The sequence below is a fragment of the Balaenoptera borealis genome (assembly GCF_965194805.1).
Source record: "Balaenoptera borealis genome assembly, chromosome: 11".
Classification (NCBI taxonomy): domain Eukaryota; kingdom Metazoa; phylum Chordata; class Mammalia; order Artiodactyla; family Balaenopteridae; genus Balaenoptera; species Balaenoptera borealis.
Window position 1 is genome coordinate 67,057,319 of NC_138868.1, and position 204,714 is coordinate 67,262,032.

At 36.8% G+C, this 204,714-nt stretch overlaps 1 protein-coding gene across 2 annotated transcripts; it reads left to right on the forward strand.

Moving 5' to 3' along the window:
• Positions 1-76,764: 76,764 nt before the first annotated feature.
• TYR (tyrosinase) lies at positions 76,765-191,928 on the forward strand. Of its 2 annotated transcripts, XM_082340472.1 has the most exons (5): positions 76,765-82,565; positions 98,544-98,760; positions 141,884-142,031; positions 179,147-179,328; positions 188,350-191,928. In XM_082340472.1, exons 1-5 carry the CDS (start codon positions 81,747-81,749, stop codon positions 188,574-188,576), a joined length of 1,593 nt encoding a protein of 530 aa, XP_082196598.1. In that variant the 5' UTR covers positions 76,765-81,746; the 3' UTR covers positions 188,577-191,928. The 2 variants fall into 2 exon arrangements, with proteins under 2 accessions (XP_082196598.1, XP_082196599.1); XM_082340473.1 differs by lacking the exons at positions 179,147-179,328; positions 188,350-191,928 and adding an exon at positions 143,441-147,532.
• The last annotated feature ends 12,786 nt before the right edge of the window (positions 191,929-204,714 follow it).

The window sequence follows — 204,714 nt, forward strand, 5'->3', positions numbered from 1 at the left end:
CACAGAATTCCACAATATAGGTATTAACTGTTTGTTGTTTGGATCATCTGATGTTATTTCTATGAACATATGGCTAATTTTATTTCTATGAATGCTCATTTTCTTCTCACTGTTATGCCACCATGTTTGGTTAGGGCTTTGCTTAGGTTAGGACTGGCACATTTTAGCAGCTTAACAAATCTTTACTGAAATGAATACATGTATTGATTTTCATTGACTTTGATAAATGATGATTCATGAAGAAACTGAAATTAATACCTATTAATACTATGGTTAAAAAACAGACCCTGGGGTTTCCCTGGTGGCGCAGTGGTTGAGAGTCTGCCTGCCAATGCAGGGGACACAGGTTTGAGCCCTGGTCTGGGAAGATCCCACATGCCGCGGAGCAACTAGGCCTGTGAGCCATAACTACAGAGCCTGCGCGTCTGGAGCTTGTGCTCCGCAACAAGAGAGGCCGCGACAGTGAGAGGCCTGCACACCGCGATGAAGAGTGGCCCCCCGCTCGCCGCAACTAGAGAAAGCCCTCGCGCAGAAACGAAGACCCAACACAGCCAAAAAAATAAATTAATTAATTAATTTGAAAAAACCCCAAAAAACAAACAAAACAGACCCTGTAATATGAAATCTATAGCTATGTGAAAGAAAATTTTGGCACAGTGTTTTTTCGGTGAATGGACTTAAACCCAATGTGTGATACATCTTGAATTGTTTAACAGGCCCGGAACATTAGTTTTTCTACAGGCTACTTTATGGTGCACTAAGCCCAGTGTTCTAAAAGCCAATGTATGTGAAAGCCTATCTGTCTGCCTGTAAAGACTTGTTCCCATGTTTTATATACTTATATGTCCCAGAATACAGTATTCGATAATAGGATTCATGTAATTTATAAAATTCCCATTGCTACTGATTAAATCATGTTCTTTATTATTAAATAATATTTAAAAACAGAATTATAGGCTCTTCAGATTTTAAGACATTTTTAAAGTAGAGTTGCTAAACAAAATACAGGAAGCTGAGTTAAATTTGAATTTCAGATTAATAAATCATTTTTTTCATCTAAGTATGCCCCAAATATTTCATGGGACACACGCTACATTTTTTTTCTGAAATTCAAATTTAATCAGGTGTCCTATATTTTTATTTAATAAATCTGGCAATTTTAATTTTAAGCCATATATTCAAACTACCCTTTGTTCTGGGAATCTCACAGTCTAGTAGGCAACATGAGGGAGAAAACAGAGACAATATGGTCAGGTGAGTGCCAGGATAGAACAATGTAAAGCTGCTACCCAAAGGCATCCAGGAGAACATATTTAAGATGTTGTGATCAAATGTCAGAAAGCGACTGTTACACATAATTTCTTATACTAAAAGTCAAATACATAAAACTGGGAAGCAAGAGCAGTATCACAAAAGAGGATCATGACAAAATCCTTTCAGGGGTTTTGAAACAGCCCATTCTCTTCCTTAAAGTGCCTCATGGACCTTTGGTTCATGATATCAAAGTAATCCTGCAGAAATTACTAACATTGGATATCAAAGAGGCACCACCAAATAGCAACACCTAGACTAATACAACATAGCCATTGAGGAGTTTTTTAAAATGCATGAAAGCATCAGTTATGAAGCCTCTGGCACTTTCTATGAAAATTTGGAAACAATTTTGATGAAAGTTGCTTTAATAATATCTGAGTGCTTGAGAAGAGCAACCAGGCTTTATTCCTCTCAATGTTTCTAACATAGTACAGTGCCTTACACTGAGCAATCAAAACATATTTTTAGAATAAATTAATGAATACCTCTTCTAGTTATTCTGCTTATCCTCTCTGCTTTGTCTCTTTCTTGGTTCCTTTCTTACGCTAACTGGGATTCTCAGCCAAGATGCAAACTCATGGATACTATGGAAAATGACCACACTGTAGATCTTGCTTCAAGGAGTAAATACAACTAGACTCTCTGTCCACAATGACCAAAGAAGGGTGGCAAAGCTGTACTGGGTTTGGGTGTGCATCACCATCTATAGGAAGCAGTCTGATATATACACAAGGACGTGGTAGTGGCTGATGATCCTTGAAGTCAGGTAGATGGACACATTTTAGTTCCAGTTGATCTGCTGGGGCTCTAAGAGAAGCAAACATCCTGTATGCCTCCAGTGGAAATTGTCAGACCAAGGTCATGCAATTTTCATTGTAAGACAACTGTGCTGAGGTTCATAAGATTCAACCCTAGGAAGAAACTTCAGTGTGGATACTATATGGTTAATATGACAGAAAGGGGGAGGGAAAGAGTGCCATCCAGGGGTACTGGACACTGGGACAGATTTATTCCAGGATGAATTAAGAGGCCCCCAAAGAATCAAATGATTAATGTACACACTCATATAATACTCAAAATAAAACAAATAACTATCTGTTAAAACAGGGCAAAAAGTCCTACATCGTTCTTATTTATCCCCATGATGTCTGCCTCAATATTTATTTTCAAATAGCAAGTATAAAATATAAAATCATTTTATACTACAAAGCTACAGTAATCAAAACAGCGTGGTATTGGCATAAAAACAGACATATAGATCAATGGAACAGAATAGAGAGCCCAGAAATAAACACACACACCTGCAGTCAATTAATCTTCGACAAAGGAGGCAAGAATATACAATGGAGAAAAGACAGTCTCTTCAGCAAGCAGTACTGGGAAAGCTAGACAGCTGCATGTAAATCAATGAAGTTAGAACACACACTCATACCAAACACAAAAATAAACTCAAAATGGCTTAAAGAGTACCACACTAAGTGAAGTAAGTCAGACAGAGAAAGACAAATATTATATGATATCCTTTACATGTAGAATCTAAAAAATAGTACAAATGAATTTATATACAAAGCAGAAACAGACTCACAGACATAGAAGACAAACTTATGGTTACCAAAGGGAAGGGCAGGGGAGGGATAAATTAGGAGCATGGGATTAACAGATACACACTACCATATATAAATCAGATAAACAAGGCTTTACTGTATAGCACAGGTAACTATATTAAATATCTTGTAATAATCTATAATGGAAATGAATATAAAAATTTATATATGTATATATCCGAATCACTTTGCTGTATACCTGAAACTAACACAATATTGAAAATCAAATATACTTCAATGACATAAATAAATAAAATATAAAATTTACTTTCTTTTAATTTTTATGTGAAATGGGAATCTTTCATTATATTTTCTTAATGTACTTTGTTTTAAACTAATTGATTACTGTAAATTAACTTTCAGCTTAATACATTCTCTTATCCTTTGTAAATACCTTTATTTGACTTTAAAAAATTCTGGAAAAATTATTTGTTTTTATAGTAAACAATTATATGATCTATAGAGAATAAGAGTTTTATATCCTTTCTAATTTGTATGACTTTTTCTTTCCTTTGTCCAACTGCATTGTCCAATAACTCACAAATGATGCTACAAAATAGTGGCAGTAAAGGGTAGTCTTATTTTGTTCCTGGTTTTAATGAGAAAACTGTTTTCTAATAAACATGGTACATCTCTACCTATTGCTACTTTATCAGAAACAGATGCTTAATTCTGATAATTTTTATAACATTTTTGGAGATTATTTGTGATTTGTCACTCTTGGTAAAATTAGGTAACAGGTTACCCAACAATAAAACATTCTTTCCTTCTGGACCAGGTTTCATTTGGTAATGGTTTATTATACTTTAATTATTCTGTTAGATTCTATTTATTAATCTTTTATTTAAAATTTTTGTATCAATACCATATTGTATCTGATCAAACACTTTAAACTAGTATTTAAACTACTATCAACTATATAATCATTTTTATGTTGTGATAAATGCACATAAAATGTATTATTTAAACCACTTTAAAATTCATTGGCATTAAGTATATTCCCATTTTTGTGCTATATAATCACTTTAATCCTGCTATTCATAATTTTGATGTAATCCTTGAAATTATCTATTGCTAATTTTTAAAAAATTTATGTGAATGTTTTTCTTCTTTCCTTTTTGTTTTCTTTCTTTTCTTCTGATTAACTTTGATCCTTTAAACTTATGAATCATTCCTAAATTCTCATATTTGTACATTGAAGTAACCAGAAGAGTGGAAAAGAATGTCAGAAATATAGTATATGTCCTTTGCCTGGTATTTTATCCTTTTCATGTCTCTTTCACATTTATTTTCTTATTTGAATCTCAAAATAGTCCCTGTAGTACATGTAGGATGCCTGTTGTAAACAGTGGTTCATTGTTGTACATGTGATGTAACTGATTGCAGTGCATATGGTCATATTTGGATAACGTGCAATAAAAACAAACCTTTTCTTAACTAGTTGCTTAAAAAAAACCTGAATTTATCGACTTAACTTGAAGACAAACATAGCACAGCTGTAAGTGTTGCACTAACATGGACATTGCTACGTTCCTAAAATTCCTTTATATTCACTAGAAATAGACTAAATATATAATTACATGTAGTCTTTCACTGAAAGTTCTTTGGAAAGAATCAGGAATTTAGAATTCTTACATTATGTTCCTGCACAGCATTCTACTTTTTATCCTTGAGTCACCTTTTTAATTTAAAAACTATCTGATGCCCCAGATAGGTTTACCCAATAAAAACAATGTAAATGACAGTAAATAATTAAAATAATATTTAGGGATTTGGTGAATAATATTGAAGTCAGGCAAAATAATTACTGACTCGGGCCTATTCATTCTTCAGGTCTCAGCTTAAAGTCCTACTTCAACAGGGAAACCATTCATAACTCTTCAGGCCAGGAGAGGCCTCCATGTTATGTACTCCTGTATACTCTATTCATTACTTTTAAAACCCTTTTTACAATAGAAACTAAATAAGCTTTTGTATTGTTATTTATTTATTGGTGACTCATACAAATAGTGTGATTCTGGTTAATACATGATGATATATATTATATATTATTATATAGTATACTATTAGTTTTACATATTATTAGTATATCATTAATATTCCAGAATCTAGTACAGAAATTAAATAAGTGAAGTATCCATAATCCATAAAGTCCTGGACTGAGGCAGTGGTAAGAGACAAGTTACACAGACACAGTTTTTACCTTGCAGTATTCGTGATCAGGGATGCAGGGGACATTCCTGTGAAGTAGATTCAATAACCACTCAATAAACATTCATTACACATTTACTCTGAACAACACTTCTATCACAGGACTGTGAAACATGCAGAGGCATCCAAATGGTACAGAGATATAAATTACAGATCCAATTAATACACCAGAGTGACATGATATTTTTCGGAAAATACTTTTACCTTCTTAAGGAGCAAGGAAATGTGACTTGGAAAGGACAGAGTGATAATGGTATGTGTGCAAGTGAGGAAATAACAAGTTCTTTGAGACAGATGGAAAGGATATTGGTTTGGCTGGCTCAGTCTCCCCAGTAGGAAAAATGAGAAATGGGGTTAGCCAGCTTTGTTCCTTCAACAATACGTGTCATTTCTAACAAGAATGGAGAAGGAGCTCTAGAGAATTTAAATATAAACGAAGAAAACTGATTTTATTATATGCATAATATATATCAGATATAACACAAACACACATAAACTGTCTTAAAATCTGGGGAATGAGCATATTATATAATCTCTCAAGGGTTCCTTTGCTTCTCAGAACCTTCGAGTAACCTTCTAGGAAACCTAGACTTGAGAAGCTATCATCAAAGTTTTCAGGCTTTGCCTAGCTTTACCAGATCAATCAATTTTAACTATAAGCATAGTTCCTGGAAGCAGGGTTTTTTTTTTATAATCTAAAAGGTGACCATGGGGAGCAATGATAGGCCCCACAGATGACAGAGGATGTGTAATGGGGGTTTCCTATAGCCTCATGCTTTAAAATCTAGCAGGTGATGCTTTGTAGTGTTTTCCACAAGTATGCTTGTCAGGCTAGCTAAGATATAAAACAGACCTTTAAATGGCTCAAACAACAATAACAAAGTGTCCAGAAAATTAAACGCACAACTATATAATACAAAACTACTATATACATGACTCCATGCTGACCAGTGTGTTTGTGGGTTAGAGAGAGATTGGGTTGGCATACAGGGTATAAAAAAAAAAAGAGAAAAAGAAAAAAAGAAAAGAAAAGTTTCTGCCTTCTAGAATCTCCTAATCTAAGGCCCAGGAAAACCTTTCTATGTCTCAAGAATTCCTATCTCAAAGTGACTTTTGCAAACTAAGGAATTAGAGAATAATAACAAGGGAGAAAAAGGAAGCTCTCTAAACTTGCTGAGAAAAATACTGTTTTCATTGTACTATGTAGGAATGTTACAGTGCTGGTGTCATATGTTACTAGCATCATAACTTTTACCCTATGAGATTTGAACTGTAAGTTTTCCTATCTAACAATGTCATTTCTCTGAAAAAAAACAAGAATCCATAGACAAGTTAATTACCATTAGCATGACTAAGCCCAGCTCCTGTAACAGATAAGTCCTTAAACCTCAAAAAGACTTATTGGTTGCTCACGTTAGCAGGGACAGCAAGGCAGCTGGGGATTGAGGTACAGGAAAAGGTGTCTTTTCTGCTGAATATTAATATAGGACCCAAGTAAATTCCATCTTGTAACACTTATTTTCAATACATAATTCCCAAATATCTAGGGAGTGGAGTGGTATCAATTCTACCCACATTCTGGTCACCAGAGTTAAGTCAAATGGACCAACTTAATTATAAGGGAAGTTGGAAGAACATAATCTTCCTTTATACCCAGGAGGAAAATGAAATGAGTGTTAGAACACCTGGCAGGGAAACTTTATCATCTAACCCACAAGAGAAGTGAAGGACCTGAGAGGCAATAACTAAACAAACAAACAACAAAAAATAAGGTACATACCTTAACTTCTTTCCTATGTCCGTTCTTGATATATTTTTCAAAATGCTGTCTTGACCCCATTTTGAGGTCCTGAGGAGAAGCCAGTCAGTTCCGCTTCAGTAGACAATTAAGTCCACACTCCCAACCTGCTCCCATATCGAGTTCTCCTAATCCAGGCCACTATACACTTGTCCTAATTGTCCCAAGACCAGATACCAGTCAACCAGGGGCAGCTTCTGTGTCCTAAAGCCTGCTGAAATTATTCAAAGTAGCTAATCCTAAACTTGCTTACCCATGGAGACCACAACAAAGACACTATCCACAACTCCCCTCTTTCCTTTTGCCTCATGACCAACTCTGGGTCTTCCCCTGAATGGCACTGCGTGTCCTGCTGTGTTCTTCCCAGGGAACTGTGAGTAACAAAATGGTAAAACTCTTTCCGGTTTCTCTCTCTTGATCTGTGGCTACCCTCACCATATCTCACCCAAGGTAATATGGTTAAAACACTGTTAAAAGGGTATATAAACGTTTGACCCATTTTCAGCAAAAGCATATTCAGTTTCAGAGCCTAATCCACTGACACCTCTCAGAGCAACTTATTTGGCAATATAGCACTAATAGTATGGATCCAAACGGACAAGGGAAACAAACATTTTCATCTATTATCCAAGGGAGAGAGCTGGAAAAGTTGAACCAGTTGAATGTCTCTGTCCAAGCCAGTCCTTAAATGAAAACACGTGCAATGTCATCAGCCTATAGGAGGATTGCACTCAACTCTGGAAAACATAGAGGAAAATATGTTTTTAACTGATGAGAACGTTTATATTTTGATAGTTTGAAAAATACATCAAGAAGACTTCCCTGAAGCTTGTTGTAAGCTATTCCCTCTAAAATATGTGAGTATAAGTGTATCAAAGTAAGAAAATCTAATGCAAACTAAATGAAATAATTTTGCAGTTTATGAAACTAGCTGAAGGCTGGGTGCCAGTTCATTGAATAGCTTCATTCATGTCTTATTTCAGTGCATTCTTTTCTGAGTTTTGTTTTGAAGTGACTTAAGATGAGGGAAGGAAAAATGGGACAGGATATGGTTCTGTGCTAGAGTTTGCCATGAACCTATTCTGTAGCAATTGTGTTTCTGAGGCATCTGTATGACCCCAGGGAGGTTTCAGGTTTGAAATAATAACACCATGAATTACTGTGAAATATACTTATCATTGTATTATTAACCTAGCTCTAAAGAAAGATCTCTGGTGGGAAAGTACTACCAAAATAATTTATAATTTTGATTTGTGTACTACTCACAGCCTGGAGTATTAGGTACTACTGACTCCTCAGTCTACTAGGTAAGCCATACCTGATTTGTCTAGCGCCTTTTTCTCAAATATTATTTAGCTACTTTTGCTTTTATGGAAATGCCACACCAATTTCCCTGGGGAAAGGAGAAAGTAAAGGACCTCTAGATTAGTGTGCAGATGGACATCAAGGAGCTGACCTGGGTTTGAATTCTGGATCCTAGACTTAAACAGCTCTTGCAAGCTTCACCTGATCACTTAAAATCTTTGGGCATCTGTTTCATACCTTTAAAGTATTAACAATGATATCTTTCTTCTCTAGGGGTGTCAGAATTTTAAAAGTTAATGCATACAAAATACTTCATATAAAGCCTTCTAGACAGGAGGTGTTAAATAGTTGGAGGAATTGGGGTGAAATTCACCCAGACTGCACATTTCTACATCTTAATATCAATTTAGGTCAACAAAGGACAGATTTGTCTGTCCCAGTCTATCAATGCCTTACCATCATTGATGTCATAGTCCAAAATATACCATCTCAGGCACACTCCAGAACATGTTTCTGGATACAGTTAACGCTTGAGTGCTTGCCTAAGTTTTTGACACAGAAAGAATTGTTTTTAGTTTAACAAAATAAAAAAATAATAATGTTACCATTTACTGAGCATGTACTAAGTGACTAGCACCATGAAAAGCATTTTGTTTTAAATTTCAAAACAATCCCATGGGTATTCATTAGTAAATTCTTCCTCCTTCCCTCCCTCCTTGTCTCTTTCCTTCTTTTCTTCCATCCTTCCTTCTGTCCTAACACCCTGCCCCATTTTTATCTGCCATGTAGAGTTTACACAAAAAAGTATATCTGGCCCTCCTTGCACACAAGTTAGAACTTGGTCAGAGTCTAGTTGCCTAATTTAACAATCCATGCATGCTAAAGCATTTGGTTTATAGAGTGTTCCTTTAAAAAGTGAACACATTAAAATAGTAAATAGTAAATTTTACCATTTAAGACACCTTCAGAGGAAAACTATGTATTTTCCATGAAATTGTTGCCTAGGAAACGATGATTTCATCTTATTTTTGGCATAGAACTGTAGGTGTCTAAAAGCTCTGAATCAGTGCACACACAGCATGAACGCTGATATTTATGAAGCCAGCAAGACAGCAAGGTCGCTTCTACCTTGTGGTCTCCAGAGAGGAAATTTTGTCTAAGAACTTTTTTTTTTTAAACATATTTATTGAAGTATAATTGCTTTACCATGTTGTGTTAGTTTCTGCTGTAAAACAAAGTGAATCAGTTATATGCATACGTATATCCCGATATCCCCTCCCTCTTGCGTTTCCCTCCCACCCTCCCTGTCCCACCCCTCTAGGTGGTCACAAAGCACCAAGCTGATCTCTCTGTGCTATGCGGCTGCTTCCCACTAGCTAGCTATTTTACATTTGGTAGTGTATATATGTCAATGCCACTCTCTCACTTCGTCCCAACTTACCCTTCCCCTTCCCCGTGTCCTCAAGTCCATTCTCTGCCTCTGTGTCTTTATACCTGTCCTGCCCCTAAGTTCATCAGAACCATTTTTTTTTTAGATTCCATATATACGTGTTAGCATACGGTATGTGTTTTTCTCTTTCTGACTTACTTCACTCTGTATGACAGACTCTAAGTCCATCCACCTCACTACAAATAACTCTATTTCGTTTCTTTTTATGGCTGAGTAATATTCCATTGTATATATGTGCCACATCTTCTTTATCCATTCATCTGTTGATGAACACTTAGGTTGCTTCCATGTCCTGGATATTGTAAATATTGCTCCAATGAACATTGTGGTACATGACTCTTTTGAATTATGGTTTTCTCAGGGTATATGCCCAGTAGTGGGATTGCAGGGTCATATGGTAGTTCTATTTTTAGTTTTTTAAGGAACCTCCATATTGTTCTCCATAGTGGCTGTAACAATTTACATTCCCACCAACAGTGCAAGAGGGTTCCCTTTTCTCCACACCCTCTCCAGCATTTACTGTTTGTAGATTTTTTGATGACAGACATTCGGAACTGTGTGAGGTGATATCTCATTGTAGTTTTCATTAGCATTTCTCTAATGATTAGTGATGTTGAGCATCTTTTCATGTGTTTGTTGCAATCTGTATATCTCTTTGGAGAAATGTCTATTTAGGTCTTCTGCCCATTTTTGGATTCGGTTGTTTGTTTTTTTTGATATTGAGCTGCATGAACTGCTTGTAAATTTTGGAGATTAATCCTTTGCCAGTTGCTTCATTTGCAAATATTTCCTCCCATTCTGAGGGTTGTCTTTTCATCTTGTTTATGGTTTCATTTGCTGTGCAAAAGCTTTTAAGTTTCAGTAGGTCCCATTTATTTATTTTTGTTTTTATTTTCATTTCTCTAGGAGGTGGGTCAAATAGGATCTTGCTGTGATTTATGTCATAGAGTGTTCTGCCTATGTTTTCCTCTAAGAGTTTTAGAGTGTCTGGCCTTACATTTAGGCCTTTAATCCATTTTGAGTTAATATTTGTGTATGGTGTTAGGAAGTGTTCTAATTTCATTCTTTTACATGTAGCTGTCCAGTTTTCCCAGCACCACTTATTGAAGAGGTTGTCTTTTCTCCATTGTATATTCTTGCCTCCTTTATCAAAGATAAGGTGACCATATGTGCATGGGTTTATCTCTGGGCTTTATATCCTGTTCCATTGATCTATATTTCTGTTTTTGTGCCAGTACCATACTGTTTTGATTACTGTAGCTTTGTAATATAGTCTGAAGCCAGGGACCTGATTCCTCCACTTCCGTTTTTCTTTCTAAAGATTGTTTTGGCTATTCGGGGTCTTTTGTGCTTCCATACAAATTGTGAAATTTTTTGTTTTAGCTCTGTGAAAAATGCCATTGGTAGTTTGATAGGGATTGCACTGAATCTATGGATTGCTTTGGGTAGTATAGTCATTTTCCCAATGTTGATTCCTCCAATCCAAGAACATGGTATATCTCTCCATGTGTTGATATCATCTTTAATTTCTTTCATCAGTGTCCTATAGTTTTCTGCATACAGGTCTTTTGTCTCCTTAGGTAGGTTTATTCCTGGGTATTTTATTCTTTTTGTTGCAATGGTAAATGGGAGTGTTTCCTTAATTTGTCTTTCAGATTTTTCATCATTAGTCTATAGGGATGCAAGAGATTTCTGTGCACTAATTTTGTATCCAGCTACTTTACCAAATTCATTGGTTAGCTCTAGTAATTTTCTGGTAGAGTCTTTAGGATTCTCTAGTTGAATTTTGTCTAAAGCTTTTTCTGCATGTATTAAGATTATCAAATGGTTTTTATCCTTCAGTTTGTTAATATGGTGTATCACATTGATTGATTTGCGTGTCTTGAAGAATCCTTGCATTCCTGGGATAAACCCCGCTTGACCATGGTGTATGATCCTTTTAATGTGCTGTTGGTTCTGTTTGCTAGTATTTTGTTGAGGATTTTTGCATCTATGTTCATCAGAAGTATTGGCCTGTAGTTTTGTTTTTTTGTGACATCTTTGTCTGGTTTTGTATCAGGGTGATGGTGGCCTCGTAGAATGAGTTTGGGAGTGTTCTTCCCTCTGTTATATTTTGGAAGAGTTTGAGAAGGATAGGTGTTAGCTCTTCTCTAAATGTTTGATAGAATTCACCTGTGAATTCATCTGGTCCTGGGCGTTTGTTAGTTGGAAGATTTTTAATCACAGACAGTTTCAATTTCAGTGCTTGTGATTGGTCTGTTTATATTTTCTATTTCTTCCTGGTTCAGTCTTGGAAGGTTGTGCTTTTCTAAGAATTTGTCCATTTTTTTCCAGGTTGCCCATGTTATTGACATATAGTTGCTTGTAGTAATCTCTCATGATCCTTTGTATTTCTGCAGTGTCAGTTGTTACTTGTCCTTTTTCATTTCTAAATCTGTTAACTTGAGTCTTCTCCCTTTTTCTCTTGATGAGTCTAATGGTTTATGAATTTTGTTTATCTTCTCAAAGAACAAGCTTTTAGTTTTATTGATCTTTGCTATTGTTTCCTTCATTTCTTTTTCATTTATTTCTGATCTGATCTTTATGATTTCTTTCCTTCTGCTAACTTTGGTTTTTTTTAAATTCTTCTTCCTCTAATTGCTTTAGGTGTAAGGTTAGGTTGTTTATTTGAGATGTTTCTTGTTTCTTGAGGTAGGATTATATTGCTATAAACTTCCCTCTTAGAACTGCTTTTGCTGCATCCCATAGGTTTGAGTTGTTGTGCTTTCATTGTCATTTGTTTCTGGGTATTTTTTGATTTCCTCTTTGATTTCTTCAGTGATCTCTTGGTTATTTAGTAGTGTACTGTTTAGCCTCCATGTGTTTGTAGTTTTAACAGTTTTTTTTCCTGTAATTGATATCTAGTCTCATAGCGTTGTGGTCAGAAAAGATACTTGATACATTTTCAATTTCTTAAATTTACCAAGGCTTGATTTGTGACCCAAGATATGATCAATCCTGGAGAATGTTCCATGAGCACTTAAGAAGAAAGTGTATTCTGTTGTTTTTGGATGGAATGTCCTATAAATATCAATTAAGTCCATCTTGTTTAATGTGTCATTTAAAGCTTGTGTTTCCTTATTTATTTTCATTTTGGATGATCTGTCCATTGGTGAAAGTGGGGTGTTAAAGTCCCCTACTATGATTGTGTTACTGTCGATTTCCCCTTTTATGGCTGTCAGCATTTGCCTTATGTATTGAGGTGCTCCTATGTTGGATGCATAAATATTTACAATTGTTATATCTTCTTCTTGGATTGATCCCTTGATCATTATGTAGTATATTTCTTTGTCTCTTGTCTTTATTTTAAAGTTTATTCTGTCTGATATGAGAATTGCTATGCCAGCATTCTTTTGATTTCCATTTGCATGGAATATCTTTTTCCATCCCCCCACTTTCAGTCTGTATGTGTCCCTAGGTCTGAAGTGGGTCTCTTGTAGACAGCATATGTACGAGTCTTGTTTTTGTATCCATTCAGCCAGTCTATGTCTTTTGGTTGGAGCATTTAATCCATTTACATTTAAGGGAATTATTGACATGTATGTTCCTATTACCATTTTCTTAATTGTTTTGGGTTTGTTTTTGTAGGTCTTTTCCTTCTATTGTGTTTCCTACCTAGAGAAGTTCCTTTAGCATTTGTTGTAAAGCTTGTTTTGTGGTGCTGAACTCTTAACTCTTGCTTATCTGTAAAGGTTTTAATATCTCCTTCGATTCTGAATGATATCCTTGCTGGGTAGAGTAATCTTGGTTGTAGGTTTTTTCCATTTCCTCACTTTAAATATGTGCTGCCACTCCCTTCTGGCTTGCAGAGTTTCTGCTGAAAAAGCAGCTGTTAACCTTATGGGGATTCCCTTGTATGTTATTTGTTGTTTTTCCCTTGCTGCTTTTAATATTTTTTCTTTGTATTTAATTTTTGATAGTTTGATTACTATGTGTCTGGTGTGTTTCTCTTTGGGTTTATCCTGTATGGGTCTCTCTGTGCTTCCTGGACTTGATTGACTATTTCCTTTCCCATGTTAGGGAAGTTTTCGTCTATAATCTCTTCAAATATTTTCTCAGGCCTGTTCTTTTTCTCTTCTTCTTCTGGGACCCTTATAATTTGAATGTTGGTGCGTTTAATGTTGTCCCAGACATCTCTGAGACTGTCCTCAATTCTTTTCATTCTTTTTTCTTTATTCTTCTCCCTGGCAGTTATTTCCACCATTTTTCTCCAGTTCACTTATCCATTCTTCTGCTTCAGTTATTCTGCTAATGATTCCTTCTAGAGTATTTTTAATTCCAGTAATTATGTTGTTCATCATTGTTTGTTTGCTCTTTAGTTCTTCTAGATCCTTGTGAAATGTTTCTTGTATTTTCTCCATTCTGTTTCTGAGATTTTGGATCATTTTTACTATCATTACTCTGAATTCTTTTTCAGATAGGTTGCCTATTTCATCTTCATTTATTTGGTCTTGTAGGTTTTTACCTTGCTCCTTCATCTATAACATATTTTTTTTGTCATTTCTTTTTTTTTTTTTTTTTTTTGATGGGTGGTGCTGTATTCCTGTCTTACTGGTTGTTTGGCCTGAGATGTCAAGCACTGGAATGTTCAGGCAGTTGGACAGAGCTCTCTTGGTGCTGAGATGAGGACCTCCAGGAGGCCTCACTCTGATTGATATTCCCTGGTGTCTGAGGTTCTCTGTTAGTCCAGCAGTTTGGATTTGGAGCTCCCACCATAGCAATTCAGGCTCGACCTCTGGCCTGGGAACCAAGATCCTGCAAGCTTCATGGTGCAGTTAAAAAAAAAAAAAAAAGGAAGAAAGAAAGAGAAAAAGGAGCAGTACAATGTCAAAGAATAAAAGACAAAGTAAAATTAGAAAGATAAAAAATATATTAGGAAAAATAAAACTATAATTGAAAAAACAGCAACAAGGTAAAATAAAATCACAACAGTAATAGAAAAAAAAAAAAAATAGAGGGGGTGGGGAACAAGCCAAAAGGAGAAATCACTAACAAAGTATAAAGAATAAAATAAAATTAGAAAAATAAAAGATTTATTAGGAAAAATAAACTTTAAAAAAAATCAACAGCAATGAATCAACAAGGTAAAACAGAACCTTAATGTAAAAGAGGGGGAAAAAAAAAGAAAAAAAGCTCTGGCTATGGGGGTGGAGTTTAGGTGGGGGTGGAACTTAGGCAGGGGCGGGGTTTAGGGTGGGGCAGTTCCTAGGCAGGGGCGGTGTCGTTTGAGCGTGGGGCAGGGCCTAGGCTCAGCACCCACATGGCTGGATAAAGCCCTGGGGGCGGGGCTTAGGTGGGGCGGGGCCACTGCTTAGGACCTGTGCAGAAGAGGAGAGGCAGCATGTGGAAAGGAGGGCCTCCGGAGTGTGGAGGTCCGGAGTTTGGAGGTAAGGCCCTGGGTGAGAGTGTGCGGGTGGGGTTTAGTCCCAGCGCATTGGAGGGGGTCTCAGAGGGGGTCTCCGAGTGTAGAGGTAGGGCCCTGGGTGGGGTTGTAGGGGCAGGGCTTGGGCTATGTGCGGCAGGAGGGAGGCTCCGAGGGCAGAGGATTAGGCCCGGGAGCCAAGCAGTCTCCCTGGTGCCTAAGTGGACAGGGAAAGCGCTTCCCTTCCGTTCCTCCGCGCCCCCCCACCATCTCCCCCAGGGTGTCTCCCCTCCCCACTGGACCCCTAACCGTGCGTGGGCCCCCTGCTGGGTGTAGAACTCCTCTCCTCCCCCAGCGCCCCCTCAGGGGTGCCGGTCCCGGAGGTCTGGTCTTTACTTTTGCTTCCCCTTTCCTCCCTCCCACTCCCTCAGGACCCGCGCGGCTGGAGGGGGCCTCGGTGGGCAGAGGATCAGGCCGGGGATCTCAGCAGGTTCCTGGGGGCCCAAAGGAGCAGGGGAAACCTGGCCACGCTCCCTTTTGATCCTCTGCCCTCCCAATGGTCCCCCAATTTCCCCCTTCGGGTGTGGGATCCCTTCCCCTCCCCCAGCCGCCCCTCAGGGGCGCCAGTCCTGTTCCGCTTCCACTTCTCCTCCCCCTTCACTCCCCCACACCCCACGTCCTACCTGGTCACTGGCGGTTCCTCCCGTACCCTTAGGTGTCCGTGGTCCCCCCTCTAAGAATTTTTTGAGAGATCAGCTGGATAAGAACATCCCTAGGAGAAAATAAGAAGGATTTAAGTAGACATTTTTCCAAAGATATAAATATGGCCATTAAATACACTAAAGATGCCGGGAGGAGCTGGGGTGGGCGCAGCCACAGAGGTGGCACCAGAGTCAGGGATTTGGTCTGTGGTGCCAAAAGAGTGCTGGACCCCCAGCACGAAAGACGTTAAAAACATTTTCTTTAATGCTCAACACCACTAATCATCAGAGAAATGCAAATCAAAACCCTAGTGAGGTGTCACCTCATGCCAGTTTGGATGGCCACTATCAAAAAAACAAAATAATAAGTGTTGTTGAGGATGTGGAGAAATTGGAACCCTTGTTGATGGGAATGTAAAATGGTACAGCTGCTTTGGGAACCAGTATGGAGATTTCTTTAAAATTTAAAAATAGAATAACCATATAATCCAGCAATCCCACTTCTGGGTATTTATCCAAAAGAATAATTAAAAAAAATCTCAAAGAGATATTTGCATATCCATGTACATTACGGCATTATTTAAAATAGCCAAACATGGAAACAACCTAAGTGTCCATGAATGAATGAATGGATGAAGAAAATATATATTGGGTTGGCCAAAATGTTCTTTCAGTTTTTTCCGTAAGATGGCTCTAGTAGCACTTAGTTGTCTTTAACTTCATTCGAAACAATTTTATTAGATTGTATTGTGACAGCTATCATATCAGCATGCATTTTTAAAAAAACTTCTCAAAATTGGTGAGTTTTTATGTAGCCATTTTAATATTGGAGATGGAAGAAAAACAACATTTTCAGCGTATTTTATTTTATTTTTTCAAGAAAGGTAAAAACGCAACTGAAACGCAAGAAAAGATTTGGGCAGTGTGTGGAGAAGGTGCTGTGACTGATCGAACGTGTCAAAAGTGGTTTGTGAAGTTTCGTGCTGGAGATTTCTCGGTGGACGATGCTCCACAGTCGGGTAGACCAGTTGAAGTTGATAGCGATCAAACCGAGACATTAACTGAGAATAGTCAACATTTTACCACGCTGGAGGTAGCCGACATACTCAAAATATCCAAATCAAGCGTTGAAAATCATTTGCACCAACTTGGTTATATTCATTGCTTTGATGTTTGGGTTCCACAAAAGTTTAGCGAAAAAAAACTTCTTGACCTTATTTCCGCATGCTATTCTCTACTTAAATGGAATGAAAATGTTCCATTTAAAACAAATTGTGATGGGCATTGAAAAGTGGATACTGTACAATTGTGTGAAATGGAAGTGATGGTGGGGCAAGCGAAATGAACCACCACCAACCACACCAGAGACCTGTCTTCATCCAAAGAAGGTGATGTGTATATGGTGGGATTGGAAGAGAGTCCTCTGTTATGAGCTCCTTCCGGAAAACCAAACGATTAATTCCAACAAGTACTGCTCCCAGTTAGACCAACTGAAAGCAGCACTTGATGAAAAGCGTCTGGAATTAATCAACAGAAAATGCATAATCTTCCATCAGGATAATGTAAGACTTCATGTTTCTTTGATGACCAGGCAAAAACTGTTACAGCTTGGCTGGGAAGTTCTGATTCATCTGCCGTATTTACCAGGCATTGCACCTTCGGATTTCCATTTATTTCGGTGTTTACCAAATTCTCTTAATGGAAGAAACGTCAATTCCCTGGAAGACTGTAAAAGGCACCTGGAACAGTTCTTTGCTCAAAAAGATAAAAAGTTTTGGGAAGATGGAATTATGAAGTTGCCTGAAAAATGGCAGAAGGTAGTGGAACAAAAGGGTGAACACGTTGTTCAATAAAGATCTTGGTGAAAATGAAAAATGTGTCTTTTTTTTTTTTTTTTCCCTCTTTAAAACCGAAGGAACTTTTTGGCCAACCTAATATTTTATATACATTATATATATAGTGTGTATATATATATACATATATATGACTATTATTCAGGCTTCAAAAAGGAAATCCTGTCATATACTACAACATGGATGAACCTTAAGGACATTATGGTGAGTGAAATAATCCCGTAGCTAAAAGACAAAAGTTGCAAGATTCTGCGTATATGAGGTATTTAAATTAGTCATAGAAACAGAAAATAGAAACGTGGTTGCCAGTGAGGGGAGAAGGGAATAATTGCAAAACATCACCAGGGAACGTTTTGGGATGTAGTAAGATTCTATATCTTGATTGTGGCAGGGTTTACACAACTACATACAGTTGGCCAAATTATATAAATACTACAAGACGATCCCTGTGAATACCAGATAAACCTAACAGCAGTTGAAGGATCATAGACAGTGAATTCAGGAATTCCTTCATCTGAGTCAAAGCTCACCTCTTTCCAATCAGTGTGACCTCAAGGGTCTTATTATATAGTGTGTGGTTCTCATTTTTCTCATCTGTAAAATAATGGTCATAAAATTTACCTCTGTGTAGAGCTCTTTTGGCACAGTGTTTGACATCTGCACATAATAGATTTTTTTTCTAATTTCCCTTCCCTTTAAGCCAGTATTTTTCAAAGTATGACTTTTGGACTTCTAGCATCAAAATCACCTGTTGTATATTAAAATGCAACCCCTGAGAATAAGATTGCAGAAAGTACATTTTAACAAGTGCCGAAATCAAGCTTACAGTGTTACTGTGATACCCTCAGGCCCCACTTGTTCCCAGCCTCTGCAACCAAGCAAAATTCCCACCTGAAGGATCTTCCTCAATCTCTAAGAATGATTTTAATCTTGAATCATGAAGGACTTGTTTTTATGTGTTTTTTTTTTTCTCTAAGTGTCATTAGTAGACGTCCTGTATTAGAATATCTTGGGGTTGCTTGTTTAAAATCCAGATGTTTGAATCACAATCCATTCCCTCTGAATTATAATTTCTGGGGGTAGGAATTCAGAAATCTGCATTTAAACAAGCTTCCTAGGTAGTTCTTATAAACTTTGAGAACTATAGCCAAACCCAGCAATCACACTTACCAAAAGCGAAATCTTGGGCCCAGCTTTGCTAATTCAATTCATATCTACTGTCCTGTGCCTGGTTCTCACTTCTAAGCAGCAGGAATGGAGGACTTCATTGTATTTGTAATGGAAGATTCTAGCCCCAACCTACGGTCCAGTGACCAGATTCTGATTCCTACTGATATTTCTTTATTCTGAAAGTGCTTATGGAGCAACTAATCTAAGTGTTAGGGATACAGCAGTGACAACAGAAAAAGAAAAAGCCATGCTTTCCTGGTTTTCTAATAGCATATACAGACAATTAACAAAATTAAGCAATTAAATATAGCCTGTTAGATGACTAAACGTTATGGAGAAAAATGAAACACTAAAAGAAATAGAAGTGGGAAGATTCTAATTTTAAATAGGATGATCGGGAAAGGTGTAATGAGAAGGTGTTGATCGACCTGCTGCCTTAGCTTCCTAATGTGGTCTAATGAAAAATAATCCTTTTGTTGCTAATGTCTTGCCTACACTTTTTGGGGGAGCATGCCAATAATTGAATGGGTCACCGCCTGATGTGGACTGTTTGTCTAAGCCCACCACCTGAAGTCTCTCACCATAGCCTTCAGATGTCAAATTCTGGGATGGGACTTGCTTTCCTAAAGCCTGGAGCTGGGTCTGGCTATGAGGTCTGCCCTTCACCTGTCATTTTTCTCAGTTTGGCCATTACCAACCCTACCTAGAGATGATAGAGTCACCTGGATTTGATGGGCTAATTGCAGTGATAGACTCCTACCAGAAGAGGGTAGCAGAGGGTTGCAGAGTAAAAGCTGCTGCCGGCCTAGATCTTCCCCCACAGGTCTGTTCAAACAAAGCACTAAGGTAGTCAAAGTCAAGAGGTGAGTTCACTGGGGAAAGCATTGTCCTCAGCAACATCTTTTATAAGAGCTGGGACTGGTATGGAATTGCACATGCCCTGGAAAAAAAGAGAGAGCATAGTATATCAAAGTGACAATTTTGATACACTTTTCTAACAAGCTCTCTTACCTACTAACAAACATTCAATTTCTTGCTAAGTAACATAGATGCCATGACATAAATGTCTATCCCTACTGTGGCCCCTCTTTACTCCTTCCCTGTTAAATTCCACCCCATTAACAACACAATGGCTTCTAAGTGTTCTGAGAGAGCTTAAGACTCAAACATTTTTTCATTCTCTGGTGAACATTTATTCATCTTGAGTCCCAGCTTAAGTTGAGCCTATACAGAATTAAAACTGGAGTCTCAGAGCCTCCCCTTATTTGAGAATAACATGAAGGCAGGAATAAGACCACTGTGTGGGGTTCTTCTCTGCAATCCCAGCAACTAGCCCAGTGCCTGGTACCTTAGAGACACTCATTGCTATTTATTGCAAGACTTCATATTATTACAAAAGGCAATTAGCCCAGATGGCAATTTTTAAAGTTCTTCTTTCTAAAAAGGGGATGTGGTATGACAAATTTCATTTCTACCTTATGCTCAGCAGAAACCAGACGTAAAGCCTCCTTTGTCAGCAGTACCAAGCAGGAAGCCTCTCACCTACTGATCTCTTTGGGCAGCAACCTGACAGTGACACTGAAAAAATGAAGATTCAGACGCATTAGAGGAAAGCAGACTGTCCTTAAAATGATCATCCCCCTGACCCTTGGTCCAAACAAGACCAAAAGTCAGTAGTATCCTCTGTGCTCCTGATTGCTAGGATACTGCCGCCCGTCAGCTACAGCAAATTTACCAACATCTCTCCCAGGATGAGAACTAACAGAATTCTGGGCAAGAAGCAAGATAATATTCTTGACTCCCAGGGCCAAATATATGAGAAAGGCAAAGGACTAGAATTCATTGAGTTTTTTCTTTCCATGCTTTCCATGCTTAGTTTTTATAACACATCTGTAGAAAGATATTATTATTTTCCTCATTCGTAGGAGGCAGTAAAGAGGGATAAAAAGACTCATTCAAGGTCACTTACCAGGTCTATTGATGTTAGGGTCCATGTTTTTTTCTATTCCTCCATGCTTCAGTACAAAGTAACCCATGTGTCATGTTTTAAAATTTACAAAATATATTAATATTGGTTTTCTAATTTATTCACCACAAGCACTATATTGGACAGATAAGATATTAGTTCTTTTTTTTTTTTTTTTTTTGTTAGCTTCTGCTTTATAACAAAGTTAATCAGTTATACATATACAATATGTTCCCATATTTCTTCCCTCTTGCATCTCCCTCCCTCCCACCCTCCCCATCCCACCCCTCTAGGTGGTCACAAAGCACCGAGCTGATCTCCCTGTGCTATGCGGCTGCTTCCCACTAGCTATCTATTTTACATTTGGTAGTGTATATATGTCCATGACACTCTCTCACCCTGTCACATCTCACCCCACCCCCTCCCCATATCCTCAAGTCCATTCTCTAGTAGGTCTGTGTCTTTATTCCCGTCTTGCCACTAGGTTCTTCATGGCTTTTTTTTTCCCTTAGATTCCGTATATATGTGTTAGCATACTGTATTTGTTTTTCTCTTTCTGACTTACTTCACTCTGTATGACAGACTCTAACTCCATCCACCTCATTACAAATACCTCCATTTCATTTCTTTTTATGGCTGAGTAATATTCCATTGTATATATGTGCCACATCTTCTTTATCCATTCATCTGTCGATGGACATTTAGGTTGCTTCCATGTCCTGGCTATTGTAAATAGAGCTGCAATGAACATTTTGGTACATGACTCTTTTTGACCTATGGTTTTCTCAGGGTATATGCCCAGTAGTGGGATTGCTGGGTCGTATGGTAGTTCTATTTGTAGTTTTTTAAGGAACCTCCATACTGTTCTCCATAGTGGCTGTATCAATTTACATTCCCACCAACAGTGCAAGAGAGTTCCCTTTCCTCCACACCCTCTCCAGCATTTATTGTTTCTAGATTTTTTGATGATGGCCATTCTGACCGGTGTGAGATGATATCTCATTGTAGTTTTGATTTGCATTTCTCTAATGATTAATGATGTTGAGCATTCTTTCATGTGTCTGTTGGCCATCTGTATATCTTCTTTGGAGAAATGTCTATTTAGGTCTTCTGCCCATTTTTGGATTGGGTTGTTCGTTTTTTTGTTATTGAGCTGCATGAGCTGCTTGTAAATCTTGGAGATTAATCCTTTGTCAGTTGCTTCATTTGCAAATATTTTCTCCCATTCTGATGGTTGTCTTTTGGTTTTGTTTATGGTTTCCTTTGCTGTGCAAAAGCTTTTAAGTTTCATTAGGTCCCATTTGTTTATTTGTGTTCTTATTTCCATTTCTCTGGGAGCTGGGTCAAAAAGAATCTTGCTGTGATGTATGTCATAGAGTGTTCTGCCTATGTTTTCCTCTAAGAGTTCGATAGTGTCTGGTCTTACACTTAGGTCTTTAATCCATTTTGAGTTTATTTTTGTGCATGGTGTCAGGGAGTGTTCTAATTTCATACTTTTACATGTACCTGTCCAATTTTCCCAGCACCACTTATTGAAGAGGCTGTCTTTTCTCCACTGTATATGCTTGCCTCCTTTATCAAAGATAAGGTGACCATATGTGTGTGGGTTTATCTCTGGGCTTTCTATCCTGTTCCATTGATCTATATTTCTGTTTTTGTGCCAGTACCAAACTGTCTTGATTACTGTAGCTTTGTAATATAGTCTGAAGTCAGGGAGCCTGATTCCCCCAGCTCCATTTTTCGTTCTCAAGATTGCTTTGGCTATTCGGGGTCTTTTGTGTTTCCATACAAATTGTGAAATTTTTTGTTCTAGTTCTGTGAAAAATGCCAGTGGTAGTTTGATAGGGATTGCATTGAATCTGTAGATTGCTTTGGGTAGTAGACTCATTTTCACAATGTTGATTCTTCCAATCCAGGAACATGGTATATCTTTCCATCTATTTGTATCATCTTTAATTTCTTTCATCAGTGTCTTATAATTTTCTGCATACAGGTCTTTTGTCTCCTTAGGTAGGTTTATTCCTAGATATTTTATTCTTTTTGTTGCAATGGTAAACGGGAGTGTTTTCTTAATTTCACTTTCAGATTTTTCGTCATTAGTGTATAGAAATGCAAGAGATTTCTGTGCATTAATTTTGTATCCTGCTACTTTACCAAATTCATTGATTAGCTCTAGGAGTTTTCTGGTAGCATCTTTAGGATTCTCTATGTATAGTATCATGTCATCTGCAAACAGTGACAGCTTTACTTCTTCTTTTCCGATTTGGATTCCTTTTATTTCTTTGTCTTCTCTGATTGCTGTGGCTAACACTTCCAAAACTATGTTGAATAATAGTGGTGAGAGTGGGCAACCTTGTCTTGTTCCTGATCTTAGTGGAAATGGTTTCAGTTTTTCACCATTGAGGACAATGTTGGCTGTGGGTTTGTCATATATGGCCTTTATCATGTTGAGGAAAGTTCCCTCTATGCCTACTTTCTGCAGGGCTTTTATCATAAATGGGTGTTGAATTTTGTCGAAAGCTTTCTCTGCATCTATTGAGATGATCATATGGTTTTTCTCCTTCAATTTGTTAATATGGTGTATCACATTGATTGATTTACGTATATTGAAGAATCCTTGCATTCCTGGGATAAACCCCACTTGATCATGGTGTATGATCCTTTTAATGTGCTGTTGGATTCTGTTTGCGAGTATTTTGTTGAGGATTTTTGCATCTATGTTCATCAGTGATATTGGCCTGTAGTTTTCTTTCTTTGTGACATCTTTGTCTGGTTTTGGTATCAGGGTGATGGTGGCCTCGTAGAATGAGTTTGGGAGTGTTCCTCCCTCTGCCATATTTTGGAAGAGTTTGAGAAGGATAGGTGTTAGCTCTTCTCTAAATGTTTGATAGAATTCACCTGTGAAGCCATCTGGTCCTGGGCTTTTGTTTGTTGGAAGGTTTTTAATCACAGTTTCAATTTCAGTGCTTGTGATTGGTCTGTTCATATTTTCTATTTCTTCCTGGTTCAGTCTCGGCAGTTTGTGCATTTCTAAGAATCTGTCCATTTCTTCCACGTTGTCCATTTTATTGGCGTAGAGTTGCTTGTAGTAATCTCTCATGATCTTTTGTATTTCTGCAGTGTCAGTGGTTACTTCTCCTTTTTCATTTCTAATTCTATTGATTTGAGTCTTCTCCCTTTTTCTCTTGATGAGTCTGGCTAATGGTTTATCAATTTTGTTTATCTTCTCAAAGAACCAGCTTTTAGTTTTATTGATTTTTGCTATTGTTTCCTTCATTTCTTTTTCATTTATTTCTGACCTGATCTTTATGATTTCTTTCCTTCTGCTTGCTTTGGGGTTTTTTTGTTCTTCTTTCTCTAATTGCTTTAGGTGCAAGGTTAGGTTGTTTATTCGAGATGTTTCCTGTTTCTTGAGGTAGGCTTGTATTGCTATAAACTTCCCTCTTAGCACTGCTTTTGCTGCGTCCCATAGGTTTTGGGTCGTCGTATCTCCATTGTCATTTGTTTCTAGGTATTTTTTGATTTCCCCTTTGATTTCTTCAGTGATCACTTCATTATTAAGTAGTGTATTGTGTAGCCTCCATGTGTTTGTATTTTTTACAGATCTTTTCCTGTAATTGATATCTAGTCTCATAGTGTTGTGGTCGGAAAAGATACTTGATACGATTTCAATTTTCTTAAATTTACCAAGGCTTGATTTGTGACCCAAGATATGATTTATCCTGGAGAATGTTCCATGCGCACTTGAGAAAAATGTGTATTCTGTTGTTTTTGGGTGGAATGTCCTATAAATATCAATTAAGTCCATCTTGTTTAATGTATCATTTAAAGCTTGTGTTTCCTTATTTATTTTCATTTTGGATGATCTGTCCATTGGTGAAAGTGGGGTGTTAAAGTCCCCTACTATGATTGTGTTGCTGTCAATTTCCCCTTTTATGGCTGTTAGTATTTGCCTTATGTATTGAGGTGCTCCTATGTTGGGTGCATAAATATTTACAATTGTTATACCTTCCTCTTGGATCGATCCCTTGATCATTATATAGTGTCCTTCTTTGTCTCTTATAATATTCTTTATTTTAAAGTCTATTTTGTCTGATATAAGAATTGCTACTCCAGCTTTCTTTTGATTTCCATTTGCATGGAATATCTTTTTCCATCCCCTCACTTTCAGTCTGTATGTGTCCCTAGGTCTGAAGTGGGTCTCTTGTAGACAGCATATATATGGGTCTTGTTTTTGTATCCATTCAGCCAGTCTGTGTCTTTTGGTGGGAGCATTTAATCCATTTACATTCAAGGTAATTATCGATATATATGTTCCCATTCCCATTTTCTTAAATGTTTTGGGTTTGTTATTGTAGGTGTTTTCCTTCTCTTGTGTTTCCTGCCTAGAGAAGTTCCTTTAGCATTTGTTGTAAAGCTGGTTTTGTGGTGCTGAACTCTCTCAGCTTTTGCTTGTCTGTAAAGGTTTTAATTTCTCCATCAAATCTGAATGAGATCCTTGCTGGGTAGAGTAACCTTGGTTGTAGGTTTTTCTCCTTCATCACTTTAAGTATATCCTGCCACTCCCTTCTGGCTTGCAGAGTTTCTGCTGAAAGATCAGCTGTTAACCTTATGGGGATTCCCTTGTGTGTTATTTGTTGTTTTTCCCTTGCTGCTTTTAATATGTTTTCTTTATATTTAATTTTTGACAGTTTGATTAATATGTGTCTTGGCGTGTTTCTCCTTGGGTTTATCCTGTATGGGACTCTCTGTGCTTCCTGGACTTGATTAACTATTTCCTTTCCCATATTAGGGAAGTTTTCAACTATAATCTCTTCAAATATTTTCTCAGTCCCTTTCTTTTTCTCTTCTTCTTCTGGGACCCCTATAATTCGAATGTTGGTGCGTTTAATGTTGTCCCAGAGGTCTCTGAGACTGTCCTCAGTTCTTTTCATTCTTTTTTCTTTATCCTGCTCTGCAGTAGTTATTTCCACCATTTTATCTTCCAGGTCACTTATCCTTTCTTCTGCCTCAGTTATTCTGCTATTGATCCCATCTAGAGTATTTTTAATTTCATTTATTGTGTTTTTCATCGTTGCTTGGTTCCTCTTTAGTTCTTCTACGTCCTTGTTAAATGTTTCTTGCATTTTGTCTATTCTATTTCCAAGATTTTGGATCATCCTTACTATCATTATTCTGAATTCTTTTTCAGGTAGACTACCTATTTCCTCTTCATTTGTTAGGTCTGGTGTGTTTTGACCCTGCTCCTTCAACTGCTGTGTGTTTTTCTGTCGTCTCATTTTGCTTATCTTACTGTGTTTGGGGTCTCCATTTCACAGGCTGCAGGTTCGTAGTTCCCGTTGTTTTTGGTATCTGTCCCCAGTGGGTAAGGTTGGTTCAGTGGGTTGTGTAGGCTTCCTGGTGGAGGGGACTATTGCCTGTGTTCTGGTGGATGAGGTTGAATCTTGTCTTTCTGGTGGGCACGTCCACGTCTGGTGGTGTGTTTTGGGGTGTCTGTGGCCTTATGATTTTAGGCAGCCTCCCTGCTAATGGATGGGGCTGTGTTCCTGTCTTGCTAGTTGTTTGGCATAGGGTGTCCAGCCCTGTAGCTTGCTGGTCGTTGAGTGAAGCTGGGTCTTGATGTTGAGATGGAGATCTCTGAGAGATTTTCACCGTTTGGTATTACGTGGAGCTGGTAGGTCTCTTGTGGACCAGTGTCCTGAAGTTGGCTCTCCCACCTCAGAGGCACAGCCCTGATGCCTGGCTGGAGCACCAAGAGCCTTTCATCCACACAGCCAAGTACGTGGGGATTTTCTTGCCTTTTGGGAGGTCTGACGTCTTCTGCCAGCGTTCAGTGGGTGTTCTGTAGGAGCAGTTCCACGTGTAGATGTATTTCTGCTGTATCTGTGGGAAGGAAGGTGATCTCCGCGTCTTACTCTTCCGTCATCTTGCCCCTACCTCCTAGTTGTTTCTTTGGACAGATGAGGATACTAAGGCCAGAATGGGAGCATATGAATTTTGACTATAAATCCTATCTTCTTTAAACAGATGGCTTGCCCTTGTAGAGTAGGTCAGGCTGCTCAGCTTATAACTAAGAACAGACCAACAGGTCTTTACAAGATAAGATCTGTCCTTTTAGTCTTAGATGGGTGCTTAATAGCAACTCAACCTGCCCATACATAAGGTGATTAAAAACATACAATATTGCATTTCCTTTACTCAAAATGCTGAAAAGACATCAAAAAATAAACACAAAATAATCACGGTCCTTGCTGCTTTCTAACATGTGCGGAGGGGATGGGGAGGGAGGTAGCAGTGACATTATTATCAGATAAGGAGGTGAGCAACAGAAACCAAGTGGTGGGGCAGTCCAGTTGTTTGGTGGAGTACATTAATGAATTTTTAATGATAAGGTTATACAAACCTGAAATTTAGGGCTGAGTTTGGCAGTAGGGTCTAAAAAGAACTAAATTTGTTACAGAAGAAAATCAGGGGCTGTGCTTTGTTTTGCTTGAATTAACACTAAACAGCAACAAAGGGAAAATCCTGAAATTCACACAGAGAACTATATTGAATAGACATGAAGTCCAAGATGAAATGTGACTATAACAATTGACCTCCCTCAGAATTTCAGAAATATTGGAGAAGAAATTTGGTATGCAATGGGGGGCGGGGGGAGGGGTGGAGGCTTGTCAAATTAATTCAATCCAGGTATTAAGAAGAAAGGAGAGCCTAACTGATGTCTAGATTATACCTGCAGTCCACAGTATGACGTCCCAGTGTTTATTGAGCAATTACTATGTGTCAGCTTTGTTTAATGTATTTTCCGTACATGGTTTTATCCAATTCTCATAACTCTATTAAGTGAATAAAAGGATCATCAACATTTTACAAATGAACAATGAGACTTAGAGATATTATGTAATTTCTCTCAAAATCCCATGGGAAATAATCAGAATCAGGATAGGATCAGATAGGTCTACTTGATCCCGGTGACTGTGACCTTAGAAACTGTTCTACTCCATAATTTCAAGAACTTGCAAATATAATTATAGTTAGAGCAGAAACTTTTTCTAAGTTATTCATTAATTTAGATTCAACTCTGTCACAAAATGTTAACATGACTTCCAAGAAATATGCTAATAGAGCCATTAGTTAGAATGCTTCCTTATTATCACCATTTAAAATATAATCAAAACAAGTTATTCTAATGAAATTCTCTCACAGTTTGCAAACTTCTCTTCATTATACCCAGGAAGTAAATGTATATGTCAAGGAAAAGCTTAGGTTCCTATTTAACTTTTAGAAATTTTAACTTCCAAGGATAAATTAGTATGATAGAATTATTTAACAAAAAACTCTCAGGTTTTTTTGCATTTATATCATGGAAGCAGCCTCAAATATGTAAAGGGATAGTGATGCTTTTATACCTAAAGGTAATTTGGAAATATTCAGTTCAATAAGCTGGCCTTTGAGCTGGGCTCTGACTGGTTGGCAGGTGGGATTGGTGATAAGAGAAAGGGATCAAAAATAGAGGGGCTTCCCTGGGGGCTCAGTGGTTAAGAATCCTCCTGCCGGTGCAGGGGACACGGGTTTGAGCCCTGGTCCAGGAAGATCACACATGCCGCAGAGCAGCTAAGCCCGTGAGCCACAACTACTGAGCCCGTGTGCCGCAACTACTGAAGCCCGTGTGCCGCAACTACTGAAGCCCACACCCCTAGAGCCGTACTCCGCAACGAGAAGCCACTGCAATGAGAAGCCCACGCACAGCAGCAAAGAGTAGCCCCCGCTCTCCACAACTAGAGAAAGCCCGTGCACAGCAACAAAGGCCCAATACAGCCAAAAAATAAATAAATAAATGAATAAAAATTAAAATAAATAAATAAATAAGTAGAATAATTGGGTCCTCTCCAGGAGGAATTTATACTTCAAATAAGAAGCCTAGTTGCTTACATATTAAATAACTGGGGAATTTTTCAAGAAAATCCACTAGGAAATGATAATATGATGCTAAAATAACACAAATAACTACTAATGAATGAGCGATTTCTATTGCCAGGCACTAAGGAAGAAAATTTCCTTATATTATTATATGTATTCTTCATGACAGCTTTATAAAGTCTTTATTATTTATTTCCATTTTACCAATGAAGAAAGAGATTCTGTCATGGGCATGGAGATAAGGGGAAGGGGAGGGAAGGGCTTGCAGTCTGAATCCAGGAGCCAATAGTCCCCTTTACTCCCAGCCCGGAATCTAGTGAGCCTTTGTATTAGTATTATCTTCTAGGATGAATGGGGCTATTTTCACCTACCAAAATCATCCTGCCATGTAGCGTCTCCTATATCTCAATCATTCTGGAAGGGCTTTGTTGGATGGTTAATAGATCAGCCATGAGTGTTTTGGGATGCAAGTAAATAAAATTTGTTAACTAGTGACTTAAAATACATGAATTGTGACTCTCATATAACAAGCATCTTGTAATAAGATGCTGATGGTATGGTTCAAAGACTCAATGAAAACAGAGTGAACATCTCTGTCATTGTATCATTCTCCTGGCTTTTTCTCATCTTCACATGGAGGCTACCTACACTTCAGGCATCATATTGGCATCCATAACAGTATGAATGAGTAGAGGGATAAGTTCATCTTTGTGGGTCTCCAGGTAGCTATAAGAGTAATAATATTAATATTAATAACTATAATAAGACCAGCAATAATAACTTTGATGCATTTGTAGCTGCACATGTGGTAGGTTGTATAATATTTTTCCACAGATTTTCTTACATAATCCTTCTGACAATTCTAGGAACAAATATTATTATCTTCATTTTACGTATGATAAGGTTGAGACCCAGAAAGGTAACACCATATCTTCAAGGTCATATAGTTAGTAAGAAGGAAAAGCACAGTTCCAGATCTGTTCTTTCTGGCTCTCACTGTGATGCTCTTAATTCTATGCTGTACTGATTTTTATGAGTATTGAATGAGTGATTGAATATATTGGTGTGTAACTATACTTCAAAACCTCTTTCAGATGCCACATTCTCCATCATGCCCTTCATGATCCACCATTCTTTTACGATTCCTCTTTCCCTCTTTTCAATTTCTGTTTATTTGTTATATCTCTCTGGCATCTTATCCATCATTCTATCAGGGTCATTTGCCACATTTCCTTATTTCTTATATTCTGTTGTAAGAACCTATTGAACAGGGTCCACACCCATTATTAAGCTCAAGCTTGTGGTAGGTGTTTAGTAAATGTGTGCTGAGAAGTCAACTGAAACTCTCTCCCAGGCCCTGCTGCCTGCTGTTTTATGAAGTGTGCTGGAATCTGGGATTCAGTTTGGCTGAGTCCAATTGCTTGGCCTCTCTTTTGCCATTGCTAGACGTGCTGGTCATGAAACATAATTTATAATCTCTGGAAATATAAATGGGATTCAGCAGCTTTATAATATTCAACTAGCCCAACCAATAATCTCCAGAGTGGAAAATACAGCTTTTTTTTTTCTGCACAAATAAAAATTCAGTCCCATATATTAAATCAAGGGGTCTGTTTTTGTGATGTGTTAAATATTTGTATTTTAAGGTACATTTAGAAACAGTATCATAAAAATTGTCACTTTCTCGTTGCATGTTACATCTCTTTATTCTAGAACTTAAGTTTATTAAGTGTTTATTGTATATTTCCCATTCATCAGATATCCTGAGTGCTGTCTCATCTGTTCATTCTTTCCTTAACCCAGAAAATATTTAATAATAACACCTATTCTGTGGATGACACTATAGGAAGCACTGGAAATAAAGAGATATTGTAGTATTACAGATATCAGGAAGAATTATATTCAAGGTACATTAGTAGGCAAAGGAATGAGCCAATTTTCTTGAAAACATTATAGAAGCCATTATAGAAGACGAAATATTTGAAGAAGGATGAGAAGGAATTTGTTAGCTGGACAAGAAGACAATAGGATAAAGGAAAAATCATATATAAACATATCAAAAATATGACACATTGGGGAAATATGAGTAATTCTATGCGGGTAAAGTATGGATTGCAACACGAGAGTGATGGAAGCAGAGTTGACTTAGCAGGTGGGCAATCAATCACAGTACATCTCACTTACCCAGTTAAGGTTCCTGTAGTCCTCTAAGGAATGACTGAGTGCAAATCAAACAGCAGAAGCCATGTTTAGTTGCTACTGTTGTTCAATGGTTATAATGGATTCTCCCATCTCCTGCTTTGATTTTTATCTGGTGAAGCAATAAGACACGGTGATGCTCAGACCAGCTATACCACACACCATTACTTTGCATAAGTGGTGTATTAATTATCTATTTTTGGCTAATAAAGTACTCCCAAACTTATCAACTTAAAGCAGCATTTTTTTCCCCACACAGTTTCTGACAATCAGAGATCCTGGAGCAGATTAAGTGAATATTTTGGATTCAAGGGCTGTCATGAGGTTTCGGTCAAGCTGTCAGGTAGGACTGTAGTCATCTGGAGGCTTGACATGGGCTAGAGAATCTCATTCAAATATCAGTTCCATAGCATTGCCCATGACATAGTAGGTGGTTTCCCCTAGTGGAAAAAGAGAAAGAGGGGGAGAGAGGAAAAAAAGAAGAATATTCAATGTCTTTTATAACCTACAGTTTCCAAAGTTTCACAATGTCTCTTCTGTTTTGTTCTATTGTATACACAGAGCATCTGTGATATAATGTAAGTAGGAAATATACAGGGACATGAGTACTAGGAGGTGGGGATCAGTAGAGGCTATCTTACAAGCTGGTTACCACAGTCTGCCCTCTGGATCCAATGATTCGCATTACTCTTAACATGAAAAATACACAAAACACATTCAAGGCCCCCCAGAGTTTCATTCAATTATAGCATCTGCTTGAAGTACATAATCTTGTCATCTAACTAAAGCCCAATAAGGATCCTTGGATATAATTTCATATGTTAAAATCCTAAAGTTATTTCCTTTCAATTTGAGGTCTTATAAATTAATGAAACTAGTTATCTGCCCTCATGCATCCAACAGAAGCATAGAACAATTTCTACATACATTTACATCCCTTTTCACAAAAGGGAGACATGAGTGGCACATAGGAGTCATATTTCCTGGAAGCTCTGAGATCCAGCTGGGAAAATGTTGAAAGTTTTTTTAATATAAATCAGTCCTACTCCTGTTCAGGAGTTCTTCTCTATAGCACTTGGGTTTGCTTTCTAGGCTCTTGTTTACACTGAGCCGTTCTTCCTTTTCTATGAGACTTACTATGTATTTACAGGTAAGCAGTCTTATCAGCCTATTTCCTACTCGTAGAGTTTGGGAGTCCAAAGGCCTTTCATTTTGTCCTCTTTCTGTCCCTTTTGCTCCAAGCTGACATTGTTTCTACTGATATAATCCTCTTAAAAACTTCTTGGATCCCCTGTGAATGTTCCTGGAGTCCACTCCATTAGACAAAAGCTACAATCGCAAATCCCTTTGGGATAAGCCTTTCTCCACTGTGGGACCCTGTACAATGCTGGATAATGCTAAGGGACAACTCCCTTAATTTTCCTAGAAGCCCCAATCTCTCTGGAAGGTCTTCTGCTGACTTAAAGGTACATGGAGACACCACCTTCAATCTTTCAGAAACCTTATCAGAATATTTTTCAGTTACCGTATTTGTTGTATCTTTGGCTTTCCTGGAAGTGCCCTGGATTGCTTAATTTTTAAAATTAAGAAATCATTTTATTAATTTTAACATCCTTTTCTATCTTCAGAGGCTTAAAAATTTCAAAACAATCAAATCCCAACTTTTTCATGTATAACAGTCTTTGCTTTTGGTTTCTTTCTCATTTACTATAAGCAACAGGGAGAAAAACATTTTGTCCAGGAATCTCCCTAACTGGGTCATTCAGTTCAACAAACATATTTTCTACTTTCCACATTACTGTAGACAAAAATTTTGCTAAAATTTTAGCTACCACATAACTGGGATCTTCCTTCCTGTTTTCCAGTATTATCCTTACATCCCTTTATGCCATCACAAGAAGCCTTCTCAAAGTCCATCATGTTTGGCAGACAGTTTCCTCACTAATAATCTTCTTAATATCATTCTAGCTTCTACCCACTGCCTGGTTCCAGAGCCACTCCCAATATTTTAGATATTTGTTACAGCACTCCCACATCCAAATACCAAAATCAGCATTAGTTATCCAGTCTGTATAAAAAATTACTCCGAAACTTGGTGATTTAAAACATTAAACATTAAATATCTAACACAGTTTCTGAAGATCAGGACTCTAGGAGAAGGCTACCTGGGTGGCTCTAGTTTAGGAACATTTGTGAAGTTACAGTCAAGTGTATGCTGAAGTTGCGGTCATCTGGAAGCTTGACTGGGGCAGAAGGATCCACTTCCAAGTCACTCATATGGCTGTTGGCAGGAGACCTCAGTTCCTTGTGACATGGACCTCTCCATATGACTTCTCAAACAATTGCAGCTGGCTTTCCCCCAGAGCGAATGATTTGAGAAAGAGAGAGAGAAAGAATAAGCAAGCAGGAAGCTTTAGTGTCTTTTATGACCTATGGTCTCCGGAGTCAGAGGTTGTCATTTCTTTATTTCTGCTTTATTCTATTGGACATACTACCAAACCTGATATATCGTTGGAGGCAGACAAACAAGGTTCTGAGTATCAGGAGGGAGGATCCTTGAGGTCCATCTTAGAGGCTGGCTGTTACATAGTCATAGACTACTTTCAATACCTTTATATGTGAAGGCAGCCCACGTGATGTATAGAGCACGGATAAGCAATTAACCACTTTCATTCTGTTTAATTTCTGTGCAATTTGGGGAGAAGGGTGGAAGCTGTGAGTCTAATCCAGCAAAGCACAGTGGAAAGTATGTCTTGCTGCTATACTTTTAAGACAGAGCTTTTAAGCAGGTGAATCGTCCTCTAGTTCTTCCTTCTAAAAATAATGTTACCCTACAGGCTAAAGTGCATACTCAATCTATCCTCATTTATTCTTGAGTAAGGAGAAAAAATAGAGGACAGGAACTAATATTTGGTAAACCCTTGGTAGTAGAGACATTATACCTTATCTATATCATGGTCAATCTCATTTGATCATCACAACAACCCAGTAAGGTAATGATACCCCTTACCTTCATTTTACACTTGAAGATGCAATTTTTGGGGGCAGGTACCAGAGCAAAGAAAGCTGCCCAAAGTGGAAAAAACTTCATACAGAGCTAAAAAAAAAAACCTCTGCAGAGGGTTTCCTCAGAATCTTCAGCTGAGTACAAAGCTGTGCAAGAGTGTGAAGAATTATTCAGGGCCAGGGAAAGGGCTGCCATACAGGAGCAGGCGGAAGAATCTGTGGTGATCACAAATGGCCAGAAATAGTTTGTCTTCCCACTAGCCAGAATGGAAAACATTATACTTTATGAGGCATCGGGTAGAGGACCCAGGAGGGTATTAACTGAATAGTATGGAAAAAGTTGGCCTTGCTCTAGACCGGCTTCACAAAGCTAAAAACCAAGCCTCAAAGGTTGAAACTGATCCTAAGAAAATTAACTGCACCACAGAATAAAAGTCAGGGATATTTAAAGAATCTATTTTCTAGTATTCAAAAAGATAAAATCCACTATGTCTGCCATCTAAGAAAAAAGAAGCAGGAAAATATGACCACTAATACAAAGAAAAATTGATTGATAGAAATGAAAAAGGCACAGATAATAGCATAAGTAAACAAGGATGTAACAGAGAGTACATCTCATATGTTCAAGAAAGTAGGCAAAACCATGACCATGTTAAGGAGAGACACAGAAAACAGAAATATGCAAAACTGAATTTCTAGAGACAAAAAATATACTGTCTGAGATGAAAACTATATTAGATTGGGTTAAGAGAAGAGTATACACTCTGAGGGAAAATAGTGACTTGATGCATAGAAAAGAAACAATCAAAAATGAAACCGAGAGGTGAAGTGGAGTGCTCTGGTGTTATCACTTTACATATTTACACGACTAAAATAGTTCAAGAAAGCTAAAGATGCATAATATCAACCCTAAAAGAACAACTGAATATACAAATAAATAGGTAAAACGAATATATTAGCAAAGAAGATAAAGTGAAATTATGACAAAAAATATTCAGTTAATCCAAAATGAGGAAGAAACTGAGGGAAATTGTGATAAACAAAAAGAGGACCAATTGAAACAAATAACAAGATGGGAGATTTAAACCAAACCACATCAACAATCATGTTGAATTTAAATGATGTAAACAAGCAATCAAAAGTATGAAAGGCATATTAAATTTTATAAAGAGGCCCAGCTCTATACTGACTAAAAGAAAATTCACTTTAATTGTAAGGACACAAATCAGATGAAAGGATAGAAAATGATATGTCATGTTAACACTATCAAAAGGAAGGTAGAATGGCAAACTAAATATCAGAAAAAGTATATTTCAGGATAAAGATTATAACCATGAATAAAAGGATCATTTTATAATGATAAAGGAGTTAATTTATCATGAAGATATAACAGTTTTAAATGCTTCTGCACTGAACAATAGAACTTCAAAACACTTGAAACATAAACTTATACAAGTAAAGAGAGAAACAAGTCCACAAATGTCTCTCAATATTTTATAGAACAAGGAGACAGGAAATCAGTAGAGATATGGGAGACTTTCACTTCATTATCAACTAACACGACCTGTTTGACATTTATATAACATTCCACTCAACAGCATCAGTATACACATATTTTATAAATGCACATGAAACATTACTAAGATAGACCATATTTTGGTCTATAAAATAAGTCTTATAAATATGTGTTTTGACTATGATAAAAATTTCAATAAAAATCAGCAATGGGAAGATATCTAGAAAATCACCAAATATTTGCAAACTAAATACCGCACTTAAAAATGATCATGGTTCAAAGACATCAAAATAGAATTTAGAAAGCATTTTAAACTGAATGGAAGTGAAAACATGATATGTTAAAATTTGTGGATGCAGCTAAAGCAGTAATCGGGGTAAAATTAGAGCATAAAAGCCTGTGTTAGATAAGAAGGAAGGTCTCAGATAATGACTTCAACTTTCACCTTAAGACATTTGGGAAGGTTGAGCAAATTAAGTCCATAATAATCAGAGGAAAGGAAATAATAAACAAATGGTTGTTCCATTTTACATTTCTATCAGCAGTGTCTTAGAGTTGTGGTTGTTCACGCACACTTCTCATGGCTCATCTTTAAAGCTGTAAGCATTTGAGCAGCTGTGTAGTGTTAACTCATTGTGGTCTTAATTTGCATTTTCCTGATGATTGATATTAAGTGTCCTTTTATGCATTTATTTTCCGTCTGTACATTTTCTATGGAGTGTCTGTTCAAATCTTTTGCCTATTTTAAAACTGGCTTGTTTATTATTAATTGAAGTGTTCTTTTTACATTCTAGATGTAAATTTCTTTGTCAAATGCATGTTTTGCAAATATTTTCTCCCAGCCCATGGTTTATTTTTTTTTCCTTTTGTCAATGAGTCTTCTAAATAGTTAAACTTCTAAATTTTGATAAAGTCGAATTTATTCTTTGATATCTCATGTTTCCTTTTGTCCTATTAAAATATCTTTGCTGAATCCAAGATCTTCTATGTTTTCTTCTAGCTATTAGTTTTTAGCTCTTAAATTTTAGGTCTATAATCCATTTTGACTTAATTTTTGCAAGTGGTACGAAGAAAGTATCTTTATTATGTGTTGCAAACATTTTCTCCCAGTTTGTTTTATAAACAGACTTTTATCTTTGTTTATGATGTATTTTTTGGTCATGAACAATTTTTTTTAATTGTGTGCAGTCAAATTTATCTACTTTTTTGTATTCGGATTTGATTCATAGTTATAATGCATTTCTCTGCACCTAGGTTAAAGAGGAATGCATTTTAAATTTTAAAATTTTAAATTAATGGTGAATAAAACATTTAAAAAGGATTTATTCTTCCAATACTTGCTTTCTTTGATATTTGCTATTATACTGCTAATTCATTTAGACATTTTTGTGTATAGGGTGAAGGATTGATTGACGTTTATAATTTTTTTCAAATGGTTAACCAATTGTTCTAGCACCATTTATTAAAAAACCCATTTTCGGACTTCCCTGGTGGTGCAGTGGCTAAGAATCTGCCTGCCAATGCAGGGGACACGAGTTCAAGCCCTGGTCCGGGAAGATCCCACATGCCGCGGAGCAACTAAACCTGTACCACAACTACTGAGCCTGTGCTCTAGAGCCAGTGAGCCACAACTACTGAAGCCCGTGTGCCACAACTACTGAAGCCCACGCACCTACAGCCCGTGCTGTGCAACAAGGGAAGCCACCGCAATGAGAAGCCAGCGCACCGCAATGAAGAGCAGCCCCCGCTCGCCTCAACTAAAGAAACCCCGGGTGCAGCAACGAAGACCCAACGCATCCAAAAATTAATTAATTAATTAATTAATTAATTAATTAATTAATTTTTAAAAAAAGCCCGTTTTTGAAGCAGTGGTTTGAGATGCCACTTTTATCATGTACTAGGCTTCCACATTATTGGGGCTTTACTTTTAATTTTATTCTATTTCACAGTCCTCTCTATTCTTGTTCCAGTACCACACATTCTGTCAATTTACATTAACACATGATTTTATGCCTCATATATGAAAGATTTTACCTTTTTTCACTGACCTATGAAAATGTCTTTACTGAGTTTACTGCTATAAAATTACATCCAAAATTTAACATTTTACTTGTTTTCTTCCTTTTCTTTTCCAGGTGAGTCACTGAGATACTAAAACATAGCAATCCTGTAATTTAATTACTTTACAATAAAACCAGTTAACCATGGAAGGAATTCTTTTCTCAGGTGAAATGGCCTTGTCAGTATTTAAGTTGTATACTTTTCTCTTCTCAACATCATTGCATAGCTCTCAGCGGTTCAGCCTTTATCCAGCAAGGATTTCTCACCCATAAAATTCAGGACTAGTGCTTTGATGCTGAAATAAAATTTGAAGTGGTGACCCCACAGATTTTCTCTTTTGGGTGGTACAGATGTACAGGGAGTGAAAATCTGGACACGTGACTCAAAATGACTTTTGTTCATTTATTCTTTGATAGGTGATGCAATTGCGTCTTTAGTTATTAGCAAGCAAAAAGGGAGTGGTCAATTTAGCAAGATATTAAGCAGCAAAGATAATCTAGGCTGTGGCGTTCCCTTCTGCAATATTGGTTGGCCTCACAAGTGTCATGGAAGAAATATAGGTTGTTTAGATAAGGTGTTAGATATTTTCTATTTTGTTGTTCAGTGTCTAAGAACCCATGCATTAAATTCTTGTTGATATTCAGTGTCAGGAAAAAATATTTGCTCTTTCCAAGACCAGATGTATTGTATATAAACAGATTACCTCAGAGGCTATATCAAAAATTTTTGGAGGGGTGGGGAGCAGGGGGCATGGGATATGAAACAACCAACCAAATAAATAAATGTACCTGTGTATGCTAACTGGAAATAGGAAAATATTCCTTTTTTTAACAATAATCACTGAGAGGAGTGGAATGGTAGCAGATTAAGGAAAGAAATCTTCCAAAAGAAAATTAAATGGACCATGAAAGGTGAAATTAAGCAAATTGATTATTCTGACACAACAGAGTCAACACACCTAAAGGCCAACGTCACTGTATAAAAAAACTTTCTCATAAGGCAAAATTGCTCTAGGCTTTGAATCCACTGGAAAAGAATTAGTCAAAATGTTAAATGATAAGTGTATTAATCTTGTCTGTGCTCCCCACATGGCAGAGGACAGATTTTCAAATTGTTGCATGCAGATTGAAGATTAGTAAAAGCACATGAAGCCACATGAGTGATTATGCAGACTTGTTTCTTTAGGACTAGACATGTCACTTGATAATTAAAGTGCCAATGAAATCAAGATTTCGAAGTCTTTTGTGGTGAAATTATTATCTGAGAGTTGTTGATTTTCCATGTAAATGGTGTCTTAAAATGACATGTGCAATTGCCACATATAGCCACGTTCATGTTTACACAGCCAGTATTCTAAACGACTTCAGGATCAAACCTTTAAAACAGAGAGGATGAAAGCTTATCCACTTAATACTACTTCTATCCCATCTTCCAAATTGATAGCTTTAGGCTTCACATTTTTGTGAGCTATCAACACCAACTTTTAGTTGTTTGATGGATAGCTTCACTTGTGTACCAAGCAAAACCATCAAATTTCACTAAGGCGACTTCCAGTTTCTGGTCTGGCATGTAAGGAGCCTGGAAATTGTCATTTCATCCTAACAACATACAAAAAGCTGAACAAACTGAAAAACCAACAACTCCTTTTACCTCCATCAGAAAAGTGAGGTCCCAGGGAAAACTGTTGTCCCCAAACCTGGAGAGACAGACAGGCAGATACAGAGAATCACAACTTACCAGAGCAGAAACGCATGCGCAGAAACCTCTGAGGGAACAAGCACTGGGATAGGAAAAACTAAACTGTTAATTGATGAATTACTGGAGTCTCAGTGTGGATAAGTTTGAGTAGAAAACTCCAGGGGCCCCAGTCATGGAGAAGGGAGGACCCTACACTTTTATAAGTTTTAACTCAGAAGCTCAACCAGGTTTTCACAGTAAATATGGGAGAAAAATTCCCTCCCGCTTTCTGGAGAGGAAGGGGAAAAGTTACCGTTTTGAAAGATGAAAGAGCGTTCTGTTTTTCTTAAGACATTCTGCCTCAGGAGAACCTATTTAACCAGAGGCTAATGTGCTGGGGTTTTTATTAGAGCCTAACTGACCTGGGAAAAGGGAAATACCCAGCTCTAGCTTCCACAGGAAGGAAGGGAAATACCTACCTCCATACCCTTCTCGCCTTCCACATGGGAGACAGGAAATACCCACCTCCAGCCCACTCGAGCCATCCTTTCCCACCTGCGGTCAGGGGGAACTGAGAAGCACTTGTGAAGTACACAGCCCAGAGGCACAGACTCATTAAAAGATCAAGACCTGGGCTTCCCTGGTGGCGCAGTGGTTGAGAATCTGCCTGACAATGCAGGGGACACGGGTTCGAGCCCTGGTCTGGGAAGATCCCACATGCCGCGGAGCAACTAGGCCCATGAGCCACAATTACTGAGCCTGCGCGTCTGGAGCCTGTGCTCCGCAACAAGAGAGGCCGCGATAGTGAGAGGCCCGCGCACCGCGATGAAGAGTGGCCCCCACCTGCCGCAACTAGAGAAAGCCCTCGCACAGAAACGAAGGCCCAACACAGCCATAAATAAAAATAAACAAATAAATAAATAAATAATTAAAAAAAAAAAAGAACAGGGAGTGCCTGCAAATGAGCACAGAGATCTTAAAAAAAAAAAAAAAAGATCAAGACCTAATCATAGGACCCTAGAATGTTTCCCATTCCCTGTTACCTCACTACCGCATTACTAAAGGCCTATTTATAGGAGTTCCTTAACCCAATACATTGTGACCAGGTACCAAGAAAAAATTACAAAACATAAAAAAGGGCAAAAAAATTTTACAGTTTTAAGAGATAGAGCAAGCAACACAACCAGACTCCGATACAGCTGGCATGTTAGAATTATCAGACCGTGAATTTAAAACAACTATGATTAATATGTTAAGAACTCTAATTGATAAAGTAGACAGTGAGCAAGAATAGATGGGGTAATGTAAGCTGAGAGATGGAAATTCTAAGAAATAATAAAAGAGACATGCTAGAGATTTAAAAAAAGCTGAAGAATATCTTTAATGGGCTTATTAATAGAGTGGACCCCTGAGGAAAGAATCTCTGAGTTTGAGAACATCTGAATAAAAATTGCCAAAGTTGAAAAGCAAAGAGAAAAAAAGACTGAAAAAAAAAAAAACCCCAGAATATCCAAAAACTGTGGGACAATTATAAAAGTTGCAACATACTTGTAGTGGGAATACCAGAAGGAGAAGAAAACAAAGAAGGAACATTAAAAATATTTGAAGCAATAATGACTGAGAATTTCCCCAATTTAATGTCGGACATTGAATCAGAGATCCAGGAATTCAGAGAACAACATCAAACAGGATAAAACCCAAAAACTTTCACCTAGGCATATCATATTTAAATTGAAGAAAATCACACATAAAGAAAAAATCCTGAAAGAAGCCAGAGGAAAAAGACAATTACATCCAACTTCTCCTCAGAAACCAAGCACGTGAGAAGAGAGTAGAATGAATAATTTAAAGTGTTGAGCGACAAAAACTATTAATGTAGAACTCTTTACTCTGGAAAATGATCCTTCAAAAATGAATGAAAAATAAAGACTCTTGTGTATTTCGGCATTGTGTATAAGGCAGAGAATGGTGAGAGACAATGTTAATGAGGTGGATAAAATCCAGATTAAAGGCTGTTAGGTGAGTCAGGTGAAAAATTAACTTAATCCTGTAGTCAACAATAATAGCCAGTACTTATCGAATGTTTACCATTTTCTAAACACGGTGGTATTTTTTACATACTTGATCTTACTTAAATCCTCACAACCCATGTAAGAAAACTGGGACACAGAGAAGTTAATTTCTTAACTACAATGCTATACTGCAGTGGGGAGTCATTGAAAGATTTTAAGCAAGAAAATAATGTTACTGTGTATATATTGTTTGTCTTCTATTATTAACTCCTTAATGAGTTCAAGGGATATTAAAGCTGAAATGGTCCTTAGAGACCACCTAGCTCAACTATTTTAATTTACACAATAAAGAACTGAAGCCCAGAGAGGACCATTAACATGATCAGACCATACAGATTTGGTGGTAGAGTACGATTAGAATCTTGGACTCCAGACTTAGTCCACATGTTCATGCTGCATTCCTTTCATTAACAGTCTCTTCCTGGGTTTTTAAAGATCATCAATTCAAGCCAGTAGCAATGATTGTAACCCTAACCCTAATGACATCACCTTCTGCCCTTCTTTTTCCACATTTATCATATCTGACATGTAGTGTGAGACAGAAAAGAAGCAGACATTGGTTTTCCATTATGTGGAATTAGAATAGTTGGCATTCTTTAATGCTCACTTAGCCGTTTCAGACAAAATTGCTTTCATCCTATTAGACCTTTTAGAGTAAACTCTTGAAAATCACCTCATTAAATTTCACTCTTCCAACAAGCCCCCTTGCAGATTGTTGAGAAGTCATCTCTGAGGTGATATTGGAAAAAGATTGAGGGCTTATGGTCCCAATCCACTACTTATAGGTCAAGTGATCTTGGACTAATTACTTAAATATTTTGGTGAATTAGTGACACATTAATACCAACATTGCCAAATTGTCATGAGGATTAATCTTCTATCATGATAAATCGGCATATTTTTGATGTTCAACGAATGTTTTAGAGGAAACTAAGTTTTAATTTTTTTGTTGTTCATTAACTTGTTGAAAGAGAAGTGATAATATATGTAGATACCGAGAAAGTTTAAGGCCTTGGTTGTTTATAATAATTAGCATATAGCTGGGTGAATGGTGATGTAAAATTTTTTAAGTTATTTTTAAGTGAGAGAATTTACCATTTTAAAGATTGATTTCCTTCCAAAGGCTATTATTTATGCAGCATATGACTTTAGAGTAATTAAGATAAAATTATTCAAAATGTGGAAATAACACAAAAAGGTTATTTCATATTTTTAAATGTCATACTCAGGCACTAACAGACCCATCCAAGAATTCAAAGAGTATTTGAGAAATAAAGACTTACATAGTCAGTAAGGAAAAGAATGCAAAAATAAGTTTGCTAAATTAGACACAAAACCCAGGATTATCTTATTTCCTAGGTGAATGTATATTTGACTTACTATTTACTATTGATTAGGGCTCTGTTCATAGATTCTGTAAAATACAGTTGTAAACTTTTTAAACTATCAGAAATTTCCTAAATTGAAAATATTTTTTGTTCATAAAAGATAAAATAATTGTTGTCGAGTAGAAAAGATAACCCCAAAGGTTATAGTACTATTGACATGTAGGATATTAGCCAGTTTTATATCTAACTTAGCAAATGTATTTTCACATTTCTCTTCTAGCTGCATAAATAAATATGTTCTACAAATGTTCTTTGGTTTTTTGGGGGAAGGTGTTTTAAGAATAAATGTCAATTCAATGAATTTTCAAAAATTGAACTCACCCAATGTAGCCAGCACTCAAATCAGGATGCAGACCATGGCAAATATCCTAGAAACCCCTCCAATCACAGCTTAGACACAAAAGGATAACCACTACCTGACTTCTAGTCATGTAGATTAGTTTTCCATTTTATATATATATATATATATATATATATATATATATATATACACATATACGTTTATATATACATACACATACATATGTATATAATGAATGTGTATATATATATATAAAGTACAAATAATATGTAATGTAAAACTTGTCTATATCATATGTATTATATATTATTATTATATATATAGTCTTAGAGGATGTGCTCTTTCCTGACTGCTTTAATTCAACATTAAATTTGTGAGATTCATCCAAGTTATGTATATAACCATAGTTTATTTATTATTGTATGAATCGTTTTTATTGATGTATAATTGACATATAACATTATATTAGTTTCATATGTAGTTTCACAACATGATTCAATATTTGTATATATTGTATATATTGTGAAATGATCACCACAGTAATGTATCCATCACCATACATAGTTACAATTTTTTTTCTTGTGATGAGAACTTTTAAGAACTATTCTCTTAGCAACATTCAAATATGCAATACAGTATTATTAACTATAGTCAGTCACCATGCTGTAGGTTATATCTCTATGACTTAGATTTTTTATAACTGGGAGTTTGTGCATTTTGATCCCCTTCACCCATTTTGCTCACCCTGCACCCCTTGCCTCTGGCAACAACCAGTCTGTTCTCTGTATCCATGAGATTCAAAGAACAAACGTTCTTTGAACCGGCTTTACCACCCTGCTGGCTCCCTCAAAGAATTAAATTTTTGAAATGTGTTTGATATATATTTGTACAAGAATCACCATTTTTTAACATTTAAAAAATTTTATTTTGACAGAGTGGACCTTTTTGATGTCATTGTTGTTCTAGGAATAATCTCTTGAATGCTCTCCTCCAGCTAAGGTCACAAAAGGAAAGGGGGCCCTTTCAAAAATCACTCTAGCAAAAAAAGTGGACTAAACCATTATTGGTAAGTTGTGGTGGTGAACTGTTAACATCTATCTATTTCATATAACTGGTAAGTGGGTCAAAAAATATCTACATAGAGGCAAGGAGCCTCAGAGAGAAAAACATAAGCTAGAGCCTAGATTCAATCCCTCTCCCTCTTAGGCTCAATTTTATTAAAATCTCTCTGGTCCCATGGCTTGAAATCAACCAGGTGAGGAATGCTGGCAGAAAGGAAATCAAGGTCATCCAAGGGCTACTCACTTGGAATTGTCCAGGCAAGTGAATCCGGCTCACTTCCAAAACTGAACGTTCATGGAGAAAAGGAGTGTCACAAAGAAAAAAAATTGTGTGGATAAGGCTGAAAACCCTCTACTCCCACTCCTAACACCCCAATTACTTTGGTCCAGAGGGAGTACTCTGGGAATAGTCACACAGCATATAAGGCCAAATAAAAATCAGTAATTCTGGAGACACAAAGGCAGCGTGCTTCTGGCTATTCTCCAACTAAGAGTCACTACAGACTGTGCAGGGATCTACATCCACATGGGTTGTTCAAGGACAGTCAGCTTGACAGCCCAAACTGTCCATATGGCCACGACTGCCGAGCATAATACTTTGTAGAAACATTTTCTTTCCCATCTTATAACTTTAGAAACTCCTGTCTGACCAGTGGTGGAGCCACTGTAGTAGTGGGTGATGAGAACATCCTTACTATCCGGGGTCTCCTTACAGCAGTGACATTGTGTGCCAGTGAAAGAACAAATGGCAGCAGGGAATAAAGGCCACCTACTAGACTGATCAAAATCATTGGGTTTCTTGTTCTGAGTATTCTCCAGCAGACTGGCCCCTGGCACTGAATAAACTGTGGGATTCTTATACTATGCAACTTAAGGGAGGAATCTAGGCTAAAAGAGATAGTATGTTTTTCTACTAACATAGGAAAGGTAGAGAGAAAAGTGAATTACTAAAAAGATGTGAAGTTTATATATCTGTAACTGAAGTTTAAATGTGGACCTATTCTAGTTGTTATGGGTTGAATTGTGTCCCTCAAAAAGTCATATGTTGAAGCCTTAACCCCCAATACCTCAGTGCCTTATTTGGAGATAGGATCTTTACAGAGGTAATCAAGTTAGAATTAGATCATTTGGTTGAAACTTTATCCAATATAACTGGTGTTATAAAAAGGAAAAATTGGGACACAAACATGAATACAGAGAGAATTCCATGTGAATATGAAGATGGCCATCGACAAGCCAAGGCATCTAATACTTTTCCTTCTTCTCTGGTTATAGACCAAGACTCTACTGCAAGCACAAAGCTGGACCTGTGCCCAAGGCTTAGCAATCATATTATCCCCTGAACCCAGTCAATATGATTCATCTGGTCATGAAAATGTTCAAAGATAAATGTCTCCGTTGCCTTCCAAGAAATCCCTCTTCCACCTATTTTATTAATTTATTTAAAACTGTGTTTCTGTTACTTGCAACTAAAATTTCCAAGTTTTCATCAATACGTTCTTTAAAAAATTTTCCCTTCAAATTAATACTTCTAATGGTTAAATGTAGATTATAAATCTTAGATTTTAGAGGTGGATCATTTGGCCTTACAGAATTGGAAATTCGGATGATTTATCCATGATCACACAGTTAGGAGTGGAATTAGAATTCGAATCTAGGACTTGTAATTGATAAAATAACAAATTAATGAGCTTTTGGAGCTGAAAGGAGCAATAAAACTCACCCATTCTGATTCCCAATATAACACTTAAATGCTTTTGATAAAATCTCTAACAAATACCAAATTAATGTGCCGTGTTTATTATAATGTTTTTCATAGTGATTGGGAATAATAAATCATATTTAATTCTAAGTGTACTAAATAAGGGAAATAGTAATGCTATTTGATGCCAAACATGTGGTGTGTTTGTAAAGTAATGGATCTGATTTCTCATGGGGCTTAGAAATAGATTTTATGACATTCAGAATCTTCTAAGATGTGCCATCTTCTCGATTAGATGGCTAATTTCTTCCTCATGAAGAAACAATATCAATAATGATAATGGTAATAATAATACTTATATAAAAATAATTTCCTAAGAGAGTTTAGAAATAGTGACATATAATACCCCATATCTCTACTTTGAGATATACAAAGCTGTATTTCTTTGGTCTGAGAAATTTTTAAAAAATGTTAAGAACCCTGCTTCTTGCATTAAATAGAACAATGTGGGTGGCATAAGAATAATCACTGAAGAACAATGATTTCTTTAGTTCAAATCTAGAATATCTGTTCCCATGTAGTAGAGAAAAAATAATATCTAGGGCTGAAGTCTCACACCAGGCAGAATGCTTTTCAGTGATCACAGACTAAAGTTAGCACTCTGGAATTGTGTCAACTAGCAAGTCCTTTATTGCATCCCTAGCACTGTGGGAGAAACAGCTATGGATCCCACTCTATTAGATGATTCTTATCAAGGCAGAATTCAAACAAATTATATATGAGACAGAGAAGGCAATTCTTTGTGGAGTAATTTATAAATCATATTATCTTGGCTCCTCTGCTTCTACCACTTTCTTTCCAGCCTTTATAAGATAGATCTCTTTAAAAGAATCCATGGTTAAAATAGCTAATATTTATTTGTTATACATTTATTATGTACCAAGTATTGTTCTAAGCACTTTACAATGTATATATGTGGCAGAGACTATTGATTCTCCCTAATATCCATTTTTTTCTTCCTGTAAGGTAATAGAACACTTGATATTTGGGTAGATACATGGTAACCCAGAATGAGGACTTTAAGTTTTAATTAATAGGTTGTTCATTGAAAGCATGGTATAATTTTCATGTTTGCCTTTAAAGGGAAGGGATCTCTTTATTGGCTGAAACACTGATCTATTTATGAACTATCTGGAAATAAATATCATAGAATGGTGGAACAAAAGATGAAAGGATCCTGTGTCTGTGACCATTTCAGGATGAAAGGTCACCATATTAGCCTGGAATTTCAAGTGAGAAAGAGATAAATTTCCGTCATGTTAAGATTTCAAAGTGTTGGTTTTCTCTCATATTTAGCTTTATATATATCCTATGAACCAGTATAATCCAGCATGGTCTATGGAGTTATAGATCCTCTCTACAGAAAAGTGCATATCCATATGAATTTTGCTCAAATTTTAGGTATCCCTGGATGAGCTGAAATCTGTCCATCTGCACTTGGATCTCAAGCTATGAATTATTGGTATAATGGATGGCTTTCCCATTTACAAATATTTCCTTAAAAAAAAACTAATCCTGACTACCCTTATCTGTCAAGACTTGACAGTTGATACTGCAAGAAATTGGTCATTAAAACTTACACTGTTTTTGAATAAATAAGTCAAATTACTTGGTTAGTGACAGTGCCAAAAAATAGTTTGTGGAGGGCCTTAGCACCCACGCCTAAGTAATTTCCAAGAACATCCAAATCACAACACCAAATACTAATTTATACAGACAATGGACATTTTCTCAATTTTATGTGAAAACTGAAAAAAGCCATTTTTAGAAAGTATACTTTCCTTTTTTGAGTATTTGTATTATATAATCTAAACAAAAACTGTGTGCATTCTATGCACATGCAGATTTAAGACCACCTTTGTCCATCCTTCCATTGTATTGCTGCTCCAAAGACCAAGCTGTATGGGAATTCTGAGCTGCTGCTAGGAATGACCTGGTAAAATTTATCAAAGCAAAGACAAGTTGGTAGGGGTAATATGAGTGCTTGTCATAACAGCTAAACACATGGAGTCTGAATTCTATTTCTCTTCCTTTTCTTTCTGTTTTCTTAATGCAGAATATAGAGAAAGTAACAGTTCTCTGAGGGCAGTGGGGCAGAAAAATGAATTAAAACCTTCCCCGTGATTAGGTCAGACAACCCAGGCTGGGTGGACAGAGCCTGACTGCTTCAAAGACAAGCGGCTCTAGTCCTTTGATGTTCAGCAAGGCCTTCCAGCTCTGAAATTCTATAATTCTTTCATAAAACCAAAGATTAAAGTCAAACCAATCAAAAAGACTCCAACCGAAGACTCAGAGTGAGAAGATAAATAAAAAGTGAAAATTGATGAGAATAACATAAACTTTTAAAATATTCAGCACTATTTCTGAAAAACAAAATGTGCTCTTATGATGAAGGTTGATTTATGTAAGGTATACTATATGATTACATATGTTTCATAATAAATTATCATGTAATAAGATAAGAAATATAGTATACTACATTATCTGTATATAATACCTGAAAAGAAAAATGTAATATACACGTACATACACACACAAACACACACACACACACACACACACACACACACTCTCTCTCTCTATCAATTAGGTTTGAGTTGAGAGCTATGCATAAAGACCTTAAATAGGGTATGACTTATAGTGTAAACCATTTCCCAAACTATAATCTGATAATCTGATATATTAATTATATATATATATATATATATAGAGAGAGAGAGAGAGAGAGAGAGAGAGAGAGAGAGAGAGAGAGAGAAAGTCTCCTGCAAGTTAGAGATACTGCTGTCAGTAATTACTAACAATTCAAACCCTAAGCATGATCTATTTAAGGTCTTTGTACATATTCTCAACTCAAACCTAATTGAGTAAATGTGCATGTGTGTGTTTGTGTTTACATATGTGTATGTATGTATATCATAATTTCTTTTCAGGTATTATGTATTACATAATTATATATTTTTAATATAATTTTATACATATAAAGTTTTAATAGAATTAAGTGCACAACAAAAATTAAGAAAAATGTCACAGCATGGCTATACAAAATTGACCAATTAATCAAGGCTAGAAAATTAGAACAAAAGAAGAGGCCAAAGCAAGACAAACATATGAATTTGGAGAGGACTGTCAGATGAAGATATTCTGAAAAAAGGACATTTGAACAGAGAACAGAATGAAGACAAGAGTAAGCCAAGTAATATCTAGGACACAAGCACTTCAGACAGAGGGAACAAAAGCCTGTCTTCAGCCCTCCTCTTATCCAAGTTGTAAATAATAGAAACAATACACACAGAGGCAGTCTAAATGGAGATCAAAGAATAAATTTATTAACAGAGAAGTTAATGCTCAGTTATCCTCAAATGCAGGATTTCTGGAATACTGGATCAGAGTGTATGGATTTAAATTGGTGTTATAGTGGGCCAGCTTACTCCCTCCTTGAATCTAAACCTTGGGGCACAGTGATGCAGATCAGGTATCTGTAGCACAAGCTTTATCCAGTTTGTCAGGTATCTGCTCTTGTGCCAAATTTAGTGCAAAATGGAGAGTTCAAGAATGGCTGGCCAAATTCTAAGGGGGAGATAGTAAAGTCAGGAGATGGCTCTGTCCTTGTCTGATGGTGTGTTTATTGCATGGAAAAAATGCATATTTGAGAAGAAAAGAGAACATGAGTACCCACTGTGCTTGAGAACAAATATAATCCAAGTAAGAGACCATCTCTTACATGAGCAGTGAGTTTGGATACAGAACACCAACTTGTAGAGGAGAATCCAGCTTATTGAATGAATGGCAAATTCTCACCAGTCCGATTACTTGTTCTTATTGATACAGGTAAGAATGAGTGAGAAGGAAAAGTGGGGTTATAAGACAGAAATTTCCCAATAGCCCTTCTCCAGAGAGGCTGAAGTGAGAATATCAGAAAAAAGGGTTTCCTTTCACATTCTTCAGATTTTGTTCTTTCTTCCTAATAGTCAATAGCGACATCTATGGTCAACCAGGGGTATTCGTAAGCCCATTAAGGAAAAAGACCAGCAACAAATCATGCTTGGTCTGTGCTCACCTTCATCATGTTGTTCCCTAATCTCTACTCTCCTAGATCGAGTTGCCTGTAGTTCAGTGTTTATATTCAGATGAATCTAAAATGGGTGAGAAAAGAATATTAATTAATTTGATTCCAATTTAGTTTTCAATCTTAAATTTTCCTTGTCATGGAGTCAAGTGGGTCTCACAGGGCATGTAGGACAGTGACTGCTGTGAAGCAGCATAAGATTATTTGAAATAACAGAGTTTTTACAACATAAAAAATTCATGTTTAAACATTATTAATTCTCTCCTCTCAGTAAGAAAGTTTAAGTCCAAAAAATGAAATTGCCCACTCTTTCTGGCTTAAAAAAAATTCAAGTCAGAGCTTTTCAACAACTTAATATCTTAATACGTTCAGTTTCAACTCAAAGAATTTCTCTCAAATAGTATCTGGGCTCCTCAGCATAGCTATAACTCCTTCAGCATCTTCAGAGTTATAGTAATCCTACTCTAAGACTTGTAAGTTCCACTTTTTATAAAGAGTCTAAAAAGTCAGTAGGACTCAAAGAATATCCATAATCAGCTCTACAACTAGACATGCATTTTCTCTCTAAAAAATTGCAAAAACAATACAGTACTTTAAAAAAATTATGCTGAGCAAAATTTTGCTTCTAGCAACTAGGACTAGGAGCCATTCAGACTGTCATTACAAAAAAAATAACAAAGATATATAGGTGATATTTGGGGAGACGGGAATTAACAAGGAAAACCATATGCGGAATCTCAAAGGCTCTTGTATTCTTTCAAAACAAAAATTGGCAATAGTGTCATATTTAGACACCAGATCTTACTGAGTCTGCCCCATGGTGTCTTCCTCCATCAAGCCCAAATGTCTTCCAGCATCAATATCTTAGATTTCCTAGTCTCATCCAAGGCAGGTCTTATTTAAATGGAACATGGTTTCCTTTATAATAGCTGCCTTCTGAAGACCCAAGTTTTCTTATTTATTCTGCATTTCCAAAGAATCAGAATCAATATAACCAAAATAGGGCTACTGCCGTCCTCTTGCCCAGCACTTCCTGTGACCATCAATATACCAACGTGCTGGAGACCAAGTTGGGAGGGTTCTCTACAAGTTCTATCAGGAAAATTGAAACAATAATCATGAAAATAAAAACAAAGTAAAAACCTTTTAATCAGCCAAGCAAAGTCCCCAGTAGCCACAAAGAACAAGTTTCTCAAGGTAAAATTATACTGAAGATGGTGGCTTAGGTATAAGTCAAATAGAGTCCTTTTATAACCCACCCATATTTACAGCCTGGAACCTATGGGAGGAGTTGACTTCACCAGCTGCAAATAATTCAGGCCTTCCACACTTACCAGTTACTCACAGGGAAAGGAGGGAGGAAGACGTAGAGACAGAGAATACACAAACAGGCAAGGAGAAGGTGGAGGCAAGGAGAAAGAGGAAGCAAAGAGAATCACACACACACACACACACACACACACACACACAAACACAGGTAGAAAGAGAAAGAGAAAGAGAGACAGAGACAAAGAGAGGTTGCGATTATTACTTTTGGAAGGCAGTTTTAGGACGTTGACCAAAGATTCTTACCACATGGAGGAAACAGAGGAGAGTTTGTCCTCTGATCTTCCTTCTCGTCTATGAAGAGATGAGAAAAATGAATAGTGTCTTTTCTAATATTTAGGCAAAGTCATCCTAAGTGCTAGTAGAACCATGTTGCTCATTACATGCCAGAGTCACACAAATTAGATTAACTACTCTTTCTCTTCTGAGTTGGGACAAGTAGAGCCATTCACAGTTGATGGAAGCTGCCTTCTCAGCATGATGCTGGAGGACACCCAGTCTACAGAAGTACTCTCGTCTAAGAGCCCAGATAAGAATGTGGGGAAGGGAAAAAAATATCTCCTACTGTTAAGGAACCGATGACCTAAACCACCCACCTCAGCCAGGCAGGATAATAACTGCTTGTGTGAGTTGTCTCACAACAGGAGGTCCCGATAAGGAACACAGTGCTACTGCTGAAAACGAACCCAGAGAATTCGGGAGGGGCCAAAAGGAAGGTGGAGACACCAGCCCATAATATGTCCTGACAACCTCTCAGAAACCCTCACGCCAGAATCCATCTTGGCTGAGAGACGCACACACCACTAGGAAGGACCCTGAGTCAGACCAAATATTGGCACTAGCAAGATGGTTGGCCAGAGCCAACCTGGAAACTAACCCCGTCACCATAAAGCCTGACTTTGAGCCACGTAGCAGAGCAGTTCTCCTGGGTTCCCTTACCCTGCTGCTCTCTGCTCGAGCGCCCCTGCCCAATAAAGTCTCTTGCTTTGTCAGCACATGTGTCTCCTCAGACGATTCATGTTTAAGTGTTAGACAAGAGTCCACTCTTGGGCCCTGGAAGGGGTTCCCCTTCTAACACCACTGCCATACCCACCATTCATTATAATTCCAAGCGGATTGCTGCCATGAGTGGTATGAGTCTGAAGCCATGAACAGAAAGAAGTGACTGATAGGTAGCAATGTTGGGGAATTTTTTGCAGAGGAGGTGACACTTGACATTTATAAGATGTTTTGAAAGTTAAGTAGGAATCTTATTAGGCAGTCAAGTTGAAAAAGACATTCCAAGTCACAAGAGCAAAAACTTAGGGATATAGAGTATATGTCAGTTGACAAATAGTAAAAATTCAGTCAGAAAAGGCTCATGTTACTGGAATTGACAGGGAAATGGAGAGAGTATGTGTGTGTGAGTGTATGAATGTGTGTGAAAAAGGCAAATTTTTCACATATTATTGTTCTTTCTTAACTGTCACACTAAGGATCTAGATTTTAATCTTTAGCAAAGGGAAACGAATAAAGTATTTTTTAGTAGAGGAATGACATAATCTGATTAGTGATTTAGGAAGAAATATCTCTGGTGGACACGTGGAAGTTGAGGATGGAAGGCTAAAGTTGATATGATCTCAACTCAATTGTGACCTGGCCCAAGTAATCCCATCTTCATCACTGGTGCAACACTCCCCAACAACTATGAAGATTTGTGATCTTCTCATAGGGCAAAAACCCCTCTGAGAAGTTTGAGCCTCTGTAGCTTTTGGAAATGCTCTGAAGGAGGGCTCAACAAATCTATATAAGGCACTAGCAGGGATCAATATTTTACATAATGGGCAAGCAAAGACAACAAGAAAGATATAGACCAATGTTAACAAGACCAGAGATTTGCAATGAGAATTATTCCTAACTGGTAAACTTAATCTCTCCTATTCTTTGTGCCTAATGACCAACTAACTATAAGATAGCTCTCAACCTGGGGTAATACCACCTTCCTGAGAGTGTTTAGTAATTTATCAGGATATGTTAAATTACCAAAATCACTAGGGAGTTCTGCTGACTTTTAGTGAACAAGGATCAGGGAGGCAAAACTTCCTGAGAAGTGTGGGACAGGCCTTTAATAATAACTGCCATTATAACTATACCACCCAAAATACCAGTAGTTCTCTGTGAGAAACATGGCTATATCAATATTTGCTAAAGTGTATTCTGTGGAACATTTTAGTCTGAGGAAACTCTGTGAAAAACAAACCAACAATTCAAAAAACAAAATAATAGTAATCTGTGATAAGTGAGTTTGTTCAGTTCTGAATACCATACCAGTGCTTAGAGAGGCATCTCATACATCTGCATATTAAAAGCACTAAACAGTTCTGTTTAACTTTGTATAATTCAATACTCCTTAAATATATTTCTCTGTAACATCTCTCGGACTACTTTCAGAAATTGCTTCAGAAATACAGAATCACAGACCACGTTCCAGATTTTGCAATTCTAACTAGCTCTGAGAGTAATACTGTTACAGAAACCAAGCAGGACCCTATGGGGCTCTCCCGGGTACAAATCCTATCCATGTCCCAATTTCTTGTTTGTAGGAAATAGGCTTCATTCAGCCTCCTAGACGTTCCTTGAGTTCCAAAGGGCAGATTCCAAGAGTCGCTTATCAAGGAAGTGAGGGAATGCCGACACAAAAGAGGAGCAGTCAATTGCAGCAATGGGGCAAGGTCCTGGTTCTTCCTGACAAAATATACATAGCAATATCTTTGAGTTCTTCTGCAGAACAAAGGGCCCCATGCAGGTGGAGGATGGTAAATTCAGGCTGAGCACACGATTCTTGGAGCACCGCCCTGTTACCTCACCACCAACCAAGCAGAAGAAAACCATACACCCTGCAGCCCTCACCCCAAATTTTGCCTATAAAAATCTCTCCCTAAAAGCCATTGGGGAGTCTGAGTTTTTTTTAGTACAAGTCACACATTCTCCTTGCTTGGCCCAGCAATCAACCTTTCTCTGCTCCAAACTCTGACATTTTGGTTTGTTTGGCCTCACTTGCATTTGGGAACATTACTACTGGTGAGAGAATCACACTTTAACTAGCAAGGGAGACTGCTGAATTCTCAACCTTGCCTGTGATTAGAATCAACTGGGAATCTTAAAAAAATGTGTATGTGTGTGTGTCAGAGACCCACCTCTGGAGATTCTGGTGAAGCTTATGGATCAACATTAAAAAAACAAACAACCTCCCTAGGTGATTTTAATACCCAGCCAGATGGACGGCAACAGTTTTGAATTATGACTGCTTCTTATTTAATGAGTACCCATGTATCAGGACAGATGCCAATGGGATTTACTTATTTTTTGTTTGTTTATTTACTTATTTAGAAGCCATCTGAGTTTGAATAAGTGTAACTAATCAGCATGTTAAACAAAAAAAAAAAAATGAAATCTGGATTATAATCATATTTTCTCTTCTATTTTCAGATCTGAGAGAAAACGCAGGCTTTTATCTCTCAAGTTTCATTTTTCCGATTGGAGAAATGACAAAATAAGCAGGCACTGATTTATCACATGATAATAATAATTTGAAAGAGAAATATATCTTACATTTGTTTAGTGGAGCACACTTTGAAGAGCCACTGCAAAAAGCTCTACAAGCAAACGAAAGACAGGTTTAAGCATATTTTTAGAAAGACTACTCTAGCAAAGAATCTGTTAGAGAAACAGATGCAAGGATGAGAAAGTAAAGGTGTGGAGAAGAGTTAGGTGACTGTTTCACATGTCCAGACAAGAGATTATGACTTTTTAAAGAGGAAGCAATGCACTCAGGATGAAGGAAATGAATCAAGGAGGAGTATATTTTTTAAAATTTTTTGTTGGAGTATACTTGATTTACAATGTTGTGTTAGTTTCAGGTGTACAGCAAAGTGAATCAGTTATACATATACATACATCCACTCTTCTCTAGATTCTTTTCCCACATAAGCTATTACAGAGTATTGAGTAAAGTTCCCTGTGCTATACAGTAGGTCTTTATTAGTTATCTATTTTATGTATATTAGTGTGTATATGTCAATCCCAAGGAGGAGTATTTTTGAGCTAGAGTCTTGATTAGATGTTGTAGTGGAGGAAAAATAACCCCCCCCTTCTATATTCTTGGCTAAGACCCTCTCTCCCCCATAATAAAAAGACAGACTGGGACTCCCCTGGTGGTGCAATGGTTAAGAATCCACCTGCCAATGCAGGGGACATGGGTTCGAGCCCTGGTCCGGGAAGATCCCCCATGCCACAGAGCAACTAAGTCCGTGCACCACAACTACTGAGCCTCTGCTCTAGAGCCCATGAGCCACAACTACTGAGCCCACGTGGCTAGAGCCTATGCTCTGCAACAAGAGAAGCCCGTGCACCGCAATGAAGAGTAGCCCTCGCTCACCGCAACTAGAGAAAGCCTGTGTGCAGCAACGAAAACCCAACGCAGACAAATTAATTAATTAATTAATTAAAAAAAAAGTATAACTGATTCACTTTGTTATAAAGCAGAAACTAACACACCATTGTAAAGCAATTATGCTCCAATAAAGATGTTTAAAAAAACCCCCCAAAACAGACAGACTTACAGGAGAAAAACAAGCAGCAGTTTATTAACATGTATACCTGCTGTATACAAGAGAGATACCCAGGAAAACTGAGTAACTGAAACGGCCCAAGCCACCACCTTAAATACAATCTCCAGTTAAAGATAAAAGAAGATATTGAGGGGTGGGAAAAGCCAGTTATGGAGGGCTATCAGGAAAATCCAGTTAACAAGGGCATGGTTATTACATAGGTTTAAGTCCTAGCCTTCGCTATCGATAAGAGTTTCTAGAGAATTTGTCATCCTCCTCTTCCCATTACAGAGGCAGTCGCCCTTACAAATGGAGATTTCCCTTATAATGTAAGTTTCCTTTACAAAAAGATAAATTCTACTTGGTTTTCAGAGCTTTTCTGTGTCTGCTGTTTCCAAAATATAGCCAGCTTAAGATAAGCTTTATGCACAGAGACATATTTTGGGGTGTCAAGTTCTGCTCCCCTTCAATGTTTATTTTTCTAAATGGAAAGAATGAGAGAGTGGAAAGTTTTACAACTTGCTTCTAGATTTTTTTGCTTAGGAAGCTAAAATACAAGAGAAACAATTTAGGATATATAGATTTGGAAATATCTTGTAAAGAATAGGTGCTTAAATCTATAAAAGTTTAGATATCCTCCCAGGGAGAGAAAATAAGTAGATTAAAGGAAAAAGCTGAGACTAGAACCTTGAGAAAACTCCCCATAAGTGATGACAAGAGGAAGAAAAGCAAGTGAAGGAGTGGGTGGAATGATCAGAGAGGGAAGAAAGTACGGAAAACCAAAGTGGGGAGATTTTCAATAGAGAGAAGGAAGATAACAGATCAGTGGGCAGAGAGATGTCAAAGAATGAGAACTAGGGGAAGCTCATTGTTGTAGCTACTAGGGATCTACTGCTGACCTGTGAGAGATGTGTTTACTACCTTGAAGGAAACTATAGTCAGATTAGAGGATGAAGGAAAGTTAGCTGTGAAATGAAGACAAGGAAAAGCCATCCTGAGAGAGTCCAGAGAAAGTTTTTCTTTGAAGCTCATCAGTTTCTCCTACAACTGAAGAAAGAAAGATTTGATGAGTATCAGGGTGGAATGCAAAGACTGCCATAGGGTACAATATGAGAATGGGGGCAGGGCTTGGGAGAAGGTACAAAAGAGCAAAAGTGAAAGTTGCAAGAAGGAATGGGAAGAAGGGTACAAAGTCTTCTTCCTCTGAAAAAAAGGAGGACTTTTCTAGCTAAAGTAAAAGATCAAGTCCTCTGCCAAGAAAAAGCATTAAAAAAAAAAAAAAAAGGTTTGGAGTATTTGTAGGAAAAATGAATAGGAATACTAACGGTCCAGCTGAACAAATTTAACTTGTATTTGACTAGAGGGTCACAGGCCTGTGGATTGTTTTCCCTAGTGATGTCACTCTGGGAATCTAAGAGAGAAATATTATTAATGAATCTCACTGGATTTTGAGTAGAAAAGCATAGGGAGGAAGTACTTAGGAGATGAATAAGAATGCTTTCTCTGTATATTAAAAGATATGAAAAAAAAACCCCAATATCAGTACTTTCAGCAGTCCGCCTTCTTCATGACCACAAATCAGATGACAAGAAATATCATAAGTATTTGATGGAGAATGGATCATCTGTTCAGTAACCATTCTAAAGTTGGTGTGAGTGTGAAAGTTCTTGCTGTCTGAGGGAAAAATAATCCCTGTCATCAACTTGCTATAAAAGTGATTTTAACACCTCCTCAAACACAGTAAGAATTTCGAGTGATTTATTATCTGTCATAACAGGTTCAGCCTCAGACTCTGAATACACCTTACTCAGTGTCAATATTATCTGTAGAAGATAAGTGGGTGCTCTGAGGTTTCATGGTCAGGGAGGGAGAAAATCAGGAAAGGGGGAGTTAACTATAAGTATTGCAAAATTTATTTTTTGTTGCTCCAGTGTCTACTGCTGTAGTATGCTTGAAAGAAGTTCAGAAAGTAGTGTGGCCAAGAGCATCACAGTAAATGAAAAAAACAAAAAAAACAAAAAAACACAGGGGCCTCTATGACAGATTTGGGGCATATCAATCTTTAAACTCCCAGAGATTTCATTTTGAAGCCTTCAGAAATCTCCATTCCAATGCTCAGTTCTTTCACCTGATGAGGTTTTACTAAAAATAAGATGAAGAATTAAAGTTGATTTAATAATAATATTGATGCCTATAGTGAGCCTATAGTGGTTACAGAATTAATCACTTGTTTTTTCCACTAACTAGGAACCAAGTGTGTTTCTGTTACAAGTACCCACTCCATCCCTTCCCTTTTTAGTAGATACAGCCTTTTTGAAGGGAAGGGGACATCCTGAGATGGAAAAATAATCTAGAAAGAAATAGAAGTCATTTTCCTGGCAGATCTTAGGAATTTTTCTTGATAAATGGCCTTGCCTAGACCAAGCCTAATTGAGAAAGAGTAGATTTATTGAAATAGCTAAATAATACCACCAGGATCCTCCCTCTCCAATTCTTTCATCTTCTCATTATGATGGAAATCCATATAATGCAAAGGATTAAGAGCGAAGATTTGTTTTTTGTTTTTTAAATTTATTTATTTTATTTACTTTTGGCTGTGTTGGGTCTTTGCTGCTACGCGCGGGCTTTCTCTAGTTGCGACGAGCGGGGGCTACTCTTTATTGTGGTGCGCGGGCTTCTCATTGCGGTGGCTTCTCTTGTTGTGGAGCACGGGCTCTAGGCACACAGGCTTCAGTAGTTGTGGCTCGCGGGCTTCAGTAGTCGTGGCTCGCGGGCCCTAGAGCGCAAGCTCAGTAGCTGTGGTGCACGGGCTTAGTTGCTCCGCGGCATGAGGGATCTTCCCAGACCAGGGCTCGAACCTGTGTCCCCTGCATTGGCAGGTGGATTCTTAACCACTGCACCACCAGGGAAGCCCAAGAGCAAAGATTTGTAACCCTAACTCATCTTTCCAAGACTCGCCTCTCCTCATCTTTCCAAGACTTACTCCTTCACCAAAAATGTAGGCACTGGGCTTTGAAGAACAAAGAACTATGTTTTACTTCTTTGATGGGTTGATTCCCGTGGAAGGGTGAGGGCTAACAATGCAACAATGGTGTTCTAAACAATTTTTTTAAAAAAAGAGAAAGAATTTAGGAATATCCAGATAAACTATAGTTCCAGTAGTGATATTCACTTCTATCCCTTGAAGAGTCATGGAAAAATTGGGAGAGGGCAGTTAGCACTGATTCAGAACATGTTTCTTTAATACTCTTTAAAATGTATTCGGAAAACATGGAGAAAACACAAAAGGTGAAAATCTGTTATAATTCCAACATTCAAATTTTAGTTCTATAAAGATGTTAAGGTGATCCCTTCTAATACACTACACCCAGCAGCAGTCACAATTAACAAGCTCAGTGTATATTCTCAAATTTTTCTTGAACTCATAGAGGTATATTTATATATGTAATGTACTGGGTCAGCCAAAAAGTGCCTTCTGTTTTTAAGTAAAAATAAAAGACACATTTTTCATTTTCACCAAGAACTTTATTGAACAACATAGTCTTCACCCTTTTGTTTTACTACCTTCTGCCATTTTTCAGGCAACTTCATAATTCTATCTTCCCAAAACTCTTTATCTTTTTGAGCAAAGACCTGTTCCAGGTGCCTTTTACAGTCTTCCAGGGAATTGAAGTTTTTTCCATTAAGAGAATTTGGTAAACACCAAAATAAATGGAAATCCAAAGGTGCAATGCCTGGTAAATACGGCAGATGAATCAGAACTTCCCAGCCAAGCTGTAACAGTTTTTGCCTGGTCATCAAAGAAACATGCGGTCTTACATTATCCTGATGGAAGACTATGCTTTTTCTGTTGACTAATTCTGGACGCTTTTCATCGAGTGCTGCTTTCAGTTGGTCTAACTGGGAGCAGTACTTGTTGGAATTAATCGTTTGGTTTTCTGGAAGGAGCTCATAATAGAGGACTCCCTTCCAATCCCACCATATACACAACATCACCTTCTTTGGATGAAGACCGGCCTTTGGTGTGGTTGGTGGTGGTTCATTTCGCTTGCCCCACGATCTCTTCCATTCCACATTATTGTACAGTATCCACTTGTCATTGCCCATCACAATTTGTTTTAAAAATGGAACGTTTTCATTACGTTTAAGTAGAGAATCGCTTGCAGAAATACGGTTAAGAAGGATTTTTTCGCTTAACTTACATGGAACCCAAACATCAAAGTGATGAACATAACCAAGCTGGTGCAAATGATTTTCAACGCTTGATTTGGATATTTTCAGCATGTTCATTATCTCCTGCATGGTATAATGTTGACTGTTCTCAACTGATGTCTCAATTTGATCGCTGTCAACTTCAACTGGTCTACCCAAGACCGTGGAGCATCATCCAGCGAGAAATCTCCAGCACGAAACTTCGCAAACCACTTTTGACATGTTCTCCATATACTGCACAAATCTTCTTTTTGCATTTTGGTTGCATTTTTACCTTTCTTGAAATAATAAAGCATAATATGCTGAAAATGTTGCTTTTTTTTCTTCCATCTTTAATATTAAAATGCCTACACAAAAATTCACCAATTTTGATGTCTTTTTTTTTTTTTGGCTGCTTTGGGTCTTTGTTGCTGCACGTGGGTGAGGCTAGTGGGGGCTACTCTTTGTTGTGGTGCGCGGGCTTCTCATTGTGGTGGCTTCTCTTTGTTGTGGAGCACGGGCTCTAGGAATGCGGGCTTCAGTAGTTGTAGTGCATGGGCTCAGTAGTTGCGGCTCACAGGCTCTAGAGCGCAGGCTCAGCAGTTTTGACGTATGGGCTTAGTTGCTCCGTGGCATGTGGGATCTTCCTAGACCAGGGCTTGAACCCCTGTCCCCTGCATTGGCAGGCAGATTCTTAACCACTGTGCCACAAGGGAAGCCCTGATAAGTCTGTTTAAACGCAAACTGACGTGACAGTTGTCACATATGATCTAACAAAATTGTTTTGAATGAAGTTAAAGACAACTAAGTGCTACTAGAGCCATCTTATGGAAAAAAATGAACGAACCTTTTGGCCAACACAATATTCACAGTTGCTGATCTTCCATCAAGATAGTCTATTTCTCTCTTCACTTGAATCAGCGAGGCCTTATGACTTCTTTTGCCAATAGATTATAAGTCAAATAATGCTATTCTAGTTACAGGCTCAGCCCTTTATTAGACTGGCAACTTCTACTTTCTCTTTTTGGGACACACTTCAGAAAGCTCTCTCTGTGAACCCAGTTTCTAGGCTGTGAGAAGCACATGCCATGTGGAGAGGTTATGTGTAGGTAGTCTATTCCATAGTCCCAGCTAATATCTCATCCAACAGTCAGGATCATCTGCCATCCACGTGAGTGTGGCAGCTGGGACACCCATCCCAGTGATGCCCTTGAATTACTATAGTTTTAAGTCTCATTTGAATGCAATTGTTTGAGAAAATTCAAGAGAGGATTCCTCAGTTGAGTCCAGTCAACGCACAGAACCATAAAATCTACTAATGAATTTTTATATTAAGTCGCTAAATTTGGGAGTGGATCATTACACAGCAATAAATAACGGAAGTAGCCTTTTTCATATTTTAAAAATTCTACTCTTGGGATCATAATGAATGTGATAAAGAGGCATCATTTCATAGTGTAATTTGCAATAATAAATTTCTCTCATAGTAGAAGATAAAATAGTGGTGTAACTGATAAAGCATATGATAACCAGTAGTGTCTTAGATTCAATGAAATATAACTTTTAAGGAGCTATGAATGAAAGGTTTAATAGTTGAGACAGTTGCGATGTGTTGCGATGTGTGAGGAGGATTTGATAAATAGATTAGGGATACCCTAAATAGCTAGGTTTTCAGGACTGAACGTGGGTAGGAAAAAAGAGAAAGGTACTGAGTACAGTGGCCAGGAGCATAATAATAAACAATTTACACTGACATATCTGGTTAAACTTATAAGCCAAAGTGTTTGTAAGGAGGTAAGAAGTTAAAAACACTGACTCAAAGTTAGAAATGTTATATTCCAAAAATAATAGCTATAGTAAAGTGCAATCCACTAATTACTAATAAAATCAATAAACTGAGAACTTGAGCAAATAACTTTATCTTCTCAAATTTCAGTTGTTTTATCTGAAAAATGAGAAAAAGAATATTTCTCCATAGAGTTACTGTGACAATCTTATGAAATAATGCTTATGAAAGAAATTTTAAAGTGTAAATGGATGATAAAAGCAAGGGATTTATATTAATGTTGTTAAGATGAGCAGTGATGGCTTAGAACGAATCATATCTCATATTCTTAGCCAGAATTTAGCCTAGAACTTAATATTTTTCTTATTCTATAACATTTAACCTATGAACTCTACTATCATTTATATAACAGGGATGCAAAAATTCCTAGGAAAATATAAGCATATCAAGTACAGTAACTTATAAATAGTAAAATACATCAAGTGGAGTTTATCCCAGGAATATAAGGTTTAATTTTACAGCAAGTGAAAGAGATAAAAACATACGGATTGGAAAGGAAGGAATAAAAGCTGCTGTTTTTTCCACAAATGACATGATTAATTATACAGAAAATCTCAAAGATGCACAAAAAATATTTGTTTAATATTTATCTAATAGCAATAAGCATTTGAAAAAAATGAAATTAAATAAGCAGTACCATTTACAACTGTATCAAAATGTATGAACTTCTTATGGATAAATCTAACAGAATATGTGCAAGAAGGATGTGCAAAATTAGTATGCCCAAAACTGAAGAATATTGTTGAGAGAAATCAAATCTGGCTTCATATCAGCATCATCTGGGGAATTTTTCAAAAATAAAGTTTCCTGACTTCTCCCTGGTTCTCCTGAATGAGAACCTTTAAAAATGGAGCCTGGGGGGGCTTCCCTGGTGGCGCAGTGGTTAAGAATCTGCCTGCCAATGCAGGAGACACGGGTTCGAGCCCTGGTCTGGGAAGATCCCACATGCCACGGAGCAACTAAGCCCGTGAGCCACAACTACTGAGCCTGAGCTCCGCAACGGGAGAGGCCACGACAGTGAGAGGCCCGCGCACTGCGATGAAGAGTGGCCCCGGCTCGCCGCAACTGGAGAAAGCCCTCGCACAGAAACGAAGACCCAACACAGCCATAAATAAATAAATAAATTTATTAAAAAAAAAGAATGGAGCCTGGGAATCTTCATTTTGCCGTAATTTGCAGGTGATTCTCCTGCAGTCATGTCTGCATTCGGGTACAAGTGTTGTACATCACTGAACTAAAGTGGGGTTATTTTTTGTATTAGTTTGAAAAGAGGCTTTTACTCCCTCTTTCTTCGTATCAACTACCTGTTGAGTATTTCTTTAGCAGATACCTTTATCCAATAAGGAAATGTTGACTTGAACAGAATGTTTTCACAGTAAGCACCAGTGAAAGAGTCGGAACTAAGAAGGAAGAGGGTATTTGGAAGGTCCTGGTTTTCAGTAGTGCTCTATTTTTTATCACTCTAAAATTATTCTTTGGATTGAATCTAGAGTCTCACAAACTTGCTGGGAGTGGCGATGCGATAGCCACTGCACACGGAATCAGATTGTTGCCAGACAAACAACTGGTGGTGAGCAGAGAGGTCTCTGGGAAGAAGTAAAAGACTGCATGCATAGCAGTGACACTGAGTTCATCATCATTAATGGGTTAGAGGGAAGAATAAATGGGTGTGGGAGAAAAATCTCACAATGAAATGGGCTCTGGAGGTGCCTCATAAGAAAACATACATGGGAAATTTTCTGTTGGTTTATAGATATGGGAGACAGGCAATTTTTGAAGGCTTCATATCTTGAATTCTTTCACGTTTCTCACAACAAGCAGGGGATAAAGAGCATTAAATAAGGGTCAAGAAGACTGGGTTCTATTGCTTGCTCTGTTCCTATCTGACTGTAATTTTGGTTATTTTATTACACCTCTTTTGTCCTTATTTTCCTGCTCTATGTGAGTGAATGGAACTAAATCATCTTTAAGATCCTTCACTGTTCCAAAAAAAAAATCTGTGCTTCAAAAATGTTTGGTATTTATACCAAATGTGAGGTACATGAAACTGAGATTCAGGTGAATAAGAAATGTGTCACTAAGCTTTAGAAAATGGACACCAAAATCTTAAGGAATTCTGTTAACCTCAATAAGTATAAACATTTCCGAGAGAGAGAGAGAAAGGGAGAGAGAGAGAAAGAGAGAGAGGGAATGCAGAGAAACAAAGAAGGGCACAGAGGGGGTGAGGGGAGATAATAGATATTTGGTTTGTTTCCACTTTTTTGGCTGTTTTGAATAATGCTGTTATAAACATTCATGTACACATTTTGTTCGGAACATATGTTTTCATTTCTCTTAGGTATATACCTAGGATTAAAATTGCTGGGTCATATGGTAACTGTATGTTTAATGGAAATATTATGCTAAGTGGAAGAAGCCAGTCACAAAGACTACATACTATATGATTTCACTCATTTGAAAGTACAAAACAAGGAAATCTATAGACAGAAAGTATATTAATGATTGCATAAGGCTGAAAGTGGAGGGGAGAGTACAGGGGATTAATGGCTAAAGAGTATGGGGTTTCTTTTTGAAGCGATGAAAATGTTCTAAAATTGACTGTGCTGATGGTTACATATGTCTTTGAATATATTAAAAACTAATACATTGTACACTTTAGGTGAATTGTATGGTATATGAATTATATCTCAATAAAGGTGTTAAAAATTATGGGGAAACATATTTTCATCACACTAAAAAAAAAAAAAGAAAGAAGTATGTGGGAGCCTTTTGTCCTACTCAGAACCCTCTATCCATGCTTGGCCCTGGTTGTTCTTTCCAAGAAATCCTCTCTGATTCCCTAGGTTGGGGTATGTGAGGCTATTCTGTGCTGACCACTATTATAGCTCCTTCCATTTGTATTGGATTTAATCTGTTACATGGCTGTCTTCACATTAGATTGTTATCCCTTTGGGACATGACGTACACCATATTAATAATTATTTCCCTAGGGCCAAACACAGAGTCTGGGACATAGTGATAAAAAATAAATACGCTATATGGATGAATACTTCAAATCATTTTCTTCCACTGGAGAGTTAGAGAGTTCTAGTAAGGAAGATAAATGTTTAATTTAGAATGTTTAATTTGAACTGCCAATTCTGTTAAACAATGATTTAGACTTCTCCTTTAAAGTGGCACTAGACTACCAAGCTCCAGACATAGCCTCTTAAACTTACCACCAAAGTACTTATAGGGACATGAGCAAAGACAGATATTCATACCATCATTTAATGGGTTCTGACAGTTTAAGAGCTAAGAATTTCCACTAATTATAAGACTGATAGAGTTGGGTAAGATAAACCAATACACAAACAAATATCATTGTGTCCTGTTCCTGAATCACCTCTTGAAGTAGGACTGCCATCTGAAGAAGCTAGGGAGGTAATTTCTCACTCCTGTTGATTTAAAATTCTCCCATTTAGAGCCCCAGGTTTTTGTCAGAGAGGACAATGAGCCGCCATCTCTTGTTGGAGGCTATATTCAACATGCAAGATTACCATTCCACTTTCCATGCCCCCAAATATGGAAATATCCATAAAGATATAACAATTCCAAGGAAACATTAAAACAATTATTGGCACTTACTTGCACCTGTTACCCAAATATAACTGGGACACTTTGTGAACAGTCTTAGAGACATAGTATTCCATCAAAAAGAACTAAGCATTGATGTCAGAATCTCAAAAAATTATGTATCTTTATTGAAGTATTTTAAAGAGGCAGCAAAAGGAAAATTACATTGCAAGACTTCATAATAACCTTCTTTACCAAAAATTTCCTGAAAGACCTTTTAACAAATACTCAATGATATTTCTTTTTTTCCTCTCTTATAAAGTATTTATAAAATTCTGATCCTTCCTATGAAGATAAAAAGAATCTTGTAAGACTCCAAACAGATAAAATAAGTTATCTGTAAAGAAATAAAAATGAGGTTGGCCTCACATTTCTCTGTAAAAGCTAATGTCTGAAGTTCATGGATATTCATCTTTATATTCTGATGGGGAAATCTTCTGACATTGAGAGTTTCTGGAAGATAGAATCTTGTATCAGTTAGTTTAGGTTCACAGTTACTGTCACTTCTTTGCTTTTGTCTCTTTCACATTAAAGATTTCTTTGGGTATTGTGTGATCTTTGCTCACACTTCAACTTGAATTAAAAAAAAAAAAATGCTAATTGGAAAACATGAGCCCCTGGGAGGGGCTTGTAGCCTGTAAGATTAATCACAGGGAGTCTGAAGGAGATTTTCATTTGGAAACGCTGAGTTGTTTTCTATGGCTGGTCAGATTTTTCAGAGAATATATCTAATCTCTTCTCTAAAAGAAAAAAAAAAAAGCTGTTCAAAGTCTATGAGCCAAGGAGAGGATGAGGGTTGACATTTGGGGGCTCGTCTTTCAATAAGTAGCTGGGCTTTTCCCATTTCTTCTGTTTTCAATACAATACTCCGCTCTCAACTGTGCACTTGCTGCCTCAATGCAGAAGCTGCTTGACTCCCTTCTCAAAGAATCATCGGACTTCTGCTGGCACCACAGTGGAGCACAGAGGAGACAAGTCTCTCAGAATTGGGGTTAAAGATCTTGGAATTAAACTGCATCTTCAAAAGACTTTCACATAATCACGCTGTTTTCAGGTTACCCTCCACACCCACTTCCAGAGATGCATTGTGTTGTCAATTCTTGAAACTTTCAGAACTTCTACAGTCCATATTCCATAGCTTTGTTGATTTCCTTTCTTCTGGCTTAGATTCAACTTGGTGGGTCTGCTGCCTTTACCGTCCATCCTTTACATCCCCCCTTCCCAGATGTGTCACTGTCTCTTCTTTTAGTCATGTCCTTGTGAATTTATTCATTTAAGAATCCCTTTTATCATTTATTTGTGTTTAATTTTAGCAGTAAGCGAAATTAAGTATGCTTTAGCCAAATCTAGTAATGAATGTATAATTTGAAATTATCTTCTAATTACTAAGATAATTTGAAAGTGTCTTCTAATTACTAATTACTAATGTGTTGTTTTTTAATTACAATTACTTTGCTAATTTTCTTTGCTAAAATTGCAATTTTTGCATGATTTCCATAGGTGATATTCCTCTATGGTCTTCCTGTCTCATATTGTCTTGGTTTGGTTTTGAAATGAACTGAACTAGACTCATAAAATAAGTTACAGCATTGTTTCCCATTTTTATTATCTGCAATGTAATATAGGGGATATGTGTTCCTGGATGTTTTAACAGAACAATTATAAAACCATCTGGGCATGTTGCTTTTTTCAACTACATAGATATTTTATTACTGACTAAATTTAGTGGTTTTAGAGTTGATTCAGATTTTCTATTTCTTATAAAGTCAGTTTTGTTTATTGTATTTTCCCCTAAATGTATACACTTCATCTATAACTTAAAATTTTTGATCACAAATGTTTATATAATTCTTTTTGTGACTTTGTTTAATGCCTTCTGCATTTAAGTTATGCTTCCTTTATAATTTAATAGAGTTGTGATTTCACTTGAGTTTCTTATCGATCTTAGAAATTTCACTACCTTACTAGTTCTCAAACAAACAAAAAGGAACCTCTTTATTGTTTCATTGTCTTCAAAATCACTAATTTATTCTTATTTATTTTGTTCTACTTTCTTCGGCTTCCTTTTTTTCCTCTAACTTCTTCAACTGAACACTTAAATCACTAATTCCCCATGTTACCTGTACTGTAATATATGCATTTTGAACTATAAATTTCTTTCTAAGAAACATTTTTTCCTGCATCCTCTAGATTTTGTTACATAAAGCTTGTGTGGTCAATTCTAAATATAAGGTAAGGCCTATTTTGATTTCTTCTATAATTTTAACATTTATAAATATATGTTATGTAGTTTTGGCTTTTTGTATCTAATTACTTTTATTGCAATATGGTCAGAAAAGACTTCTGTATGATTTTTTTTACTCAATATTTGTTGAAATTTAATTTTGGGCCTGGTTGATGGTCAATTATTAAAATGTTTCATATTTTACTAAAATGGTGAACTTTGGTGTCATTGTTTCTGAGAGATCCCTGCTATGATTTTTGGACATTTCAATATCAATGTTCAATTTGGTCAGTGCTCACTCTATAAATTTGGGGGAGTATAAAAGTACAGAGAATTTTTGTGTTGCTGGTACAAAACTATAAAATATTTAAAATTATACAACAAAAACACTACATTTAAAATTTATATTATACAAATAAGATGCTACTAAATATAAATAATAATCCTGAATTTATATGGTAAGAAATTGTTTCTTTTATTGTCAACAATAGCTTTCTTTATCCTTAATAAATCTTTTTGGCTTAAACTCTATTTTATCTGATAATAATAAAGTTACAACAGATTTATTTTGGTTAATAATTCCCTGGTTTTCTTCTTCTTTTCTCTGTATTTCAACCTTTTGGTAACCTCACTTTTGGGATTTTGGTTTGAGTAATAAATAGGTGTATTTAAATTGAGAAAATTTTTAGCTTTCTGGTAAATGATTTGACTCTTCCATCTTTAAGAAATGACTATCCTTAATAAAGCTTTTAGCTTAAAGTTCATGTTGTTTGTGATATAATATTATAGTTCTACCTCATTTTTAAACCACTCAAATTATTCAGTATTGTGATTAATTTTATGGTCAGTGCATTTATAATTCCCCACATTTTTTACCCAGTTGGCCACCATTGCATCTTTCTGGGTTTTTCCCTCTAAGTAACATACATTCATTGTTTACTCATTTTTTTCACTGAAAAGCTCTGATGGTAAATATTCTCAGCCTTTCCCCCAAAATGGCTTTATTTGATTTTATTCTTATAATAAATTAAACTATGAAATTCTATGTTTTGGACTATGTTATTTTAGTACTTTGGATATATCTTTTTATTATTTTCTGTACTTTATAATTGCCTAAGTATTCTATGGTTAAAAGTAATTTGTCTTTTTTTTATAAAGTTCTTTTTCAGGATTTGTGTTTTGCTTTGATTTTCTTTTACTTTACTATAATATTTTAGAAGTTTATTTTATTTATTCTGCTTGCAGTTCAATGTTCTTCTTAAGTTGAGGACTCACGTTGTTCTATAATTCTGTAAAAGTTTCAGTCATTTGTAATTGTTAGTCATCTTTGCAACTTCCCTGTGCTGGTGGGTGTGATGTCCCATCCAACCTCTCCCTGAGGCGCAGCCTTTTCACATTGCCAACTTTGTTGCAAGGTTTTTCATTTCATCTCTTCTTCTTTTATAAGCCAAAGGCCAAATTTCCTGTCCTACTTGGGTGTTAAAACCTTATCTCCTAGCAGTAAGTCCATATCTGTATTATTGTCCTCATGGGCACTAAGTGCATCAGATTCACAGATTACCACACTGTCTTTTAATTCTCTATTCATTTCTGGAACCAAGTATTTCCCTTTCTGCCTTCTCTCCATCTATCCTTCCTTCCTCCTTTACTTTCTTTCTTTCTGAGGGGGAGCAAAATGCACCACCCCAAAATATGCCACTTTGACATGTTATTTTGAATTAAAGTTACTTAAGAAATAACCAATGCAGGAAGGACACTCTGACCTTCCTTTGTCCCCTGAAAGCATGAAATAAATCTCCCATGTAAAGGTATTCTACCTATACCTTATCACTAGAGATAGGAAATTCAAGGCCAAGAATGTTGTATAAACAAACTTTGTTACTTCATAATTAATTTGCTACTCCAAGCCCAAATCCCTTTGTTTTGTCAAATCTTCACAAATAATTGGTTCTTTCTCTAAAATGTATAAAAGCTGCCTGCTTTGGTCACTTCTTTGAGTCTCATATCTTTATGAGCTTCTATACGTACAACATTAAATTTATTTTTCTCCTGTTAATCTGTCTCACATCAATCTAATTCACCCTAAGAAACTAGAAAGGAAAAAGGGAAAAGTTTTCCTATCCTACATTCATTTCTTTCTTTCTTTTTCTTTCTTCCCTCCTTCCCTTCCACCCTTCTTTCCTCCCTTCCTTCCTTCCTTCTTCCTTCCTTCCTTCCATCTTTCCTTCCTCCCTCCCTCCACCTTCCTTTCTTTTTTCTTCTCTGCCTTCCTTCCTTCCTTCCTTTCTTTCTTTCTTTCTACTTCTACCATTTAATGTATTTTTAAATATTTTTTTTCAAAATTTAAATTTATTTTAAAGTAAGCTGAGGGTCTGCATCAGTGTTTTACTTCATGTTTCTATAAATATATATGTATACTCTGGAAAAAAAAAAAGGAAGGTAATAACCACATGTATCCCAAGGAGTCTAATAACAAAAAGCTTACATCTGACATTCTCTTATTTCTTTTGTATTGAAAATCATATGACTTTCACTAGGAAGATAAGTCTGTTAGGCCAGCTCTTGGCTGGAAAGATTCTAAGTCACTAAATAGCACAGTAGACAAGGTAGCCTGACTCTGAGGTAGGGCTTAGGCTGTCAAATCAAAGGAAAATTGCCCTTTCTTCAGTCATTCTGACACAGCCCTGATGTCCTTCACTCACACTTTGCAGAGGATGGCCTTCTTTTGGCTTTGCATTTAATCATTATTACTCAACGAAGTGAAACTCAGTCATATAGTTGGCATGAAAGTCTGTCTGAAAGCTGTCTATGTGTTCCTAGTTTACAACAAACTATCATCTCTTGACAGGATGAAAGAAAGGAAGCGGGCTGCTTTTACAGTCAAGCCATCGGGAAGACACACTTGCATTGAAGTGCGTAGAACATGGTGTAGGTGGAAGTTCCTGCTTCTATGGAAAACTGGCAGATTTTCCCAGTTTCTCTATCCTCTGAACTAGTTCATAACACGAATTGGATGTGAGGCATTTGCTTCATCTCCAGCTTCTTCCAGGCCAAAAAGTTGAGGCTGCATCAGAATTGCTTGTCTTTGGCATGAAGCATGTTTTCTCCGTGTTTCACTCTTCTGATCATATGACATAAATATGCCTTTGTGTATAGTAGTGATTTTCATCTGATGCTATCAAAGGGCTTTACAAATATCAGATACTTGAGGAGTACAGTGATCAGAAAGAATGGGGGATTCTATGCCTGGGAATTTAGTTACAACTATGAAATACACAGAGAATCAGAAAAAAGTTTCTTAATCCTTTAGACTGTCTGATTCCTAGCAAATAAAATAGAAATAATGTGATGTATAATCTTAGTAGCATAAAGACATATTTATCACTAAGCTCAGTTATTAATAAATTCAGATAATGTGAGATGAGAGAGAAGTTGATAATTCAAAATTCTGTATAATTCTTTCATATTCTTTGCCTAACGATCTTTTAGAATTGCTTAATAAGAGGAAAAAATTGAGTGTATACAAATTCTACATTTTAAAACATTTGTCTGTCTTTTTTAAGTCAAGTAATGGCATGTCCTCCAGAAAAGAAATGGATAAAATACAAAGGGAAAAGTTATGGAAATTTTGAGGGGCTGAGGGATGGAAGACTTCTGTTTTAAAGACATTGTCTAGTAAAGCAATTATGCTCCAATAAAGATGTTAAAAAAAATAAATAAAATAAAAGAAAATAAAGACATTGTCTAATTTGGTACTCACAGTAATCCTGTGAACTGATTTTATTACCCTTGTTTTACCACAAACAAAGAAACAAACAAAAAAGCAAACAAACCAGGGCTCAAAATGAGGTCAATGGCTTGTATAAGACAAAATTTTGGTCTTGTCTGATGGACTCACTTGTTTCAAAGCCTATTTTTGTTTTTATGTTGGATTTTGCTATGTATCATGATTGACTCTATATAGAAGGCTATATCATTGGCCACTGGATAAAAGGGAAATATTTGATGAAAATCATAGAGTTTACATCTAAATGGTATGGGGACCAAGCTGTAACAAATGTGCTATTATAGAACTTTGGAACCAGAAGTCTTATTAATCTCCTTATAGACCTAGCATTATTGATTGATTTTTTCACCTATGTAATATTTTAATGAGTTTAGGTCAGTCAGCCACATTAATAGCACAAATTATTATACTCTGGGCATTAATAAGAATTATAAATTTTATCATGATGAAGCTTCTAGAAAATGATGGCCTTGTCCTTGAGGGTGATGAATTGAGGAATGGCGAAAGAACTGGGTTTCAGTAATGAGGAAGCATGCTGTGTCATTATTTGTGATGATCTTTCTATATATCTCCTTTTCTTTTATTTTCATGGAAAATAATCCTGTTCATCTGTCCATATGAACCCCACTATCTATATACAATGAGGTAATAGCATCCAATCTTTAACTCACCTAAAAGACCCTAAATCCTATCAATTTTTCACACTGCTTGTATAGAAGTCATATTTTCTCATTATTTCTGCTTTGTCTGCTTCAACCATAATCAATTAATTGCATCTGTCATCCCTGCATTTTGCTGCTACTTCTACCTGCACTGCACTTTCTTCCCTTCTTCTGTTTACTTACACCAGTCTTCCTTCAAATCTCAGTTCAGGCATCATCTTTCCCCAGGAAGCCTTTCCTGATAATCTTGTCTCCATAGCCCTTTTCACAAGATAGTATGGGTTATGTGTTTCCACTGTATTCCCATGATTCCCTGCACATAAATACCAACATATAGACCTGGTGAAAAGAACAGAGATAGTGTAAGCACACTGGTGTGTTCAAGCCCTGATCTACCAGTTATTAGTTGCATGCCCTTGGATACGTCCTCTATAGTTTCTGAACCTCATTTTTTTTATCTGCAGGATTAGAGCAACCACTTAATGCAGGTTTGTTGTAAAAATGAATGACATTATGTGAAAAGCACAGAATAGGAATTTGTGCTAAATATCATTCCTTTGGCCTCCCAGGCCCATTCTTTGCCTTCTCTACCCTGTTCTGGGCCCCAAGTAGCTGATTTATAAGATCTGTATTAATGGGCTCCTTGCTCCTCTGGCTTGAGCTTGGCTTCATCCACAGAGGTTCACAGACAGGAAGATCAGAAGGCAGAAGGCAAGTGGAGTCAGGGGTCAGGGTATTTAATCTCCCAGTTCTTCTTTGCCACGTAGCCAGGGGTTGCCTGCATCTTTCTACAAGGCCGCAGCTCCCGCCAGCTGGCTCAGTCAATACAGTGACTTTCTCTGTCTTCCAGAAATTGTTCCCTCCCTTTGCCCTTGATGCCCAGGGTACTGCATTATCCTACGTTCATTTCCGTTAACCCTGCTGCCAACATTGTAAATAGTTCCTTTATTAAACCCTCCTCAAAAAGTCAACTTGAGTCAAATTGAGTGTGTCAGCTGTTTCCTGCCAGGGCCCTGACAGACACCACATTCAATATTATTAACAATATGCACTTAACAAACTGTTCTGTAATTGTCTCTTGATTTCTTTGAATCCCTTGCCAAACTGTGAACTACTTCAGAGCAGGGACTGTGGCTCATTTGTCACTGTTATCCTACATTGTCACATACATTGCTTGGCAAAATATAAACACTTAATAAATGTTTGTTGGTTGATTAAATGAAAAAAGTAAGGAATGCATGTTATTCTAACCCCTTAAAAGTAGGCACTGCCCTTTATTCTTCTGAGTACAAAGCTTCACACTGCGTAATATAAACAAATGTTTGCTGCAATGAATGTGAGTTTGTCCAGAAATAAGAGCATAAGATGATTAAAAGGAATGTTTCTGGGCAAATTAATCTTGGGAGCAGTCAAAGGGCTATCAGGTTAAGTGTCATATAAAATTAGTTTAAAAGGATAGTCAGGGGTTTCCCTGGTGGCACAATGGTTAAGAATCCACTTGCCAATGCAGGGGACATGGGTTCGATCTCTGGTCCGGGAAGATCCCACATGCTGTGGAGCAACTAAGCCCGTACGTGACAGCTACTGAGCTTGCGCTCTAGAGCCCGTGAGCCACAACTACTGAGCCCACGTGCCACAACTACTGAAGCCCGCGCCTAGAGCCCATGCTCCGCAACAAGAGAAGCCACCTCAATGAGAAGCCCGCACACAGCAACGAAGACCCAACACAACCAAACATAAAAACAAATAAATAAATAAATTTATTTTTAAAAAAAAAGGATAGTCAGGACTCTTTGAACTCTAAAGAGAGGGCACAAAATTTGAGATTAGGTGAATATGTTCATAAAGCCGTACTTAGTTTAGTAATCTATGCAACTATTTGGAGAAAAGTGAATTGAGAAGGAAAGCATTCTATACATCATTTAGGTAAACATTTTTTCAACCATTGTCTTGCATAGAACATTATCCTGGTGTATCCATTTGGAAAGATATCACTTGAAGCATCATCAGTAGGTTACTTTTTTCTCTTTACCATAAGAGATATGCTGATTATATTAATTTGGTGGGGTAAGACTAATGTTGGGAATTACATTCTTTATTTATCACAGGAATCATGGGATACCCAGGAGCTGCTCAGCAAAAGACAATGGGTTTAAAATGGCCAATCAGAAATTGTGGGCTGTGATGAGGGCTCAGATTTTGAGTGCAATAGTTTAAGAGACAATGAGATTGAGTTTTTGTTATCTAAAGCTATACAAAAGCAACAGCATATTAACAACCTTTGGAAGTAGATAGGCAGGCACTATCACTTTCAATTGTGGAAGGTTCAAATCAGAGAGGTTAAGTGTTTTGCCCAAAGTCACACAGAACTTGGCAGCACCATAATTAATTTGAACTAATCTGTGGCCCAGTGCTTTCCACTTTACCAGGATGAACCTTCTAATCCAGTGTTGAGTGTGATGAGTACAATGACAAAGGTGAACCCATGGTAAAAGGAGAGAATAGAGGAAAGATCCCCAACCTACCCTTGAAGGAGGCCTGTACGTCAGCAAAGGCTTCCTTAACAGCTGAGCTGAGTCTTATAGTGTAACTAGATTATGGAAGTGAATTAAAAAAGGAAGCATTCTTAGTAGGGGAAAGAGCATGTGCTAAGCTCAGAATCCTAAGGAAGCATGACATCTCAGTACAATGGCAAAAGTTCAGTATCTTAGAACATAAGGTTTTAATTGGAGGAAAAGAGCAAGTGAGCTTACTGGGTAGAGAAGAAGGGACCAATTTATAATAATGATATTTAATTATATCTAATAAAAATGCTATTTTCTAGGTCTTTACACTGAAAAGACATAGAAGTAAGACCTATAGCAATGAACATAATCCATACCCAATTTGTGGTCTTTAATAATAACAGTTTCAACATTTATTGAGTACTTAATAAGTGTCAGACCTTGTGCTGAGTGTTTAACGTGTGTTATATCATTTAAAACTCAAGAGCCCTATGTGGTATGACTGAGTACACAGAAGCTGTGATAAGTGGAATTACTGAACAAGTTCTAAGTATATGCTTATTCTTTTCCCCCTTTTCTCTTGCCGTGAGGCTTAAGAACTAATAATTCATAGACCTTAGATAAAAATTTAGAGTCTGACTCCAGGGCATCAAATCCAGGGGCAGTTGAGGCCTGTGACTTATACAACTTTGCATCCCTCAGGTATTTAGTGCAAGGTCTTGTGCATGGTAGATGCTCAATATTTACTGAATAAATTTAATGAGTTTAAACTTAAACTGTAGAGAGTTAGTGGCTACATTTTTCTGCCTTCAACTCCACACGAGCACACACCTAAACACAATCATAATAATCATTGCTCAACATATCATAATAATCATTGCTCAACATATCATAATGTAGCTTGGCCAACGGTCACTAATCAGCTGACTACTGCATCAATTTTAACCTCTAAAAGAAACACACCAAATACATAAAACTCCAGAAGTCTTCATGATAGTTAAAATATATACATAGGTTCTGTTTAGAGGTTGATAGGGCATCACATCATCATTTTGAAAACTGATAAATAAAGGGTAAGAACTGAACATTTATCCCACCTTTCTTGTACAGAATGTATTTCAGAGTAGCCAAATAGTTGATGAGGAAAAGTTATTCTTTACGAAAGAATCGCAGTTGATAAATGTAAATAGAATGATAGAATTACAAAATTCACTATTCTTGTAATCTTTCATTGAAATGCTGGATGTAAGAAACAATTATCAGTGAATGATAAAACCATGAGGTAAAAGTTTGTTAGAGAACTATATAATAGACAAGATGGTCTGACATCACCTCAAACTACTGATCAATTTAAAAACTAATAGTGCAAAAACCAGACAATATGTTCCTCTGGTGTCTTTGAATAAGTAGTACACAGAAACAACTATAAAGTCATTCTTAACAAAAACAAAAGCAAAATTGAACCTGAATCTAATCATCTCCTATATCTAATTCCCTAATTATAGAAAATATGAAATTATTATTGAATATTCATGAAGTGATAGGAAATATAGGATAAAGAAGCATGTTAAGTTATGCCACAAGGATAAAATTAGTCAATCCTAAAACGTGGGGAATTCTGTTAGGACACAATCTGGTTTGTTCCTTAAGTATATTACATTAAAAAAAAAAAGAAGAGAAACATTGATTTTAAAAAAACAAACCTCAGAAATATATGAACCCAAAGCAATGTATAGACCTTGTTTGGATCTTGAAAACAAACACTTTTAAGATAATTAAATTGAGCATAAACTTGAAATCAGATGATATAAAGGAATTATTTTTCTCTCTTTTTGTCTGAGGTGTTGTACTGCTACTGTGGTTGTATTTTTAAGTCTTTAATTGTTAACAGTTTACACGAGATATTACAGACAAGATATGTTATCTGAGATGTGTTTTAAAACACTAAAGAATTTTTTGCTTTTTTTTATGGGTGGGACTGAAGAAACAGTGCCTAGGAAAAAGATGATGGTTGAAGAAGCTTGATGATGTGTACGTGTTAATTCCTTATATTATTTTTCCTAGTTTGAGTATATTTAACTCTTTTTTTTTAAAACATCTTTATTGGAGTATAATTGCTTTACAATGGTGTGTTAGTTTCTGCTTTATAACAAAGTGAATCAGCTATACATATACGTATATATATATCCCCATATCTCCTCCCTCTTGTGTCTCCCTCCCATCCTCCCTATCCCACCCCTCTAGGTGGTCACAAAGCACCGAGCTGATCTCCCTGTGCTATGCAGCTGCTTCCCACTAGCTATCTATTTTACATTTTTGCATAGTTACATTTATTTAAAAATGGTAGCTACTCAAACTGAGCTAATTATGTTACTTATACTCAATAAATGGTAGCTCCTGTTAAAATGGAGAGAATGGGGGCTAAAAAAGCTGGAGAAGAAGGTTCAAACCATCATCAAATAAAAAAGCAAAGGCAAATGATCAGAGTGAGGGAAAAGAATAAGGTTGACTAGATCAAAACCTGTGAGTAGGTGAATTATCAGTGCAAACAGCAGAAAAGAGAGGACAATTGTTTGAGGCTAGACTAAAACTTAAACGCTAGAATTCAATATGTCAAAAATTGAACCCATATTCAATTCCCACAAACATTTTACCCTCTATTGTTTCTTATTTTAGTTATTGGCACAAACCAGAAACCTAGAAGTCAACCCCAAATCTCTTTCTCTTCACCTCTCACTCCTCTTGAATTCATCACTTATCTATCTCTTAAATTCCTTCACTTATATTCACCACAGGGATCATCACTCTGGTCTAAGCCACATAATTGATTGCCTGGGTTACTCCAATAATCTCCTAAGAATTATTTCTACATTTACGCTTGCTCCCACCCCATATCTGTTCTTATCTCAGCAGCTTGAGTGAAATGTTTTAAATGTGCATATGATTACATCAAGACTCTGCTTCAAACGCTTCAAGGACTATGATGTCATCCATATATACACTTCTATACTTATATCGCATGTCCGTAGCTTTGGAGATTATAGCCACTTTAACTCCTTAGGATCCTTGAACACGCCATGCTGCTTCCAAGTTGGAACCTCTGCATATTGTGTTCCCTGGGCCTGGAATGCTCACATTCCTACTATTCTCTTCACCAAACAGACTTCTACTAATCTTTCGGCTGTCACTTGAAATATAACTTCTGCCAGAAAGCATTCCTCAACTATGCCTCATGAGATGAAATAGGTCCCTTTGCTATCTTTCCTAATAGGTTTAAAAAATTTTTTTGGTATCAATTTAAGAAGTATATTTTCCTACTTGCTAAAACTGGAAAACTTCAAATCAATATTTACAACATTTTTACACTCATTCACAGATATATGCAGAGCCACAAAGAATTTGGAGTCACTCAATGTGCATGAGGTCTGCAAAGTGATGCACTGCCTTCTCATTTCAGCTCTCATACTATAAACAAATGTTCTTCCCATGATCTATTTAGTGTCATGTCTGTGCTTTTTGTTGGTAATTTTATGGCCCAAAATTGACTCCAAGCATGGTGCTTATGTGCTGTCTAGTGTTTCTAAGCACAAGGAATGTGCCTTAAAGAAAATACATGTTAGGTAAGCATTGTTTAGGCATGAGTCATAGTGCTGTTGGCCAGGAATTCAATATTAATGAATCAACAATATATAGTAAATTTAATCAAGTAAAAAGTTATTTAAAATATGCATAGTTATAAATATTATTAAAATTACTAAAATTAAGATGTTATTTTAATAGGCTATATGTTGCATGAGGGTAGAAACCTCTCTGTTGTGCTTAGCATAGCATCCTTACCTCTCATTGTATGCTTGATAATTGGTGTTCCACAAATAATTGCAGAATATTTACAGAGGTCCTAATTCTGGTTAATAGAGTCTCACATTACCTCGGGTGTTAACACGTACAATAATCTCCCAGGATAGGACAGAACACTTTCAAATTCTGAAAACTAGAGACACCTAGTGAATGTACATCTAGAGTTCAGGGAGGAAGCAATCTAAATGCGGTTTGACATTTTTAAAGTTTGTGCTTTTTTTTAAACTGAAATAGAGTTTATTTATAACATTGTGTTAGTTTCAGGTGTACAGCAAAGTGATTCAGATATAGATAGATAATTTTTCAGATCCTTTTTCCTTATAGGTTATTACAAATTATTGAATATAGTTCTCTGTGCTATACAGCAGGTCCTTGTTGTTTATCTATTTTAGATATAGTAGTATGTATATGTTAATCCCAAGCTCCTAATTTACCCCTCCACCCCCTTTCCCCTTTGATAACCATTAGTTTGTTTTCTATGTCTGTGGGTTTATTTCTGTTTTGTATATAAGTTCCTTTGTATCATTTTTTTAATTTTTAGATTCCACATATAATTGATATCATATAATATTTGTCTTTGTCCGACTTACTTCACTTAGTATGATAATCTCTAGGTCCATCCATGTTGCTGCAAAAGGCATTATTTCATTCTTTTTTATGGCTGAGTAATACTCCAGTGTGTGTGTGTGTGTGTGTGTGTGTGTGTGTGTGTGTGTGTGTGTGTGTGTGTGTGTATACCACGTCTTCTTTATCCATTCATCTGTTGATGGACATTTAAGTTGCTTCCATGTCTTGGCTATTGTAAATAGTGCTTCAGTGAACACTGGGGTGCATGTATTTTTTGAATTATGGTTTTCTCCGAATATATGCCCAGGAGTGGAATTGCTGGATCATATGGTAGCTCTATTTTCAGTTTTTTAAGCAACCTACATACATGCTGTTCTCCATAGTGGCTGTACCAATAGACATTTCTCTAAAGAAGTTTGTATTAACAATAAGACAGTTTTACAAATAGGCCAGAGGAGATAATGTCCTATATTTGAGAGTAATAAGGAGGTCTGTCGATGTCAGGATATCAACTTTGTGAAGGAAACTAAGAGGACAAAGTACATTTTAGCCATTCCTCTAAGCATGCTCTGAAGATTATGAAAAAGAGACTTGGGAGAGTAGACACAGAAGCCCAGTGGTGTGATGGAGGCTTTCTAAGTTATTCACTGGGAAGCCTGATGGGAGGCATATATAAAGCAAACTTTGTAATTAAACTGAACATGAGAAGTTAAATTCTGTCTGCAAGTAGATGCAACAGAATTATAAAAGGCCACATGTGGTTATAAGTAACACAGAACCAAGGCTCCCCAGGGACAAGAAGCCCTGTGTTAATCTCTCTGTGGCTCTGAAAGAAGGAAGAAAAAAGATTAAGCCTCCTTGTGGAGATCATGTGATGACTTCCTGATCCCAGCCAGAGGCGGCATTTCCATGGAAACTTCTCTTCTCTTCTTCTCACACACACTGCTCCTTCTACCTAAAAAGGCTGCTTTGAGTCTCAAGAGAGTTGTAGGGAGGAGACGATGTTTCTTCTAAATAATGAGAAAAATTCCAGCAGAATGGGTAGAGAGCAGAAAGGCTGACATTCCAGCATCACATGTAGCGATGACCTTCCCTGGATCCCTACAGCTAAGACTGCAGACACTGCTGCTTTCCTCAGAGCTTTCACTTTCTCTCACTTGTTCCTCAAGTTCCGGGGACCACCAGCTTTAAGTATGGAGCAGGATAAGGAAGGAAGTCTCACAGGGGCAACTTTGACTTGACTACTCTCATCCTGTAACTCTTCAACTCACCTTAGTACAAACCACTTGATTTTTAAGCCCCTCCATGGATTGGGCCCAGGTTTAATTCCCTATAGCATGGGGGCGTATCTGAAGCCAATGCTCCAACTCAGCAGATGAAGTACAGCTCTCACCTCTCTACAGTTTCCCCTGCCTGAAGTATTGTCTCCATTCTCATTTGTCTTTCCAACTTTTGTCTATCCTTCAAGGTTTGGCTCAAGGGGTACTCCCATAATAAAATTTGCATACTATTATCCAAAATTATGCAGTCCTTTCCAGTATCCTCAGTTCACAAATATGTCCCTCCATTAAAAGTCTGATGTGCTTATTTTCTATACTACTCATTTGAAAACTGGTGTAGTGGTAAAATAATATTTTTATCCATGCATTTCAATTTATCTAGCTCACTATACACACAGAGAAAAAAATCTTGAAAAAATTTGCATGATCAATAAATATTTGTTGAATGAATATATCAGTCCTTATTCACTCACTACATTGAGAACTCCTTTGCAAGACCATATTGCAAACAAAATTTCAAATGAATTCCTAATTTCCAGAACTTATGGGCTAAACAAGATCGTTATAGCATTAAAATAAGAAAAATACAAACTACTATATATAAAATAAATAAACCAGAAAGATATATTGTACCGCACAGGTAATATAGCCAATATTTTATAATAACTTTATGTGGAGTATAATCTATAAAAATATTGAATCACTATGTTGTACACCTGAAAATAATATAATATTGACAATCAACTATACTTCAATTAAAAAAAAAAGAGTTTCCTTTGGAATATTCACTAGTAAATGTTTCTAAAATAAAGCAGACCACCCGGCTATCAAAGTGACCTCTCATTAATAATAGTCAGAAAATGAGCGATTAGACAGCAAGCAAGCAGCTAGCATCAAGATAATCAGGAAATGTATCAGAAAAAAAATTTTCTTCTGATACTTTGTATAAAATAAATAACCTTCAGATATAAGAAATAATCTCTAGGCTCTGAAAAGTGTCTCTTTCTGCAAAGACAAATTCTACCAATGCTGTGGCCTATATACGGTCTTTGAGAAACAAACCATCTTGCACCCAAAATCTCTAACACTGCTTGACTTTTCTTAATAAAAGAAGCTCTATTCCTGACATGGCTTCTCATTTGCAAATGTAAAGCATCACTAATTTTATAGTCAATTAACTGGGTTTATTTAGATCAAGTGGTATTATTATCCTAACCATAAGGATTAAACTATTAATGGTGAATAGTGTTTCTCACTTTAACATAGGCCTATCCCACTGGTGGGATACATGCCAACTCCAAGGAAAAGTTAGTCATGTGGGTTTCAGAAGATGAAAGCTTAAGATAAAGACTGAGAGTGTTTGATGCTGGAGGTGGGAGTGGTATTATATAGGTCTTAGCCAAAACATGTGATAGTCACTGAAGGGGTAGCTGGAAAGAGAAGTGTGTGGCTCAATTAACCAGCTCAGGCAGACCTTGTGAGAACTAGAGGAAGAATGCTCCTGACTGCTTTGTACTGCCTGCTGTGGACTTTCCAGACCTCTGCTGGCCATTTCCCTCGAGCCTGTACCTCCTCTAAGAACCTGATGGAGAAGGAATGCTGCCCACCATGGGAGGGTGACGGGAGTCCCTGTGGCCAGCTTTCAAGCCGGGGTTCCTGTCAGGACATCATTCTGTCCAAGGCACCACTTGGACCTCAGTTCCCCTTCTCAGGGGTGGACGACCGGGAGTCTTGGCCCTCCGTCTTTTATAATCGGACCTGCCAGTGCTTTGGCAACTTCATGGGATTCAATTGCGGAAATTGTAAGTTTGGCTTTTGGGGACCCACCTGCACAGAGAGGCGACTTTTAGTGAGAAAAAACATCTTTGATTTGAGTGTCCCAGAGAAGAACAAATTTCTTGCCTACCTCACTTTAGCGAAACATACTACCAGCCCAGACTATGTCATCCCCACAGGCACCTATGGCCAAATGAATAATGGGTCAACACCTCTGTTTAATGACATCAACGTTTATGACCTCTTTGTCTGGATGCATTATTATGTGTCAAGGGACGCACTACTTGGGGGCTCTGAAATCTGGAGAGACATTGATTTTGCTCATGAAGCACCAGGTTTCCTGCCTTGGCATAGACTCTTCTTGCTGCTGTGGGAAAAAGAAATCCAGAAGCTGACAAGGGATGAGAACTTCACTATTCCATACTGGGATTGGCGAGATGCAGAAAATTGTGACGTTTGCACAGATGAGTACATGGGAGGGCGCAACCCTGCAAACCCTAATCTACTCAGCCCAGCATCCTTCTTCTCCTCTTGGCAGGTAAGATGTGCTGGACATATAATATCAGAGCATAAAAGAACCATAGCAATCACTTCTTCTGGAAGATCTTCATAAACACCTTTCCCATCTCTCCATCTCCTGCCAAGCCTAGAAAATTTTCCCTGTCAAGAGCTCTCAACATACCTTGTATTTTCCTTTTATAGCACACTTCACAATTTTAGTTCCAAAGAGATTTGTGTGGTTATTTGTCTAATATCCTCTACTTGGTTCCTAAAATCTAATGAATAAAAAGTACTTGGTTCATCACTGTATCTCCTAGCACCTGGGATGGTACCTGGCAAATGGTAAGAGCTCATGAAGTATCTGTTGAACCAATGGATGAATGAATACTTAGATGATTAGGTAAATAAATGATTTAGGTCAATGTTTCTGAAATTTTCTTCACAATAAAATTTATACATTGTACAAATTAAAAATACAAATTCCTATCCTTATCCCAGGAATCCCATTGATAAGAATCTTCAAAGGAGGGTCCTGGGAAGACCTCATTTACTAAATGTCTATGGTGATTATCACCATCAGCAAAATTTGGGGAATATTACTTAGATTAAATTTTCTTTTAAAAAAATATATGAAGACCCTGAGGCTCAAACAGGTAAATAATGAAAATAGCTAATATTCATCAATCAATTAGCATGTATGAGTCCCTGTTGTGTTTATGTGCCTTAATTCATTTAATACTCTTACTAATCATTCCCCATCTCAAAGATTTAAAAAAACCAACCTGAGGTATAAAGACATTAGGTAACTTGTACAAGATCGCAGAACTAGTAAGTAGCAGACAAGATTTGTTCTCAGATAATCTTTGGCTGCATGACAACCCTATAATATTGGGTTGGTCAAAAAGTTCATTCGGGTTTTTCTGTAACATCTTATGGAACAACCTGAACAAACTTTTTGGCCAACCCAATATTTCCAAGGACATGTCTGCTATGATGTCTAAAGGATCTGGCCAACCTACCTCACTTTTTTCAATAAGATGCAGAAGAAATTATAATTTTTTCCAAAATATGTGCAAACTTTTGAGGTATAAGATAAGGGATTGTTATTTTGAAGTTTAATTTCTGTTTCTCCTATTCTGATTTTTTTCATTCTGGATTAGGGGCAAAATGTAGCCAAAGAAACATGCTTTTAATTATTTATCATTTTAAAACCATAGGTGGAAGGAATGTTTTTCTGCCTGTATTCCAAACATTTCTAATACAGCACTTTTGACTAGCAGTGCTTTATGGAACTAAACCCCAATATTTAAATGAGATGGGAAGCATCTTGCATTCTTACCCGGCGCTCTGCAATTTTGAAATGTGGATGGCTTCCCATCCGCCCCCCTGCACTAAGTTCACACACCTTCCAAATAGAGCCTATTGAAGCTCATTGAAAATGACCACTGTAATGTCTTGTGTCACTAATGTCAGCTGTTTACCAAGAGAAAGGAGTGTATTTGTTCAGGAAAGGCTGGAAAAATTCTGCTTCAAAAAAAAAAATCTATTTCAATAAGTCTTCAGACCTCCTACCTTAATCTATAAAGTGCAAAACTCTCATCTAACTCTCACATCCTCCGTTATTGCTTAAAATACGGTTAAGCTTGGATGCGGGATTTTCAGTCAGTTATAATGCTTTCCTTAATTGCTTTTCTTGACCCAGAAAAACTGGAGGATTATCTAAATTACCAAAAAATTACAACATCCACACTGAAGCTTAATAGGCAAATACTAATTGATATTAATTACATTAGATGTAGGCTTCTTGGAAGTACCTAAATTATGTTTCTAATTTTTTCTATTCATTTATTGATTATTGAGTGGACATTTTTTTCTGTTTTTTTTCTCCTTTACAATTGTGTCCAGTTTTACTTCTAAATAAAACTTTTTGGGTCTAGTAGGTAAACACTAAGTTGAAATTGTTACAACATTAGATTCGATATTGTTCTATGATTAAACTACTGTGTAGTAACTGGTGGTAAAAATAAGATTAGGAAATACAGAGGACAAAGACCACTAAAGAAAAATGAGCAAACGACGATTTAAATAAGGAAGGTGAAATGAGTGAACATTTACGTTCACCTACCGTGAGTGGTGTCATTGTGTGAGGTGACAGTCAAACCCAATTCTAGTTGGCTGTTTCCATTCTTTTGCAGAGCATCTCTGGTTAAAGTCCTTTAAAAATGAAGATCAGTTATTTATATTGACTTAATTCAGCAGTTCTCAGTATCTTCTAAATCACATAGGAGCTTAAAAAATTGCATGTGCTCCACCCATCTACCCTCTGCCAGAAAATCATAGTCAGGGGGTCCACTGTGAAGTCCAAGCGTCTGTATTTTTAAAAACTTCTACTGTAATGCTAATGCACAGCCCCCACTAAGAATCATTGATTTAATTAATATGGAAATTGTTTTGGTATCTCTTTCACTTTACAAACTCAGGTTCTATAATAAACACACCACTAGTTTAAATGCTTTTGCCTGAATTGAACACTCAAATCAAGAACTAGACTGTTTTACGTGAGATGATGAGACCAAATATCTTCCAGACTTGGTGAGTTCATTAATATCTTCTTAATTAGTTAGACTCAGCCCCTTAGGTACAAAGCCTCCTGCTTTTCCTTAATTTCAGATATCTTTTACTTGACACACACAAAAATAGAGTTTTTAGATTTATTAACTCATAAGATTTATTAACTCTGAGCTAAGAGACCTTCAGTGGTGTGTAGTGTACTGCCTACATTCTGTAAAAGAAGATAGTGAGACCCCAAAAGCTAGGATGATTTGTCTAAGGTCACACAGCTGAGGACTAAACCCCAGTGCCTTTGACTCCAATGCTATTTCAAGTTAACCATGTTGTTTCCTATTTTTAAGGAGCCATTTAGGCTTGGAAGGGATAAAACAAGCCACTGATTTATGGATGTAAATTCTGACTTGTAGTCACTTTAACTCCCTTAAAATTCAGTTGCACAGACAACTGGGGCAGATATTCTGATGTAGTCCTTTTCATTCATGTTAGAGTGAAATTATTCCATTAGACATTTATTTATCCACATCCCTTACTCAGGTAGAATTGACCTTCACGCTTTTGCACTATCATTATACTTTGTACAGATTTATATCATAGTACCTATAATTCTTCAATACATGTAATTGTTTTCAAACCTATCTTTGTCTAACAGACTGCCATCTGCTCCAATGTAGAAACCATTTCTAATTTATCTTTATGTCCACAGAGTCAGGAACATAATATATACATGGAATGGGCTTTGTCAATATATGTTGAATTGAACAAAATTGAAAATCATAGAAATGTTAGCTCCAGTGCTAACACACATAAAAAATTAAACTCTGCATAGACATAGCTAGATTTCTAGAACATTAAGCCATAATTTATAGCACTGGATCCCCAAGGCCAAGGACACAATTATGCCAAAATAAGCAGTAACTTATTGTCTGGAATAAAACATTTTGTGTAGCTCTCTCTAGACTTGTGTGTGTGTGTGTGTGTGTGTGTGTGTGTGTGTGTGCATGCAAAAAATGAAAGCACACATAGAGAAGATCAGGCAAGTTACAACCTGTTACTTAAGTGAGATTAATAATATTTACTGATAAGGTTTTTTATTCAATAAAATAATATATTAAAAATTATGTGCTTAATGTTAGTTTTCATAGAAAGCCTATATTCAGAATTCACATGCTTTTTTTGTATATTTGTTCCTTTATTTTTTGGTTTGTTTAATGCCAAGAGCTTTTAAACTAGAAGCATGTTTGTCGTCAATTAAAGCAGTCCATTATTTTTGGAGGTGGGGGGTGAACATTAAAGTACAAATACCTGTGCTCAACACAGTTAGATCCAATGTTATGCAAGCAGCAGATAAGCTAGCCGTAAGAAGGAAAGGGTAGCTGTCATGATGGATCAAAATAAAGAGAAAAAACTTTTCCAAGATGATAGGCATGAGTGAAGTGTGACCAGGGAATTCACTCATCAGGTGAAAAGCATATCACATGGAAGCAAACAGTAGGAAGAAAAAAAAAGTTACATTTCAGCAGAGAGTCATGGGTTTAGGTAACCATGGCAACAGCTCAGTGAATTAACAGCTTCTCTTTTTTCTTTATGAAAAAGATTCTGTGGAATGTCATAGGGTTTACATTTTTATTTAGCTAAACCACTAATGTCATGATAAAAGTTTTGCTCCTAAAGCTTTTTTTTTTTTTAACATCTTTATTGGAGTATAATTGCTTTACACTGGTGTGTTAGTTTCTGCTTTATAACAAAGTGAATCAGTTATACATATACATATGTTCCCATATCTCTTCCCTCTTGCGTCTCCCTCCCTCCTACCCTCCCTATACCACCCCTCTAGGTGGTCACAAAGCACCGAGCTGATCTCCCTGTGCTATGCGGTTGCTACCCACTAGCTACCTATTTTACATTTGGTAGTGTATATATGTCCATGCCACTCTCTCACCCTGTCACATCTTACCCTGCCCCCTCCCCATATCCCCAAGTCCATTCTCTAGTAGGTCTGTGTCTTTATTCCCGTCTTGCCACTAGGTTCTTCATGACCTTTTTTTTTTCTTTTTCCTTAGATTCCATATATATGTGTTAGCATACTGTATTTGTTTTTCTCTTTCTGACTTACTTCACTCTGTATGACAGACTCTAACTCCATCCACCTCACTACAAATACCTCCATTTCATTTCTTTTTATGGCTGAGTAATATTCCATTGTATATATGTGCCACATCTTCTCTATCCATTCATCCGATGATGGACACTTAGGTTGCTTCCATGTCCTGGCTATTGTAAATAGTGCTGTAATGAACATTGTGGTGCATGACTCTTTTTGAATTATGGTTTTCTCAGGGTATATGCCCAGTAGTGGGATGCTGGGTCGTATGGTAGTTCTATTTGTAGTTTCTTAAGGAACCTCCATACTGTTCTCCATAGTGGCTGTATCAATTTACATTCCCACCAACAGTGCAAGAGGGTTCCCTTTTCTCCACACCCTCTCCAGCATTTACTGTTTCTAGATGTTTTGATGATGGCCATTCTGACCATCATCAGAATGTGTGATGTGTGAGATGATATCTCATTTTAGTTTTGATTTGCATTTCTCTAATGATTAATGATGTTGAGCATTCTTTCATGTGTCTGTTGGCAATCTGTATATCTTCTTTGGAGAAATATCTATTTAGATCTTCTGCCCATTTTTGGATTGGGTTGTTTGTTTTTTTGTAATTGAGCTGCATGAGCTGCTTGTAAATCTTGGAGATTAATCCTTTGTCAGTTGCTTCGTTTGCAAATATTTTCTCCCATTCTGAGGGTTGTCTTTTGGTCTTGTTTATGGTTTCCTTTGTTGTGCAAAAGCTTTTAAGTTTCATTAGGTCCCATTTGTTTATTTGTGTTTTTATTTCCATTTCTCTAGGAGTTGGGTCAAAAAGGATCTTGCTGTGATTTATGTCATAGAGTGTTCTGCCTATGTTTTCCTCTAAGAATTTGATAGTGTCTGGCCTTACATTTAGGTCTTTAATCCATTTTGAGTTTATTTTTGTGTAAGGTGTTAGGGAGTGTTCTAATTTCATACTTTTACATGTACCTGTCCAGTTTTCCCAGCACCACTTATTGAAGAGGCTGTCTTTTCTCCACTGTATATGCTTGCCTCCTTTATCAAAGATAAGGTGACCATATGTGCGTGGGTTTATCTCTGGGCTTTCTATCCTGTTCCATTGATCTATGTTTCTGTTTTTGTGCCAGTACCAAACTGTCTTGATTACTGTAGCTTTGTAATAAAGTCTGAAGTCAGGGAGCCTGATTACTCCAGCTCCATTTTTCGTTTTCAAGATTGCTTTGGCTATTCGGGGTCTTTTGTGTTTCCATACAAATTGTGAAATTTTCAGTTCTAGTTCTGTGAAAAATGCCAGTGGTAGTTTGATAGAGATTGCATTGAATCTGTAGATTGCTTTGGGTAGTAGAGTCATTTTCACAATGTTGATTCTTCCAATCCAAGAACATGGTATATCTCTCCATCTATTTGTATCATCTTTAATTTCTTTCATCAGTGTCTTATAATTTTCTGCATACAGGTATTTTGTCTCCTTAGGTAGGTTTATTCCTAGATATTTTATTCTTTTTGTTGCAATGGTAAACGGGAGTGTTTTCTTAATTTCACTTTCAAATTTTTCATCATTAGTGTATAGGAATGCAAGAGACTTCTGTGCATTAATTTTGTATCCTGCTACTTTACCAAATTCATTGATTAGCTCTAGTAGTTTTCTGGTAGCATCTTTAGGATTCTTTATGTATAGTATCATGTCATTTTCAAACAGTGACAGCTTTACTTCTTCTTTTCCGATTTGGATTCCTTTTATTTCTTTGTCTTCTCTGATTGCTGTGGCTAACACTTCCAAAACTATGTTGAATAATAGTGGTGAGAGTGGGCAACCTTGTCTTGTTCCTGATCTTAGTGGAAATGGTTTCAGTTTTTCACCATTGAGGACAATGTTGGCTGTGGGTTTGTCATATATGGCCTTTATTCTGTTGAGGAAAATTCCCTCTATGCCTACTTTCTGCAGGGCTTTTATCATAAATGGGTGTTGAACTTTGTCGAAAGCTTTCTCTGCATCTATTGAGATGATCATATGGTTTTTCTCCTTCAATTTGTTAATATGGTGTATCACGTTGATTGATTTGCATATATTGAAGAATCTTTGCATTCCTGGAATGAACTCCAGTTGATCATGGTGTATGATCCTTTTAATGTGCTGTTGGATTCTGTTTGCGAGTATTTTGTTGAGGATTTTTGCATCTATGTTCATCAGTGATATTGGCCTGTAGTTTTCTTTCTTTGTGACATCTTTGTCTGGTTTTGGTATCAGGGTGATGGTGGCCTCATAGAATGAGTTGGGGAGTTTTCCTCCCTCTGCAATATTTTGGAAGAGTTTGAGAAGGATAGGTGTTAGCTCTTCTCTAAATGTTTGATAGAATTCGCCTGTGAAGCCATGTGGTCCTGGGCTTTTGTTTGTTGGAAGATTTTTAATCACAGTTTCAATTTCAGTGCTTGTGATTGGTCTGTTTATATTTTCTATTTCTACCTGGTTCAGTCTCGGCAGGTTGTGCATTTCTAAGAATTTGTGCATTTCTTCCAGGTTGTCCATTTTATTGGCATAGAGTTGCTTGTAGTAATCTCTCATGATCGTTTGTATTTTTGCAGTGTCAGTGGTTACTTCTCCTTTTTCATTTCTAATTCTATTGATTTGAGTCTTCTCCCTCTTTCTCTTCATGAGTCTGGCTAATGGTTTATCAATTTTGTTTATCTTCTCAAAGAACCAGCTTTTAGTTTTATTGATCTTTGCTATTGTCTCCTTCATTTTTTTTTCATTTATTTCTGATCTGATATTTCTGATTTCTTTCCTTCTGCTAGCTTTGGGGTTTTTGTGTTCTTCTTTCTCTAATTGCTTTAGGTGCAAGTTTAGGTTGTTTATTCAAGATGTTTCCTGTTTCTTGATGTAGGCTTGTATTGCTATAAACTTCCCTCTTAGAACTGCTTTTGCTGCATCCCATAGGTTTTGGGTCGTCATGTCTCCATTGTCCTTTGTTTCTAGGTATTTTTTGATTGCCCCTTTGATCTCTTCAGTGATCACTTCGTTATTAAGTAGTGTATTGTGTAGCCTCCATGTGCTTGTATTTTTTACAGATCTTTTCCTGTAATTGATATCTAGTCTCATAGCATTGTGGTCGGAAAAGATACTTGATACGATTTCAATTTTCTTAAATTTACCAAGGCTTGATTTGTGACCCAAGATATGATCTATCCTGGAGAATGTTTCATGAGCACTTGAGAAAAATGTGTATTCTGTTGTTTTTGGGTGGAATGTCCTATAAATATCAATTAAGTCCATCTTGTTTAATGTATCATTTAAAGCTTGTGTTTCCTTATTTATTTTCATTTTGGATGATCTGTCCATTGGTGAAAGTGGGGTGTTAAAGTCCCCTACTATGATTGTGTTCCTGTCGATTTCCCCTTTTATGGCTGTTAGTATTTGCCTTATGTATTGAGGTGCTCTTATGTTGGGTGCATAAATATTTACAATTGTTATACCTTCTTCTTGGATTGATCCCTTGATCATTATATAGTGTCCTTCTTTGTCTCTTGTAATAGTCTTTATTTTAAAGTCTATTTTGTCTGATATGAGAATTGCTACTCCAGCTTTGTTTTGATTTCCATTTGCATGGAATATCGTTTTCCATCCCCTCACTTTCAGTCTGTATGGGTCCTTAGGTCTGAAGTGGGTCTCTTGTAGACAGCATATATATGGGTCTTGTTTTTGTATCCATTCAGCCAGTCTGTGTCTTTTGATGGGAGCATTTAATCCATTTACATATAAGGTTATTATCGATATGTATGTTCCTATTCCCATTTTCTTAAATGTTTTGGGTTTGTTATTGTAGGTGTTTTCCTTCTCTTGTGTTTCTTGCCTAGAGAAGTTCCTTTAGCATTTTTTGTAAAGCTGGTTTGGTGGTGCTGAACTCTCTCAGCTTTTGCTTGTCTGTAAATGTTTTAATTTCTCCATCAAATCTGAATGAGATCCTTGCCGTGTAGAGTAATCTTGGTTGTAGGTTTTTCTCCTTCATCACTTTAAATATATCCTGCCACTCCCTTCTGGCTTGCAGAGTTTCTGCTGAAAGATCAGCTGTTAACCTTATGGGGATTCCCTTGTGTGTTATTTGTTGTTTTTCCCTTGCTGCTTTTAATATGTTTAATTTATATTTAATTTTTGATAGTTTGATTAATATGTGTCTTGGCGTGTTTCTCCTTGGATTTATCCTGTATGGGACTCTGTGTGCTTCCAGGACTTGATTAACTATTTCCTTTCCCATGTTAGGGAAGTTTTCAACTATAATCTCTTCAAATATTTTCTCAGTCCCTTTCTTTTTCTCTTCTTCTTCTGGGACCCCTATAATTCAAATGTTGGTGCGTTTAATGTTGTCCCAGAGGTCTCTGAGACTGTCCTCAGTTCTTTTCATTCTTTTTCTTTATTCTGCTCTGCAGTAGTTATTTCCACTATTTTATCTTCCAGGTCACTTACCCGTTCTTCTGCCTCAGTTATTCTGCTATTGATCCCTTCTAGAGTATTTTTAATTTCATTTATTGTGTTTTTCATCGTTGCTTGGTTCCTCTTTAGTTCTTCTAGGTCCTTGTTAAATGTTTCTTGCATGTTGTCTATTCTATTTCCAAGATTTTGGATCATCTTTACTATCATTATTCTGAATTCTTTTTCAGGTAGACTGCCTATTTCCTCTTCATTTGTTAGTTCTGGTGTGTTTTGATCCTGCTCCTTCATGTGCTGTGTGTTTTTCTGTCTTCTCATTTTGCTTATCTTACTGTCTTTGGGGTCTCCTTTTCACAGGCTGCAGGTTCGTAGTTCCCGTTGTTTTTGGTATCTGTCCCCAGTGGCTAAGGTTCATTCAGTGGGTTGTGTAGGCTTCCTGGTGGAGGGGACTAGTGCCTTAGCTCTGGTGGATGAGGTTGGATCTTGTCTTTCTGGTGGGCACGTCCACGTCTGGTGGTGTGTTTTGGGGTGTCTGTGGCCTTATTATGATTTTAGGCAGCCTCTTTGCTAATGGATGGGGCTGTGTTCCTGTCTTGCTAGTTGTTTGGCATAGGGTGTCCAGCCCTGTAGCTTGCTGGTCGTTGAGTGAAGCTGGGTCTTGATGTTGAGATGGAGATCTCTGAGAGATTTTCCCCGTTTGGTATTACGTGGAGCTGGGATATCTCTTGTGGACCAGTGTCCTGAAGTTGGTTCTCCCACCTCAGAGGCACAGCCCTGATGCCTGGCTGGAGCACCAAGAGCCTTTCATCCACACGGCTCAGAATAAAAGGGAGAAAAAATAGAAAGAAAGAAAGAAAGAGGATAAAATAATATAAAATAAAGCTATTATAATAAAAAATAAGAAAAAAATTATTAAGAAAAAATTTATTAAGAAAAATATTTTTTAAAATTAAAAAAATACATTTATTAATTATGTATAATAAAAAATAAGAAAAAATTATTAAGAAAAAAATTTATTAAGAAAACAAATATTTAATTTTTTAAAATAAAAAATAAAAAACTTATTTAGAAAAAAAGTTTTTTAATTTTTTAAAATAAAAAATAAGGAAAAATTTATTAAGAAAAAAAAATTTTTAAGTAAAAAAAAAAAAACAAAAAAAAACCATGGACAGACCAAACCCTAGGCCAAATGGTGAAAGCAAAGCTATACAGACAAAATCTCACCTAGAAGCATACACATATACACTCACAAAAAAAGGAAAAGGGGAAAAATTAATATATCCTGCTCCCAAAGTCCACCTCCTGAATTTGGGATGATTCATTGTCTATTCAGGTATTCCACAGATGCAGCGTACCTCAAGTTGTTTGTGGAGCTTTAATCCGCTGTTTCTGAGGCTGCTGGGAGAGATTTCCCTTTCTCTTCTTTGTTCGCACAGCTCCCGGGGTTCAGCTTTGGATTTGGACCCGCCTCTGCGTGTAGGTCGCCTGAGGGCGTGTGTTCTTCGCTCACACAGGACGGGGTTAAAGGAGCAGCTGATTCGGGGGCTCTGGCTTACTCAGGCCGCGGGGAGGGAGGGGTATGTATGCGGGGCGGGCCTGAGGCGGCAGCGGCCGGCATGACGTTGCACCAGCCTGAGGCGCGCCATGCGTTCTCCCGGGGAAGTTGTCCCCGGATTTCGGGAACCTGGCAGTGGTGGACTAAACAGGCTCCCGGGAGGGGAGGTGTGGGTAGTGAGTGACCTGTGCTTGCACACAGGCTTCTTGGTGGCGGCAGCAGCAGCCTTAGCATCTCCTGCCCGTCTCTGGGGTGCGCGCTGATAGCCGCGGCTCGCGTCTCTGGAGCTGGTTTAGGCGGCGCTCTGAATCCCCTCTCCTCGCGCACCAGGAAACAAAGAGGCAAGAAAAAGTCTCTTGCCTCTTTGGCAGGTCCAGACTTTTTCCCAGACTCCCTCCCGGCTAGCCGTGGCGCACTAGCCCCTTCAGGCTGTGTTCACGCAGCCAACCCCAGTCCTCTCCCTGCCAACCGAAGCCCGAGCCTCAGCTCCCAGCCCTGCCCGCCCCAGCGGGGGAGCAGACAAGCCTCTCGGGCAGGTGAGTGCTGGTCGGCGCCGAGCCTCTGTGCGGGAATCTCTCCACTTTGCCCTCCGCACCCCTGTGGCTGCGCTCTCCTCCGTGGCTCCGAAGCTTCCCCCCTCCGCCACCCGCAGTCTCCGCCCGCGAAGGGGCTTCCTAGTGTGTGGAAACCTTTCCTCCTTCACAGCTCCCTCCCACTGGTGCGGGTCCCGTCCCTATTCTTTTGTCTCTGTTATTTCTTTTTTCTTTTGCCTTACCCAGGTACGTGGGGAGTTTCTTGCCTTTTGGGAGGTCTGACGTTTTCTGCCAGCGTTCAGTGGGTGTTCTGTAGGAGCAGTTCCACGTGTAGACGTATTTCTACTGTATCTGTGGGAGGGAAGGTGATCTCCGCGTCTTACTCTTCCGCCATCTTGCCCCAAGATCCCGCTCCTAAAGCTTTTAATAACTGGTTGTTTGTTGCTATTTCTTTATGTTTAAGAGAACACTAAGTTCACTTTCTCCATTAATACATCTGTTTCTTCTTTCTATATCTCCCTTTTTTCATTTGACTTGGGACAGCTTGATCTGTTTCCCCCAAATCATGTTATAAGTAACCTGTGTTGAAACAGAAAAAGAAAAAATTCCTCATCAGAAGACTTCTGCCACTTACCAGATTCTACCTCTGCTACTTACCAGAAGTTATTGGACAAATTATTTGGAATCTTTGACCTTTGTTTTTTTTTCTCAACAGAAAAAAATGGGGTGCAATTATCATATATGTGTGTTTTCTGTGTTGATGAAAATACTAAATGGAATGGAAAGTAGAATAATGCAGTGGAAAGGGTATAGTCATTTGAGTCATAAAAACATGACTTTTGTAACTTACTTAGCTACAAAATCCTGGACAAGTTACTTAATTATTCTGAGACTTTTTTTTCTTTAAAATTAGAATAACATATCTTAAAGCATTATAGTAAAGGGATTCAATGAAATCTGTTAATGTAAAATGACTAGTTTAGTGTCTGACATACTCTTTGAGTTCCATGTATGGAAATTATCATAATATATCTTTACATGATATATTGATGATAGTTATTATAATAATGACTATTCATCCAGTGTTACAGAGTCAGGGTTAACAATTTGGTGGCCTGCCCAATGGTCTTGTATTCAATAATAATATAATAGCTGCCATTATTAAACACTCTGTACTTGGCACTATATACTAAATGCTTTACTTGGGTAAAATTATTTGATCCTTCATAAAAAGTTGTTATAGCCCCCATTTACAGATGAAAAACCTTGATATTCAGAGAGCTTAAGTAATTTGCTCAATTTGGAAACCATGTCTGACTGCAATCTCCATGATAACCATAGTGATAACACTTTCTCCCACCCTGCCTCTCCTTCTGTATCAAATATAAAAACAATAATTTGAGATTAAGTTTTTCAAATTATTTCTGGAACTGGGGTAGATTTCTTCCTTGTTACTAATACATTGTCATCTGAACATTTAGCCACTTGGCTGTTGGCATTTCAGCAAAAATAGTTTCATTCAATCCTCTCTAATTTAACTGAGTCTGCTGTAGGAGTCTTTTAGGCAGTAGGATCTTTTGAAAATATCCTGATATGGTTTATTATTCAAACAGGAATGACAATGATTTCATCTATATCCCTGCTGTGATGTCTAGTTAATCGACATTTTAAAGGAATCCAATATATTACACTCAATGCAAAAGTTAAGTTAGCTTTATTCAACCATCCCTAATCCATTTACAGGCAGTCATAAATCTTCTGGATGTAGCTTTGGAGTCAGGAGGACTGTGGATTAATGTTCTAGTCCTGGCTCTGAACATCATATGACCTTAGACAAGTCACCCAACAATTCAAGTTCTCAATTATGCATGGGTAAAAGGATTGAGGAATGTCATGAAGTATGAAGAAACTGACATCTGTTGAGCCAGAAACTGCATTTTATTATTTTATTAATATAATAATAATAAATATAATAAATTATACATTAATATGTAATATTTATTATTTCATATTACAGTTGAAGAAATTGAGACTCAGCAAGCCTAAATAACATACTCATTACCCCGTTGCTAGTAAGTAGCTGAGCCAGAGTTGAAGCCCACACCTACATGAATTTGGAAACTAATTCTTTTCCAACACACAACCCTTCAATTCATAAATGATATCTTAGTGACCAGAAATTAAAAACTTCTCTAAGTGTCTGTTGTATAACACAGTGGCAGCCATTCCCGGGGGGGCAAGGCTCATTCAGTTCCATCTGATGGTGATTTAATTTGCTTTTACATTCTTATAGATTGCCAACTCACTGGAGCAGGAGACTGATAGGATTGTTTTAATTATTCCTAACTGTGGTGCAAGCAGTTGACCAAGAAGACTTCACTTTTAAAATATTGTTCCATGTGCCTTGCCTGTTGCCCATAAAATTATTAATCATAATACAGGGTTTTAGATCCTACTAGCCTTTTATACTCTTCCACACTCAGTTTCCTCGTCATTAAAATAGGGATAAAATCATATAAACCTACAAGGTCATTTGTGAATTGAAAAAAATGTACACAGAGATGCCTTCCCTATTGAGAGTGGGGCCTCAGTATATATTTAATACAAACGATATATTTTTGGAAGTATCTTCTAGGGCAAATGTTGGTATCAGTAACAGGACTGGCTAAAAACGATGTGCAACACGTGTTGGTAGTTGAAGATTCACTGGTTCATCCATTGACTTGTTTATTCTCCCATCAAATTGTTATAGAGCCTCTATTATAGATTCTAGGAATAAACAGTAACGAAAAAAAGAAAGTTATCCTCATGGAGATTACTATTTTTTTAAAGGAAGTGATACTGACTGTTTATCAAGGGAGATTAAAATGAGTCAAGTTTGAGTTTGACAAACAACCACTATCTACTCAGTGGGCACAGGCCTCCTACAGACTAAGTGCCCACGGTGAACAGTCATGGATGGCAGTGTGGCCTCTCCTGCATTTTATGCTTTTGTTTAAGGCTGATATCTTGCTTACCTGCTTAATTGCCATCATGGAACCTAAGGCATCAATGATTTTTTTTTAATTTATTTATTTTTATTTATTATTTATTTTTGGCTATGTTGGGTCTTCGTTTCTGTGCTAGGGCTTTCTCTAGTTGTGGCAAGCGGGGGCCACTCTTCATCGCGGTACGCGGGCCTCTCACTATCATGGCCTCTCTTGTTGCGGAGCACAGGCTCCAGACGCGCAGGCTCAGTAGTTGTGGCTCACGGGCCTAGTTGCTCCGCGGCATGTGGGATCTTCCCAGACCAGGGCTCGAACCCGTGTCCCCTGCATTGGCAGGCAGACTCTCAACCACTGCGCCACCAGGGAAGCCCGGCATCAATGATTTTAAGATGAAGAATTAACTTATAAACCACTGAGAAAAAATCTGCCAGTTAAATTATAATGTTTTTTTAAATCACTTAGCATTTTTATTTCATATTTATTGAAAGAGCTCCTTTTGACTTATTTAGTCAAATAATTTTATCATAGTTCAGTCTTCTGCCTACATATAAGTGAAACTGTAAGCAAAATAATTTGGTGAAGGATTTCTAAAATTTCTTCATATTTTAGAGTTGGACCCTTTTGATTTACTTTTTAAGTCAGAGTTGACAATGTCTGTTTTTTTCAGAATATTGGTTTGGCCTTGAAGTTTAGGTAGAATATCAGATAAAGGGCAAGGAGTGAACACGCTTAGGCAAGAACAAAGATGTGGGATGGAGAAGCATGAGTGATGCCCAGAGAAGAGTAGCCAGTCTGACTTCAGCAGTTGGATCACAGAATTTGTAAACAAATAAAGATTCAAGATGTATTCTGGAGGCAGAATTGACAAGATTGGCTGATGGTTTTAATGTGAAAGATAAAGGGGAACAAAATACAAATGGTAACAGTCTCTGGCTTAAAAACGAAGATTCATGGGCTTCTGGTTTAAGCTGCAGGATAGTTGATGTGATAGGAAATAGAGGGAGAGGAACAATTTTTTTTTAATCTTTTTATTTTAAGTTTTTTTATTTTAAAAATTATTTTCTTAATTAATTTTTTAAATTAAAGTATAGTTGATTTACAAGTTTGACAAACAACCACTTTATCTACTGTGTTAGTTTCAGGTGTACAGCAAAGTGATTCAGTTATACATACCTATATATCTTTTTTTATTCAGGTTCTTTTCCCTTATAGGCTATTACAAAGGAACAAATTTTTGATTTTTAAGTGTTCCATTTGAGATGCCTGTGAGATAACATTGAAATATGAAGTTGGAGATGGATATACAGGGTTAGAGTTCAGAGGAGTGCTTTTGGACTTCAGATAGGAATTAGGAAATTCTTATCATATAGTGGCCTGTAAGCCATGAAACTGGTCATCAGATCCAAAGAAGAATTTACAGAGAGAAATAAAAGAAGAGGGTACAGACCTGAACTCTGGGCCATGGCTAGCTTCAAGGGCATATGAAAGTCACACAATGGATATTTAACAGATGATTGTCAAATTAATTTTCCCACCAAATAAATGTTTGACAACAATTATATGAAGTAGTTATTATTATCCTCATTTGCTAGATGAGACCTATGGTATTTAATTTATTTTCTCAAGTGGTAGATGCAAGACTAGAACTCTGTTCTGAATTTTAACATTCATGGGTTATTCTGCAACCCTCAGAAAGCTGCTTCCTTCAACAATTTACTTTAAAACATTAATCTCCTGATAATTAGAAATCCAAATATGGTAATCAGGAACCTCAACCTCCCTACCTTCCCCCTTTGACTTAGAGGTGGAGACAACACCCCTTTAACATAAAGGTGTTTTGTGCAGGTCATCTGCAGCCAATTGGAGGAGTACAACAGCCGTCACGCTTTATGCAACGGGACGTCCGAGGGACCGATACTGCGCAATCCTGGAAACCACGACAAAGCCAGGACCCCAAGGCTCCCCTCCTCAGCTGATGTGGAATTTTGCCTGAGTTTGACCCAGTATGAATCGGGTTCCATGGATAAAGCTGCCAACTTCAGCTTTAGAAATACACTGGAAGGTAATCCCCTTTTATCCACTCATTTAAATTTTCTTTTTTTCTGAATTCATGTTTATAATCTCTTATCCAAAATCCTGGGTCCAGAAGTGTTTGAGAATTCAGAATTTTCTGAGTTGAGTAAGGGCATGTGGCATGTGTATATATATGACCAATAACCCTAGGAGAGTGTGGGGGGCACACATAATCTGAAACATGAATAACTCTTCAGCAAAATGTATGAAGGTACCCACCAGGTCAATAAATTGAGACAAGAGGCAGCCTAATGGAGAATAAAGTCAGGTTTTCCACTAAAAAATTATTGGTGCCAAACAAAATAATACATTTTTTGACCTTTTTGTATTTTGGAATTATAGATATAGGACTGTGGACCTATCATATTTTTCTAACTTTTAGTATTTTTATTTAGTTTAAGATATTCTGTAGCTTGCACCTTGCCCTCTGCATCTCTTCCATCTGGCTGTTCCTGGGTTACATCCTTCTACAATAAACACGTGAGCTAGTAAAAAAAAAAATAAATAAAAGAAAAGAAAAGAAAAAATAAAATATTCTGAATGCTAGCCTCTTTGAGACAAGTCTGTTCTTTTAACTATAATAAGGGTAAAATCCCCATGTAAGGTTAAGGCCCCATCCCGTTATCCCTCAAGATTTCTGTTATTTCGTCAGAGATTCCTTCTCATAGTCTCTTCTAAGGTCTACCTACCTCTCCTGAAAAGCTTTCAACTTTACTTGCATCTTCCCTTCAGCACCTGTTCATTCTTCTCTGCTCAGCGCTGACCCAGTCATGAAACCCATCTCTGCCACCTCAATTTTCATTATGGAAACAAACCTACAAACAAACAAAAAATAGGAATATTCACTCAAGTTACAGATTTAATCTGAGTTCTGGGGAGACATAGGGGACCAATTCTGGCAAGGCAGATAACTCAAAATTTAACACTAGACATTCCACCTCCTAAAAACTCTTTGACACCCTACCATGGAGACAAAACTTTCTCTTTTCCTATTTCTTCCTCCTTAACTTTTTTTGTTTGTTTCTTGTCATTGTGATTGTTGCTTTGTCCTCTAATTTCTGTTGCTCAGCTGTGCAGAATAGTGTCTCTGTCTCTTTCATTTCCGTATATTTTTCTAATCCAGAAGGTCTTAGGGCCTTGCTCTACCTCAGAAGCAATTTAAACAAGGAGAGTATCACCCTAAAGAGGAACCTCGGCGCAGCTATTAGAATAAAAATTGTGTTTATTTTCCTTAAATAATATTAGTAATTAACGTTTTCCAAGTAATCTCTATGTGCAAGGCACCGTGCCAAAGATTCTGTATCGTACCATCTCACTTAATTCTTACAACCATCCTCTGAGGAAGATAGCATCATTATTTCCAATTTAAAGAGAGGAAACAGGATCAGAGATATCAGTAATTTGGCTACCACCCATTCGGTAAGTGGCAGAGCTAAATCTGTTCCTAGATTTGGCAAGTGCCAAAATCCAAGAGTCCTTTCCATTGTACTCTGATGACCCTGAGTGAGTTGAGCGTTTCTTGAAGGTTGAAAATATCAAGCTAGTCCTTCAATAATATAACACGAGAAGGCAATGCCTGGTGCCCAGGAGTCTGAGCCTACAGACTTCGACGAAGGCACACAGACAAGTTGGTGTTCACCACGTGGGTGCATTGGGCATCCTGTTGGACTGTGCAGGGGTTAATAGCAGGATTCCAGATGCTGACTTAATGACATTATAAAGTGGGGCTCCATCCTTAAGGGAATTATAGTACATTATAGGTTATTCAGGCAGATTTTCTAACAGTGAGAAAGCATACACTTTGTTATTAAGGAACATGGGCTGATCACGGAAAGAAGGTAGGGGAGCCTCACTTCTCTGGGCCTCAAGTCAAAGAAGAAAGCTGGCTCGAGCCATGTCAGCTCAGCCAGTGGCTTTCAAATGAGTTTCTAATGCGCAGAGTCAGTAGAGGACATCACATTTATTGTCAATAATTTGCAAATACTAATAAGTTATATCTGTGAATTATTTTTTTTCCAATAAACTATTCTTATTTACTCATAGTCTAGTATGTTTTCTTGAGAAGGAGAGAAAAGACATTGTAGCACATTATCTGGCACATAATAGGTGTTCAGTATGTGTTTGATAAATGAAAACATAAATAATATCTAGGGCTCTTCCAATTGCACCTAACCCATCACTTAGTTTGTCTATACCTGTTGTATGAAGCCTATTTACTGGTAGCAAAATGTTAGAAAACATTGATCTGAGCCACCAACAAGAGCTTTTCCTGATCAGGGACACATTTATTTACTCTCTTCTTTAGAAATAATTTTAAGCTTACAGAAAAATTACAACAATAAAAACTGTGCAAAACCACACATATACCTTCTACCAAGATTCACTTACCATTTACACTTTATCTTGTTTTTTTCTTTGTCTCTCTCATTCTGAACCATCTGAGGGTAAATTGTATAGGTCAGAACCCTTTACCCTTGGATATTTCAGTGTGTTTTTCCTAAGAACAAGAATATTCTCTTACATAACCACAGAACAGTTATCAACTTCAGTAAATTCTATATAGATGTAATGCTTTAATCTAATTTACTGTTTATATTGCATTTTTTTCAATACACTAATAATATCCTTTACAGCATTTTCTTCTCTGTAAAAGAGTCCAGTCTAGGGTCAGATGGCATTTAGTTGCCATGTCTCTTTAGCCTTCTTTTAATGTGAAATATTTCCACAGCCTTTTTTTTTCTGACGAGATTCACATTTTTGGAGAATACGGTCCCCCCCCCCCCATTTTTAACAGAATGCTCCTGTTTTTAATAGAATTTTTAGTAGAATGGATCCAGGTAATGTATTCTTAGCCAGAATTTTACAGAAGTGGTTTCGTGTCTTTCTAAGAGCATATAACATCTGAAGGCACACGATGACCCTCTGTCTCACTTTGGTGATGCTAATTTGATCACCTGTTTTACGTGTGGACCAGATTCCCCACTGTACAAAAATGGTCCCAGATTTCACCATTGGGCACACCTTCAAGCCAATTCTATGTCTCTGTTTCATGACCCTATCATTTTTTTAGCTCTTTCTTTTTTTCTAGTACAACAAAATATTCTAGAGTCACCTTGTACCTACACTGCCCAAAGCCTGGAATCAGCCATATCTCCAAGAAACATTCATTCCTTTCAGTGGGGAAGGACAAAGACAAAGGTCGAGAGAACATTTTGCTCACTCGAGAGACACATTTGATCTCAAAACCAGGATGGGAGGTGGGGATGTGGGATGTCTGGTCTACAAGGAGTGCTCAAGTGAGTACAGCTGCCAGGAAAGCAGGACTGGAGAAGCACGAGCACTGGCAAACACTGCACTCTCCTCTCTCAATAAATGCAGGTGGAATTGAATTGTCAGTTTTGATTGAACCTCACAGTTATTGCTGCCCTTTTTTTCTTTTGGGTTTCATGAGAAGTATGTGATGTATTTCCCATACAACAAGCTCCCACAGCCAGCCCTGGGATGGAGGAACTGTTGCATTTTTGTCTACTGAAGTTATTTATGTAACCTCAGCTTTCCTCTTGGATTTAAATGTTGAAGTAAAGATTGAAAATGTGTGATTTATGAATTGTATAGAAGAGACACATAAAGCAAAGAAGAATTAGTATACATTATAAAAGGTAGTCTTCTGATGAGGTGGTCCCTGTGGAGTATGGGCTATTCGGTTCAAAGAAGAATCTTCTCATGTGCAAATCTCTGACTACCCATGGTGTCCCGTATTTCACACTTTATAATAATGATAATGCAAAAATTGTACTGCTGTGGGTATTGGGGAATGGGGTGGGCTCGCAGTTTAGGGAAGTGGTTAAAGGTAACCAAACTGACTGGGATTTGATCTAAACTCTACGACTTCCTACATCTGTTACCTTCAGTAAGTTATTTAACTCTCAGGGCCTTCATTTCATCATCTGGAAAATGTAGATAAGAATAATAACTTAGAGGGTTCATGTAAGGATTAAATAATATAGTACATGTAAGGAACGTATAACATTTCTTCAAAAAATGGCAGCTATTATTATGTTAAACTGGAATTAGTTTTTCACAACTCAGTTATCAGTCATTAATTTTTCTGACAATTAGCTTACAAACTAAGTATAGACTGCATCCTGAGAAAATAAATCATGATGTGCTAGGTGCAGAGAAAAAAATAGGGAGGAGGAAAGATAGAAGAGGAACTTTCTTGAGACAGACCCAGGGAGGGAGCATTTCTGAAGGTAAAAGCTACTGCTTTTCAGAGTGAATTCCCAGAAGCAAGGAGTCAAGAGCAAAGGCAGCTCCTGTTACCTAAAATAGAAGAAGGTGCAGGAACAAGGAACAACTCTAATTTAATGGTGTGTTCTCAGCCCCAAGCACAGTGCAACTTAGAACCATGGAACATATAGTTGGAAGACATTTCTCAATGTATTCAGTTCAACATCTCTCATTTTGCTGAGATGCCCACTATAACAGTATCTCTATATGGTCTTTCAAGAACAGAGATCAACCTACCTCATAAGGGAGAACAGGATGTTCTTTAGGTTAAGACAAAATCTAATTGCTTTCAACTTAAAGAGTCCTCCATGAACCTGGTACTCTGTGAAATTATAAAAGTCCAAAGACATGAAAAGATGACTATTACACAGTTTCTGACCTTGAGGAGCTCACCAGCTAGTGAGAAAACATCACACAAACCCATAAGGAAAACATAATATGGTGCTCAATATAAAATGAGGTAGGAACCCAGAACTAAACCAGAAACATCTCCCAACCTGGAGAAATTGGAACCGGATCTTGAAATATCAATAATTTCTCACCAAGAAGAGCAGAGAAGGAAAGGCACTTCTAGCTGTGGGAACAACATATGCAGTGGAATAGAAATATTGAAAGCATAAGATTAAATACAGCAAAATGAGAAAATGTATATGGCTAGAATATTAAGTTTGTAATGGGAAATAACAAAGAGGTATGGAAAGTTTAGAATATGCCGTGAATACCCATGTTTCTAAATCTTCCCCAGAGAGGGAAATAATGGGCTCCTAAGAATATGTCCACAGATCCCTAGGGAATTAAATTAAGAAACTAACATTTATTCTTTGTAAATATCATTCATATCTTCCCTGTAGAAGAGATATGTTTGAAAACCCAAAGTTTAAAAGTCATGATATAATGTTCATGTCTTCAAGAACATGTCTAAATACCTTGTGTGAAACACTGCTATAGACAATGGGAGTCAAGAGAGGTTTTTAAGCAGGAACTTGATATGATTCTATGTTTCAGAAAGATTTGAATCTAGTGCCCTTAGCAGAATGCAGAAAGACTAACTAATGAGCTGTGGGAGGATGGTGAATGGTGAGGGCTTTATCCAAGGCAGGGAGAATGAGATGAAGATGAGTTGGTTAGAGTACAGAAAGTCTTCTAGACTCTAGAGTATGGAGTATCAGAAACTCTTGATGACTAAATAGGAGGCAGAAAGGTAAGCATCACATTGAGGAGAATTATGAAATGTCTGCCACTGACGTCTAATAATTGGTCATTGTTTTGTCCTCTTAAGTATACACCACTAAAAAATCTAGTTTATCTTTATGTAATAGCTCTTCTAAAAAAATCCATCTATTATGATTCTCTAGAACGTTTTTTCATGCAGCCCTTCCACCCTTTCTATTTTATTGTGACTACCTGGGAAGTATCTTACCTCCTCATTTGCCAGAATTTCTTGAGGAGCAGTCTAGGAAATGGGTAAATGAGCTCTGGGCTTTCATGAAAGTTAACTGGGGTTTTGAAATTTTGAATGAAGTCTTAAGGTAACAGTATGCATACTTGAAGACAAAGGTCAGTGGCCAGGCACAATGACGTCTCAAAGGATGATCTAGTCTCCAGTCTTCCTGCCTAAGAAATGGACTTTCTTAGCATATCCAGAAATGGTCACACAAACTCAAAGATAAATTAAATTGACAACTGTTGTATAAACCAGAATGCTAAGGAGATTGTTTAAGTGAGGTGAGACATTCTAGTGATGGGAAGGCTCAAGTCCTCCCCTACACACCTTCTTTACCAATTCTAAGAGAATCAGAAAGCTGAGTAGCTTGGTATAGTTTGGTGTACACTGACTCAGAATGAGGTGGAGGGTTTTGAGAAAGAGTTCATCCAGATCAGGAGAACCTTTCTGAGCCTGGGTTACTTAGCTCCCCAGAATTATCACCTTGCCAACCTTGTTGATATTCTGAACAGGCAATGACCCTGATCATAATAATAACAAAAACCTCTATGTGCTAGACATTCTCATTTCCCACGTGTTTTATTACTTAATCCTCACAACAGTCTTGAGATATTTAATATTCACTGATTAAGCTGATGCACCATCTTCAGTGAAGTAGTTATTCTAATGAGTTTAGGAGACAATCTGTCTTCTAGTTGAATGAGCTGATTCAACTCATTTGACCTGAAGAATAACATTTTTTCTCTTTACTCCAAGTTCTTAGGGTAAATAGGACCCTTCCTATTACATGTAAGAAATTCGAACAAGTGTCCTGCATATTATTTTCCAAATGGGTTTGCTTTGAACTGTGATTCTTTTATTAGGAGATAATGTTACCTTTTTAAAAAGCCTGAAATAATACGGAGTGCTATATTGTGGAGAAGGCTTTGTGGATATGCAAGCATGTTTTTAAGATTTCTAGGGAAGAAGCTGCTCTCAGGGATGAGTTAATACTTATGTGTTAGGTTCACAAAAAACAAGTCAAACTTAATTCCTATATATACAAATGCCTTTTAAATTCTTACTCAGTGCTTTGCTTCCCAAAGCTGAAGGGTGGCAAGACCAGAATATATTCATTTTATCTGGCCACTAGAAGCTCTCTAGTCAGGGTGCAGTGAGAGCCTGCTAGAAACTATGACTGTTTGAGCATTTTAATTTTTTGCAGAAACAATTTTTTTAGACCCATTGACATTGTTCAGACATCTGTGTGGTAGAAACTCACAGTTGTATATTTTTTCAGAAAAAAACCCTTAAAAACAGAATAAGTAGTTTAAAGTTTGGGGATATTATTGCTTGATACTCAGTAAACTTTTAGCAACAAATGTGTTTGTAATATACCCTGGAACTCTCTCTGTAAAAAAAGAAAAAGGTCAGTCCCCATGTATTTATACATTTTTAAAAAACTCTTCCATTTCTTCCCGCTTCTACCAGTTGTACTGGCATGCAAATTGTTCTTGCCAAATGTGAATGTTGAGAAAGTAAAGTGATTTATTTAAGACACATGTCAGCTGCGCTATGAATTAAAAGGTGCTGGTATTATGTACTGGCAAACACCACTTTAGAAAGCAACACTAGAGAAATAGAGAGGAAAAACATCCCATATTGGGACAGGGCCCTTTAAAGTGGATTGAAATACTAATTTTCAAGGCATATAGCAATATATTTGAGCATCAATTCTAACATTATGAGTATCTTCTCCCTCATTTAAAAAATGTATTTATTAATTACATATTTAGGCTATTGTGAGGATGTATGCATACCTAGCTCCTACTATATACACAAGATATGTTTCCATTTTTCCCCACTCCTGTCTTCTCTGCAATCTTCAATAGTCATCCCAACTTCCCTTATAATTTGGCATAGGTTACTAGTCTTCATGATATGTATTTACTCATAATAGACAGCTTTTCATTCAGTTTTTCATCATTTGAATTCACTGCTGTGGAAAATGGCTGTTTGCTAAAGGATGATATCATTTTCCAATAATTCAACTTAAGGTCCTAGAAGATCTTTAAGGAGCAAATTAATAATGTACCTCTTCTAAATATAGAGTCAGGCATTTGGTCTTCGGAGATTTCACTTCGTTCGGGCAAATCTTGGTGAAAATACCACCACTCATTAGCGATAAACACTGCAAAGAAAAAGCAGAATTCTATTTTATGCATTTATTCACTTAACAAATATGAGTTGAGAGACTTCAGGAACGAAAGACAAATTGGCTATGTCTCATGTATACGTAGGACTGCTTTATAATCTTCTACAGCAATTGATCTGTTCAATAAGATATTTTGATTTCAGTATCTATTTACAGCTCTTTGGAGAACTCCACAAAGCTTTTGTTTATGTGAGTTATATTGATGGCTACTTAACATTTTTAAAACTAAAACTGAGAAGATTTGAAAATATTTATTGATTCATTAAAATTATAAATATTAATCATTACATGCTAGTATAGATAACATAATTACAATATATTTTCAAAAAATAGTAAATGGCATGGCACTGATTTATATATTTGCAAAAAGAAGAGATCTGGATTCTATGTCTGCCTCTATACTCAACATATTATGATGTGGTGTTTGATTGAAGAACTTGAAGAAAATACATCTTCACACATATAAAATTGGAATAGGAGCAGTATTTTTAAAAATATCTTCTGATAACTCTGGATCTTCTTTTTCTTTCTCTACCAAAACTTAGTGATAATTTCTTTTTTTTTTTTTAGTTTCAACTCCCATTTATTGAGGTATATTTAGATGTCAGACACTGTGCTAAGATCAATATATATATTATTCATTCTAATCTTTGTAAAGATACCAGAAGGTAGGTATTATTATTATTATTATTGCCATGATTATATTTTAACAGGAAAGGAAATTGAGACTTGGAGACAATAAGTTATTTTTCATGACCTATGGCTGCTAAACAAAGAGCTGAGTTTCAAGGCTACTTGACACCAGAACCCAGGCTCTTAACATGCATTTTAGGACATAAATTCATTAAAACAATGTTTTTCACCTTGTTAAGAATAACTAATATATAGTCTATGGATTCTACATAACTCCGGGAGGATTTTAAAAATACTTTTTGTGTTAAAACAATTATACAGGAAGTTGCAGAAGTACAGAAAGTTCCTAGGTACCCTTCACCCAGTTTCCTCCAATGGGTACATTTTACATGATTATAGTACAATATCAAAACCAGGAAGTTAATATTGATACATATGTCTGGAAATTCTATGTCATTGTTTTTTTAACTTGTGAGTTTTTTTGTTTGTTTGTTTTGCTTTCTCCCCTTTTCTTTCATTTATTTATTTATTTTTGGCTGCACCGGGTCTCAGTTGCAGTACACAGGATCTTTAGTTGTGGCATTCAGACTCTTAGCTGCGGCATGAGGGATCTAGTTCCCCCACCAGGGATTGAACCTGGGCCCCCTGCATTGGGAGCGTGGAGTCTTACTCACCAGACCGCCAGGGAAGTCCCAAATTCTATGTCATTTTATCACATCTGGAGATTCAGGTAACCATCACGACAATCAAGACACAGAACTATTCCATCACCAGGAAGATTTCCCTTGTGCTACCTCTTTAGAGTCACATCTGCCCCCATTCTCCTACCATCCCTAACCCCTAGCAAGCACTATTATATATCTCTATAATTCTGTCATTTTGAAAATATTAAACAGAATCATAGAGTATAGGACCTTAGGGGACTGGCTTTTTTCAGGGGCATAATGTCCTTGAGACCTATCCCAGCTGTTGCCTGTATCAACGGTCTACTCCTTTCTATTGCCTAGTAGTATCCCATGTTCGATATACCACAGTTTGTTTAACTGTCACCTATTGAAGGACCTTTTGGTTGTTTCCAATTTGGGGCTACTACAAATAAAGCAGCTACGAACAATCATGTACAGATTTTTGTGTGGACGCAAGTTTTTATTTCTCCAACACAAATGTCCAGAAGAGCAATGGCTGGCTTGTATGGTAAGTAGATGTTTAGTTTTTTAAGAAACTGCTAAACTACTTCCCAGAGTGGCTGTACAATCTTACATTCCCATCAACAATGTACGAGAAACCCAGTTCCTCAGCATCTTCAGCAGCATTTGGTATTCTCAGTACTTTGTATTTTAGCTGTTCTGATAGGTATACAGTGATATCTCACGATGGACTTAATCTGATTTTCCCTAATAGCTAGTGATGTTAAACATCTTTTCATTTGTTTAGTTGCCATGCTATCTGTATATCTTTTTTGATGAAATGCCTCTTCATATCTTTTGCCCATTTTCTAATTGGATTTAGTATTTTTTACTGTTGAGTTTTGAGAGTTCTTTACATATTTTAGATACAAATTCTTTGGTCAGATATATGATTTATAAATATTTTCTCCCAGTCTGTAGCTTGTCTTTTCATTCTCCTAACAGAGTCCTTCACAGAGCAAAAGTTTTTAATTGCATATATATGCACATATATATGTGCAATTAATTTAAAGTAATAATTAAATAATTTAAAATAATGTATACATATATTAAACATATACATGTTATATATATGTATACATATGTCTATATATTAAACATATACATATTACATATACAATATGTATATATAACTTTATCTATAAAACTGCAAAGATATCAACTTGGAAGTCTTTCCAAATGACACTGTCATTTGCATCAGAAATTCTGCTAGTGTTTACAAGTCGTGTCTTGGCAATAGCACACAACACAGCAAATATCATGACTTATTCTACATCAGACACTTTACAAAAATATGCATCCAAAACACAGACAAGCATGTGGGCAAGTTGCTACTAATCCAAGTAAATTGTACATTAAGACAGCTTATACTTTATAAGATTTTCAAAACACTTTCATTCAGGATAGTAACTGTTTCATAAGCAGCGTGAGAGGAATTTTCAGAGTCTGAGATTAAAAAAATTGGAAGGTGGCATTCAGGAAGACAGAAATTATACAATTTAACACAATTTCTTTAGGTAGCAAACTTTGTAGGAAATAGCTGTATTATATTTCACAGTTGATTAATCTAAATATATATATAGTAGAAAGAAAAATCTAAACTTTCAAAGATTTGATTCTATAATGTACATTTGAGAAATAGGCTTTCAAAGAGTAACACTATGGGGTGACTAGGTTTATTGAGGTAGTAAACTGAAAATGAAGACAATTGTCCAGCTTTTCAAATTGTCTAGACTTTATTTTTCTGGATTGGTTTAGATCTCTTTAGAAGTATTAACATAAAACAAAAGGATGAGTATCTTTCCTTCTAAGTATTAGGTTCAGTATTATTAATTCTAGGTTTTAACCAATAGATGAAATGTATATTATAACTATAAATGGTATTGTTTTAATTGTTGTCAGGCTAGAGAAGCAGGTAATTTAAGTCTATGAATGTCTAATCTCTTAGCCTGTATTAACTGAGGGGCAACAGTTTTCCTTGGCAATTCTTTTTATATAATCACAAAGACTAATTCCAGAAATAACAAAATATTCTAAATTCTAAAATAAGTTTGTCTCCATAATATAACTTCAATTTTTTTTTTAATTCTTTGTTGGGGGTGTGGGTTTGTCCTGTGCATTGCAGGTTGTTTAGCAACATCCCTGGCCTCTACCAGTGGGTCAGTAGCACACCCTCCTGCTTAGCTTTTTTTTTTTTCTTTAAATTTTTGAATTTAGAAAAATTTTTTTATACAGCAGATTCTTATTAGTCATCAATTTTATACACATCAGTGTATACATGTCAATCCCAGTCGCCCAATTCATCACACTACCAACCCCACCACCCTGACGCTTTCCCCACTTGGAGTCCATATGTTTGTTCTCTACATCTGTGTCTCTATTTCTGCCCTGCAAACCGGTTCATCTGTACCATTTTTCTAGGTTCCACATATATGCGATAATATACGATATTTGATTTTCTCTTTCTGACTTACTTCACTCTGTATGACAGTCTCTAGATCCATCCACGTCTCAACAAAATGACCCAATTTCATTCCTTTTTATGGCTGAGTAATATTCCATTGTATATATGTACCACATCTTTATCCATTCATCTGTCGATGGGCAGCATTTGTTGTTTGTAGATTTTCTGATGATGCCCATTCTAACTGGTGTGAGGTGATACTTCACTGCAGTTTTGATTTGCATTTCTCTAATAATTAGTGATGTTGAGCAGCTTTTCATGTGCTTCTTGGCCATCTGTATGTCTTCTTTGGAGAAATGTCTGTTTAGGTCTTCTGCCCATTTTTGGATTGGGTTGTTTGTTTTCTTAATATTGAGCTGCATGAGCTGTTTATATATTTTGGAGATTAATGCTTTGTCCTTTGATTCGTTTGCAAATATTTTCTCCCATTCTGAGGGCTGTCTTTTCGTCTTGTTTATGGTTTCCTTTGCTGTGCAAAAGCTTTGAAGTTTCATTAGGTCCCATTTGTTTATTTTTGTTTTTATTTCCATGACTCTAGGAGGTGGATCAAAAAAGATCTTGCTGTGATTTATGTCAAATGGTGTTCTTCCTATATTTTCCTCTAAGAGTTTGATAGTGTCCAGTCTTACATTTAGGTCTCTAATCCATTTTGAGCTTATTTTTGTGTATGGTGTTAGGGAGTGTTCTAGTTTCATTCTTTTACATGTAGCTGTCCAGTTTTCCCAGCACCACTTATTGAAGAGGCTGTCTATTCTCCACTGTATATCCTTGCCTCCTTTGTCATAGATTAGTTGACCATAGGTGCGTGGGTTTATCTCTGGGATTTCTATGCTGTTCCATTGATCTATGTTTCTGTTTCTGTGCCAGTACCATGTTGTCTTGTTTACTGTAGCTTTATAGTATAGTATGAAGTCAGGGAGTCTGATTCCTCCAGCTCTGTTTTTTCCCTCAAGACTGCTTTGGCTATTCGGGGTCTTTTGTGTCTCCATACAAATTTTAAGATTTTTTGTTCTAGTTCTGTAAAAAATGCCACTGGTAATTTGATAGGGATTGCATTGAATCTGTAGATTTCTTTGGGTAGTATAGTCATTTTCACCATATTGATTCTTCCAATCCAAGAACATGGTATATCTCTCCATCTGTTGGTATTATATTTAACTTCTTTCATCGATGTCTTATAGTTTTCTGCATACAGGTCTTTTGTCTCCCTAGGTAGGTTTATTCCTAGGTATTTTATTCTTTTTGTTGCAATGGTAAATGGGAGTGTTTCCTTAATTTCTCTTTCAGATTTTTCATCATTAGTGTATAGGGATACAAGAGATTTCTGTGCATTAATTTTGTATCTTGCAACTTTACCAAATTCATTGATTAGCTCTAATAGTTTTCTGGTGGCATCTTTAGGATTCTCTATGTATAGTATCATGTCATCTGCAAACAGCGACAGTTTTACTCCTTCTTTTCCAATTTGTATTCCTTTTATTTCTTTTTCTTCTCTGATTGCCATGGCTAGGACTTCCAAACTATGTTGAATAATAGTGGCGAGAGTGGACATCCTTGTCTTGTTCCTGATCTTAGAGGAAATACTTTCAGTTTTTCACCATTGAGAATGATGTTTGCTGTGGGTTTGTGGTATATGGCCTTTATTATGTTGAGGTAGGTTCCCTCTATGCCCACTTTCTGGAGAGTTTTTATCATAAATGGGTGTGGAATTTTGTCAAAAGCTTTTTCTGCATCTATTGAGAGGATCATATGGTTTTTATTCTTCAATTTGTTAATATGGTGTATCACATTGATTGATTAGCATATATTGAAGAATCCTTGCATCCCTGGGATAACTCCCACTTGATCATGGTGTATGATCCTTTTAATGTGTTGTTGGATTCTGTTTGCTAGTATTTTGTTGAGGATTTTTGCATCTATATTCATCACTCATATTGGTCTGTAATTTTCTTTTTTTGTAGTATCTTTGTCTGGTTTTAGTATCAGGGTGATGGTGGCCTCATAGAATGTGTTTGGGAGTATTCCTTCCTCTGCAATTTTTTGTAAGAGTTTGAGAAGGATGGGTTTTAGCTCTTCTCTAAATGTTTGATAGAATTCACCTGTGAAGCCACCTGGTCCTGGAGTTTTGTTTGTTGGAAGATTTTAAATCACAGTTTCAATTTCATTACTTGTGATTGGTCTGTTCATATTTTCTATTTCTTCCTGGTTCAGTCTTGGAAGGTTATACCTTTCTAAGAATTTGTCCATTTCTTTCAGGTTTTCCATTTTATTGGCATAGAATTGATTGTAGAAGTCTCTTAGGATGCTTTGTATTTCTGCAGTGTCTGTTGTAACTTCTCCTTTTTCATTTCTAATTTTATTGATTTGAGTCCTCTCCCTCTTTTCCTTGATGAGTCTGGTTAATGGTTTATCAATTTTGTTTATCTTCTCAAAGAACCAGCTTTTAGTTTTATTGATCTTTGCTATTGTTTTCTTTGTTTCTATTTCATTTATTTCTGCTCTGATATTTATGATTTCTTTCTTTCTGCTAACTTTGGGTTTTGTTTGTTCTTCTTTCTCTAGTTCCTTTAGGTGTAAGGTTAGATTGTGTATTTGAGATTTTTCTTGTTTCTTGAGCTAGGCTTGTATAGCTATAAACTTCCCTCTTAGAACTGCTTTTGCTGCATCCCATAGGTTTTGGATCGTCGTGTTTTCATTGTCATTTGTCTCTAGGTATTTTTTGGTTTCCTCTTTGATTTCTTCAGTGATCTCTTGGTTATTTAGTAACGTATTGTTTAGCCGCCATGTGTTTGTTTTTTATGTTTTTTTCCCTGTAATTCATTTCTAATCTCATAGCATTGTGGTCAGAAAAGATGCTTGATATGATTTCAATATTCTTAAATTTACTGAGGCTTGATTTGTGACCCAAGATGTGATCTATCCTGGAGAATGTTCCATGCGCACTTGAGAAGAAAGTGTAATCTGCTGTTTTTGGATGGAATGTCCTATAAATATCAATTAATTCTATCTGCTCTATTGTGTCATTTAAAGCTTCTGTTTCCTTAGTTATTTTCATTTTGGATGATCTGTCCATTGGTGTAAGTGAGGTGTTAAAATCCCCCACTATTATTGTGTTACTGTCGATTTCCTCTTTTAGAGCTGTTAGCAGTTGCCTTATGTATTGAGGTGCTCCTATGTTGGGTGCATATATATTTATAATTGTTATATCTTCTTCTTGGATTGATCCCTGGATCATTATGTAGTGTCCTTCCTTGTCTCTTGTAACATTCTTTATTTTAAAGTCTATTTTATCTGATATGAGTATTGCTACTCCAGCTTTCTTTTGATTTCCATTTGCATAGAATATCTTTTTCCATCCCCTCACTTTCAGTCTGAATTGTCCCTAGGTCTGAAGTGGGTCTCTTGTAGATAGCATATATATGGGTCTTGTTTTTGTATCCATTCAGCAAGCCTGTGTCTTTTGGTTGGAGCTTTTAATCCATTCACGTTTAAGGTAATTATCGCTATGTATTTTCCTATGACCATTTTCTTAATTGTTTTGGGTTTGTTTTTGTAGGTCTTTTTCTTCTCTTGTGTTTCCCACTTAGAGAAGTTCCTTTAGCATTTGTTGTAGAGCTGGTTTGGTGGTGCTGAATTCTCTTAGCTTTCGCTTGTGTGGAAAGCTTTTGATTTCTCCATCGAATCTGAATGAGATCCTTGCCGGGTAGAGCAATCTTGGTTGTAGGTTCTTCCCTTTCATCACTTTAAGTATATCATGCCACTCCCTTCTGGCTTGTAGAGTTTCTGCTGAGAAATCAACTGTTAACCTTATGGGGGTTCCCTTGTATGTTATTTGTCATTCTTCCCTTGCTGCTTTTAGTAATTTTTCTTTGTCTTTAATTTTTGCCAGTTTGATTACTATGTGTCTCGGCGTGTTTCTCCTTGGGTTTATGCTGTATGGGACTCTCTGCACTTTCTGGACTTGCATGGCTATTTCCTTTCCCATGTTAGGGAAGTTTTTGACTATAATCTCTTCAAATATTTTCTCGGGTCCTTTCTCTCTCTCTTCTCCTTCTGGGTCCCCTATAATGTGAGTGTTGTTTGGTTTAATATTGTCCCAGAGGTCTCTTAGGCTGTCTTCATTTCTTTTCATTCTATTTTCTTTAGTGTGTTCCACAGCAGTGAATTCCACCATTCTGTCTTCCAGGTCACTTATCCGTTCTTCTGCCTCAGTTGTTCTGCTACTGATTCCTTCTACTGTAATTTTCATTTCAGTTATTGTATTGTTCATCGCTGTTTGTTTGTTCTTTAATTCTTCTAGGTCTTTGTTAAACATTTCTTGCATCTTCTCGATCTTTGCCTCCATTCTTATTCCTAGGTCCTGTACCATCTTCACTATCATTATTCTGAGTTCTTTTTCTGGAAGGTTGCCTATCTCCACTTCATTTAGTTGTTTTTCTGGGGTTTTATCTTGTTCCTTCATCTGGGACATAGCCCTCTGCCTTTTCATCTTGTCTCTCTTTCTGTGAATGTGGTTTTTCTTCCACAGGCTGCAGGATTGTATTTCTTCTTGCTTCTGCTGTCTGACCTCTCTAACTTCAATATTTTATTTGAAATATCTTCTTAATATGCATCAGTAATGAGTCTAGTTTGTGTCTTCAAGAGAAGATACATCCTCTTTTCAAATACCTGCTAGTGTTGGAGGGTCTCCTGCAGAGGTGGGGGGTGGCTGTGTCTCACCGTGGGGACAAGGACACTGGCAGCAGAAGTTCTGGGAAGTACTACTTAGCATGAGCCTTCCTGGAGTTCACCATCAGCCCCACCAAAGAATCTGTAGGCTCCACTCCTGGGTCACTTCAGGCCAAACAACCTAGTGGTAATTTCTTAAATGTTTAGTTGCACAGTCAAAGCTGAAAGCATATCAATAAACTTTTTGTATTTGTTACATTAAATTTCATTGATCTATCTACATTATGAATAAATTTTTTTCCTATAATTAGTTTGTAATATCAAGCATGGATCATTTACAAAATACTGGTTCACTGAGATATGCAGATCCTTCAAATGTTGTAATATCTCATTATACAATATTAAAAAGTCACATTTATTAATATCACCAACAGTCTCATCAGAAATGTCTTTAAATACTGAGAATCTGGCAAACTTACAGTGATTGAATAAAATTTTCCAGAATTCTAATTTTGGCTTAAAAGCTCAAATTTTCTATAGGCGAAAATATCATCAGTTGTTTTATTTTAAGTGACATAGTTACTTTCAAGAAATTGTCTGCCAAATGCTTAAATCTGAATTACAGTATTTTACCTCTCAATTGTGCATTCAGGTAAAAATGGCATTCCATGAAAAGTATGGTTATTTCAGCTCTCAACACAAACACAAGTGCTTTTTCTTTAAGTAACCATCACACTTCAAAATGCAGCAGAAATATTATGTTTTTGTGTACCATTCTGGCTTCCTTAGATTGCCAGAGCAGAACTTAGATCTCTGATACACTTCCAATCCTGCATCTGTTATAACGCCCAGCACTAATCACTCTATGTGGGAATCTTAGAAGCAATATTTGTGTGAAAACGATGGATGTTTTAGATGTCCAAAAAGCAAAAGAATCATAGTCAATATACTAATAAATGTACACAGTTTTCCACTTCTGGGAAAGTAGATTAGATATACTTTTCCTTATTCCTCTCTGCTTTTTCACATCAGTCTTAGCAAGATCTTTCTGGATATGTTGCTTCAGTTAAAGGAAACAAAAGCAAAAATAAAAAATGAGACTATCTCCAGCTAAAAAGCTTCTGCACAGCAAAAAAATAAACAGTCAACAAAATGAAAAGACAACCTACTGAATGGGAGAAGATATTTGCAAATCATATATCTGATAAGGGGTTAATGTGCAAAATATACAAAAACTCATACAACTAAAAAACAACAAAAAACAGATAACCTAATTTTAAAATGGACAGAGGAGCTGAATAGACACTTTTTCAAAGATGATCTACACCACATGAAAAGATGTTCAACATCAGTAATTATTAGTAAAATACAAATCAAAACCACAGTGAGATATCACCTCACACTTGTTATAATGGCTGTTATCAAAAAAGCAAGAAATTAAAAGCGTTGGAGAAGATGGGGAGAAAAGAGAACCCTCTACAACTGCTGGTGGGAATGTAAATTGGTGCAGCCACTATGGAAAACAGTATGGAGATTCCTCAAAAATTAAGAATAGAACTACTGTATGAACCAGCTATTCCATTTCTGAGTATTTATCTGAAGAAATATGAAAACACTAATTTGGAAAGATATATGCACCCCTATGTTCATATGTTCCTTGTAGCATTATTTACAAGGTATGGAAACAACCTAAGTGTCCATCAGTGGTTGAGGAATAAAGATGAGATAAACACACACACACAGACACACACACACACAAAATGGTATACTACTCAGCCATAAAAAATATAAAATTTTGCCATCTACAAAAACATGGATGGACCTTGAGGATATTATGCTAAATGAAATAAGTCAGACAGAGAAAGACAAATACTCCATGATTTTATACTAAAAAATAACAAACAAAAAACAAAATAAATGAACACACAAAACCAAAGGAAAACAAACAGGTAGATAGAGAGAACAGAGTATTGGTTACCAGAAGGAAAGGGGTTGGAAGAGGGCAGAATGGGTAAATGGGGTCAACTTATGGTGATGGATGGTACTAAACGTTTGCTATAGTGTCTACAGAAGTTGAATATAATGTTGTACATATGAAACATATAACATTATAAACCAATGTTACCTCAATGAATTTTAAAAAATAAAATAAACTTTTGATTTATAAATCTCAAGAAACTTACTTAGGAAAATCTGCTCTTAAAAGATCACAGTTGCAAATACCAACGGTTAACTCTAGTCTCCATCTTTTTTGAGCCAATCAATTTCATGCCAGAGACTATGAATAATTATCCTTTCCTTCTTTACAGTTAAATTTAGGAGGATCAAAGTGATTCTTTATTTATGTAGGTATCAGTTTCAGTAGAAATTTCTGTTACAGCTTTAGCTGGATCCAAGGGAATACATGTGAAATAGAAGCTTGAGTATGTGTTGAGATACCACTTTCCTCAAGATGAAAGCCATTCCATTGTTAAAAAAAATTCATTAAGTTTACTGCATTGTACAACTCTAGGGACACCATCGAAATTTTATTGTATTGTGCTCTAGGGAATGAAATTATCATAAAATATAATGTAAATGGTACTCCCTAGGGGTGTGTTTTTTACTGTACTATAAATCTATTCTCTCTTAAAAATTAAAACTTAAAAAAACCTAATAGCTAACATTTATTGAGAGGTTACTAAATGTTAGTTATTTCAGTATCCAATTTATCTACCTTGTATCAACCTTACCCTAAGTGGTGAGTTCTATTAATTACCCCCATTTTATAGATGAAAAAAATATGTCAAAAGGCAAATTCATCTGCTTACAGCACATAGATCATAAGAGCTGAAATCCAAACATAGATCATAAAAGCTGGAATCCAAAATCAATACCAAATTCTGAGCTCATAATATCATCAGGAAATGCTTAGAAATATAATAAGGATACTTAGATCCTTGAAGAGCGACTGTTACCAACTGCCAAGTCCATGTGCCCGATGCACAGTGAAGCCAAACGATACCGAAACGTCGGACTTTGGAGCAGAGAGAGGTTTATTGCAGGAGATGGGTGGCTCATGGCTTAAAATAACCCCGAACTCCCCAAAGGCTTTCAGGAAAGCCCTTTTAAAGGCAAGGTGAGGGAGGGCCATGGTTAGTTGTTGCAAACTTCTTGGTGTTGGATCCTTTATTCTTGCAGCTGTCCACGTAGGTCAGGTCACGGTCAGGTTATGATGTTCCTGTAAACCTCCAACAAAACAAATATTATTGTCTGTTCTGCAAATTTTTATCTAAAAGTGTCATGCTCTTAAATGTTAACAGCCAGAGAAGGGGCTCACAGAGCATCCCTTGGATGTCAGACCAGGCTCATGTCGCACCTGCTGGACAGCTGGTGTGGGGCGAGGCCTGAGGTCACCTCCGCCATTGTCATCTCTCCACACAGTAGCCCATCTCTCCTCACAGTAGCCCACAGGCCGCTGCTCCCCATCGGGGCTGCTCACCAGCTGTCGCTGAGGGCACTGCTGTCCGGGAGATTTTACAAGCCAAGGTAGCTACCTCACAGGCGGCCACCCTGCCCCTATTACACGCTCTCTGCTCTCTTGAACTCATGACTCGAGACCCTGTGTATGTCATTTAACCTCACATAGCACATCGTTTTCATCTATAAAATGGAGATAATATTTCTGTACTATCTCTTAGTGTTCATGTGAGTATCAAATAAGATAATGTTTGTTGAAAGTGGGAAACTGCTGTTATATTACAATGAAGAAAGTACTTCTTAGGATTTATTCAAAGTATTAGAATTTTGTTATCTTTTGTCACTAATTTTACCCCAAACTGTATTTATTTTTCTCTTTCATCCTAGAGTAAGTTCAGAATCTTGTGACAGTGACCTCACAGTAGGTGACTTGACAATAAAAGCTTTGAAAGCTTGCGAACTTGGAATTATAACTTTAGTGCTTAGTAAGTAGAAGAGAGTGTATTAATAAAGGGATCAGTTGTAATAAATACTTGAAATATGGTAATTAATCAGGATAAGAAGCATCACTTGTATATACACCAAAAGAAACTGTGGTTCTAAGTATTCCTTCCGAGATTCCATATGCCATTTGTTTCGCAGGACATTGTTGAATTAGTCTATTTCTCCTTCTGTTAAAATATTGTAAGAAAGAAAACCCAAATAATGTGGCTTTAAAAAAGTAGATATTTATTTTGCTCTCAGGAAACAATGAAGAGGTAGATGACCCAGAACTGGTGGTACAATTCTATGGTCCTCAACTCCCAACTTCCATCTCTAGATTTTCATTCTAATGTCTTCATCCTAATCAGTAGGAAGAACACAAAATGGAGAAAAGAGTACATGCTCATTTCTCTTTAAAGACCTAAGTTGGAAGTGTCTCTCATCAATTCTATTTTATCCCTATGGTCACACAGACATGGCTACATTTAGCTCTAAAGGGAAACTGGAAATTGTGGTCTCCATCTAGTGGCCATGTGCCCTACATTTAGTATATTCATTGTTCGGAAAAAGAGGAGAATTAGCATTGGTGAAAAAAGTAGCAGTTTCTGTCACAATCCCTTTTCCTAGTGTTCATTGAAATGCGTAAAATTAAAATCATATACTTTTACCACAGTATTATGTCTACTACGTTTCATATAAAATAACATTAATTCTATAGTGGTAAATGAAGTGTCAAAATATTCTTTTACTCCAGACCTCTCAAGTTATTAAACTTATGAGTACTTTTTTTATAACAAGAAATTAGAATGTATCAGAGTAACATGCTAGGATGTTATAGACTAAATGTTTGTGTTCCCTCCAAATTCATATGTTGAAACCTACCTCTTCCCCAGTGTGATGGTAGGATTAGATGAGGTCACGAGGGTGGAGCCCTCATGAATTGGACTAGTGCTATTATAAGAGTCACAACAGAGCTTGCTCCCCTTCTCTGATCTCTACCATGTGAGGATACAACCAGAATTCAGCAGTTTGCAACCTGTAAGAGGACCCTCACTGGAATCTGACCATGTTAGCACCCTTTTCTCAGACTTCCAGCCTCCAGAACTGTGAGAAATAGATTTCTGTTGTTTATAAGCCACTCAATCTATGGTACTTTTTTATAGTAGTCCATACTGACAAGGTACAGACGCTGTAATAAGCAAACCCCCAAATCTAGTGGCCTAACCTAATAAAAATTTGTTGATTTCTTGCTCACACCCAGTCCAGTTTGGATGTTAATGGTTGGTGAGTGGCCTCTCACATGGTATTTTTAGTGACTCCACTGTCCCCCAGCTCTCTGATGGATCTTCTGCGTCTTCTGGGAGACAAGGGAAGAGAGTGTTTGGAGGGTCCTACAGGAGGAATATACAGATCAAGCCTGGAGGTGGTCCATCTACCTCTGCCCACATTCCACTGTCTACGATTCGTTAACAGGGCCACATCTAAATATGAGTTTGGTTATGCATAAAGGAGTTTGAGGAAATGGGTTTTGTGAACATATTAAATGGAAGTGTGTTAGGTCTTTCTGTTTGAGCCTTTTCAATTTTTTTTCCCCTCTAGGATCCAGTGATTGCTGGGAGCTTTAGTTTTCGGCTAGGATGCTTCACTTACATTGAAGCCTCTATTCTTGGCTAAGAAAAATTATTGATTTTCTCTCACTTGCCATTGTTTTCTTTCCTATAATATTTTCTCTGTTTATCTCATTTTCCACCAAGTATGAAAAAGCAAAGAAATTCTGTTTTCCTTAGCCATTCCATATTTTTCTTTCCAATGACACCTCCCAAAATATATTCCTTGATTTATGGGTGAATAATTATTTCCATTAACATGCTTTGTTTGAATGAAGAATTGCCTATCTCTTCTCTCCTAACATCTATTATCATCTCCTTTATGCTGAGCAACACCATAACTATTTTTCATACAAGCTGTTCAGGGCTTTCTCTATATGTAATTAATTACTCCATCAGGAGAATATTGAGAGAATCACCTATTAAATAAAAGCATAAGAACCAGATTCAGGGCCATGATCCATTTTACTCAGTCATAAACCTTGGAACATTAAGGGCATGTTCCAAAAAATTTTAGCTTAATTGATTTTAAAATTATGCTAGCAACTGGAGTTACATGTCTTAGAAAGAGAAATAAATATTCCATAATTATTTATTGAACAAACTGTTATAAAGCATCTACTGTGTGCAGGCACTTTGCAATATACTAGGAATAACTAGTGAATATAATGCAGATCTTTCTCTCTTGGAATTTACAGTCTAATTGAGAACTGGACCATGAACAAGTAATTAATATCTAAAGGAAATAAATGATTAAAAAGAGGGAATTATAAGTGTTATTAAATAGAGGGACCTAACCGAGTGTTTATTGTCAGAGAAACTCTGCAGATCTGATATCCGCAAGAATGAGTTGGAAAAGGTCAGGCAAAGTCAAAAGAAGAAAAAGGGGAAAAGCACAAATTCTTTCCAATTTCCTAATAAAATAGTCTTGCAAATTCCCAGAGAGTCCCTGTAATTAAAAACAACTGCTGACCTCAATAGCCCTACTTTTTCAGTTCCTAAAAACTTGCCACATCCGTTATCTTAATTACTCCTCTCTTTGATATTGAGCTGCATGAGCTGCTTGTATATTTTGGAGATTAAGCCTTTGTCAGTTGCTTCTTAGCAAATATTTTCTCCCATTCTGTGGGTTGTCTTTTCATCTTGTTTATGGTTTCCTTTGCTGTGCAAAAGCTTTTATGTTTCATTAAGTCCCATTTGTTTATTTTTGTTTTTATTTCCATTTCTCTAGGAGGTGGGTCAAAAAGGATCTTGCTGTGATTTATGTCATAGAGTGTTCTGCCTATGTTTTACTCTCAGAGTTTGATAGTGTCTGGCCTTACATTTAGGTCTTTAATCCATTTTGAGTTTATTTTTGTGTATGGTGTTGGGAGTGTTCTAATTTCATTCTTTTACATGTAGCTGTCCAGTTTTCCCAGCACCAGTTATTGAAGAGGCTGTCTTTTCTCCATTGTATATTCTTGCCTCCTTTATCAAAAATAAGGTGACCATATGTGCGTGGGTTTATCTCTGGGCATTCTATCCTGTTCCATTGATCTATATTTCTGTTTTTGTACCAGTACAACACTGTCTTGATTCCTGTAACTTTGTAGTATAGTCTGATGTCAGGGAACCTGATTCCTCCAGCTCCGTTTTTCTTTCTCAGGATTGCTTTGGCTATTTGGGGTCTTTTGTGTTTCCAAACAAATTGTGAAATTTTTTCTAGTTCTGTGAAAAATGCCATTGGTAGATTGATAGGGATTGCATTGAATCTGTAGATTGCTTTGGGTAGTAGAGTCATTTCACAATGTTGATTCTTCCAATCCAAGGACATGGTATATTTCTCCATCTGTTTGTATTGTCTTTAATTTCTTTCATCAGTGTCTTATAGTTTTCTGCATACAAGTCTTTTGTCTCCTTAGGTAGGTTTATCCCTAGGTATTTTATTCTTTTTGTTGCAATGGTAAATGGGAGCGTTTCCTTAATTTCTCTTTCAGATTTTTCATTGTTAGTGCATAGGAATGCAAGAGATTTCTGTGCATTAATTTTGTATACTGCTACTTTACCAAATTCATTGATTAGCTCTAGTAGTTTTCTGGTGGCATCTTCAGGATTCTTTATGTATAGTATCACGTCACCTGCAAACAGTGACAGTTTTGTTTCTTCTTTTCCAATTTGAATTCTTTTATTTCTTTTTCTTCTCTGATTGCTGTGGCTAAAACTTCCAAAACTATGTTGAATAATAGTGGTGTGAGTGGGCAACCTTGTCTTGTTCCTGCTCTTAGAGGAAATGGTTTCAGTTTTTCACCATTGAGCACGATGTTGGCTGTGGGTTTGTCATATATACCAATCCAAAAATGGGCAGAAGACCTAAATAGACATTTCTCCAAAGAAGATATACAGACTGCCAACAAACACATGAAAGGATGCGCAACATCAGTAATCATTAGGGAAATGCAAATCAAAACCACAATGTGGTATCACCTCACACCGGTCAGAATGGCCATCATCAAAAAATCTACAAACAATAAATGATGGAGAGGGTATGGAGAAAAGGGAACCCTCTTGCATTGTTGGTAGGGATGTAAATTGATACAGCCAGTATGCAGAACAGTATGGAGGTTCCTTAAGAAACTAAAAAGAGAACTACCATACGACCCAGCAATCCCACTCCTGGGCATATTCCCTGAGAAAACCACCATTCAAAAACAGTCATGTACCACAATGTTCATTGTAGCTCTGTTTACAATAGCCAGGACATGGAAGCAACCTAAGTGTCCATCGACAGATGAATGGATAAAGAAGATGTGGCACATATATACAATGGAATATTACTCAGCCATAAAAAGAAATGAAATGGAGGTATTTGTAGTGAGGTGGATGGAGTTAGAGTCTGTCATACAGAGTGAAGTAAGTCAGAAAGAGAAAAACAAATACCGTATGCTAACACATATGTATGGAATCTAAAAAAAAAAAAAAAAAAGGTTGTGAAGAACCTAGGGGCAGGACACAAATAAAGACACAGATGTAGAAAATGGACTTGAGGACACGGGGAGGAGGAAGGGTAAGCTGGGACAAAGTGAGAGAGTGGCATTGACATATATACATTACCAAATGTGAAATAGCTAGCTAGTGGGAAGCAGCTGCATAGCACAGGGAGATCAACTCAGTGCTTTGCAACCGCCTAGATGGGTGGGATAAGGAGGGTAGGAAGGAGAAGCAAGAGGGAGGAGATATGGGGATACATGTATATGTATAGCTGATTCACTTTGCTATAAAGCAGAAACTAACACACCATTGTAAAGCAATTATACTCCAATAAGGATGTTAAAAAAAATTACTCCTCTCAAATATCTTATAACATATTTATTCTTATACCCATGGATGAAGGAACTGAGATTCAGAGAATTTAAATAACTTGACAAGGTCACACAGCTAATAGGTAGAAAAATTAGATCACCAGGGTCTGTCATGTCCTCAGGTCTTCCAAATAGAGAAAGTTTCAGAGGAAACAGAGAGTAGTGGTTAACAGTCAGATTACCTGGGTTAAAATCCTGATACTATCACTTACTAACTGGATGACTTTTGGTCACTTTAACCTATCTTGAAATCCTTCATTTACAAAGTGAGTGTAATCAAAATACCTACCTCATGTGTTGTTATAAAGATTACATGATCTTTACAGATATCTGTAAATGACTTAGAACAGTCTTTGTAATGGAAAATTTTCATTAAATAATAAAGTCACTGTCTTGCATATCAATGTGTAGTCTAATTTTCTAGCTCCATATAGAAACCAAATTCTAAACAATGGAGTAGACCGTATTTGAGACCTCCAGTGGATAAAAATATTTCAGAGAAGCATTAGTCCTAAATTGAGCTGATATCCAAAGTGTAACAAAAGGATAGTACTTTCTACTTAGAAGACTCATAAAAGTAAACTTTGAGATGCAATTATATCTATATTCTACAAACTTTTGACATTCAGTAAGGGAATTTGACAGAGACAAACATTGGGTAAACCTCTGGCCTTATATATTGGTGGCATTACCAAAGAATTTCAACCTTCTCTGTGTTTTATGACAGGAATCTGATTGATCCTGCTGACTTCATGCATTTGAAGTCCTGTGATAGGAAGCTTATAAGGTACTCATCCAAAAGAAGATGGAGAGTGAGAACCTCCATAATATTAAGGGCCTTCTCTACCCTGAAAGAGTATATTATAGAAAGCTGGGCTGGATAAGATGCCTCAGTAGTTTTTCATCTCTTTTCATAAAAACAATTAAGGGAAACAAGGGTGTTGTTGTAGTTAAAAAGAAGATCTGTTGTCATCTTAATGATTTTATATTTTAGTACAATTAATAGCTCTACACCAGCTAAGAGAGTGTAACAGAATGATTGAGAGCAGAAATTGGTAGATAATTAGCCCAAATCTTGGCTTCACCACCTACCAGTTGAATGACCTTGGATAAACTGCCTAGCCTTTCTGAGCATTAGTTTCACCAGCTGAAAATTGCTTTAATTGTATCCTCTTTACAGAGTTACTATGAGGATTAAGTTCTGTAAGGATGTAATAAAACAGCCTAATGCCTACTACTCAGGAGTTGAGAGTGTAGTAATAGCAGTAATCTTTGTTGCCAAGTGATAATTAAGTTGTAACAAAGAGAAATAAGAAAATGTATGAATCATATTTCCATTTATAATTAAACTGTGAAGTTGAAGCTTTGTAATCTGTTAGCATAGGGAATACCATATTTGAAATTGAAGGTTGATGAATGCAAACACACCTGTGAACAATTCAAACATATTTTCAAGTGATTTTAATCAAAGCATTTAAAAAATAATTACCCTTAATTTAATATAAGTAGAATCTTTATTAATTATGCTTCCCTGTAGCTAACTTTATTTGATGTTAATTTTTTAAATCCATGCATATGTGTGCTCTTATACATTCACAGCAATAACCACTATATACAAATTTATAGACATGAGAGATAAGAAAAACAGAATGGCAAAAGGGGAAAAACATGGGATTTGGAATGAGATGATTGATACAGTTTTGGAATTAGCCACTCAGAAGACATGTGACTTTTAATGTCATCTAGATTCCCAATTTCAGTATCTTTATTTGTAGTATAAGCATGTTGATATTTACTCTATCTCCTTTATGTGAGGAACATCCAAAGGTGTGCTGACTCATATCTGCTCTGAGAGTTGACAGTGTCTTTTCCCAACCCTTTACTCAATGACAACAAGTTGGCACTTTGAAATTAATAATCATGGGAATATTTACACTATGGAAATTGACAGATGCCACAAATCAACATTTTCTCCACTACCAACCCCATTTTCCCTCTGAGGTCTGGCTAATATTTTGTTAGTACACTACTGGGAATGTCAGATGAAAAAATGTGCCAGAAAGTGCTTTGTGAAATATAACGTGTAATGCAAATATGTTATAATATTCATTATGGAAAATTATGGATATAGAGACAATCTGTGACTTGCATATGAAAATATCATTAAATGATCTTGTCTAATTAAAAAGCAAAGACATGAATGAGCTTGTAGGACACATTTAAATGATTTAATAGACTTGTGTATGATAGAAATGCCCTATCAAATCAAGCCAATGAAGGGATGTTATATAGAATTTTTGCAGGGTGACTAACCATCCTTGTTTTCCCAGGACTATGGAGTTTCCCAGAACTAGGATGAACTATATAATTTTCAGCGTCTAGCACAAAATGGAAACATGAAACAGCTTGTTCAAAAATTATTAAAAATTTCAAGATAGCAACAGCAAAGCACTAAACCACGTATGGGCAGGTCTGGGTGGGGAACACTCAGTTGCATGCTTATGAAGCTGGCTCTACCTAGGACCCATGGCTTTCAGTGCTAAAATCAGAACAGTCTGGGGCAAACAGGGACTAAGATGGTTGGTGACCCTACTTTTGCTTCAAAAATAGTTAGCATTAATATTAATATATTATCAAAGATTTAGCACACCTAGTGAAATATACCAACTGTAGCAAGTACTATCAATTCAGTCATAAGTAAGAGCAGGGAAGAGAATATAGCTTGAATAACACTTTGTCTTTAAAGATCTTTGCTTGGTTCAGTCTGTGCAATTTAGTGAACTAAATGACTCTGCTTTGACTCCTGACTCTTCCCAAATGCACAAATCTAATCTTAGAATATAGAAAGCCATTATAAAGTTTTACCTTAAAACAAATTTTAAATGAAGAATGGACCATTATTCTGAATGTGTAAGATCACTTTACAGATGTGTTTATAAACTGGAAATAAGATTTAAGAAATGTTGAAAAAAATCACTGGATGGTGTAAATCATGTATATACTGTGTATTTAGCATGTAATTACACATCATGTTCTTTATACACACAAACACAAACACAAACATTGATGTTACCAAGAGGAGAAATTAGTCTGATGTTTAAAATAATAAACAATTTCAAGTGATAACACATGAAATAATTCTGTTCTTTTTCATTGAGTTTATGGAGATGACTATAATTTTGACTAATTCACCATTGTCTTTGGGCAAACAATGAAAATAGAGCAGTGATTCTCTAATGCAAACTTTAGTGTGCGTTAGAATCACGTGGAAGACTTGTTAACAGAAATGATGAATCTCAGTGACTTTCTGATTCAGTAGTTTTTGGTAGGGCTAGAGTATTTGCATTTCTAACAAATTTACAGGCTCTGGGACCACACTTTTGAAAACCATGTAACTTGTGGAGCATTTGTGATTATATGCATCTAATAATTATATGATAAGAAATGATCACCCACCACAGTATTTGCTTCATTGCTTTGTTCCCAGTAGTTGAAGGAATTTCCTGAGTCAAATTAAAAGTATTCTCTAATAAACATAAATGCTAATTAATTACATCTATGGCTGTAGAGCTAGCACTTTATTTGAGAGACCTTGAAGGTGGAGTGAAAGTTAAGGCTTCCATTACACCTAGGGACTTGCTTAGATCCAAGGATCTTTTTTGATCTGCAATATTATATTTCTGCTGCAAGTAGCTTAAATTACAAGCTTTTAAAAAGTACTCAGCCATTAAATACAATAAAATCATTGTGTGTAACCTTGTGAGGATATGCACTTCATAGTTCCAGAATAAAGTTGCACATTAGGATAGTGAATTAGAGGGAATATAGCCAGGGGGCCTAACAGTCCCTTCTCTTCAATCTTTAGATGCATCAATGTACATTTTTCTATCTTCTTTTAGGTTTCTTTTCTCCAGTTATGTTCCTGAAACTCTATGAAATGTTAAAATAAGTTAGAATTGCACTTAAAATTAAATCAAATAAATTAAATGTACTCTGTTCTGAAGATTTAACCATGTACTTTTTCACATTTCAAACTCCAACAGGCATGATAAAGTGCAACAACTATATAGCCCAGTTTCCTAGAAAGGAGTATTCTGAATTTAAAAAGATGATATATGTGAAAATGCCTACCCAGTGCCTGCCATGTAGTAGTTGCTCAATGTTTTTAAACATCATTTTCAAGGATACACGTTGGAGCAGTTATCAATAGGAAAATATTTCAAGGCAGAGGTTCATGATGTGGAATTTTAAAGAAAGAAACATTTTTAGACTGTCAGAATATAGGAGAGAACATTTCAGGTGAAGGAAATAATATATTCAGAGGTAAAATTTTTAAAGTGCAAGTTCAAGTTTAGAGATAGAGAGCAGTTTTGCCTACATCAGTGAATTTCAACCCTGGTTACACATTAGAATCACCTCAGGTGTTTTTAAAATTCCAAGTGTCTGAGCCCCACTCTGTACCAATTAAATCTGGATCTCCAGGGGTCAGAGATAGGCATCAATATTAAAAACAAACAAACAAACAAATACAAAAAGTCTCCAGAGTGCTATTGGTAAGAAATGAAAGAGAAAAAGAAATGGAGGGACAAGTTGAAGTTTCCTATTTTTATCATCAGCCTGAAACTATGTTTATTAATTTCCCATAGGAATGTAGCACACAGTCTTGAAGGCATAACACAGTGTAATTTGGGCAACTGTCACTGCCCTTCACAAAGAACTCTGAGCCATTTTGGCATCTGTGACTGCTAACAAGGTCCCTGCTGGCTTATTAGACTTTCCATCTGTGGGGAATCCTTGGACAAGAGAGACCCAATAATGCATTCTGCGCCTTGCTGATATTCAATGGATGAAAATAGCAAGTCACTAAATTCATTTCATAGTGCATAATAAAAGGAGGTTTCCAAGATGTGTCAGCAAGTCAGTATAAACACTACCCCACTCTAGTGTACAGAAAAGAGTATGGGATTTGAAATCGATCAGAGCCATGGTCAATTCCTTGATTGCCTCAGTTTCTAGCTTGAATTTAAGTGTGTTTTTTAACTTCTATATACTTAAGTCTTCTCACTGTAAAATTAGGACAATGATAATATTCATATCACAAGTAGCCCTGGGATTCAAATGAGATCATGTACATGAAAGACATTTGAAAAGTTTGATGTAGAAATTATTATTATTTGTGCCTAGAATTTCCTTTTTGACTTGTGCTTCCAAAAGGGAATAAAATCTCAGCAAGAGAAACTACTGATGTTGGTGTAGTCATTTCTATTTTTTCAAGGTGATTTACCAGCCAAAAAATGAATTGTGTCAAGAAGTAAAATAGAAAATAATTTATTCACATTTTTACATTATTCACATCCATGACATTTTCTTTATTTTGTCACTTAACAAGCAGCAGAGTAGAGCTCTTTAAAGGTCCCTTGTAGATTTTATGGAAAGAAATGCTATCTTTCCTACTCGCAATCTTTATAGCATGGTATTAGTGAAGGATTGAGAAGTATTTTTTTCAATCCTTTTTTAAAAATTGAAGTATATTTTCTGTACCATATTATATAAGTTACAAGTGTACAATATAGTGATTCACAACTTTTAAAGGTTATCCTCCATTTATAGTTATTATAAAATATTGGCTTTATTCCCCATGTTGTAAAATATATCCTTGTAGCTTATTTTATACCTAATAGTTTGTACCACTTATTCCACTACCCCTATGTTGGCCCTCCCTCCTCCCCTCTCCCCACTGGTAACCGCTAGTTTGTCCTCTATATCTGTGTCTGCTTCTTCCTTGTTATATTCACTAGCTTGTATTTTTTTTCAGATTCCACATATAAGTGATATCATACAGTATTTGGCTTTCTCTGTGTGACTTATTTCACTTAGCATTATGCCCTCCAAGTACATCCATGTTGCTGCAAATGGCAAAATTTCGATTTCTTTTTATGGCTGGATAGTATTCCATTGTATGTGTGTGTGTATATATATATATATATATATATATATATATATATATATATATATATATTTTTATATACATAGCACATCGAGAAGTATTTTATATTTACTTTTCTTTTAAATACAAAGATATGCAAGGCTCTGTTTTTGACTGTGGAAAATCAAAGCAAAGTCTTTGGTCTCTGCTTCTGAGGCATTTCCAGTCTATTTTAAGAGACAAGATATACATAGTTCATTAAAAATTGTTAATATAATCAGATTGTCTATATTAACAATCTGGTACATCACAAAGAGGTCGGCTATTTGTCCAACGTGTACCTTTGAACTATTCCTGAGCACATAACACAATGTGTTCTGACAAACCCCATGCGCTATTTTTTTTTTAACATCTTTATTGGAGTATAATTGCTTTACAATGGTATGCTAGTTTCTGCTTTATAACAAAGTGAATCAGCTATACATATACATATATCCGCATATCTCCTCCCTTTTGCGTCTCCCTCCCTATCCCACCCTCTAGGTGGTCGCAAAGCACCGAGCTGATCTCCCTGTGCTATGCGGCTGCTTCCCACTAGCTAGCTATTTTACATTTGGTAGTGTATATATGTCAATGCCACTCTCTCACTTTATCCCAGCCTACCCTTCCCCCTCCCCATGTCCTCAAGTCCATTCTCTACATCTGCCTCTTTATTCCTGTCCTGCCCCTCGGTTCTTCATAACCAAATTTTTTTAAAAGATTCCATATATGTCTGTCAGCATATGGTATTTGTTATTTATTTATTTATTTATTTAACATCTTTATTGGAGTATAATTGCTTTACAATGGTGTGTTAGTTTCTGCTTTATAACAAAGTGAATCAGTTATACATATACATATGTTCCCATATCTCTTCCCTCTTGCGTCTCCCTCCCTCCTACCCTCCCTATACCACCCCTCTAGGTGGTCACAAAGCACCGAGCTGATCTCCCTGTGCTATGCGGCTGCTTCCCACAAGCTATCTATTTTATGTTTGGTAGTGTATATATGTCCATGCCACTCTCTCACTTTGTCACAGCTTACCCTTCCCCCTCACCATATCCTCAAGTCCATTCTCTAGTAGGTCTGTGTCTTTATTCCTGTATTACCCCTAGGTTCTTCATGACCTTTTTTTTTTTTTTTCTTAGATTCCATATATATGTTTTTGCATACAGTATTTGTTTTTCTCTTTCTGAATTACTTCACTCTGTATGACAGACTCTAGGTCCATCCACCTCACTACAAATAACTCAGTTTCGTTTCTTTTTATGGCTGAGTAACATTCCATTGTATATATGTGCCACATCTTCTTTATCCATTCATCTGTTGATGGACACTTAGGTTGCTTCCATGTCCTGGCTATTGTAAATGGAGTTGCAATGAACATTGTGGTACATGACTCTTCTCGAATTGTGGTTTTCTCAGGGTATATGTCGAGTAGTGGGATTGCTGGGTCGTATGGTAGCTCTATTTTTAGTTTTTTGAGGAACCTCCATACTGTTCTCCATAGTGGCTATATCAATTTACATTCTCACCAACAGTGCAAGAGGGTTCCCTTTTCTCCATACCCTCTCCAGCATTTATTGTGTGTAGATTTTTTGATGCTGACCATTCTGACTGGTGTGAGGTGATACCTCATTGTGGTTTTGATTTGCATTTCTCTAATGATTAATGATGTTGAGCATCCTTTCATGTGTTTGTTGGCAGTCTGTATATCTTCTTTGGAGAAATGTCTATTTAGGTATTCTGCCAATTTGGGGATTGGGTTGTTTGTTATTTTTATATTGAGCTGCATGAGCTGCTTGTATATTTTGGAGATTAATCCTTTGTCAGTTGCTTCATTTGCAAATATTTCCTCCCATTCTGAGGGTTGTCTTTTTGTCTTGTTTATGGTTTCCTTTGCTGTGCAAAAGCTTTTAAGTTTCATTAGGTCCCATTTGTTTTTACTTCCATTTCTCTAAGAGATGGGTCAAAAAGGATCTTGCTGTGATTTATGTCATAGAGTGTTCTGCCTATGTTTTCCACTAAGAGTTTTATAGTGTCTGGCCTTACATTTAGGTCTCCAATCCATTTTGAGTTTATTTTTGTTTATAGTGTTAGGCAGTGTTCTAATTTCATTATTTTACATGTAGCTCTCCAGTTTTCCCAGCACCACTTATTGAAGAGGCTGTCTTTTCTCCACTGTATATTCTTGCCTCCTTTATCAAAAATAAGGTGACCATATGTATGTGGGTTTATCTCTGGGCTTTCTATCCTGTTCCATTGATCTATATTTCTGTTTCTGTGCCAGTACCATACTGTCTTGATTCCTGTAGCTTTGTAGTATATAGTCTGAAGTCCAGGAGCCTGATTCCTCCAGCTCCGTTTTTTCTCAAGGTTGCTTTGCCTATTCGGGGTCTTTTGTGTTTCCATACAAAGTGTGAAATTTTTTGTTCTAGTTCTGTGAAAAATGCCAGTGGTAGTTTGATAGGGATTGCAATGAACCTGTAGATTGCTTTGGGTAGTATAGTCATTTTCACAATGTTGATTCTTCCAATCCAGGAACATGGTATATCTCTCCATCTGTTCCTATCATCTTTAATTTCTTTCATTAGTACCTTACAGTTTTCTGCATACAGGTCTTTTGTCTCCTTAGGTAGGTTTATTCCTAGGTATTTTATTCTTTGTGTTGCAATGGTAAATGGGAGTGTTTCCTTAATTTCTCTTTCAGATTTTTCATCATTAGTGTAGAGGAATGCAAGAGATTTCTGTGCATTAATTTTGTATCTTGCTACTTTACCAAATTCATTGATTAGCTCTAGTAGTTTTCTGGTAGCGTCTTTAGGATTCTCTGTATATAGTATCATGTCATCTGCAAACAGTGACAGCTTTACATCTTCTTTTCTGATTTGGATTCCTTTTATTTTTTTTTTTTTCTCTGATTGCTGTGGCTAAAATTTCCAAAACTATGTTAAATAATAGTGGTGAGAGTGGGCAACCTTGCCTTGTCCTGATCTTAGTGGAAATGATTTCAGTTTTCCACCACTGAAAATGATGTTGGCTGTGGGTTTGTCATACATGGCCTTTTTTATGTTGAGGTAAGTTCCCTCTATGCCTACTTTCTGGAGGGTTTTTTTTTTTGTCATAAATGGATGTTGAATTTTGTCGAAAGGTTTTTCTGCATGTATTGAGATGATCATATGGTTTTTAATCCTTCAGTTTGTTAATATGGTGTATCACATTGATTGATTTGCATATATTGAAGAATCCTTGCATTCCTGGGAAAAACCCCACTTGACCAGGGTGTACGATCCTTTTAATGTGCTGCTGGATTCTGTTTGCTAGTATTTTGTTGAGGATTTTTGCATCTATGTTCATCAGTGATATTGGCCTGTAGTTTTCTTTCTTTGTGACACCTTTGTCTGGTTTTGGTATCAGTGTGATGGCCTCGCAGAATGAGTTTGGGAGTGTTCCTCCATCTGCTATATTTTGGATGATTTTGAGAAGGATAGGTGTTAGCTCTTCTCTAAATGTTTGAAAGAATTCACCTGTGAAGCCATCTGGTTCTGGGCTTTTGTTTGTTGGAAGATTTTTAATCACAGTCTTAATTTCAGGGCTTGTGATTGCTCTGCTTATATTTTCTCTTTCTTCCTGGTTCGGTCTTAGAAGGTTGTGCTTTTCTAAAAATTTGTCCATTTCTTCCAGGTTGTCCATTTTATTGGCATATAGTTGCTTGTAATCTCTCATGATCCTTTGTATTTCTGCAGTGTCAATTGTTACTTCTCGTTTTTCGTTTCTAATTCTATTGATTTGAATCTTCTCCCTTTTTTTCTTTATGAGTCTGGATAATGGTTTATCAATTTTGTTTATCTTCTCAAAGAACCAGCTTTTAGTTTTACTGATCTTTGCTATTGTTTCCTTCATTTCTTTTTCATTTATTTCTGATCTAATCATTATGATTTCTTTCCTTCTGCTAACTTTGGGGTATTTTTGTTCTTCTTTCTCTAATTGCTTTAGGTGTAAGTTTAGGTTGTTTATTTGAGATGTTTCTTGTTTCTTGAGGTAGGCTTGTATTGCTAAAAACTTCCCTCTTAGAACCACTTTTGCTGCTTTCCATAGGTTTTGGGTCGTTGTGTTTTCATTGTCATTTGTTTCTAGGTATTTTTTGATTAGCTCTTTGATTTCTTCAGTGATCTCTTGGTTATTAAGTAGTGTATTGTTTAGCCTCCATGTATTTGTATTTTTTACAGATTTTTTCCTGTAATTGATCAGGAAAGATACTTGGTCAGGAAAGATACTTGATACGATTTCAATTTTCTTAAATTTACCAAGGCTTGTTTTGTTACCCAAGATACGATCTATCCTGGAGAATGTTCCAAGAGCACTTGAGAAAAATGTGTATTCTGTTGTTTTTGGGTGGAATGTCCTATAAATATCAATTAAGTCCATCTTGTTTAATGTATCATCTAAAGCTTGTGTTTCCTTATTTATTTTCAATTTGGTTGGTCTGTCCATTGGTGAAAGTGGGGTGTTAAAGTCCCCTGCTATGATTGTGTTACTGTCGATTTCCCCTTTTATGGTTGTTAGCATTTACCTTATGTATTGAGGTGTCCCTATGTTGGGAGCATAAATATATACAATTGTTATATGTTCTTCTTGGATTGCTCCCTTGATCATTATGTAGTGTCCTTATGTGTCTCTTGTTGTAGTATTTATTTTGAAGTCTATTTTGCCTGATAATTGCTACTCCAGCTTTCTTTTGATTTCTATTTGCATGGAATATCTTTTTCCATCCCCTCACTTTCAGTCTGTATGTGTCCTTAGGTCTGAAGTGGGTCTCTTGTATACAGCATATATACGGCTCTTGTTTTTGTAACCATTCAGCCAGTCTATGTCTTTTGGTTGGAGCATTTAATCCATTTACATTTAAGGTAATTATCAATATGTGTGTTCCTATTACCATTTTTTTTATTGTTTTACGTTTGTTACTGTAGGTCTTTTCCTTCTCTTGTGTTTCCTGCCTAGAGAAATTCCTTTAGCATGTGTTGTAAAGCTGGTTTGGTGGTGCTGAATTCTCTTAGCTTTTGCTTGTCTGTAAAGATTTTAATTTCTCCGTCCAATCTGAATGAGACCCTTGCTGGGTAGTGGAATCTTGGTTGTAGGTTTTTCCCTTTCACCACTTTAAATATGTGCTGCCACTGCCTTCTGACTTGCAGAGTTTCTGCTGAAAGATCAGCTGTTAACCTAATGGGGATTCCCTTGTATGTTATTTGTTGTTTCTCCTTTACTCCTTTTAGTATTTTTTCTTTGTATTTAATTTCTGATAGCTTGATTAATATGTGTTTTGGTGTGTTTCTCCTTTAGTTTACCCTGTATGGGACTCTCTGCACTTCCTGGACTTGATTAACTATTTCCTTTCCCATATTAGGGAAGTTTTCAACTATAATCTCTTCAAATATTTTCTCTGTCTCCCTTTCTTTTTCTCTTCTACTTCTGGGACCCTAATAATTTGAATGTTGGTGCATTTAATGTTGTCCCTGAGGTCTCTGAGACTGTCCTCAATTCATTTCATTCTTTTTTCTTTATTCTGCTCTGCAGTAGTTATTTCCACTAATTTATCTTCCAGGTCACTTATCCGTTCTTCTGTCTCAGTTATTCTGCTATTGTTTCCTTCTAGAGAATTTTTAATTTCATTTATTGTGTTCGTCATCATTGTTTGTTTGCTCTTTAGTTCTTCTAGGTCCTTATTAAACGTTTCTTGTATTTTCTCCATTCTATTTTCAAGATTTTAGATCATCTTTACTATCATTACTCTGAATTCTTTTTCAGGTAGACTGCCTATTTCCTCTTCATTTGTTTGGTCTGGTGGGTTTTTACCTTGCTCTTTCATCTGCTGTGTATTTCTCTGTCTTCTCATTTTGCTTAACTTACTGTATTTGGGTTCTCTTTTTCACAGGCTGCAGGTTTGTAGCTCCCTTTGTTTTTGGTGTCTGCCTCCAGTGGCTAAGGTTTGTTCAGTGGGTTGTGTAGGCTTCCTGGTGGAGGGGACTAGTGCCTGTGTTCTGGAGGATGAGGCTGGATCTTGTCTTTCTGGTGGGCAGGAACATGTCCGGTGGTGTGTTTTGGGGTGTCTGTGACCTTATTATGATTTTAGGCAGCCTCTCTGCTAATAGGTGTGGTTGTGTTCCTGTCTTGCTAGTTGTTTGGCATAGGGTGTCCAGCACTGTAGCTTGTTTGTCATTGAGTGGAGCTGGGTCTTAGTGTTGAGATGGAGATCTCTGGGAGAGCTTTCGCTGTTTAATATTACGTGGAGTTGGGAGGTCTCTGGTTGACCAATGTCCTACTCAGCTCTTCCACCTCAGAGGCACAGGCCTAACACCCAGCTGAAGCACCAAGGCCCTGTCAGCCACACGGCTCAGAAGAAAAGGGAGAAAAATGAAAGAAAGACAAAAATAAAATAAAATAAAATAAAGTTATTAAAATAAAAATTAATTATTGGGGGCTTCCCTGGTGGCGCAGTGGTTGAGAATCTGCCTGCCAATGCAGGGGACACGGGTTCGAGCCCTGGTCTGGGAGGATCCCCCATGCTGCAGAGCAGCTGGGCCCGCGAGCCACAATTACTGAGCCTGCGCGTCTGGAGCCTGTGCTCCGCAACAAGAGAGGCTGTGATAGTGAGAGGCCCGCACACCGCGATGAAGAGTGGCCCCTGCTTGCCACAACTAGAGAAAGCCCTTGCACAGAAATGAAGACCCAACACAGCCATAAATAAATAAATAAATAAATTTAGAAATGGTCCACATCAGATACTCTCTCTAAAAAAAAAATAAGAAGAAGAATAAGAATTATTTTTAAAAAATTAAAAAGTAATTAAAAAAGAGGAAAAAAAGAAAGAAGGAAGGAAAGAAGAGAACAACCAAACCAAAACACAAATCCATGAATGATAATAAGCACTAAAAATGATACCTAAAAAAACAAAAAAGAAAATGGACAGACAGAACCATAGGAAAAATGGTAAAACCAAAGCTATACAGACAAAAGCATACACATACACACTCACAACAAGAGAAAAAGGGAAAAAAAAGTATATATTGTTGCTCCCAAAGTCCACCGCCTCAATTTTGGGATGATTCATTTTCTATTCAGGTATTCCACATATGCAGAGTACATCAAGTTGATTGTGGAGATTTAATCCACTGTTCTGAGGCTGCTGGGAGAAATTTCCCTTTCTCTTCTTTGTTCGCACAGCTCCTGGGGTTCAGCTTTGGATTTGGACCCGCCTCTGTGTGTAGGTCACCTGAGGGTGTCTGTTCTTCTCTCAGACATGACAGGGTTAAAGGAACAGCTGATTTGGGGGCTCTGGCTCACTCAGGCCAGGGGGATGGAGGGTTACGGATGCGGGGCGAGCCTGCAGCTGCAGAGGCCGGCGTGACGTTGCACCTGCCTGAGGCGTGCTGTGTGTTATCCTGGGAAAGTTATCCCTGGATCATGGGACCCTGGCAGTGGCGGGCTGCACTGGCTCCCGTGAGGGGCATTGTGGAGAGTGACTTGTGCTTGCACACAGGCTTCTTGGTGGTGGTGGCAGCAGCCTTAGCGTCTCATGCCCGTCTCTGGGGTCCGCGCTCATAGCCGCGGCTCACGCCCATCTCTGGAGCTCATTTAGGCGGCACTCTTAATCCCCTCTCCTCACACACCCTAAAACGATGGTCTCTTGCCTCTTTGGCAGCTCCAGACTTTTTCCCAGACTCCCTCCCGGATAGCTGTGGCACACTAGCCCCCTTCAGGCTGTGTTCACGCAGCCAACCCCAGTCCTCTCCCTTGGATCTGACCTCCGAAGCCAGAGCCTCAGCTCCCAGCCCAGACTCACCCCAGCAAGTGAGCAGACAAGCCTCTCGGGCTGGTGAGTGCAGGTCAGCACCAATCCTCGTGCAGGAACCTCTCCACTTTGCCCTCTGCACCCCTGTTGCTGCGCTCTCCTCCATGACTCCAAAGCTTCCCCCCTCTGCCACCTGCAGTCTCTGCCCGCAAAGGGGCTTCTAGTGTGTGGAAACCTTTCCTCCTTCACAGCTCCCTCCCACTGGTGCAGGTCCCATCCCTATTCTTTTGTCTCTGTTTTTTCTTTTTTCTTTTGCCCTACCCAGGTATGTGGGGAGTTTCTTGCCTTTTGGGAAGTCTGAGATCTTCTGCCAGAGTTCAGTAGGTGTTCTATAGGTGTTGTTTCACATGTAGATGTATTTCTGATGTATCTGTGGGCAGGAAGGCGATCTCCACGTCTCACTCCTCTGCCATCCTGAAGGTCTCTCCCCCATGTGCTTCTTATTCACATATCCTTCATAATAACATTGGGGACTTTCCTAGGTGCAACATCTGGAAAGTTAGCAAAAGAAGTGAGTAAAGAAACACTAGCCCTGCTGAAAACACTCTTAGAATAGCAATTCTAGTTTCCAGAATCACCCCGAAGCATCTATTGTTGGCTGAGGGCAAGCAGCAGGCAGGTTTCTGCAGAGAAATGGAGTTCAAGAGGAGAGAAGTGTCTGGTACTAGGATGGACCCTGGTGGTGGAGATTTGTGGCAAAAGAGGCTTTTCTGCAGTTGGAGTGTCCCATCTTCTTGGCTAGCAGCTCTCATGATAGGCACCCATTTATCAAATGCAACAAGCTTAGAGAAATGATAGCGATTACTCAGGAAGCCCTCATTTTGTGCCAGATTCTATACTAGATGCATCACACCTGTTATCAAAAAAGTCCTCATCAGAATACGAGAGATGGGCATTAATTATTCCCTCTCTTACCAATGAAGAAACTGAGGCTCACAAAATATAACTTGACAAAGGTACTTTCACTGAGTAACACAGAATTTAAACCCAGGTTAAACCCAGGTTGCTTAGCTCTAAAAATCATTTCTATTCAGCAGTATCTTCAAATTGGGATAGACATTACTATAGGTTCGCTAAGACTCTCTAAAGTGTACATGGCACAGAGAGTTTTAAAGAAATTTATTTCCAGATCTTCCTCCCATCTATTGTTTTCTAAAATGAATCTGAATGAGAAGCCTCCTGAATGTTCTTCTTTACCACCTCCCCTTTCACAATCTCCCTTCGACTTTTCAGAAGAAAGTCATACCTCTCACCTAAATTGGATCCATTCTCATCACTATGCACTCACAGAAGGGGTAAAAACTTACAAGGTACCAAAGCAGTGGAGAACTCAAAATATTGGTGCCATTGTCGCTGAAGTGAATGACTTTAATGACTAGGTAGCAAATGTCTTGAAATTGGGGTCCTTTGTAAATAGATCCATAAATTATAAGATTGCTTTCATCAAAGAATTCTTGATTGTGTTGTCACTGACGGATCAGATTATTTTGATACTGAATCAGTTATGTCATTTTTGGCATATATAACTAAAAAAGGAGTTCAAGTAATTAAGTGAAATTCCTACAAAAATCTTTTCATTACCATCTAGTTTTTTATGAGAATAAAGTTTCTCAGGACTGTGAATTACTTTTTAAAATTTAGAATAGAAAATATGCTGAGCCTTATCTTTTCTATCAATGAGTAATATTCATCCATGGATACATACAATAAATTTTAATTAACAATCTTTCACAAATATTATTAAGAAATACATTTTCAATAAAATTTTACTTTTTATATTTAATAGCTTATTTTGTAAAATATTTAATGTTTATGTCATTCTAATAAATTGTGTATTACTAAAAAACATAATGATAACAATCCAGATTATATTAATGGTCTCATGAAATTTTTAAAAAGTAATTTTAATTTTTATACCTATTTTGTTGTAGAAAAGTATGATAGGCTGATGAGTTTTTTAAAAAAACATTTCAAGAATAACATATAACATTTAGGTATAATTTTGTAAGAAAATAGAATAAAAACATGAGATCAAGCGAAAAAGGAAATCCTATAACATTTTAGACTATAATAGAAGAGTTTGTTTAGGTACTTTTGATATGGATGTTGATAAATATCAGATCATTTAATGTGCATACATTTTTATAAAGTGATAATAAATTTTTACTTTAAAATTTATACTATTTGCAACATCTATCCCTGAAATTTTATTCTCTGAAACTATATACAATTATGATTAAAGCAACTTAGAATCTACTTAAAAATATGTGAGAGCATACAGAAAACTTGGTTTTAAAACTTTCATTTGGTGCTACTCAAAGATAAAAGCTTAAAGACCATTGTTCTACAGATCTTTTCCCTCCATGATATGACTTATTGCTAATAAGAAAGACAGTATACCATTTCATTCAAGAGCTTAAGCTCTGGAATAAAACACACTGGTGTTCCAGCCTTCTCTTATTTTTAATCTTAATCGTTTTAATCTTAGACAAGTTACTTAAGCTCTCTAAACTGCTTTATCCAAATCTGTATAATGGAAATTATGAAGATAAGCTGTAGAATCATTGTGAAGATTACATGAAATTAATCATGTTAAGTTTTTAGAAAAATTCCTGCACATAGTAAGTGCCATGTATATACGATCATAAAAGTTTTCATAGACAAGAGATTTCAGAGGGGAGATAAGTGTATGTTCTTGGGCTATGGTTCCAGAGGGAATGGGGCTTGGTATGGTTTCAGAGAATGAGTACACAAAGTTCAAAAGGAGGGAAAAAAAATCATCAGCTGAGGCGGCAGAAATACTATGAGCCACAATGGTGGGAGAGCACAAAGCTTCAAATGCAAAAGTGAAGAGCTGCACTTTAAAAATGAAGTTGACAACAAAATAATCCTAATTGTATGAAATGAAGCTAGATTTCCTCTGCCCAAGCCCTAATGCCTGCACTGTTTCTATCCTACCTTTTTTAAAAAAGTTATAATCTTACAGTTTCTGTTTTCTTATATTTCTGGATTTTGAAATTCAGCATGTCCTTGGCCATAGTCCCTCAACTTGGCTCCTACTTACAGTTTAACTCTGTTACTCCTACTTCTTTGTCTGGCTCTGAATCTGAGTTCTACTTATGTTTTGTGTTTTCCCTGAATGGACTCTGAAATGATATCATACTCTACCTCTTCCCTGGGAGTATGTGGGAAAGAACACAAAATATCAAGAGCTCAGATGTTGAAGTCTAATTGATATGGGTTAAAATCCCAACTCAACCACGACCTGTGTAGGCTTGGGAAACTCAGAACTTGCCTGAGCCTCGGTTTTCTCTTTTTTTCAATAGGGATAATTTCTAATCAACAGAGTTGCTATAAAGGCTGAAGGACTTATGTCACAAAAAGCAATAGCTCAATTAACATTCAGAAAATAATAATTCTTATTATAATTACTATTCCTTTTACAATGAATGGAGCCATTTAATGGAGTCCTGCTTAACTGAAATAAATATTTTGCAAAATAAAACACATTACCTGATGTCTTCTAGACAGTTGAAGATGAATTGTAATGTCAAACGTCACAAATTTCATGTTTTCTCTGGAACCAGAAACAAAAATTAAAAGTAACCACCAGAACTGGAAAGCAAGGGGACACATAAAGGCTGGAAAGATCTGTTTCTACGTGCTGTTACAGACTGAAGTGAGAGTGACTGTGCCGATTATTATAAAAAGGTTTTACTACTTTTCAGGATCTAAAGGAGTAATAATAGGCAGAAGCAACAGAATGGAACACAGACTGGTTCAGCCTATTCCATTGGTTAATCAATCCGTTGTGACCAGATCGACACCATTCAACTCTACAAAGATTTATTAAATACTCACTGGGCATCTAGAATGTACAGAATCCCAATACAGAATGAATTTTATGGTTGATGTTATTACTTTGAATCAGGTTTTCAATTGTAGTTGTAAACCAAATGAGAAAATCATTTAGATTTTCAATCATTAAGACAAACTAATTTTTTTTTCCAATTTTCTTTTTGCCAACAGGATTTGCTAGTCCGCTTACTGGGATAGCAGATGCCTCACAAAGCAGTATGCACAATGCCTTGCACATCTACATGAATGGAACGATGTCCCAAGTACCAGGATCTGCCAACGATCCCATTTTCCTTCTTCATCATGCATTTGTTGACAGGTTGGTTGGCACTTCTTCATAAATTATGTGCTTATTGGTTTTAAATGTAGTGGATGGCAAGAAGATATACAAAAAGCCAACAGGCACATAAAGATATGCACACCATCACTAGTCATTAGGGAAACACAAATTAAAACCAAAATGAGATAGTACCTCATGCTTGTTAGAATGGCCATCATCAAAAAGACAAGAGATAAATGCTATCCTGGATGTGCAGAAAAGGGAAACCTTGTGTGCTATTGGTGAAATTGTAAACTGGTATAGCCACTGTGGAAAACAACATGGAGGATTCTCAAAAAATTAAAAATAAAACTGCCAAATGATCTGGCAATTCCAGTTCTGGGAATATATCCAAAGGAAACAAAACCGCTAACTTGAAAAGGACACCCCCATTTTCATAGCAGCATTATCTACAATAACCAAGATATGGAAACAACATAAGTGTCCATCAATGGATGAGTGGCTGAAGAAGTTATCACTATCTCCACCTCACTCATGTTTCAGGAACATGGACATAATATCAAATAACTAAGTGACTATTAGCCTGGAAGATTATTAGGCAGGTTTTTATTGCCTTCTTGGCAACTCTAATATTATAAGAATTAAATAATATCTCAAGTCAAGTTTTATTTAGAAACTAGTTTTTAAGAAAGTATATAAGCACCAAAATTATGATAACAATATAACATCAAAACCACCAAAACTATACATCAGGGAGGGAGGAAGATTGTGGGGGAAAACATCTTACCAGAGCAGATAGACTGAACTCTGTTTACTGAGTCATTTTTATATCATATTGTCTTTGTGAATTTTTGGCATTTTTTTGACCTTTAGTGCCATCCCATGAACTTTAAAGAAGCTAGATTTCCTAGATACCTTGATGCCCCAGACAAGGAATATGCAAACTATGGCTTATAGGCCAAATCTGTCTCCTACCTTATTAGTAAATAAAGTTTTATTAGAACACAACCACAATCATTCATCTACATATTGTCTATGGCTGCTTTCACGCTACAGTGGCCAAGTTGAACCAAGACCATATAGTGCACAAAATAGAAAATATTTAGTCCCTGGCCCTTTACAGAGGAAGTTTCCTGACCCCTGCCAAACCAGAGAATTCCATATTTATATGCCAGGTAAGAGAAAAAGGTTCATCTTTATCTAGCCCACCTATATCTATATTTATAGAAAATGCTATAATTTAATTCAATGTCTGGAGGCATTTTTTAAATAGAAATAAAGCTATTACAAAGATATACAACTTTTAGAAGCCACTCTCCCACCTTTGAAAATTAAAATTTTCTCTTTCTTAGAATTCTCTATTAATCCTATCTTACTACTAGATACCTGCATGATTATTAAAGTAACTCAAAAATAATAAGCAAATGTCAAAGTAGTTTCTCATTCAGCCCTTGTAGGCAAGCTGATGAAGATTCTGGGGATGGAGAGGGAGGAAAAAGCATCATTATAAAGAAGGATAGAGACCTGCGGATTGCCACAAAGTACTGTGGCATCTGAGCTTTCCTCTCAAGTCTCTTCTTATAGAGATGCATTTCTTCAATCAGATGGTCTTTTCACTGTTCAGTTATTCACAAATATATTTATTGAGCACCTACTATGTGCTGAGTACATTTGCCTGAATATTTCACATCCATTGTTGCTTCTATTTATTGCATTTACCAGTCTCCAAATCTGGAACATATTTTCCTTGACTTATGTAATTTCTATATAATCTTCAAGACTGTTTCAATTTTTAGCTCTTCCATGAAGAATGACCATGCCTATCTAAAACCATTTCTCTCATCCAAGGGTGTGTTGGAGCCAGCCCAAATTGGCTAGCAAGATTGAATTATGTACATATTTTCCCAACTTTGCATTCAGTGACCTCAGGCTGTAGCTTGAAACCAGTATTGGTAGGAGTATTTACATCAGGAAACTGGCAAGTGCTACAAATCAGGGCTTTCACTCTGAGAGAGCTGGTTGTTAAAATAATGGCCGGCATACCGCTGCTCCCATCTGTTAACTCACATCACTTTCTCTACTTCTTATTTTGGACACATCATTTATATCATTCTTATTGATTATGTGCTTTCCTTACTGATTATTTGTGCTTTGTCTCTATGACTAATCTCTGAGCTACTTAATGGTGGGACCCACGCCTTGAATTCTATTTGCTTTTCTCACAATGTTTTCTTTAGCTTGTAATTAGTAGATGTGTAATACATTTCTATCAAATGAATAAATGATTGAAAACAACCTTAGCAAGTTACATTTATCATAGCTACAAAGGAAACTGCAGAGAAATCATTTTAACTAAAAAAAAGTTTTGCAAGTCTTGTAAAACACAAATCATTCAATGCTATAAACATGTTTTAAGATTTAGCATGTTTTAGATTTAGCAAGGTCTAGACCATTAGACCTTGTTTTAGGCACTGATTAAACAGAATAATGAGACGAGATCACTGGCTTGAAAAAGATTAGTCTAGTGGGAAATACAAACAAGTAAACAACTATAGTACATTATAATTCACACATAGTCATAGGAGACATTCTTGGAAAGCTACATAAAAAGGATGATATATGAGCTGAGCCCTGAAGAGCAGCAGGCCTACAAGACAAGAATGGATATTCAAGGATTGGGAACATAACTCTTACCTCATTGAAACCAAGCACAAGCTCAAAATATGAACTGAAGAAGAAAATGAAGCTTAGGGTCCAAAATAAGGAAATATGCCTCAAGTCTCATATGCCGAGAAAGTGATGAGTCCAGTGGCCAGTTAGCTCACCACCAAAATGTGCCATTGTTGGGCAAATAAAGACATAAAGTAATTTCAATTATCTCTACCACTTTTAAGTAAAAAAAAAGGAAAAATCAGAGAATGGATCTAATACAATGATTTTAAAAGATAATATGTATTTAGTTTTTACTATGTGCTAGGCACTGTTATAAACTCTTTACAAGTTTTATTTCATTTAATTCACACCAACAAGTCTGTAATGTTCTAGATTAAAAAAGAGAGTTGGAGAAGTTCAGTAACTGTCCCAAGGTTACACAGCTAGTAAAGGGTGGAGTTGAGAGTTAAACAATGCAGTCTTACTACAGAGACATGTTCCTAACCACTGTGGAGAATTCCTTGGAAAATGCAAAGACGAGTTTTCCTTCTGACTGCTCTGAGACAGAGGATAATTCATTTTCATTAAAAATTCATTCATTCATCAAACATTTTAAGTTTCTTCTATATTCTAGATCCCGTGCCAGGTACCATGCCTTTTTAATTTATTGGTATGAATGACTTCCAGATGCTTATAGTTCTTCAAAAAAGACAGAAAAGGAAAAAAAAAAACCAACATAGCAATGTAGCACTGTCTATAAAAGAAGTGTAAGAGGTATATGAATCCAGAGAAGGAAGAGCTTAAATTACATAAGAATGGCCAAAACTGGAAGCATCTGACAACATCAAATGCTGGTGAAGATGTGGAGCTACAGGAACTCTCATTCATTGCTGGTGGAAATGCAAAATGGTGCAACCAATTTGGAAGACAGTTTGGCAGCTTCTTATAAAACTAAACATATTCTTACCATACGATCCAGTAATCACGCTCCTTGGTATTTACACAAAGGAGTTGAAAACCTATGTCCACACAAAACCCTGCACATGGATGTATATAACAACTTTATAATTTCCAAAACTTGGAGGCAAGCAAAACGTCCTTCAGTATGTAAGTGGATAAATAAATGGTGGTACATCCAGACAATGGGATATTATTCAGTACTAAAGAGAAATGAGCTATCAAGCCATGAAAAAACATGAAAAAAACTTAAATATATATTACTAAGTAAAAGAAGCCAATCTGAAAAGTTATATATTGCATGATTCCAACTATATAGCATTCTGGTAAAAGCAAAACTGTGGAGATTATAAAATGATCAGTTGTCAGGGTTGAGGGCATGAGGAATGAATAGGCAGAACATAAAGAATTTTTAGGGCAGTGAAAAAACTGTGTGATGGCATAATGATGGATATGTCATTATACATTTGTCCAAATGCATAGAATGTATAACACCAGGAATGAACCCTAAGGTAACCTATGGATTTTAGGTGACTATGATAGGACATCGTAGGTTCATCAGTTATAACAGATGCACCATTCTGCTGGGGGATGATGATAAGGGGGAGGTTATGCGTGTGGGGGGGAAGGGGATATTAGGAAATCTCTGTATCTTCCTATAATTTTGTTGTAAGCCTAAAACATCTCTTTTAAAAAAAGTCTTAAAAAGAGAGATAAGTATGGTTGTGACCTACTTAACATTTTTAAATAACTGAAATTATGAGTGGTAACACTATACAGTTGTTGCCTAATATCAGATAGTGCACCATCAGGACTTTGATAAATAGAAATGTGATATGGACAGTGAGGGCATTGATGAATCTCTAAGAACTTTTCATAAAGCATACAATGTAGAAAAAAATTAACTTAACAAAAATTTACTTATACAAATTTAACCTAGGGAAGGCTGAGTAGCTCTTCTTATTTGAGTACTCTTCCCATGTTACTCATCAATGGTAACTAATAAATGAACCTAAGTATTTCTAGCATCTCTCTCTTTGTAAGGTGAAATAACAAACCTTTGTCATTTTCCAGAAATCACAAAGGTAATTTAAAAGATATTCTACAAGATTTATGTCACTTTTTCTATATTTAGGATCTGATTTGGGCAAGGCAAAATCAAAGAAGTTGTCAGAGGAAACTTGGACACGATTAAGTAAGATTATGAGTGCCTGAGAAATAATATTTCATTATATTTTTAATGAAAGTGTCAATAAAGCATTTTAAAGTTAAAAGAAAAGAAGGTAACAGGATTGTAAAGAACCTTAGTTCTTTTCTAAGTGAGGAACAAGAAACCTTTGCTCTTTTTTTCTTTCTTAAACAGTCAAGAGTATAATACAGGCAACAAAAAGCTCAGGAAATTATTCTCGTTAGACAGAAAATATCTGCTATCTAAAAAGCAAAAAAAAAAAAAAAAACAAAATCCTTTATATTGTAGGCAAGGGCCATAAGCAATATATCAGTCAGTCAATCAGTAAGTAAATAAATAAATAAATAAAAAGTCAGTAAGTAAGTAAGCCAAGTCAGTAAGGCCCTCAAAATTGAGAATATTTTAAGGTTTTTAAAAAATTTTATAACTTATTTTTCAAACTTAGGTATTATAAACCAGGTCAAATAAAATTCACTTTCCAAATTTCATCCTTCATTGGCTCCTTCATATCCTGGAACACACTGGCACTTTAAGACAGATTTTAGGGGCTCCACAAGATATGCACTAATTTCATTATAACATTAAGATGTTATTAACATGCAGTGTTAATAAAGATAGTCATTGTTTATCTTTAAATGAGTCAATAAATATTTTTTTAAAAAAGAATTCCATTGTATGAATGCACCATTCTTTAGTAATCACTTAGTCACGTATTAACAGGCATTTCGATTGTTTCTTTTTTTTCTATCTTTTCTTTTTTAAACTATATATATATGTGTATGTTTGTGTGTGTTTATATTATGTATATATATATATATATAATTGTGAACATTTGTGAGTATAGCTAAAGAATAGATTTTTCACATTGGAATTGAAAGGTGAGAGGTTAAATACTTTTAAAATTTGTTGATATTTCCAAACTGCCTTCCAAAAATGATTGTGCTTGCTACATTTCCACAAATAGAGAATGAAAGTGTGTTGCCACCCTGTACCCTCATTTGCACTAGATGTCATCAAATTTATTAATCTTTTTAACTCTGAAAAGTAGAAAAATATTTATTTGTATTTTTCTGTTTCCTAGGCATGTTATAGATTAATTATACTTTTTTCTAAAATGTCTATTTACATTCTTTGCTATTTTATGTTAGGTTAATTGGTCTTTTTATTATTGAATTGTATAGGCTCCTCATAAATTTTTAGTTGACCTTTTTTGTCATAAACATTACAAATATTTTCTGCAGTTTTAGTCATCATTTAAATATTACGGTATGTTTCTTGGTATTCAGAAATTAATATATGATCTTTTTTTTTTTTTTTGCAAGGGGATTTTTCTCTGATATTTACTGTGGACCCTCGTTGAGTTTCTGGTGATAAATCTCACAGTATTGTGAGAGGCCCCATGACTGGATGCCCCTTGAGTCTTTTTAAAAAAAATTTTTTTATTTATGGCTGTGTTGGGTCTTCGTTTCTGTGCGAGGGCTTTCTCTAGTTGTGGCAAGCGGGGGCCACTCTTTATCTCGGTGTGCGGGCCTCTCACTATCGCGGCCTCTCTTGTTGCGGAGCACAGGCTCCAGACGCGCAGGCTCAGTAATTGTGGCTCACGGGCCTAGTTGCTCCGCGGCATGTGGGATCTTCCCAGACCAGGGCTCGAACCCGTGTCCCCTGAATTGGCAGGCAGATTCTCAACCACTGCGCCACAAGGGAAGCCCAATTATATAATCTTTTATATTCAATCTCTAGTCACAGCTTCAGAGTCTTGAACTCTTTGTTCCTCAGTATTCTCATCTGTAAAAAGAGTGGATTGATCTAAAGCTCCATGGTTCTTTCTGGACTTTACAATCCTCTGGATAATGTGTTTTTGAAGAAATGACAGTAGAATGCATTAGTACAATTACAGGGCTTTAGCAGGTTTCTTAGTGACAGCTTAATCATGCTTTTAGTTATGATTAATAGGTAACTGACATATAGATAAATCCAATTCATAGTATAAATTATTTTTCTCTGCTATTCAGATTAAGGTCTGACAGGACTCTAAGCTTTTCTCAGATTTGTAAAAAAGTTTCTGGCAAGAAGAGAGGATTGAAGAGTGGGCACCCTAAAAGAATGAATATGTTGGAATGTTTATTCTTTTCCTCCAAGAAGATCAGATTTGGGGCATGCTAAAGACAGAGACATTTGAAACTATAAACCAACCTAACACTACAACACCCATCAAGCAAAGCTGATGCTTTGGCCATGGAATCAGGAACTTTTATGCTTATAAATTCCTTAGGAAGGAAGACGAGCATTGGTGCTGGATGGTACACTATAGATAAATGTCAGAGCAACAGAAAGAGGGCTTTAGAAATACTTCCTTTTCCTTAATACTTCATTGCTCAAGGAGGGCTCACGTGGACAAAAGCAAGCACATCTCTGCATGCATGCATTCATTCAGCTGTTAATTCAACAAACATTAAGTCCCCTCTATGCTCTGCATGCTATATTAGGCCATGGGGATTCAGCAGTCACTAATACTATTCCTCCCCACCTAATGCTTCCTGGTCCAGATATGTAAAAAACTAAGTAACATAAAACAAAATGTAACTTCTGCAATAGTAGTGGTTTAATAGGCCAGAGTCTGCGGGAGTGAAGAAAAGAGCATCAAGGAAGTGGGGACCATAAGAATGGTCCTCCTCATCCCCTGGATCTGTAGCACCTAGCAGCCTGCCTGGCACAGAGTGGATATTCAACGAATAGCTATTAGATTCCAGTGTTCGGAATTCCCTTATGACCGGTGGCTTTATGAAGAATGAGTAGGATATTGACTCGTGAAGTTTGGTAGTAACAACATTCAATTCACGTGGAACAGAACAAGAAAACCTCAGAAGTGTGAGTTTAATAGAAACTTCAGGAAATAAGCCATAATTAAAACCCAACTAAAATACTGAAAGCACAGCTAACGTTTGAGTGCTTACTACACCAAAAGCTAAGGGCATCAATGGACTGACCCATCTAATAGTTAACAACAATCCTACCAGTTAAGTGGCATTGTCACCCCCATCTTAGGGACAAATAGACTAAAGCACAGAGAGGTTAAATAACCTGTCAGGATATGAACCCATGTTTTTAACCTGTACTATATGCTGCTTCATAAAGTGTTTGGAGAGCAGAAGAAATGCATGTCTATATATAGAGAGAATATACTCTTACCCCAACACAAGAGCAAGAGCTAACAGTGTAGGCGGTTATTTTGAACACTAGTCACCAGCATGGTTACTGCAGCAGGAGGCCGGTTGACCAAGCAGAACAGGTTGGTGAAAAATTTAGCAAGCTCCAGTTGGGTGGGGTGTGTGGAGGGGGGAGGAGAAGTGCAGGGGGCAAGCAGGGGCTAGGCAGTGAGGGGTGGGGAATGTGAAGGGGAACAAAAACTGGGCCAATATTTGGAGTAAGTGTTACAGTTTAGAGTGCCCAGAAGCTTAAGCCTGCAGTTTGAACTGATTTTTAAATTTTTATTGAAATAGAGTTGATTTACAGTACTGTGTTAGTTTCAGGTGTACAGCAAACAGGTGTAGTTCCCTGTGCTCTACAGTAGGTCATTGTTGTTTATCTATTTTATATAGTGTGTATATTTTAATCCCAAACTCCTAATTTATCCCTCCCCTCCTTTCCCCTTCGGTAACCATAGGTTTGATTTCTCTGTCTGTGAGTCTATTTCTGTTTTGGCAATAAGTTCATTTGTATCATTTTTTTTTTAGATTCCACATATGAGCTATATCATATGATATTTATCTTTCTCTGTCTGACTTACTTCACTTAGTATGATAATCTCTAGTTGCATCCATGATGCTGCAAGTGGCATTATCTCATTCTTTTATGGCTGAGTAATATTCCATTGTGTGTGTGTATATATATACACACAGAAGTTTGCAACCACATTAGTTCTTGCCCAAAATAGAACAACTGACCCTTAACTTTGCAAAGGTTTCCAATATCGTTTCCAAATTCTTCGAACATCCTTTGGACATATCCTGTGGCATATCATTATGTAATATATTTTGATGCTAGGTTTCTACGCATTCCACGCATCTAAGATGTCATTTGCATGAATATATATATATATATTATTTGTATATATCTCACATCTTCTTTATCCATTCATGTTAAACCCTCCTCTGATGTGGGCTGGGCTCACCTTGGCTGAGCAGGCACTGACTCAGGAACTAAGTGAGGCTGAGGTAGAGAGGGCAGGAAGGGACACCTCTAGAAGCTCATAGTCTAGTTCCTAGAATCCAAGTGTGGATAAGAAGTCCTCTGGTGGAAGAACCATGAGACCTGGGGGCAGAATACCTGTAAGCACGTCCTGGCTCTGTTTTGAGATACTTATATGACCCTGGGAAGGTTGCTGAATTCCTCCCAGCCTCAGTTTCCTCACTGACAAAATGGCGGTAATATTATTACTTTTCTCATAGGAATGTGACTTTACAGTTTATAACTCGTAAGATGACAACTGGCTTCTTGTAAAGAGAGTAGAGTATAAGGGACTTTTATAAAGCATATGCGATACTTTTATTCTGTACTCACTATTTGCAAGCGCCCTCCAGGATCAACAATACTTCCTCGGTTCTCCTGTAACCTGTCTCTTGAGTGCATGGGAATCCCAGCTAGGTATAAACCTGAAGCAAAACATTCCATGGATGGCAGGTCTGCCTCACTCCTCAGCTACAGATTAATTACATCTTTTGGAGTGACTTCTTGGCTGTCATTGCTGATGAGGCTTCCTTTCCATTCTATTCTCCAAGCCTCCCTTGGGCCATCCTGCTAAGAAGGCTGCCCCGACCCACATGCCTGCAAACTAAGTGCCTTGCCAACTAGGCAGCTCAGAAATAGTCCAGGCAGAAGGCAGCTCCCTGGAGCTTCACGAATGAATAGCAGATTGCCTGCCTGCTGGTGATAGCAAGGCCGAAGCTTGCTCAGAAAGACAGAAGTCCCAGGGTTAGGGAAGGAGGTGAACTCAGGAACCAGAGAAATGTCTTAAAGTCTGCTCTGGGAATCAGACGGGATGGCAGAGGAGGACCCCTTTGTTTCTTGGTTTCTTTTCATACTGTTGGATTCTGACCAGCTTTAAAAATGCTCCCTAGACTTAACTCCCTAGAACAAGTAGCAGTTATACCATTATAGTTGTACTTATCCATATATCCACAGCTGATTTTGTGTTGTCATCAGTGGATTTAGCTCTGATGCCAGTCTGCTTTGGCTAGATGTATTTGTAGGTTTGACTGTCTCTCTCACTCAATCTTGAGCTCCTTTAAGGTTGTGTTTGTGTATTGATCATCTGTAGCACCTAAACACAGATCCAAGCACCTAACGAAGACCCTGGCACATAGGAGACATCATTAAACGCTTATTAGACTAAAGTGTTGCTGCACTTGATTAATTGATGAAGAGGCCATGTACTATAACTAATAACCTAAAAAATAGTCCTCCTATAATGTGGGGAATCTTCCAACTCTTTGCAGGATTAATATGTCTTAGTACGAAGGGAATTAAATTGCTTAAAGTGTTGATAACTTAAAAATCCCAAATGAAAGAGGATAAAGAAACATGAGTTGTCATTATTTTCGCTGAACTTTTAAATCTGAAAGAAAGTTTTAAGATCATAATCTAACCCCTCATTTAACAAATAAGGAAATTGAGCCCCAGAAAGGGTGACCTACCCAAGGACACAGGTTTCTGCAAAGTAGAGAGAAGAGTGTTTCAAGGCCTTGTGGGGCAGGTGGGAGCTTTCAGAGACAGAGTTGAATATTTAACATGACAGAGGATATTTAACTAAGGAAGGCAGAAGCAGTGTGACTATAGGAAGGTCCTTACCATCATCATTTGCAGTGTGACTATAGGAAGGTCCTTACCATCATCATTTAGAGATCCAGAGTTCAGATCTGCTGAAATAGCACCAAATATCAGATTCAAGGGATGAACAGGACTTTAAAATTAATCAAAAAGCCAGAAATCGGGAGACTAGGAGGCAGTAAATCATGATTAAGATCACAGATTTTAGCATCAGACATGCTTCATTTTGAATCTCAAGGCTGCCACATCTAGCTAAATGATCTCTGGCAAGCTGCTTATTCTCCCCTAAGCCTTCCTTTTCTCAGCCATAAAATTCTGCTAATACTAGTACCTATCTGAAGTTGTAGCTTTAATAATTAATATGATATTTTAATAAATATGTATTAAAGTTCTTAGCACACAATTACACAACAGAAAAGGTCCTTGCCATTAAGATACTTTCTAATTTTCTCACATTTCTGGAAGCTAGAAGTTTGAGATCACAATATCAGCAGAATTAGCTTCTCTCTCCTTGGCTTGCATACGTCTGTCTTCTCCCAGTATTTTCACATGGTCTTCCCTCTGTACATGTCCATGTCCTAATTCCCTCTGTTTATAAAGACACCAGTCAGATTGGATAAAGGACCACTCTCATGACCTCATTTTAACTTAATTACTTCTTCAAAGACCCTATCTCCAAATAGTTACATTCTAAGGTCCTGTGGATTAGAACTACAGCATATGAATTCGGGGTGGGAGGAGAATAATTCAACTCATAACAAGTGGTGAGGATGAAAGTCAAACTGTAGTAGAATGAAAACAGAATAGGAATTGAAAATGTCAAATTAGACCAAAGTTTTAAAAGTGTGATGACAAACTAAAATAGAAAGGACAGCAAATTGTTTGAGGAGAAGAATTAAGAAAAAGAACTTTTTGGAGAGGCTCTTTTTCTCCTTTAACAATAAGAGATACATGCCTGAATTTATAATTTAAGGGAATTATTGCTAAGGAAATGAGAAAAAAAAGCATTAAAAGTGAAGAACATTGAAATGCTCTAAAAAGTAAACTAAGAAAAATGATATATGGTTTCAATTCTAAAAGATCATTATCTAGGGGAAATTATCCCATATTTTCCCCAGAGGAAAAATTAAAGAATGATAACTGATGTACAAAATATCCATAGGAAATGCTATATTCAGAACCTCATTTGTCAAAACATTCATAAGATGTCTTTTTATCATATGACTTTGTTTTATTAAGGTAATTTAGATAATATGAGGGTTTCTGGAAATATCAAAACAAAATTTCTGCATATAGAATTGGCAAAGCAGAGAACAGAGAAAACCAAGGATGTACAATACAAATGCTATTTCCATCCTGGAGTCAACAAGGCCCAAGATAGCTATTGTCAAGTACAAAATGTCGCAATAATCTACAAATAACAATGGGGATGCGAATCTGTTGGAATCTCAGGAAAGACACATTACTATATTCACGACATCAAACGGCCGTAATGAAAAGAGTTTTCTGTAGCTGTGTCCTTATACAAAGCAAACTATCAGGAGAAAGATAAATATTTACCAAAAGAAAAACAGTTTTTTAAGAAAAGTACTTTTCCCTCAAAAAAAGAAGCAGAAGAAACAGAGCCCCTTTAATTTCAGGGATAAAAAAGAGAGCAGAACAAGCTTCCAGATTCATATTGTGGGGCTGTGCTAGTATCAGCACAGCATGGAGTTTTGTGGCAGAATTCTTCTTTCTCTCCCAGAGGCAGCTAATTTTTGCCTAGCAACAAGGCAGAGATGAGGTGGGGCGGTGCAGGTGAAATGTTTCCCCCTGATGAAAGAGGTCATCGAGAAGATATGACTGCTGTGGTTTGACCTTTGAGCTGAACCCGGGCAATCAGAGGCTCCTAACCTACTCCCCTGTCTTAGGAACGTACAGTCTGCCTACCATTCATTCCCACAGTGGGAATTATTCCAAAGATCTAGCCTTGAGAGAGTGAGGTGCTACTGAGACCATCTGGACAGCATATGTGACTGAATCCAGTTACACTACTATATATAAAATAGATAACTACTAAGGACCTACTGTATAGCACAGGGAACTCTACTCAGTACACTGCAATAGCCTATACGGGAAAGGAATCTAAAAAAAAGTGGATGTATGTATATGAATAACTGATTCACTTTGCTCTACACCTGAAAGTAACACAACATTGTAAATCAACTGTACTCCAATAAAAATATTGGGTTGGCCAAAAAGTTCGTTCAGTTTTTCCATACGATAGCTCTAGTAGCGCTTAGTTGTCTTTAACGTCATTCGAACCAATTTTGTTAGATTGTATTGTGACAGCTGACATATAAGCATGCATTTTACAAAAAAATTATCAAAATTGGTGAATTTTTGTGTAGCCATTTTAATACTGAAGATGGAAGAAAAAAAGCAACATTTTTGGCATATTACGCTATATTATTTCAAGAAAGGTAGAAATGCAACAGAAACAAAAGAAAACATTTGTGCAGTGTATGGAGAAGGTGCTGTGACTGATCGAATGTATCAAAAGTGGTTTGCGAAGTTTCGTGCTGGAGATTTCTTGCTGGACGATGCTCCACAGTCGGGTAGACCAGTTGAAGTTGATAGCAATCAAATCGAGACATTAACTGAGAACAATCAACATTATACCACGCTGGAGGTAGCCGAGCCGACATACTCAAAATATCCAAATCAAGCACTGAAAATCATTTGTACCAGCTTGGTTATGCTAATTGCTTTGATGTTTGGGTTCCACATAAGTTAAGAGAAAAAAAACCTTCTTGACCGTATTTCTGAATGCAATTCTCTACTTAAACGTAAAAAAAAGTTCCGTTTTTAAAACAAATTGGACAGATGATGAAATGTGGATACTGTACAATCATGTGGAAGAGAAGAGATAGTGGGGCAAGTGAAATGAACCACCACCAACCACACCAGAGGCCTGTCTTCATCCAAAGAAGGTGATGTTGTGTATATGGTGGGATTGGAAGGGAGTCCTCTATTATGAGTTCCTTCTGGAAAACCAAACAATTAATTCCAACAAGTACTGCTCCCAGTTGGACCAACTGAAAGCAGCACTTGATGAAAAGCGTGCAGAATTAGTCAATAGAAAACACACAACCTTCCATCAGGATAATGCAAGACCGCATGTTTGATGACCAGGCAAAAACTGTTACTGCTTGGCTGGGAAGTTCTGATTCATCCACCATATTCACCAGACATTGAACCTTTGGAGTTCCATTTACAAAATTCTCTTAATGGAAAAAACTTCAATTCCTTGGAAGACTGTAAAAGGCACCTGGAACAGTTCTTTGCTCAAAAAGACAAAAAGTTTTGGGAAGAAGGAATTATGAAGTTGCCTGAAAAATGGCAGAAAGTAGTGGGAAAAAATGGTGAATACGTTGTTCAATAAAGATCTTGGTGAAAATGAAAAATGTGTCTTTTATTTTTACTTAAAAACAGAAGGAACTTTTTAGCCAGCCCAATAATAAAAAAATATTTTTAAAAAGCCTCTCTATAAACTTTTAAGATTCTGGTGGGCAGATGCAGAGATCTACTCATCTTGCAGCCACCCAAGACAAACCTCCAATGTAAGTTCCCTTGCTTATTAAACTTGCCACTTACCAATCAGAAGTGGTCTGCCTCTTTCTTCTGTCTCCCCCCCTGCTCTCTACTAAGGGGGCTGGTTTCAGATTACAGCTGGGAAGTTCCCATGGTGGTTTGTGAACCAACATTTTCCATTTCCCAGTAGCTGACATCTTTTCTTCATGAGAAAGAAAGATCTGCACCTGCGGTCTGAGTAGGTTTCCTGCCTGTCTCTCACCAGCAACCAATTAACACCCTATGCTCAAGAGAACAATGGGCCTCTCCAGGTACACCTCCTTCACCTTAGACTGAGGCAAGGCTCCCAGTCTTTCCATGGGTGTCCAGTAGAGGTCTGGGGAAAAGAGCTGGGAAGTGGTTGTGTATTCCTCTGTGTCTTGGATTCTCAGGAATCCTAAACTGTTCCATAGCCCACATGTAGCTTAATCAATTTGTTACAATTTCAGTGGTTTCCTTCTTACCCAGTTTTATGGCTTTTACCCTTTCCTCTCATATTTTGCCAAAGTTGAAGCAGTTCACATATCCTGTCCCTCCTCAACATGTTTTGTCACCCATTGGAATCAGTTTGCCTGGTTTCATTGTGACTCTAGCTCTTGGATGAGGCAAAAATATCTTTTTTAAAAAATTATGACTTTTTCTTATTGTTAAATTAAGAATGACATTCTCTTGCAACATTTTTACCTCTTAAGCAGAAACAGAACTGATTGCTGACAAGCATTAATTTTCTCCTCTCTTCCCAGTCACAAAGTGAAAACAATACTAGTGTCAGTGGTAAGTGTCAAGATGGAAGTAATCAAGCAAAAACCTTGGGGCAAAGAATAGGGAGTGAGGAATGGATCCTGAGAGAGCAGCGCATAATAGCTAAGACATAAAAGTTTGTTCACATGCTGAGACAGAATTGATGTCAGAGGAACTGCTGAAGCGGAGTGCTATAAACCTAGGAATCAAAGTTCATGAGTTAAGTAGCAGAGCTCAGAAATAAAGAAAGAAAAAAAGGCTCAAGTACTGCTGTGGTCCCATTTTCCATCCAGAATAATTCTCGTGGAGCACTGTTATTACTGTGGGATTGACGTGGGAGGGCTGTGCTTCCCTCCTCAGTCTGTCTTGTGGGCACATGAAAAATCAGAACAAAGATGAAAAATGGAAATATCATTGAATAGTGAGATTTAATTTGTATTCTGGTCCTTAGCATCATGCAACTGCCACATATGGCTCCAATTTTATATTCAGAGGTTGTTATATCATTATAGTTTAATATGAGAAAGAAAGCTAATGATCTAGTCTGCATATGTGGCTATTGAGTACTCGAAATTTCGCTTGTGCAACTCAGGTTGTAATTTTTAATTTAAATTTAAAAATGGATGTGTGCGTTGGTTATTGAAAAACTTGTATGTCTGGAACAATTTGAGTATATGAATATATGTTTTCATCTGTAAAATATATGATATCTAAATACATCTCAAGTATTTCTGGTACTGCCCTATGTCTTATGCCCTCAAAGTATACTCTATAATAACTGACTGGATTTTTCTTAACTTTGTATGAAAAAAAATTAACCTATAACCAATTAGCCAAGAAGAACTTTATCTTCTGTAGTTTATTTTCAAAAATGATAGGGAGTTGTGTGTGTGTATGTGTGTTTCATATCAGCTGTCAAGATTCAGTGACAGAAATTGGAAACAATGCCAGTTATCTTAACAGAAGTAATTTAATGCAAATAATAGGTTAAATAGATCAGAGAATGAAAAAGTGAAAAAAGAAACTGAAAGAATATATACAGGGATAGGAACTGGAGGAAGCCGTACCCCCTCTAAGGCTGGGGAGAGATAAGGAATGGTTAGAGATGAGTGGCATTTGGAGGGCCTTCACAGAAGCAGATTCAGACTTCTGATGGGGAGATGATGTTCAGTTAGTATAAGTACCTCGTGGTATTTTGACATTGGAAGAGGGACCTCATAGAGCAGGAATTCAAACCTCTGAGTGGGGGGCTCTAGTCAGCTGGTCCTGATAACTTCAAATGTTCAGCAGCATTTTACAGAAATGGGTATCAGACAGACTTCTGTGGTTGGGGGGTGGTTATAGCCCAACTATGTTGAAACTTCTTAGAGGGAATGATGATGATTCTGGGAGTTTAGATACGAAGAGCTGGAGACTAAACTCTACTGCCCTTCTGAAGGTAAGGAGAAATTGCTGAAATACACAAGAGGGAGCAAGTCCCTTTTTCTTCTTCCAGTCTACTGCTAGTGTCTGTCAGAGATCCAGCTAGCAAAGGAGATGTGCAGCTTACAGAGTCTCAGCCTGAGAATCACAAAGTAGAGTAAGACATCTTTGGGACTGAGAAACACCAACTAATAACTAGCAGAGTCCATCCATTGGCTATTTAACATCAAACTTTTATTCCTAGAGGATCTGAATTTTAAGTTATTTTGCTTTTCTTTGGTTGCTAAGGTCTTCCATTAAATTTTACTATTGAATATAGAAACACTAAAAACTCTCCAGAGAATTCCCTGAATTTCTTACATAGTATTTCCTGCACTACAGTGTGGCAGAAACCCAAATACACCTTGATCATCAGGATCATTCAGCACCGAATCATTAACTAAGAGAGTATCCCTCTTTCGTATATATATGCTCAGTGGCATGAAGCATCTAAAATATTCTTCAATTAAATTTCCAATTCAATGCAATATTTCTGTGTACCCATGTTGAAGCAGTCCTTCTACTTTGGAAATTAATACCTAAAAACCAGACAATTTCAAAACTATGGTGACAGGAAAAAACTTTGTAAGTGGGTTATAAGATGTTATTGTGAAAAGAACCATTCCCATTTCCACTCTTATTTCTAGCACCTGTAGAGAATGTACACAGGAGAAATATTGGTCAGTATTTCAAAGTATATACTGTCTTTGTAAGGCAAGACCTCAACTCTTTAGGATATTTTCTCCTAATTGGTACCCTAACTGTATCTTCAGTGGCCAATTCATTATTTTATTAGGCTAGTTGCTTTTAGGTAGGAGTGCATGGTAAAACTAGTGAATTCCATAGGAAATAGCTGTGTTGCACTGCTTTTGCTGTGAGATGAGTTCTGTAGTCAGAAGCAATGTTGAGTGGAGAGTGTGACAGTAAAGAAACATTTCATGAGTCCATGGGTGGTGGTACTGGCAGAAGGAGTACACAGAAAGCAAATCCATATGCAGATTTTCATCTATTGTGGTGAAAGCAATTGTGCCATGCTTTATGATGATAGGAGCCCAATATAACCAATGTACCAGGTGAGTGAATTATCCTCTGCTTCAAAGGGATGTTACTTTATCAGAACCTCATAGTTGATCTCTGGTATTAGCAGATTTGGCACTCAGTGGTGGTAGCTAGGTCAGCCTTAGGGAGAAGGGAAGCTATATTGCTGAACCCATGCCAGGCCTCCATCTCTGTCACTATGGCTACTTTGTACATGGATTTATTGAGCAAACATTGTTGCAACTTGGGAAAGAGGCTGAATGAGATCAATAGAACGTATCGATTTGTCCACCTTATTACTGATAATGGTAGGGTGTATTTGGGTCTGTAAAGCAATAGCTTAATAACAATCACAGGTTCTAAATATAAAATTCCATTATTCTATAGCATTGTTTCCACCACCACCCCCAAATATAAATTCCCTCAGAGACTCCTCCCTTGAGAATTATTTCTATGGAGAAAGGCAAGTAAAATATTTCTCAAAGTGTCTTTCACTCCCTCTTAGACTGACAGACCCCAGAGATTTTGGTATGTCATGATGAATCATGATGCTTCTTATTTGCCTACAGGCCTCTAAATGCAGAGAAGGGCAGTATACAACCTTTGAGGACAGAGTGAAAAGTAGATACCTTAACTCAAGGCACTGAGAGTTGAAGGCAAAGTATATGCACCTACCTCTCAATTATGGAGAATCAAGATATCCTTAAGTGGAATCATCACAAATGTGCCCTACTCCAGGGGATCTTTGTGTAAACTGTTATCTCTTCCTTGAAATTCTCTACCAGCTTCTCTCTCTGTCTTCATTCACCACCTGGGCTTCTAGCAACCTTTTGAGCTCTAGCTCAAACATTGTTCTTCTCTTTTTCTTTCCCTACAATTATAGCTGATCACATCCTCTTATTTTTACTATCTTTTACTTATCTCTATCCTAGTGTGCATTAAAATTGCATATTCGTGTATCTGTCCTCCTCTCCAGACTGTGGTGCTTTTAAGTGCAGGGACAATATTTTTTGAGGTCTTTATGTGCAAGAATCACAGTAGCCACTCAGAAGTATTTGCTGAATTTTCACTGGGGACTTTGAGTTTGGGGATTAACAAACACTGACCCTTAATTTCAGAAGGAGACTGTGCAGAATATAAGGCTTCTATTCTATGCAGGGGATGGCCAGATACCATACTGTTAGCTACAGTTGAAAGGGACAGTCTGGAAATGAAAATTGCTTACCCAAGCAGGTTTAATTTGGGGCAAGACACCCAACTGTCAAGAGAAGTTTTATTTTGATACGTAGAGACTCAATTCTGAAGAATTTCACAAGTTAATAAGATAGTAGCCAGATCAAGGAAACATGGCAGAAAAGAAGAAGCACAGTTACTGGAATGGATATAGATGGTCAGGGTCAGTCCATGATAGGACTTAAGGACTACTGTGGTTGATCTACCAGTTCTTCCTACTGAGATCAGTTCCTCCTCAAAACTGGGACAACCCTGAACCCAGGGTGGAAATTACACAAGATGTGGGTGAAAGGAGCTTGTTGAGTCTCTGCTTAAAAACACTCTGTCTTTCTTAAATCCATCCAATATCCACCCACTTATGTTTTGCTTTTGTTTATTTATTGATTGATTTATTCAGTATCCCAATCATAATTTCATGAGATTCCCCCCCCCAATATAGTCTGTGATGCACATCATCAAAGGTGCCAAAGGAGGTGACACTTAAGTCCTCGTCCTCATATTTTTCTAGTCTAATATCTAAATTTAAAATCTTTTCATTTTTCACACTAAAAAAGTAACACCTCCAGCTTATTTTACTGTTTTTCCATTTTGCACATTTTCTTTGGCCAGATGTTGACATATAGGTGATGGAAAGTTTTCCTTATTTTCTTCTTTAAAACAGGTTACTATATCCATCAGACTTTTAGCAAATAAATTAATTTTCTTTTTATTCTTGCTTGATTTGATCCAGACAGCTAATATGAAAACAAAATTTTTCCTCTTTATTGACTTCAAGATATAAGGTGTCATAATTCCTCAAGTTATAAATAGTAAAATAAACAAAGACAAAAAACCCCAACATTTTCCATCTGTGTTCAGGTAGAGTCCATCCAAGGAGATTTTTTATTTTTCACCACAGCAATCAATCTGCACCCAATTGTCACAATGCCACACCCTCAAAATGAATTAAAAGGCATAAAAATAAATACCGTGGAAACAATTAGAGCAGTGTCTTGGGATTTTGTTTTCACCAAAACACAATTACACATTTTTAATGTTTTGAGAACTATGAATGGCTTATTTTTAAAATATCAATTAGCCAATAATTTTTCCAGCCCTGCTCAGCTTGAGATACTCAATACATTCTGCTCAGTGTCTATCTCATTCATTTCTTAAATCAGACCTGACAGAATAGGTAATCTACTATGAAAGTGGTTCTCAATCCTTGCTGCATAAATCCATGGGATACTTTTTAAAAATACCTAGGTGCAGGCCCCAGACACAGAACTTCTTATTTAATAAATATGGAGGCTTGGGCATCAGCATTTTAACGGGTTGAGAACCACTATGTTCATGCCCATAATGAGTGGGTTAGAATTAGCAACATTTACATAACCACAGACATGCCAAAAGTGAATTTTAAGAACAGATATCCACCAATATACAGTATTCTATTAACCTCTTCTCTATACAGCTGGACTTCTTTCTTTCAAGCTTAACACTCTTCATATTGAGAATCAAATTCTTCCCTGTTGTGAAGGATATTTGGCCAGTACACTAGTACCTTGCCTAACTCTTCCTAGTCTCTTTTTCCAAGAAGGTTGACACTATTTAAAACCTCTATCACTGATAAAGAAATGTCAAGCAGACAGACTACCTAAAACTATAAACTTTAGCACCCATCTGTCCCTGACCCACAGATCTCACACTAAATTTGGTCCTTCTGAATGAACAGGAAGTTCATTCCTTTATACCTTATGTACATAAGGTATGATCTTATATATGGAAAATCCTAATGAATCTTTAAAAAGTAGAGTTAATGAAGGAGTTCTGCAAAGTGGCACAATACAAAACATATAAAAATCAATTGTATTTCTGTAAACTAGCAATAAACAATCTGAAAATGAAATTGAGAAAACAATTCCATTTGCATTAGCAACAGAAAGGATATGACACTTAGAAATAAATTTAACTGAAGAAGTTTGAGTTGTACACTGAAAACTACAAAACATTGTTGAATGAAACTTAAGATCTGTATAAATGGAAAGACATTCCTTGTTCATGAATTGGAAGACTTCTTATTGTTAAAATGTCAACACTCTCCAAATTAATCTACAGATTCAAAACAATCTCTGTCAAGTGAAGAGTGAGAGGGTCATGACTCAAATACTACATAATCTCGCTGTTCTTATCAGTTTAGAAGATTTTTTTTGCATAAGTGTTATGTTGTGCTTTTAGAAAAATTTCCAGAAACTTTAAATGGTTGGGGCTGTTTTTCATAATTTTCACCAGTTATGTTTGTTTTGCTGGGGAGCAGCACCACAGAAGTCCTCCCATTGTCCTTCCAAAAGCAGAAGTCAAGAACCCTTTAAAAATTAAATGGCATTTCAGTTATTATAACATATTAAAATGGCATTTCTATATGTAAAACAAGATACAAATGGAACTGCTCTAATTGTGATTGAGCCCATTTGGATGGCAAGACTTCAAACATTGCAATGACTCTAAGCTACTCATTTATCAACTCCTGAGTTAGAACACAACATTCTTTCAAGTCCTAATATGTATCATATTAACATGGGGATAACATGTGATTTCTACATCTGTGAAACCTTCTCTCTCCTTTCTAAGGAAAATCACTTTTCCTAAAGTGCCATTTTATTGCCACTGCTTCAAGAAATCAGCTAAATACCTTTTTCTTCCCTTCTCACTCATATGAGTCTTCAGTGAATGATATCTATGTGTTTAGTGTATGTTGCTTTTCTTCAAACTTCCTTTATCTTTATATTATTAATTTTGAGTTCGGATCCATTAGGTAATCAGGTCTCTGAGAAATTTTTAAATTTTTTGGATGATTATAGCTAGTAATATTTTCTTAATAGCTAGAGATTCTCACATGTTTTGTTCATCACAAAGAGAAAGTGATAAACCCTCACTTACATAGGAAAGCCCAACTTTCAAAAGGAAACAAGGAAATCATAAGAACTCAGGGACATGAGGGTTAAATGGAATGATTAACCCTCACTGTCTAGGAGTGTATAAGTAGTATGGGGAAAGGCTTCAAACAGGAAGTTCATTCCTTTAACCTTCGAAAAGAAGAGAGGGATTGTCAACTGGGCCCAAGGAAGAGTTTGCAAATATGGTTGTCATGTTCGTTCCATCCTGCAGAATTATTCTCTCTTTGCTACTTGACTGTTAAGCAGAATGTATCTCCAGAGCTCCTATTTCCCTGATGTTCGCAAATAGGGTCCCTCTCCTTTCATGAATTTTACTGTTAATCACTTGGGGAAAATAGGTAATAAGTGATAACTTGGGACATTTATAGAGATTCCTAAGTTTTACTGCCATAGACCCTTTGGTTTATATTCCTGACTCTTCCTGAAATTGTCTACATTTGCTCCTTTGGTCTTTTACACTCTGTTATTCATTGGTTTCAGAAGGGGTTTCAATAATATCTCACCTTTTTATAGATCATTGCTTAGCACAGAAGATAGGGATTATTTTTTTTGTATTAGCTCCCTCCCCATAGTGAAGATCCAAGATCCAACAGATTTCTCCTTTGCCTGAAGTGGCAGTTTACATTTTTGACTCCAGATTGGGTGACACTCAGATCACTGATCTTTGTAAGAAATACATTTGTCAATTTTTCTCAAATGGAATAGAAGATTAGAGGAGTAGAAAAGGACAGAGATTTGGAAATACTCATAGATGAAGATTTCAGCTACAGAAAAAAAAGTGAGTAGGTGGGTATATAACTACTATTTTAGAGAAAGTAACACAGAAAGTAATCTCTTTTTCAGTCCTTGAACTATCTTTTCCTGGGCTCTTTCCTTCCAACAGTCAGAATCATTTGCTGTGATTAAGATGTCAGGTTGTCAGCTCCAGATGAATTTGCTTTCTGAAGGATGTTTTACATTATCTTCTTTGTTCATTAGGCTAGACTTGAACACATTATATATTTTTCTCATCTAAATGTCTAATGATATTAGTATTATTACTTCATAAATTATTTATGTATTTGTGTTCCATGTGTTTCTATAATTGTACATCATAAATATTCTTAGGCATGCATGGAATATTTGCTGTTCATTGAAAAGAAGCATTTAAGCTCATACAGAATTTTCTTTCTGCCAGATGGCATCCCTGGTGTTCAAACATTTGTGACCTTCTTTGCTCTCTTATTTCATTTACAGACATTACCTTTGATTTTTCTTACCTTTTTAGTAGAGGCTCTAGGTACTTAACTACCCATAAGTATGTGTTAGCCCTTTGCCTCCAAACTCTACAACCAAAAATCCTCTAATTTCTCCAACTAAAAAAAGTGCAACACTTTCATATAAATCCTTCTATGCACAAGATTTTTTTCCTGTCATTCACCTTCTCAAATGGCAACAGAGACTCTCATTACATATGGAATAAATGCAAACACCTTAGGCTGCCACCCATAGATTTTTGCTATTTTGTTCCCATCTGTTCACTGTCCTCACTACTCGTTTTTTTAATCCATATGTACCAAAGTAACCTATTCATTTTTCTCATCATATGTTCTGGGAAAGAGATGGAGACCAGGAGATATGCAGGCCAGGTATGGGTACTGATAAATTGACAAATGTCCTATTAGTGATCCAAGATGAAGAATGAAGTTCTTAGTGATTTCTATTAATAGGGACTCTTAAAGCCAGCAAGGGGAATAAAGTTGATTAATGGAATTATAGCTTTTGTGTAACTGTGGATGCAGGTATCTCTAGGTTGTGATGTAGGCTGTTAGGTGAAGGAATAATTCCATAACTTCTCTGAGTTCCCATCAAACCAATACCAATTCCTTGAGAGGCTGAAAATGTAGGAGCTGTGTCTGAAGGGCAATATGCCAAAATGGTAGTAATATCCTTTTGTCGAAAGAGTTATCATTCCAAATAAAGGAGTTCTCCATCTGTACAGGTAATAGAAGTATGAAGGACTTTCCACTGTAACCGTCAGAATCAGGGGAATCCTATCATGGTTGGGGGAAAGCAGTAAAGCTGCTAACATCATATTGAGAGGTGATGCTTACGGCAAAAAGATATGGTATTAAAAGCATAATTTACAGAGGATGTTGGAAACCACAGAGTATTGTCTGGTGCTCATGATAGGACTGTTGGGTCAGTGAAGTTGTATTTATACTAATTATGCCCACCTTGAACTTACTGTTATTACCATGAATGATGACTTTTACTCTAAAACACCTAAAAACGCCTTTCCCCGTCAGATACAGGTCCTAGCGCCTTGGCTAAAGTAAAGATACAAAAAATATATATAAGTGGTATAAATCCTCCCTAAACATTGCTTATAGGAAGGGCTCTGCCTTTTGCAACTTTTATCTCCCATTTTACAGTATATACTGCCTGTACTTGCCTGCACGGGGAGATACTCAATAACTATTCACTGAATATGTATAATATATATTCTCCTTGTCCCCAGGGGACAGATTCTAGAATCCTTCTGGGATAGTTACTTATCAACTCTTTATTGAGTACCAACTGTATACAGGTGCTATTCTAGGTTTTATGAATATAGCAGTGAACAGATTGAGCTTTCATTTCTAATACATAATGCCACAGGTTTTTCCACTCAAAAGCTCTTTTCCAACATTCTTTTTCTTTTCCTGACTAAATTGGAAAATGTGCAAGTCACACAGGTTTCCTCTGTGTGTGTGTGTGTGTGTGTTTGTTTGCAAAACACACAATTGGAAGCACTTATGCAAAGCACTGAGTGCAGCAAATCTGAGTCTGATTCCTGCTGCTACATTTATTAACTACATGAACTGTAGAAAGTTATTTAAATTCCTGCATTTTGGTTGCTTGTTTTTTGTGTGTTTTAATGTGAATACCATCATGAGGCCATACTTTGCTAAGGCTAAGAGCAGGTACTGAGATTAGACTGCCTGGTTTTGAATCCTGCCACTTATTAGCTGTGTAACCTTGGGCAAGTATCATAACCATTTTGTGCTTCAGTTTTCTCATCTGTGAAATAGGGATAACAACAGAACATTCCTCATAGAATTATTCTGAGGATTAAATGAGTTCCTATATAGGAGTACTAAGAATGGTACCTGACATATAGTGAGTGTTATATAAGCTAACTCTCACTACTGCTACTATTACTAATACCTTTCATGCAGTACTGGTGGAGAAATAATATGATGATATATGTCAAAATCTCCAGCCTAGTACCAGATACATAGCTACCTAATAAATGGGAATCGTTACTGAATTGATTAGCTGTTTTTCATCGTTTTATGAACCTCAAAAGCATCACTCTAATGATGAATAGTAGGAAGTGATGGAAAATTCTGAACTAAAGGAAGAGAAATTTTGAATGGAAGAGAGGCACCATAGCTATCTGGAGAAAAGTAATAACTGTCTGCATATGTTTCACTATTGGTCCACTGATACACTGTGATCTCCAACAGATGGAAGTAATAGATGTTGATACACTGTGATCTCCAACAGATGGAAGTAATAGATGTTGATTTATTATTATTTATTTTAATATACATATCCACTATAATTGTATTTCTACAATTGAAATCCAATCACGGTCACTCCTTATCTAACGTACTTAGATGGCAAATTAACTCGGAGGATCAAGTTCAAACTACCTCCTCGTCCCCACAACCCTCCATCTCCTCGGTGGAGAGATGATCTTTCACAATCTGACCCTTCTCACCTTCCTGGTCTCACTTCCTACTGATCCTTCACTAATCTACATTCCATTCCGACACACCAAGCCACTTTCATTTGTCAGTTGCATCAGTGCCTAGGCTCCCCGTGGGTCTGTGCTTTGAGTGCAATGCCTTCTTCATAATCTACTCACCCAGTTTAAAGACCATCCCTGCTGTGAAGATTTCCTTGACTCCAACACTTAACTGCTTCTGCTGTAATCCCATAGGTTTTAAACACAAGCCCCCAAGAGCATTGTTTACCTTGCTTTGAAATTGTATGTATGTCTTTATCATGACATGGAGTGAGATCCATGAGGGTAGGAACCATTCTTATCCATCCTTGGAGCTTGACATGTAGTGGGTTCAAGATGGAATATTTAATGCAATCATTAAATGGGTAACATAGTGAAAGGAACAAGGTAAGCTTTCTTATCATCACTTCACAGGTAAGAACACTGAGAATTTGAAGGTCAGTCAGTAACATCTACTGAGAACCAAATGAATAGTCTGCCTCCCAGATACACTGAACCTCATCTGGGAGGGCTGGCCCTTTAAGATACCTTTTCACAAATTCACTCTGACTAGCTGTGGTCTGTGAGTGCAGCCTGGCTCATTTGATTTGAGTCAATTTCTGCCTAATGTTGTGGCTCTCAATCCTGGGTGCACCTTATGATTGCATGGGAAGCACTATAGCTTGCTTTTAATCCTCTCTCAAAATAGTTCCTAGTAGGGTGCCTGGCCACTTAATGATACCCGTTAAGTATGGGAAAAGAAAAAATAACTTCTGAAACTGCCTTTCTTTCTTAGACTTCTAGTTCATTGGTTCTTTTCGGTTCATTATCATTGATATTTTGGTTTTGTACACTAAGTTCTTTCAAGTTTCATCACTAGCTTAAGTAGTTTCAATCTGGTTTTTGCTCCCTTACCCGTTCCCCAAAGACCTGTTTGCCCTTTCCTCAACTAAGCTAAGAAGTTGTAAAGTATATATTTGGAATTATAGTCAATCGAGGTTGAATTACTTAGCTGTATAACTGGCTTTTCATTTGCAGCTACTCATTCCTGACAATTTATGCTCTTAAAGTATCCATTTCTTTTAAAAGTGTTGTTTTTCAGTAAAAATTTCCAAATATTACTTAAATGAGTTCTATCATTAGCCAGGAACATGAAGAAAAGGAATTATTGGGACACTGTTATTTCAAACCCAGAGAAAGTCTCCAAGTTTTTCCAGTGGTCTTGGCACAAGTAGGTCATATAACTATTACCTGGCTACTTCCTTTGAGACCCCAAATTGGCTGTTGTTGACAATTATAATATGGGTTGAATTATGTCCCCCCCCCAAAGTTCATATGTTGAAGTTCTCAGAAATCGATTTGTATTCGGAGATAGGGTCTTTAAAGAGTTAATTAAGTTAAAATGAGATCCTTGGGGTGGGTTCTAATCCAATATGACTGGTGCCCTTATAAGAAGAAGAAATTTTGACACAGGCAGGTACAGAGGGAAGACCCTGTAAAGACACAGGAAGAAGAGGGTCATGAAGAAATCATGGAGAGAGGCCTCAAAAGGCACCAACTCTGCCCACACCCACCTTGATCTTGAATTTCAAGCCTTCAGGATTGCAAGAAAATTTCTGTTGTTTAAGCCACCTAGTCTCTGGTACTATGTCATGGTAGCCCTAGAAGACTAATACATAATTGTACTTATCTGAAGGGATTCTTGTAAGTGTTAAGTGAATTAATATATGTAAAACCATTTAGAATAATGTATAGAATAAAATACAGAATACTGTTATTAATATTGATATTAAAATGATACTTCCTTTGTTTTTGAGTTTTTCTTCCTTAGGATTTCCTTAAACTTTTATTCTCTACTACATTGTTTTTGCTTCTTCAAGGCTTAGGTCAAATGCTACCTCCATGAAAACCAATCAGATTTACTGTTTCCCTCCTTTGATCATTACATTTGTCATGCTGTATTGCAATTATTTGATTATGTGTCATTCTCCAACAGTATATGGGTTTAGCCACATGTAGCCACATATATTCTTCCTTCCAGCCCTTCTGAACCACTTGCAAGACCCCCAAAGCATACCTCTGTTTCTTCATGCTTCCTAGAACATTCCTGTTCTTTCCCTTCTATCACTTTCCCCATACTTCTGCTATTCGTTTTTTCAAAACTTAGGTTCAAGTGTCACTTAAGGTGAAGGGCCTTACCTGATACCACCTGCGATGGTTAATTTTAATGTGTCGACTTGACTAGGTCATTGTACCCAGCCATTTGATCAAACATTATTCTAGATGTTTCCATGAAGGTATTTTTTAGATGATATTAACATTTAAATTGGTAGATTTTGAGTAAAGTAGATTATTCTCCATAATGTGAGTAGGCCTCATTCAATCCATTGAAGGCTTCAATAGGAAAAAACTGACCTCCCCAAGTAAGAAGGAATTTTGCCAGCAGATTGCCTTTGGACTTTAGCTGCAACTCTTACCTGGGTTTCCAGCCTGCTTGTCTACCTACCCTGTAGATTTTTGACTTGCCAAGTTGCCACAAATGTTTGAGCCTCTCTCTGTCTCTTTCTCTGTTTCTCTCTGTGCCTTTCTCTCTCTGTCTGTTTTTTTTTTTCTTTCTCTCCCTTAATCTGTAAACACAATCTCACACACACACACACACACACACACACACCACACACACATCCTGTTGGTTCTGTTTTCCTGAAGAACTCTGAGTGATACACTGCCCATCCCCTACCTAATCAGATGCTATCTCCTCTCTCCCTCTTTCTCGGTTCTACCAAGATGCAAGTCATTAATGCCTCTGCTTCTCCCATGGCACTCACACTATACTGTGCTGTGTGATTGACCAGACCGCAACTCTCTTGAGGACTGGGACAAGTCTTCATACAATTTTGTATTTCCAGCTCCTGGCAAAATGCTTATTATTAATATATGCCAGACACTGTGCTAACTGGTGTGGGTCAGAGAGTAACACCACCTATAGATATATCCAACTCAAAATCATCAGCATCTCTTGGATTTCTCCTTCTCTCAGTTCTAATAGCTAACTGCTAAGTAAATGATTCTTTAATATTTAATTCACATTCCCTCTGAGAAGTTGATAAAAATGTGGGCTCTCTCCCAAGGAGACTATACAATTCTCATAAATTTTACATATTTTTGAACTACCCGAATCTAGCCCTATCGTTAGTGAGTAAGCACTGTGATGGACATTTGGTTTGCAGTGATCAATAAGACAACATCATTGTTCTCAATAGGTTCCCCATATACTGTTGGAGAATGACACATAATCAAATAATTGCAATACAGCATGACAAACGTAATGATCAAAGGAGGGAAACAGTAAATCTGATTGGTGTTTTCATGGAGGTAGCATTTGACCTAAGCCTTGAAGAAGCAAAAACAATGTAGTAGAGAATAAAAGTTTAAGGAAATCCTAAGGAAGAAAAACTCAAAAACAAAGGAAGTAACATTTTAATATCAATATTAATAACAGTATTCTGTATTTTATTCTATACATTATTCTAAATGGTTTTACATATATTAATTCACTTAATACTTACAAGAATCCCTTCAGATAAGTACAATTATGTATTAGTCTTCTAGGGCTACCATGACATAGTACCAGAGACTAGGTGGCTTAAACAACAGAAATTTTCTTGCAATCCTGAAGGCTTGAAATTCAAGATCAAGGTGGGTGTGGGCAGAGTTGGTGCCTTTTGAGGCCTCTCTCCATGATTTCTTCATGACCCTCTTCTTCCTGTGTCTTTACAGGGTCTTCCCTCTGTACCTGCCTGTGTCAAAATTTCTTCTTCTTATAAGGGCACCAGTCATATTGGATTAGAACCCACCCCAAGGATCTCATTTTAACTTAATTAACTCTTTAAAGACCCTATCTCCGAATACAAATCGATTTCTGAGAACTTCAACATATGAACTTTGGGGGGGGGACATAATTCAACCCAGATTATAATTGCCATTTTACTGATAAGGAAACTGAAGCACAAAAAGGTTAAGTAGTTTGCCCAAGTTTGCACAGCTACTGAGTATCACAACCAAAATTTGAATCCAAGCAATCTAGCTTCAGAATCTATGAGGCTAACCTCTACAATTTATTCACTCTCTGTTTATATAATTTCTTTAAAAATGAGAAATAGAATTCATTGACATATTTATTTGTTAAGATACCTCCATCCTGCTTGTGGTACACCAAAATTCCCACGGAGCAGAAATCTAAAACCTCTGCTCTAAGGGAATTAAAGTGGGCTCCTCGTATTAAACTGCAGAAATGATGGTTTCTGATGTGTGCAAGAATAACAGCAACAGTTAACCACTGTTGGGTGCTTACTGTGTGTTGGCACTGTCCTGGGTGTATTGTACACTTAATCTCAGTTATATCTCATGACACTTTGAAGTTTGTTATTATCCACATTTTGCAGATGAATAAACTGAGGCTCACACGGATTATCCTCTCACCCTTCACAAACCAATACCAGAAATTTATCCAGGTTTCTCAAGAAGAAGTTCTATGTTTCTGGCTTCTTTTTGTGCCCTCAAATCCCAGGGCAAAAATTAGGACTCGTTATTAAACCTTTGCTTATAACAGGTTGAAGGTGGATTTTGCCCTTTTGTCTGCATATCCTGCAGGGCTGTCCTATGTTCACAGCATGTACTATACCTCTTCCCTCAGCTCCTCTCTCTCCCACGTGCCTGCTGTGAATGTCAGCTGCCTAGATAAGACTCAGCACTTTCAGTGTCACTTCATGCGTGCTCACTGGCCTCCCTCAGGAGGAATTCTAAGCTGGTCCTCATGCGTAGGTCAAGGCCTAGACCCAGAATCCCATGTAGAGGCCATTCTCTTTGGTCCCCTTCTCTGTTGCCACTTGTTACCTACTAAGCTTGTGCTGGTCTATGGGTCCTCATGGCCTCTGGAGGGAAGTAAAAAGGGTTTCAGTTCCAGAAAGAAAAATCACAAGTCTTTAGGCTAGCGATGTTAATATTTCATAACTCTGCATTTATCTCTTCTCTGCACTTGAGAGGTTTTATAATCAAATGTTCATTTCTCAGGTAAAGTAAAATGACAAAGGATGCCTAGTTCCCACTTATGTGCATGACTCTAAAATGCTTGGAGAAAAACATTAATGCTTTGTCCATCTTTCTGCTTTAAGTACTAATTGCTAACGTTTTGCTTATTAGTGGAAGAGTATTTAACTTGGAATAGAACACCTGGGCTCTGGCCCTAGCTCTGCAAGCTGGGTATAATGGTAAAACTCACAGGAATCTGATATGAAATGCCAGATTTTCTACTGCATTCTAGTTGAGTGAGCATTGGCAAACTTTCAGCTCTTTGACTCAATATTCTCTTCTGTAAAATGGGATCAATAAAATAGTTACCTCCTTGATTTGCTGAGACTTAAATCAATAAGCAAGATATATCAAGAGGTTGCGTTACAGAAATTGCTTTATTATGAACACATTCTCCTGGGTTAGATTATTAACTCAAAAGAGTAGCACCAATTATCATGTAAATATTGCAACTATGTGCTCTGCACAGAGAAAAGGAAGATAAAAAAGATGTGGTTTCTCAGCTAGTTGGTAGCACTGATAGTCTCCAACGTACTTGTGCCTGCTCTGAAAACAATGTCTCTGCCTCAGTTTGGATTTGTTCCTCCCACAGTGAAAGAAAACAGGATGATGTGAGATAATTTCTGAAGTAAGTGGAGTGTTTAATTGATATTCTAGCATCTGTTTTTCTGTACCTTTCCAGCCCTGTTGACAAACCCTTCCCTCAGATACAAGGCTTAGTCAGAGAGTAACAGAAGTATTCAGGACCCACTCAGGGAGACTAAGGAAGGAGAAAACAGAATCACAGGCAGGGACAACTGCAGTGTCAGAGGAAGAAGCCCAGGTGCATCAGCCAGAAGATCTGGGTTCTCATCTACCTTAAGCACCTTACCAACTTTGTTCACTGTTTCCTTTTTTCTGTTATTATTATTATTATTCCACTTTAACCAGAACATGTGGCGTCTTCTGTGACATCTCACCACTGAGCTGTACTACTTGGCTAGCCACACATCATCTTTTTACCTGGATAAAATTTTTTCGCTGATTTCTTCATCCCTTGTTCCCTGCACATCAATTCTGACTGTCCTTCAGTCCCTTCTCCGTAGTGCAATGTGTGTACTCTTTAAAAAAGTTATCTGTTCATGTTATCTCTTGCCATCACAGATATAAACAGTGACTTCCTATTGCTCTTAGGAAAAATTAAAAATATTTCTCACATGTTCTCAACTGCCGTTCTTGATTTGGCCCCCATTTCCTCTCTAGCTTCATCTCAAACTGTTCTCTCCATAGATACATCAGTCATTTTTTTACATTTTCTGGCTGGACAGATATTTTTATTCCAAAGACATAGATCAGTGGAGAAATGTAGCATGAGGAAGGGATGTTAATATCATGATTTTTGAAGATACTGTGTGCTGTGCTTGAAGATGCTTTTGAGGCATTTCAATGGGGTGCCACTTAGGCAGCTGGGTATTTGGACCGAGATTTCAGAGCAAGATTTACTCTAACTATAAGTTGAGAAGCCATCAGCCTGTACATAATAAGTGAAGCTATGGGAGTAGTGAGACAGATGAGAGAATCTGACCTCCCATCAAAGGCCCTTGCAAATTCTATTATTTTTTCAGAAACACTCTTATACCACTTCTGTAAATACTCCTTCAACACCATTAAAGACTTTCCCAAATGCTGCAGAATCAATGAGGCCTCCTCACTAAATTGTATTACCATGTTGCTTCCTCCTATAGTATTTGCCCGTCTGTAATTACAGATGCATTTCTGAAATTACTGGTTAGTATCTATCTCCATCAATAGATCTAAGTACCACAAGGACAGAGAAATACATCAATACCTAGCAGAGAACCAGTTTATTATAGGTGCTCATAATATGTGTATTTAACTATTTATGAAATGGTTGAATAAATGAATGAAAAAGAATTCTCTAGTATTTGTGCATTTTTTACTGTAGCAGTGAATGTACTAAATCAAATCAGTTCCCTAATATCCAACTACGTTAGGCTTCTTTGTTAGTTGTTCTGTTTTTAAAAAGAAACTTTAAGAATAATTTTTTATTTACATAAATGTTGCAGAGTTTGCATATACCCCACATCCAGTTTCCCCTATTCTTAACAATTTACTTCAGTATGGAAGGTTTGTCACAATTAATGAAACAATATTGATACATTATTATTAACCACAATCTATACTTTAAGATTACTTCGTTGCTATCTAATATCTTTTTGTGTTTCAAGATCCCATCCAGGATGTCATATTACATTTAGCTATCATGTATCCTTAGGCTCCTTCTTGGCTGGGGCAATTTTTCAAACTTTCCTTGTTTTTGATGACCTTGACAGTTTTGAGGAGTACTGCTCAGGTATTTAATAGAATGCCCCTCTATTCGAATTTGTCTGATGTTTTTCTCTTGCAGACTGAAATTACATGTTTTGAGGAGGAAGATGAGAGAGGTAAACTCTGGGCATATTTCACAATGGTCACTCTCTCCCTCCCCCTACAGAGCCAGGAGAGGATCTTTCTCAGGTCTTCATTGTGAAAATCTGGCAGAGTTCTTGGAGGTAAAACCTCCAAATGTGTGGGAATATCCCCCTAAGACCATGGCTCCCAGGAGTTTCTCACATCGCAAGTTGTCCGTACTCAACCTCCAGCCATTCATCAAAGTGTTTAAGTTTATGGATCTAGCTGTTTCTCCTCTTGGTTAGCAAATTTCAGTTGAGTTCCTCTGGTAGCAGTTCCTCTGGCAAACTGCTTCCCCCAAAACTGTAGAGAATATCTCTACAGTTTTGGGGGAAGCAGTTTGCCCAGTTCTCTCATGGGTCCAAGAAAAGTTGTTGATTTTCTACTTGTCCAGCTTTGTCTTGTTGTAAGGATGGGTGTGACCAGACGTCCATGTTACTTTCATACATAAAACACATCCCTTCTTGTTTCCATCTGTGATCATCTTAACCTTTTCCTAAATCCTCTGTTGTGCATTTCATTGTTGCTCAGACTTCTAGAAAACCATCTAAATACAGTTTAAATGAATCTTTGGTAAGAAGATAATTTTTTTCCCAAAATGTCAGTGTGATTATCCACGTTAAACATTAGTATTCCGATGTGAGCCATTCTAGACATGGTTTGATGAAATTCACTGAAGATGAGACCCACTGATGAAGAATTTAAGCAAGATTAATACCTCATTTTAAAAGGTTGGTAAGGTGGGTAAGCACATTAATGGTTTCATCCATTACATCTTTTGGTGCTGAGAATTGATGTCCTTGTTCTACCTAGGTAAAGAATTTTTACTTCTTGGCAGAAATAAGATTATTTATAAATTGAACTATAGGGGTAATTTTTCTCAATTAACAAAACGCACAATGTTTGCATCAAGCTCTTATCTAGTAGCTCATTGTATATTAGGCTGTTTCTAAGTCAGTCAAAGTTTAATAGGGATGGGGAAGAGATTAATTATCAGAGGGTCTCCTTCTCATTAAAAAATAGGTTTACCACTTGAAAACTGGTGAACATTGTTTAAGCATGTTTAAATATCATTTAAACATTGTTTAGCACAAATAAAATGTCTTATAAAATATTGTCTATAATAAAATTCTCTTTTATTAAAATACATATTTAATGTTATACTTGTATATTTTAAAAACTGCAACAAAAATATGGAGCAAGTACATATGATTTTTTTCTTTTCTCCTTTTTGCTTGTTTATATTTTCTGAATTGTATGTAATGAACAAGTAATGCTTTCATGAAAAGAAGAAAACTGTAGATGTTAAAATAAAAAGAATAATTCATAAAATTATAGGACTTGAATAGACTTAAGCCAGTTCCTAATTTCTTCAGTTGAGGAAATGGAGGTACACACAGAAAAAACAATCTTCTTGAATCCTCTGTTTCCCCATTTCTGCTTAAAGAATAATAACCATTTTTGAAGAACCAACTCAAATATACATGGCTTTGGCATTTCTATGCATGTCTCATGTCTCTCACCAATTGTAGAGTTCTTCCAGTATAACAAGAATCATGAGTAGAAGGAAAAAGAGGAAGAAATGCTATGGGGATGAGGATGGCTTCTATTTACCATCTGTCCAACACTTAACCATATATCTTACTTATGTTATTTTAATTAATCAGTTTTTAATTTTTTTATTTACAATGTTTCCGGGTAAAGCGATTCGCTTATACACATATACGTATATACATACATATATACATATTATTTTCAGATTTTTTTCTATTATAGGTTATTACAAGACATTGAATATAGTCCCCTGTGCTATACAGTAGGTCCTTGTTGTTTATCTCTTTGACATATAGTAGTGTATATCTGTTAATCCCAAATTCCTATTTTATCCCTCCCCTCCCTTTCCCTTTGGTAACCACAAGTTTTTTTCTATGTCTCTGAGTCTATTTCTGTTTTATAAATAAGTTCATTTGTGTTGTGTTTTAGATTCCACATGTAAGTGATATCATATTATATTTGTTGTCTGACTTACTTCACTTAATATGATAATCTCTAGGTCCATCCATGTTGCTGCAAATGGCATTATTTTGTTCTTTTTATGGCTAAATAATATTCCACTGTATATACATACAATATCTTCTTTATCTATTCATCTGTCAAAGGACATTTAGGTTGCTTAATTAATCCTTACAATACCTTCAAGACATAAATACTACTCCCATTTTGCAGATGAATAAAAGGAAAATTAAACAGGTTAAGACCTTTTACAAGTTTCCTTTGTCACAACCCACAGAATTCAGGTTTTTGCACAGGTTCAAATTTCTCCAAAACTTAACATATAGCAAGTACTCAGTAAACATATTTAAGAATTGAGCTATTTAGGAACCATTTGGTATTCATGGACCAGATTTTCAGTGTTTATCAGCAGCTTGCTGATCTCTCAGTTAATTCACAATTAAAAACAACTTTGACCACAACTAGTATTTGAAGTCCAGATTCTCTAAGCAAATAGAATTGCTTTTCATCACAGAAAAAGTGATCACCACTGCTGCCATCTGACTTCCTTGTTCTCTTCTTTATTGTACTTCAAAATGTTTTCTCAAAATAATTATTTGTTTGCTTGAAGTATTATCACTTTCTTTTTTAGACCCATCCTCTTGACCATGCACTAACCTTTTATCTCTGAACTTAAATTCTAGAGCTAAACAACAGTAGCTTATATATCTAGCACTTTCATAAAAATTATCACATTGGATAATTTGGAAACAGGACAGATATTATTACTTTCATTTTAAGGATGAGAAGGCTAAGTCTTCAAGTGGTTCAGTGATTTGCTTATGAGCTTATACAACTTATACAGCTCTTAAACCACAGATCTAGGACTCAAGGGGAGTTCTCTGACTCCAAATATAGTGTTCTTCCCTCTATGTTATATGGTCTGATAACACAAAGCCATTTTCTTTATCGCACCTTTAATGATCCACTATAAATTCTGCTGTAGCTTAGTTTTGCTTCCATTCTTACTAGACCTTTTTGATCCCATAGTTTTTTAGCTTTTGTTCCAGTTAGAGTTTTTAATTGCATGCAGCAGAAACTCACTCTGGCTGATTCAACAGGAAACAAATTTGCTGAAAGGATATTGGATAGGTGAGGAGATCATGGAGAAGCAGGTTGAGAAACAGATGGGAACAAGGGAGGAAGGAGGGCAGCAGTCAATCATCTGCCAAAACCATGCTCTAGAACAGGGGTCCCCAACCCCCAGTTGGAACTGGGCCACACAGCAGGAGGTGAGCGGCGGGCAAGCGAGAGAAGCTTCATCTGCAGCTCCGCATTGCTCCCCATGGCTCACATTACTGCTTGAACCATCCATCCTCCCTGCCCTCTCCACCCCCCACCTCATCCATGGAAAAATTGTCTTTCACGAAACCGATCCCCGGTACCAAAAAGTTTGGGGACCGCTGCTCTAGAACACAGGGTACCCCTGGACACCTTTACTAATACCTCTGGCCTCGCTGCCCTTAAAAACAGGATGTTGGTTTTCCATTGTCCTTGCTTCTTTGTGTCAGTGTCTCCTGTTTCAAAGTCTTGGATGGCTATGTCTGATTGGCTGAGTATTGATCATGTGGTCATACTCTAGCTTCCAGGGAAGTTTGGAAACCACAAGTTTCCAAGTAAGTATTTTTAGCCTCTATCATGGAAGGTGAGCTCTTTCTCCCACCAAGATTCATTATACATACACTGCACCAAACATAACAAGGAGGTTGAAATAATTGAAAGTCCCCTACCTTGACCAAAAAATGGCCAAATTCTAGTACTGATTCCAATTTAGTTTTGCATGTTCTTTCTTTAGGTGAACTTTCTTTTAGATAAGAGACATGTTTAATGTGCAACTATGTCTCAATTGTCACTCAACCAATAATTACACTTGCTCTGCAGCATTCTGAAGGGTCTAAACTTGTCATGTAAGTTTCATTTGTCTTCTAAGAAATTTCTCTTTCAAAGTTATCCTCTAATATTTCTCTCAAATGAATGAGTTTCATCAGGGCCTGACAGCATGAACTGGTGACTTACAAAATATCTTCAAAGCATGAAAACTATATTTGGCATCTTTCCACGGCTTTAGGTTTTAAGATATGCCTTGTTATTTTACTTTAAGAATTCCAAATATTTCTTTTACTAACAATATGTTTCTGACATTGAATAATCCTTTCCTCTGCAGTATTTTTGAACAGTGGCTTCGAAGACACCATCCTCTTCAAGAAGTTTATCCAGAAGCCAACGCACCCATTGGGCACAACCGGGAATCCTACATGGTTCCTTTTATACCTCTCTACAGAAATGGTGATTTCTTTATTTCATCCAGAGATCTGGGTTATGACTATAGCTACCTACAAGATTCAGGTAAAGCTCAGTTTCTTTCATGTGAATTGCTGAGTCTGGTATGACCAATTTCTTTTGAGAGTGTGCAAAACCTTATGTTTTTACAATGTTATCCCCAAATTATTTAAATTGGGAAAATGCATTACGAGCCTTAACTCATCACTGATTTATTATTACATGGACCAAGTTGCAAGAATCTTTAAATTTCTGTCCTTTCTGCTTAATATAGAGCATTTTGCATATGGCAACCATGGGAAGAGCACTAAAATTAAAATCAGAAAAAAAAAAATGGGTGTGAGACGTGACACTATAAACTGACTTTTGTGTGACCTTGGGAAATTTGACTGCAGTTCCCTGAATCTCAGTTTCTTAACCTAAAATATTGGGAATAGAATACCTCAAAGAGATATTTGATAATTAAATGCATTAAGAGCCTAGGGCAGTCAGCACAAGTTAAACGTCTAGCAGTTTTGAAATCATCTTTGGGAACTTCCTGCTAGGGTTACCAAGAAAATTTGTGAACATTTTGATATTAAACACAGGTAATAATAATAATGATAATAACTATTATAATAATAATTGCTCTGACTATGATTAAGTCTAGGATTGTAACTAGATCTAGGCTTTAAATAATCTTCCTTAGTAGTAGTATGTCAGTATCTTTTTGATAAATATGGAACAGGTAATAATGTCTCCCCCTACCTGTGAGCCTGCTACATACCATACGTGCATTATTAATCAACCATATATTAGGGGAAGTATTATTACCCCTAGAATGAGGTAAGGACACTGATGCTAAAATAATTTAAATGACTTTCCCAATAGCAAACACCAGTATGTGGAAGAGCCAGATTTCAACACTACAGGGTCCTCTCCCCTGCAACACAAGATGGTCAACAGCTAAAAAAATGGTTAAACAACACAGAGCTTGTGGATACGAGGTATTCGACAAGCACTGATGTTTCATTATATTCACTGATAATTCATGGAAACATAAACAGATTAGTAAAATAAAATGAACACATGAATGACATTTACCAATTTCCTACCTCTTGTTAAACTTTAGTGACACATAAATGAATGACATACCTCCAGACCTCAAGGAGCGTTAAATTCAGTATGGAAGTCAGACAGTTGTGCAAAAAAGTGTGAAACATCAGGCTGTGTTAAGTGCAATAAAGGAGTCATAAACCGAATCTTATAAGAGCACAGAGGAGAAAGCAATGACTTCAGAGTAGTTCAACCTCAAAAGACAAGACAAGGCCTTGAAGGATGAGCAGGCAGGTAGCAGATAGAAAAGGGTAGGGAATATTCTAAACTAATAGAATAACAAAGATAGAGGTGTAAAGTGTACTATGTATTTCTGAGATGCTAAATTCTCCTATTTGAGTAGTAGGAGCAATGAAAAATTACACTGAGGAGATAAATTGAGTTATTTCATAATAGCTAATATATTATGGATCTTTTCATGTGCCAGGAACTCTTCTGGGTATGCTGTGTGCATTATTTCCTTTAATTTTCATAATTACCCCGTGAAGTAGGCACTATTATTTCTTTTTCCTGATCATAGATGAGAAAACAGAGGCTTAAAGAATATAAATAACTTGTCCTGGGCCATCTAGCTAGTATGTGGCATAGCAGAACCACATTTTAAGGCCAACAGGAGAAACTGTATTTTATCAACCTTTTCCTGCCCCTTGGGGAACCATTAGTTGGACAGATTTGGGTTCGATACCTGTTTTGCTTTATCTGAAGACCATAGCCAGTGGAAGGAATACTAAAATGGTTGGTAGAGGAGATGAGTTCTTTGAAAACCTGGAGATCACTAAGAACAGAGGATTTTGCAGAGGGTGGAGGTATGGTAAGTGGAGGGGCTCCCAGTGAGTCAAAAATAGGGGCAGTCTCAAGTAACGTGTTTTTCCCTCCTTCTGAAAACACCCACAGCGCATAAAGGAAGGAGAATATTGGTAATGGTTTTTCAAAGATTCACCACCAGGATTTTATAATTTCCATTTTCAGAACATAACAGACTCTTTCACAGGCTCATGCTTTTATTACACTATTCTCTCTGGCTAAATTCTGATCCATATCCATTTGTCACACTCTCAGATATGAAATCATTGTATTTATATATGTAGTCATGTTTAATCACTCCTTTATTAGAGTTACATGGTAATTTTTCTACATGTGAATCTTTCCCCCCTCTACCTTGGCTGTGAGCCCTACAAAATCAGAACTGATACCTTGCAAGCTTCTCCAGTCTTCTCCAAATGGTATCTGGTATGGGGCTAAACCAATGAATTAACTTGAATGCAAGTGATATTTATCATGTAGGATGGTGTCTCTTAACAAATACATGTAAGTAAAGCTTGCTAGAAAAATGTCACACCTCTTAATACTCAGGTCATTTTTAAATTAAAAAAAATTTTTTTTAACATCTTTATTGGAGTATAATTGCTTTACAATGGTGTGTTAGTTTCTGCTTTATGACAAAGTGAATCAGCTATACATATACATATATCACCATATCCCCTCCCTCTTGTGTCTCCCTCCCACCCTCCCTATCCCACCCCTCTGGGTGGTCACAAAGCACCGAGCTGATCTCCCTGTGCTATGTGGCTGCTTCCCACCAGCTATCTATTTTACATTTGGTAGTATATATAAGTCCATGCCACTCTCTCACTTCATCACAGCCTACCCTTCCCCCTCCCCGCGTCCTCAAGTCCATTCTCTACATCTGCATCTTTATTCTTGTCCTGCCCTAGGTTCTTCAGAACCTTTTTTGTTTTTTAAGATTCCATATATATGTGTTAGCATACAGTATTTATTTTTCTCTTTCTGACTTACTTAACTCTGTATGGCAGTCTCTAGGTCCATCCACCTCACTACAAATAACTCAATTTCATTTCTTTTTATGGCTGAGTAATATTCCACTGTATACATGTGCCACATCTTCTTTATCCATTCATCCATCGATGGACACCTAGGTTGCTTCCATGTCCTGGCTATTGTAAATAGTGTTGCAATGAACATTGTGGTACATGATTCTTTTTGAATTATGCTTTTCTCAGGGTATATACCCAGTAGTGGGATTGCTGGGTCATATGGTAGTTCTATTTTTAGTTTTTTAAGGAACCTCCATACTGTTCTCCATAGTGGCTGTATCAATTTACATTCCCACCAAAAGTGCAAGAGGGTTCCCTTTTCTCCACACCCTCTCCAGCATTTATTGTTTGTAGATTTTTTGATGATGGCCATTCTGAGTGGTGTGAGGTGATACCTCATTGTAGTTTTGATTTGCATTTTTAGATATTTTTAACGTATTTCAAGTCTTCTATTGCACTAGATATTTTCTAGGTGATTTTATTGGTTTATTTATTCTTTCTGCATACATATGTTTAGTAACTACCTGTTCAAGGCATTCTTTTAGATACTATGGATACAGTGGTAAACAAGGTAGTCTCCTTCTTCACAGTGCTTACATCCTAATGAAAGAGAAAGACCTTAAACCACTACTTACCTAATGACTCGTTTGTTTAGAGATGTGCATATCTCTAGGAGTCAATGAAGTGACATTTCAGAGAATATCAGTAATAGGAAGAATTAATTAGTTGAAAAGGAGGTCTTGATTATGAATTTTGGCCATACTGCTAGGATAACAGAACCATTAATGAATTTTAAACAAATCAGGATCAAATTTGAGTTTTCATAAGATTACGGTTGCTGCAGCTTGTAGGAAGTTTTTTTTTCAGTTTTATTTTATTGAAGTATAGTTGATTTACAATGTTGTGTTAGTTTCTGCTGTACCGCAAAGTGATTCAGTTATACATATATATACATTCTTTTTCATATTCTTTTCCATTATGGTTTATCACAGGATATTGAATAGAGTTCCCTGTGCTATACAGCAGGACCTTGTTTATCCATTCTATATATAATAGTTTGCATCTGCTTATCCCAAACTCCCAATCCATCCCTCCCCCACCTCCCCCCTTTGCCCCTTGGCAACCATAATTCTGTCCTCTATGTTAAAGACATAATGTTGAGCCAAAGAAACCAGACATCATAGAATATATACTGATGATTATATTCATATAAAATCCAAAAACATGCAAGTTTTGTGTCAGTTGCAAAGCACATTCGGGGAGGCCAGTGAAAATGCTGTTACGAGTATCCAGGGAAGAGGCAAAGGAAATTGGAATTGCAGTGGTGGTAAGAGGCAAGGCAGAAAGGACAAAAAAATTTGATATTATTTTGAAAACAAAATTTATGGAACTTGGAAAATGATTACATATAATAGGTGAGAAAGAAGGCGATATTAGAGTTGCCCTTAAGCTTTCTGGCCTGTGCAAATGATGAATGGTGATTGAATTCATTGAGATAGAAACAATAGGAGCAGGGCCAGACATGGAGTGAATCTCATGGTGATATCTGTTACACAGTGAAATGGGGTGAATGGCACATCAGGGTAAATATATCTGTGAGGCAGTTGGATAGCCTTGAGCCTCAGAAAATATTCTGCCTGCAGATGCTAATGTGAGAGACATCAGCATATAAATTGTTATCTTTGCTAATCTTTACAATCTTGCTTAGTAGTGATTTTATTCTGTTTTATAGGTAAGTAGATTGAGAACGGAAAGATAAAGTGACAAATTCTAAGTCACAAAGCTCGTAAGTGGCAAATATAGAATCCCAAATGAATCCTCTCTCCATGACTCCACAGAAGAGAGGGTTCTCTTAATACTTGCCTTGTACACATATGTTCCACCTCATTGTCCCTTCCCTAGTGTCCCAAATGGATATTTTTTACTGAAAAGGCAACAGACACCACTGGAGGAGAAAAGGGAAAGAAGGCTCAAAGAGTCACATTAGGGGATTAAAGGTATTTATTATTTATTTATAGTTAAATTTTTAAAAATAAAATTGATTCAAAATGTTTTATCTATTTAGAGTCCTTTTCATATAGCTGTGAGCTTAACACCACTAATTTTAGAGAAGTTTTGCTTTAAAATAAGCAACAGCAATTACTTATTTTCTATTTTATGAATTATTTGATTTCTCCTTCTGTTGTACTTTCAAGGAGTTTAAAATTTATCTTTCATTCTTCTATTCATTCATTTATTCATTCATACAGCAATGTTTACTGAGACACAATAATACTGAGACACAATGCCAGAATAGAGTAAGCTAAACTTTAAGCTTACTAAAAAATTCTTTAAAATTTCTTGATATAATTTAGTTCAGGCAGTTAATTATTCATCATTTAGGCACTCACGTTTATAATTACTTAATTATTTTCTGTAAATGGCAGTTGATGTCTTCTTGCTTTAGTCAAACATTTTCTCTTATAATTGAATTTAGTGATGTTTTTCAAAAGTGAGTAGCAGGTGATTTTTTTGCATGCATAACTGATTGAAAGGTGAGACCAAAAACCTTTGGCAATGAAGGGCTGAGTCCTTGATGCTGTTGGCAAATGTAATCCTGCTTTCTGCCTGGTGTTACTTTGTTAAGAGCTTCCTTCTTCCAATATATTCCAAAAGACCTGGACATTTGATTTTAAAAATGAGAGGAGGAGGCATGTTCACAGTATCTGGAGGGTCTCATTCTGCACATGGGGTTTGATGAGGACTTGTTCACTAGTGCTTCCCTATGTGTATACACAGGTGCATACTGTTCCTTCTGCCTGGGATGGCTTGCCATCAGCATCCCACACTCAAGTCCTAATTTATTCTTCTACTCAGTGGGATAGTCTCCTGGGATGCCTCCTCTGACTCCCCAGGCAGTTATAGGAGGTCTTTTCCTCATGATCCCATTGTATCTTTTATATACTTGCATTGGAACAGCATTGCTCTTAAAATCATTTGTTTACTTGTCAGTCTCCTCTTCCAGTTATTATTTCCTTCAGGCCAGGGGCTCTGCTTACTCAGCCTTTCACATGCAGTTCCTGGACCACCACCTGACATTTATTGTGTCTCAGTAAATATTGCTGTATGAATGAATAAATGAATGAACAGAAGAATGAAAGATAAATAAGACATACTACTTGCTCTCAAGGGTTCATGATGAAGCCTGAAAAGTAAGACATACATATAAATAATTACAACACGTAGACAATTGTGCCAAGTGTCACAAAGGAGCAATGAAAGAAAGAGTCTGGGAATCCAGAAGAGAGAGCTGAGCAGAATCAGTGATCAAAGCAGGTGTGAGAGAGAAAAACTCTTACTGGAAGCTGATTCCGTTGAAATATTGATGGAATTATTATGGAGTAAGAAGAATCGATAACAGTTATAAATTACTTTTTAAGTGAAAGGCATCATTCCAAAGGTTATACATACATTGTAGAGTTTAAATATTACAGGCAAACTTTCTAAGTTACAGATTTTGAATTGGTTAAATTAGGGTAATGATTCCTAACTACCTCATGTGTTTGTTGTGTGGATAAATGGGCATATGAATGAGCTTTGGAAATGACAGAGCACCAAACAAATAGAAGAGTATATGATTATTCTGAAGAGAATGGGTAACAAGAAAAATGGAATTTTAAGTAGGTAAAAAAATGGAAAACTTTTGATATTAAGAAATAATTTAAAGATACACTATTGAGGTTCAAAAGCAAATAACTGAGGAAGACAAGTCTAAATTTTAGGTTGAAGCCATTGAGAAATACAGGGTGTTTCAAAGAAGACAGTCCATTGGTGACAGTAAAATTAAGACCACTTGAAATGAACTGAAGTAGAGAAATAATAAGAGAAGCTGGAGAACAGAAGGACAGACAAAGAAATAGTGTTTTAAAATTGTGAAAGAATTTGAGCTGAGCCTTAAGCAGTAAAGAAATCATACTTATTATGTAACCTCTATGTAATCTGCATTTTGTCAGACATTTAAAATGCACTATATATTGAAGTGACTAATAGCAATGCAAACTAAGCATTTGTAATTTCATTTTCAAAATAACTTTTAAATGTGTTAGAATGGTAACCTTTATGTTTGATGAAAATAATTTTCACATTTTTAATTTCTTTATTTTAGCTTTGTTAGCTTTCATTTCTTAGATTTAACTTAATATTAATCCAAAATTATAAATCTTTTTTATTATAATTTATTTCATAATGTTACTTCTTTGCAACTTATTGTCCCCTCTTGATGAAGAGAAACACAAATCTGCTCTATTGTTTCAAATTATGTTTAATGGATTCTAAGAATTTTAGAGGTATCTTAGTGACAGCTGGCAAAAGGACAGTACTAAGGACAAAAAAGGAGAAAGTAACAGGAGAAATGGGGTTTGAGCCCTGTAGCCCCACTTAAGCTAGGGAAGTGCCACTGTTACCTTCTTTGAATGAAGATTGGAATTTAATATAAAATTAATTTTTGACAAATTCTCCTGCTTTAACTGTTTTGAGTGCTTGAGTTTATGGTGATCAATGAAGCTCCCACTTTACATTTCACTTCATGTTGCTACCCATTCTTTCCAAGATATTTTATTAAATAAATATTAATTTTCTTTTTATATTGTTGATCTAATTTTTATGATATATGAAGCTTACATATAACTGTAATTTCAGAATATCCTAAGGTACTTACTCTATCTTTTATTGTTGTAGGAATCTAACTAACTTTAAAAATAATTAGGACTTTTTGAAGTGCAAAAGGCAGAAACTCCATAGAAAAAAGATTAGATAAAAAGATAATTTATTGGTTTACAAAATCCAAGGAAGGAATGAACATTTGAAATGTAAGAAAGACAAAAATGCAGCTGAGACTGAGGAACAGCAGGAACCAGGAAACTAAGCTAGCTAAAGATTCGTTCTCCCCCTCTCTCTCTTTCCCCCTCCCTACCCGCTCTCTAGCTCTAAGACTGTTATCAGCTCCTGAGTCATCTGACTCTTAGTTCCAGCACAGTGAATTCTGAGTAATGATTCTGACTGGCCCAACTTGAGTCAGTGGTTCACTATGAACTAATCAACAGTAGCCAAGAAAATAAGTCATAAAAAAAATGTTGTAGTTCCCACATCAGCAACAGGGGGAAGGTAGGGATGGGGAGCAGATATAGGCTCAAATATCCATGGCCTAAATAAGTTAGTTTATTTATTACTCAAATGGCAGTCTTGGTATGTTGTCAAATACAAGCTCCATAATTTCAGGGACCAGAGCTGCTTGTTTCTTGTAGTTCTATAAGACCTAGGGTTTACCCTTGATCACATGATCTATGGTGGCTCACCAACATACTATTTGCATTAGTTGAAAGGGGAAAAGGGAAAAGGAGAAGGCATACCTTTTCTTTTTAAGGGAACTGCCCCAGAGTTACATGTATTACTTTTGCTCAAGACTTAAGTCACATAGCCATAATTTGCTACTAGATAAGCCCAAGATGCACTCTCTTCTTTCCTTTGTATCACAAAATGGATATAGAGTATCTTAGAGTGTCTTGTAAATAGTGATGGGGACTTTAAAATCAAGCAAATAGATATCATAAATTATTAACTCCTAGTGGAAAATAATGTAAGAAAGGAAATGTAATCATAGAATAATATTTGGTTCAATTGTGAATAATATTTAAATACTAAAAATAATGAAAATCCGAGATGTGGATTTGACTCCAGATCATGCTATTATTATGCTGAAAATATGGAGGAAAGAAAAGGGAAGCTGTAAGAAAGCTCAAATCATTGTTTATACCTGAGGAACTCCAGAGATAAACTTGACGAATTAAGAAGTAGTAATATTTCCCTATTATTTAGAAATATGGAGTCAAATAACAGAATAAATAACTAAAAGAGTTACAGTAGCTGACTGTACCATTTATAGATCAGATAATATCTATGAAGTTTAAAACATCCCAACAAGGTGGCATTGTTTTCCTATTTTCCTGATGAAGAATCTGAAGCTTAGGAGTATTAGGTGTAACTTTCCCAAGATCTTATAGCTAGTAAATAGCAGAGCTGGCCTTCAAACCCAAGCATCTGACTCCAAAGTACTATGCAAGGATGATGATGATGATGATGATGATGATAGTAAAAACATTGGGATGTCTTTCTATTTCAGGACCAGACAGTTTTCAAGATTACATTAAACCCTACTTAGAACAAGCAAGTCAGATCTGGCCATGGCTCATTGGGGCAGCCATGGTAGGGTCTGTCCTCACTGCTGTGCTGGGAGGACTCAGTAGCCTGTTGTGTCATCGAAAGAGAAAGCAGCTTCCTGAAGAAAAGCAACCACTCCTTATGGACAAGGAGGACCACCACAGCTTGTTGTATCAAAGCCAGTTATAAAAGGCTTAAGCAATAAAGTTGGGCCAAAAAACCTGACCTCACTCTAAATTAAATGATGTCAAAGTCCCTAGGGGTTGTCCCAGCAGAAATCCTTGGCATGTGTCCATGAAGATCATTACTAGAATTGTTATCTTAATACAAAATATACCCCTCCTCCAACTCAGGTAGAAGCCACCTGTGCTTGCTTTGCTGTATTTTGATCATTCCCTTAATAGTTTTCCTCAAGCCCATATTTCCAAGGAAAGGATGCCATTTGGTAATGGAGGTGCTGGTCTGCTAGTCATATCTGAATGAAAGTGCTCTTATAAAATATGAGAAGAATTGTGATTATTTTCCTCTGGATTGTTTAATGACATGTTTCTTTTATTATCCCCTTTCTTTGATTTTAATAAAATAGTAACAAATTTACACTAATTGACTCCTTTGAGCTCGAGAAATACATTTTAATTTTCCTAAGAAAGCATAATGTTTCCCTTATATTTTACATTCCTGCTCCAAAATATCTAATGGACTTCAAGTAGAAAACAATCTTCAACTCTTTCCTGCCATAGTTCTGACTGTACATTTTAAGGCCACTGAAATCAAGGGTCCTTCGCCTGAAGAGAATCTGGCTAAGTACCTGTCTCAAGATGTGCTCATTAATTATGTTGATGAAGATGATAATAATCTTATTATAGAGCTTTTTTTTTATCTTCTAAGAAGAACTTTATTAGAGAATGTTTAAAATGCTATAAAACATTTCATGGTAGAGAACAATTATGTGAATATCAGCCTGTCTGCAGTTCTAGTAAAATAACTTATTTCTATTTTTCCTGGCTATTAAGACCTTAAATTAGAATGTCTAGATAATCTTACTACTTGAAATTTTAGGTCCAGTTGAATTTCTAAAAATAGTCCAATTGATATTCCATTTGTATTATCACTATGTAGAGCATAAAAGATTAGCACCAGTGGGTGGAATTTATAGAGGACCCATTTTGGTGTAATAAAAGGAAAAACTGTCCAATATTCAGAGCTTTCCATAACCAAAATGGACATTCTTGGAAAATAATAAGTGGTTGACTCTAGAATTCTTCACATAGAGGTTGGATGGCTAATTTGACTTGAATTCTATAAAGAGAATTTAAGTATTGAGTCTATAGTCATTCTTGGCTCAGGGCTCATAACAACTCCCCATTCAGAAGCGAGGCCAAACATGCTCTGTAAAAAGTTCCTGTGATTCTGCCACAGTATTTCAGGATGTTTCACCAGATTCCAACTTTCACTCTCTCATCCAAACTCAATCACTCTGTCCTGGTATCCCCAGTCTCTTTAGTTCCCTTATGTTTAGTTTGTATGTATCTGCTCAGCATTTTCAAATATGTATCTCAGTTTGACTACTTGACTTATATTTCCAGCCTCATCCCTAAACACTGTCTTTTCACTTTCTCAAGATGGCCATGCTTTTCAGACAGACTTGTCCAATTCTAGCTCCCAGAAACCTGCCTGGGTCTGACACCTAAACCTCTACATCTCTGGGATGATATTTAAAAGGAGACCCACCGACCTGTATGGTACTTTTTTATTAAAATATCTTACAATTCCTATAAGGCCTGTAGTGTAGGATTCAGACTGTTTATGAATACATTTAGAAATTAAGAGGAAAGCAAAAATCATCTTATTATAAACATTGGTCAAATGATTTTGGCTAATTTTCATCTAGAACAAATAAAAATTTACAATTCTTGTTGAAGTAATGCCATCAACTCTCAGAGATTACTAATAGTTAAGAAATTCAGTTATAGAGCAACTTTCATCTTCTAACTCTCTTTAGTTGTCAGTCAACATTTGCTGGCTTAGCTAATTTCTGATGCCTAGAGGAGAAAAGTCAGGCAAGGGATGAGGAGTAGCATATTTATTGACACAGAAGAGGTCTGTGGGATTAGAGGGCAAATACTAGGGGTTATATCCTTCACTTGGTACATAGCCAGAAATACAAGATTTAAAATAAATTAACAAGGACATTTGAAAACTGGATTCAATTTAGTTGAGAATAGGAACTAGTAAAACTGAGAGCAAGGAGTAGGAAAATAAATTTGGATAAGGCCTTAAGAAGATTCTGGAGAAACAGTAATAGTGATTGTGGTTGCCTTCAGTCTGACCTCAGAACACAAAATAATTACTTAGCTAGGTTTGATCTGAAGGCAAAATTTCAGACCAGGTGGTGTTTAAATCATTTTTTACAAAACATCTAGAATAAAAGTCTACCCAGGGAATTTTCATTGTTACTGACAGGGATCTGTATAAAGTCATTCTCTTCCTTATCACAAGGCAATTCCCTCCTTTATCACTGAGCTTCAACATAGACTATCATTTTGTTTCTCTAGAGGCTCAAGTTATCTACTTGAGTAGCAGCAACATCTGCGATAAAACCACCACCACATTCATTCTGTGGTTTTCTCAGTAAGGTACCAAAATGACATGACATATTTCAAGATACTTAGCAGTTTCATTAAATTCTAATCAACATTATATTGTGTGGCATTGTTCTATAGTGTGCGATTTTTGAATTTCTTCATTTCAGCTCTGCTCTTTTTCCATTGCTACATATATGTCACATTTTGTTACAGAGAAAGAAATAAGCAGCTGCCACTCTTTTTGTTCCTCTTTCTGCGTTTTACTTTTTTTTTAAAAAAGAGTATTTTTAGAACCCAACTTTTCCAACAAGTCAAATATATAATTCTCCATCTGTAGAAATAAATATGTGATGGGTACAAGTCATTTCAACCAGTGTCTCTAGCAGACTGACAACTGGCGTTGATTGTGAATGTTTTTAAATAGGCTTTTCCTTGTTTATATGGCCTTTGATATGTAGGGACAGTTTTCTTTGTCATCATAAAAAAAGACCGCATTGGGGTCACCTATTGTAAACCTGTGCTATTTGGGGGGCATGTCAGTAGAACAAAGGTCCACTCACTTTCTGATTAGACTCCTTCTGAAGGCTGCTAAAATGCAAGTAAAAAGAGCTTTTTTTTTTTTTTTAACTTTGTGTTGCTTATTTTCAAAAACATTTGCCAGTTTGTACAATATAATGAATATAAAATTGCCTTTGGCATCCACTGGAGGCCTTAAGGGCTTTCAAATCCTTCAGCTATTTAAAACCATATAGAAATATTTTAAGTATGTTCTTTTAAATAAAAGCCTTATTAAAACTCTATATAGCCCATATTTATCTAATTGTTTTATGAGTTCTTGTCTTAATAGCAGTGTAAGAAATTATTCTTGTAACTTCATGTTAATCTACCAAGTCTTGTATGCATTATTACGGTGATTTCTAATTTCTTATTTAAAAATAAATAACAATGATGTTAAATGCGGTGAGTGGTCATGATGTTCCAAGAACTGTGCTAAACACATCATATATGTTAACTCATTTCATCTTCATGTTATCAATATGAGAATAAGTATTATTCATGTTTTCAAATGAGGAGACTGTGGCTTAAATAGGAGACGCACCTTCCCTGTTTACATGTCTGTTCAGTAGTTTAGGTAATTTAGCTGGGATTTGCATCCAGTTCTTCTTCATGATTATAAATTTCATTGTTTGTTGTTCAATTATGTTGACATGTCATAATTTACCAATTCACTGTTACTGAATGTTCAGGTTTCATCTACTTTTTAAATTATGGTTAGTGCTGTAATGAAAATCCTGGTGCATTTGGCATCTGACTTCACTTAAATTATTTTCTAGGAGTAGAATCTCTGGTCAAAGTATATGAAGACTTTCATGGCTTTTGTAATGAACTGCCATGGTGCTTTTGAAAAGGGTTGCATAGATTAAAGAATGCAAAGAGATGGAGCCAAACAATAAGAGATCAAAAGGAATGAAGAAGAAAATGAAAAGGTGAAGAACTTAGAAGAAGGAAGAGGAGTTGCAAGTCTCTTTGAGAGGAACTGAAGACCCTACTTGCCACTTCACGTATTGCTTCTTTTCATAAATCTATCTTTTTCAAATTATAACATCTATTTAATGAGCATTTTCTCTTATTAAAATTAGAAGAAAACACAGACTGAAGCCATTTCAGAAAGACAGGGAATAACACTCATGTAACTTGGTTCTCAAATAAGATATGTGTACATCTTGTCTAGGTAGAAGCGTGTGAGTACCTTTCAGAATCATACAGGAATAAAAACAGCAAAACCAGAAATCCACACTTGGAAGAATAAGCACAAGGCATCAAAATAGTCTGAATCAAAGCAGAGTCAGTGTCAGCTATTAGGACGGACAGGAGATCATGAGACAGGGGTAGGGAAGGCTGGAAAGGCCCTGAAGACCAAGCCCAAGTCAAGTTTGCACCATTTATTTTTAGTGCTTTTTGAGAAAGTACTGCATTCTGCCTGGGATTTGGTCAGTCTTCATTATTGGACCATGTCATTTTTAAATACTCTTGCCAGAGGAATTATCAACAGTAGATGTGTCTGTGTGAGTGTGTATGTGTGTGGAGAGAGAGAAAGGGAGACAGCGAGAAAATACAGAAAGAATGAAAATCTTTTTCTCTCTGATACTGGAGAGAACTTTGTTGCTGACTATATAGAATTTCTCTTGCTACTGCAATAAATTACCACAAACACAGTGGCTTAAATCACTACAAACCGTTATCTTGTAATTCAGTAGACCAGAAATCTGATATGGGTCTCAAATGGCTGAAATCAAAGTGGCAGTGAGGCTATGTTCTTTGTGGAGACTCCAGGAAATAATTCATTTCCTTGCCTTTGTCAGCTTCTAGAAGCCACCTACATTCCTTGTCACATGGCCTTCTTCCATCTTCAAAGCCAGATAAGGTTGTATCACTCTGATCGTTAGTCTGCTGTCACATCTCTCTCTGACTGACTGCAGCCAGGAAAAGTTTTCTGCTTTTAAGCATTCATGTAATTAGTTTGGGCCTACCTGGTACTCCTAGAGCCTCCATCCCAAGGTCCTTACCTTTAATCATATCTGAAAAGCCCCTTTTGCCATATATGTATTATAACATATTCACAGGTTCTGGAGACTAGGGTAGGGATATTTGGAGGGGAGATGGGGAAGAGCATCATTCTGCCTAGTACTGACCTAAAAAGTAGTAAGAATTGGCCAGCGGATAAATTGCTCTTCCTGTGTGATTAACATGCCACAGACTGCAATATTCAGTACATTAAAGATACGAGAAAACCTTTAACATATGTGGGATCTGAAGTCGGACTCTATGAATTCGATTCCTGGTTCAATCTCTCATTAGCTGTATGACCTTGTGTGAATTATCTTACCTCTCTGTTCGTCAGTTTTTGCATCTTTAAAATGTAGGTAATAGTATTTTCCTCAACATAGTCGGAGGAATAAACAAAGCATTTACAATAGTACGTAAGTATTCAGCAAGTGTGATTTAATAAACTCTCATAGAGCACGTTAACTTAGCAAAACTGCCTTAAAAAAAGGGAGATGAAATATAATCATACATTTTGTTTGTGCAAAATTGTTTTGCATAATCATGAATATTAATATAACATACCTATTTAATGAAATGATATCATGATAAATACAAGTGTATATCAATACATTTAAGACAGAGAAACACTTGAGACATAGAAATACAAATCATGCCAGTAACAGGCTCACAGCTCACAAACAAAAGCTGGCTATTAAACCACCTGTGAATGTGGTACTGAACTTGAATCTAATGAACATGTTAAGCCAACTGCCCTAGCAGGAAAGACTTCTGTTTGAGTTGGACAGTAATGATTCATACTTTGTTTGTTCATTTATTCAATGAACAAATATTTATAGTATTTCCGCTCTATGTTGGTACTGTGCTGGCGATATGAAGGTTAATAAGATTTGATCTCCATTCTCAGTGAAATCAGAGTAAAATACCTAAACAAATTATTGCATAACAAGTATTATCACAAAGGAATATTGTAGGTACTTTAGGAATACTATAATAATACCATAGAGGTACAGTTAATATGATCATGGGAGGTATAGAAGATTTCGAAAATAAACTGATCATTGATTTGAATTCATCAAGTTCACCCATGAGATGAGGTGATTGATAGTCTCAACAAAATCATGGCATGGATAAAAGCAAGTGTGGGCAAATGATGGCCCATGGCCTAAATCCTGCCTGCCACCTGCTTTTGTATGTGCAGTATTATTGGAACATGGCTGCACTCGTTCATTTATGTTACATGCTGTCTATGGCTGTTTTTATGATATAATGTTAGAATTGAACAGAAACATACAGAAACAATATGGCCCACAACAACAGAAACAACAGAAACAACAGAAACCATATGGCCCACAAAACCTACAATATTTACTATCTGGCCCTTTATTGAAAAGGTTTGCTGCCCCCTGGCCTTAAAGTAAATCAAGAAATTCAGAGTAGCTGAAGAGAGATGAATGTAATTATAAAACCATGAAAGAATTCCACCTTAACAATTGTGACAACAATAGTTCATTAGTGTTCTTTTATTCCACTGTTTTGCCAGTTTATTAAGGTATAAAGTCCTTTGGTACAGATAGAAATATAGATATAGCTATAGATACAGCTATAGTTACAGATGCAGATATATATATAATATATACATGCAGGTGCAGGTGTATGTATATAAACATATACATACATATGTGGATTAGGAACTATTGATAAGGTTGCAATATTGAATTTTGTGAATAATGTCTATGAAACTGCGAAATAGGAAATCTATTTTTCTGCCAGAGACTCTATAAAAGTCCTGTATTTCAGTTTTACTCATATTTTTATTACCTGCTGTCTCCATGGACATGTCCTTCCTGTCCCATCTCTCTGTAATCTTGGGATCCCAACCCTTCTGAACTTCCTGGGGCCTCTACTTCATTAGTTTTTCTCATCCTTCCCTGTGTCTTCAGCTCTTCCCACTCTGTAGGATTTCAGCATTTAGACATGCTGATCTTAAAAAGAAAATTGTTCTCCACCGATATCATTTCCACACAGCTTTTGCACTATTTCTTTTTTATAGTCAAGCTTCTTAACTGTTTTAAATTTGTGTTTGTTATCTCTTTGTCTCCTACATACTACTCAACCTACCCCAATCTGTTTTCTGTCCCCACCTCTCCATGAAACTTTTCTTACCAAGATCACTAATGGTCTCTATGTTGCCAAATCAGAGGACATTTTGTGACGCATTTACTTGATCCTTGGGCACCATCATAAACTTCTTACTGCTTTCCTCGTTAACACCTTTCTCATGGTTTCTGGGAGATAATCCCCTTGTGGTTTCCTTCTTCCCGACCCCGGCTTTTCCTTCTCAGCATCTCTTATAGGTTCAACTCTTCTACCTCTGAATATTGGAGGATTCTTAGTTGGGGTTCTCTGAGAAACAAACTAGGCAGAAATTTTCATGCAGGAGATTTGTTAGGAAGTACTTGCAGGATTAACACAGCTAAAGGAGTAAGGGAAGCAGGGTGTGGAAGTAAGAGAAAATGTGATACAATAGAGTCCTCAGCCAACCCTACAGGGAGCTCTACACCTAAGATGAATATCTATATCTATGTCTATATCTATATTTATACCTATACCTATACCTATATCTATCTATCTATCTACCTATCTATCTATCTATCTATCTACTTGTTTATTATAAGGAATTGTCTGACACAACTATGGGAGGCTGATGAAATAAATCTGAAGTCCTTAAGGCAAGCAGTTAGGAAGGGAAGATAAACAAACTGGAACCCCAAGAGCATGAAGTGAAACTTGTTTACAAGGGGGAGTTTCTTTACTCAGCAAAGGCCAAAACCCTGTTTAAAAAGCTTTACAACTGATTGTCAGGTCCACTGAGAAAAATCTCCTTTTTGATTAACACAAAATTAACTGATTAGAAACTTTAATCATATCTGCAAAATCCCTTCACAGCAGCACTTAGATTAATGTTTGACTGAATAACTGGAGAAAATGTATGTATGCTACAAAATGCTTCCTCCAATTCTTGTGAGAGAACATTCCTCTTGGTCCATACTAGAAAGGAGATTCTGGGAACTATAGTTTATCATAGCCATGTCGACACAGCAAAAGACATCACACGTGGTAAGACCGAGCCCTCCATACTCTGAACCATTCTCAAGACACAGCTGCCGTACTTGTTAATTTACCATCAAATGGACAAACCAGCAGCTTCTTAGTGGTGAACCATTGGATTCCATGGTCATGTGCCCACTGTCCCATACTCTTTGCCATATAGTGTTAGTATACAATGATCCCCACTGGAATCAGTGATCCCAGTTCTAAAACTATATCTCCTACAATTAGCCCTGACTTAGAGAAAGACGCCACTGAGCTTCTCAGAAATACTGGTGTCCTTCTCATCAGCAATTCCTTATCACTTTTGTAAATAGAGGTTTCTTGAAACCTTACCATGCAACATAATCAGCAGGTGGTTTTCCACGCCTTATCTATGATATCCTTTCTGACCTGCTCTTCGATCCTTCCTTCACCATCAGCCATGGACATTCTGACATTGCTCTTTCATTTAGTGTGGGCCATAAATTTCTCAAATATCCAAGAGTGATCCTAGCAGTATGTAAGCACCATCTTCTGGGATTCTTTCAAAGATGTTAAATTCTGTGTCGTAGGAGATGTTCCCATTTCAATGAATTCTTCCTTATCCAACTTTACGTTTCTTCCCATCTTTCCAGTTCCCTCAAGATCCAGACCCATATATATTATTCCAGATCTCCCTGGGTATATATTAGCTACACCCTGTATCTTTTCCCCCTTTTAAATGACCTAGTGACTTCCCCAAGTAGTTTATGTTGTCACTTGACCCTACTTATTGGTCTGATGTCTATGAAGAGAATTGGGGGCAATACTGAAAGAGGTGTGTGTAGTCTTGCAAAGCAAATTTGGCATCATTTTCAAGCAAGAGAGGAGGGCTAGCCCTTAAGAGGGATGAGTAGGTCACTTCTGCAGCCAGCGGGTTAAAGGGAAGCTGATGGTTCAAGATTTCCAAGTGCATCAATCGTAATGTCTCCCTCTTGACTCAGGATCCCACTTTATTCTAACCAGAACCCTGATCTTCAGGTATCAGAATTGATAAGTTTGAAGATGCAAACTTTGTAACAACTCAGCTCCCCATATAATTAAGTCCTGGACTGATCATCAGGTGTTTCTCTCCTGTGGTTGTAGGAAATGAGATTCTCTTTATTCTGTCGAGGAGGATCTCTGGCTTTCACATTTCAGCTCAAATTGTAAGGTCATTGGCTCTCACAAGTCACCTTAAAATAATTATCTCCAGCCTTTCATTGTCTTCTTTCAAAGTATCAACAGTACTTAACAAGAGCCATTTGCCTTGAACTTCTCAAACTCCTAAGTTATGCTTTAGTTACAAGTACATTCCATTCTACTGGCAGCCTATTCCAGTAAAGACTGGTGAAGTTTGTAACAACTGCCCACTGCAGCATGCTAGGACCTATCCACACTTCAACCACTACTAGTGATGGAGTCTTCATTGCCAATTAATTGGTAGGTTATCCAGCAGCAAGATCCTATTTCAGAGGCTGCTTCCTAAGACCATGTCTGGAATCAACAGTCTTCATCTGATTTCCTCTCAGATCTTAGCTGATCAAACAGCTATCTGGAGCTGGGATAGTCCTTCAAAGGGGTTTCAGCTTTTGTTTTTCTCTACATTGCATGTGAGCTGTCCCAAGGAAAGAGATGTAAACTGGAACAAAGGATTCCTTTCTGTGAGCACAATTCCTGAGGAAGAACTCAGCTCTGAGCAATTAATAGCCAACACTGACAGTAGCTGGGGAAATCAGTGTCTCAGTCCTGAAGGAGCAATCTGTTCACAGCATCTACTACACATTGATTCTCTTATCTTCCCATTCTACTTTTTTTTGGAGTCTTCTTTTCCAAAATGTTCATAATTGTTGATGATTCTCAAGTTTTCACCTCTAGGCCAAGCTTCTTTTCAGAATTCCTGAATGATATATCTAGCTGCTTATTTTTAAGTTTACTCCAATATCATAGAAGAACTAAAACTTACATCTAAAAGTGAAGTCTTAATGTCCTTCTAAAGATTAATTCCTCCTCCAGACTTCCACAAGTCAATAAAAGTCACCTATACCCAAGCCATTTCTCATGCAAGAAACTTGAAATCCCTTCTAATACTTCATGCTCCTTTACAATCCACATCTAATCTATGAGTGGTACTCTTGATTCTACCTTCAAAATACAGTAAGTTTGTAATACCTCCACTGCAGTCTAACCTGCCCTTGGTATTACAGTAATCTCTCTATTTTAGTTCTGGTCTAAGCCATCATCATCTGTTGCTGAAACTACTACAATAACCTCTTGTCTGGATTCTACTTTCTTCAACTGCCTTTTTCTAATCCACATAGCAACTGAAGTGGCTGTTTTTAAGCATGTTTATAACCCTTTAGAAGGCAAACAAAAGCATAAAATAGAAGATTTGCTGTTGCTACAGCCATGTAAAGGTGTGTACACATATGGATGTAGGTTGGAAGTTGATCATGGAGAAATAAACATGTGGTTTTCCTAAGGGGGAAAAAAAAAAAAAAGAAAGTTAACTTTCCTCTCCAGTTAAATTCCAAATCCTCAACCAAGGCCTCCCATTTTGGTCCCTGTCAGGTTTTCCAGTCTACCTCATGCCACTTTGCATCTTACCAGAAGTGCTCTAGCCATATAACACATTTTTAGTTCATTAAAAGCGTGATTCTTTCTGCCATTTTAGGACCTCCCTCTGACTTCACTTCAAGCTTGCCCCAAATTCTTACTCATATTTTTAGATCTCTTCTTAAGCGCCACTTTCTCTAAACAGCCTTCCTAATCTAACTCAGATCTTTCTTTTATAACCTCTCATTATGTATTTTATTTTTCTTTCATAGAATTTACCACACTTTTCATTATATACCTATTTGTGTGTATAAAGTTTAATGTATTTTCTTCCACTAAACTATAAGCTCCATGAAGACAAGTCCTGCAGTGATTTTCAGACATGATATTTCTAGTGCCTGACCCCTAGGAAGCATGTGATGAATAGTAAATGGAAGAATGAAAGTGCAACTCACAGAAGTTAGGCTTCAGCAAATAGATAAAAATAAAAAAAATAGAATAAGCACAGTTAATACTTAGAAAATAATAAGATCAGATCCACCTCAGCATATCAAGGACTTTCAAAAAGTAAGGACTGCTTATAGTACTGGAAAAAGTCACACTTGCATAAAACTAGGGAATACTCCTAATAAAAGAAGATGGAGAGCTGAAGATAGTGAAAAGAGTGACCCTGAGAAGAGAGAAATTGCTCATAGAAAAAAATCCTTGATAGGAGGTGAAAGCATAACAATGTGATAAGTCTGCTAGTGGCTCTAGAGGACAATGTTCTTAGATGCAGATGGTGAAGATTCCCATTAGAGCTTCCATAGCATGATAAATCATGATGAAAAGGCCATTAATGATAGACAGCAGTGGAATAATTTATTCTAAAAAAAAAGTTTAGTTCAGAACCATTCTTGGTAGAAAGCAGTGGTTGAAAGCTTGAGCTGGAATTAGGCATCCCCAGGCTTGGATTTGAGGGGATACAGAAGTGAATAGACAGAAGTTCTGCCCTTCAGATGCTTAGAGTCCAGGAAGAAATGTAAGAAGTACACATACAAACAATAAAAATACAGCAGATTTGGCTTACGGTCAAAGGAGAAGAATTATAAAAGTTGAAAGTTTTTATGGACTTAATATTTAGGTAGAGTTTTATCTTATGACATGTCAGAATCTGGTGTTTAATGCATTTGATATCATTCCACTGTCACTAAAATTCTGAGTTTAGTATTATCCTCACTTTCCTTGAAAGATAAGGAAGCTAGAATGCCAAGAGGCCATGCCCAAGGTCATACTGCTGGTGTGAAGGTGGGATCCAAACCTACATCTGACTCCAAAGTTCATGTACTTTTCTAATATACCATGTTCATAGCTATTGCCATATGTGTGTTTTTGTGTGTTGTGTATGTGTGTGCATCGGTGGTAGCATCAAGAAAAGTTCAAGGAAGAAAATACATTTAAGGTAATCTTTCCGGTTATTTATATGACTAGTATGTCTTGAATCAATGTTTGAAGACAAGACAGAAAAGCGTGTGTTTGAGAATGTTAAATTTGTTTCCTTTGACAATAAGAGGTATTTTCTAGCAAAGCAAAAGGAAACAATGCTTTCCTGCTCCTCAAATGACTATAGATCACTGGGATGAGCGTCCTGGAAACTTTTCTTTGAGATGCATCCCAGTTGCTGCCTAAAAGGATTTTGAGTGTAGCCACTGGTATTAAGTCAAAAAGAAAGCCAAGAGCTAGTGATATTGATTTTTTAATAAAAATGTTTTCAAATACACATGGAAAAATCATTTCTATTATGTAATGTGAGCAGTCTCAAATTTAATGCTATTCTATAGTTTGGCCAGTGAATCAATGAGCTGGTGTTGAGGTTGTATCTACAACTAAGATGGTGGATATGGGAAGAGAAAAGGACAGATGCAAGAAATTCCAAAAAGGAAAAATTAAGAGGACTTGCTGGCATAAGTAACAGAGAAAACTAATTAATATTCAAGTTTTTAAGTCTGATATTACCTTTTCCCTAGTTAGTCAAGTAATTAATGTGTAAGTGCTAAAAAATAATCTTTTGATCATATAAATTCTTAACTGATTCCTTCTAGCTTTTCTTTAGAATAGTTTTCTTTCCTGAGGACAACAATTTTAAGATTCTTTCTATTCTTGTAAGTACCTATAACAGTACCCAATATTTCCTATTAGTTATGCTCCTTAGTTGTAATAGCACAATGAGAACTAGATTTAATTTAGCAGTTACCGAGAACCTATTGAGAATCAGACATCTTGCTAAGAACCAGAATATAAAGATGATTAAGACCCTAAGACTGTGCACTTCATTGAAGAAATGAATAATTAGTGGAGGTTACAGGCAAGCAAATAACTACAAAATTGTAATGGAAATATAATCACCTCAGAGCAATATTTTAAAACACACTTTCATAAATAAGATCATAATACAGAAAAAGTAATGAATTATCCATGGTCTACTACCTGATTTCTTCAGATTGGCCTAATTTCTCCCATAATAATTGTAATAGTTACCTCTTTATCTATTATATGTTAGACATAATTCTAAACACTATTATTTTATAATTGTTAGTTCTCATATACCCTGAAAATGGATATATTATCTTAATTTTAATAAGGAAAAAACTTGAAGAACATAAATCTCCCCAAAGTTCACAAAACTAGTAAAAGTGTAGGACTAGAACTTTTAATTCATACCTGCCTGCTATACCATACCGTTTCCAGACTTTCATACTTATTTTTCTGTATTTATTAAAATTATCATTGTTATTAATAGCAATGAGTACTTACTTTGTGTCCCTAAATACTTCATATCTATTAACTCACGTAACCCTCATTCTACAGATAAGAAAACTAAAGCTGATAAAAGTTTTTTTAAAAAAATGGCACACATAACAGAGCTCACATTAGTGGAGGCAAGATTTTAACTTAAGCAGTAAGAATCTAAAATCCAGAGGGTTTGCCTCAAAAGGAATTCTAACTATTGCATTATATGGCCAATGCTGGAATTCTGTAGGTCCAGAAAGACACTGATCTATGAAGTCAGCTGAAACAAATCCTCAGCCTTCCTCTTGACAGAAACCTAAAGGCTCCTTTATAAAGTATAATACTAAAAATATGACACCCGATAAGCAATCAAATCGTTATCACTGTGTTGTGTATTGACTCTAAAACTACTGTCTCAGGTATAGTGATTCTTCTGTGTTGAAATAAACCAAATATTGGTGGGAAAACTGGTAAGTGGTAGTTTTCAGAAGTGTAATAAAGAACGACTGATGGAGTAAAATTTGTTTTTCTTGGGAATATAACCTGTTCTGTAGGTTATGGTTGGAACTGTGAGATTTGATGAAAAGTGATGGGCTGGAGAATGCAGGGAAGATAACAAAGAGAAAAAGGAATATCTTAGAGAACAGTCAATTCTATCAACACAGACCACATTCACCATGATCCACTCAAGGGAAAGATGGGAACAGATAGGTTGAAGAAGAGTAGCAAAAAGAGAGAAACAGGTGAGGCATATTAGGGTTTGGGGTAGTATTTTAATGGTACTTTAAAAAGGGAATCAAAGAATGTTTGAATCCTGCCCTGCCCCTGTTTTGTGTCAGGTACCCCTTACTTTTGTGTGTCTGATATTATAGAAGAGGTATATACAATACACAGCATTAGAAGAGGAGATAAATAAAGTGGTATTAGTAACTAGGCCAGTGCCTAACCCCAAGCTGGGGTTCTCTGGTAAACCTAGGTTGGTGCATGAGGCTTAAGAAATACTTCCAAATGGAACTTTCAGCTGTTAGTAAAGGATGAGTCCAAATCAGGGCTCTTACTGCCCTTGGTCTGTCAAATGGAGACAAGAAATCAAAGAGAGAAAAGAGACATAACAAAGAAGACAGCAACCTGCTTTAAGGGCTCAGCCATATGAATGCAATACAAGAAATGGAAGGGAGAGCTGAAAGTATGGGATAAGGTCCTGCATTCACTTCCCTCCCAGGCACATAAAAGAACAATGAGAGAACAGGTACAGTGGTCTCTCAGTTTGCCTGGGAGATTAGTTCCACGAGCCCCCATGGATACCAAAATCTGCAGATGCTCAAGTCCCTTATGTATAATAACACAAAACAATGGACACAGTCAGCCCTCCAAATCTGTGGGATATGCATTCACAGTTTCAGCCAACCTTGAGTCTAAGCCAAACTTGATTCAACCTTGGTTGAATCCTCAGATGCAAAACCTGTGGATAGAGGGCCAACTGTAGTAAAAGTCATGCAGATTGTATCAGGGGAGCCTAGTATGACTTAGGTTTGGTGATTCTTATGGAGGACTCACAAGACTCCCCATATAATTGCACTCACAGCTAAGATTTATTACAGCAAAAGGATACAAAGCAAAATCAGCAAAGGGAAAAGGTGTGTGGGGTGAAGTCCAGAGGAAACCAGGCACAAGCTTCCAAGAACTTTCTCCCAGCAGAATCATATAAGACATACATAATTCCTCCAGCAATAAGTTGTGACAAACTTTGTGAAATGTTATGAACCAAGGAAGCTCATTAGAGACTTGGTGTCCAAGGTTTTATTGGGGGTTGATCATATAGACACCCTCTGCGTAGCACTCATCAAAATTCCAGACTCTCAGAAGGAAAGCAGCTGTTCAGTATAAACCTCATTGTTTGCACAAAAGTTTAGGTATGCTGAGCCACTCTTAGCTGTTAGGGTGGTGGGAATGCTCCTGAATCTATGTTCCCAGATGGCCAATCCTGCAAGAAGGACTTCCTAAGAAAAACAGTAGTCTCAGGCCTGGTATTCTAACATTTTCTGAACACAAGTGTATGGCACATTTTTTTTACACATAATAACCATGTCTACTATTAATAAATGCTGGCCAATAAAAATTTCACACTCTATCCATGATGTGCCTTCTGGAGAACATACATGTGTTAGACAAGCTTCATTCAGGCATGAGTTATAGTGGTGTTGGCTGTGAATTCAACATTAACGAATCAACCATATATATTAAATAAGGTGTCTTCAATCAGAAACACACATAAACAAGGTCATGTATTGATTGTTTGATAAAAATATTGTGATCAGAGGCTCACAAGAACTTAATTGGGAACAATGGTTCAATATTCACTAATTCAGTGTGTGTGTGTGGTCTTCATAGAACAGAACTACCAGAAAAAAAACAGGACTCAATTGTACCTGCAGGCATCACTTCCTATGTAATTTAACTACCAAAAAGCCTGCCATAAAGACTCCTGTTTCTTTAGTACATTGGTATGTGATGGGCAGCTACAACAACCAGGGGCACAGAAGGGCTGTGACCGAACAGAGCCAGTGCATGGATGATTTGCCTAAGCCCTGAGGCAAAGGAAACCTCGGAACCAAGGATAATAAATTAATTCAGGAGCTGAGTGGGAAACAGACAGAAGCAGAGCCTGGGTTCATCTAAGGACCCACACAAATAGGCTATGCTGAGGATAGCATAGGACCTCAAGGTTCTATGGTCTATAG

What these genes read in the sequence shown, in the direction of transcription:
- TYR (XM_082340472.1), top strand. Translation starts at nt 81,747, where the DNA reads ATGCTCCTGACTGCTTTGTACTGCCTGCTGTGGACTTTCCAGACCTCT. An exon ending in CCTTCTTCTCCTCTTGGCAG is followed by an intron (nt 82,566 to 98,543) that starts GTAAGATGTGCT and finishes TGTTTTGTGCAG; the next exon opens with GTCATCTGCAGCCAATTGGA. An exon ending in CTTTAGAAATACACTGGAAG is followed by an intron (nt 98,761 to 141,883) that starts GTAATCCCCTTT and finishes TTTTGCCAACAG; the next exon opens with GATTTGCTAGTCCGCTTACT.